The sequence below is a fragment of the Dipodomys merriami genome, unplaced genomic scaffold (genome assembly GCF_024711535.1).
Source record: "Dipodomys merriami isolate MVZ:Mamm:240054 unplaced genomic scaffold, mDipMer1.0.p SCAF_14, whole genome shotgun sequence".
Classification (NCBI taxonomy): Eukaryota; Metazoa; Chordata; class Mammalia; order Rodentia; family Heteromyidae; genus Dipodomys; species Dipodomys merriami.
This window is the reverse complement of record NW_027202715.1, coordinates 39,580,324-39,861,454: the sequence shown is the minus strand read 5'-3', so window position 1 is coordinate 39,861,454 and position 281,131 is coordinate 39,580,324. Positions and strand designations below refer to the sequence as shown.

Here is a 281,131-nt window from a genome sequence, read left to right as displayed (position 1 = left end):
TTAAATTTTTTTACTGCAGCTCCAGGCTTCAGATCTAATAGCCAAGGCACTAGCTAAGGTCCTTCTTCAAAGTCAAATCCTCTTTACTAAGAAAAGAACAATCAAAAGCACAAGCTAATCTGACAGCCACTTTCATGGACCAGTGCTCCTTCTGCCAGCATCCAAGAACACAGACTAGAGGAAGGGGGCTTTGAAGAGCCCAGTTCTGACTCACTCCACCCATCTGATCTCTCAGTCCATGAAATAGAAATCTCTTGACTTGACTGAGGCTGCTGTCGGCACTACCAACCAGCAGAGGAAAAGAAGGTTATGATATATTTAACTTCTGTACTTTGCCTCAAAAGGACAAAGTATGTGTCAAAGAGCACAGCCCATCTCTCTGGAACCCTTCCCATCCCCTGAGGAAAATGAAAGTTTCTAAGCTAGCTGGTGCTGCTGGGATTATAAAATAAGACAAGAGTCCCTCCTCCTATCTACCCCTTACCCCAAAGGCAAGAGAAGAAACATGGCTCTAAACACTGACTACTTCATCTCTAGGGTTACTGTCATAAATTAAAGGACTAAAAGAAAAAAGTCAGGGTGTTGGTCAGTTAATAATAAATGGCCCAAAACTCAAAGGCAGTCCAGGCTTCATAACTCAACCCTGTCTCCAGAGGGGAGGAAAAAATAAAAAGGCCCAGTATTTCCAGTCTGAGGCAAGAACCCAAACTCAGTGGTACCCTTTGAGCTAACTAAATTCCAGTCACTCTGCCTACTAGTCTTCTCAAGCATTTTAGGGTTGGATCAATTAAAACTAAAAGCTTTTTCCTATAAATAAAATACGAATGAACACAAAGACTTACATGCAGTTTCGTGGAATTCATTGACCCCTAAAGCCCTCCTAAATAAGCTCAAAGTTTAGGTTGTCCTACTCTTTAGGACAATACTCTTTAATATTGTGTAACACTATATCAACCTTTGCCAATAATAATAATGATAATAGCCTTTAATTTTTCTTCTAGAGTTTGAACCGAGAGCTTGCTCATTCATTCACTCAAGTTGTTTGCTCAGAGCTAGTGCTTGAGCCATGACCCCAGCTAGTTAATTGGAGATCAAGTGACTAGGACTTTTCTGCTTGGGCTGGCTTGTTGAGCAACTAGATTACAAGGCCTGAGCCACCTCAGGCTAAAAATTTCATCTTAAACTTGTAGCCCAGCCTTTAAATCTAACTTCTTACTCAAATCTAAGTAAGAACTCTCAGTCTTCAGCCTGCCACTATCAAGAAACAAAACTAGGGCTGGGAAGGTGGCTCAGTGGTAGAGTGCTTGCCTTGCATGCATGAGGCCCTGGGTTCGATTCCTCAGCACCACATAAGCAAAAAGAAAAAAGCCAGAAGTGGTGCTGTGGCTCAAGTGGTAGAGCGCTAGCCTTGAGCTGAAGAGCTGAGGGACAGCGCCCAGGCCCAGAGTTCAGGCCCCAGGACCGGACACCCCCCCAAAAAAAAAAAAAGAAACAAAACTAGTTTAGACGGGGCTGGGAAGGTGGCTCAGTGGTAGAGCCCTTGCTTTGCATGCATGAAGCCCTGGGTTCGATTCCTCAGCACCACATAAGCAAAAAGAAAAAAGCCAGAAGTGGTGCTGTGGCTCAAGTGGTAGCACTAGCCTTGAGCTGAAGAGCTGAGGGACAGCACCCAGGCCCAGAGTTCAGGCCCCACGACCGGACCCCACCCAAAAAAAGAAACAAAACTAGTTTAGACTGAAATAGACTTAAAGGACATAACCAGGCTGCATGGCACTAAATTAGAACTTGATTTGATCAAAACAATTCATGATATCTTGAGAAAACTGAGCTAATCTGATTATGAACTGACTATACAGAAAGTAACTTTGATGATGAAAGAAAAGGTCATTCATTATTCAGAGGCACCAAATGATGTATTCAGAGAGTAGGATTCCATATATCTGTACTTTCAAAGGCTTTTAATTTTTTTTTAAGAAATAAAGCAGGCTGAATGAAAAGAAAAAATTATGGAGGATGAAAGCTACAGAAAAATAGAAAAAAAACTGAGATTCATAATCCCAAATGACTAATGAAAATAGTACCATCTCATTCATAATTTTTGTTGGTCATGGGGCTTGAACTCTGGGCCTGGGTGCTGTGCTCAGCTCTCCAGCCCAAGGCTAGCGCTCTACCACTTGAGCCACAGCACCACTTCTAGCGCTCTACCACTGGCCACCTTCCCAGCCCTCATAATTATTTTGCATTTGACTTTTGCTCAAAATTGTATTCTAACAGCCGGGCGCTGGTGGCTCACGCCTCTAATCCTCGCTACTCAGGAGGCTGAGATCTGAGGATCGAGGTTCAAAGCCAGCACGGGCAGGAGAGACCGTGAGACTCCTTATCTCCAATAAACCACCAGAAAACCGGAAGTGGCGCTGTGGCTCAAGTGGTAGAGTGCTCGCCTTGAGCTGAAGAGCTGAGGGACAGCACCCAGGCCCAGAGTTCAAGCCCCACGACTGACAAAAAAAAAAAAAAATTGTATCTAACTTTAGTATTATATTAGTGTTGGAAAAGAAGGAGAAAAAATTAAGCCTGTTATGTGCTGTAGAAAACCAATGTTCAAGCCTAACAGTCCTGAGACAGGAAGTTATCTTGTCACAAAGAAGAATCTTGATCAAAGATCAGGCGGTGTCCAGTTCTTGCCTCTCCTGGATTAGGACTGGGACACAGGGCAGACCTGGATAAATCTAGATGTCAAATAGACCCACCAGAACAGGCCATCGCTAGGGTGAGAACAGACTGCTCAACCACTGCTTAGATGACTAGCAACTATGGAGCAGGGAGCTAGATGGCCAGCAGACAAGGAGTACTCCAGAAAGACTGTACCTGAGCAAATATCGAACACCATCACCTGCATCCTTCAGAGGTTCCAAGTAGATCTCCAGCCTCTTGTATGACAAAACCAAGTTGAAAAGATCAAAGGCTGCTGCAGTCTTGGTAGGGGGAGGTGGAGATTCTGGGAGAGCCTCAGTCATCACGCTGGGACTCACCTCTGGCCCACTCCCCTCTCGCTCTGATGTCTGCATCCTGTAACCATAATAATTCCTGATATTTGTACTGTACTTCCAGTCCCCCACACATTCCCCCTTGAATTACTGCATGTGGCACTAACAGTGAGGTGGACAGGGTTCCTACATCTGGAAAATTCATTTCACAGGGTTCTGCTGCAGTTCAACAGGGTAAAGTGAATTATTCAAATACACACCTCTAATCCTAGTTATTCAGGAGGCTGAGATCGGAGGACTGCAGTTCAAAACTAGCTGGAGTAGGAAAGTTCCTGAAACTGTATCTCCAATTAACCACCCAAAAGCCAGAAGTGGAGCTGTGGTTCAAGTGGAAAAGCTAAGAGACAGCGCCCAGGCTCTGAGTTCAAGTTCTAGTACACACCTACATGCGTGTGTGCACGTGTGCACACACCCACGCACACACACGCGCGCGCATGCACACACACACACACACACACACACAAATCCTGTTTTTCAGGCTCCCATCTAATCAATGCTTGTTTCCATCAAGACTTTAAAGTCATAATGTGCAGGCACATTTAGTTGCTGGAAGGAGGCAGCCAACAATCTCAAGGGAAATGAGGTCCTAGAATATTTCTCTCCAGATCTTTCATTCCCACTCCTTCTTCAGGTGCCACCTTAAACCTCACTCTCTTGCTCTGAGAAATCTCTGCCAACCTCCCCAGTCTGGACTGGGAGTTCCCAGTGCTTCAGAAGTTTTATGCACTCTTCCTAATGACCCTTATATCTCCAAAATACAACTCCTCGCTTTCTTCGGGTCTTTTAACTTTGGCGGGCTTCCATTCATTACTGTTATTGTACACCGTTTGTGCTTAGTAGTAACTGCTTGTTGAATAAGAAACTACATCTCTCCGGGACTACTACTGTCTCCTGCCCTGCTCAGCCTCTAACCCACTCCAGTTCCTTCAGCGCCCAGCAACTTCGTGGGTCCCTGAGGGCCACCACCACCTTCCTTCCGGAAGTCTCATTCCCACCTCCCTTAGAGCATCTTTATTACCGTAGTCCTGGGAACCTTTATTAAGTTCTTTTCTTGACTTCAAAGTCCTTCTCTGAGCGCTAAGTGGCTTCTGAGGGGGAAGGGGAGGTGAACAAAACCTGAGCAAACGGCAACGTAAACCAGTCCTAGGCAAAGAACCTAAGGAGGGAGGTGATAAAGAGGGTCACCGGGCACCCCAAGCCCCAGGGGCCGACCCAGGGTGAAAGGACCCGGACATGCCAGAGCGGGAGGGTCGGGTCAGCACTGGCAAAGGCCTCTACGGCTAAGGAGGCCCAGAGAGGCTACCCCCAAGATCGGCCTCCACGGGGGCCGGGGGCGTGGCGGCCCCACCTACCTGGACACTGGCTTGGAAAGAGGAGGGGCAGGGACGGCCAGAGGGCACCGGAAGGACCCCTGCACCCCAGAGCGTCTCTCCGGGCCCGCCCCGCCCCGCCCCGACGCGGCGCCTCCTCCCAGGGCTAGCCGGAATCTGCAGGTCCCAGAGCCCCCTTCGCCTCCGCCTCCGCCGCTTCCGGGACGCCAGCCGTTCGGCGGCGACGTGCTCTGACGTCATCGCGTTCTCCTCGCCCCGCCTCCACTCCGGGTTAGTCTCCGCCCTCCCGCCCGCCCGGCCTAGGTGAGCGCTCTTGGTTGTCAGCGCGGTGCCCTGCGCCTTGCTGCCCTCACGGGCGGTGTTCGCTCGCTTCCGGCCGACAGCGCCTGCGCGGGCCCGAGACCCTGCGTCGCTCTGCCCCGCCGGACCCGGAGCCCGGCAGGGTGGCTCAGGGATGTGATTACCCCAGCATTTAGGGATTACAGCCTGAGGAAGGAAGGAAGGGAAGGAGGGAGGGAAAGGGAGGAAGGAAGGGAGGGAGGAAGGAAGGAAGGGAGGGAGAAAGGGAGGGAGGAAGGAAGGAAGGGAGGGAGGGAGGAAGGAAGGAAGGAAGGAAGGGAGGGAGAAAGGAGGGAGGGGAGGAAGGAAGGAAGGAAGGGGGGAGGGAGGGGAGGAGGAGGAAGGAAGAACGAGAAGAGGAGGAGGGAGGGGAGGAGGGAAGGACCAGAAGAAGAGCAGGAAGGAGAGGAGGGAGGGAGGGGGAGGTGAGGGATTAGGAAAGCCAGGGTAGGAAGAAAGGAAGAAGAGGAACCGCCGGGGAGGTGCGTCTCTGCGCCCCTCCCCGCTCACGCACGCACGCACACTGGCACGCACGCACACTTGGGCTCTTACCTGACTGTCGCCCCCAGGGGCTGAGAGCCCTGGAAGGGCGGGAACTGTGCCCTGTGTGCCAGGTACCTAGCAGAGAATGTCTTTCATTGTTTCCTGGGTAGCTACACGGTTCTGGATCAGCCCGTCTGCAGCTTAATCCTCTTCACTCCGGGTGACCGGGTTAATCTCCCTTAAAACACACATCAGGTGGCTTTTGCATTAGTGCTAGATAACACCTGTTTACTGAGCTCCCCAGCTGCCAGGCACCCGGCTGAGCTCGGTGACTAAGCTCTCGGTAGACATCATCTTATCCCGTCCACCTCCCACCCGTTTGCTTACTTAGTTATCATTTCACTGGTGAGGAACTGAGACATGGCAAGAAATACCTTTGATGGCACATCAAATAAGCCAGCCACTGGGAGCTGGGATTTAAACTTCGTGCATCATCTGACCTACCCAACCATACCCACCAGCGCCTCTAACCACTTTGGTCTGCTTGCACTGGTCTCATCAGCCCTCCTGTTCCCCCTCAGGTGCCTCAACCCTGGCCAGCCAAACCCCTTACCCTCCAAGGCCCTGGCCCTCCTGCCTCTGGCCATTGCTTGGAATGCTCTTCCCCCACCCTTGTTTAGGTCCAAATCCAATCCACTCTCCTCAGAGGGAATCAGATGTCTTCCAGACTTCGCTGCTTGAGGCAACTAGATATCATCCCTTCCCTCTCAACAGCCAGAGTTTTATCAACATCTCTTCCAGTTAGTACCTCCTTTCAGATAGACGGGCACCAGGGCTGGGAAGGTGGCTCAGTGGTAGAGTGCTTGCTTTGCATGCCTGAGGCCCTAGGTTCAATTCCTCAGCACCAAAAAGAAAAAAGCCAGAGGTGGCGCTGTGGCTCAAGTGGTAGAGTGCTACCCTTGAGCTGAAGAGCTGAGGGACAGCGCCCAGGCCCAGAGTTCAGGCCCCACGACCCGACCAAAAAAAGAAAGAAAGAAAGAAAGCAAGACCAGCACTAGCTCCTTCAGCCAGCACTGAGCTGAGCTGGAAATTCCAACTCTCCCCACTTCCTGCTCTGTCCAAGGGGCCCTGTAATCCTGGCCCTCACTGACCTTTTACCCCTGGTCCTAGAGACAAGATCCATTGAGGGGGTGAGGGGGGAGGCTGGGAAGGGATGTGAAGGGTAAACAAAGGAGGAGGCTGCAATGCTTGGTAAGAAATGTACACGTTATCCTGCCCATGTAATTGTAACCCCTCTGTACAGTAGGTTCACAAATTAAATTAAAAAAAAAAAGATCCATTGAAAAATTCTCCTTCACCCCCTCTAGCCCTCTCTAATCAAGGAGACTGGCGACCTGTCCACCTCTCCTTCCTCACCCAACTCACCTCTTACCACACTGCAGCCCTGAGCTTCCTGACTGCTCACCTGTGAATCCGTCCTTCCCCACACCTTAGCCTCCATGATATCACCATCTACTTGTCCTTCCACTTCAAGCTTTTCTTAGAACTTTTATCCTATCCTCCAAATGCTGCTCCCTGAGAATCTCATTTGCTCCCCTGGCTCCTGTTCACTAATTGTTCCCCATATCTGTGTCTCCAGCAGCCAGGGCAGCAGCTGGCACATAATAGGCATTCTGCAAAAGAAGACTGCAAGGTGTTAACCTTGGAGGATAGTATGTGGATCTCTGTGTTATTTCTTATAAACTGTTACTTCAAAATAAATGCTTATAAGCTGGGCACTGGTGCTTCACATCTGTAATCCTAGCTACTCAGGAATCTGAGATGTGAGGGTCACAGTTCAAAGCCAGCCCAGGCAGAAAAGTCCATGAAACTCTTATTTCCAATAAAACTACTCAGAAAGCCGGGCGCTGGTGGCTCACGCCTGTAATCCTAGCTACTCAGGAGGCTGAGATATGAGGATCGTGGTTCAAAGCCAGCCCGGGCAGGAGAGACCGTGAGACTCCTATCTCCATTAAACCACCAGAAAAACGGAAGTGGCGCTGTAGCTCAAGTGGTAGGGCGCTTGCCTTGAGCTGAAGAGCTGAGGGACAGCGCCCAGGCTCAGAGTTCAAGCCCCACGACCGACCAAAAAAAAAAAAAAAAAAACTACTCAGAAAAAGCCAGAACTGGCACTGTGGCTCAAGTGGTAGAGCATTAACCTTGAGCACCAAGAGGCTCAGGAACAGAGACCACACCCTGAGTTCAAGCCCCAGGACCAGCAAAAAAATTAAAAAGCTTATAATATGTAGGATTTTTTTTTTTTTTGGGGGGGGAGTAGGTAGCTCCTGGCTTAAGTCAATCCCAATGTGAGTAGGGTAGGAGGGCTTTCCTCAGATGAGTTTCCTGGATTTTCCTTTCTTTTTTTTGGGGGGGGGGGGGGGCAGTCATGGGGCTTGAACTCTGGACCTAGGCACTGTCCCTCAGCTCTTCAGCGCAAGGCAAGCACTCTACCACCTGAGCCACAGTGCCACTTCTGGTTTTCTGAGTGGTTTATTAGAGATAAGAGTTTCACATACTTTCCTGCCCCAGCTGGCTTTGAACCATGATCCTCAGATCTCAGTCTCCTGAGTTGCTAGGATTACAGGCATGAGCCATCAGCACCCAACTAGTCTCCTGGATTTTCTTAAAGTATAAATAATGAGGATAACCATAGTAGCGACCTCATAAGGCTGTGCTGAGAATTAAGTGGCTAGTAGAGATGTAAATTTCTGGCATGTTGGTAAGTTTAAAATTTGTTAGCAAAAAAAAAAAAAATGTGTTGGGGCTGGGAAGGTGGCTCAGTGGTAGAGCGCTTGCCTTGCATGCTCAAGGCCCTGGGTTCGATTCCTCAGCACCACATAAGCAAAAAGAAAAAAGCCGGAAGTGGCGCTGTGGCTCAAGTGGTAGAGCACTAGCCTTGAGCTGAAGAGCTGAGGGACAGTGCCCAGGCCCAGAGTTCAGACCCCACGACCGGACCCAAAAAAAAAAAAAAAAAAAAAATGTGTTAGCAAGCATTGCTATTTTTATTTTTACCTGATGCCCTCCCACCACCAACCTAAGCCCAGAAATCAGGCAAGAATGTGCACAGATCCAAATGAAGGGCTAGAATGTTCCAAACCTCACATACACACACCCTACTAAGCTATTTTCAATACGCATGCTGGGTTCTGCCTCTCCTCTCTTAAGATGTCTTTTCCCAGGCGCCTCCCAGGGCTCTCATGCAGATAAACTCTGGCTGCCCACTGCTCACCCTCCCAGGGCTCTCATGCAGATAAACTCTGGCTGCCCACTGCTCACCCTCTTGCGCAGTCCCAGATCTGAATCCCAGTGGGGAGGCTGTCACCACTTCCCCAACCTCTCACCTCTTCCCCCACTTCTTTGCCCTCTTGCTAGGAAGTTTTCATTTGCACCTATGACCTCCAGGAGACCTGCATATTCAACTCCTCCAGAAGTCCCTCCAGTTCTTCTGCCATTGCTATGTCTTTTCACATGCTTTCCCCCCATATTCTTTACTCCAAGTCTTATTTTTTTTTTTTTTGCACCAAGTCTTATTCCTCCTCCAAAACTCAGTTCTGGCCTCCTTCAGGAAGGCCTCCCTGACCTCTCCCTGACTATCCACAGCCATGGGTTACCCCACCGCAGGATATGTATATGTATATGTAAAGTCATTTTTTATTCTGTGGCTCCTCTATGTAGTCTCTGACAGTCTTGTGAGAACATGGCTAACTTCTGTGTGTCTAGTTTCTAACAGTCTTCAAATAAATTTACACATGTCAGTTTTTTTTTTTTGTTTTTTTTTTGTCGGCCGTGGGGCTTGAACTCTGGGCCTGGGCGCTGTCCCTCAGCTCTTCAGCTCAAGGCCAGCGCTCTACCACTTGAGCTACAGCGCCACTTCCGGTTTTCTGGTGGTTTATTGGAGATAGGAGTCTCACGGTCTCTCCTGCCCGGGCTGGCTTTGAACCGCGATCCTCAGATCTCAGCCTCCTGAGTAGCTAGGATTACAGGCGTGAGCCACCAGCGCCCGGCTACACATGTCAGTTTTTAATTTGTATTCTAATTAGATATGTATTTCTTTCTGGATGTCTTCCTTTCTTCTGAAGGGCAGAATCCACACTTCCATCTAAGACCCAATACAATTACCATTGCTTCAAAATGATAGCTGTGAAACGGCTAAGGTAAGCAAGGTTCAGTTCTACCCTCCATGGACTCTTAGTTGAATAGAAGATACTAATTTGACTCCGCCATACTACAAATTAATGAGTCATGTGGGGAAAAAATGTGCAGAGACAGGTTTAATCTAAGGGTAGGATGGGGAAAGCTTGGTAGACAATGTTCTTTGTGATCTGGGAAGTTCCTTTGCTTTATTAGAAGAAAAAAAATGTCCAATGTCCTAACAACCTGAAATACACCATCAATAATCTACCCTTCTTCGAGATGAGTATGGACCACCAGCCTCAAGCTAGTTGTAACCAGTAGTAGAGTTGGTTTCCTACTCTTAACAACTACATGATTAGGAGATATTATTCCAGAACTCTTGGACATTATTTGGAAGGAATCATGGAGGATACGGAAGATCAGAAAGGGTCAGCAGTCATGTTCATCATCAAAGTTTCCCCTAGTTATTAAAGACGAACTCACTGGGCTCAACTTTTGAGGTTTAACTCTGGTTTTTGTTTTTTGTTTTTGGATTTGGGTTTTTTGGTTGGTTGGTTTTGTTCTGGGGTGTTGTTGTTGCCATGCTGGGGATGGAACCTGGGGCTTCCTACATTTTAGGCAAACACTCTATCATTGAGCTATACCTCTAGCTCTAGCTAAATCATTTGATCACGAACCTTATCAGTTTTAGAATAATTTAATTTTAGCACTTTATTTCCCACTTCAGCATTTGAATCAGGTAGATAGAAATGGCCAGTCAAGGGGCCGGGAATGTGGCTTAGTGGTAGAGTGCTTGCCTTGTATGCATGAGGCCCTGGGTTCGATTCCTCAGCATCCCATAACCAGAAAAAGCCAGAAGTGGCACTGTGGCTCAAGTGATAGAGCACTTGTGTTGAGCTGAAGAGCTGAGGGACGGCACCCAGGCCCAAAGTTCATGCCCCACGACTGGCAAAAAAGAAAAAAAGAAAAGAAGTGGCCAGTCAAGGCTATGTTAACTTGGTATTTTTCAGAGGTCAGTGCATCTATAAGCAAGTTTGTCTTGGCCCACATAATGAATGCATAATACTTAATAGGCCTCATGCAGAGCATAGGTGGCTCACGCCTGTAATCCTAACTACACAGGAGGCTGAGATCTGAGGATCACAGTTCGAACCCAGCCCTAACAGGAAAGTCCAGGAGACTCTCATCTCCAATTAATCCCATAAAAAGCCAGAAGTGGAGCTGTGGCTTAAGTGGCAGAGCATCAGCCTTGTAGTCTTGAGCATAAAAGCTCAGCATCCAGACCTAGAATTCAAGCCCCAGGACCAACTGGCAAAACAAAAACAAAAACAGCCTGGCACCAGTGGCTCACAGCTGTAATCCTAGCTACTCAGATGGCTGAGATCTGAGGATCACAATTCAAAGCCAGCCCCAGCAGGAAAAGTCCAAGAGACTCTTCTCTCCAATAAAAATCCACCAGAAAACCGGAAGTGGCACTGTAACTCAAGTGGTTAGAGCACTCACCTTGAGCTGAAGAGCTGAGGGATTCCCAGGCCCAGAGTTCAAGCCCCACAACCGGAAAAAAGAACAACAACAATAACAACAACAAAACACCTTACTATGGCCCTTGGAAGAATACCAGCCCGAAATAATGGGTAGAAGAACACAACAAGTAATTGGTAGAACATGAGTAGGGAAAAGAGGGAAATGGCTAAGCCAACCTTCTACCACCAGATGGTGCCATCATCCACTCTTCTGTAGAATCCTGGGACTCAAGGTATCTGAATTTGGAAGTTCCTGCTCACCATTCCTCCACCCATCCATGAATATTTTGCCACTTCCACAATAAGCCCTGTCTTTTCTTTTCTTTTCTTTTTTTGTCGGTCGTGGGGCCTGAACTCTAGGCCTGGGCACTATCCCTCAGCTCTTCAGCTCAAGGCTAGCACTCTACCACTTGAGCCACAGTGCCATTTCAGGCTTTTTTCTGCTTATGTGGTGCTGAGGAATTGAACCCAGGGCCTCACGCATGCAAGGCAAGAACTCTACCACAGAGCCACCTTCCCAGCCCTCTTTTCATGTTTTTATTGCATGAAAACATATTTCTTACTTAAAAAATAAAAGCATGCAGGGCTGGGAAGTTGGCTCAGTGGTAGAGCGCTTGCCTTGCATGCGTGAGGCCCTGGGTTCAATTCCTCAGCACCACATAAGCAAAAAGGAAAAAGCCGGAAGTGGCACTGTGGCTCAAGTGGTAGAGAGTTAGCCTTGAGCTGAAGAGCTGAGGGACAGCGCCCAGGCCCAGAGTTCAGGCCCCACGACCGGACCCCCCCCACAAAAAAAAAAAGCATGCATTATCTCACCCTGCTCTCAAATTTTGAGTGGTTTGAGTTAAGAAGAATGGGCTCAAGCTGGGAAGGTGGCTCAGTGGTAGAGCGCTTGCCTTGCATGCATGAGGCCCTGGGTTCGATTCCTCTGCACCACATAAGCAAAAAGAAAAAAAGCCGGAAGTAGTGCTGTGGCTCAAGTGGTAGAGTGCTGAAGAGCTGAAGAGCTGAGGGACAGTTCCCAGGCCCAGAGTTCAGGCCCCACAACCGGACAAAAAAAAAGGGCTCAAGAGCTTTAGTGAGACTACCGGCAGATGTTGGCTTAGGGCTGCATGCTCTGAAGGCTGGATGGGTCTGGAGTGTTGGACCTTGTGAGTTGGCCACATGGATGACAAGTTGCTACTGGCACAAGCACGCTATCAAAATGTAACTGGGGCAGAAGAATTGAGAAATACAGGAAATTCCATGATGGGAATGAAACTGGCCCACCCCAAGAACCCTGAGCCCTGAAGTTTGGAGAAAGACTTATCTCCAGTTCCCTTAACTGAGGCCCACAGCTAAATATATCTCCCTATGCATATTTCCTGGTTTGCTGTATCTTTTCTATGAGTTGGGACACTGCTGTGAGGAAGGTAGATACTGATTGAGAATTTGTCTCCAGCATTGGTCAAAACTGTGAGTAAGTCAGCACTGGTGACTCATACCTGTAATCCTAGCTACTCAGGAGGCTGAGATCTGAGGATCACTATTCAAAGCCAGCCCAGGTAGGAAAGTCCCTGATACTCTTATCTCCAATTAACCACCAGCAAACCAGAAGTGGCACTGTGACTCAAAGTGGTACAGTGCTAGTCTTCAACACAGGGACAGCACCCAGGCCCTGAGTTCAAACCCCATGACAGACCAAAACATAAAACAAAAACCTGGGCTGAGAATGTGGCTTAGTGGTAGAGTGCTTAAACTAGCATGCATGAAGCCCTGGGTTCTATTTCTCAGTACCACATACACAGAAAAAGCCAGAAGTTATGATGTGGCTAAAAGTGGTGGAGCACTAGCCTTAAGTGAAAGAGCTCAGGGACAGTGCCCAGTCCCTGAATTCAAGCCCCATGACTGACCAAAAAAAAAAGGATGATGTATCACAGGTGAACCTGGAGGACATTATAATAAGTGAGCCAATCATAAAAGGACAAATATTGCTTGATTCCATTCATATGAGGAATCTAACATAGTTGACTTCACAGAGGAAGTAGAACAGAGGGAGGAGGAAAGGAGACTTATTGTTTGTTTGGGTTTTTTTTTGTTTTTTGTTGTTTCTTTTTGCTTTATGTGGTGCTGAGGAATTGAACCCAGGGCTTCATGCATGCAAGGCAAGAACTCTACCACTGAGCCACCTTCCCTGCCCCAAGATTTATTGTTTAATGGATCCATTTTACTTTGCAAGCCAAGAAGAAATGGTGGGATCATGGCCTCAAAATGAGAATGGGCACAGTACCTTTGAACTGTGCACTTACAAATGAGTAAGACACAATTTAAATTGATTTATTTGCTTGTTTTATTTTGTCAATACAGGGTTGTTGTTTTGTTGTTGTTGTTGTTTTGTCAGTCATGGTGATTGAACTCTGGGCCTGGGCGCTGTCCCTCAACTCTTCAGCTCAAGGCAAGTGTTCTACTACATGAGCCATAGCACCACTTCTGGTTTTCTGGTGGTTCATTGGAGATAAGAGTCTCAGAAACTTTCCTGCCTGGGATGGCTTTGAATTACGATCCTCAGATCTCAGCCTCCTGAGTAGCTAGAACTACAGGCTTGAGCCACAGGTGCCCAGCTCAATACAGGGTTTGAACTCAAAGCCTCATACTTCCTCAGCTAGTACTCTATCATTTGAGCTATGCTTTCAGCTTGGCTTTTTTTTTGTTGTTGTTATTTTGTTTCTTTTTGTTTTTATTTATTATTTTATTATCTTTAACTAGCAATAAAAAGGAGTTTCAGTTCAACAATTTAGATGATGAGTTCAACGCATCAAGATCATTGTCACCTTCCATCTTTCCTCCCGCCTCTCTTAACCCACTCATCCCTTTAAGTTACCTGGTACCATTTCACATGTATACATTGAATATTAACTGTTTCGTCATCCCTTCCTCTCTCCATTCATTGTTAGTTCTTTTGAAGATGGAGTCTAGCAGACTTCTGTGCCCAGTCTAGCTTCTAACCTCAGTCCACCAGGTCTCAACTTCCTGAGTAGCTAGGCTTCAGGCATGAGCCACCGCACTCAGCTAAAATTTCTTTTTTTTTTTTTTGCCGGTCGTGGGGCCTGATCTCTGGGCCCGGACGCTGTCCCTCAGCTCTTCAGCTCAAGGATAGTGCTCTACCACTTGAGCCACAGCGCCACTTCCAGCTTTTTTTTTTTTTTCTGCTTATGTGGTGCTGAGGAATCGAACCCAGGGCCTCATGCATGCAAAGCAAGCGCTCTACCACTGAACCACTTTCCCAGCCCCTCAGCTAAAATTTCTTAAATGCATAAATGATGGATAAAGAAAATATAGTCTATGGGGCTGGGAAGGTGGCTCAGTGGTAGAGCGCTTGCCTTGCATACCTGAGGCCCTGGGTTCGATTCCTCAGCACCACATAAGCAAAAAAGAAAAAAGCTGGAAGTGGCGCTGTGGCTCAAGTGGTAGAGCGCTAGCCTTGAGCTGAAGAGCTGAGGGACAGTGCCCAGGCCCAGAGTTCAGGCCCCATGACCGGACCCCCCTCCAAAAAAAAAAAAAGAAAATATAGTCTGTACCTTCAAAGATATATTATTAATCCTAAAAAGAAATAAAGCCCCGCCAGGAACCAGTGGCTCACACCTGTGATCTTAGCTATTCCAAAGGCTGAGATCTAAGGATCATGGTTGGATCATGTTTCACAGCCAGCCCAGGCAGCAAAGTTTGTAAGACTTATTTCCAGTTACTCACAAAAAGCCAGAAGTAGAGCTGTGGCTCAGTGGTAAGTGATAACCTTGAGCACAAAAGCTCAGGGACAACACCTGAGCCCTGAGTTCAAGACAGAAATAGCAAAAAAAAAGAAAAGAGAAAAGAAAGCAAAAGAAAGAAAGAAAGAAAGAAAGAAAGAAAGAAAGAAAGAAAGAAAGAAAGAAAGAAAACCCTGATACATGCCACATTATAAACAAACTTTAAAAGCTCTATTCTCTTGAAGGGAAAAGCCAAGCAGGACAAACCCACTACTGACATGCACTCCACTGTTGGGACACGTGTGCGCATGTGTACACACACACACACACACACACACACACACACACACACACACACACACACACACAAAGTGAAAAGCCAGCCATAAATGGCCACATCTTGTATGTGACTATTCACATTCAAGTGTGAAATTTTTCACATGTATATGAAAATGCAAAACAGGCAAATCCACGGAGACAAAGCAGATTCATGGTTGGCAGAGACTGGGAGGATGGGAATGAGGGTACAGTGGTCCCTTCAGGAATGACACAGTTATTCTGGAATGGAGACTGACGATGGCTGCACAACCTTGTAAATAGTTCAAAAGACAATTTCAATGAACTACACACTTGGACATGGTAATTGCTAGATGAAATTCAGTATCACATAGATTATGTATCAATTTTTTTAATGTTTTCTTTTTTAAAATTTAATTTAATTTTATTTGTGAACATACTATACAGAGGGGTTACAATTACATGGGCAGGATAATGCATACATTTCTTACCAAGCATTGCAGCCTCCTCCTTTGTTTACCCTTCACATCCCTTCCCAGCCTCCCCCCTCCCAATCCCAATCCCAATCCCAATCCTTCCCCCCCAACCCCATGTATCAATTTTTAAAGCGAAGGAATCAGTGAAAGGTATATCTGGTATGTGTCTTTAGATTCTTTTTATTATTTGGATTTTCTGTAATACTTAAGGTTCATATTTGACCAGTGTATATTTTTGGATTCCCAGTTTGCTTCTGTTGCCCTTGAATAGAGTTCAATAAATACATCTTTATGTTCTTGTACCTGGGAAAGAAGTACTCATGAGTAATGAGTTTTCCAGCTGTGAGACAGTGAGTTGTTGGACAAATACAGCAAGGAAATGAATGTCTGCAGTTACATTCTTACTCAGCTGCTCTTGGCAGCCATGAAAACAACCATTCATCAAACACTGGCCCACACAAAAAAAATCCCACAGTGCAAAGCAATAAAGCCTTGTACCTCCCATGAAAGACACAGTTAACTGTCCACCGAAAGACCTGTCACCCTCCACACCTCCTGGCCCCCAATACACCATGTACACAGTGGTGGACTTCATTTCCCATCCTAGGTCAAGTCATGTGACTCACCAGGAAGTAAGTGGAAGTGTTGGGTGTTACTGACAACCACAATTAAAACTCAGGAGCATGCTCCAGCCTCTCTTCCTCTGTCTGCCAGCCCAGTGGAGAACGGATGATGGAGTCACAAGGTGACAGGAGTTTGAGTCTCTAAATGGACTGATTGGAAAGTTGTCTACCATCCAGGACCACCCACAGAGGGCAGTTATGGAAGGGAGCAATAGATGTGCATGGGAATAACCAATCCATTTTTATTACATCAAGCTACTGAAATGTTAGGGTATATTTGTTACAGCAGCTAGACACCAGCATTCATTCACTTAAGGCTAGCACTCTACCACTTTGAGCTACAGCTCTACTTCTGGTCTTCTGGTGGCTAATAGGAGCTACGAGTCTCACAGACTTAACTGCCTGGACTGGCTTTGAACTGTTATCCAAAGATCTCAGCCTCCGGAATAGCTAGGACTACAGGTATGAGCCACTGGTGCCCAGCCCTCTTCCTCCTTTTTTAAGTGAACATGAGAATAAAGTTTATTAGGAAAGGAATACACTATCAGTAGACTGAAATAGATCATCTCTACAACGAGAATAACTTTTTAATATAGAGTCTCACTGTGGCATCCCCGCCATCTTCCTGTGACGACAGAGAGTTCAAGGCCAGTCTGGATGACAGAGACTGTGTCTCAAAAAGACAAAAAATTGGGGGGGGGTGGGGGAACAGTGGCTCCTTCCTATCATTCTAGCTACTCAGGAGGCTGAGATCTGAGAGGATTGAGGCTCAAAGTCAGCTCAAGCAGAAAAATCCGAGAAACTTTATCTCCAATTACGCAACAAAAAGCCACAAGTGTTGCTGTGGCTTATGTGGTAGAGCACTAGCTTTGAGTGAAAAAGCTGAGTCAGTACCTGGGCCTTGAATTCAAGCCCAGTGGGCTGGGAAGGTGGCTCAGTGGTAAAGCGCTTGCCTTGCATGCTTGAGGCCCTGGGTTCGATTCCTTAGCACCCAAAAGCAAAAAAACAAGCCAGAAGTGGTGCTGTGGCTCAAGTGGTAGAGCACTAGCCTTGAGCTGAACAGCTGAGGGGCAGCGCCCAGGCTCAGAGTTCAGGCCCACGACGGGACCCAAAATGAATTCAAGCCCAGTATACATGTACATGCGCATGTGCCCGCACGCACACACACACAGACAGACAAAAACAAAAATCTAAGCAACTACTTCACCTCTCTAAGACTCATCTACAAAATGCAGTTATTATCTACATTCTTTACCTGTTGATTAGAGGATGAGATAACATAATATATGTAAAAAAATTGTAATCTGTGAATGCAAAAGTACAGAGAACTAAGGCCGGGCGCTGGTGGCTCACGCCTGTAATCCTAGCTACTCAGGAGGCTGAGATCTGAGGATCGCGGTTCAAAGCCAGCCCGGGCAGGAAAGACCGTGAGACTCCTATCTCCAATAAACCACCAGAAAACCGGAAGTGGCGCTGTAGCTCAAGTGGTAGAGTGCTCGCCTTGAGCTGAAGAGCTGAGGGACAGCACCCAGGCCCAGAGTTCAAGCCCCACGACCGACAAAAAAAAAAAAAAAAAAAAAAAAAAAAGTACAGAGAACTAAACTTTATTACTATTAATGCCATTATCAAGAATGTCACTATCATCATTGTCACAATCACTACAAAATGACTCCATCTTGGTCTTCTGATGCCCCGTTCTAGAACAATAGCTAAAGGTGCCACAAGATAAGAAAGGAAGCCAGGTGTTGGTGGCTCACGCCTGTAATCCTAACTACTCAGGAGGTTGAGGTCTGAGAATTGAGGTTCGAAGCCAGCCTGGGCAGGAAAGTCCTTGAGTCTCTTATCTCCAGTTAATCATAGAAAGAGCTGGAAATGGTGCTGTAGCTCAGGTGGTAGAGTGCTAGCCTTGAGCAAAAAGGAGCTCAGAGACAGCCCCCAAACCCAGAATTCAAGCTCCAGGACCAGCAAAAAAAGAAAAAAGAGAGGAGACAGATGTAGGATTACAGGGTGTTATTTATTGGGGACTTATTGACAGAGTGTGGTTTGGGGAGCAGAGACCAGTGAGTTCCCACAATTTGTGTCAGGAAGTTGGGTATATTTACAGATTAGAACAAAAGTGATGTCATCCTGGCTGGAATGCATCTAGTTTATATTAAGATAATATCAAAGATTCGGGCACATCCCTGAGGCCAGGATCTGATTGCCAGATTTCATGTGTGACACTAAAGATTTTATCTACTTTCGGTTTTCAGGAAAACTGGGTTTACTCAGGGGCAATCCTGGCAGTGACCGCTCATGATGGCTGCTGTCAGGTCAAGCTGAATCTGCACTCATCCTATGCTAAGATCTCTGAAGCAGTTCATGCCTTTAACTTGGACATAACAAACTCAGCAACTCACTAGTTCCTAGGGCTTGCTGGAAGGAGATAGGGACAAGCTAATCTATAAAGCCAAGTTTACTAAAGAAGGAAAGCCGTGTTGTGAAATGCTCACGTGTACACCAGCTAGGGAATCCAAGTGACAGGGAAATATCTCCTTTACCTGGATAAATTTTGGCTGGGACACAATTGAGGGAGACCCGGCAAACACAGCGAAGGGTGTTTGTGAGCCTTCCACTGAAATCAGAGCAGTTCACCCTTGCAGACAGATTGGAACCCCAGAATGGATGTGTCCGCTTTCCTGGCTAAAAGAAAGGCTGAAGGGGTCGCTGCTGGAGCACAGCGGCAGAGTGGGGGCACTGCGAAAGTGAAGAGAAAGCAGGGCAAACAAGGACCTGGACCACAAGAAAGCAAGTAGACACCAATGAGAAAGGAAGGCATCTATCTATGGCTGGTGAGAGACTGTCATTTCCAGGGAGAGGAGAGAGCCATGGTAGAGGTGGGTAAAGAGAATTCACATTCACATTTGTGGTCACGATGACTATGAAGCTGGTGGCTCTCTACTCAGCATTTCACTCACATATCTTAAGAAATCCTCCCCCAAGATGTCATATTGCTGGGGGAAAACTATTGCTAGACACACTGCATCGTGGACAGCATCTCATTATACCCTTTTCCCAGTGACAGAGGCACTGATCTCATAGCCATGGACTGAGTGATCTTTGACACCAAAAGTTTTTGTCAATTGCCTAAGACCAGACACTAAGAAGAGATGAGGCTCGCCTTTAACAACATCACAGGCTGAGCACACCTGCAGATCTCAGCCAGTCATGCTGGCTGCCTGGGAGTCACAAAAGGAGACAGATTGGAGCATGGTGGAGGTGAGTCAGAATCCTAAAAGGATCAGGCCAGGTCTTCAGACCTATGGCCTAGGTCATGGGAGATGGATGGGAACCATCTAACTTCATCCTCAGCTGATGTAATTCAGCGTTGTAATTGTGTAACTTGCTTTTCAGTCTTTCCTTCCTGCCTTGGCTCAAGATGTAAATGTTTCAGAATCCAGACTAGCTTTGGATGGAGAGAAAAACTGTCTACTGAAATCCTTGAAACAGCATGAAGTGGCAGCACAGAGTTCGTTGCTGGCAGTGAGGAACCGAGCTAGTCAGTTTACTCCTATCAGCCTGTTTCCGTGACATTTCATACTTGAATAGAACTGAGAAGTGGTATAAACCATCTGTCATGTTCTTGGCTCAGAGGAGGCACTCCAGAAAGCCAGTTCTTCCTCTTTCCTGCTGGACTCAGAACCGCTTTACAACTAGGGACCAGAGCGCCCCTTTAGGACTCTTGGAGAATACAGCAAGGAGGCCAGGCCTCCCACCAGAGAGGCTTGCTTGCAGGTCTGAAGCCTCTGGCAGGGGAAGAAATAGCACAACTTTGGTACCCACGAGATCCCAAATAATCACCTAGTTTGGAAGAAATGGAGTCACCTGGGCATAATGGCATATGCCCATAATCGCAGCACTCAGGAGGCTGAGGCATGAGGATCGCCAGTTTGAGGGCCAGCATGGGCTACCTGGTGAGATATTATCTTTAAAAAAATGGTATCATAGAATAGAGAGGGCAAGGAAGTGGCACTGTGGTTTCAGTGGTAAAGGGCTCACCTTAGGCTGAAGAGCTCAGGGACAATGATCAGGCCCAGAGTTCAAGCCCCACAATCGACAAAAAAAAAAAAAAGAATAGAGAAGGCAAGAGGGCTTCTATTAGAAGCCAGACTTAGCCAGGCACTGGTGACTTACACCTATAATCCTAGCTACTTAGGAGCCTGAGATCTGAGGATCACAGTTCAAAGCCAGCCCAGGCAGGAAAGTCTGTGAGACTCTTCTCTTCAATGAATCACAAGGAAAAACAAAAAAAACGGAAAAGCAGAGCTGTAGCTCAAGTGGTAGACTAGCCTCAAGCTGAAAAAGCTCAGGGACAACACCCAAGCCCAGAGCTCAAGCCAAAGACAGAAAGAAGAAAGAAGTCACCACCAGACTGGAACTTCCGTAGGCTGAAGTTGGTGGGTGAGTCTCTCAGACAAGTGTTCCTCTTGGGCTTTGGCTACCTTCCCCCACTCCCAGTACACCTTGCCCCACAGAGTCCAGACAGTCTCAAGCCCCTTTGCCGTGTTTCAACTGCCCCTGTTAGGTCCAGTTCCTGGGATTCTCCTTCCTAAGGCTAACTATGGGATGGGATATGGCTGTCCAGGGCTCTCTCCCCTCTTTGCCACCCTTGGCAGGATAGGGGTAGAAAGGACACAGACCTGAGCAAACTATTTCACCATTTAAGCTTCATGTCCTCATTATTACAAGAGGACGAATTCCCCTTCTGTGTGTTTAGGGGCAGGGGGGCTGTGCTGTGCTGTGCATGCCAGTCCGTGCTAGTCCTGGGCTTGCACTCAAGACCTGGGCACTATTTCTGAGATTTTTTATTTTTTTTATTTTTGCTGAAAGCTAGAGCACAACCGTTTCAGCTTGACTTCTGGCTTTTTGGTGGTTAATTGGAGATAAGAGTCTCAGGGACTTTTCTGCATTAGCTGGCTTCAAACCAAGATGCTCAGATCTTACCATCTCAAATAGCTAGAATTACAGGCCTGAGAATCCCTCTTTTAAGGGTGTTCCTCTCTACAGGAAGCAGCCAAGACAGCCACAAATTTCCCACTGAAAGTATGTTAAAGGTTCCAAACAAAGCACTAAGTTCTGACTACTGCTGACGTAGACATACAGAGCCAGAACTCTAGTATTGTCAAATTGAGACAACAAACTGTAGAAAATCTAAATGTGTGTTTGTGTTATGCATCCATACATGCACTTGACTCAGAAGTGTTTTATAACCTTTGATTAGTTTTTTGTTTTTGTTTTTTTGAAATGAGAGCCAGGCACGGGTGGCTCATACCTGTAATCCTAGCTACTCGGGAGGCAGAGATCTGAGGATAGTGGTTCAAAGCCAGCCAGGGCAGGAAAATCCCTGAGACTCTTATCTCCAATTAACCACCAGAAAACTGGAAGTGGTACTGTGGCTCAAAGTGATAGAGCACTAGCCTTGAGCTGAAGAGCTCAGGGACAGCGCCCAGGACCTGAGTTCAAGCCCCACAGCCACAAAAAAAAAAAAAAAAAGGAAAGAAATTTAATGGCTGACTAGTCTTATCTCTATGACATAAGATTAGGATGACTGAATCCCTTTTTTTAAATTTTGTACACTTAAGTTTTAATGTTTTAAGTTATGTCTTGCTGTTACCTTTTAACAGAGACACTGTATCATACTATTTGACTTTACAAATAACTATGGTAACAAATGAGATACAAATACATAAATAAATCATGCTAATCAGACTTTTCACTCATCACTTTGCTCTTCATTTTATATTAGTTTACTAATTTGCCCCTAGAAAACCAGGAAAAGGGTCTGGGAAGGTGGCTCAGTGATAGAGCGCTTGCCTTGCATGCCTGAGGCCCTGGGTTCGATTCCTCAGCACCACATAAGCAAAAAGAAAAAAGCCGGAAGTGGCGCTGTGGCTCAAGTGGTAGAGTGCTAGCCTTGAGCTGAAGAGCACAGGGATAGCGCCCAAGCCCAGAGTTCAAGCCCCACGACCAACAAAAAAAAAAAGAAAACAGAACCTACTGAAAACACTTTAAGAAGGTGGAGTGGGATGAAGGAGAGCAATAGTGATGGAGGTTGATCAGGATACATTGTTTATATGTATGGCAATGTCACAATTAAACCGTCCTTGTATAACTAACATGTGCTAATTTTAAAAAAAACAAATAGGAAAATCAATAGATATAAGTGAACAAAAATCCCAGACTCAAAGGGGCTCATTATGTCCTTGAGAAAGCAGTGTTCATGTCAAAGTGCCACACACACACACACACACACACACACACACACACACACACACACACACACACACACACACACACACACACACACACACACACACACACACACAGAGCAAGAAATTCCAGATTTGTCTATCCCTGAACCCCTCAACACTTGGTCTCCAGGAGGGAAAACTTGAGAACTTGTTTCCTTGGTCCTGCCAACGACCACAAGGGCTTAAGAAAACATCTGCCTTCTAGTACTTGTCTTGCCACTAGCCAGCTATGTGATGCTGGACTAGGCCCTTTCCTTCTCTGATACTCTGTTGGAGTAGGGGATGGCTATACCAACCTCTAAGAAGATCAATTGACAGTTTAAAAAAAAAAACTCATTTTCTGGGCTGGCAAGGTGGCTCAGTGTTAAGAGTGCTTGTCTCACATGCTATGAGGCCCTGGGTTCCATTCCTCAGCACCACCTAAGCAGAAAAAGCCGGAAGTGGTGCTGTGACTCAAGTTGTAAAGTGCTAGCCTTGAGCTGAAGAGCTGAGGGACAGCACCCAGGCACAGAGTTCAAGCCCCATGACCAGCAAAAAACAGAAAACAAAACAAATTTGTTTCTTTCTGTAGGTACTGGGACTAGAACTCAGGATCTTGTACTTGCTAAGCAGGCATTCTACTACTTCTGCCATACCCCAAACCCTTTTTATTTCTCAGGTAGGGTCTAGTGCTTTTCCCAGATGGCCTTGAACACTGATCCTTCTACTTCCAACTCCCTTATAGCTTGGATCTGGCTTGGACCACATCTGGCTTAATAAAAGCACATTTTTAATGGTAAAATATTGCACCAAGCTAAGTAAAGCTGAGCAGGGCTTCCCCGCCTTTGCATAACGCTGTGCCATTTTTTACTTTGTGAGAGATATCTAAAGAGGAGAGAGAAGAGGGGACTAAAGGAGGGAACTCAGCAGCCAATGGCCTTTCCCTTCACCCTGGAAATGCTAAACCAAAACACAAAGAGGAAGAGGGAGGTGGGCACATGTTGGGGGGGGGTGTCCTTCGGAAGAGTGGGTAACATGTACAGAAACGTAACTGTTCCCAGTGAGTTTGAGCTCTTCCAGGAGGATCCCATTCCCCAGCTGCAGATACCAGACCCAGGGCCTAGGAAGAAGCCAGCCAGGAAATCTCTCCTCTGCCCCATGCCCATCCATTCCAGGGCATCTCAGTCCAGTCCAGCAGCCAACAGCTGGCTGGGTCAACAATCTGTGGGCAATCTGGGCCACAGAATAGGCACAGGAGGACAAACACAAGAGCCGGGGCTCCACCGACTCTGTGTCTAATCACTATAAGGCATTTGACAAGTTGTCACAGCGCACTGGAATGTTTTTTCCTCTCTGTATGATGATGGGGTTGGACTAGAACAGAACCCTGCTGGCACCACAGTAACCCCCATTTCTGGTAACAGGCAATGGAGTTTCCAAACAGAGGCCTATTGAAAGCCATTCCCTGCAACCTCAGCCAGGAATACTGAACTTTTCCCTCTGGTTCCGGCCCTCAGGCAACCCTGTCCCCTGCTCCTAACCACAGTGGAAATCTGTGAACTCATTTTCCTTCCCTCCCTGAAGCAAGGGGAAGGCAGGGAGGTGGAGAGGAGCCAGCCGCAGGGCAGCATGGGAGGAGGACATGAAGGAGGGCTGGAAGACTCAGCACAGAGGGTTGCTACAGAGGACCAGGATAAAAGACACAAACACCAAGATCAAACAAACCAAGCTTTATTCAGAAAAGCATACTGGTAACCGCCACTAAACTACTAGATGAGGCATACCCACCCCTCTCCTCATCTCCTCACTCCTCCTGTACCAACCCTCTCTTGGCCTTCAGAGACACTGAAAAAAATCACCTTCTAGGTCCACAAGTGGCTCCCAAACTTTGTGACTGGAAGCTACTAAGGTAGTCTTAAGATGGCTAGACTCCTGGTGTCAGGCCTACAAGACAAGCCCCAGTATCCAAGTGCTCTGGACCTGATAGGTGGTCAGACCCTTGGCACAGGCCCTGGAGGGTAAGGGAGGTGTGATGGCAGTTTTATCTGTCCTTCTCACATCTGGCAGAACTAAAGGCCTGCCAAACTGCTGGAAGCCAATCAGGAAGGCACTTCTGGAAGAGCCAGTGAGCTCTGGAATGCTACAGGTACATCTTTGTAGATGAGGCACTGGGAAGATCAAGATGCATGCTCCTGAGTAAAGTTGCCTGGACACAGACAGACCATCAGGGTCAGGGACCAAGAAAGAGACCTGAGCTGAGGGTATAGTTCAGATGGCGATCTTTAAAAAAAAAAAAAAAAAAAGAAGGAGGAGGAGGAGGAGGAGGAGGAGACGACAACGACCACGACTATGACAAAAGAAAAAGGAATAAAAGCTGGAACTAAAACGCATTATTTAGGAAATAGGCCACAGATCTCAGGTCCAGGTGTCCAGAATCTTTTGTCCAAATTATAAGAGAATCAGGAAGGCAGAGTCAGTCTTCCTTGGCACCACTCTTCTGTTGGATGATGTGGGCAGGAGGCTGTGGATGGAGGACCTCCTCTCTTCCACCTGTTCCACTGAAGTGAAGATTCCAAAACCTGCTGTTAGGCTCAAGCCAGAAAGGTGTTGCCAGCCAGGGTGGCAGGTCCCAGGACAGAGCGGCTTGATAGGCTCTGGGAATCTCTACCACCTCAGCAACATGGAAACCTACAACAGAAAGAAGTCCTGGACTGACAAGCTACCCAGATTTCCTAGCAAAGCCCACTCCAGGGCTGGCTGGCACTGTCTCTCATTGGAAATATCAGTCAACTCTCTCTGGAGCAGGGCTGTGAGGCCCAGCCTACACCTATGGGAAAAAATGTTCTGGGATTTCCCAGAGAGAGAGAAAAAAAACATGAAAAACATTTTTAGTGGGTAGAATTTCAGTTCTGCAAGATGAAAATAGTTCTGGAAATTGCTGGTGTGCCAGTGGCTCATGCCTGTTATTCTAGCTACTCAGGAAGCTAAGATCCAGAGGATTATTGTTCCAGGTTATCCTAGGCAGAAAAGTTCACTAGATTTCATCTCCAAAATAACCAGTCAAAATGCAAGGCTAGGGCTGGGAAGGTGGCTCAGGGGTAGAGTGCTTGCCTTGTATGCATGAGGCCCTGGGTTCCATTCCTCAGCACCACATAAGCAGAAAAAGCCAGAAGTGGCGTTGTGGCTCAAGTGGTAGAGCACTAGCCTTGAGCTGAAGAGCTGAAAGACAGCACCCAGGCCTAGAGTTCAGCCCCCATGACCCCTCCCCCCCCAAAAAAAGGCAAGGCTAGAGATGTGGCTTAAGTGACAGAGTGCCAGCCTAGCAAGCACAAGGCCCTGAGTCCCCCACCAAAAGCAAAGTGCTCATAGCGGGTGGGGTATGGTCAACTGGTAGGGAGTTGAGAGCATGGTCAGCACACATGAAGCCTTGGGTCCCATCCCCATGTAGTCTCTTATATTCTGGTTTCTAATACAGAGAAGGCTCTTCTTCAAAGCACAGACCTTCAAAGGATTTAGCAAAAAGGTTGAATTTTCACAACTGTGATTACTGTCACCCCTCCAACTTTCTCTGAATGAAAACCCTTTCATTTTAGGGAAAGGAAGTGATGTGCTTTTTTTGGGGGGGGTCTTTTCTTTTTTGGTACTGGGAATCAAAGCCAAAAGACATTGCACTTGCTAGGTAAGTGCTTTGCCGCTGAGCTACATCCTGGCCCTTGTGCTATGCTTTTTGTTCAAAATCTTATCACTCCTTCCAGAAAACCAAGGAATGTCTTACCTTAGAGATGACGCCAGCTGTTCACTGACTCCAGAGACTTCTCTTCCCTTTGGTGGGCACTGCCCAGGCTGCCAACTGATCACTCAATGCCAGGATGTCTTACAGCTGACTGTTACTACATAGGTAACTTGGGTTCCATTTTCTTCAACAGTATAAGGGAATGTTCAAGTTCACTTGTTCCCAGGTCTCTGGCCGGTGAGGAACCAGCTAGTTCCTTCCTTTCTGGGGAATGTCCTCAGTTAAGAGAACTTCCTTATCAGAAGAGCTTCCCAGATGTTCAGTAGGTTGGACTGTGGGCTGACATCTGAAGGTAGGTAACACTGGCCCAGGCCTAGATGCAGTTCATGCAGCCAACTCAACCTCTGTGCTTGGGCTTCTTGGACTGTAGGCATCCTGAGTCCTTGCTATGCTAAGGAATATCAGTCTCCAAAAAAGGAGAGAGTGTGCCATTGTCAAGTGCAGCTGGCTTCCGAACCCTCTCGCTGCTGGCTCCTCAGCCAAGTTTCCTGGACCAACAGTGCTGAAGAGGGCTGGCACCCGATTACCTTGGGCTGGCTGTTCCCCAAAACAGGCTCTGGGTAACCATCTGTATAAAGACAAATCTGGGGTGGGCCTCACCCCAACATTCGTGTTGATGGCGTGGAATCCCTAATGCACAGATCTGGAGGGGTGAGGTGGAGCGGAGGCTGGTGAATGAGATCTAAACAGACCACCTGTGGCATTTGGAGGCCAGGAAACTTAAGTGTGTTTGGGCTTGGCCTGCATGAACAAAGCCGGAGGAGGCAGAGGCAAGCCAAGACCCCACAGGCCTTCCTCATCCATCCCCCACCTCGGAAGACTGGCCCCACCCCAAGTCATCAAAGCACCCAAGGATGGGCAAGGAGAGCCTGCAAGATGTCTGCACAATGCCCAAATAAAACCCAACTTGGCAGAACTCATGGCGCATGCCGGGACCAACGCAGGCCTGTCCCCAGCCCCACCCGTGGCTACCAGCCGGCCATTTGCAGCACCTGAAGCTAGGACAGGGACCAGGGTCTGCGGAAAGGAGTGGCCTTCCGAAGGCCGGAGGAGACGGGAAGCAGGGGGCGGGGGTGCAGCTCTAAGACTGTTTCCAATTTGTGAGCTTCTCCGGATCTACGCGGCTGCGTCTGTCCACGTCTCGCTCTCAGTAGGGAAGGGGGAAAGGAGTTGCAAGGCTTCGCCTGGAGCTGCCAGGGGGGAAGCGGAGATTGGGGAGGTGTCTGGACCCCCCGGGGGCGCTCTGAGGGTGCCCGGAGACGGCTCAGCGGCCGGCGGCGCTGACATCCCGCTGGAAGTGCACGTCGGGGGTCCTGGATGCGGGCGGCAGTGGAAATGCAAGGCAGCGGGGAGGGTGCCGGGGCGCGGGGACGCGGGAGGGGGGGGGCGGCGACGGCGGGAAGAAGTCCGAGGGTTCCCCCGCGCCGATCGGAGCCTCGGTGGCCTCACACTACCTCCTGCTTGCCCTGGTAGCGACGGCAGCAGCCGTAGAGCGCAGAGAGCAGGTAGAGGCCGAGGCACAGGCCGCCGCAGACGGCGGCCGCCAGGAAGGCATGGTAGGCGCAAGGCAGTGGGTAATTCTTGAGGTTGCAATAGCTGTGGCGCTGGGTCTGGTCGATCATGACGCCCGTGGCGGCCCCGTAGAGGGCGGCCGCCAGCAGGTCGTGTGCCACGTTGACGACGAGCCAGCGCGAGCCCAGCACGGGCACCAGCTCGTACTTGCCCAGCAACGTGAGGAAGTAGAGGCCCAGGGTGAGCAGCCAGAAGAGCACCGACACGAAGAGCGCGAAGTGCACGGGGCCCTGGTACTTGCTGGTGGCGATGGTGACCCAGAAGGCGGCTCCGGCCAGCAGCTGCAGCAGCCGCAGCACGCCCAGCGGGCCGCGCAGGAAGGCCCGCTGCAGGCGCACGGCGCCCCGGGCGGTGCGCGCCGGGGGCGGCGGCTGGCGCGGCGGCGGCGGGGGCATGGCTCCCCGGCGCGGGGGCGGCGGCGGCGGCGCCCCGAGCAGCGGAATGGCGGCGCCTTGTTGGCGGGGACGGCCCGGCGCGACTGCCCCGAGTGCCCGCTGCGCCCGACTCCCCAGCCGGTTCTTCCCCCAGCCTCTCCCTTTCCCCCTACCCCGCCTCCCCTCTCTCCTCCTCTCTTTCTCTCTTTCCCTCTCTCCACCCCTCCACCCCTCTTGCCCGCCCTTTTCCCTTCCCCTCCACGGTCTCCACCCCTGCTCGCTCCTCCCGGCTTCCTGCCATCCCTCTTTCCGTCTCCATCTCCACCCTGGCGCGCCCCCCCTCCTCGCCTCACTCCCTGCTCTGATTCCTCGGTCTGCAGGCCAGGGTGGAGCGCGCCCGCACCCTCACCCCCCTAGCTTGCCACGGGCCTGCCCACCGCTGCCGCCCTCTCCGCTGGGCCCAGTTTGCTACATCTGGGGCTGTCCCTACCCGGCCTGTTTCCTGGGCTCAGGCCCAGCTTCAGGGGGGAAGCCAGCCTCGCCACTGTCCTCCCAGCCTCCAGCCAGGACCCTTTTTTTCCCCCTCTTTGTCCAGTCATTTTTCTACTCCTTGGCTTCTTGGCCCAGCTCGTGCTCCAGGGGCTGGGGCAGGGCAGGAGGGGGGATGGGAGCAGGGCCTGGTGCTAGACTGACCTTTCTCACCTGGACTTTTGCAATATCCTGCCCTGAGCCCACTGCATACTCATCCTGTCCGAAGCTGGCTGGGCTCAGGCGTTTTCACCTTGGAGGTCTAGGGCGAGCATACTTTAATATACCACAGGCCCCAACTGTCTCTCCAGTGGACACAAACGACAGTGACTGACCCCAGTCTTGTGTAACAGCCCCTCCAGGCCACCTTTACATCTTGTCTAGATTTAAAAGATGCCTTAATCTGGAATCACAGGAAAACCAGCTCCAGAAGATAACATAGCCCTCGTGTTTACCCAGCCAAACAGCCAGCTGAGGGTAATGAAGCCAATGATGTGTTGCATTATTGTTATTACTGTCCCAGTGCTTTGTGTGCATCCTCATTTAAGCTCAAAACAACCTAAAAGATACACACGACTATTGTCCTGGTTTTCCTAAATAGGAAAGCTAAGTCTGGAGCAGATCGGAACAGGATTCATATTTAAAATTCGTCTCTCTTCTCCTTCCATCAGATCCAACCTTGCTGCACTTGAGCCATTTTCTAGAACAGACCTGTTTGTTCCTTACATACTGGCACACCAAACACAGCATGGAGGTCTGTCTCTTCTATGTGGCATATTTCACAATCTATCCCCAGCCAACTTTCAACTTACTGGTTTTCCACTTCCTTCCCTTACCCAAGTACCCACCCAGAATGCTCTTTTTTTCCAAACAAACTCAAAATGTTCTTCATTTCTAGACCTCCTACTTAGCCTTCATTGCCCAGTTTAAATACTGCTGAGTTTTGTTCCTTCCTCCCATACTGTTAATTACTTGCTCTTCTAAGCCTCTGCTGGGACCATTCCTCTGAGATACTTCTACTTCTGCTGCATCATAGCCATTGGTTACCATGCCTGTCATTGCCTGGGCCTGGCACTGGAAACCCTCAGTAATGTGGGTGGAATTGACGTCTGAGTGGCACAGGAATGACAATAGAACTGAGAGAACTCCTCTAGTCAGGGAAACCATGTCTGCATCAGTTGTGCAGCAGACTGTATTGTAAAGCTAATACTGCATCTCCTGAGAAGCATCCACTGCTTTGGGGGGAACGGGTCTTCTATGGCTCCTCAGGAAGCTAATACTTGTTTGCTGCCTCCTCAGCCCACATAGTGTTTTGCGAAAGCTCTGAATGCATATAAAAATGAACAAACGGTAAGGCATAACCTCTATATCACCTCTTTGTGCCTCATCTGTAAAATAATTTTTCCCAGCAAGTAAATGTCAAGCACTTACTTAAGTGTTGGGCATGGTTTTAGGGGCTAGGGAGTCAGATGTGTGGTTTTCTAAACTGAATGCTTACTTCATGCTAAGTACTTTATATTCATTTTTCTTTTTTTTTGGGTCCAGTCGTGGGGCCTGAACTCTGGGCTTGGGCACTGTCCCTCAGCTCTTCAGCTCAAGGCTAGCACTCTACCACTTGAGCCACAGCGCCACTTCCGGCTTTTTTTCTTTTTGCTTATGTGGTGCTGAGGAATCGAACCCAGGGCCTCAGGCATGCAAGGCAAGCGCTCTACCACTGAGCCACCTTTCCAGCCCCTATATTCATTTTTCTACTTAATCCTTACACCAACCTATGCGATGACTCTTCGTAGCTGATTGGTCACTGAGGGGGAAAGCAGAGTTTAAAGGGATTAAGTTGACTGGATTCACAGAGCTGGTAGGGACAGTTTAAGCAGAAGTCCAGGTGGAACTGTCTCCACATCCACATTCCAAGTGCTTTTATGTCCTTCCCATGTTTTATCCTCAGCTACTCTCACGAGAACCCAGGAAGGGTAAGTGACTTGCCCCAGGAAACACAACTTGCAAGTGGCACTGATGGAATTAAAATTGATGCCAATCTTGGAATTTTTCCCTCAGCATCTTTTAACTCTAGGAGTTGACATCCTCCATGTCCTCTGAATGCTGCTCTTTACTAAGGCTGAGGCTTGGACCGGCAGCTAGTGGCTGAATCTGGGGGTACTGGACTGGATAATGGAATCTTTGTGAGCAGGGATACTAAGTGATACAAAGAAGAGAATCCTCTTCTAAAAAGGGGATCACCATGCTGCTGATCACATATATGGTATATAACATATGAGCACCGTTATATATTACAGACTGTGATAGACAATTTGCTCCAGGAAAGTTAGAATGAACTTGTGACTTTAAATGAGCATCATTATTCCACAATACTGTGAATTTCCGGAAATTAAGTAATCACTTAATCACGATCAAAAAAAAAAAAAAAAAAAAAAGAACCTTGGGGAAGGGAGGGAGGGAGGGGATGGTAGGGGGAAAACAATGGAGGGGGTAACAATGTTCAAGAGGAAGTGGAAGTGTACTCATTACCTCACTCATGTAACTGTAACCCTCTGTATAGTATCTCTACAATAAAAAAAATTAAAAAAAAAAAAATAAAAAAAAATAAAAAGGGGATCAGACTATGTTGGTTATGGTGCCACCTGGTGGTGGACCAAGCTTCAGCCACAGGAGACATGCCTAGCTCCTTACAAGGAAACATTCTACAGTGGCTTTGGGACCATGATATTTTTAGCCTCTGGAATCCTGAAAACATTCCAAGGGGTGATGGAACACATTCTCTGGAAAAGCATAGCCATGTAGGAAAAAAAATCTTGATTCCATCCAACTCAATAGATCTGGTCTGAGCACCTGTTAGATACAAACACCTAGCTGTTGTCCTGCACTCAAATGTTGGCACTCTGCTGGAAGTGGAAGAATGCTTATGGACATCAAAGAAGTAGAAAGGAGGGTTATAAAGAAAATTCAAAGGGGAAGAACTGGAGAGTCTCTAAGAGCACAGTGTTATTGAAGGATGAATAAAATTTGGATAAGCAGACATAGCAGACATAGGATGTTATCTTTGGGTATGCCAAGAATACAAGATTATATTTGCTCTTTGGCCAGCCATTCCTCCAGGTTGTGTTTGCAGCCAGAAACTTTGAGAGATGAAGGAACATCTTTTCCCAAAGAGGAGGCTTGTTTACCATAGGAATGGAGGTGGCAGGTACTTCAAGTTCATTGCTGCTCAACAAGGCCTCAGTCCATGTATATGCATCTAGGACTCTCCATACTGTCCCCATACGTGCTGAGGTGAAGGAGAATAGACCTAACTATGATGCTCATGCTGCCTTGTTTCTGACTCAGGAATCCATCCAGAGAGGATGGTTTAGCATCTATCTGTGAGACAATCACTGAAAGGTAAATCACTGAAAGGGCTCTGATCTAATCAGTGGATTCATCCACCATCAGAATTATAATTTGATAGCATTAGTGGGAGGTGATGGAAACTTTCAGAAGTGGGAGCTAATTGGAGGAAAGATGTCACTAGAGGTATGTCCTGGAGAGATAGGCCCTGGCTCCTGTCTGTCTCTCTGTTTCTGTCTCTCTGTCTCTGTCTCTCTCATACACACCACACACACACACACACACACACACACACACACACACACACACACACACACACACACACACTTATGCTTCCTGGCTGCCATAAAGTGAGCAGCCCTGCTACTGCCATGTGCTCCCCGCTATGCCTTGTTTCAGGCCCCAGCTGACCATAGATGGAAACCTCTGAAACAGAGAGAACTGAAATAAGTAATTCCTCCTTTTAACTGTCTCTCTCAGGTATTAGTCACAGTGACTGACCCTCCTAATATATGTAGTAGGCAGAGGGAAACATGCAAGCCAAAACAGGGCCCAGGCTGCTCAGAGAACAAAATAGTATGTTTGCTTGGTTGATTTTCTGAGCTCCAGGGCAGTGATTCTGGGTGTGTCCAGAAGCTGAGACAAGGAAGAAGGTGTTGCGCACCTTGAAATCCCATGATTGGCACTGGCTGTACAGAGTTTCTATTCTGTCTTCAGCCTCTGCTATGATTGAAGTACTGACTTCATGGACTCAGTCACATTTGTCTAATACCTTTTTATGTGTGAGGACCTTGACTGGCACTTGACACAAATCAGGTAACAGCAAAATTCATAGCAAGAAAACAGATGGGGACTGGGAAGGTAGCTCAGCCCTGGGTTCGATTCCTCAGCACCACATAAACAGAAAAAGCTGGAAATGGTGCTGTGGCTCCAGTGGTAGAACACTAGCCTTGAGCTGAAGAGCTGAGGGACAGTGCCCAGGCCCAGAGTTCAGGCCCCATGACCGGCAAAAAAACAAAAAAACAAAAGAAAAAGAAAACAGATGAAGCCAGGCACTGATGGCTCATGCCTGTAATCCTAGCTACTCAGGAGGTTGAGATCTGAGGCTTGCTGTTCAAAGCCAGCCCTGGCAGGAAAATCTGTGAGACTTTTATCTCCACTTAACCACCAGAAAACTGGAAGTGGCAGGGTGGTTCAAGTGGTAGAGCACTTGCCTTGAGGTGAAAAGCTCAGGGACAGTGCCCAGGCCGAGTTGAAGCCCCACGACCGACCAAAAAAAAAAAAAAAAAGAAAAGAAAAGAAAATGGATGAATATCAGGACCTAAGAATCTTGTCCTGAATTAAGTTACTAGACAAACATGGGGACAATTTTACCATAGACTTGGCATCATGCTGCAGTTGTATGTGTGCACTAGAAGAATCCTAAAAGACCATTTGTTCCAGGTTTCTCATGTTGTTAGAACCAGGCTAAGTTAAACAAATAGAGTACCAAAGAAAAATGAATTTTCCCAGGTAACCTGAGACACATAAGTACAGACTCCAGGAATGGAACAAACTGTGGCCTGGCATTTACTTAAATTTACAAAGTGAGGAAGAATAGGACCAAACTTGAAAGGCAGGATCTCTCTGTAGAGAAACAAACAAACAAACTCCAGGCTAGTCATAAAAAGGAAAATTCCAAAGATAAAGGTTTGAAGTAAATTATTGAATTAAACAGGTTACTGGAATTCAGTGAATAACAGTGAATCTCAGAAAGAGACAGAAAAACCTGGAAAGTGGTTTGATTTTGGATGTGATAAGTAAGAAGTTTGGAATGTGGTTTTTGCTTCAAGGACTTAGTAACTGTTTTTTAAAGTTTTTTATTGTGAAACTGTACAGAGGGGTTACAGTTACATGAGCAAGGTTATTACTTTTCTTACAGAGACTGTAATTGCTATTTCACTAACTTGCTTCTTTGATGGGAAGATTTGGGATAAGGACTTTGCCTTGTGACTTATGGCCTTGGTTATTGGAATGACTGGAATTATAATCGCCATTTTGTAATCACTAATGCTAGCTCTGCTTCTGTAACTTGCTTCTTTGCCAGTCTCGAAACTACCACTGGCCACCTGTGAGTGGCGCGCTACTCCCCCATGGATCTTGCCTTTAAATACCCTGATCTATTTGATTTTATTGCTGTTCTTCACTGTCTTGGTATAGTAATAATAATAATAATAGCCGTGGTGGCTGTTAAACAAGTCCTAGTTCTATTGACTGAGTGTTGGTGACTCCTTTTGCCGATCGTGGTTTGAGTTCCACCAGCCCCAGGAAGTGGGGATACTTAAATGTTACAGAAAAGTAGCCAAGACCTAGAAAGGGGAAGTGGCTGGCCCCAGATCAGACAGCTGGTGAGTTATAGGAGAGCCAAGTCTAGAACGTAGATTTCCTGACACACACTCCTGTGCTCACTGGGTGGCATCATTGGAGCAGCACCCATACGGAAGTTCCCTGACACTATAGGCAGGGCGTCTGTATGAGAACCAGGCCTGGACTACACACATCTAAAATCTTCCATGCCTGTTCCCACTGTGACTTCCACTAGGTTGTAAGAACAGAGGCTATCCAGTGGACACTTCTAGGAAGGGACCGGGTGGCTCTTTAGTTTGTTCATCTGTTCCTAAGGAGTCCCTGGGCTTTTTCCCGAGTCACAAAGCAGCCTAGATTTTAGGCAATTTGGGGGGTCACAGTCCAAGCCTGGGAAAGTAGTGAAAGATATTTGTCTTAAAAACTCAGTTCCCATTCCTCAGATGATGCTAGTCAAGGCCTGACAGGGACCTATAGATGCCAGCTAAGCTTACTTTTTTTTTTTTTTTGCCAGTCCTGAGGCTTGAACTCAGGGGCTGGGCACTGACCTTGAGCCCCTCTGTGTTCAAGGCAAGTGCTCTACCACTCTGAGCCACAGTGCCACTTCCGACTTTTTCTATGTGGTGCTGAGGAATCAAACCCAGGGTTTCATGCACTCTAGGCAAGCACTGTACCACTAAGCCACATTCCCAGACTAAGCTTACTTTTATCCTAAAACCAGGTCATCAGAAGAAGGACTAGACTGAGCATAGTGGCACATAATTACAGCTATTCAGGAGGTGGAGATAAGAAGGCTGTAGTCCAAGACAAATCTGGGAAAAGCTGGAGATGCTATCTAAAAATAAGCTAAAGCAAAAGGGGCTGGGGACATGGCTCAAGTGGTAGAGCTTACCTGCCTAGCAAGCATCAGGACTTGAGTTCAAACTCCAGTACTACTACCAAAGAAACAGAGACAGAAGCTAGGAAAGCAAAGGTCTGGAGGATGATAGATATATAGTGCTATTATATTGTATAAAACTCTGTTTGGGGCTGGAAGGTGGCTCAGTGGTAGAGCGCTTGCCTTGCATGCCTGAGGCCCTGGGTTCAATTCCTCAGCACCACATAAGCAAAAAGGAAAAAGCCGGAAGTGGCACTTGGCTCAAGTGGTAGAGCGCTAGCCTTGAGCTGAAGAGCTGAGGGACAGCGCCCAGGCCCAGAGTTCAGGCCCCACGACCAGACCAAAAACAAAAAAAAACAAAAACAAAAACTCTGTTTTATGGTTAGCCTTTTAAAAAAAATTTTATTGTAAAGATAATATACAGAGGGGTTACAGTTATATAAGATGAATACATTTCTTCTTTTTCTTCCCCTTCTTCCTCCTCCTCCTCCTCCTCCTCCTCCTCCTCCTCCTCCTCCTCCTCCTCCTCTTCTTCTCCTTCTCCTTCTCCTTCTTCTTCTTCTTCTTCTCCTTCTCCTTCTTCTTTTCTTCTTGTCATGAGGCTTGAACTCTGGGCCTGGGTACTGTCCCTCAGCTTTTTAGCTCAAGGCTAGCATTCTACCGTTTGAGCCACAGCACCACTTCCAGTTATCTTAGTGGTTTATTGGTGATAAGAGTCTCACAGACTTTCCTGCCCAGGCTGGCTTTGAACCACGATCTTCAGATCTCAGCCTCCTGAATAGCTAGGATAACAGGCATGAGCCACTGGTGCCCGGCTAAATTTCTTTTTGAACAGTGTTAACCCCCCTTTATTTTCTCCAACTTCTCTTCCTTTGTGCGTAGTCTTGTTCTAGGAACTCTGCTTGCTGTCTTAAAGTAAGTGGCTATTTAGTGTCGCTACCGCCTCGACCAGCAAGGAAGACGCGATTACCGGACTCTTCTCTCTGCAGTTTATTCAGGACCTTTTTTTAATCTTCTGACCCCAACCCCGGGGAGAATTCCCCACAGCATTAAGTACCCGCTGGGTAGCCAACCCTGATACGCCACGTGGGAACCACCAATAGGTTCAGGTGCGGGGAAGCAAGCCAGATTCTTTGCTTTAGCCATATCAGGAGTTGTTTACCACAGAGAGCACTCGCCATCGGGAAGGCGGAGGGCGGAAGCTGGCACCATCTTCCAGGTGCGGCCTCTCGCAGCTCTCTACAATTTAGGAAAGTCCATGTGATAGAGGACAGGCTGTGGGCAGCCTCCTGTTGCTGAGAACAGCCACCCGCTAGCAAAAACAACAGTTATCCCTCAGCCTCACAACTGCAAGGAACTAGATTCTGCCAACACCTTGAATAAGAATGAATTAGGATTTTACCCCCATTAAGCCTCTAGTATCCAAGGCACAGCACATATCCAAGGCAGTATTATAAGGCCCTAATCAAACAACCCAGTTAAGGTCTGCCCTGTCTCCTGACCCACAGAAACTGTACCGATAAATATGAATTTTAAAAGTAGGTAGTAATTTCCTACTTCGAAATATTAAAAGAATGAATATACCCAAGTATTCAGTAGCAACCAATCCCACCATCACCAACAAGTTGGATCCAACACTTAATCTAGTTTCTACTGGTTTTTTTTGCTTATGTCAGTAATATGGACCATTAAAATTCAGTCCCACTTTCCAATTCAATGCAACTCTTGCCATGTCCTCTGATCTTCTGTGCTGGTGGCTCAGTCCCTGCAATATGAAAATGCTGATATATGAGGGTTGTGGTTTGAAGCCAGCCTGGGTAGACAAATCTGCAAGACTTTTATCTTCAATTAACCAGCAAGAAGCTGGTAGAGGTGTGGCTCAAGTGCCAGAGTCCCAGGCTTGAGTGAAAAAGGCAAGCAAGAAGCAGAGTGCTAGTGGCCCATATGTGTAATCCTAGCTACTCAGGATGCTGAGATTTGAGGGTTGCTAGCTCAAGCAGGTAAGTCTGTAAGACTATTTCCAATAAATACTACTCAGAAAAGGCTGGAAGTGGCCCAGTGGCTCAAGTGGTAGAGCAGTAGCCTTGAGCAAAAAGAATCTCAGGCCTACAGTCCTATTTTTTGAATTGGGACTACGATAGAAGGCTCAGCAATCAGTTCAGACTGCCTGACAAAACACTTTACCACTTAGGTCTTCAGACTCAGCAGATCCAATCATACTTGGTGTCCACATGGCAATAAGGGATTGTTTACCAGCCAGCTTTGCCTCCTTCCTCCTCCTCTTCCTCTTTCTTCTGTTAGCAACAAGTTTGTTCAGGTATCCAATGGCAGTGAGGTCAGAACTAAGCCTTGGTAATGAGTCATAATTGGCTTCAGATAATCACAGTACTCCAATTCCTCTTTTGCAATGACTGGTTTAAGACTGAATATACAGATGCAGTTCCAGATGACAAAATGTGAGGATAAATTTAATTGACAAATTTGAGGAAAGAATGTCCTCATTAAATAAATCTGGTTTGTGGACACTGTCAAGAGAATGAGAAGACAAACTGCACGCTAGGAGAAAGCATTTGCAAAAGATATGTCCGGTAAAAGAATTTGTTGTTGTTGTTGTTGTTGTTGGTCGTGAGGCCTAAACTCTGGGCCTGGGCACTGTCCCTCAGCTCTTCACCTCAAGGCTGGTGTTCTGTCACTTGAACCACAGTGCCACTTCTGTTTTTTTCTGTTTATATGGTGCTGAGGAATTGAACCCAGGGCCTCATGCACACAAGGCAAACACTCTACCACTGAGCCACCTTCCCAGCTCCTGGTAAAACATTAAGAACTCTTAAAATTCAACAAGCTAAACACTAAAATGGGCAAAATCCAAAATCCAAAACATTAACATCAAAGACTGATAAGGATGTGGAGCAACAGGAATGAATTCTCACTCATTGTTGGTAAGAATATGATACAGCCTCTCAGTAAAAGTCAATATAAAGCTGAGCACCAGTGACTAATACCTTAATCCCAGCTACCCAGCCTGGGCAAATAAATCTTCAAGACCCTTATCTCTAATTAATCAACAAAAAAAATAGACCTGGAGGTATGGCTCAAGGGTGTGCTAGCCAAGAGCAAGACCTCAAGGACACACATGCGTGCATGTGCGCATGCACACACACCATAGAATATACAGCACAATTACAAATCCTAAAGCAAACCAGACTTGGGTAATGATGTATCCACTGCCTACAGTGAAGTCAGTGACCCTCAGGTATAGGATGATGGTAGTGGAGGCTATAAGGTGTGAACTCAGGGGCACATGGAGACTCACTATGCTTTCTGTTCAATTTTGTTGTGAACCTAAAACTTCTCTTTAAAAAACACTCTATTTTTTTTTTTAATGCCAGGTGCTGGTAGCTTACACCTGTAATCCTAGCTATTCAGGAGGCTGAGATCTGAGGATCACAGTTGAAAGCCAGCCCAGGCAGGTAAGTCCACGAGACTCTTTTTTTTTTTTTTTTGGGTCCGGTCGTGGGGCCTGAACTCTGGGCCTAGGTGCTGTCCCTCAGCTCTTCAGCTCAAGGCTAGCGCTCTACCACTTGAGTCACAGCGCCACTTCCGGCTTTTTTTCTTATGTGGTGCTGAGGAATTGAACCCAGGGCCTCGAGCATGCAAGGCAAGTGCTCTACCACTGAGCCACCTTCCCAGCCCAAGTCCACGAGGCTCTTATCTCCAACTAATCACCAGAAAACCTGAAGTGGTTCTGTGGCTCAAGTGGTAGAGCCCTCACCTTGAGCTAAAGAGCTGAGGGACAGTACCCAGGCCTAGAGTTCAAGCCCCATGACCGATGCCCTCTTTCTCTCCCCCTGCCAAATACTCTATTTTTGTCTTGTTTGTTCATTTATCTGTGGGAAGGTAAAGGGGAACAGAAATGGAAAGACAAAGGGTGAACAAATGCAACAGTGGTTCTCACTGGACACGATGTCAAAAATGAACTATACAACGTGTTGCAGGGAGGGGGAGAACAGGAAGAAAAAACTGGGAGAGAGCAAGGGAGAGGTGACATTTTCCCAAAAGGAATGTACTCTTTACCTGACTTGTATAACTGTAACCCCTCTGCATATATACTTTAGAGTAATAGTAATAATATTAATAATAATAATTCAATGTATATCCTACAAAATTAAGAAAAGTAAGGGAACGGGTGGTAGGTGAGGGAAAGGGGGAGAATGATGAAAGGGGTGACACTGATAAGATGCATAGTAGTCATAAACTGCTTTGTTCAATGGCAACTTCTTTGAACAACTACTTAAAGATAATTATTAAATTAATAAGAAAAGGAAAAAGAGCTGGGTGCCAGTGGCTCATGCCTGCAATCCTAGCTACTCAGGAGGCTGAGGTCTGAGGATCGTGGTTCAAAGCCAGCCCGGGCAGGAGAGACCTTGGGATTCTTATCTCCAATAAACCACTCAGAAAAACTGGAAGTGGCGCTGTAGCTCAAGTGGTAGAGCACTTGCCTTAAGCTGAAGAGCTGAGGGACAGTATTCAGGCCCAGAGTTCAAGCTCCATGACTGACAATAAAAGGTGGGGAGGGGAGAGAACAGAAATAAGATAACGGTTATACATAGGAAGAAATACAGCCCTAGTTGAATTTTACTCCTGGAACTGCTGTAGCCAACTTGGGTCCATGCAGATTGGCGTTGCCAGGTGTTGAGGATGGCAGAGCAGAAGGATGAATGACACCATTGCCAGGCTAAGTCTTCCCAGAAACCCCTGCCTCTGGGCCTTTCCAGATGTGAGAAAAGAAACTTCCATTTGTTTCTGTTAGCTTAGTTGGTATGCTATCTTCCATGTATCCTGCCTGATCCCCTCTCTACCATTTCCCAATCTGTTCATGCCCAGAAAGAATGATTGACTTCAACTATATCAGAGGGTTCTCTTCCCCTCTCACCATTACTGGATCAACCAATAAAAGATACCCACAAAAAATAAAAAAAAAATAAGTTCAGAACTGTTTCCTGCCAGAACCTGACTGAGGACATTGAATCTTCTGTTTCTTACAGTCAAAAGTGTCCTAATGATTATGTATTCTCTTTCTTCTAGGTGATCATTTCTTTATTGTTTATGTAGTCCCTATTGTAGACTAGCTAGCAAATAAAAACTGTGTTTTATTTAAGGTATTCAACACTGTGTATTGGCTAGTTACTATGGATATTCAAACCATAGCTTTGGGAAACTTCTTCCCCAAAGCAACAGTGTTGGAAGGTAGGATCTGATTACAGTGAATAAGACACAAACATTCAGCCCTCACAAATGCATTAATGATGACATTGTTTGAGTAGGTTGGTTATTTAGTTATCAGAACAGTGAGTTTAGAATCATTTGTCAGTTCGTTGGTCTGTCTGTCTGAGGCATTTTGGTCTAGGATGTCCCAGCCTCTAAAACTGGCTTTGGTAAATTGCTGTAACAGCTTTAATATATTACTGTGACACTAATCTTTAATCTATATAAATGGTTTAATATTTTAGAGTTTCTATACTGTGTCATTTCTCTATAGGACTTTACTATTTATAACCTGTCCAGATGATAAGTTCACGTAAGAAGACTGGTATCTAAGTTTTTGTGCAATATCATAAACATGAGGGTGAGTGTTTTTTTTTTGTTGTTGTTGTTAGTCATAGGGCTTGAACTCTGGGCCTAGGTGCTGTCTCTGAGCTCTTCAACTCAAGGTGACTACTCTACCACGTAAGCCACAGCGCCACTTCTGGTTTACTGATGGTTAATTGGAGATAAGAATCTCACAAACTTTCCTGCCTGGGCTGGCTTTGAACCATGATCCTCAGATCTCAGCTTCCGGAGTAGGATGTCAAGTATGAGCCACCTGCACCTGGCAAAAAAGTTGTTTTTAAAGAAAGTGTGGAATGATCATTATCATTTAACAAGAATAACAGAATTTTGGGGCTGAGAAGGTGGCTCAGTGGTAGAGCGCTTGCCTTGCATGCATGAGGCCCTGGGTTCGATTCCTCAGCACCACATAAGCAAAAAGAAAAAAGCCGGAAGTGGCGCTGTGGCTCAAGTGGTAGAGCGCTAGCCTTGAGCTGAAGAGCTGAGGGATAGCGCCCAGGCCCAGAGTTCAGGCCCCACAACCGGACCCCCCCCCCAAAAAAAAGAATAACAGAATTTGCTCACAGGTTACATTGTTGCTTGTCAGCTGAGTGTGAAAGTTATCTCTGCTCTCCCGAGAACAGGACACAGGGCAACAAGAAAACTGTGTCACTGGTGGGCCAGAACTGTACAGTATAATTCCTGTAGGACAGGGGGGCAACAAGAATGGAATCGAGTGCTGGTTTACCATCTATTTACGATACAGTCATCCCCCAGTACCTGTGGGGGTGTGGGGAGATAAAAGACAGGTTCTAGGATCCCCATGAATACCAAGCCCCTTATAAAGTAGCCTAGAATTAGAGCATGCCTAGCATGAATGAAGCCTCGAGTCTGATCCCTAACATCACCAACAAACAATAACAGAAAGTTTGTACATAATGAGGACAGATCCATGTTTTCCAAATATTTTCATTCTATGCTTGGTAGAAGCACTTAGCTTGTAGTACTTCATCCTTAACAGCAACACAGAGATTATTCCCTTTTTTTTTTTTTTTTGGGTCCGGTCGTGGGGCCTGAACTCTGGACCTGGGTGCTGTCCCTCAGCTCTTCAGCTCAAGGCTAGCGCTCTACCACTTGAGCCACAGTGCCACTTCCAGCTTTTTTCTTTTTGCTTATGTGGTGCTAAGGAATCGAACCCAGGGCCTCAGGCATGCAAGGCAAGTGCTCTACCACTGAGCCATCTTCCCAGCCCTCCCTTTTTTTCTTTTCAAGTTGACTTTTCAGTCCTGGGAATCAAACTCAGAGCCTCACTTACACTAAACATACACTCTACCACTTAATTACATCTCCAGCCTTGATTACCCCCACATTAACGATGATAACTAGAAAGGAGAAAAGTGCAGTTCCTTATTTAAGGAATAGAACTCATTTCCTAACTACTGCCTTTCAGCACCTGGCTGAACCATACCGCAGCCCAAATATATGCCTATTTGCCCTTATACAAATATCCTTCCATGTTCTCAACCAAATGGAAAAAGCGGATAAGAGCATTCTAGCTAAAAAAAACTCCATTGAAAGGCCTTGTTACCCAATCTCTTCACATGCTATTGTCAGACTTCACAAAGCCACCATCATGGCAGTCTGCCTGGAAACTGGGGGCTGATGGGAAATGACTACTCCAATTACAAAATAAGTCAGAATCATAAAACAAATTTTAGTTTTTGATATTTTGTTCATCATGGATTTTTTTGCATTCTTTTTTTTACTTATTTTTATTAAGATTAAATGATTACAAAATTTCACAAATTTCACAGTATTGTGGGATAGTGATACTTAGTTAAAGTCACAAACACATTTTAACCTTCATGAGGTGCATTGTCATTATTGTGGTCTATAAAACTTATGGGTTCTACAAACTTTGACACTACAGCTATTTTTTCCAAATGGGGTGAAAGGTACATTTCTTTCCTTTTGCTTAGTGTCAGCTGTTCCCTCTTTCCCTCTCATTCCCTCCCTCCCATTGCTGCCCTTGAGTTGCTTAGTTCACTTTCATCAATGTCCAGTGCAGCGAATGGGCCCCTCTGTTGTATTTTTTTTCCCCGTTTCCCTCTGATTCTGTGACCTCCTCCCTCAGATGTGCACATGTATATACCATGTATGAGGTCAAGAACGTGGAGTCATCTAGAAATGATACAACAAATTAAGAAGAGGTCCTTTGTTTCTTGAGTCCTGATTACTTTGTCATATCTCCTTGCATTTTGGATTTAACATCCACATATCAGGGAGAATATGTGCCATTTGTCTCTTTTCTTGGCTTACTTCACTCAACATGATTTGTTATAGTTCCATCCATTTCCCTGCTAATACCATTATTTTTTCCTTTCTAATAGCTGTGTAGTATTCTTTTTTTTTTTTTTTTTTTTGGGTCCGGTCATGGGGCCTGAACTCTCGGCCTGGGTGCTGTCCTTCAGCTCTTCAGCTCAAGGCTAGCGCTCTACCACTTGAGCCACAGCACCACTTCCGGCTTTTTTTTTTCTGCTTATGTGGTGCTGAGGAATCGAACCCAGGGCCTCATGCATGCAAGGTAAGCGCTCTACCACTGAGCCACCTTCCCAGCCCCAGCTGTGTAGTATTCTATTGTATATAGATACCACAATTTTTGGATCCATTCATTTATTGTGGGGTATCTGGGTTGTTTCCATATCTTGGCTACTGTGAACAGTGCTGCAATGAACATGGAGGTGCATGTGTCCTTGTATCCTGGTTCCTGTTGCTCAGGGTAGATGACTAGGAGTAGTATGGCTAGAACACATGGTAAGTCTATATGTAGCTTTCTGAGGAACCTCCCGACTGCTTTCCAGAGTTGTTGTATTAGTTTACATTTCCACAAGCAGTTTTGCATTCTTTTTTTTTTTTTTTTTTGGGTCCGGTCATGGGGCCTGAACTCTGGGCCTGGGCGCTGTCCCTCAGCTCTTCAGCTCAAGGTTAACGCTCTACCACTTGAACCACAGTGCCACTTCCGGCTTTTTTCTTTATGTGGTGCTGAGGAATAGAACCCAGGGCTTCAGGCATGCAAGGCAAGCGCTCTACCACTGAGCCAACTTCCCAGACACCCATTTTTATCTTTTTTTTTTTCTTTCTTTCTTTCTTTTTTTTTTTTTTTTGCCTGCCAGTCATGGTGCCTGAACTCTGGGCCTGGACACTGTCCCTCAGCTCTTCAGCTCAAGTCTAACACTCTACCACTTGAGCCACAGCACCACTTCCAGTTTTTTTCTGCTTATGTGGTGCTGAGGAGTTGAACCCAGGGCCTCATGCATGCAAGGCAAGCGGTCTACTACTGAGCCACCTTCCCAGCCCCCCATTTTTATCTTTTTAAAAAATATTCTGGGCCTGGGAAGGTGGCTCAGTGGTAGAGCACTTGCCTTGCATGCATGAGGCCCTGGGTTCCATTCCTCAGCACCACATAAGAAAAAAGAAAAAAGCCGGAAGTGGCGCTGTAGCTCAAGTGGTAGAGCACTAGCCTTGAGCTGAAGAGCTGAGGGACAGTGCCCAGGCCCAGAGTTCAGGCCCCACGACCGGACCCAAAAAAAAAAAAATTCTGAATTAAGATGTTATTTATCTTATCAAGGTTTTGTTGTTGTTATTGTTGCTCATTTGTTTGTTTTTGCCTGAGAAGAATTCTTTATTCATTTCACCTTAATTTGGGTCCTGGCTAAAACCAAGTCTTGGCCTGAATGACACCAAGTGACATTCCTTACTGTCAACCTTCTCTAAATAGTACCCTTTGTAGGTGGCTACTGTCACCTGCATCCTTCTGTGAGTTTCACATGTCTCCATTTCTGGTAAGGGTTCACATGGACATAACTATGAAAGTACTTCATCTTCTCATCAGAAATACTGAATCATAAGGCTTGTGACACTGGAAATGGTTCCAAGTGTGGTAAATATAGTCACGTGTACTTGGAGACATCAGATGTTCTCTGCCCAACCTTAGTCACATCTGATGCAGAAACCACAAGTTCCTTACCATGGTGTGCTCCTCTGAGCTGATGGCTCGGAGAATCTAAGCTTCTCCAAGCACTGAGATGCTGAGAGCCTGGTTTTCCCATTGCTTACAGTGAGGAGGAGTCCTTAGCTCGAAGTCCAGTCTTCAACTTTAAGAACCCATAGCACTGGTAGCTCACGCCTGTAATCCTAGCTACTCAGGAGGCTGAGATGTGAGGATTGCAATTAAAGCCAGCCTGGGCAGGAAAGTCTGAGACTCTTATCTCCAATTAACCACCAGATAATTGGAAGTGGCACTGTAGCTCAACTGGCAGAGTGCTAGCCTTGAGCTGAAGAGCTGAAGGACAGCGCCCAGGCCCAGAGTTCAGGCCCCACAACCAGAACCACCCCCCCCCAAAAAATACCTTTTGTTGAGGGACTCGGAAGTTGGCTCAGTGGTAGAGTGCTTGCCTCATGTGCATGAGGCCCCTGGGTCTGATTCCTCAGCACCACATAAGCAGAAAAAAGCAGTAAGTGGTGCTGTGGCTCATGTGGTAGGGTACTAGTCTTGAGTTGAAGAGCTGAGAAACAGTGCCCAGGCCAAGAGTTCAGTCCCCACAACCAACAACAACAACAAAAAAACCCCAAAACAACACCAACAACAAAACCCTTTTGTTGAAACATAATCATGTAACTTATGCTAAGGGAAAAAGAAAGGCAAATGCAGACCACAAGATGAGGAATGCTTCTCAAACACCTCTTTGAAGTACCTGCAAGAAGGGACCACAAATTCCAACATTTCCCCTTCCCTTTTGGAACTTTTGCAAAAGAAAAAGGAAATTTGTGTGATTAGCTTAAGATGAGAAAGAAGTCAAGGAGACTATGCTACCTATATCAGGCATCCTTGCTGACTATTTCTGCTTGTACATGCAACTCCTCATTTTTTAAGGGGGAAAAAAGTATTTATCAAGAGCCTGATGGAGATCATGCATCCACTCCTGCCTTCTCCAACCCAAGTTCCAAACTGCAGCTGAAATAACCCTCTAAAAATTGCAAATATACCACTAGGATAAAACATGCTGCCTGTAAGGTGCTGACTGGCATTACAATGCCTATTCAGTAGGTACATATAGCCAGGCACAGGTAGTACTGGCTCAGGCTAAGATCTGAGCATCACAATTGAAGCCAGCTGGGAAGGAGAGTCTGTGAGACTCTTCAATTAATCACCAAAATGCAGGAAGTAGAGTGGCTCAAGTGGTATAGAGCCACAGCCTTGAGCAAAAAAAAGTAACAGGCAGTGCCTAGGATTTGAGTTCAATACCAGTACTGGCAAAAAAAAAAGAAAGGAAGGAAGAAAGAAAGAAAGGAAGAAAGGAAGGAAGAGAAAGAAAAGAGTATCATGTTATTCTCAGCCTAAATCCCTTAGAGGGTCAAATGCAAACTTCACAGCCTGCCTCCATCCTGCCTCCCACTATGTGCTGCATAGTGCTATGCAGTGCCTTGCAAGCACCTTGTTTAATCTCTTCCAAGCAAAGCTATGGCATTGCCCTAGCATGTACCCTTCCCTCTTCCTTAAACACTTTCCAGACCCAACTCATTGCAACAACTTCATCTTCAGATCCTGCTTGCTTACTTCTTCAGCCTTCCAGGCCCTCCCGGAGATTTCCTCCGTTTTACCTTCTTGCAGCACAACGTTGATCACAATTGTAAATCGCACGCAGTGTTTTAAGTTGTTTGTGTTTGCCTCTCTTGCCAGGCTGTAAACTCCACCTGTCGAGGAATCGGGACAGGGTAGGTCCCTAATGAACGAGGCGGAATGAGTACCAATTTAAGTACTGACTCCTGTGGGTAACTGACCTAAGGCTGGAACTGGCAGGCCATTCTAACGAGCAGCACCGGCTGCCCCGTCCTGTTCCTCAAAGCGGAAGGGAGAACAAAGGTGGGCGGTGGGTTTTAATTGCTGTGAGTTTAGGGCTCTGCAAGGAGCCAGGGCGCTGCGCGATCGGGCTTAGGGTCAGAAGTGGCACCCGTCACGTGTACCCAGCTGAGCCAGCGGTCGCCGCACCCGGGGGCAGGAATGCGGCCCCGCCCGGCCTTCGCGCCAGTGAAACCACGCAGGTCCTGAGGACTGACGTCAATGAAGAGGGCTCCTCCGAGGGCGGAGCGAGGGCGGCGGGGCGGACGGAAGGGCCCGCAGGGAACGCCCCCTCGTGGCTGTGCCGCCGTTGATTGGATGCAACGAATCACCGCGCACGACTTTGGAGGCCCGGGGCGGGGGGGGGGAGGAGGGGGGTCTGGATAGACACGCCCCTCCCCGGTTGCGCCCGCTGATTGGTCCTCGCGATCTCCGCGTTCGATTTTGGAAGGCTGGCTCCGGAGCTCGCAAGCCGGCTGGGGCAGAGGATTGGCAGTTCCGGGGCTCGCAAACGATTTCTCCTGGGGAACCGTGGCTGTGATCCAGGCGACCCGAGCCAGCTTGGGGCTACGAGAGACACGCCTTGGGCAACCAGGTACGTGGATCGGAGGGCTGGCTCCGTGGCGCCGGGAGCCACCTGGGTGCTGTTGGGTCGTATACCACTAGATACATTTAGGGATCCATTGTTTGACCGTGAGGCTACCTCTGAGCCCCGCGGAGGGGGTGGGGGAGCGCCCGGCCACCGTGGGGGGGTCGCCGTGGGACCTCGGCCAGTATACCTTTTCCCGAGCTCTGGTCCTGTGTGTGACTGCCGCCCGGCCCTTGCAAGCACCTTCGCGGTAGGAAACCCAGCCCCGCACCGCCCTTTCGAATAGCCGTGGAGAGGTGGGGATGGGCAAGTCTTAGCTTGCCCCATCCCGATCTGAGGTCTGTGCGCGCTGCCCTACAGAGTGGCGGCGCACAGCCGGTCCTAACTCCGTCGGTGTGCTGCTGAGGGCGCAGACGCTGGCTTGGGAGTCCTTGCCTTTGGTTCTCTGGCGACTTCCCAAACCTGCAGAAGCAGAGAGCAGACTCCAAGAGGTGTCAGAACCTTCTGGGCCCTTGTTTCCCCTGAACCTCTTCTGAGCCACCTGGCAGGAACAAAAATAACAAGGGTTGAGAGCGTGAGTGCTGGGTTCGGACCAATTGTTCCGTACATTCCAGCTTCTGTCACCTACCAGCTGTGAGATTTGGAGCAAGTTACTTAAACTTCGTGAGCTCATCTTTTTTTTTTTTTTTTTTTTTTTTTTGTCGGTCGTGGGGCTTGAACTCTGGGCCTGAGCGCTGTCCCTCAGCTCTTCAGCTCAAGGCGAGCGCTCTACCACTTGAGCTACAGCGCCACTTCCGGTGTTCTGGTGGTTTATTGGAGATAGGAATCTCACGGTCTCTCCTGCCCCCGCTGGCTTTGAACCATGATCCTCAGATCTCAGCCTCCTGAGTAGCTAGGATTACAGGCGTGAGCCACCAGCGCCCGGCTAAGCTCATCTTATCTGTAGAATGAGTTTCACAATAACTACCTCCTCAGGGGGGTGTTTGATGATGCCACCTCATGTAAGGACTAAGAAGACTCTCTGGAAATGCTCTGTTCTGTATGTGTCATCGCAGTGCGGCAGTGTACATCTGTAATCACAGCTACTCTAGAGAAATAGGAGGATCGATGTTCCAGGCCAGCCTGGGCAAACAGTGGAAGACTGGATCTGGAAAACAAAGCAAAAAGGGCTGGGGGCGTGTCTCAAGTAGAGCTCTTGCCTACTAAGCCTGAAGCCCTGAATTTAAAAACCATGTTGATAATAATAATAATAATAATACAGCTATGATTTTGTATGTGGGGGTTCTGGGGTTGAACTACTTGAGGACTTTGGCTGTTGTCCAGTGCCATGTATGTGCAGAGCTGAAGGCCAGTGTTGATATGGGCTTTGGGCCAGCGCTGCTAGTTATTTTTCTGAGAGACTGTTGGCCTCTGATTATAGAGTTTATTGCTATTACTGAGGCTATTCAATGTGGATAAGCAGAGTAGGAACTAGGAGTTTCCCAGCTCACCCAAGTGTTTTCCACCTCTTGCACCTCCCCAAAACCTCTGGAGATAACCACTGTCAGCCTGACTTCCCATGTTACTAAGAACTCTCAATTATGCATCCTATTTACATACTGCAGACGCATAGCTAGGTGAGTCACTTGTGTGTGTATGCTCACGCACGTGCGTGTGCACCAATGCCAGGGATTGCTTAAACTCAGGGCTTAGGAACTGCCTCTCAGCTTTTTCACTCAAGGCTGACACTATCAGTTGAGCCACCTCTACTTCCAGATTTTTTGCTGGTTAGTTGCAGATAAGAATATCATGGATTTTTTTTTTTAATCTAGGCTAGCCTTGAATTCATATTCTCAGATCTCAGCTTCCAGTGTAGTGAGGATTACAGGCATGAACCATAGGCACTCCAATTGGAGTGAGTCACTTTTTAAATACACCTATTTGTTAGAGCTCTACAGATCTTTATTTATTGCCTGAGTCAAACCATGTGGAACTTTGATCTTTCAATGTTTGATATTATACTTTGGGCATTCACTTTGAACCCAATTTATGTCAAATTGAAGTATTTTGCAATGAGTCTTTAACTCATTTGTGCACGTATATGCTTATCTTCTTTTGTGGCAACTCTGAAATTAAAGATAGATTTGTAATCTTTTAATAGCCTTGTGGTTTCAGTTTCCAATTTTAAAAAGTGCCATTATTCAAGTATATACTGACCTTCCTGGATTAAGCTCTTGTCCAGGAAATTAGGGAGAAACTATCTAGTCAATACATTAAATGAGACTAAAAGTTTCTTCTGATAGTAAGTGTTTTGGGGGCTGGGAAGGTGGCTCAGTGGTAGAGAGCTTGCCTTGCATGCTCGAGGCCCTGGGTTCAATTCCTCAGCACCACATAAGCAAAAAGAAAAAAGCCAGAAGTGGCGCTGTGGCTCAAGTGGTAGAGTGCTAGCCTTGAGCTGAAGAGCTGAGGGACAGCGCCCAGGCCCAGAGTTCAGGCCCCACGACCGGACCCAAAAAAAAAAAAAAAAAGTGTTCTGATCACCATTTCACCAAATTTCTCAGTTTTAACCCTACTTGGGATCTGTTTACATTCATTACCAGTCTTGCTCTGCCCTCTGAATCCCAGGGGGAGGCTCCCAGGAGTGACAGTCCCTAAAATCTAGAGGTGCCAATCCCTCCCCCAGGCTCCCAGAGTATATAGTTGAGGCTGGACACTCACACTTTCCTAGATTGTTTCTTTTTCTTTTTTTGGGGGGGGGGTGTCCGGTCGTGGGGCCTGAACTGTGGGCCTGGGCACTGTCTCTCAGCTCTTCAGCTCAAGGCTAGCGCTCTACCACTTGAGCCACAGCGCCACTTCCCGCTTTTTTCTTTTTGCTTATGTGGTGCTGAGGAATCGAACCCAGGGCCTCAAGCATGCAAGGCAAGCGCTCTATCACTGAGCCACCTTCCCAGCCCCCCTAGATTGTTTCTTGTTGCTACTTTGGAACTTGGCTGACTAGAGGCTGCCCAGTCTAGGCCTTGCTGCCCTGAAAAGGTTGCTGGGACTCTCTGGGAAGTCAGACCCCAAGCCATTTCCTCTCTGAAGACAGATACTGCTGTCCTGCTGATCTTTGTTGCCTTTCTTTCCCTGGGGATAGAGGGAGATTGCCTGGCTCTGAGAGAAAGGACATCATTTCATCTTCTAGGCCAACAGAGGGGTCTATCTTCTGCTTGATCACTTTACAGCAGAGTGACTCTGACTGGATAATGATCCCACAGACCCTCTGTAGGAAGCTTCTGGTTTCTGACTTGGTAGGCACCTAATTAGCCACACTGGTCCATACACACAGTTCCTAGGGCCAGGGGACAAGAAGCTTTATGCTCGTTTTCCTGTCATATGAATGTTGATTCTCCATACCAGGTGAGTTCTCACAGCAGGAAGGGAGAAACTGGCCTGTAGAGGTGATGTGAATTACCTGGGGCCTGCCAGCCAGTGAGTGGCAGGACCAGGGCTGGAATCCTGAGTCTTCTGACTCATGAGTCACTGCTCGGGCTAGTTCTAGAATTCTTTTGTGGAAGCTGGAGTTTTTCCTCTAAAGAGTGCCACTTGTTCAAGGCCAAGAAAACAACCTTGATGCGAGTATGCAGATGAAAATAAATTCCATGACTCCACCCTGCGGGATAATTTACTGTCCTTTGTCAGGGTTTTCCCTTTGTGAGTTAGAGAAATGGGAATATGTGTATTCTTGAGTTGAATGGCTGCAATGGCAGCCCGGTGGATGGGGAATAATTTAATTCTCACTATTCGAGAGGCTGAGGACTGAGGGTCACTGTTTGAAGACAGCCCAGGCAGGAAAAGTCTGAGACATTTATCTCCAATTAATCAGCAAAAGGCCAGACATTGAGCTTCGGCTCCAGTTGTAGAGTGCTAGTCTTGAGCTGGGAGGGGGGAGTGCGTGAGATCAAACATTAAGGGACAGCACCCAAGTCCTGAGTTCAGGCCCATGTATTGACATGCCAAACAAACAAAGGAAAACACAGAACAAATATCCCAGTCTGTTTCTATTTCTTCCTATCAGCCTGAAAGAGCTCCCTAGTTAATATTGCCTTCTGGTTACAGAATATTTATACCAGGAGCCTGAGGGAGTGGAGGTTAATTATCATACATACTAGGTTTTAACTGGATTCCCACAGTAATTCCTACAGGCAGTTTTTTACAGTCCTATTTTCCAGGTGAAATATACAATGCTTATGAAGTTAAATATATCATAGATGTCTTTTGTGTGTTTATTTTAGGCATTGAATCTTTTGAAATGAGAGTGGGTTTCTAAGATAGAAACTGGGACAGAGTTGAGTGTGGAAATTACTGGAATAAGGAGGGTGGTTATGAGGTGAGGTGGAGGGAAGGCCGGGGCAGAGTAGGGGATAATCATTCTAGGAGGAGGCTGAATGGGGTGGAGAGATGACTCAAACTCTCCAGGGAACAAAAGAACAAATGGCAGGTTAGGTTAGTTTAGGATAAGGGTTGCTTTCTGCAAGTGGATTGAGCAAAGGATTCTGGAAATGCTTTTATTTATGTAGCTCCCTGCTGTTTTTTTCCTTTCCATGAGTACATACATTTGTTTGAATATATTTGAACTTTTCTTTGATGCTGGACAGCCACCTCCAGCAGCAGCAGGCTCCTCTGTAAAGGAGCCCAGCTTAGGCCTGGGAAAGAGCAGGACCTGCCCCTCCCCATCAGGAATGGAGTGAGAGAGAGAAGGAGAAAACACAGGCTGACTCTGGCCACACTACCTGAGGGAAGTGTAGGGTCCACATCAAACCCCTGATGCAAATACAACAGCCAGAGAGGCCAAAAAAGGACATTTACATTTGCTTTGATTGTTGGGAGTGTGAGAAAAAGCAGTCTTAGGAAAGTTCTGTCAAGGGCTGGGAAGGTGGCTCAGTGGTACAGTGCTTGCCTTGCGTGCATGAAGCCCTAGGCTCAATTCCTCAGTACCACATACACAGAAAAAGCCGGAAGTGGAGTGTGGTTCAAGTGGTAGAGCGCTAGCCTTGAGCTGAAGAGCTGAGGGACAGCACCCAGGCCGAGTTCAAGCCCCCATGACCAAAAAATAAAATAAAATAAAAAATAAATTAATTACCAGGTGTGCTGCTTGTGACCAGGTAATCATGTTAGGGAGATAAATCTTTTTTTTTTTGGGGGGGGGTCCGGTCATGGGGCCTGAACTCTGGGCCTGGGCGCTGACCCTTAGCTCTTCAGCTCAAGGCTAGCGCTCTACCACTTGAGCCACAACGCCACTTCTAGCTTTTTTCTTTTTGCTTATGTGGTGCTGAGGAATTGAACCCAGGGCCTCATTCATGCAAGGTAAACACTCTACCACTGAGCCACCTTCCCAGCCCAAGGGAAATAAATCTTCATTAAAAGAGCTAAAAGAATAAAACTGTAACTACCAAGTGTGCTGCTTGTCAGAGAAATCTTTATCGATGGAGTTAAGAGGAATAAAGACCCCCTTTTGAGTAGGAGCTTCCCACTGATCTCATCGGCCTCTTCCAACTATATCTGCCAGCCACCCTGTTCCCAGTCCCACTCCCATCCCGCTGTGATGGAAAAACAAACAAACAAATGGTAAATCTTTGAGAAAAATGTAAGAATAGCCCCCTTTCTAGTCTTGGTTGTCAATTGTACCTAGACTGTGAGCCTAACTCCTTGACAAGAAGGATGGACAGTCTAGACTGGGATAAAAACCTAGCACAGTGCTCTGTCTCATGTGCCTGCCCACCTCTGGGTAGAGAAACCGTATTTCATGTACTCTTTTGTGCAAAAGTAAACTACCTTGCCAGGCGCTGGTGGCTCATGCCTGTAATCCTAGCTATAGGAGACTGAGATCTGAGGATCATGGTTCAAAGCCAGCCTGGGCAGAAAAGTCCCCATGAGACTCTTATCTCCAATTAACCACTCAAAAACTGGAAGTGAGCTGGGCATTGGTGGCTCACACCTGTAATCCTAGCTACTCAGGAGGCTGAGATCTGAGGATCACGGTTTAAAGCCAGCCCGGGCAGGAAAGTCTGTGAGACTCTTATCTCCAATAAACCACTAGAAAACCAGAAGTGGTGCTGTGGATCAAGCGGTAGAATGATCTCCTTGAGCTGAGCTGAAGAGTGCAGGGACAGAGCCCAAGCCCAGAGTTCAAGCCCCACGACCGACCAAAAAAAATCCTACAAAAACTAGAAGTGGCACTGTGGATCAAGTGCTAGTCTTGAGCAAAGAGGCTCAGGGACAGTGCCCAAGCCCTGAGTTCAAGACCTGCAATTGACCAAAAAAAAAAAAAAAAGTAAATTGCCTTGACAAAATCTCTCGTTTTATATCTTTTGTGTGTCTATTCATTTCTGACACTGGAGAGTTGTGTATTTCTTTTCTTTCTTTCTTTTTTTTTTTTCTTTGGGTCCGGTCGTGGGGCCTGAACTCTGGGCCTGGGCGCTGTCCCTCAGCTCTTCAGCTCAAGGCTAGCTAGTGCTCTACCACTTGAGCCATAGCGCCACTTCCAGCTGTTTTTCTTTTTTGCTTATGTGGTGCTGGGAATCGAACCCAGGGCCTCAGGCATGCAAGGCAAGCGCTCTACCACTGAGCCACCTTCCCAGCCCCAGAGTTGTATATTTCTAACAGTTGACTGATACCACACCAAGCTCATTTAATCTCTATCATTTTTCTGAAAAGTGAGTATTACCGCCCCCACCCCCCATTTTTACTAAGGAAACAGGCTTAGAGAGGTTGAATAAATTGAGAAGTGTATTCAGGTTGAGCATTCCTAATCTGAAAATACGAAGTTCGAAATGCTCCAAAATCCAAAAGTTTGAATACAGACGTAACCCCACAAGTGGAAAACTCCACACCATGAAACCTTATTTCACATACAAAATGACTTAAAATGTTGTATAAATTATCTGCAGGCTGTGTGTATATGACATATAGAAAACGTAAACTATTTGTTTTTCAACTTGGATCTTGTTCTCCAAATATTTCATTGTATGTGTACAACTAATTAAAAAAATCTAAAAAATCCAACATCCCAAGCATCTGGGGGGGAGAAAGTCAATCTATGACAGAACACTGTGCACAGTTTTAATCACTTTGGTCTTTGCCTTAGCCCTATGAAGTCTGTCCTATTGCCAGCAGTTAGGGCATGAAGAGCCCTGAGCCAGGAAATGGCAAGGGAGACTTCCAGTCATAGTAGCCCAGTTCCAAACCCCTCTCTCACCTCTATGCCACAGACCCTGGGCCTCTGCATCATTGTCTGATTCAGTTCCAGTGGCATACTGCAGATCATGTAACCTCTCTTCCGCAGGTTCTCCTTCTAATGGGATAAAAGGACCTACGTCATAAGATTGCTGTGCATAACACAGAGCTTCTATAGAGAAAGCTCTTACAGCAGCATGTGCTTAGTACTCAATAGATTTGGGGTCTTATGGACTGGAGAAGTTTTTAGGTCCTCCAGGTCCCACACTTATATAGGCTTTGTGATATAACAAGTCATTTAACCTGAGTGGCACCTCGTCTGTAAAATGGGGGCAAGCAGCAATTGATTGCAGTTGCTATGAATTTAAAAAAAGTCCAGGTATCTGATACAAGCACTTTGTATCTGATATAAGCACTTAAAAAGTTTTGCTGTAGCCAGGCGCTGGTGGCTCATGCCTGTAATCATTGCTACTCAGGAGGCTGAGATCTGAGGATCGAGGTTCAAAGCCAGCCCAGGCAGGAAAGTCCATGAGACTCTTATCTCCAATAATCCACTCAGAAAACTAGAAGTGGTGCTGTGGCTCAAGTGGTAGAGTGCTTGCCTTGAGCTGAAGAGCTGAGGGATAGCGCTCAGGCCCAGAGTTCAAGCCCCATGACTGCGTGTCTCCCCCACCCCCCAAAAAAAAAGTTTTGCTGTAACAATGAGATGTACAAGACACTATGTTGAAAATGAACTTTACAACTTTGGTGAGGGGGGAGGGAGAAGTAGGGGAGGTGGGAAAAGAAGGAATGGTAGTGGAAAAACAGAGGGGTAACAATGCTCAATAGGAAATGTACTCATTATCTTACTCATGTAACTGTAAGCCCTCTGTATAGTATCTTTACAATAAAAAATATATATTAAAAAATTTTTAAAGAAAGTTTTGCTGCTGGGCACTGGTGGCTCATACCTGTAAATCCTAGCTACTCAGGAGACTGAGATCTGAGGATCACAGTTCAAAGCCAGCCTAGGCAGGAAAGTCCTTGAGGCATGTATCTCCAATAAACCACCAGAAAATCAGAAGTGGCACTGCAGCTCAAGTGGTAGAGTACTCGCCTTGATCTGTAAGTGCTCAGGGACAATGCCCCGGCCAAGTTCAAGCCCCACGACCGACCCCCCCCCCAAAAAAAAAAAACAAAAAACTTTTGCTGTCCATTTTTATATTATCTCCACAAAGTGTCCTGAGAATCTAGCATGGTTCCAAGGCAAGACCCTTCCTATAGTTTAAATCCTGGGGAAGGGAGAACTTTGCGTCAGGACCACAGCTTTTGGAAAGGCCTGCTGCAAACTGATGTCTGCATGGTTTATGTCCACAGAGCACCCATAATGGGCACCCCAGCCTCTGTGGTAAGTGAACCACCCACTTGGCAGGCCCCCACTGAGGCCCGGGGCCGCAAGCAGGCATCTGCCAACATCTTCCAGGATGCTGAGCTACTGCAAATCCAGAGCCTGTTTCAGCGCAGCGGGGACCAGCTGGCTGAGGAGCGGGCCCAGATCATCTGGGAGTGTGCTGGGGACCACCGTGTGGCAGAGGCCCTGAGGAGGCTACGCAGGAAGAGGACCCCAAAGCAGAATGTCCTGGGCCACTCACTCCACCACTGCAGCCGGCTCAGGTGAGTGCCTGGGACTGAGGGGCTAAGGAAAGGGTAGCAGTGATGTCTGGGCTGTGTGACCCGGAACTGGTGTCACTGGAAAGTGCTTACTATTGGGGTTGCTGGAAGCACCACACAGTGCCACTTGGTTCCACCTGGAAGACTGCTTTTTGGGTGCTGGAATCATATGACTATGAAATTCAAATAGGAAGAAGTCATGTTACTCTGTCACTCCTATGGGATGAGGTGCCTGGTTCTAGCAGTACCACCATACTTTATGACATTTGTCCTCTAGGAGGGAGAACTGTTCGGAAGAAAAAGAATTGTTCCCCTGTAGAATAGGTAATACTCAATAGGGCTGGGATTGTGCCTTAGTGCTAAAGTGCTTGCCTAGCATGCATGAGGCCCTGGGTTCAATTCCTCAGTACCACATAAGCAAAGAAGGCTGGAAGTGGTACTGTGGCTCGAGTGGTAGAGTGTTAGCCTTGAGCAAAAGAAGCCCGGGGACAGTGCCAAGGCCCTGATTCAAGCCTCAGGACTGGCAAAAAAGAAAAAGAAAAAAGAATAATACTCAAAAGCTGGTTAAAACCTTATGTCTGGGAACACAAGAGACTGCAGCAGAATGTAGTGCCGAAGCACCATGTTATAAGTTGTAGAAACCATACCTTGAAGTGGCATCTTCTGTCATCCATCGTTGCCCAGGAGCAGCAAACTCCAGGGAGGTTTGAACCACCTGGCCTATGACTATCACAACAGGCACCCTCCCCTCTGTAATCTCCATTCCCCCTCGAAAGTAAGACCTAAATAGCTCATCAGGTCTGAGATGCCAAGTCAGCTTCACTGCTTGAATGAACTCCAGGTCATCGGCAATCACTGCTTAAAACCTTAGTGTCAACTGGGAGATGGTGGCTCATACCTGTCATCATCCTAGCTACTCAAGAAACAGGTCTGAGGATCACGGTTCAAAGCCAGAACAGGCAGGAAAGTCCCTAAGACTTGTATCTCCAATTAACCACCAGAAAACTGGAAGTGGAGCTGTGGCTCAAAGTGGTGGGGTGCTAGCCTTGAGCAAAAGGGCTCAGGGACAGTGCCCAGGCCCTGAGTTCAAGCCCACAACTGACCAACTAACAAACCCTAGTGTCACTGTCTAATGAGTGCAAGATAAAGGTAAAAGTAAACTAAGTCTCCCAATCTTTGCTCTAGACTAGCACTTTTGGATTTGAACTCAGGATCTTGAGCTTACTAAGCAGATGTTTGCCCCTAGCTTAAAGCATGAAGCATGTCCCCAGCCCTTTTGCTACCACTATTTTTTTAATACGTTCTCACTTTTGCCAGCCTCACCACCATCTTTGTATTTGCATTTTCCATGAAGCTGGAATGACAGGTACATACAACCATGCCTAGTTGTTGGTTGAGATGGGGCCTCTTGAACTTTCTTATTCTGATCCTCCTAACTTCTACCTTCCAAGTAGCTAAGATTACAGTCATGAGCCAGACCAATACTCTTTGTAACAGAAATCTGAAAGCTTTGCCTAGTCATACATTTCTTAGGGGGCAGAGATGAGACCAGAAACCTGGCTCATTTTGCCATGAACAGTGTTTCATACTCCATCATGAGGACACTCAAAATACAAGCCTCTATCCTATTCTTCCTGTTGATGTTGGCTTATCGTATACTTATTTCCAGCAGAGTTCCAGAGCCTAGCACTCCACTGACCAACCCACACAGCATGTCTACTGAGACAACGTCCAGTGAGCAGTTTGGCAAGTCCCAGAGAACAAGCACCAGGATCCGCCGGAATTGGAGGAAGCCAGACCCCACAGGCTACCTTCACCAGATCAGACACTGATCACTGGGAGGTGCCAGGAATGGCAGCATCCTCCACTGGAGTCACAGGAACTTTCGCCAAAAGGCCTCAGGAGGTGAAGGGAGACCTGAGGCAAGAAGTCCTTTCTGGGTAAATGAAGAAGGTGGGCACTGCCACCACCTGCTCAGCTCAGAATAAGTCCACTGGATTCTGTATTTTATGGGATCCATTGTCGCCTGAGTAAGGAGACATCAGAACCGCTCCTGCCTCGAGCCTGCCCTGACCTAGCACTGTAACTGGGCTGCATGATATTCCCCTAGGAGTCCAGGAATGGGTACTCCTGTGCAGCCTCTCACCACTTGTCACTAATGTGCCAGCTACCCATTGTCACCATAGTCCAATAGGCTGCCATCAGGCAGCACAAGGAAACCACAGCTTAATGAGCAAATAAAACATTTGCATCAAGAACTGCGTGAGTATGTAGTAAAATGGAGGGCTCTCTCGTGGGAATTCCCCAAGAAGGCTAATTGGGGCAGGCTTCTTCTCTTTCTACCATATCCTAGAGCCCCTGTGCTTCAGCTTCCTTTTCTAGAGGGTCCAGAAGACATGTGGGAGGGTCTCTAGATAGTCTTGATGCACAGGAAAAAAGGGCAGAGGGAAGGCTGTGACAGTTGGCCCCACACAACAGGCATTGGCCTGTTGCAAAAAGCAGCAAATACCAGCTCTTCAGATGGCTTCATCCTTATGGGCCAATCATTCTATGGCAGGGAAAGAGATCAATCATTCTTTATGTGCCTGTACTATCCTAAGTATCCCACAGCCTGGAAACCTTGGGATGAGGTTTTCTCCTACTGTTCTGGCTCCACCTCAAAAGAAACAGACTGTGTGCTCATTAGCATTCTTCCCCCTCCTACCTGCTTGATTATTCATCCATTACTTAAAGGAGCCAGCATTCAACAAGGCAATGATACACACATAGGACAAGGTTGCCCTCTAGTGACCAAGAAAATCCACCCTCGTACCCCTTGGGACAAGATGACCCTTTGATAGTTCTGGGGTATGAAGCAGTCAGTGCAATTATTATATAGTCCCTATTAAGAGGGGGGGTAAGTCTGAAGGTGGCTCAGTGGTAAAGTGCTTGCCTTGCATGCATGAGGTTCTAGGTTCGATTCCTCAGTACCACATAAGCAAAAAAAGCTGGAAGTGGGAGTTCAGGCCCCACAATCGGCAAAAAAAAAAAAAAAAAAAAAATCAAAGAGAGAAACATTTCTACAACAAATATTCACACCAACGCCTATGTATGATTAACAATAGTATTATGTCAATATAGACTCAGGTCAGGCTCTGAAATAAGTTATGGAAACACTTCACTTTTCAGAGCACTGGGACTTGTACTTTACTAAGGAAAGGTAACTTCAGGAGTTTCCACAACTCTGCAGAAACACAGGTTTCCTTGTCCTTAAAAATGCACTCTACCTTGTCTTCCTGCCCCCAAAGAATACCAGCCAAAAAGGTCAGAACTTGATTTGTTATTCATACATTTGCATTGATTTAAATACATTACATACAATTTCTACAGTGCATTAGAAGACCAATAGAGGGCAGCAGCAGCGCACAGCCCACCCTCCACTGCCAGAGAAGGGCAGGCAGGTGGGCAGGACAGCTATTCTAGAAGTGTCACCCAGAAGCCTGCCCAGGCACTCTGAGCCTCTAGCCCTCCCAAAGTCCACATTCAAGGCAACCTGAGTACAGGCTTCAAGGGAGAGAAGAGATGGGCCAGGAAAGGACCAGCCTACACTCTTGCCTGCAGGCCTGGAACTAGGCTCCCCCTTAAATTGGACCCAATTTCCTCCAAGTTGCAGGGCTGGTCTGGAGCTGGACCGTGCAGATGAGGCTGGTGAAGCATTAGGCTCCTCTTCAGGCACCCCTGGCTCTCCTGAGCACCCCAGTGGGGAGCCTTGCCAGCATGATGTTGTCTGTGGAGAGTGATGCACACCTAGGCTCCTGCCTGGCTTGTGTGGTCAGGAGGCAACTATTCTCTTAAATCTGCTTCCCCAGGCCAGAGTCCAGGTGGGCGGAATGGGACTGTCAGGACAGGGCAGGTGGTGGCGTAGTGTCTGTCCACAGGGCATGCTTATCTAGGGCTCAAACTTGCTGTCAGCTGGGTGAGGACAAGCTGACTCTTGAGCTGGAATGGACGGCGAGGCAGTCTGGCCCGGTTCACAGGAGGACTGAAATTTCTGCTATGCCTCCTGGATGGTGGGAGGTGGACAGGCAGAGGAGACACATAGCAATAGCCCTCGCTCCCTTTCTTTGGCTGTTTTCAAACCTTCAAGATAGTTTCTTTTCAAGGCTGATTGACCAGTCGCAGGATACAAGAACCACAGGTGTCCACAGCACAGACCATGAACACAGCTGCCCCTCAGCCATAGGTGACTCCCTTTTACTCCCTCCTGAGGCCATTCTTTGCTTTGGTGTAGAAAGGGCTTGAACACCTGGCAAGGGGGGACAGCTGGGAGAAGACACATGGAAGCAAAGAGATACACACTGAGCTGGGCAGGCACTGGGGACGGTTTGCAGATCTCTCTCCTTTGGGCTCAAACTTTTTCAAAAAGCCATGAAGAAACAAGCCCAGGACAGAAGCCAGGGAGCAAAGGGAAACTGCCAATTAGGAGACAGAATCCCAAGTCAAGCTGCCTCCACCACAAGCAGCAGTAACATTAAAGAAGCCCAGGGACCTGGTATCCTGGCCTCTTAAGAGCCAGTTTATTCCAGAATACTCCCAGAGACCCACCCCCAGAACCTAAACTGAACTCCTAAGTCAAAAGAGTTGGAAAAATATATGTAAAACAACAGAAACAAGTCTGAAGAGGACTAGGACTCAGGAAGCAAGGCTGGGATAGGTCCATTCATGACCACTCCCAGCTCCCGGCATAAACTTAGACCGTGTGGATCATCTTCACAGGCAGGGAGCCAACTTCCCATTAAAACAGAAACACTAAGGCTAGCTCTCCTGCCTCTGCTTGAATGACAGCAAGCCATAGCATGGCAGAGAACAGAGAGCGTCTATAAATCACATGTAGAACTGCTGGAAGGGCAGAGCAAAAGCTGCCCTCCACAAGGAGCCAGTACTGCATGATTAAGAGGAAAAGGGGAAAATTTGGCAAAGATGGAAAGGTGAGGCTTCTGTCCCAGCACTGTGAGCCACCCAGTGGCCCTCTGATTGGTTCATGGGAGTAAGTACCCAAATGTCTGGGTCGATGCAAATTTTGAATTCAAGGCTTCTGACATGATAGGAACTGGATTCTGCTACAAGCATTGAAATTTGTTTTGTTTTGTTTTTCTTTCTGATGCAGAATATAATAGGGAATTGCAATGAAGCAGGGTGTCAGGGAAGGAGGGACTTTCCCAACCTGCCTCCAGGAGGCTGCTGTAAGGGCACTGCTCCTCTGCAGCCACCCGGACTCCCTGCTTGGAACTCCAGCCTCCCCAGCACTGGGAAGGGCCCAGGAGCACTCTCGTCCCTGATTGTGCTTCTCCCTGTGGGTGGGAAAGCCCCAAGGGAGGCTTCGAACAGGAGGGAGGACTCTGAAAGGCGATGCTGTCCACAGACTTCTCTGGCTTCCTTGTACCTAGGTCTCCAGGCTTCCTCCCAGCCTCTGTCTCACACAGGTTTTCCTTTGCCTGCCTCTAAGGCTACCACCATGAAAAGAAAGGCTTCCGACTCTGAAAGCTCTGTGTGTAGGACTCGCTAGCAGACCGCTGGTGGGAACGCGCTGTCTCGACAATCACAGGCGGCATCTGGACGAGGTGCAGGGGACTCTTGTTGTCTTTCAGTGCCTGGGTCAGATTTAGGATCTGCAATAGGAAAAATAAGGGTGAGGGAAGGGCCTGAGCTGTACAGGTCTGGCCTCTGGCAGGAAGAACAGCAGACAGAGCTCTTCTACAAATCATTAAGAAATAATAAACACCAGTGGAAAATCATGGAAACTATAATAGTAGGAATACAAATGGGCATTAAGGGGCAAATGGTCACTTTAAAAAAATACAAATGAAGGGCTGGGAAGATGGTTCAGTGATAGAGTGTTTGCCTTGCATGCATAAGGCCCTGGGTTCTATTCCTCAGCACCACATAAGCAGAAAAAGCCAGAAGTGGAGTTGTGGCTCAAGTGGTAGGGTGCTATCCCTGAGCTGGAGAGCTGAGGGACAGTGCCCAGGCCCAGAGTTCAGGCCTCATGACTGACAAAAAACAAAAAACAAATGAAGCCTCTCATGCCTGTAATCCTAGCTACTTAAGAGGCTTGAGATCGGAGGATTGCAGTTCAAAGCCACCCAGGCAGTTAAGTCTGTGAGACTCTTTTTTTCCTTTTTATTGTTATTTTTTTTTCCTGGTTGTGGGGCTTGAACTCTGGGCCTGGGCGCTGTCCCTCAGCTCTTCAGCTCAAGGCAAGCATTCTACCACTTGAGCCACAGCGCCACTTCTGGTTTTCTGGTGGTTTATTGAAGATAAGAGTCTCACGGAGTTTCCTGCCCAGGATGGCTTTGAACCGTGATCCTCAGATCCACAGCCTCCTGAGTAGCTAGGATTATAGGTGTGAGCTACTGGCACCCGGCCATGTAAGACTCTTATCTTCAGGAAACCACCAGAAAAACCAGAGTGGTGCTGTGGTTCAAGGTGGCTGAGCTATAGTCTTGAGCAAAAAAAAGCTCAGGACAGCACTCAGGCCCTGAGTTCAAGCCCCATGACTGACAAAAATAAATAGTAATAATACAAATGAGAAGCTGGGCATAATGGCATGCACCTGTAGTCCCAGCTAAAGCAGGAAGATCACTTGAACCCAAGAATTGAGAGACCACCCTGGGGTACTATCTCACAACAAAAATGAAAACAAATGCTTCCTCTTTTTTTTTTTTTTTTTGCCCTTGTTAAGTAAAGTTCATAACCTTGGAAGTGGGGAGAGTTCAAAGAAACAGGCACTCTCCTGCATGCCGATGGTACTGGACAAGGCAGAAAGGCAAACTGACAATCAAAGCTTAAAAATGAACAGATCCTCTTGAGGCATTCACACACAGTGAGGACAGTCTTAGAAGAGGAACACAAAAGCACAATGCCTATGTGTCTCTGATCATATAAAATAGTGTTTACTGAAATGACCTCCAGGAAACAGAAATGAGATTTTTTGTTTTGTTTGGGTTCTTTTTTCTTTTTGGGACTGTTTAACTATACATACTTTTCTTATCGCCTATTTAACTGAAATCACTGGCTATATCTCAGAAGATGGTTGAAGATGCACCGTCTTTCCATGCCTGCCATTTAATAAATCTCCTTTCTCTGCCTCTTTATTTGACATTGGGGGTGGAGTGAGTGGCTGGATCAACTTCAGACTTCTGGACTTTGGGCTTGGGGTTTAAAAGCCCAGTTTTGTAACCACAGTCAATAGATGAGTATTTATTATGTGCCAGACTATTTTTACTTAACACTTGATATGTACTACCTCATGCAATCCTCTATGAACTGTGCCAAGAATTATTACTAACCTATTATAAACAATAATTGCTAGGGTGTCTGACTCCAGAGCCTAACCTTAATCACCAAGGCACGTAGCTAGCCTTGAGCAACTAGAGAACACAAGAGTGTTGGTTAAGTTAACAATAATGTATCCACCAAAAGGCACTGGGAAAAGCACACAGTGCTACTAGATACTGTGGAAGGGGTGGGAGACTGGGGAGGGCTACCTTCCCTCACCTATGTGTTACAGGGCAGTGTCACAAATGTGTATAGCATAGACTGAAAACAGGAGCTTTATATATCTTTTTTTTTTTTTTTTTTTTTTTTTGTCAGTTGTAGGGTCTGAACTCTGGGCCTGGGCGCTGTCCCTCAGCTCTTCAGCTCAAGGCTAGTGCTCTACCACTTGAGCCACAGCACCACTTCTGGATTTTTCTGTTTATGTCGTGCTAAGGAATCGAACCCAGGGCCTCATGAATGCAAGGCAAGCACTCTACCACTGAGCCACCTCCCCAGCCTGTGGAGCTTTATATATCCTTATATATCTTTTCTCAACTCCCTCCCAGGGAGATGGTAACAAGACACCTGAGGATGTCCTAGGCTTACCTGTCCTCTCATGACAGCAATCTGCTTATGGAATTGGCCCCTGTCAAAACCAGGATCTTTCTGCAAGAGAAAGGCAGAACATTAGAAAGGAAAAAATAATGGCATTTACAGGGAAATGGATGGAACTAGAGCAAATTATTTTGACTGCAGTAAGCCAAGAGCGCGCGCACACACACACACACACACACACACACACACACACACACACACACACACACACACACACACACACACACACACACACACACACACACACACACACACACACACACACACACACACACACACACACACACACACACACACACACACACACACACACACACACACACACACACACACACCCCCTCTGAGGGAAGCTAGGCAGAGGACACAGAATCAGAGGAAAATGGGAAAACATACAACAGAGGGGCCCATCAGCTGCACTAGAGTCAAAGGCAGTGATGGGAGGGAGGGAATGAGAGGGAAAGAGGGAACAGCTTACACTAAGCAAAGGAAAGAAATGTAAATATCACCTGATATGGAAGAAATAGTGTACTGTCAAAGTTCACAGAATTCACAAACTTTATAGACCATGATAATGACAATTTGCGTTGTGAAAGTTAAAAAAAATGTGTTTGTGACTTTAAGAATCCAGGGGCTGGGAAGGTGGCTCAGTGGTAGAGCGCTTGCCTTGCATGCCTGAGGCCCTGGGTTCAATTCCTCAGCACCACATAAGCAAAAAAAGAAAAAAAGCCGGAAGTGGTGCTGTGGCTCAAGTGGTTAGAGTGCTAGCCTTGAGCTGAAGAGCTGAGGGACAGCGCCCAGGCCCAGAGTTCAGGCCTCTCGACCGGACCAAAAAACAAAACAAAACAAAAAAGAATCACTATTCCAACAATACTGTGAAATATGTGAAATTTATGTCATCACCTAATCTAAATAAAAAATAATTTTTAAAAAAGTCAGAAAAAGTCAGTACCCACATGGAAGTCTCACAAGAACCCATTTTCTCCCCAGAGTAGAAATTTTCGAATACAGAAAACCTACATAAAAAGCTTAGTGAAGTCAACTAGCACCATAAGAACTTCCTCTCTTACAAATGTAGAAATACACAATGAGAAAATTCTTCGTTTTCCATAACTCACTGTGGGCATCAGTACTCCATTTATAAAAAGTGAGTGCTCTATGGACACAGTACAACACCTGTCACAGGACACATCAGTGTGATCAATCCATCAGAACGGCTTTTTTTCCCCCCCAAACCCATCCAAACCAGATCCTGCTGCTCCCCTGTAGGATCTTACACTTCATTGGCTAACTCACATCAGATAGGTGCTTAGTCATTCTCTCTTGGCTTGAGCCAGGACCAATTGGAAAAGATAGAGCTGGGTGCTGTTGGCTCACGCCTGTAATCCTAGCTACTTAGGAGGCTGAGATCTGAGAATCATGGTTCAAAGCCAGCCCAGGCAGGAAAAGCTGTGAAACTTTTTTTTTTTTTTTTGGGTCCGGTCATGGGGCCTGAACTCTGGGCCTGGGTGCTGTCCCTCAGCTCTTCAGCTCAAGGCTAGCGCTCTACCACTTGAGCCACAGTGCCACTTCCGGCTTTTTTCTTTCTGCTTATGTGGTGCTGAGGAATCGAACCCAGGGCCTCAGGCATGCAAAGCAAGCACTCTACCACTCAGCCACCTTCCCAGCCCAGCTGAGAAATTCTTATCTCCAATAAACCACCAGAAAACCAGAAGTGATGCTGTGGCTCAAGTGGTAGAGTGCTAGCCTTGAGCTGAAGAGCTGAGGGACAGCACTCAGGCCCAGAGTTCAAGCCCCATGACTGACAAAAAAGAAAAAAAAGAAAGAAAAGACATTAGAAATGCCTTCTTCCATATGCAGGAGGTTCCTAGGACTAACCTTGAAAAGTTCATAGAGGTCCTCCTCTAAGTCCTTGACGAAGTTAGGGTCAGATATCTTTGGAAGAATCAAATCTTTGATCTCTTGAGAAAATGGAACTTTTGCCTGGGGCAGCCAGGCCCAGTAAAAAGGATCTGAAAAGGAGAAAACCAAAAGTAAAGTTCAAGCCATTATCTGTGTCTTTTACCATTAGAAGACTTTCAAAGGGAGAGCCCCTTCTTCCGAGATATAACAGAAGATAAAAACAACCACTTTAAGGTGCTGCTAACCATAAGTACTTGGCTAGTAAGTAGAGACATCATGATTCAAACCCAGATCAACCTAATCCCAGAGCACTTTTCCAGATGTGACATGACCTCCCAGGATGCAAGCCTATCCAAATGCAACTAGTTGCCACTAAGATATTGAAATGGTCCAGAAAATAAAACAAGTGCTTCAAAAGGAAGCTAGGGATTTCCTCTTTGTATTTCTTCACCTTTCCATTCTCAGAATGGAGGAAAGGGATGTCATCAAGGAAAGACAGGGCATACTGATAGCGGCTTATCTAGAGACTCAAACAATCAATTATGAAAACACAATCCCAACAAAGAATAAGGGGAATGCAAAATTGACATGAGAAAACTCATCTTTATCCTTCTAATTTCTCCCCTTCCTGCTTCCCTCTCTTTCCTTTCTTCCTTCCTTCTCTGCTAGGTATCAAACCCAAGACTTCACTCACTAGGTGAGCATTCTACAACTGAGCTACACCTCTAACACTATGCTTCTAATTTCTAATTACTCATATTCCTATAGTGGGAATAGTAGCAACGTATGGTAATATATAATAAATACATAATAAAAATATATGGTAAAAAATCATATAATGGTTTATATTATAGCACAGTTGCCATGTCCTGGCTGTGGTGTTCGAGGCCTGAGCTGCAATGGTTCATTAATTCTTAGAACAATTCTATCACAGAGGTACTATTATATCCCTTGCACAATGAGACAACAACTGGGTCCAAGCAAAAGCAAAGCCAGATCCAGAGGCCTTCAGACTTACATGCCCTCCAGGAGTCAGGATGCTTCAATGGGAAAGCCAGCCCATTGTCTATGGCAGCCACCTTGATAACAGGCTCCTTCACCACCACCCAGTCTGTGTCCTGCAAAGCAAGGAGACACTGATTGCTAAGGGAGTCCATCTGCCTTAGGCCCTTTACCGTAGTAGTAGCAGCAGCAAAGCAACCCATCTTGCCCCCCTCAGATAGCAATCCTTATTTAACTTATGTGGAGCTACCATATTGTCATTTCTATATTGCTATCTGACCTGATACATTTGTGGCACCTCTGACCTGTCTGTACAAGGTTCTCAGAGTCTCTTTTTTTTCCTTTTCCTTTTTGTTGAGACAGCATCTCGAAATGCTGCCCAGGATGGCCTTGAACTCACGATCCTCCTGCCTCAGTCTGCTGAGTGCTGTGATTACAGGTGTGGGCCACCACGCCCGGCAACAGTTGCTTTCTTATCATGGAAAAGTTGCACTTCCCCAGGACTTGCCACAGTCCTTGCTAAGGATAATGACAAAAACAAGAATAACTGTAAGTCATTCTTCCTAGTGAAAAGCAGTGAGAATCTTGAGAATAGAAAATTAGAAAGATCTGTATCATCTGGATATTTTCCAGTTAAAAAACCCAAAGAAGATACGCTGGCTGCTTTTCCATAAGGGAGCTGATTCTGCTTCAGTGAGACTTAAGAAGGAAAAGGACAAGAGCTGAATGTGGGCAGGCCACTTGGGACAGCCCACGTCACAGATCCTAATGCTACTGGGTGGCATCATGCTCCCTTCATGTTCATTCCTGCAATTACAGGAACAGGGACTACTGTGGTGCCAGAACACTTGCACCAGAATCCTCTGGGAACTGTTATTTTAATTTTTTGACTGGTTCTAGGACTTGAACTTAGGGCCTGGGCTCTGTCCTTGAGCCTCTCTATGCTCAAGATTAGAGCCCTACTACTTGAGGTACTGTGTCACTTCCAGCTTTTTTTGTTATGTGGCACTGAGGAATGGAACCCAGGGCTTCACCACTCACTCTACCACTAAGCCACATTCCCTGCCTTCCCTGTTTTTTGTTGTTGTTATTTGGTTTTTGTAGGTCATGGGGCATGAACTCTGGGTCTGGGCATCCTTCCAGCTTTTTTTGTTTATGTGGTACTGAGGAATTGAACCCAGGGGTTCATGCATGCTAGGCAACCACTCTACCACTAAGCCACATTCCCAGCCCCTCTCCCCTTTTTTTTTTTGTCAGTTAGTCGTGGGCTTGAACTCTGGGCCTAGATGCTGTCCCTCAGCTATTCAGCTCAAGGTGAGCACTCTACCACTTGAGCCACAGTGTCACTTCCAGTTTTCTAGTGGTTAATTGGAGATGAGTCTCATGGACTTACCTGCCCGTGATGGCTTTGAACTGTGATCCTCAGATCTCAGCTAGGATTGCAAGTGTGAGCCCTGGCACCTGGTTATTCCCAACCCTTTATTTTAGTTTTTATCATCTTTAAATAGTTACACAAGGGAGTTGTCATTTAACAAAGCAGTTTATGAATACAAGGCAAGGGTTGGGTTTTATTTTTTTTTGGGGGGGGAGACTTGGACTCAGTATCTGACACTTGCTTTCACTCATTGGCTGGTGCTCTACCACCTGATCCAGGCCTCCAACCCTGGATCTTTATTTTCTTTTTTCTTTTTTTTGGGGGGGTCCGGTCGTGGAGCCTGAACTCTGGGCCTGGGCCCTGTCCCTCAGCTCTTCAGCTCAAGGCTAGCACTCTACCACTTGAGTCACAGCGCCACTTCTGGTTTTTTTCTTTTTGCTTATGTGGTACTGAGGAATTGAACCCAGGGCCTCAGGCATGCAAGGCAAGCGCTCTACCACTGAGCCACCTTCCCAGCCCCTCTTACTTTATTTTCTTTTTGTCAGTCATGGGCCTTGAACTCAGGGCCTAGGCGCTGTCCCTGAGCCCTTTTGTTCAAAGCTAGTGCTCTACCACTTTAAGCCACGGTGCCACTTCTGATTTTCTGTTGGTTAACTGGAGATATGAATCTCAGAGACTTTCCTGCCTGGGCTGGCTTTGAACCATGATCCACAAATCTCAGCCTCCTGTGTAGCTAGGATAGCAAGCATGAGCCACCAGTACCTGGCCTGGATCAGTTATTTTAAAAGGTGTCAATTCCTGAGTTTTGTACCAGACCTGAACCATTAATTACTGGGGAACCTGAACAATCTATACTATGTGGGTTTTTTTGGTCTAGATTTCTACAATGGTATACTGAAACTCAGGGCCTCACACATGGTAGGCAAGCATCCTACCACAGAGATACAGTTCTTCTAATAAGTCAGAAAAAAAAAAATCTTGAGAGCCATTCATAAGGAGAAGGAAGTAAAACCATTGTAAGTAAAAAATGGAGCTAAAGGTTTAACTGTGGTAGAATGCTTGCCTAGCATATGCAAAGCCTAGATTCTAACCAGTGCTACACAAAAGGGGAGTGAGAAGGGGGGAAAGGAAGGAAAAAGAGAAGAGAAAGAAAGAAAAGAGGAACAGGAAGAAGAGGAGGAGGAAGATAAGAATGAGAAAGAGGAAGAAGAGGAGGAGGAGAACAAAGAGGAGGAAGAGAACAAAGAAGAGAGAAAAAAGAAGGGTAAGGTGGAGGAGGGAGAAGGAGGCAGAAAGGGGAGAGAAATAAAAACCGGGCTTACTCTCCTCCAGGAAGCCTGTTAACTGTTAAAAGATATAGTCAAGCCAGAGTACTTAGGAGACCGAGATCTGAGGATCATGATTCAAAGCCAGCCAGTGCAGGAAAATCCATGAGACTCTTATCTCCAATTAACCACCAAAAAGCCAGAAAAAGACTTGTTGCTGAAGTGTCAGAGCACCAGCCCTGAGTGAAAAAGCTAAGGGACAGCATCCAGGCCCCGAGTTCAAGTCCTAGTAACAGCCTCCAAAAAAGAAAATTTAAAAATATATTCCAAACTTGAGCCGGGTGCCAGTGGCTCACGCCTGTAATCCTAGCTATTCAGGAGGTTGATATCTGAAGATCACAGTTCAAAGCCAGCCCAGGCAGGAAAGGAAAGTCCATGAGACTCTTATCTCCAATAAACCAATAGAAAACCGAAAGTGGTGCTGTGGCTCAAGCAATAAGAGTACTTGCCTTGAGCTGAAGAGCACAGGGATAGTGCCCCAGCCCAGAGTTCAAGCCCCACGACCAACAAAAATAAATAAATAAAATATATATTATATTATATAAATATATGTAATATATTACATATTATATAATACATTATATACTATATATATATAAAACTGGGAGACAGCGAGGGAAGAGGTGACACTGGCCAAAAAGAAATACATTTTTTTTTTTTGGTCTGTTATGGGGCTTGAACTCGGCCTGGGCGCTGTCCCTGAGCTCTTCAGCCTGAGGCTAATGCTCTACCATCTGAGCCACAGTGCCACTTCCAGTTTTCTGGTGGTTAACTGGAGATAGAAATGACATGGAGTTTTCTGCCCAGGCTGGCTTTGAACCATGCTTCTCAGACCTCAGATCCTGCATAGCTAGGATTACAGTTGTGAGCCACTGGCACCAACAAGAAATACACTCTTTACCTGACTCATGTAACTGTAACCCCTCTATAAATCACCTTTATCATAACAATCAAAAAATTTAAATAAATTTAAAAATATATTCAAGAGCCAGAGTATACATCTCTAATCCCCGAACTCAGAAGGCCGAGATAAGAGGATCTCAAATATGAGGCCAGCCTGGGCTATCTAGCAAGACCTTAAGTCTGTTTTTGTTTTTTGTTTTTTTTGGGTCCTGTCCTGGGGCCTGAACTCTGGGCCTGGGTGCTGTCCCTCAGCTCTTCAGCTCAAGGCTAGCGCTCTACCACTTGAGCCACAGCGCCACTTCCGGCTTTTTTCTTTTTGCTTATGTGGTGCTTAGGAATCGAACCCAGGGCATGCAAGGCAAGCGCTCTACCACTGAGCCACCTTCCCAGCCCTGGTTATTATTTTGTTTTAAAAAAGACATGCAAGCTGGGCACTGGTGACTCACATCTGTAATCCTAGTTATTTCAGCAGGCTGAGATCTGAGGATCAATGGTTCAAAACCAGCCTGGGCAGGAAAGTCTGTGAAACTCTTATTTCTATTGAACCACAAAAAAGCTAGAAATGGAGCTGTGGCTCAAGCAGTAGAGTAATAGCCTCGAGCACAAAAGTTCAGGGACAGTGCCCAAGCCAAGTTAAGCCCCACAACCTAAAGAAAAAAAAAAAGATATGCAGGCAGCAACAGCAAAGTGATGAAGGATGAGAGAAATGAGGGAATAAGAAATGTAGAAATGGCCGGGCGCTGGTGGCTCACGCCTGTAATCCTAGCTACTCAGGAGGCTGAGATCTGAGGATCTCGGTTCAAAGCCAGCCCGGGCAGGAGAGACCGTGAGACTCCTATCTCCAATAAACCACCAGAAAACCAGAAGTGGCGCTGTAGCTCAAGTGGTAGAGCGCTCGCCTTGAGCTGAAGAGCTGAGGGACAGCGCCCAGGCCCAGAGTTCAAGTCCCACTACCGACCAAAAAAAAAAAAAAAAAAAAAGAAATGTAGAAATGTACACAATGCTGGGCACTGGTGGCTCACGCCTGTAATCCTAGCTACTAAGGAGGCTGAGGTCTGAGGATCATGGTTCAAAGCCAACCCAAGCAGAAAGTCCATGAGACTCTTATCTCCAATTAATCACCAGAAAACCAGAAGTGGCGCTATGGCTCAAGTGATAGAGCACTTGCCTTGAGCTAGAGTTCAAGCTCCACAACCAACAAAAAAACAACATCAAAGAAATGTCCACGAGGAGCTTTCCTAAAACTTTCATTCTGTGGAATTGTGGTCTGTTGTGAGTCCCATGGTTTTAAAAAAAAGTGTAGATATTACTTGTCCACTTAATGTAGAACTTCCCAGGCCTTTTCTATGCTACTATGCAATGTAAGACTCAAAAGAATAGAGTACATATGTTCCAAACTTAGCTGATTCTTTTCTTAATGCTTTTCTAACATCAGTCAGCAATATACTTAATTTAAATCCTGTGCTTCCAAGATTCTTCTGATCTTATGTGACCTAACTCTGACCATTTTGTGTGTTTCTATACTATAAGGACACTCATTCTCACCCTTTTCTTTAAGATATAAACTAACCTCTTACCCGAGAGCTAGAACTATCCATGGGACAGTCATATTTAATCAGCCAATTGTCATTTCCTCGATCTGTGAACAGAAATTTAAAGTTAGCAGAAATAGCCAGAGTGACATTTAATTTTAATAATGGTAAGCTTGGTAATTTGAGCACGTAGGCCAATCCTTTTACAAGTACAACTACAAAAACTAGGAAACTAACAATTTTAACAAAAACACAAGAATTGAAGAGTTGTGATCTAGGACAGAAAAAAAATACTGAGAAAGGACCCTCAAATATATCAAACAATAAGTTCAAGGAGTACTGTGAATCCCTAGTGGAATAAATACAAAGAAAACCACAAACAGGTGTATCACAGTAAACTGAAAACCAAAGACACAGAGAAAGCTTAAAGGAAACTAGAGAAGCCAAGCACCAAAGTCTCATACCTATAATTCTAGCTTAGGAGGCTGAGATCTGAGGATCATCATTCAAAGCTAGCATAGTTAGGAAAATCTGTGAAACTCATCTTCAATTAACCACTATAAGGCCAGAAAGTGGAGCTATGGTTTAAGAGACAGAAGACACTGAGTTCAAGTCCCAGCATTGGCACAAAAAAAAAAAAAAAAAAAGCTAGAGAAAAAGACTGTCTTCACAGAAGCAACAATAATACAAAGAACAACTCGACAGAAAATATACAAGTCAACTGAAGACTCTTTTTGGGCTGGTACTAGAGATTGAACTCAAGTCCTGTTCGCTGTCCCTTAGATTTTTTTAATGCCACAGCTCCACTTCTGATCTCTTGGTGGCTAATTAGAGATAAAGAGTCTCATGCATTTTTCCTTCCTGGGCTGGTTTTGAAGCATGATCCTCAGATCTCAGCCTCCTGAATAGCTAGGAGTTACATGTGTGAGCCACTGGTGCCAAGCTTACTTAAAGCAGCAACAAAAATAATGATCTAACCATTTATCCCAAGAAATTAGAAAATGACAAAACTGTGATAGGTCTTGATACTATAAGAACAACTAGGGTTAGGCACTTGTAGTTCGTGCCTGTAATCCTGGCTACTCAGGAGGCTAAGATCTGAGGTTCATGGTTCAAAGCCAGCCAGGACAGGAAAGGCAATGGGACTCTTAGCTTCAATTAAACAGCAACGGTCAGAAGTGGAATTGTGGGTCAAAGTAGAGCACTCACTAGCTTTAAGCACTAAAGCTCAGGGACAGCACCCAGGCTCTGAGTTCAAACCCCAGGACCAGCATGTGCATGCGTGCACTCTCTCTCTCTCTCTCTCTCGCTCTCTCTCTCTCTCTCTCTCTCTCTCTCATGACTAGGGATAAAAGATAATCATTCTCTTTATGGTGTTTTGGAAGATCCAGGTATGTTCTGTCTGGGACCAGGAAAGAAATAAGATGTCATAGCTCTAGGACTCACCACACCTGGTAATTACACATGGACCTAGCTTAACCTGGAGAAGCATTCTCTAGAGACTCCCATAATGTGCATGACCCATTCAACATAGGAAAACCTCCTCTGACAAGGCATTCTGACCCCATGGCTGAGCCAAATCAGCACAGGCCATGAGACCAGCCCTAGCTGCTCACCAGTGTTGCGAATAATGTAGTCCAACACCACCAACCGCTCAAACTGCAGGAGTAATTGCCGATTAGTGTTCTCAGGGAGAGGCTCTGCTTCAAAACGTCGCAGCCAGTAATCTGCATCTTTATAGCCTTCAACAAAGAGCTGGAATGAACCAACCTGCAACCAAGAGGAAGACACAAAAGCATTTCTCTACAGCCCAAGTCCATAGAGCCAGTGGGCAAGCCAGGGAACAATTACGGTACTGTAGAGTTCATCCATTTAGAGAAGGAAAAGGTTTCTAAGACTTTCATGCTTTTATTTCCTTTTAAGTAAAAGGGAAGGGAGGGGGGAGGCTGGGAAGGGAGGTGAAGGGTAAACAAAGGAGGAGGCTGCAATGCTTGGTAAGAAATGTATGCATTATCCTGCCCATGTAATTGTAGCCCCTCTGTACAGTATGTTCTCAAATAAAATAAAATAAAATTAAAAAAAAAAAAAAAGTAAAAGGGAAGGAGAATGTGAGAGAAATCATCCATCCAAGTTCAGGACACATCCTAATAGGCCAGCGGAATTAAGTGAGAAAGTAAGGTCTCTGTTTTCGGGAGAATTCTTTCCCAAACCATAGGCCCTTGACAGAAACGAAGACTAAAGCTTCTGGGTAAGTTATTTTATTGCCCATGTTTAGGCTTTTATGCACTTTGCTTCCCTACTTGAATGACTATGCCACTAAAGCCATCACCTCTAATGAGCCATATCAGTGCAATCTGTACCTTTGGTGGTAGCCCGATGCGGTTAAACCGCTGCCCAACTTTTGGCACTTTCTCTAGGGCAAGCCGCTTGCCCCTGGATTTCACTCGATCAATGGCACTATAGTTGAAGGTTTCACTGGCCAGGTATACTACCTACAGCAGAAAGAGAAGAGATATCCAGGTTAGAATCGAGTTTAAAGTTAGATGCTCACCAATATTTTTCCTCTTCCAGAGCAGAGAAAGAATGCACAATGCAACTTTTTTTTTTTTTTTTTTTTTGCCGGTTGTGGGGCCTGAACTCTGGGCCTGGGTGCTGTCCCTCAGCTCTTCAGCTCAAGGCTAGCGCTCTACCACTTGAGCCACAGCGCCACTTCCAGCCTTTTCTGCTTATGTGATGCTGAGGAATTGAACCCAGGGCCTCAGGCATGCAAGGCAAGCACTCTACCACTGAGCTACCTTCCCAGCCCACAATGCAACTTTCTTACATTAAAAGGTTTGGGCCAGTGGAATACTGTCAAAGTCATATATCATTTGTACAAAGTCACATCATTTGCAGGTTGACCCCCTAAAAATATCCCATAGTCCTTATCCCAATCTGAGTAGCTAGAAATAAAGAGTTCTGAGACAGCAGAGCTAAACTTATGGAAGGGATCTAAGATCCCTTTATGACATGAGTGGCAGGGATCTGGAAAAGCTGTCCAACAGACATGAGCAAAAAATAAACTGCAAGGCATGATGGTATACACATAAATTTCAGCTACTCAGAAAGTAAAGGCAAGAGGACTTGAGAGTGAGAATTTTGAGGCCATCCTGAGAAAAGTTAGTGAGAAACCATGTCAAAACAAAATACAAATGAAAAGGCTGGGAACATGCTCAAATGACAGAGTTTGACTGGTATGTAAGAGGCCCTATCCTGAGTTCAGTCCTCAGTACCACAAAAATAAAAAAGGGGCAAGGGGAAAAGAGAGGAAAGTAGGAACTAGTCTTTCCATTGCTTCTTCAAGGCCAGGGGCTTTGGTTGTTGATATTTTGAATATCTGCCATTTTTGATCCTTCAAGAAAGGTAACTCAGGTGAATTTGCCATCTCCAAGGAAATCATAGCCTGCCTCATGAACTGCAATTTACAAACACTACTACAATGCTTTTGCTCAGTTCTTCTTCCTCTACATGGCAAATAACTCTTGACTTGGAAGTACCAATTCCATCTCAGTCACAGCTGTCAACTGTAAATGTTTGTCTCTGTGTTTGAATAACAGCATTTCCTCTGTGGTCTGATACTTGCTGGTCCTTCTAAGTTTCAAACTTGGAATTTAAGATTTTTGTATGACACCTTTCTATATTAAATATAATAGTTAAGAATAGTAGAAAAAACTTCTTCATGCCTATCTTCTTCTGTTGAGATGGAGTCTTATGATTTTTTTTGGGGGGGGGGGGGCGTTGGTCATAGGGCTTGAACTGTGGGCGTGGGCGCTGTCTCTGAGCTCTAAGCTCAAGGCAACTCTGCCTCTTAAGCCACAGTGCCACTTCTGGTTTTCTAGTCGTTAATTGGAGATAAGAATCTCATGGACTTTCCTACTCGGGCTGGCTCTGAACCATGATCCTCAGATCTCAGCCTCCTAGCCATTGGCACCTGGCTCTTACGGACTTTTCTACAGCCTGGCCTGGAACCACAATCCTATTGTTCTCAAACTCTCATGTAGCTAGGATGACAAACATGCATCACCCCACTCAGCTATAGGTTGAGAAGAGATGTCTTGAGTTTTTCTGGCCAAGCTAAACTTAAATAATAATCCTGTTCTCAGTCTCCCAAACATCGAAAACTATTGCTATGAGCCATCGAAACCCAGCTTACAAATAATTATTTTGCCCAAGAACCTTAGAGGTGAAACAATTCCTTCTCATCTCTCCCTTCTCTCCCTCCCTCCTTTCTTCCAGTATTGACAAGGTTACTAAAATGAATGTTCAAAGCACTGTAGTGAGTACTTTTTAACTTAAAAACCTGAAAACTAAGGAATAGGAATGAAGGACAAAGAGCTTTCCTAAAGCCACTTTGCAAGTTTCTGCCATGAAAATCTTGGATCTCTTGGGTTGGGAAGGTGGCTCAGTAGTAGAGTACTTGCCTTGCATGCCTGAGGCCCTGGGTTCAATTCCTCAGCACCACATAAGAAAAAAAAAAGCCAGAAGTGGCGCTGTGACTCAAGTGGTAGAGCGCTAGCCTTGAGCTAAAGAGCTGAGGGACAGCGCCCAGGCCCAGAGTTCAGGCCCCACGACCAGACCCAAAAAACAAAACAAAACAAAATAAACCCTTAGATCTCTCAAGCCATACAGCATCCTTTTCTTCCTATCAGATTTGAATCATTCTTCCCAACAAACCATTTTTTTCACTATGAATAATCAAACAATCATCACCTGAAATCTCACAGAAACAACCAGTGAGTGAGAATTAGAACGTTACTATTTGAAACTCAACTGTAATGTGAGCCTTGTTTCCATAGTAACAGATGCTCTAATCAACTGGTTAGAATCCTGTAACAGGGATAGGGAAGTGGGGAAGGGAAAGATTCTTACTGTTCTCCAGCAGCTGAATGTTAAGCTTGAAAAGTTCTGTCTCATCTCAGTCTCAATGGATGATAAGTTTTTGCTGCTGGTTGACTTTCTGATGCAAAACATCCTCAGAAATCATTACGATTTGTGTGTATGTATGTGTGTGTGTTTGTGTGCACACGTGCACTAATCCTGGGGGCTTGAACTCAGGGCCTGGGCACTGACCCTGAGCTTTTTGCTCAAGACTAGCACCTACCACTTGAGCCACAGCACCAATTCAGGCTTTCATTATAATTCTTTAACAGGAAAAGAGGAACATCAGGGGCAGGGGAAGAAAGGGGTTGTAATGTGATATTAATGATTAGAATAGTTCATAAAAATATCATAGGATAACATGTCTGTTCATGCCACAGGTTATGTGACTTACAAGAATCATTCTGTGTAATCCTAATAGTTGCTCTACAAAACAAACTATTTCTTTTTCTTCAGGGAAGAAACTGAGCAGCCTAGAGCAATTAACTAACTTGTCCATGGGTCACATATATATAAACCTATAGAAGCTTAGTGTGGTGGCTCAGTACTTTCAGGAGGCTGAGGTAAAAAGACTAAGTTCAAGGCCAGCATGAACTATACAGCAAGTTCAAGGCTAGCCGAAACTACATAGCAATATTGTTACACACACAAACTACAGAGCCAGAATCCAAAGCCAAGCTTTGTGATCCTTAGGTACTGTCAACTCCAAAAGCACCAGCAAAGCAGGTAGACACAGAGCCAGGAGAACTCAATTATATGCAAAGCAAAGGAAGGAAATTACGGAGTAATGATGAAGGTGTATTTCAAAGAGTTTCCAGGAGCCTAGGAGGAGAATTTCAGGTTAGGCAGGAGACGTAGGAGCATTACTGTACAAGATACTCAAAATGTGTGGTTTAAATATCTGCAGAGAGCAAAAACCAAGGAGGAAGGGATTGAGCTGTACAAAGCCAGGCAGAAAATTGGTGCCAAACATCTAAGCCCAATCAAATACTCTTTCTATAGACCTAAAGTTGGGGGAATCTTTGGATTACTGCTCATTATTTAATATTCATTCTGTGACTCAACTAGTACTTAATAAACACTTAATATACATTTGGTATTTTGCTAGTTGCTAAGCATGGAATAAAAATCTCAAGAAAGATCAATCTCAAGAAGTGGTTTCTGGGCAGGGCGCCAGTGGCTCACACCCATAATCCTAGCTACTCAGGAGGCTGAGATCTGAGGATGGCAGTTCAAAGCCAGCCCAGGCAGGAAAGTCCATGAGACTCTTATCTCCAATTAACCACCAGAAAATTGGAAGTGGCACTGTGGCTCAAAGTGGCAGAGCACTAGCCTTGAGCTGAAGAGCTCAGGCCCAGAATTCAAGCCCCATGACCGACAAAAAAAGAAATGGTCTCTGTTTGTTGAGATCTGAAGATCACAGTTCGAAGCCAGTCCAGGCAGGCAAGTCCATGACAGTCTTCTTTTATTTATTTTTATTTTTGGTCAGTCATGGGGCTTGAACTCAGGACCTGAGTGCTGTCCTTGAGTTTTTTCACTCAGGACTAGTACTCTAACACTTTCAGCCACAGCACCACTTTTGGTTTTCTGGTGGTTAATTGCAGATAAGAGTATCAGGGAAGCCGGGGGCCAGTGGCTCACACCTATAATCCTAGCTACTCAGGAGGCTGAGATCTGAGGATCACAGTTCAAAGCAGCTCCAGCTCAGGCAGGTAAGTCCATGAGACTCTTATCTCCAATTAACCACTAGAAAATCGGAAGTGGCGTTGTGGCTCAAGTGGTAGAGTACTCATCTAGAGCTGAAGAGCTAAGGGATAGCACCCAAGCCCAGAGTTCAAGCCCCATGACCAAAAAAAAAAAAAAAAAAAGAAGTTCCATGGACTGGCTTTGAAGTTCAATCCTCAAATCTCAACCTCCTGAGTAGCTAAGATTATAAGAATGAGCCATTGGTGCCTGGCTCTCTGAAACTCTTATCTCCAATAAATTACCAAAGAGCCAGAAGCATATCTTAGCTCAAGTGGTAGAATACTAGCCTTGAGCAAAAGAAACTTAGGGACAGTGCGTAGGCCCTGAATTCAAGCCCCAGGACCTGCACACACACAAGTAGTCTCTGACTTCAGAAACTTATAAACTAGCCGTTATATTGTTTAATCGCAAGGAAGCAGAAATAGTCAAATACCTACAGTAATTACAAACTGTTTTTTAAATACCCAAAGACAACAGAAGACAGGTTTAGAAGGAAGTTCCATTTGCTGATTAATCTCCTTGTCCATAGTGTTTGCTATCTACACCTTTAAGGAAAACTTCAGACATGGGCTTTTAATGTAGATACAGGATCCTAGGGGGAAAAAATTGAAGAACTTCCACTGGTCTATGAACCATTTCCTGAAATTATATGCAAAAAATATTGATTGTAAATATATACTCCCCCCCCCGAATAGGATCTATAGCTTCTATCAAATTTTCAAAGAAAGTTAAGACCCAGAGCTAGGAAGATGCTTGGGCATCCTAAGTAAGGGCATCCTATCAGAGCTCCACTTAAGTGACTACTATAGCTCAGGTAATCACAAACTCCATGGGTGATGATGTGTCCTGAAGTGTTTGTATGCTGATCAGCATTTTCCTTCCCTTCACAACTCTTAAGAGTTTCATGGAGCTTTTATGAAACCCATGAGTATAGGGGTTCTAAACTAGTGTCAGCCAACTCCTTGAAGTTGTATGCAATCAATTATGTATAGCAACACTTTTATGGGGAAGGAGAGTATGGCCCAAACCCTTCACCAGAATATCAACTAAGTCTGTAACACATGCAGAGTAGGTACAAATCCACTCCATGTATGCATTTCCCTGGATCTGGTACATCTATTTTTCAAATTTTTTTACTAGCTGGGGATTAAACCCAGGGCCTTATGAATGCTAGCAAGCGCTCAACCACACAGATATACCTCCAGCCTAGACCTCTATTTTGGTAGTCAGACAAGTCTCAAAATTCTACAGTATATAAGGTGGGTGAGGAAAATCTTCTAAGACTAAAGTCTTCCTTGCCAGACCTTGCAGAAGTGCTTTAGTTGACATCAGCTGATCTATTCTATACTACATCTAAAGCCAGGTATAGTATTACACTCCTTTAGTTTGACAGTAAAATCTTCTCTAAGATAAAAAAAGGAAGAAAGAGAAACAGAGAAAGAGGAGAGAAAGAAAGAGAGAATGAGAGAGAGAGAAAAAGAAGGAAAGAGAGAAAGGGAAGCAAGGAAGGAAGCAAGAAAGGAAGGAAACCATGTATCAGTGGATCATGCCTATAATCTTAACTACTTGGGAGACTGAGATTAATAGGACTGTAGTTTGAGGTCAACCTCAGGAATAGTGTCCAGACCAAGAGTTCAAGCCCCATGACAAAAAAATAAAAAGCTTGCCTCCTAGGTGTGGGGCCTTAATTCAAACTCAGTGGCCCTCCCATACACATACACAAAAAGGAAGGAAACAAGGAAAGAGGCAGAGAGGAAGAGAAAGAAAAGAAAGAAGCCAACTGCATCTAAATCTTTTTTTTTTTTTTGGGGGGGGGTCCGGTCGTGGGGCCTGAACTCTGGGCCTGGGCGCTGTCCCTCAGCTCTTCAGCTCAAGGCTAGTGCTCTACCACTTGAGCCACAGCGCCACTTCCGGCTTTTTTCTTTTTGCTTATGTGGTGCTGAGGAATTGAATCCAGGGCCTCAGGCATGCAAAGCAATTGCTCTACCACTGAGCCACCTTCCCAGCCCCATGCATCTAAATCTTGGTTCAGAAGTCTAAGAGAGTAAAAACAGCTATGTTTTTACCAGTTTGGATTATCTGGGGTTCACAGATGTAATCTCTTAGGCAACTGTGAAATTCCTGAACTTTGAAAGTCTACACGTGTGTCCCTTGAAAGATAGCTTTAGTCAGATGATCAAACCATGAGCCTAAATCTGCTACCTCCTGTGAAAGGTTTAAGAACACCAGAATTAAATAGCTCCCACTGCACTCAAAGTCCCACTAATAGGACTTAAACCTCAAGCAAAACTTTGGCCAAGCACCAAGACTTTCTGCAAGTGAATCACTGACCTTTGTATGGGGTACAATGTTAAGTTCCAGTTTTTGGTCCACCAGGCTGGCTCCTGCCTCTGAAAGATAGCCCTGGTTGAGGACAAGGCAGTCACGGCCAAAGCAGCAGGGACAGCACAACTTCTGCAGCCATTTGGTCCACTTAGGATTAAGATGTCCATATGGCTCTTCATTCTTGGGTTTGAAGACAGCAATGATCTTCTACACAGGTGAAAGAAAAAGAGAATGTGAAAGGTGAGCTGGGGTCTGGGGTACAGCTCAATGGTAGATCACATACTTAGCATTTGTAAGGTCCTAGTTTCAATCTTCAGCACATGCATGTGCACACGCACGCACGCACGCATGCACGCACACGCGCACACACACACACACACACACACACACACACACACACACACAGAGTTAATTACAGTAATCCCAGACCAAGTCAGCAGAAATCTTAAAGGAAATGAGAGGGCACCAGCAGACAATTCCAGTTTACAGTCAGTTAATGACTATTTTCTAGCTTGTAAGACACCAGTTCATTTGTACTTCTAAGAGACCCACTGCTAGGAAAAGATATGACCAAAGAAGATGCTAAGTCTCCTCATTCTTCTTTGCTGTGTTCCTCCTCTTCTCCTCTCTTCCCTATATAAGTACCTACCTCTAACTTTGTGCTTCAAACCAACAAAATAAATGGATTTGTACGTGTCTAGGCAAGATCCATAAGCCAACTTGATGACACATCTTAAGTCACAGGGAACAATCTTACGTCAATATAGAGTTCTGTTTCCCTCCCTCCTGGGCAAGTTATACTGAATACATTGAAGGCTCTGAAATGAGGAATTAACTTATCATGATTTATAATGTTATCTTTTTTTATCCTACAGCACACTTTTTTGTACAGTGTGATAAAAATTTAACACCGTCTAATTCCAGCTTCTAAAGTGTATTCATATACAGTATTACTTTGTATGAATTACGTAAATATTTCAAAAGGCAACTGAAAGAACATTAGTACTATGGAATGAAGTTAAGAAACTCCTTCATTGGTGGGTGAATTTTCTAAATCAGCCCTATTGATCCTATCATCTCTCTCGTGTGTTTATAAGTCTTGAAATAAAAAGTTCAGGAAAGACAAACTAGAAAAGCAATCAAAGACAGAAATCACAGCAGAGGAAAAAATAATCTGCTACCTGGTTTGAATGGAGTTACTTTAAGGAATTCTGAAAGTAAAGGGGACATGAGACACCATCAACAATAAAACATTCTTCTCAAGATTGACAACAACAATCGGCAAGGGTCCTTTGAAATATGAGATGCCTATAAACAGTAGTCCTCCCTCCTGAATGTTCTCATCCACAAGGCCATGGCCCTTCGGGATTGTTTTACATTTATTTCATTCTTTCCAGTTACCACAATGGTATATCAAAGGAAGAAAATATGCTAAACAAGTGATTCATCTCCATACCACATGAGTCTCTACTCCTCCCTCCACTGCCAACTCAAGCTCGTCAGGTTCCTAAGACCTTTTCCTGTGACTATCACTTCCTGAGTGGCAGATCACAGAAGAGAACATACACCCATCTGTCACCATGGGAGACAAGGTCCCATCTTGTAATAGTTGATGAGTCTTGGGGCTAGTTCCTTCAAAAACTCTTGCAAAAATTCAAACTCTCTTCTTCAATCCAAAAAGAATCATTTTTTTCTTAAAGACAAACTTACTTATTTACTGGCAAAAATAAAATGCATATATTCATAAGTCTTCAGAAGTCATTTCATATTCAAAGTGGTTGGCAAGAAGCATCAGTATGCAGTCATCTCTGTCTGCTTGCCTGGAATTCTGCCTCTAAACATCAATCAGCAGCAGCAACAGACTCAAGTAAGAGCATGACTGCTGAGTCTACTCCCAACTCTCCAGCCAGGACAGTGACAACACAGGCAATCTGAAGTATGTCCCAGAGCTTGAGGCATAATGTAGAGCTCAACAGACTGGCTTCCCAGTGCATGGGAAACTACGGCATTTCATCTAACTGTTGGGACTGGAAAAAAATACCAGGGCTAGAGCTTAAATCCACTCAAAGAAAGAAGAAAATGAGGACTGAGACTGTAACCAATCATCACTTATAGACTAATCTCTTTCTTTCATACTCTCAATTTCTTTCTACCACAAGGAAAGCATTTCATTGACTTTTTTTTCTTTTTTCTTTCCTTTTTAGTGGCACTCAGTTTGAACTAAAGGCCTTATGTTTGCTAGGCAAGCACTTGAATTTTTACCACTTGAATATGTCCCCAGGCCCTTATTGACTACTAAAGGCACTAGAAATTATGAGTTTATCCGTCACACAGGGGTTTCACTAAAGAATACTGGTGGGGTTAGGTAAATGAGAAAATGGTGTAGGGAAACAGAAGGGCTTTCAGAGGAATGGAGACACACATACCTTTCAGAGCAGGCCTCAGTTCAATTCAGTTTGGTTAACATTTGCTCAGGACCTAGTTTGTATAACTATGCAGTGGGGCTTCCTAGACATATAACAGTCTCTAAACTGGGCAAGGTGGCTCAAGCCTGTATATCCTAGCTACTTGGGAGGTAAATATGGAGAGAGAAAAATCTGAGGCCAGCCCAAGCAAAAGAGAAGTTTGAGAGCCTCTTTTTCAACTAACGGCTAGATACAGTGGCACACTTATCCTCCCAGTAACAGAGAAAGCAAAATGGCTGGACACACTGGTATGTGCCTGTCATCCCTAGCAACACAGGACAACTTAAGTAGAGGGAATTGAAGCCCAGGCTAGCCAAGGCGTAAAAAGTAGAACTCTACCTTGAAAATAACCAATGGATAAAGGGTCTGGAGGCGTGGCTCAATTGGTATGGTGCTTACCTAGCAAGCACATTTGAGTTCAAATCCCAGTACTGCCAAAAAATGAAAACAAAACCAGTAACAACAGCCTCTGGCCTAATTATGGTCATTTCACATAATCAACTGTTACTCAATCACCAAGGATATTCTCCTCATTCACAGAGAACAAATTCTAAGACACCCACCGGTATTCAGTTGTGAAAGAAAATGCCACATTTTTTTCTCACCATCCTCTCTTTGTTAATAAACTGTCCATTTCTTTAGTACTTCTAGGAGAAAGTTTCATTTTGTGCCAACATTTTAAAGACAACTTTCCTTAACACCCATTTATTAATCTCTCCTTAACAACAGGGATAAAGTAAAATTGCTCAGGTAGTAGCAGTCCATGCATTTAGAGAAAGAAACAGAACTGCACTAGAAAGTAAAAACAGTGGCTGATATCTAGGACCCACAATCAATTATTGGAACCTGGAACCTAAGAGTTTCCTATAGCTAACCAGTGGGGACAAGGGAGGCATTCCCAAGGATGAAAAAAAAAAAAGGCCCTTAAGCTGAACAGTGTCCCATACCAGAAGCCCCAGCTACCTGGGAGGCTGAAGCAATAAGATCAAGTCTCAAATCCCAAGTCCCAAGACGGAGGGAGGAAGGGAGAGGGGAGGGGAAAGATGGGGGAAGAAAGGAAGCCTGACACTGGCGGCTTACACCTATAATCCTAGCTACTCAGGAGGACTGCAGTTCAAAGCCAGCCCTGGTAAGAAAGTCTGTGAGCCTCATCTCCAATTAACCACCAGAAAATCAGAAGTGGAGCTGTGGTTCGAAGTGGTAGAGGAGTAGCCTTGACCAAAAATGCTCAGGGACAGTGCCCAGGCCCTGATGGGACAAAAAAAAGACAATTCAGGCACATCATTCATGATTACACAGTGTAATACACCTACAATAAGTCTTTTTTTTTTTTGGTCAGTCATGGGGCTTGAACTCTGGGCCTAGGCACTGACTAAGCTCTTCAGGTCAAGGCTTGCGCTCTACCACTTGAGCCACAGCACCACTTCTGGCTTTTTATGCTTATGTGGTGCTGAGGAATAGAACCCAGGGCCTCATGCATGCAAGGCAAGCACTCTACCACTGAGCCACCTTCCCAGCCCCTAATAAATCTTTTTTAAAGTCTAATAGGAAAGCAGATGATTCTCAGGATTCCCTTAAATTTTGGCCGGACAGAGTAGTTCATGATTATAATTCCAACTACTTGGAAGCAGACATCAGGAATTTGAGGTTCAAGGCCAGCTCCAGTGGATTCAGAAACCCCACTCAATCAATAAGCCAGGTGTAGTGGTCTACTCCTGAAATCCAAGCTATATAGAAGGCAGCAGTAAGAGGACCAAGATGGGAGGATTAAGGTATGGCTGGGGTGTAGCTCAAATGATAAAACTTGCCTAAGCAAGCAAAGGGCCCCGAGTTTAAACCATAGACACTCTCTTTCTCTCTCTCTCTCTCTCTCTCTCTCTCTCTCTCTCTCTCTCTCTCTCTCTCTCTCTCTCTCTCTCTCTCTCTCTCTCTCTCTTTTGGGGTTGGTCATGAGGCTTGAACTCTGGGCCTGGGCGCTGTCCCTAAGCTCTTCAGCTCAAGGCGAGCACTATACCACTTGAGCCACAGCACTACTTCCAGCACTATTTCCAGTTTTCTGGTGGTTTATTGGAGATAAGAGTCTCATGGACGGGGCTGGGAAGGTAGCTCAGCGGTAGAGTGCATGCCTTGCAAGCATGAGGCCCTGGGTTCGATTCCTCAGCACCACATAAACAGAAAAAGCCGGAAGTGGTGCTGTGGCTCCAGTGGTAGAGCACTAGCCTTGAGCTGAAGAGCTGAGGGACAGCGCCCAGGCCCAGAGTTCAGGCCCCATGACCGGCAAAAAAAAAAAAAAAAAAAAAAGAGTCTCATGGACTTTCCTGCTTGGGCTGCCTTTGAATCATGATCCTCTGATCTCAGCATCCTGAGTAGCTAGATTTACAGGCATGAGCCACCTGTGCCTGGCCACAGATTCCCTTCAATTCTTAAAAATTATTAAGAATCCCCAAAAGCTTTAGGTAGATAAAAATTGTTATTTTAGCTGGGAAGGTGGCTCAATGGTAGAGTACTTGCCTTGCATACATGAGGCCCTGGGTTCGATTCCTCAGCACCACATACACAGAAAAAAGCCAGAAGTGGCGCTATGGCTCAAGTGGTAGAGCGCTAGCCTTGAGCTGAAGAACTGAGGGACAGTACCCAGGCCCAGAATTCAAGCCCCACGACTGAAAAAAAAAAAAAAAAACAACAACCCAAAAACTGTTATTTTAAATTAAACCTGAAATGTTAAAATGATTTAATTCACTTAATAAAAATAAACCTCCTCCTACATATTAACATAAATTACACATTCTTATGAAAAATAATTTTCAACAGCCTTCTAGTAGGAAGACTGTCATTGGTTTACTGTTTGCAAATCTCTGTAATGTCTCACTTAATAGAAGACACCTGTACTCTCACAACTTCCTCAGTATTCAATCCATTTCGATTACACATCATGTGATCTCTGGACAGCTCCACAAGAATGAAAGCTCCACAAGAAATGAAAGTGAGAGAAGCAAATAAAATTTTACAATTATTATGAGAAAAACTTACCTGTGAACCCCCAAAAGAAACTCCTGGGGACCCTGGTCCATTCTGTAAGAACTGTATTAGAGGCTAGAGGGAAACTGGTCCTTAACTTAGCTATTTAGGCAGAGAAGGCTTAATTACCTGTCAGCTTTTTCAAAAGCAAAAAATAGGATACTCCAAATATAAAACCCTGAAAGAAGATGGGAGTCCAAAACAGAACGTAGAGAAAGGGGTTTAGTCCATATTTAATTTCCCATCCCAGTGCAACAGACTCAACCTGCCTAATCCATTAAAACTTGTGGCTTAGGCTGGGAATGTGCAGTGCTTGCCTAGCATGCATCAAAGCCCTGGGTTTGATTCCTCAGTACCACATAAACAAAAAAAGCCAAAAGCAGCACTGTGCTCAAGTAGTAGAGTGGTAGCCCTGAGCAAAAGAAGCTCAGGGACAGTGCCTAGACCCTGAGTCCAAGCCCAGGACTTGCAAAAAAAAAAAAAACTTGTGGTTTGGCACGATCAGAGAGACAAACTGCATGCTCTCCTGATATGCGGATGCCAGACTTAAAACAGATTACACAGAACTCTAGATATCCACATACCCAGAAGAAGATATTCTTAGGAGAGAATCACAAAGGTGCAACACCCAAGCAAATATGCAAATAAAATAATTACATACTGAAACAGTCTCAAAAGGTACTGAAATAAAGGATTGTTGTCTTAATTTGTTTTCTCTTTTTCCTTTTTTTTTGATGACTGTATTCTTTACCTTATGCATGGTGTATACATGTGCACATCTGCAGGAGAGTGGGGGGAGGATACAGAATCAGAAGAAAAATGGAGAAAAAGTGCAGTAATAGAGCATACTGGCTGTACTGGTCATTGATGAAAGTAAACTATGCAACTCACGGGTGGAAAGGGGAAGGAGGGAATGGGAGAGAATGAGGGAACAGATGACACTATACCAAAGGAAATGTATTTGATACCTGATGTATGTAAAGGTAAACACACTGAAAAAAAAGTCTCATGCACTTTCCTGCCTGGGCTGGCTTTGAACCTCAATCCTCAGATCTCAGCCTCCTGAATAACTAGGATTACAGGCATGAGCCACTGGCCCCTGGCAAATGTAGGTCTTAAGATTTTAAGACCTACATTTTATAGGATTTTTAAACTTAACTGTTTCAACATTTTAGTACAATAATTTAACTCCTTGACCTTATTATGGCTATCAGTATTCCTCTAAACCAAGTGAAGGATGTAACAATTTCTTGAAGGGAACTTGTGGCTGGAAGAAGTACATTCAATATGGGAATCTTTGAAAGATGATAAAGACGTCATTTTCATGACAAACTGTTGGTGGATAAAGTGTATTTAAACCGGGCACCGGTGGTTCACGCCTGTAATCCTAGCTACTCAGGAGGCTGAGATCTGAGGATCACAGTTCAAAGCCAGCCCTGGCAGGAAACTCCGTGAGACTCTAATCCCCAATAAACCAATAGAAAACCGGAAGTGGCGGTGTGGCTCAAGCGGTAGAGTGCTCGCCTTGAGTTGAAGAACGCAGGGACGCACCCAAACCCAGAGTTCAAGCCCCACGACCAACCAAAATATATATATATATATATTTAAAAGTTTGAAAATCATAATCTGACACTTAGGGGCAACATCTTTACAGATATGGTCACTGGCATGGCATTTTTATGTAAGTACCAATTAGCATTAGCTAATGAATTGCTATTGACAATAATCATAAAAGCATTCTCTCAAAATTATACTATTTTGGGGCTAGGAATGTGGCTTAGTGGTAGAGTGCTTGCCTAGAATGCATGAAGCCCTAGGTTTGGTTCCTCAGTACCACATAAACAGAAAAAGCCAGAAGTAGTGATGTGGCTCAAGTGGTTGAGTGCTAGCCTAGAGCAAAAGAAGCTCAGGGCTGGGCGGCGGTGGCTCACACCTGTAATACTAGCTACTCAGGTGGTTGAGATTTGAGGATCGCATTTCAAAGCCAGCCTGGGTAGGAAAGTCCATGAAACACTTATCTCTCCAATAAAACCACCAGAAAACCAGAAGTGGCGCTGTGGCTCAATGGGTAGAGCGCTCGCCTTGAGCTGAAGAGCTGAGGGACGCCCCACGACTCACACACACACACACACACACACACACACACACACACACACACACACACACACACACACACACACACACACACACACACACACACACACACACACACACACACACACACACACACACACACACACACACACACACACACACACACACACACACACACAAAAGAAGCTCAGGGACAGTGCCCAGGCCCTGAGTTTAAGCCCCAGGACTGGCAAAAATAAAAATAAATAAATAAATACTATTTTTGCTTTATGCTATGTCATGTATACCTAAAGAGCTCAAAACAATAAAAAACTAAACAAAAAATGGACAGATCCTGCCAAGTACCAGGAACTATGCAGGTGTGAGAGCCCGAAAAGCCAAGCTATGAGACCTGAGAAAGGCTTGGGAGTTTGGAAGGCCTTCTCCCAACTTACTATCAGAGGACTGAGAGTTTCCTGGAAAGGTCAATCAGTCCTGGCTTAACAGGAATTCAGATTTCTATCCTGGGGATGGCTAATTCTACCCTGGACTGCCTGGTAGCCTTGGGGTAGACTAAGGTTTATGCAAATTGAAAAATGTTCACTGTTTAGCTCTCACACCCAGCATAAGGAAGTCATCTACCATTTGTATACAAAATATTGTCATATGTTGATGTTTATACCTTACTTTCTGCACATACTTCCCTGTATGAAACCAATAGAAAACCTTGGTGAGTGGAACCTTGGGATCTGAAGCTGGCAGAAGGCTACATACAGGTCCCATAGTACTCCAATCCTCAATGCCACGGTCTGGTCTTCATTACTGGCCTGAGGCAGATTAAGGAGCACGCAGAGGGTTGCAATGTACAGGTGCGTTTATGTGGAGTTTCTCACTTAATCCTTTTTTTTCCCTGCCAGTCCTGGGGCTTGAACTCAGGGCCGGGGTCCTGTCCCTGAGCTTCTTTTGCTCAAGGCTAACATTCTACCACTGAGCCACAATGCCACTTCTGGCTTTTTCTGTTTATGTGGTGGTACTGAGGAATCAAACCTAGGACTTCATACATACTAGGCAAGTACTCTACCACTAAGCCACATTCCCACCCTACTTAATCCTCATAAACTAGTAAAGTCACATGTTGTCCTATGACTTTGGCAATATGAACATATGGTATCACTGTCCACATGAGAGAGAAGATGCTCAAAAAACACAACTGAATGGATGGCACGGCTCAAGTGGTAAAGCATCATCCATGAGCAAGAAAGCTGAATGAGAACATAAGGTCCTGAGTTTAAGCCCAAGTATCAGCACGTGTGTGTATGTACGCGCGCACGCGCGCACACACACACACACACACACACACACACACACGCACGCACACACACGCACGCACACGCACACATAATGCACCTGTGTGAACATGAGACTTGAAATGGAAGCATGTAAGTGAGGAGGGTAATGTGAAACGCTCCACTATAACTTCTAACCTAGCATTTTCCATCTTACTATTCCAGGTCCTAGCTTGCTCATCCTGTGTCAAAAAACATCTAAATTGGGAAATGGAACCAGGACATCTTTTGGACTAGGTTTCAAATTAGCTATCAAAGAAACTACTGGTTCCCCCAGTCTGTTCCTCTTTCTTCACAAAACCCAACACCCTTGATTGTTAGCTAGGCAAGATAAAGACTATAGTCCCCAGCCACTATTGGAGCTGCATTCTAACAATGGACAGTAGGTAGAAATATCTGGTGCAACTTCTGGGAAGGATCCTGAAGAGTGGAGACACAGTTTCTTCCTTTCTGTCTTCCAACTGGATGAGATGACATCTGCAGCTTGAGCAGCCATCTTGGAGGATAAAGTAGAAACCACCTATTAAGCATGGCTGAATCCCAGATGACCTGAAATGCCATATCAGCTGACAGACTTCCTTTAACATGAGAGATAAATGAACCTTTTCTCAAGTCACTGTTATTTAACAATGTCTCATACATAGACAAATTCAAACACTAACCAAAATAGTACCAGAAAAGAGAAACGAGCAGTTCAGATAACTAACTTTGAGGCCGCAGAGCAGTGTGGTTAGGATCATGACTACCAAAGCCTATATGCTTGGCTCTCCTATTTCCTAGCTCTGAGACTATGGGCAAGTGAGGTACACTATGTGCCTCACTTTTGTTACCTGTGGGAAAAATATAAGTGTCCTCTCTGGAGGGTAGTGATGAGGGTTGAGTTAGTAGTTGTAAAGCACTTAAATTGGACCTGGTATATGGCAAATGTTAAGTATTTAAATAAATACATTTGTTCATTGCTGCACTATTCACAATAGCCAAGTTATGGAAACAGCCCAGATGCCCTACAATGGATGAGTGAGTCCAAAAAAATGTGGTACCTATACATAATGGAATTTTACACAGCCATTAGAAAGAATAATGTTATGTCATTTGCAGGGAAACGGATGGACCTCATGTTAAATGATGTAAGCCAAGCTCAGAAAGACGGTGCATGTTTCTTCTCATATGTGGAAGCTAGATCTAAAATATACTGGGGCATGATAAATTATACAAGACTCTAGGCATTCACACATAGTGAGACCAAAGGAGGATATTCTTTTTTTTTGGGGGGGGGGTGGGGGGTCCAGTTGTGGAGCCTGAACTCTGGGCCTGGGCGCTGTCCCTCACCTCTTCAGCTCAAGGCTAGCGCTCTACCACTTGAGCCACAGCGCCACTTCCGGCTTTTTTCTTTTTGCTTATGTGGTGCTGAGGAATCAAAACCAGGGCCTTATGCATGCAAGGCAAGCGCTCACCACTGAGCTACCTTCCCAGCCCAAGGAGGATTTTTTTTTTTTGGTGGGGGAGGGAGGTCTGGTCATGGGGCCTGAACTCTGGGCCTGGGAACTGTCCCTCAGCTCTTCAGCTCAAGGCTAACGCTCTACCACTTGAGCCACAGCACCACGAACCCAGGGCCTCAGGCATGCAAGGCAAGTCCTCTACCACTGAGCCCTTAAGGAGTTCCCAGACCCTAAGGAGTATATTCTTAAGGGAGGGACACAAAGATACAATGCCTATGTGCCTCTAATCATATAAAAAAATATTTATTGCCTGGCACCTGTGGCTTAGGCCTGTGATCCTAGCTACTCAGGAGTCAGAGATCTGAGAACCACTGGTCAAAGCCAGCCAAGCCAGGAAAGTCTGAGACACTCTTATCACCAACTAACCACCAGAAAACCAGAATTGGCACTGTGGCTTAAAGTGGTAGAGTAATAGCCTTGAGTAATAAAGCTCAGGTATAGCACCCAGGTCCTGAGTTCAAGCCCATGACAAAGAGAAAATAATAATTATTATTATTGAAATGAACTCCAGGAAATGGAAACAAGAGGTTTTTTTATTCATTGTTGTTTTTGTTTTCTTTCTTTTTTTGTCATTTATCTATCTTTGGGAGGGTAAGGTGAAGCACAGTAATGGAGGGACAAAGGGCAAACTAAGGCAGCAGTAGTACTCACTAGACACCATGTTTAAAAGGAACCATACAACCTGTGAGTGGAGATGGAAGGGAAAAACTGGGAGAGTGCAAAGGAAGAGGTGACACTGTTAAAAAAGAAATGTACTCTTAGCTGGGTGCTGTGGTTCACACCTGTAATCCTAGCTACTTAAAAGGCTGAGATCTGAGGATCTTAGTGTGAAGTCAGCCTCAGCAGGGAAGTCATGAGATCTCTTTTTTTTCTTTTTGGTTGGTCATGGGGCTTGAACTCTGGGCCTGGGTGCCGTCCCTCAGCTCTTCAGCTCCAGGCTAGCGCTCTACCACTTTAGCCATAGAACCACTTCCAGTTTTGTGAGTGGTTTATTGGAGATAAGAGTCTCACGGACTTTGCTGCCTAGGCTGGCTTTAAACTGAGATCCTCAGATCTCAGCCTCCAGAGTAGCTATGATTACAAGCATGAGCTCCCAGTGGCAGGTAGTCAAGAGATTCTTATCTCCAATTAACCTCTAGAAAAAGGGAAGTGATGCCGGCGCCAGCGGCTCACACCTGTAATCCTAGCTACTCGGGAGGCTGAGATCTGAGGATCACAGTTCAAAGCCAGCCTGGGCTGGGAAAGTCGGGGAGACTTATCTCCAATAAACCACTAGATAACCAGAAGTGGTGCTGTGGCGCAATGGGTAGAGCGCTCGCCTTGAGCTGAAAACTGAGGGATAGTTCAAGCCTCAGGACCGACCAAAAGAAAAAGAAAAAAGAAAAGGGGAAGTGGAGTTGTGGCTCAAAGTGGTACAGAACTAGTCTTGATCAGAAAAGCTCAGGAGCAGCATCCAGAGTTCAAGCCCTATACCAAAAAAAAAAAAAAAAAAAAGCAAGAAAAAAGAAATGTACTCGTACTTTTTTTTTTTTTTTTTTTGGGGGTCCGGTCCTGGGGCCTGAACTCTGGGCCTGGGCACTGTCCCTCAGTTCTTCAGCTCAAGGCTAGCACTCTACCACTTGTGTACTCGTACTCTTTACCTAACTTATGTAACTGTAGCCCCTTTGTATATCACTTTTATAATAACAATAAAAATGTAAGACGCTAAAAAAAAATACATACATTTAGAACAGAGTCAAAAGTGACAATATCAACTACAGGGAGTCTGTGGACTAGTCTCAAGCACATTTTCCTCAGTGGGAGCAAGACACTCAAATTAGTTTTTCCAGAGCATCTGGTATATTGATTTTCCCTCTAACAAGAATAGTAGCGAGGAAATTTTGGAGCTCTGATCTTGACCATCACTAAAAACATAACTGTGGTCTGTCCTCTGTGCATGTACAAAAGAGACAGTACTTTACCTGCCAGGGAGGGAAAGTTTAGAGATCCTATTACTTCCAGAGTACCAGATCACTTCTCAGCTGACCTGACATACTTCCTAGAGAGTTGTAACAGTGTCATGAAAGAAAAAAAAAAAGTTTTCCTCCTCCTGTACCTAACAAAGGTAATTTTAAGCCCATTCTTTCATCAGCAGACACATTAACTGACACCCATACAAAAACCCTAACTCCTGTCTTAAATTTTGTTTTCAAAAAAGATGAAAGCATCGTGTGTGTGTGTGTGTGTGTGTGTGTGTGTGTGTGTGTGTGTGTGTGTGTGTGTGTGTGTGTGTGTATTTTGCTAGAAATTAAACCTGAGGCCCTGAGCCACATCTTCTGCTTTTGTTGACTCAGGACATTCACCTTTCTTCACTTCTAGAAATGAAGCTCCCATTGGAGCTTCCAAGCTCCCTTACTCAAAGATCTTGGAAAGAATGATTCCCCTCAAAGTTTTCCCCAAACAGTTTATGTGAACAGAGCTGACAGTAGAATTGCTCTCAGGTTCTTGATAGCTCAGGGACAACTCTGGATGAAAAATGCATTATTCAGTGAACTTGACCAAGTGTTACAAGTTATAGTCAATCCTGCCCATTCACGATTCCTCTGGCAAAACAGCACACTGACCACCTACAGCATTCAAACAGAAGTGAAGGGAGGTTTTAAGGGCACTCTGGCAGTTATTATTTTAATCTGTATAACAATAACACATTTGGCCAAAGAACCATTTCTGGTACCTCTGGAGATTTCAAGAGAAGACTTGATTGGTTGATTGATTGATTGATTGATTGATTTTGGCCAGTTCTGGGGCTTGAACTCAGGCCCTGGGCACTGTCCCTGAGCTTCTTTTGCTCAAGGCTAGCTAGTGCTCTACCACTTGAGCCACCTGGCCACTTCTGGCTTTTCCTGTTTATGTGGTACTGAGGAATGGAACCCAGGGCTTCATGCATGCTAGGCAAGCACTCTACCCCTAATCCACATTCTCAGCCCCAACTTAATGATTTTGACCCTCTATTCTTCCAATGATATCTCTGGTTTGATCGGAGACAAATGCCTTAAATTCCTCTGCAATTTTAAAAGGATAAAGGGTCACGTCTCAGCTTCCCTGATCATCTTATGCCCTATCCCATCCCATCTCCACCTCCTTTTACACACACACAGAGGGCAAAATAAAGGTCAGCAAAATGCTGCTCTAACTGCAAAGTAAAGTACGGGCAGTCCTGGAAGAGAAAGTAAAAGATAGCTGATAGTCCTGTGTTTTTAGAAACTCCATCTCATAAAAGGAGGAACCACAGAGAATGATTTGAACCTTTTCCCAGAGCGCTAACCAGGCCAGATGAAACTGGGGAATCCACCCACGCTATCACCCATGACTGTGAACAAGCGAGCTCCAGCTGTGGCAAGAAGACAGCCCCACCGCTCAGGCTGGAACTGAATCCAGCAAAAGAGCTACAAACTACTCCAGTCTAAAAAGAAAACAGGCCCAAAGCCTCACATCTGGAGGCCGATGATGGGATGAAGCTGAATCTACTAAAAAGCAGCATCTGCCCCGCGCCTCCCGGTCCGGGGGCCAGATTACCACACCACACTGCCCGGCCCCGGGCTTGTATCTGGCCAATTTCCCCTTTTCTTTTTCCGCTCACGCCTTCGCCACTAAACAAGGTTCAGATTTATTTCTCCGTTCCTCCGAGTTTCCAAGTCCTCGGAGACATCCCACCATCCCGCTTGGGGCTGGCAGAGGGAAGTTCCTCTCCCTCGCAGCCTGTCCATCCTCCTCCTCCCCCGGTCCCCACCAACCCCAAACTGCTCCCGACCCCCGCCTGCCCCCGCCCCGCGGTGCCCGCCCCCGCTCTCACCCCCTGCAGGTCCTTGACGAAATAGCTTCCGCTGGAGCCCTGGTAGATGCGCTCCGGGAAGATGCCGCGCTCGATGGCCAGCTCGGCCTGCTGCACCACCACCTCGAACTCGGGGTCGTCCGGGAACTCGTTCCTCTCGCGGTGGGCCTGCGCGGTGTGCGCCGCCACCGCGGCCTGGGCGGCCAGGGCTTGGGCCTGCGCCGCCACCGTGTGGGTCTGACCCTGGGCCGCTGCACCCCGGGCCCGGTCCAGCAGCGGCTGCCGCTCCCGATCGTGGCCCGGCGAGCTCGGCGGAGAGGGACCCGAGCCGGCCGCCACCGCCACGCGGACCGCGCCCCCCGGCACCTGCGGAAAGTAAGTGCCCGAACCCGATGGGCAGGTGTACTCCGGGGGTTGGGCCCGCTCGGGGGACACTAGTGGGCTCTTCTCGTCCATCCCTCAGGCCGCCGGCTCTGGGTCCCGGCGCGTTCCACACAGCCGAGCTGGCGGCCACAACCAATCCGTGTTCCTCCCCTCCTCCCGCCTGGCCAACCCGGGCCCGGCACACGCGTGGCCCCGCCCCCATCCAACCCTGTTTACTTGGCTGCGAGTAAGCACTGCCCCTCGCGCGCACACAGTGGCCAATCAGAAGCTGCTCCTGCGCAATCGCGGCCTCAGCATTTTAATCCTGTCACCTTCCGTGAAGACTGCGCATGTTCCAGAAGCCAAACCTGGGTCAGCCCCGCCCTTTAATTCCAATTGGTTGGCGAGGCTTGGTTGCTTTCCTAGCATCCTGCCTATGGGTCACTATTTGAGTGCCTGCTGGTTGTGAGACTGGCAAGGGGGAAAAGAAAGGCATTTCTTTGGTATGAGTACTGGGGCTTGAACTCAGGCCTTCACGCTTTCTCTTGGCTGCATTTTTCGCTTCCAGGCTGGCGTTCTATCGCTTGAGCCAGAGCTCCACTTCCGGCTCCTTGCTGATTAATTGGAGATGAGAAACTCATGGACTTTTCTGGTCAGGCCGGCTTCAAGCCTCGATCCGCCGAGAGTGGCGACTGTGACAGAGGTGAGCCATCAGTGCCTTGCAAAAGTGTCATTTTAGGATCACTAATTGATCACCTAAGTTCTAAGTGTTGGAGAGACAGTAGTGAAGCAAAGAAACATCGCTCTCTGTACTTGTAACAAAGGGAGAGGGCGGGCCTTTTTTGTTTGTTTAATCCCAATCCAAAAGCTCTAAATTTCTGTGAGACCAAAAAAATCCAAGGCTTTATTTGCCAATGTAAGCCCTCAGTGTCTAGACACAGTAGTCCACAGTATTTTGGTGGAAAAGAGAAGGAAGATTATAGCTCCCCTCATTCTGTTGAAAAACAGCTCTCTGGGAGGTTATGTTGTTCTTTTCCTCAGAGCAAAAGAGCCAGATATCTATCTGGAACTCCATTAATAGGAAGTCTCCAGACTCAGCGAAGCCTGTGCTGAATCCAGAGGAAGTGTATAATTACTGAGAGGTAAACAGAGTTGCTAGAGGAAAGGAATGGAAGGTTAGTGCTGTGCAGAACATACAGCAACCTGCTTGACTGAGTGGGGGGAGTGGGGAGAAGAACTACCAAGGACCGAGGAAAAGCCAAGCAGAGGTACCTGGCATGTGAAAGGCCATAGGGAGCTTTCTAGAGCAGATCTTGCCCAAGGAAGTGGAGACCCAGGCACCCTGAAGTAATCCAGGAAATGTATATAGGTGGCATCTGAAGGAGGACAAATAGTTGGATATTTAAATCTATGGAATATTATACTATCCTTTGTATTGTTGTTGTTTGAAACTGGGACTCGAACTTGGAATCCGATGCTTCCTTCCTTTCTTTGGCTGATTGTCTTCCACCTGAGCTGTGCCACCGCCGCCTTTTTTTTGGTCAGTCATGGGGCTTGAACTCTGGGCCTGGGTGCTGTCTCTGAGCTCTTCAGCTCAAGGCTAGCTCTTTACTACTCGAGCCACAGCACCACTTCCAGCCTTTTCTGTTTATGTGGTGCTGAGGAATCAAACCCAGGACCTGATGAATGCAGGCAAGCACTCTACCACTGAGCCACTTTCCCAGTTCCCAACTGCCTTTTTATTTTTTTATTTTTTTTTATTTTTTTTTTTGGTCCGGTTGTGGGGCCTGAACTCTGGGCCTGAGCACTGTCCCTCAGCTCTTCAGCTCAAGGCTAGTGCTCTACCACTCGAGCCACAGCGCCACTTCCGGCTTTTTTCTTTTTGCTTATGTGGTGCTGAGGAATCGAACCCAGGGCCTCAGACATGCAAGGCAAGCGCTCTACCACTGAGCCAACTTCCCAGCCCCCCAACTGCCTTTTAAAAAAAAAAAAAAAAAAAAATTTTACTGTGAGAATACCGTACAGAGGAGTTACAGTTACATGGGCAAGATAGCGAGTATATTTCTTTTTTTTTTTTAACTGTATTTTTTTTGTCTTTTCTTTTTTGGTACTGGGGATCGAACCCAGGATGTTGCACTTGCTAGGCAAGCGCTTTGCCACTGAGCTACATCCCAGCCCATAATTTTTTTTTTTTTTTTGTCGGTCATGGGGCTTGAACTCTGGGCCTGGGCGCTGTCCCTCAGCTCTTGCTCAAAGCAAGCACTCTACCACTTGAGCCACAGCACCACTTCCGGATATTTCTTATCAAGCATTGTTGCCTCCTCTTTGTTTCCCCTTCCCATATTCCGCATATTCCCTCCCTCCCCCACCCAGTCCTCCCTCCACCCACTACCAAAGTTGTAAAGTTCGTTTTGCAACATAAGGACTTGTACATCTCATTGTTGCAATGGGTCCACCTGTATCCCAACTAACTGCCTTTTTAAAGTGTGGGGTGAAGGCTGGGATGTAGCTCAGTGGCAAAGCTCTTGTCTAGTAAGTGCAACTTCCTGGATTCGATCCCCAGTACCAAAAAAGAAAAGACAAAAAAAAAATAAAGTTAAAGTGTGGGATGTAATGGTTAGAAGCAGGTATTTGGAATCAGAGACATTTAATTTGAATACTAGTTCTAAAATGACAATCATTTTTCACAAATTACTTCATCTCTCAAACCTGTTTTCCGCCTATAAAGTGAAAATGATCATCCTTATCTCACTTGATTAAACAAGAATATGCAATGTATATAAAGTACTTATGATGCTTATTATATAAAAAGGTACTCCACTAGTCTTTTGGTCACTGTTGAGGTAATTGTTAATGTTTTCATTGTTCTGCCCAAAGTAATCTCCAGACTAGAGGTATGGATTTTCACAAAAGACCATTAGTTACATGGTCACCAGTATTTCATAATCATTCCTGATTCAGATTATTGCCACAGCTCAGTACAAGTACTGAATTGAAAGAATTATTGTTCATTTGTATTTATAGGAATGTCTTAGGAATAGAGGAGCAGCTCAGTTGCTCAGTGTTAGTGCTTACCTAGCATGTTCTGGGTTCATTCCCCAATTTAAAAAATAAATAAATAAACCACTCTAGGCAAAAATCTATTTGAGTTCCACTGCTTCTTTCAATTAACAACTAATGCATTTCCTTTTGATGTCCAGACATCAAATAATTAAGTGATGTCTGCCTCTCATGTACCAGAACCCATAGCCACAAAAATGATATCTCGGTATCATTCATCTCATTTAACTCACAAACTTCAAGTTACAATCAAGGAGAGGTCCCAGTTTTAGAGCTCTCCCTGGAATTCTGAGGTTTTTTTTTCCTCTATGGAAACATTCTTGGAATGTATTTCTGTATATACCTCTTCAAATTTAATTTCTTTTTTACTGAACAGAGCCCAAATGTCCCCTATCACTTACCAAATGCTAAGTATGTACCAGGCATCATTTAAGTCCATTACTCAAAATGACTCACATTGAAACCCCTGTGATGTTGGAAACTGAGGCCTACAGAGGTAAAATAACTTGCCCATGATAGTGGCAGAGCTGGGCTCAAATCTAGGCAGCCTGGCTCTAGACTGGCACTATCCCTGGACTTCTTTGTGTTCACTACTACTTGAACCATAGCACCACTTCTGGCTTTTTTGAATAGTTTATTGGAGATAAGAGTTTCATGGATACTTTCCTCCCCAGGGCTTCATGAATGCTAGGCAAGCACTCTACCACTAAACCAGATTCCCAGTCCTCAAAGTATTATTTCTTTATACTTTGTAATATACAGTCTACATTCTAGTAACATCTATTTTCTTGACACTCCATTCTTTCGACAACTATAATTACATCTATAGTCAATACCACACAGTTTGGCATATTTAACTAATGAATGGACCACCGAATGGTAGTGCCAGATTGAATCTTTTTTTTTTTTTTTTTGGGTCCGGTCGTGGGCTTGAACTCTGAGCCTGGGCGCTGCCCCTCAGCCCTTCAGCTCAAGGCTAGTGCTCTACCACTTGAGCCACAGCGCCACTTCCGGCTTTTTTTTTTCTTATGGGTGCTGAGGAATTGAACCCAGGGCCTCATGCATGCAAGTCAAGTGCTTTACCACTGAGCCACCTTCCCAGCCCCCAGATTGAATCTTATACATTTGCTGATCCAATGTCATTTTACAGTCTTAATACCTTGCTCAAAATCGTTTACATTTAGTGACAGATGAAATTTGAATACAGAATACAAGTTTTTAAAGAAACTATTATTTATCTCACATTTTCATAATAATCCTGGAGAAATGCAATGGCTGTTACCTTTATTATTTTCTAGTCTACAAATGAAGAAACCTCAATCCACTAAAAGCAATTTGAAAAGCTGGGCACTGGTGGCACAAGGCTGAGATCTGAAGATCTCAGTTCCATGCCAGCCCAGGCAGGAAAGTCCATGAGACTGTTATCTCCAATTAACCACCAGAAAATCGGAAGTGGAGCTGCAGCTCAAAGTTGTAGAGCGCTAACCTTGGGCGAAAGCGCTCAGGGACAGCGTTCAGGCCCTGAGTTCAAGACCCAGGACCGACCAAAAACAATGGATCTGGGTAATGACAACACATTATAAGGAATGCCACAAATATCTTGATACCACATTGCTAGGCATGGGATTATTAAGGGTCAGTTGCCCTGCCTAGCACATTAAAAATTACAAATCCACCTCTACAGCAGATTTCTGTCCTTAAACTCAGCAACCAGGCCTTTACAAGCCTGAAGGATGGGAGCTAGTGGTAACATAGACACGTTTGGTCTTATTTGGGGTTAATTTTGTGGGGGGGGGGGCTGTCTCCGCCGCGCGAGACCAGCGTCCTCCGTGTCTGTGGAGTTGGTGAGGTGGGATCACAGCCCCACCCTCTTGCTGACAGAGCCCCGCACCCAGATGGTGAGGAGAAGGAACGGGACCAATGGGGAGTGGCGTTTTTCCCGGTTGCCTAGGTAACAGCCAATTGGCAGCGGGAATGGAGCTCAGTGCAGCCGCCCAGGATGGCGGCGTCCAGAGGGGCTGATGGTGGAGGTGGTGGAGTGGAAGGCAGCCGTGGGGAGCCGGGCAGAGCCAAGGCCCAGGTCCCTGGAGCCCCGCGTCTGGGCGCGACACTCGTTCGGAAAGGTCGAGCCCAGGTGGGCTGATGGCCCCGGTGGGAGGGAGCCACACGAATGGGTCAGCCCGGGAGGGGCGGCGAGGCGAGTGGGAGAGAGCCGCCCGGGCTCGAGGCGCAGCGCTGTCACGGCACGCGCGCCCCTGGCAGCTGCTCGGGCGGGTCCGACCCCGGTTTCCAGCTGATCGAGAGGCCCGGGAGAGCCATGGCACCCGAGCTGGGTGGGGGCCGGGGGCTCTAGGGAATGGCTGACCTGGGTGTTCTGGGAGAGAAAGCAGACCCAGGCAGAGGAAGGTAGGAGAGAGGCTGGAATGCCAGAAAGCGGCGGGAGCCAGTGTGGCCTCGTGGAGGTCTAGGGCTTTGTCTGCTCTGGGGAAGCCGCTTCCGCATTGGGGGAGAATCCTCTCACATACTGAGCTTTGAAGATGGGGTGCCTCAGTTACTTGATAGGTGGCATCCTAGCAGCTCAGCATCTCCCACCAGCTTAGGTCCCAACGTAACTGCTGTATTAGACACCAATCCAGGCATTCTACTGTTCTGACAGTATTATCCCCAGTCCTCACTGCCAAGCTATCGTGTGTGTGTGTGTGTGTGTGTGTGTGTGTGTGTGTGTGTGTGTGTGTGTGTGTGTGTGTGTGTGTGATTTGTTTTTCTGGAGATACTGGGATTGAACTCAGGGACTTATACTTGCTAGGAGGAGTTGTATCACTTTGAACCACACCCCCTATCCCTTGTGATATTTTTAGAAACCTTTCTGGTACCAACTGTTTTCTTTTTCACCTCGAATCTAATCATCCCACGGTCTTCCTGAATAAGACCTTTATATAGTGAATGATACAATTGTTTACTTTTCAAAAGAAGGAAAGTAGGATTAAAGTTATAATTTTAAAAGACTATTTTATTCCCAGTAGGGAGTGGGAGGGCAAGAGGGGACAGCAAACAAGAAAAAAAAAAAACTCTATCTCATTTATAAACCTATAGAGTATTTGAGTTTTTGTTTTTGTTTCCTAAAAAACTTAATCCTTGTTCATCAGAACTTTCGTTTTCACCTATTTAGGATTCAAAAAGCCTAAAATGCTTTCTTTTGTGTAAAAGAACTTTTATAACTGTCATATCCTAGGAGAGGTGGCTTTGGGGAACAATTTGAAAATGTATGTGGGTAGTTAAGGAACTGCCTCTAAATACTAGTAGCTAACTGAAAATCTATTCCCCTTGTGTTATTATTCCCTTCCCCACCACTCACAAGGTTGATGCTTTAGTACTTGAGCCACAGCTCTACTTCCAGATTTTTGGTGGTTAATTGGGGGAGATAAAAGTCTCACAGATTTTTCTGCACAGGCTGGCTTCAAACTTGGATCCTCAGATGTCAGCCTCCCAAGGAGTTAGGATTACAGACATGAATCCCTAGTATCCAGCCAAGTTTGATTTTTAAAGAATTGAAAAAAAATAACACCACCATGTAAATGTCTTGTCTGTATTCTATAATATCTCAGATGAAATGTGGATTCATTTCTGGGAGATGGAATCATAAAGGTTCCTTAATTGAGGCTTGGTTCCTGGGCTAGGATGATTCAAACTGGAAGAGCACATGATCTCTCCATTTGGCGTGGCTTCCTCATTGCATTGGAGCTTTGGATAGTTGGACTGCTTTACTGGTGGATCAGGACTCCAATTGTGCATATGGAAGTCAGCTAGGTGGAAGTCACATCACCTTATGTGACAAAACCTTACAACACCCATCACTTTCCAGTAGCGTAGTATTGTTTAAAACTTAAGAAGCCTATTCTGATTCCAGAGAGAGAAGTTGAGACTATCCTTTGATGGGTTAATGTCACAGTCAGATTATAAAAGCATGTGTAAGAGGAGAAACTATTGCACACACATTTGGTTTTTTGTTTTTGTTTTTGTTTTGGGTCCAGTCCTGGGGCCTGAACTCTGGGCCTGGGCGCTGTCCCTCAGCTCTTCAGATCAAGGCCAGTGCTCTACCACTTGAGCCACAGCACCACTTCCGGCTTTTTTTTCTTTTTGCTTATGTGGTGCTGAGGAATCAAACCCAGGGCCTCGGCATGCAAGGCAAGTGCTCTACCACTGAGCCACCTTCCCAGCCCCTGCACACACATTTGAAAAATACAATCTGTGACATTCAGTAATAAGAAGATAACTTTTTACCAGTTGTTGTGGCACAGCCCATATTCCCAGTACTCTGGAGGTGAAGGCCTAAGGATTAAGTTCAAGACAAACCTAGATTGTACAGTAAAACTCTTGTCTTTGAAATAAATAAAGTGTAAACCCAAGATCTGATATCACACACACACACAAAATGTAGTTAGGCTTACATCTTAAGGGCATGTATAGTAAATACTTTGGCTGTTGAGCATCCTCATACTAAAGAAATATTCCCTTCTGTTTTGTTTTGTTTTTTTCCAGGGACTCTTTACCAGTCCATTTGAAACAGGGTGGGATGCTACCCTGGAAGTTTCAAGTAAAGTAAATAAATATACCTCAGTCCCTGTGTACCCATTGTGGCTCTTCAAATTCTACTATAGTAACTCTTTCCATCTTTTTTTTTTTCTTTTTTTTTCTTTTTTTTTTGTCGGTTGTGGGCTTGAACTCTGGGCCTGGGCGCTGTCCCTTAGCTCTTCAGCTCAAGGCACTTGAGCTACAGCGCCACTTCCGGTTTTCTGGTGGTTTATTGGAGATAGGAGTCTCACGGTCTCTCCTGCCCGGGCTGGCTTTGAACCGCAATCCTCAGATCTCAGCCTCCTGAGTAGCTAGGATTACAGGCGTGAGCCACCAGCGCCCGGCTTCTTTTTTTTTTTTCTAATGCTAGTACTGGGACTTGAACTTAAGGCCTTACTCAAAGTTGATGCTCTATCACTTGAGCCACAGTTCCACTTCTGTTTTTTTACTGGTTAGGTAGAGAATAAGAGTTTAAATGGCTGGCTTCAAACCATGGTCTTCAGACCTCAGTCTCTTGGGTAACTAGGATTATAGATGCGAGCCACCATTATCTGACCACTCTCCAAATTTTAAGTAGATTAGTTATCTACTACCAAATACTTAAAGGAAATGCCTTTATCTTTAAGTTTTCATAGTTACAGATTTAGTTTTAAGATAGCCTAGTTATAGTCTGGAGGTGTAGCTCAAGTGGTAAACTAAACTGCCTAGCAAGTTTGAGGCCCTCAATTCAAACTTTAGGATCACTAAAAGTAAAAGTATGTTTTTTAAGGCTTTGTTGTGATATTTTGTAGAAGGTAGCAGCCTTTTAGATTCCAATGAATGTGTTTTGAATGAATTAAATATTTCTAATTTGTACCATCGGTCGACCTTTAATGCTGTGTCTTAATTTGTTGTAGAAACAATCAAAGATTGGCAGAAGGTTACTGAATTACTCAACTGAACTAAGAAGAATTTTCTTCTGCAATTCTGATGGGAAACTGTTTCTCTTCCTCTCATTAATGTTGTATTTGCAGTAGAGTCATATTGACCTCCACCCCAGCATGCTCTGATGCCAGGCTGACGATAAGAGGCTTGTGAGCCTGAAATCGGATGCTGACCCCATGGGACATTGATAGGACAGAGAGGGCACAGCAGTCACTAACTGTGCATCACCTCTGTGAAAATAGGCCCTGGAGATTTGGAAAGGTTAGTACAGGACTTGGGGGGGAAGGGTGCGGGGGGGAGGGGGGTAGATGGCCCTTCCCTAAAGATACTTTATTCTATATGAAGGATCTTAGACATAAAGTTGCCTTCTGGTGATTGGAGAAATTAGCAAGTGAGAATTACAAGTGAGCTCAACAGGTCTCAAAGAACCTCTGCAAAGCTGGCTGTTCTGTCCTTATGGAGCTAGAAAATATTTCTCCATTTTTGGATGCGAACCCAGGATGCTCAGGACTAATCTGGCCTTATGTCTGAAAATGAGAGCTTAGCGACAAGGCCTTGTCCTACAGAACGTGAAGAAGCTGCTCTGGGATCAGGTCAGGCTGTTGTCACATCAGTCCATTTCTGGGATATTAGAATAAAAAATGGCCAAAGTCAAGATATCCCATAGGGTACTGAAGAAGAACAAATAGGTAGCAACTATAGTTTGTTTTTCATCTACTTAATCTTTGCCTCATTAGTCAAATTTGCTAAATTGTTCTATTTCTAAGTCTTACTGAATTATGTTAGCTGTCTTTTTTTTTCTGTCCTGGGGCTTGAACTCAGGGCTAGAGCTCTACTTCCAGCTTCTTTTGGTAGTAATTGGAGATAAGAGTCTCATGGATTTTCCTGCTAGGGCTGGCTTCAAACTACAGACCTCAGATCTCTACCTCCTGAGTAGCTAGGATTTCAGGCATGAGCCACTGGCACCTCTCTGTTGTTATCAATCTTTTATACTGAACATGGACTTTAGAGAAGTTCCTGTTACAGTAAGTAAATATTTGAGTTTAGATGTCTCAGATGTAAATGTGGATGAAAATAAACCAACGTTTAGTGGGCAGGGCCAGGCAGCTTTCTAGGTACATTCATGTATGTTATTTAATTTAGTGTACCTGTCAACTCTGAAATAGGCCTATATCTGTATAGATGAGGAAACTGAGAAACAGAACACTTAATAGCTTGCCCAAGTTATTTAAACTCAGATATTTTTGTTGACAGTGTCCACAGTGCCGCTATCTTGTGCTTGGCAAGCATGATGGGGTAGGATGAGATGGGGTGGGACGGGCATGGCACAGGGTAGGACAGGATAAGATAGGCCTCTGCTAGATTTCTGTTTGAGCAGTGTAGCACCTGCCTCGAAAGTGTGAGGCCGGGCTGGGAAGGTGGCTCAGTGGTAAAGTGCTTGCCTTGCATGCATGAGGCCCTGGGTTCGATTCCTCAGCACCACATAAGTAGAAGAAGCCAGAAGTGGCGCTGTGGCTCAAGTGGTAGAGTGCTAGCGTTGAGCTGAAGAGCTGAGGGACAGTGCCCAGGCCCAGAGTTCAAGCCCCACGACCGACCAAAAAAAAAAGTGTGAGGCCCTGAGTTCCACTCCCCAGAACTGCTCAAGAGCTAATGGGTAGAGGAAGGAAGGAATGAACTCTGCACGTGCATGTGTGCACACCCGCTGCTACTGGGGCTTGAACTCAGGGCCTTGACACTGCCCCTTAGATGTTTGCTCAAAGCTGGTGCTCTACCACTTAAGCACAGCTCCACTTCCAGCTTTTTGGTCGTTAATTGGAAGTAAGAGTCTCATGGACTTTCCTGCCCAGGCTGGCTTTGAACCACAATCCTCAAATCTCAGCCTCCTGAGTAGCTAGTATTACATACATGTAATAGTTAATATTACAACCAGTGGTTTCTGGCTAAACTGCCTCTTAAAAGGAGGATCTGCCCCCAATCACATCACAAGGAGATGAATGAAAAATACCAGAGTACTTTTTCAGTCTACCAACTTACTACATCTCTTCCTTACAAGCATTTCTACCTACACTCAGCTTCTTCAACCCCCTCCTACTTCCTGTTGCAACATTCTCTTTCCTTAAATACTGCTTTGTCCACAAGTTCCCCAGAGCTCCCTCTTTCCTACTAGCTGCTGTGACATCTTTTGCATAGCCTTCAGAGATCTCCATGGTTGGCCTGACCTAAATGCAGAGAGGTAGTGCTGAAAGACTAGCTATAGTCAGGGAAGGATTATGTGTTAGTCCCAGCTTAGCCCCCAGCAAACTTTTTAACTACTCTGAGTTTCTATCTGTTCACTTAGAATATGAAGAAGTTTGGACTAGATCTGTGGGGTTCTTGTCAGATTTAATTAAGCTTTCAAGTGAGTATACAAATAGGTCTTCATCTGTAGTCAGACCAAGCTTTAATTTTCCATTGATTATTCCATGTATACATTGCTCTTTGTGCTTACATTCCCCACTTTCTCAATTGGGAATCAGGTTTGCTTTCTTCACTGCTTGTTTTAGGTTGTGCCATTATTTGTCTTTGTTAATCCCTGCCATCCATTAATTTCAGTGGGTCCAGTCAACTACAGTATAACTTCACTGAGAGATGACATTATTATTATTTATTTATTTATTTATTTTTGGTCAGTTGTGGGGCCTGAACTCTGGGCCTGGGCACTGTCCCTCAGCCCTTCAGCTCAAGGCTAGCACTCTACCACTTGAACTACAGTGCCAGTTCTGGCTTTTTCTGCTTATGTGGTGCTGAGGGATCGAACCCAGGGCCTCATGCATGGGAGGCAAGCACTCTACCACAGAGCCACCTTCCCAGCGAGACTACTATTTTATACATTAACTAAACTAACAAGGTAGATACTGAATGAATAGTTGTAGATTAAACCTCCCCTTCCATCCCAGGTCATAGAAAATAAGAACAAGCTGAAAACTTTTAAAACATAGCAGGATAAGAGTCATTGGGCAGGGGCTGAGAAGTTGGCTCAGTGGTAGAGCGCTTGCCTTGCATGCCTGAGGTCCTAGGTTCGATTCCTCAGCACCACATAAGCAAAAAGGAAAAAGCCAGAAGTGGCGCTGTGGTTCAAGTGGTAGGGCACTAGCCTTGAGCTGAAGAGCTGAGGGACAGTACTCAGGCCCAGAGTTCAGGCCCCACAACTGGACCAAAACAAGAGTCATTGGGCAGACACGGTGCTAATGTAGTGGTGTGGTAGTTGGAGAGGGAAGGTGTTTTTGTTATATGAACCCAAGGTAGTAAATAATAGGCTAGTAGAATGTATCCATGGGTGATGACGTTGCTCTCCATCCCTCCATCCAGTCCCTGAACTGCTTCTTCTGTTTATTTCCTACAGTTTTCACCCTTTTCTTCTATAACCTGTCATCATGACACTTACAAAAGGTTCCTTCACTTACTCCAGTGGGGAGGAATATCATGGAGAGTGGAAGGAAGGTAAGAAGGACCCACAGTGGCTTTCCAGGGATGAACACTTTGGCTAAAGGAAAAATACATGAAGATGGGAGCCAGGACTGGGAAGGTGGCTCAGTGGTAGAGTGCTTGCCTTGCATGCATGAGGCCCTCGGTTTGATCCTTCAGTACCACATAAGCAGAAAAAGCCAGAACTGGTGCTGTGGCTAAAGTGGTAGAGCACTAGCCTTGAGCTGAAGAGCTGAGGGACAGTGCCCAGGCCCAGAGTTCAGGCCTCATGACAGACCAAAAAAAAAAAAAAAAAAAAAAGATGGGTAGCCAACTTTTAGGTGCTTTATTTCCTGCAGAATTTAACTCTAACCAGTACTTTTGAACCATGATCCTCAGATCTCAGCCTCCTGAATAGCTAGGATTATAGGCATGAGTCAACGGCGCCCGGCTGTTTCCCCAGCTTTTAAACTATAATAATAGTACTGAGGCTGTCTTATAATAGTGAAGATTATATACAATAAATACAAAGTGCTTAGAAGGGTGGCTGGCACATAGAAAAGACACAATAAATGTTAGCTGTTGTTATTTTAAGAGTTAACATTCATATTTAGAGACCTGCTCCAAATCTGATGCTATGACTTAAAATGGGAAGTCCCAGAAGCTAAGTTTCTGGTGCCCGATTCTCCCCTGTTGCTCCCACAGTGTTTTTTCATTTTGTGGGTAGGGTAATGAAAAGTAGGAGATGCCAAGTAAGTGAGATGGGACCCTAAAGCTTCTCCATTCCAATCTGGCACCTGTCCTTCTCTCTGCTTAGGCCGCAGACATGGTTTTGGTCAGCTGCTGTTTGCAGATGGTGGCACCTACCTGGGTCATTTTGAAAATGGGCTCTTTAATGGCTTTGGGGTACTGACCTTCTCAGATGGCTCAAGGTGAGTATTAGTTTACCCCTTTCCCAGCTTTTAAACTAGAGAGGCTCTGATTTAAAAATAGGTCATTGGTGAATATCTGGTCAATCCTGAACTTGTCCCAGGCCCTGAAGAAAACAATAGCAGTTCTTTTATTGGTTTTTTTGTTTTTGTTGTTGTTGTTGTTGTTGTTGTTGCCAGTCCTGGAGCTTGAACTCAGGGCCTGGGCGCTGTACTTAAGCCTCTCTGTGCTCAAGGCTAGCATTCTGCCACTTGAGCCACAGCGCCACCTCAGGTTTTTTCTGTTTATGTGGTACTGAGGAATTGAACCCAGAGCTTCAGGCATACTAGTCAAGTACTCTTACTGCTAAGCCACATTCCCATTCCCTGGTTACTTTTTAAATAGATCTGAAATTGGAAATGTCAAGGAGATGAGTGACCTTCCATCCCACCTCCATTGACCTGAATCCATATTTTCTGAACTTTTCTGCTGGCTAGAGATAGGATAGGTGGGATGGGTGGAGCTCTGCACTTTGCCTCTTGGCTATATTAATTAACTCCTATAGGCAGCTGCTTGACTCAATTAGCCAGCACAAGGAACTTGCCTATAAAAGACTAACATCTTGGTGTCTCTACAGGTATGAGGGAGAGTTTGCCCAGGGAAAGTTTAATGGCGTTGGAGTCTTCATTCGACATGATAACATGACCTTTGAGGGGGAATTTAAAAATGGCAGAGTAGATGGTTTTGGTAAGTTTCAGCCTGGGGGATGATAATAACTGTGGTGAGGTGGAAATATACCTTCGTAGTTTAATTCCTTTGTGGATGTCCAGAAAGCTATAGTGGTTGTGCCCTCATGACTACTGTGCACTGAACTCACTAGTCGAGTATCAAGCTGATCCCTAAGGCCTTAATGCAGTTGTCTTATTTTTCCTTATTTCTTTGTCCTTCTCAAAGGCCTGCTGACCTTTCCAGATGGTTCTCATGGAATACCCCGCAATGAAGGTCTGTTTGAAAACAACAAGTTGCTGCGGCGTGAGAAGTGTTCTGCTGTGGTCCAGCGGGCTCAGAGTGCATCCAAATCTGCCAGAAATCTCACCGCCTGATGGGGCAGTAACCAGAGAAGTGTCGGGTAAAGCCAGTACACCCTTGTTCACTCCAGGTGAATTAGTGAACCAGATATGAGATGATATGACTGGAGCTAAAGCTTGTAAGGTGCCTGTCACCTGCCAATCAGGAATTCGGCCACAGGAAAGTGCCGAGGACTTTGACCAAGACCCTAAAGCAGTTGTTAGCAATGCTATCTTTCCCTGACCAAATGTGTCAGAGGACAGAGGAGCCATCTTTATTATTTATTTGTTCCTGTTCCTTGTTGCTAAGGCCTTGGGACCCAGTGCAAAAGTGCTGTGGCTCTCACTCCGTTTGCTGCCAAGTGATACAGAATCTTTTCATTCTGCCTACATTTGGGGCAGTTAATCCTATAGCGCCAACTTAGGGCCAGTAATTTGTGTTGTCCTAGAGAAATAAGGAAAAAAGGATAGGGGTGGCTTAGACAGTACAGTAGTTATATGCAAATCAAGGCCAGAGCTTTTCTTTTTGTTTGTTTGGTTTTTGTTTTTTTGTTTTTGTTTTTGTTTGGTCATTCGTGGGGCTTGAATTCAGGGCCTGGGTGCTGTCCCTAAGCATTTGTGCTCAAGGCTGGCATTCTACCACTTTGAGCCATGGCACCACTTCTGGTTTTCTGGAAGTTAATTGGAGATAAGAGTCTTACGAACTTTCCTGCCTGGGCTGGCTTTGAACCATGGTCCTCAGATCTCAGCCTCCTGAGTAGCTAGGATGACAGTGTGAGCCACCGGCGCCCGGCTTAAAGCTTTCCTATACACTACTTCCTTAATCGTTGCCGTTGAAGTCATAGCTCCAGGTTCCCACTTTGTCTGATCAGACTGATCTTTGTCTCTGCTTATTCCCTCTGTGAAGGAGTCAGTAAAATTGCTGTTTTCTTGTCCCTTGACTTTCCATGCTGTCTTCCTTACTTGAATTACAGTAGATAATCGAATCCCCACTTGTGCCTCTGTCCTTCCTTAAATGTCAGATAGGATCCCTTTATGAAATTAAAAGAAAATATTGTAAAAGTAATCTTATAACTTGTATTTATTGCTTATTCTAGGTCAGAGGGAAGACCTAGCTAGTCCACTTCAGAACTGTCTCATAGAGCTCTGAGTCCTAGGGATGGCTTGAACTGACACAGTTCTTTCCCATTGGGCAAGTAGATCAGACTCACCTCAACCCTTTGGATATAGGTAGACTTGGACCTATCCTCGGACTAGAGTGAATTAACAGAACATTAGCTCCTCACATTTGGCTTGTTGTGACTCTTCTACCAAGATCTTTGGCACTCAGACCTGGGTCGGATCATGGCAGGAAGGATCCCCACACAGTTCATCACGAGGCCTCCAGTTAGCCCATCACCCAAACATACCACCAGCCCTGTCATCACACCAAATCCCTCAACAGCAGACTGCGGTAAAAATTACAGCCAAGTGCCTCTATTTATTCTTTGAATTGTACTGTAGAAACACGTTTATAGGAATAAACAATCATCAGAAACTTCCTGCACATAGTTTACAGTTTTCTTGCCCTGTGTCCTCATAAATATCAGTCCATTTGCTGTTTGTAAAAGTTAACCAGTGTGGGGCTTGGAGCTGATACTGCATACTTCACTACATAATACCATCTAGTTCTCAGAACCCCTGCAAGAAGTTGGGCAGCCTAAGTTTATCCACACTTGTAAATGGCAAGCCTGAGATTTCTATTCTGATTCCAACTCCCTTTCTACTAGATCTCTCTCACTGTGAGCATCAGAATGCTTACTGCCTGAGGCCAGTGATTGCCAGATCTTCTGGGTGACCTCAAACAAGTCAACTCTTGCCTGGATTTCCCTTTTTCTGCCTCAATAAAATAGTGGAACACACTGCCATATGAACCCATTTACATGCATGATCCTACTTGGTCCTTACCACAGCCCTTGGAGGAAGGCGCTGTGGTAAGAAGTGACTTAACTTCTCTGAACAATGATGTTCAGAGAAGTTAAGTCACTTCTCCAAAGTCCCATAGACGCTAGGGAGCAAAACCTGGAAATTAACTCCAGGCTTGATATAGCTCCTTGCTGGTACATTACCTTGCCTCCCTGCCCTAACTTTTCCCTTACCTTAAGTCTACTTGCCTCTGAGCCCTGCTGCCCTGGACACTGCCTGTGAGGGCCAGGGGGCCCAGTTTCTGTTTTTTTGCTTGTTTAGATTATCTTTTATCTTCTATAGTCTTCTCTAATCTCTCTTTACTTACTATTTTTAATCAGTAACTGAAAAAAATTATCTTAGTTTTTCTGCCAATGGTCACATAGTACTACAGAAAAGAGAACATTAAAAAAAAAACAGCCTTTTTGATTCATGTGCTAAATGTTTCTAAAATGTCTCAGTTGTGCCTTTTTTTTTCTGTGTTCTCCCGCTGGAAGACATTAACCTTGGCACAGTGGTGGGCGCCTATAACTCTGGCTCTCAGTAGCCCTAGGTGCGAGGATCACTTGAGCCCAGGAGTTTGAGACCAGCTGGGCAGCACAATGAAAGGATGAAAAGAAAAAAGAAGGAAGGAAAGGAGAGGGGAAAGGGGGGAAGTAAGGAGAGAAAGAGGGAAGGAGGGAGGGAGAAAAGGAAGGAAGGTAGGTAGGTTGGTTGGTTATATGAGATCAATAACATGAATAAACATAATATTTAGAGCCTACCTTTGTATTTTTTTTGGGGGGGGGTCCACAAAACCTTTTATTTTCTCCACATCCTAGCTCTTCTCTTTTTTCAACTCAAAACAAAGCCTAAAAAGCTCATTCACAGCTTAGAACAAGGAAAAAATTGGGCCAGTGCCCTCAGAGCCAGTTGTAGTCCAGCAGGACTATCTGTGTGAGTGAAAGCACACGGCAGAGACAGCCACAGAAGAGATGCAAGAAAGAACCCAACACCAGCAGCCTGGAGCCACACACACCAGCTCTTCCAAGGTGAGCAGCTGGCTTAGCACCAGGTCTCATGGCTCCAGAACCTGACATGTTTCTCACCCATTCTAGAACTCAGGGTTGCATTTCTAGTCTTTTCTGTTGGCTAAATGTGTGTAGTTAGCTCAGAGTTTCTGGAATAGTGCTAAAAAGAATAGGTTCCTGGAGTCCTTTCTGTGGTCATTCTAGCTGTGTCAAGGGTCAGCTGACCTGCAGCATTAAAAGACCCATTCAGTGCTGTATGATTGCCAGGGATCTTGGCTTGGAATGTATGAGTCTCACTCCTGACTAGAGAAGCTTTGAAGGTGAAGTACTCATCATCCACAATATGGGGCCCTCACCACTTCCCTGTGACTGTGTCCATGAGGCACAGGGTCAGTTAGCCAAAAAACCTCAAGGAGACCCACTCCTGAGGAATGTCAGGACTGCTCTGGCTAGTTCTATGAGTAAGAAGCAGGACATCAAGACCTAGGCTCAAGAGGTCAAAGAACAGCAGGACTGGAGTTTGCCACACCCCATGTAACCCACTGCAGGGTTACATGAGAAGTAGCACAAGGCCAGAGTCCATACTCAGGTGTTCCTATCCCCCTCCCCCTCTCTTACTGCAAAGACTACCTTTGAAAAACAAAATGATGAAACTATAAGTCTTTCCTAAAGATCACTACCCATCTAATGGCTATTGAGCATTGCAAGGGCCTGAGAACAGAAAGAGCAGACTGTGCAGGCTTGGTTGCCCAAAGAAAGCCCAGCACTGGTAGCTTATGCCTGAATCCTGGCTACTTGGGATCTCAGGATCACTATTCAAAGCAAGCCTGGACAGAAGGTCCCTGAAACTCTTTATCTCCAATTAACCACCAGAAAACTAGAAGTCTAGCTGTGGCTTAAATGGCAGAGCACCAGCAAAAAACTAAGACACAGTGTCCAGGCCTTATTTCAAGCCCCAGTACACACACACACACACACACACACACACACACACACACACACACACACACACACACACACACACACACACACACACACACACACACACACACACACACACACACACACACACACACACACACACACACACACACACACACACACACACACATTGCTCAGAGGAAGGTTCTTTTTATTATTTTTTATTGTTATTATAAAGATGTACACAGGGGTTACAGTTATGTCTGGTAATGAGTATATTTCTTTTTGGACAGTGTCACCCTTTCCCTTGCTCTCTCCCAGTTTTTCCCTCCTATCCCCACCCACAAGTTGTATAGTTCATTTTCAACATAATGTGTAGTGAGTACCACTGCTGTATTTGTTCATCCTTTGTCCTTCCAAAAGGAAGGCTCTTGATCAAGGTCCAGGAAACCTAGTACATAGCCATACTAGTTTGACTTGTTAAGTTTTATTATAGTAACAGAGTGATTGTTTTTAATAATAAAAGCAAACTCTTGCAAGAGATGGCACTCTGGGTGCTGTCCCCCAGCTTTTCAGCTCAAGGCTAGCACTCTACTACTTAAGCCACAGTGCCACTTCCGGCGTTTTCTGTGTATATAATGCTGAGGAGTCGAACCCAGGGCCTCATGCATGCAAGGCAAACACTCTACCACTGAGCCACCTTCCCAACCAAGATGGCACTCTTTAAGGCCAAGTTCCCTTCCCTAGTGTTTCAGACCCAGGCCAGTCAGAATGGACTTCTAGAATGTAGACCAGGTGTCTGTCCACCAGGTGTCATTATTTACCAATCCAACAAGACACTGGATGGACTTAGATTCCATGCTGGGAACCAAAGCTAGAGAAAAGAATATGGGGCGAATGAAGGTAGATTTAGGGAATGGCATTATGGTTGGAAAGCAGCTGGGGATGGGAGCTTTTCAAGATCATAGCAGTACTACCCTTTCAGGTCTCCTAACCTGCTGCTTCCTCTAGTAGGAATTAGAACTTAGGTTCTTAGAAGTAGCCTGGCTTCCAGCCACAGTGGGCAAGACTCAAGCGTGTAGCCATAAATCTGTCACTAGTCATTCTTCTAGTAACCAATTTCCTTGCTGTCATATTGTCCCCCAGGCTCCTCCTGGTTCATGGGCCTAGGGGTGGAGAAGAGTACCCACAGTGAAGTGATAACGAAGGAATTCTACTTCTTGGTCTGCAGGTCTCTAGAAAACTGGCATCTTCCTGAGCCCTGGTGGGTCATGCCTATAATCCTAACTACTGATCTGAGGATTGCAGTTCAAAGCCAGAACAGGCAGGAAAATCCATGAGACTATCTCCAATTAACCACCAGAAAAGCAGAAGTGGTGCTGTGGTAGAGTGCTAGCCTTGAGCAAAAAGATCTCAAGGACAGTGCCCAGGTCCTGAGTTCAAGCCCCATGAATGACAAGAAAAAAAAAAAGAACAAAAATTCAGCATCTTACATATGTGAAAAATTATGGCCTGTGAGAGGAGACTGCTGAAAGGGCACCTGGAGGGGTGAAATGGGAAAAGGCGCTTCTATACACTAGACCCAAGACTATGATGGCTCAGGCCAGGTGTGCCCTGCTTTCCCTCAGAGCCAGCCGTTGCTGCTGAAGTCCACCCGCAGTGCCTCCTCCTCAGCAGGGCTCAGCTCCTGCAAAGGGGCTCGGCAGGGACCTCCATAGTAGCCAAACCAGTCCATGGTTTTCTTCAGCCCTGGGATTCCGAAGCGCTTCGTTACCTGAAAAGCAGGATCAGTTAGAAGAGACTGCAAAAACAACCTCATGATATATACACACTTCTGGGGCCCAGATATCTGTTACTCCTCCACTCTACTTTCCCAGTAAAGGAATTACCAAATTTGTGGCACCCAGGGTATATTGAGAATTCAGACTAAAGATTAGGAAGTATATTGGTAGTAAAAACCGAAGTACAAAAACCTCAGATGGAAGAAGATGACTCCTTAGGTTTAGGAGATAAATTTACCCTAACAGGGTGGAGAGCAGTTTTCAGCCCTCAAGCTGGAATCAGAGAAAGCAGAATACTAGTCTGAAGCCAGTTCCCAAGCCGGAAGTCAAGAAGAAGATGGTAGTTTGTGACAGCATGAAGCACAGCCTAGACCATTAGTCTGTTCCTGGCATCAGGGGCTCCAAGCCCCTTAGCTAGAATTACAAACATGAACCACTGGCTCCCAGTTATATCCTCCTATTTTAAAGCTCTTACAGGAAAAACTAAATGTACCTTATCCTAAGAAGTTTTGTGGGTAACTATCATTTCCTTAATATCAGAGCAAGTTATTTTGCTTAACAAAATGAGGGGACTGGACCACATAATCTCTAAAGGCTTGTCTATTACAACTACTATAAGTGAGGTATCAGGCTTCTTTGCTTTTGTTAGAGCTACTGGGTATTTCATGGTGATCAGAGTGTAGATGGCCAGCCCCCTGGTGGACTCATATAATCCTAGCTACTCAGGAGGTTGAGATCGAGGATCATGCTTCAAAGCCAGCCAAGGCAGAAAAGTCCATGAGACTCTTATCTCCAATTAGCCAGTATAAAAGCTGAAAGTAGAGGTGTGACTCAAGTGGCAGAGTACTAGCTTTATGCAAAAAAAGCCAAACAAAGCTCACACCTGTAATCTTATGAAGGGGTCTGTGATCATGGTTCAAAACCAGTCCAGGCAGGAAAGGTTGTAAGACTCTTATCTCCAATAAACAACCAAATAGCCACTAATGGTAGAGAACTAGCCTTGAGCACAAAAGCTCAGGGATGGTTCCCCTATAGGCCCTGAGTTCAAGCCCCAGAATTAGCACACACACGCATGTGTGCACGCGCATGTGCGCGAGCAAACAATTTTGTGTGTGTGTGTGTGTGTGTGTGTGTGTGTGTGTGTCAGTCCTGGGGCTTGAATTCAGGGCCTAGGTACTGTTCTTGAGCTTCTTGTGCTTAAGGGTAGCACTCCATTACATGAGCCACAGCTCCACTTAGGGCTTTTTTTTGGTAATTTTTTGGAAATAAGTCTCACAGACTTTCCTGTCTGGGCTCACTTGGAATCATGATCTTTAGATCTCAGCCTCCTCAGTAACTGGAATTACAGGCATGAGCCACTAGCACCTGGATGAAATAATTTCTTCATAAAGTTCTCTATTTGGAAGGAAGGCAAAATATAGAAGTATGAATTTCATAAAAATAATAAGCTCAATTGTGAGAACATTTGATCTTAGCAAGTTTGGACTTTTTTTTTTCTTGGCATAGGTGGTATGCTGCCATTCTCCCAGGTCTAGATCCCATCCACAGTGTTCTAATAGCTTGGCCTTTTAACCTAAAACTCTGTAGTTGGGAAAGACCTAGGAAAGGGAATGGACCTGAACAGTACCTGATCTGCTTCCTCTTTAGCCCCCTGAAAAGAACTGGCAGTTTGGTGGTAAATACCAAAGAAAATCCTAAATATAGCTGGGGGCAGGAGGCTAGCCTGGTGGGAAGGCAGAGGAAGGACATTGTGTTCAACCAGGACAGGGCAATAGAGTGACATCAGGCTGCTCTTGGGGTATCTGAGCCTACAACCCAGGCAGCAGCAAGGTGTTCCAGGCATTCCTGACTGTGTGCCCAGCACTGGCAAAGGAGGGCACAGACTGCAGGGGAGGCAGGATGGAGTAGAGAGCTGGGACAGCTGAACTTCCTGTCCTCCCAAGGGGTATCCCACGCTGCTGAAACACCTACCTGTAGAGATGTCATACCGATCAGGTGAGAAAAACACCACTAACATTAGACCAATCCCTTGGAAGTACTACCTTCTCTTTCTGTCCTTCCTAGTGCAAGGACAGGTAATGAGACAGAAGGTCCTTCCCGTTCAAGGTGGATGCAAGTGGGAAAGCCAAGCTCCTACCCCAGTGGAATGTCTGGCATGTTCAGGGCAGCTTGTATGCCTATGGACTTAGCTGAAAGTTCCTCATTTCAGCAACTTCTTACAACCTATTTATAGTGTTGATCCCTGGAGACGCCTCACACCCAGGAAGCCTGTGCCTTCCTCTTCAGCTGTTACCACAGCTCTGAGGGCAGTCCACTTTACCCAAACAAAGCACTGCTCGAGGTTTGCTCTGTGCAACTGGGACTACAAAGGAGGCCAGGGGGACACTTATCTCTCATGTAAAACTTCAAGAGAAGAAATGGAAAGCTCAGTGATCAAAGTAAAGAATATTTCAAAAACTAAAGATCAACCCAGGCTCTGGTGGTAGCAATCCTAGCTACTGTAATTCTAGTTGTAATGCTAGCTACACAGGAGGCTGAGATCTGAGGATCACGGTTTGAAGCCAGCCCTAAAGAGGAAAGACTGTGACTCTTATATCAGAAGTGGAGCTGTGGCTCAGGTGGTATAGTGCCAGCCTTGAATGAAAAAACTAAAGGACAACATCCAGGCCCTGAGTTCAAGTGTCAGTACCAGCCCACCCAGATAGATAGATAGATAGGATAAGATAGCTGAGTATGGCTGTCCTAGCACTCAGGAGCTGAGGTACAGGATGGTGAGTTCAAGATCAACTTGGGCTACACAATAAGACCCTGTCTCAAAGAAACATCTCTATCCCTCTCCCTCTCTCCCTCCCTTCCTTCTCACCCCATGTGCCTCAGTTGTCAAGAAGGTTTTGATTTTGATAAATAGTCCTTGTTAAGTTCTTATCATTGACTGGCCCAACACAGAATTAGGGCACATGGTCTGACTGCAGAACTCTCCTGAAAAATCTGGTCTCTGAACATCAATAGCCCTTCAACTCTTCCACCATTCTGATTTTCAGGATCTGGCCCTTATCTAGCTGGTGATCTAAAGGCCCACAGTACATTGTGTCTAGTCAGTGCATCTCTAAGAAGGGTCTGAGGATTACTGCTGTCATAGCCACTTGGGATCCTGTTTCAGAACATAAAGCATATTCAAAGGATTAGGACTTTAGCCTTTATGGGAATCCTGTTATACTCTGTAGTTTGAGAAACAACAGAGTTCAACTTTGTCTGCAGCTAGGATTTTCTGGGGAGGCACAAGGAGTTCCCACACTGGAATGTTTTCTAAAAGGACTTTCTGAATGGGAAGGAACTGAGTGGGAACCCTGTGCCAGCATCTACTCCAATTAGGATCCAGCCCTCCCCCCCCCCCCACTCCATTGCCCTTGGCTCTTTGCTCACCGCCGTGTTGGGCTCAATGAGACGATGTTGCAGTTCCTGGGCCGCTTCCCATTGCCCCGTGAGGCAGAGTCGCTCCAGCTGGCACACCTGGGCCCCCAGCACATTGGCCAGACCACCTATATTTCCCACAGCTCCTATCCAGAGCAAGATGGAGTACATCAACCAGAGACTTCTCAAGAGAATCCCAAACCCTGCTCCCTGCTCCTCTTCATTCTAGGGACACAGGATTTAGATTTCTACATTACTATCAGCCATATTGCTGTCATCTGAGTCCATTTCCAAAGAGAAAAGCTACCTGTGTATTCCAGAGGGAATCTCACAAGTCAAAAATGGTTCAGAGCTGTCTGAGAGAAGGTAGAGCCTGAAGGCCAGCTTAAGGACAATTTCTTCCCTGCACCCCTAGCTCCCAGGAGCTATGTCCCATCTGCCTGCTACACCCCCAAGCATTCCCTCAACAGCCTGTTGAAGCATCAGTTGTGGAAGGGACAAAAGTGGATGGGAGTCTGTGCTCTTTGCAATCTTATTCTTCTAATGGATTGAACCTGTTGGTGAGAGTAGGGATGGAGGAATGGAAAGAGCTCTGGGTACAAGGCCAGAAGACTGAGCATTTCCTCCCCTTGGCTGCTTGATATTGGACGTGCAGCAGACCCTCCCTAATCCTCTTTCTTCTCAGCTACTTGATGCAGACGTCTTGTCTGTGATCTCAGAAAGCCCTACTACCAGGCTCCAGGGGCTCATGTTTATAATCCTAGCTACTCAGAAGGCTGAGATCTTAGGATCACAGTTCTAAGCCATCCAGGGCAGGAAAGTCTCTGAGACTCTTACCTCTAATTAACAAACAAAAAAAGCCCAAAGTGACATAAGTGGTAGAACCTTGAGAGTTAAAAACTAAGGCTATTGCCCAGGCCCCAAGTTCAATATCTAGTACCAATACAAATTAAAAAACAAAAACTTAGGCAACAGCCAAAGTCTGCAGAGTCAGGGGACACAATGAAGTCACTCAAATCTGAACTCACTGGGACTTTGGCTGGAAGGAGCAGAAGCTGCCCTTCATCCCCTCCCCTCCCTTCTTCAGTCTCACTTGGGCCCAAAGTCCTTGACCCAAAAGAAGCAAGAACAGTTGATCTCAGTGGCATCCCTCAGATCCTGATTGCAAAGATCACACAGAGGCAGCTCTCTGGCCCAACCCTGTAGGTCTAGCAATTCATTCTGGCCTGGAGCCTGGGGGAGAGGAAAATAGCCCCTGGTCTAGAGAAGAGGCCCCAAGGATCTCTGTCCTCAGAGAATGATTTACAAGATGAGATTAAAGGAGCTAAATTTGTCACCTAAACATGGAATGCAGGACTTAGAACAATATTCCTAAGGCCAGGAATCATACAGCCACCCTGCTCCATCCAGCATCACTCACAAGTACCCAGGGTTCAGACAAGTAAACAATGTGGCCTGGTTTCTGGTAAAGGAACCTCTGTAGACCCTGTGGCTTTTATGGCCTGAGTAGATCTTAGTCACCTAGGACAATTTGAGAACAGCAAGAGGCCTACCCACTGCATAGCTGGCCAGCAGAAATCCAACAGATCCAGCTAACACCTTGAAATCCTGCTTCCTGGTCTTGTGAATAATCAGCCCAATCCTGGTTATCTACAAAAGCAAACGCAATGTGAGAGTGAAGCCCAGAGCCTCAGCCACCAGTCTAGACAGGCTGGACAAGCACAGTCAAAGAACAGCCCAGTTCCCAGAGAGACAAAGTCTCAGATAGCTCACCCAGTAGAGAGAACCCAAGCTGAAGCCCAGGACTGTCTTGAGTCTCAGAGCTGCCTTGGCGTTAGCAGGTTATATGGTAGAACCAGAGGAGGGGAGGTTCCCGGCCCAGGAGCTGCAATCACTCACATCACCACCGCTGTCCTTCATGCCCACAATATTTGGGTGATGGGACAATGTGACCACCGCGTCCACAGGCAGGTCCAGCCCTGTGTTGGCTGGGACACTGTAGAGCACCACAGGGATTGGAGAGAGGTCAGCAACCTGAGGGGTACAGAGAAAAGGGGTAGAGGGCAGCTACCTCAGGCTCCTAGAGCTGGAAATTTGCCCCCAGCAGATCCTGGCCTGCATCACTGCAGGGCTATCTAAACTATGAACAGCAACATTGGAAAAACGCCTACTGAGCCAGGCGCTGGTGGCTCATGCCTGTAATCCTAGCTACTAAGGAAATTGAGATCTAAGGATCACGGTTTAAAGCCAGCCTGGGCAGGAAAGTCTGTGAGACTCTTATCTCCAAAGAGCCACCAGAAAAACTGGAAGTGGCACTGTGGCTCAAGTGGTAGAGTGCTCACCTTGAGCTGAAGAGCTGAGGGACAGCGCCCAGGCCCAGAGTTCAAGCACCGTGACCAACAAAAAAAAGAAAGAAAAATGCCTATTGAGTGCTTTGCATGTGCCAGGCACATCTCAAAACCCTTTGTATTCCAGATCTCATTTGGTTAACTCTGAACAGCCCCAGCAAATGTCATTATTTCTTCACTTGAGAAAAAATGGACATGCACAATGGTAGGTAAGTCTCCTAATGTCATACAACTTATGCATGCTGGCATCCTGCTCGTGTCCCATAGCAACCATTCACCTGATATAGGCTTGCCACTCCACACCCAGCTTTTCTGGATCCTCATCCCAAGCAGAGCCTCTGGCTGGGACAAGAGGTCTTAGATGTCTGACCCAGGCCACCTACCTTGGTGTAGTGGTGAATAAGGGCAGCGCTGCTCATGCGGCCACGATAGTAGCAAGGGGTTACCACAATGACAGCATCAGCTCCAACTTGTGCCATGCTCAGAGTCATTTCTACCGTAGTTTGAGTGGCTACAGGAAGGAGGAGGGAGGAAGAACAGGAAGAAGAGAGGCCTGGGTTATTATACTAGGGCAAGCCAAGGAACAGAGCAAATAGAATCTGAACCCAGGACCCCACAGCCCAGCCAGCCCAGGGGCCAGGATTTTGTGGCCTCACACTCGCAGCCAGAGCCAGCAATCAGAAGCTTGTCCTTGGGTATGATCTGACGTATGCGGCTCACCACCTCCAGGCGCTCAGTGCTGGTCAGGAAGGGGAACTCTCCAGTGGAGCCTTGGACCACAAAGCCTGCAACAGAGACCCCATCACAGTGACCCATGGCTACCACACTCTCAGGAACCACAAGGATGCAGATGTTCATCATATTCTCTGCTTCCTACTGCTCCAGGTTCCCACCCCTGTTTCAATAAAACATTTTAGCTGCACCAAAAAGAATAGGCAATTAAGTAATCTTTCATGTGCCAGTGCCCAGAACAACCCTCCAAGATCACCTTCAGCCTTGCCTTTCTGTCCTGCCTTGATGTTTATTTTTTCTCACATATGGCTTTTATATATTCTCAAAATACATATGGATCCACGAGCAAGAAGTGTTTTGGTGTGTGTGTGTGTGTGTGTGTGTGTGTGTGTGTGTGTGTGTGTGTGTGTGTGTGTGTGTGTGTGTGTGTGTGTGTGTGTGTGTGTGTGTGTGTGTGTGTGTGTGTGTGTGTGTGTGTGTGTGTGTGTGTGTGTGTGTGTGCGCCAATACTACAGCTTGACCTCAGAGCCTGGGTGCTGCTTACCTTTTTTGTTCAGAGCTGACTCTCTACCACTTGAGTCACAACTTCCCTTCCAGCTTTTTGCTGGTTAATTGGAGATAATCATTTCATAGACTTCTCTGCCCAGGCTGACTTTGAACTGAGATCCTCTGATCTCAGCCTCTCTTTTAGCTAAGATTACAGGTATAAGCCACTGATTCCTGGCCTTGGTTGTTTTTGCTGTGTGTGTGTGTGTGTGTGTGTGTGTGTGTGTGTGTGTGTGTGTGTGTGTGTGTGTGTGTGTGTGTGTGTGATTTTGAACTTTATAGAGACTGAATCGTTTACCTAACCTTCTGCAGTTTGCCATTATGTCTGTGCTCGTATGCAGCCGCACACACAGCTCTGACTTATTCAACTATGTGATGAAGCCACAATTTGTTTTTTATTCTCTTTGCTACTACAAACAAAGCTGAGATGATGGTTTTCTTTGCATATGGCCAAGAATTCCTCTATAGTTCCTGTCGTTAGGGTCATTATTGATGAATCATGTCTGCCATTAGGGACATAATTGCTGAATCATGAGCCCTCACAGGTACCACACTTTCAACTCATCAGCTGTCACCCCAGCAGGAGCTGAGGCCATCTGTGTTCCCCTAGGCCAGCTCTTGGTATCCTCAGAAACAATTTTTGTCAAGTTTCTGGGTGGAAAGTAATACATCATTGTTTCATTTTGCATTTTTCTGCCCTATAAACCATTTGAAGGGTTTCTAACGTATTAAATATGTTAACGTTTAATTTCTATGACCAACCAGCAGAACTGATGCTCTTCTGTGGAACCTGAGTAGAATGTTAGGGAAACGGTTTCCTTTCAGGTTTTCCCATTCTACTTTTTTCTCCCTTCTTTCTCCTCTCCATTCTATTCCATTCAAAGAAAGCCCGAAGAAATTCATGAATACAGCACATAGTATAGTAGGATATGAATAGATATTTGAGAGAAGGAAAAGAAATCCAGATGCAGTATTGGCATATGAAATCCCTGCTATACAATGGTGAGAGATGAGGCATCAGTTTGATGGGGAACTCCCTGGAAGTCAAAGTTAACAATGAAACATGATCAGCTAACAGATATGTCTAACCCAAAAGATAAAAGCAAAACAGCTGCCCCAGAGAAACACAGAGTTTCCTGGCACTGAGACCAAGAGAAGTTGTTCCTGTGAGTCACCCTGAAGGGGACACAGTGTGATGGAGACTCCACCTCATACCGTAAGCCTTCTCCATGTGCAGGACTCCATGGGATGGGTTGTCAGGACCCAGCTCACTGAATAATTAACTTCTTTTTTTCTCAAAGTTTTTTTTTTTTTGTCTTAGTAACATTTCAAGGAACATCTTAAGGTGAATAGATTTTAGCTTCTATTGGATGGGTTTTTTTTTGGGGGGGGGTCCGGTTGTGGCACCTTGCTCTACCACTTGAGCCACAGCGCCACTTCTGTTTTTTTCTTTTTGCTTATGTGGTGCTGAGGAATCGAACCCAGGGCCTCAGGCATGCAAGGCAAGCGCTCTACCACTGAGCCACCTTCCCAGCCCCCTATTGGATGGTTCTTTTTTGAGGCTAAACTTCTCGTTAAGCTGGAAGCCACAGGGAAGTCTCACAATATCTTGCTGGGCACTGGCAGCTTAGTCCTGTATTCTTAGCTACTCAGGAGGCTGAGATCTGAAGATCACAATTCCAAGGCAGCCTGAGCAGGAAAGTTGGTGAGGTTCTTATCAACAATTTACCACTAAAAAGTTGGAAGTGGAGCTAAGGCCCAAGTGCTATAGGGTCAGCATTGAGCAAAGAAGCTAAGGGAGCTGGGCGCCGGTGGCTCACACCTGTAATCCTAGCTATTCAGGAGGCTGAGATCTGAGGATTGTGGTTCAGAGCCAGCCCAGGCAGGAAAGTCTGTGAGACCCTTATCTCCAATTAATCACCAAAAAACTGGAAGTGGCACTGTAGTTTAAGTGGTAGAACATGCACCAGGAACAGTGCCCAGGCCTAGAGTTCAAGCCCCATGACTAACAACAAAAAATGCTAAGGGACGGTGCGCAGGCCCTGAATTCAAACTTCAGTACTGGAAAAAAAAAAAATCTCCCACATCTTGTTCCCTGAAGCCTAAGTGCTTCCAGCAGTCAGATCCATTCATAGCTGTACCCTGAGGAGGATTCCCATCTGGTGCCAACTTTGGGATTTCATTTATTTATTTATTTTTGTTGGTTGTGGGGCTTGAACTCTGGGCCTGGCCGCTGTCCCTCAGCTCTTCAGCTTAAGGCTACCACTTGAGCCACAGTGCCACTTCCAGCTTTTTCTGTTTGTACGGTGCTGAGGAATGGAACACAGGGCCTCATGCATGTGAAGCAAGCACTCTACCACTGAGCCACCTTCCCAGCCCCCAGCTTTGGAATTTTTAACAAGTTTTAAACTGGCAAATTAAAAAGTCTTTAGTTAGTGATATTGTGCCCATGTTAATTTGTTGGTTCTGTTCATTGTACTATAAGAGGTAAGGTACTGCCAAAAAAAAAGTCAAGTGCCAGTGGCTCAACTCCTGTAATCCTTGCTACTGAGGAGGGCTGAGATCTGAGGATCACAATTCCCCATGAGACTCTTTTTTTTTTTGTCGGTCGTGGGGCTTGAACTCTGGGCCTGGGTGCTGTCCCTCAGCTCTTCAGCTCAAGGCGAGCACTCTACCACTTGAGCTATAGCGCCACTTCCGGTTTTCTGGTGGTTTATTGGAGATAGGAGTCTCACGGTCTCTCCTGCCCGGGCTGGCTTTGAACCGCGATCCTCAGATCTCAGCCTCCTGAGTAGCTAGGATTACAGGCATGAGCCACCAGTGCCCGGCTCCCCATGAGACTCTTATCTCCAATTAACCACTCAAAAAACTGGAGCTGTGTGTCAAAGTGGTAGAATGAAAGCCTTAAGCAAAAGAGCTCAGGAGCAGCACCCAGGCCCTGAGTTCAAGCCCCACAACAACAAGAACAACAACAAAAGATTCCAATGTTGTAATTAGGTCATTTTCCACGTAGTGTATACTGAATGGCATGATTGTATTTGTTCACCCTTCCTCCCTTTCTGCATACGCTGGTTATTTTTGAAATAAGGTCTTGCTTCCTGCTGGAGCACATTTGGTCTGCTATCTGCCTGCAACATGCTTGCCACAAGCTGCAATCCCGTGTCAGCTTTCCAAGCAGGTAGGATCACAGACATATTAGCCAATCTGAAATTGTATGCAATGAACTTTTAGTAAAGGATTAAAGGCCTCCCATATGCGTGGTTTGTGTTGGCAGTAGAGCCTTATGTTTGCCAGACAAGCACTTTACTGCGTGAGTATCCAGACCAATTAAAAATTTACTGTGAGCTTTTGTAAATATATAAATAAGGGGCTGGGAAGGTGGCTGAGTGGTAGAGCGCTTGCCTTGCATGCCTGAGGCCCTGGGTTCAATTCCTCAGCACCACATAAGCAAAAAGAAAAAAGCCGGAAGTGGCGCTGTGGCTCAAGTGGTAGAGCGCTAACCTTGAGCTGAAGAGCTGAGGGACAGCGCCCAGGCCCAGAGTTCAGGCCCCATGATGGGACCCCCCCAATATATATATATATATAAATTGATGGGATTATTATTAGCAATATTCAAAAAATTAAAATACTCCACCTGTGCTCTATAAAGTCAATCAACAATGTTCAGGGTGTTTATGGATTTTTTCCATCTATTATAATCATTTGTACTTTGAGATCTACAGAGAGAGCCCACAGACAAGCTCCACATGGCAAGAAATTTCTGTCATTTGGTATTAGACACTGTCTCATAGTTGACATCTCTAAAGCTTCACAGGGAAGTGGCTGCCTTCCCTTTTGCTTCATGTGTCGCATCTCTCCCTCCAAAAAAAAAAAAAAAAAAATGCCTTTTTGAGATCCAAGAGGCAGGGAGCATGCCAGGCTAGCACGAGCGCGATGGAACTGCCAGGACCTGGAGGGGTTGTATAAGAGAAGCAGAGCCATGTGGATGGACAGGAAGAGGTCGGGGAGGCAGTGTTGGGCAAGGACCAGGGACCTCCATGGACTTGGCACAAAGCTGTGATCGAATCCCAGCAACATCGCTTCCCATCCCAGGTTACCCAAGGCAAGTTTCTCCCTGAACTTCAAATACCTCATTTGCAAATTGGAGATAAAACATCTTCCTTAAGGAGCTATGACTTAACACTGAGCAAGGTGTATACTAAAAAAGAGCTTTTGAAGCTGCTAGTGGTGAAGTAATACAAAAGTAGCTGTCTTGGAAGCCCCAGCCCCGGGCACCATAGGTGACATGAACCAGAAGAGGGTGTTACTATACCGGCTCTATAGCTGTGGACATGAGTTGAAGTTCTAACAGGGTCCCTGTAAGCAGGTGGGTCAGGGAAACTGCTATGTGGACACCGCAGACTTGAGATGGCAGCAAGGGGATGGGTCCTGAAGTCCTCTGACTTGCCTACCCTCTTCTGCAAGCTGTTCTTTGGTCCCCACTTCCTGGGGACGCCTGGATGCTTCCTCCTTCCCAAGGACTACAGACTGGTTGATCTGAGGTCCCTAAGACAGAGGGAAGCTTTTTCATAGTCTTAAGACAGGCTTAGTTTAGCCAGGTACAAGTAGCTCACACCTGTAAATCCTAGCTACTCAGGAGGCTGAGATCTGAGAATCAGTTTGTGGTTCAAAGTCAGCCTGAGCAGAAAAGTTCATGAGACTCATCTGTAATTAACCACCAGAAGTGGAGGGGTGCACCCAAGTGGTAAAACACCAGCTTTAGGCAAATAAGGGTGAGCTGGAGGCCTTAAGTTCAAGCCTTAGTACTGGCACACACACACACACACACACACACACACAAAGTCAGTCCAAAGCCCACTTAATGGGGAGAAAAGAGTTCAGGTTAAAGCCCATTCAGTGGGGAGGACTGCTGGGGAAGGACCCTTTCCCACCATGCCCACAGAGCCCTGGACTCAGAGTGAGGGATGCAAGGCTTTATTGGCTCCATTCCAGGCATTTGGCATCAATGTGGGGCTCTTGTTTGCTCCTAGGATCTGCCTCGTCTGTCTTCTCTTGGTGGGTGTTCATGGGCCAGGGTCTGTCATGGCTGACTCACTTCCTCTCAGCTGTCCCTCCAGCAGGGGCTACATGATGGTAGACCCCCACTCATGACCCCTGTCATGGGGGGCCTGAGGAAGAAGAGATTTGGGTGCAGCCTCTTGCCCTGAGTCCCAGGGGTTTCCCCATAGGAGAGAAACAGTCCTGTGGGCCAGACCTGCTGGGGGAAGGGATGCGTGTAGTTACGTAGCTTCAAGAGTCATAGACCTAGTGGCTGCGGCCAGGCAGGCTATGGCTCTGGTGGCTATGATGACTCGGATGGCCCTGATGGCTCACGTAGCCTGAATGACCCTGGTGGCTTGAGTGGCCCGAATGGCCTGGGAGGGCCTGGTGAATCAGGTAGCCTGGATGACTCTGATGGCCTGAGTAAACAGGATGACCCAGGAGGCTCTGGTGGCCTGTATGGCCCAGGGCGCTCTGGTGGCCATGACGACCTTGGCTATAGAAGGTATGTGTGTGGTTGGCACCGGCTAAGCTGGATTCCCGCTGAGTAAGGAAGTCCCCTTTCAGCTTTATCTCCACCTCCTCCAGGGCCTTCAGCTCCTCTGGGTTGATGCTTCTGGTTTCTATGTGGCTCGAGTGCTGGTTGCCGGGAGCACGCTGCAGCATGGAGTTAGCTAGGTGGTGCCCCTTGGCGTCGATCTCCTTGGCACAAGCAGCCACGGCAGCCCACGTGGCCTCATCGGTGGACGTGGACCCCCCTGATTCCTTGTGGGTCTCTTTGGTCACCAGGGGCCCGCATATCTTCTGCTTGCTGTGGAAGGAGTCCCGGTGCAGCGTTGGGTTGCCCTCTCCATGCCTAGAAGAAGTGAAGGTCTCCATGCGAATGTTGGTGCTGGCCTCCCCACACCCACTCTCGGGCTGGAGAGAGGTGTTGCCAGCATTAGTAGGGGCATAATGCTCAGGGCGCAGCTTCTCTTCAGATAGTCGGCTAAAGTGAGATTTGATCCAGCTCTCATTGGGGTTGTGGTAGTCTGAGTACCCATCTTGGGTAGGGTCAGACGCTGTCTTCCTTTTCCTCTTCCTCTGGGCCCACAGCATGAGGCCTCCGCCTCCTAGCAAGAGGACAGTCCCCAGCACCACCTTGCATGATGGATGCTGGAGGAGCTCCAAGAAGTTCTCCAGGACCCTACGCCAGGCAGGTAGAGCTAAGAGCGCACTGGGAGTGGCGGAGCCCAGGTGTTATGGCTCATGCTTGAAGCTCCCCGAAGGTGTCTGGCAAGCAGGCTCCTGCCTCGCCCTCCCCTAGGATGCCCTCTGCCACCTCAGCAATGAGCCCCATTGTGAGGAAAGCAATGAGGGGCCAGGGTGGGGGAGGGGGAGGCCACCACATACCTTATGTCTAGTCTGACAGCTGTCCTCAAGCTTAGTGGAAGGGCAGCTTCTCTAAGGCTAAGTTCTTTCTACCTTCTGCTTGCAAAACACCTGCTACTCAGTATTTCTGACCCTCTAGTCTTTAGATTATTCCCTCCCCACCTAATGAGCTCCCAGGGGGCAGAGGATGCTGGGTCAGGCTGATCATGGCCAAAGGACCTCCTTGGCTGGGCTGACATTCATTCCTAGCTTCAAGACTGATATCTCTCTCTATCCAGGGCCCAGCTTGGCATATGCCACCCCCACTTATAGACCAAAGCCCATTAACAGGACCGTGTCCAGAAGGAAGAGGGCTCAGAAAGAAGCTCATTCTGGAATAATGTGAGGTCACAATTGGAGGGAGACAAGCAGTGGCTAAGAAGGCAAGAGCAGATCAGACTGGAGAGTGCACACAATCCCAGGTCTCTGGGACCATTTAAGGATCAGGACAGCTGGCTTTACCTTAACAATGCACCTGCAGATCAGAGTTTGCCCCTAATAAATGGGCACAGAGAGGCACTTGTAGGCTGACTGACAAGGGTTACATGACAATCCTGAGTATTTCTCCTGTCTGTTGTGCTTGGAATAGATCTAGGAAGCTCCTTGTTTTTTTATTTTATTTTATTTTTGCCTTGAACTCAGGGACTGAGCTCTGTCCCTAAGCCTCTCTGTGCTCAAGGCTAGCATTCTACCACTTGAGCCACAGGGCCCCTTATGGCTTTTTCTGCTTATGTGGTACTGAGGAATCGAACCCAGGGCTTCATGCATGCAAGGCAAGCACTCTACCACTGAGCCACCTTCCCAGCCCTGGGCGGCCCCTTTTTACCTCCTAAGGCATACAGCACATTTAATAAATGAAGAAATTACAAAATAGGTTTATAAAACTAGCAACAGGCTGGGCAGTGTTGCTTGGGCCTATAATCCTAACTATTCATGAGGCTGATATCTAAGGGTATCAGTTAGAAGTCAGCCCAGGCAGGGATGTGGGTGAGATTCATCTCCAGTTAGCCAGCAAAAAGCTGGAAGTGGAGGTATAGCTCAAGTGGTAAGATGCTAGTAGCCTTGAGCAGAAAAAGCTGAGACAGTGACAAGCCCTGGGTTCAAACCCCAGTACCCAGCACACACACACACACACACACACACACACACACACACACACACACACACACACACACACACACACACACACACACACACACACACACACACACACACATTTTAAGTAGTAAGATATTTTCTTTGAGTAATTTTTTTTTTTTTTTGGTCAGTTGTGGAGCTTGAACTCTGGGCCTGGGCACTGTCCCTGAGCTTCTTTTGCTCAAGGCTAGCCCTCTAACACTTGAGCCACAATGCCACCTATGGCCTTTTCTGTTTATGTGGTACTGAGGAATTGAACCCAGGGCTTCATACATGCTAGGCAAACATTCTACCACTAAGCCACCTTCCCAGCCCGAGTAATAGTTTTTGAACTCAGAGTCTTGTGCTTGCTAAGCAAGTACTCTTACCACTTGAACTATACCCCAAGCCCTTTTAGCTAAAGGATCTGCCACTTTTGCCTCTGGTTGGTCTCATAGACTATGGTCCTCTTTCTATGTTTCCCATATAGCTGAGATCATAAGCAGGTACAACCATGTCTAGCAGCCTGTTCATGGAGAGGAGGGTCTCACTTTTTTTTTTTTTTTTTTTTGCCAGGGCTGGCTTCAGACCTCCATCATCCTGTTTCCATCTACCACATAGCTGGGATTACAAGTAGGGGTCACCTCATCTGGCACAAGTTATCATTTTAATGTACACAAAAACATTTTCTTTCATGAGAAATAATGATCTACTTTCTATATATAGAAGGTATGAGACCCAAGTTTAAAGTTTTGTTTTGTTTCTAATGGGGAGGATCCCCTCCCCAGTCTGGTGAGAGGTGACTCTGTGTGTCTAATAACCTCATTTGGAAATAACAATTCAAAGTCCATCCCCTAGGAGGTTTGTGGGTGTGAGTTCAGGGCCAAAAGTCCCTCTGAAAAACCCCAGCCCTCCAGTCCCTGATTACACTTTTTATTTGAAAAGAATACTTTACATTCAACTAGCACAGATTAGCAGTGCTAAAAAGAAAGTAAAAGCTACACAGTTTCAGACAGTGCCATGCAGAATAATCTGTGTTCACTGATACCTCAAGGACAGGCTCCCTTCTTTTTGGAAGGTTTTGTTGCCCACTCCCCCTCTATGGGACCTGTGAGAGTTGTCTCTTCTGCCTCGGAGTGTTGGCTGTGAAGTCTACTCCAGACTCAGGTGAGACAAACAGCAGAACTAACATATTCTGGGTACATTCTGGTTGCCAGGGTTCTGTGGTTTTGAATGTCTCTGGAGGATTATATTAAGCCTGATGGTAGGGATCTAAAGTCTCAGCTTCCATTCTCAAATGAGAAAATTGGGTTAGACAGATTACATGATTCTTCCATCCCTGCCCTGGCCAGACCAGCAGCCTTACCCAGGACTTCTACCTCCAGACACTGGACTTCAACAGCCTCCTTCTCCCTGATGTGTGGCTAAGAGAGCCTACAAGCCAAATCCACCAAAGCTTGTGTTCAGGGTTCCCTATACCTGCTGCAGGATGAGGGGGAGAGCCCAGAGAAGAGTCTGAGGTCTGTCTATAGATTCTCTGGATGGCAAGCAGACACTAATGCAGAACCCATCCTCCAGACCCCTGAACAGAGTCTTCTGTCAGAGGCTAAGGGTCATCATGCTTTGCTTCAAGGGAGCCAGGCTGAGGCCTGGTTCATGAGCAAACCCAGCACACCTCTACTTAGAGTTGCTGTGTCCACTCAAAGTGGCTGTCCACAGGCCATTCATTGTGCCCTGGAAAAGTCACATCACCAGTATAAAAAGCTATGAAGGGAGCTCGGTTGGGCTACAGATCATGGTCACAAAGAAGTTTGGCTACCACACAAATAACACTGCCATTTTAAGAATTACCATCACAGAATCAAGTTTCTCATGTAATCTGGACCCTATTGCACTGTTGGTGGGAATGTAAACTAGTGCAACCACTCCGGAATGCAGTTTGGAGATTCCTCAAAAAACTAAACAAGAACTACCCTATGATACAATGACCACTCTTGATCATATACCCAGATTATTACAAGTTGGGATACACTAAAGACACTTGTACATCCATGTTCACTGCTGCACTATTCACAATAGCCTAGTTATGGAAACAGCCCATATGTTCTACAATGGATGAGTGGATAAAGAAAATATGGCTTAATGATAGAGTGCTGGCCTAGCATGCAGGAAGCCCTGGGTTTGATTCCTCAGTACCATATAAACAGAAAAGGCTAGAACTGGTGCTGTGCTCAAGTGGTAGAGTGCTAGTCTTGAGCACAGAGAGGCTCAGGGACAGTGTCCAGGTCCTTAGTTCAAGCCTCAGGACTGGCGAAGGAAGGAAGGAAGGAAGGAAGGAAGGAAGGAAGGAAGGAAAGAAAAAATGTGGTGGTGGTGGGATGGGAAGGGATGGGAAGGGGAAACAAAGGAGGAAGCAGCAATGCTTGATAAGAAATGTACTCATTACCTTGCTCATGTAATTGTAACCCATCTGTACGGTATTTTCACAATAAAAAAGAAAGAAAGAAAATGTGGTACATATACATAATGGAATTTCATTTACCTGTTAGAAAGAATAATATACCATTTGCCGGGAAATGGATGGACCTAGAAAAAATATCTTAAATGAATTAAATCAGGCTCAGAGAGACAAATGGTATATATTCTCTCTCATATGTGGAAGCTAGATTTAAATACAAACACACATGATAACATACGCAGGGTTTTATGCATATGCACACAAATAAACTGACTAAAAGATAGTATATGCAGGGGAGGGATCCAACAGGGTAACTCCTCTGAACAACTAACCAACTATCAAAACAAATACCAGGAAGTAGAAATACGTTAGGGAAGTAAGGGGGAGGAGCACACAAATGGAGGGGGAAGGGTGAGCAATGAAATCATAATGTACATCACATAAAAACTGATTTATGTAACTTGAGGATAGGGGTGGGAAGGGGAAATGGAGGTAGAATGATGGGAGGGGTAACGTGGATCAAAATGCACTTACTCATAACCTGACTTATGGAACTGGAACCTGCTTAATTTTTTAAAAACTACTTAATTTTTAAAAAATGATCTGGTTCCTGATCTTTGTGTGTCTGCGCCTGTATCCGCGTGTATACCAGTATTGGGGCTTGAACTCAGGACCTTAAGCTCTCCCTTAGCTTTTATGCTCAAGGCTTGCTGGTGTTTCATTACTTGAGCCACATCACCACTTCCAGCATTTTTTTCTGGTTAATTGGAGATAAAAGTCTCACAGAGTTTTCTTCCCAGGCTGGATTTGAACCCTGAGATCCTTAGATCTCAGCCTCCTAAGTAGCTAGGATTGCAGGCATGCGTCACCAGCATCAGGCTGGTCTCTGACCTTAGAAATTAGGAGACCAGGGGCTGGGAAGGTGGCTCAGTGGTAGAGCGTATGCCTTGCATGCCAGAGGCCCTGGGTTCGATTCCTCAGCACCACATAAGCAAAAAGAAAAAAGCCGGAAGTGGCGCTGTGGCTCAAGTGGTAGAGCGCTAGCCTTGAGCTGAAAAGGTGAGGGGCAGCGCCCAGGCCCAGAGTTCAGGCCCCATGACTGGACCCAAAAAACCAAACAAACAAAAAACCAAACAAACAAAAAAAGAAATTAGGAGACCAGGGGGCTTGGGAAGGTGGCTCAGTGGTAAAGTGCTTACCCTGCATGCATGAGGTCCTCAGTTGGATTCCTCAGCACCACTATAAGCAGAAAAAGCCAGAAGTGGGGCTGTGTAGAGCGCTCGCCTTGAGCTGAAGAGCTGAGGTACAGTGCCCAAGCCCTCCATATATATATATATATATATATAAAGGAGACCATGTGTAAAGGAGAGATGACTCAAAGGAGCCTGCAATAAGAGCTAACTCTGCGAGGAGGCTTCACACAGAGGAGAATGAGCAATGGAAGCTTAGAGGGAAAGAGCCACCCTGGCTGCGCAACCACATGATCTCATGTGTGGACAAAGACACTCCCGCCCATCTTCCAGTGGGATCCCCACAGTGACCCTAGAAGCTAGACGTCCTCTCCAAAGTGCCAAGGCTATGTACTGCCCTGCACACTGGCTCCCCACAGCCTCTGCGGAGAGGCCCGCTTACCTCGGAAAGGGAAGGTGCCCAGTTTGTGCAGGTTCTCCTCCAGTTTGCCATAGTCTATCTCCGAGGTGGCAGTGAAGGGGGTGGTCAAAGCAGGATAGGTGCCGGAGATGTCCATTTTTCTCCCTACCCCTGAGGCCCAGCCCCTCACATTTCTGGACAAGCCCTTGCTCAGTCCCTGTCTCACAGAGGCCCAAACTCCTGGGCCCAGCATCTCTGCAGGAGGCTGGAGACCCAACTGTCTATGTCCCCAAGAGAGGCTGAGTTTGGACTCCTTCCTACCCTCTGTTAATGATCAATGTGTCTTGTTAAAAATTTGTAGCTCCCTGACTTGTGGGCTCTAGAGCAGGCCTGTGCTTGGCACCTCCAGGGTCAGAGGCAAGGCCTAGCGGTCCCAGGAGTCCTTCCTCCCTCTGGAGCAAAGCTGGAGAAGTATCACAATGCTCTGTCTCTCAGCAGCTGCAGAAGTGCCACAATCTTTGCTAGACAAACTGGTTCTTGGGATCCCAACACTAAAAGGCATTTCTGATAGGACCTGGGCCTCCTGTAGTTCCCAGCCCCAATACGGGAAACACAGCAGTTGGCAGTTTCTAGGCAGTTCAGAGACTGGTGGAGCTGATTGGCTGAGCTGGCTTGCCCCTGCCCTGTGGGAGGGAGGCGCCAACACACTGGGTGACAAGCTGCTGTGAGAAGCCACACTTCACTTTCCTGCCAGGCATCACTGCCAAGATGGCCATGGGTCAGGCGTGTGCTAGCCGCACACAGCTCCATAGGACAGTTCTTGCAGAGTTCAGGGGAGCACAGGCTGGGCCTATCACAGAGCTGACTTATGCAAGGGCCAATCCTGGTGCCTTGCAGTTTGAGGAGTAAACAGAATGGAATGTCAGGGAAGAAGTAAAGAGAGATCCCCAGGAGAGAAAGGGGTTCCAGTTTCCCTCTGTTCCCAAGCCTTTCTAGGCCTTAGCCTTCTTCTACTTCTGTGTGTGTGTGTGGTGTGTGTGTGTGTGTGTGTGTGTGTGTGTGTGTGTGTGTGTGTGTGTGTGTGTGTGTGCATGCATGCGCATGTTTGCATGCCAGTTTGGGGGCATAAATTCAAGGCCTAGGGAGTGTCCCTGAGTTGTTTTTGCTCAAGGCTACTGTTCTACCACTTGAGCCACAGCTCCACATCAGGCTTTTTGGTAGTTAATTGAAGTGTCTCATGGCCAGGTGCTGGTGGCTCAAGCCTGTAATCCTAGCTACTCAGGAGGCTGAGATCTGAGGATCATAGTTCAAAACCAGCCTGGGCAGGAAAATCTGTGAGACTCTTATTTCCAATTAACCACCAGAAAACTGGAAGTGGCACTGTGGCTCAAGTGGCAGAGCACTTGCCTTGAGCTCAAGAGCTGAGGGACAGCGCCCAGGCCCAGAGTTCAAGCCCCATGACCCACATACACACACAAAAAAGTCTCATGGATTTTCCTAACCAAGCAGGTTTCAAACTCCTATCCTTACAGCTCAGCCTCCAGAGTACCAAAGGGTCTATACCCTTTGGTATACATGAGCCAGTGGCACCTGGCTCTAGCTTTTATTTTATTTTTGCCGGTCGTGGGACCTGAACTCTGGGCCTGGGTGCTGTCCCTCAGCTCTTCAGCTCAAGGCTAGTGCTCTACCACTGGAGCCACAGCACCACTTCCAGTTTTTTTCTGTTTATGTGGTGCTGAGGAATCGAACCCAGGGCCTCCTCATGCATTCAAGGCAAGCACTCTACCACTGAGTCACCTTCCCAGCCCCTAGCTTTTATTCTTAAATATTTGGAACACAAATGAAAGACAGCATCATAAATAACAAAACCAACTTTTTATTGTGCTAATCCGTGAGTGTTTCTGGACCTCACAGAAGAGTGGTTAGGTCCCATTAGCTCTGAGGATCACTCTAGGACCATCTGGCTGCACCCAGAGGATGAAGGGGTTAGGACAGGCATTTACTGAGCTGGTACAGGCTGGGGAGTCTCTCGTCCACTCGCAGGTCCCTCAAATCCATTCTGCTCTGACTCTGGCTCAGGATGCTCCAGAGCATGCCGGGTGTCAGACTGCCACAACTGCACCAGGTCTGTGGGGGTCTTTCCTGCCTGAGGGGAACCACAAGGAGATCTATTCCTGGGTTGAAGTCTACCCAAAGGTGCCTTCAACTATACCAATGATTCTCCACTGAGGCAACTGACCAGGGGGTGAAGCCATTTTGGTGGGCGTATCAGGGGTGGGGTGTGAGGTGCTACTGTTATCAAGTGGGCAAAGGCCAGAGATGCTGCTTGGACATCCTACCAGGCACAGGACAGCCCCCACCCCAACAAAGAATTTTCCAGCCTCTAGTCATAGCGCTGAGTTTGATGAACATCCACACTCTGAGAGTTCTATTGCTTTTCCTTGCATCCCTTTAGGGATTCCTATGCCCCTGTCTTGTGTCACTGCTTTGGGCCCCAAAGAAAGACTAGGGCCAAGAGACTTGGTCCTCAAAAGGAAGACTATAAGCTTCAAGGGACACTGATCCTTTCAAAACTCAAGGACTGCCAGGAACCAACACAGTGTTGTCATGGACATCGCAAGTGTTTTGGTTCCTTCAAGCCCTGTTCCTCCATGACAATGGTCTCCTTGTGTCTACCCCCTTAGGATCCTTTTTGGCCTATCTTAAGGGCTTACAGGAAGCCCTCTTACTGGCCCTCCTGCTGTTTCTCCATACGTGTACTCTGGACATTGACATGGGTAGGGAGAAGTGGTAGGTTAGAATGGAAAAGGACACGTGCCTGTATTGTGCTTAAGGTCAGAGCCAATGATGGCTGAGGCAGAGGCTGCCCCAGGGCCTCCAGACCTTCCACTGTGCAAGGTTTTACTCTAGTTACTGAATCAGGGAAGGAATGAACTCACCAGGTTCTTGGTCATCATGTCAGCCCCATGCAGAAGCAGCAGCTTGATGATTTTGTAGCGGTTGAGCCTTACAGCATCGTGCAGGGCACTGTCTCCTTCCTAGAGTCAATGTAGCACTCAGCATGGCCCTTAGGGACAGTGGGTGGGGAGCCGGGTGACAGGAAGTGGGCTAGGGACCTTATTCAAAAGCTACAATTCTGTGATCCCACAAGGAAGCACCATTCACCCACTTGTGGCATCATTTAGTTGCCCATACACCCAGGGTGGTGGTGGCAAGCAGCAGGGAGGTAGGTGGGCACTCACTCTGTCTTTGGCATTGATGTCCAAGCCCAGGGATAGAAAGTGCTCCACAATCTCCACATGTCCAGTACGGACAGCCACATGCAGGGGAGTGCTCAGCAGCTGCATTGGAGGGAAGAGGAGCTGCAGTTAGAGGGGGTTGGACTAGGGTGCCCTAGTGTGAAGGCTGCCCCCATGCCAGCTTAATCCCCCTCCCAAGTCCTGGGCCCTAAAATGGGAGGGAATGGCAGCATTTCCCACCATCCTATCCAGTGCTCTAACTGTAAAGCTTCAAACTTCCCCTGAATGCTTCCTCTGGAAGCCAGTCATGGTTTCCCTCTCATCCAGCTATGAGCAACTGTTTCCTTCTGTATCATCATCATCATCACATGACAGAGAGAAAACCTAGAAACTTGCACATACTAAGCAAGCGCTTTACCACTGAGTCCCAGTCCCAGTCAAACCTTCATTTTATTATTATTACCTTTAGTTATACAAAGGAGTTGCCATTCAACAAAGCACTTCTTTTTAAAATAATGATAATAGATGCTATTTATTGAGAGATGACCATGTGATGGGGATAGCAAAAGCTTTATGTTGAGTAAGTAACTAATTTGCATACACTTTCCCACTTAATCTATGCAAGAACTCTGTGAAACATTTCATACATGAGGAATAGAGGCTCAGAAGCTTAGTTACTTATTCATAATGTATGAATGAATGAATGAATGGATGGATCGATGGATGGATGATAGGTTAATAAATGGACAAATAAATGAAAAAAAATGAGTGGATGGAGAAGTAGATAAACAGAAATATAGAAGGCTGATGGATAAATAAATCCTGTACTTCTGGGGCTGGGAAGGTGGCTCAGTGGTAGAGTGCTTGCCTTGCATGCATGAGGCCCTGGGCTCGATTCCTCAGCACCACATAAGCAAACAGAAAAAAAAAGCCAGAAGTGGCGCTGTGGCTCAAGTGGTAGAGCGCTAGCCTTGAGCTGAAGAGTTGAGGGACAGGGCCCAGGCCCAGAGTTCAGGCCCCACAACCGGACCCCCCCCCAAAAAAATCCTGTACTTTTGATGGGGCCTCAAGTCTCCAACATACTGTTTTTTGTTTTGTTTTGTTTTGTTTTGTTTTTGGTCTGGTCGTGGGGCCTGAACTCTGGGCCTGGGCCCTGTCCCTCAACTCTTCAGCTCAAGGCTAGCGCTCTACCACTTGAGCCACAGCGCCACTTCTGCCTTTAAACTATCTTTTTTTAATAATAATTTTATTGGGACTAAAGGATTACATAAATCTCACAAATTTCACAGTATTGCAGGATAGTGATGTTTAAAGTTACAAACACAATTTAACCTTCACAAGGAACTGTCATTATCTTGGTCTATATTTGTGAATTCTACAAGCTTTGACAGTACAACTATTTCTTCTGTGTTGCCAACATCATGTCTTTTATTCTTTTCCATTCTCTGTTCTTCCTGCTCTGACCTCCAGAGCAGGTCCCTTAAGGGCCTGCAGCTACTTTGCAGCTGAAACTCTAGAAACTCTAGACTAACTCACTACTACTTTGCTACCACCAGCGCTTACCTGAACTTTCTTCCCCCTCCCCACCCCCCTCCATGTCTCTTGCACCTGACCATTGCTTGTCCCACCTTATCTCTCACATTGGTGTCTGCCCCTCGGCTTTGCAGGAGTTTCACGACCTCCAAATGGCCTCCACGGCAGGCCCAGTGCATGGCGGTGCAGTCCAACTAGAAGGGAAGAATGGCAGAGCTGCAGGAAAGGGAGAAAGGACTCCCAGCCCAAAGGGTAGGGGAACACCTAGCAGAAAGGTACAAGGGATGGGCATAGACACTCCAGGAAGACTAATCATGGCCTGTCCCATCCAAGCCAGAGTTATAGAGGATGCTCAGGAAGGAGATTGGGCTTACACAATGTCACAGAACCCACAGAGATTGAGGCCTGGTCTGAGTAGTCTATTACGTTGCAGTTGTCCAGGGATGGCAGGGAGAGGGGTCCTATTGGTGCTGGACTCACCTCCACCCTCCCACCCAATACCTGCCCTCTCTCTCACCCGGTCTTGAAAATCCACAGTGGCCCCACTCTCCAGAAGCTTCTCCAAGATCTCCATATGGCCCTCCAGGGAGGCTCGGTGCAGGGCTGTCCTACGGAACTGTCCCCAGAAAGGATGTCAGGGCCTGGCCTCTAGATCCAGGCCTGAGGCCATCTCCCTACAAAGACAAGACCTAGGCCTTGCTGTAACTTAGTTCCGAGCCCTGAGCTGAATCTCAGTCCTGCCAGCTCTTTCATGCTTTAGCCAGGCCAGTCCTGGAACCCCTGCCTAAGGCACTTCAACCTCCCTCCTGCCAGCCCTGCCTCTGCACAGTCTGTCATGCACTCACCTCTAGGAGTGCTTGATGATAATCTGGCACACCTTCAAGATGGTACTTATATGTCATTACTGACACCTCCATGCCAGAACTACCCTAAGGGTCCAGGTGACTCCCAAGTATAGAGGACTTTGGAGGGTAGGCAAATTCTGCTGGCCTCTATTTCCCCCAAATGCGAGCACCGGGACAGGATGAGCGGCTCCCACCCATGACCGAGTCGGGGAAACAAACTTCTTCCCCTCTCACTACTGCTACTTTCTGCTCAGCCACAGTGCCTTCTTTTCATATGCTAGTAATCTGGCCATGGGCGGTCTCCTAGGGCTTTCAACTCTTGTTGTTTCTTTTTGTTTTTGTATTAGCACAAAGCAAAGAAAAAAAGGAATATGGGACGTTTGTTATTCTGGAGGTGTACCCACTTGCAGAAAGATCTAAGAAAGATTTGGGTAGACTGCTGGGTAAGGAAGATAGCATCTAATCTGGACTCCATTAATGCACCCAACAAATGCGCATAGTTATGTTACAGTCTTCCTAATGGGCTGAGCCAAGATCTAAGGCGATTCTGAAAGGGAGGCCGGTACCAGTACCGGCAAGGGGGATAGCCATCACCTCATCGCAGGTGTCAGCTGAACCCCCATCAGCCAGGAACTTCTCAATGACCTTCATTTTCCCCTCTACTGCAGCTTTCAGAAATGTCTCCTCATCCACAGGGCCGGTCTGTAGCAGAAGCATCAGTCATTGTGGTGGATGCTGTGACCCAGGGCCTCTCTCTCCCCCAGCCCACAAAGGAGTTCTCCTCAGAACACTTACTATCTCCTCAGGTTCTGGAGAAGGTTCCTGGGAGGCGGCCAGAGCTTCCCGTTTCTTCTGCTTGCGTTTTTTCCTTAGTTCAATGAGGTTCTGGATCCCACCCACATCAATGATCTCACGCCGAAGGTCCAGGGATGTCTTGCGCACACGCTCTTGGCCCTGGGTAAGGATGGCCTATCAACCCTCCCCCAAGGCATGGACTTTGCCAGCCTTGGAAGATCCCTGAACTAAGCAGAAGGCAGGGATGGGGTGGTAGGGAGTCCTCAAAACATAGGGACCCAAGGTCCAGCTTTTCTTCTAGGACAGGATTCAAGAATCTGGCACAGATTCAAGAGTTGTGACTCTGCAGAAATACAGTTTCTCTATGGGTGCTGAGTGGCGCCTCTGGGGAAAGAAAGGAAGGGCTAGGCCATGACTGTCTCTGAGCACAGACACCAGGTCCTCCACTTACCTTCACCTTTTGTAAAGCAGGACTCTGCGCCCCCAGGTGTTTCTCATCCTCTAGCACCAGCAAGTCCATGGGCAGCTTCCCGTGGGTGGAACCTTGGAGTTTCTAGAGAGCGGAGAAGAGCACCTACTCCAGAACTTAGGGGTTCTCCTGCATTCACCCAAAGGAGACTATACAAGATCTCCTGTGTGGCCTCCGAGCCCAGATGAAAGCAGGACTCCTAAGGAGCCATCGAAAAGGTGACAATTTCCCCATCCCAGCCTTAATTCCAATCCTGCCTGAAATACTGCTTACAGAGACTGGCATGGCCCCCCAACCAAGCAAGCCTGAAGCACTGGAGTGAGTTCATCCACAGAGGATCAGCTCTAGGATGCCCTGCAGATACCAAAATCTGTGCATGCTCAAGATCCTTGTATCAAACAGAACATTATTTGCATATAATATAATCTATACACATCCTGTGTGTGTGTGTGTGTCTCCATCTGTATTGGGGCCTAAGCTCAGGGCCTGGGTGTGGTCCCTTAGCTTTTTCACTCAATGTTGGCACTCTACCACTTCAGCCACAGCTATACTTTCAACTTTTTGGTGGTTAGCTGGAAATAAGTTTCATGGACTTTCCTGTCCTGCTGGTTTCAAATGGAATGCTCAGATCTGTCTCCCAAGTGGCTAGGATTACAGATGTGAGCCAACCCAGTATCTGGTTCACCCATGGATTTTTTTTTTTTTTTTGTCAGTTGTGAGGCTTGAACTCTGGGCCTGGGCACTGTCCCTCAGCTCTTCTGTTCAAGGCTAGTGTTCTACCACTTAAGCCACAGCACCATTTCCAGTTTTCTGGTGGTTTATTGGAGGTAAGAGTCTCACAGACTTTCCTGCCTGGGATGGATTTGAGCCACGATCCTCAGATCTCAGCCTCCTGAGTAGTTAGGATTATAGGCATGAGCCACCGGCGCGCAGCTACCCAGGGACTTTTTGTTGTTGTTGGTCGTGGGGCTTAAACTCTGGGACTGGGCACTGTCCCTTAGCTCTTCAGCTCAAGGCGAGGGCTCTTATCACTTGAGCTACAGTGCCACTTCCAGTTTTCTGGTAGTTTACTGGAGATAAGAGTCTCACAGACTTTCCTGCCCAGGCTGGCTTTGAACTGTGATCCTCAGATCTCAGTCCTGAGTAGCTAGTAGTACAGGCAAGAGCCACTGGCACCCGGCTCACCCATGGACTTTTAAGGCCATCTATCCATGTAGACTCTATTGCTCCTCACTTCAGATTTGTGGGCTGACGTACAGTAGGCACTCAATGAGTGTTAAATTGGATGTTAGTGCATGAAACAAAACAAAACTTCCACTTGGCTTCATAGTGTTGTGCAGGTTACAAGACAGGAGAGAATGCCCAGAAGTGCTTGGCACCAAGCCAGGCACTGGGTGGGAAGTTTGGCTTGGCAACACCCTGAGTTGAGTCCTCATGGTCCTGGAGCTATATTTGTTAGGTGAATGAATGGAAGAGGACTGCTGTGTCCCTTTGCTAAGGGCTCTTGTCTCCCTAATGACAGCACTCCCAGAATGACACAGCAGCATGACTCCCCTGCCTGGAACCAGCCAGTCACATGAGGCTAGGCCCTTAAGGGAAGTGAGAAGTGGAATTCCTGGAGATCCAGTCATGGCCTGGCCAGGACTGAGCAGCCTTTGTCCAGGCTAGCTCTTTTTTTTTTTTTTGTTGGTCGTGGGGCTTGAACTCTGGGCCTGGGCACTGTCCCCCAGCTCTTCAGCTCAAGGCGAGCGCTCTACCACTTGAGCTACAGCACCACTTCCGGTTTTCTGGTGGTTTATTGGAGATAGGAGTCTCACGGTCTCTCCTGCTCCGGCTGGCTTTGAACCACGATCCTCAGATCTCAGCCTACTGAGTAGCTAGGATTACAGGCATGAGCCACCAGCGCCCGGCAGGCTAGCTCTTTCTTGAATCTGTGTTCATCTCTTCTTCTGTGGCATTCTAATGCTCCCCTCATCTGTACCCCCTCAGTCAACCACACTTCCTCTGTCTGAATGGTTTCTTTAAGCTGAGTTCCCCTAAGGCAAGTTCCTCTAGCTTTTGTGCCTCCAACAAGTTCTTCTCGAGTCATCAAAACTATCTTTCTCAAATGGGCCAGATGGCAACACTCTCCTTCACTCTACACTCAGCGGCTCCCCGCTGCCTTTTACTTAGCTTTGTCTGGTTTGTTTTCTTTGCACCTAGTATCACACTTTCTCATTACAGCCACATTTTGAAGCCCTTAACTCCTGTCATTTCTACCCCAGTTCTGGTCTGTACTTTTTTTATTTTTGGTCAGGCATGGGGCTTGAACTCTGGGCCCTGGGCGCTGTCCCTCAGCTCTTCAGCTCAAGGCTAGCACTTTACTACTTAAGCCACAGTGCCACTGCCAGCTTTTTGTTTATGTGGTACTGAGGAATCAAACCCAGGGTCTCATGCATGCAAGGCACGCACTCTACCACTGAGCCATCTTCCCAGCCCCACCACCTTTTTCTTAAATTCTTATTTTGGGACAGGGTCTCACTTTGTAGCCCAGGCTACGCTGGAACTATGTAGCCCAGCTAGCTTTGAGCTTACAATCTTCCTGCCTCTTACCATCACTTCCTGAGTGCTGAGATTATAGGCATTAGCTACCATCCTGTCCATAGAGAAGACCTTGAAGGCCCAGATGGAATTATTCAGCCACATTTTGTGCTCCTTCACGAAGTTCACATCTCTGTTTAGCCATTTCTGCCTTCTGTCTTGTTTCTTTTTTTTTTAATTTTATTTTATTTGAGAATATACTGTACAGAGGGGTTACAATTACATGGGCAGGATAATGCATACATTTCTTACCAAGCATTGCAGCCTCCTCCTTTGTTTACCTTTCACCTCCCTTCCCAGCCTCCCTTCTGTCTTGTTTCTTGACACTGCAGCTAAGGCTAAAGTGAAGAGTAGGTTGGCAACAAGAAAGCAGAGTCTGAGCCTTATCAATCTTCCATACCTCTTAACATAGGGTTCTTGGCAGAGCAGACATTAGATCAAGTGTTTGAATAAAATTTACACGCTAACAGTCTTGTCCCACTTCTTTATCCTAGAGAAAAGACAACCATGTCCCAAAGGCTTCCCTCAGCCCACATGGAAACGCCTGTGCTTCCCTTCTCAGCATCAATTCATCTTCATTCTCCTGACAGGACCAAACCCTGGGGTTCTTCATGCCCCAGCCTTCCTCAGCAGCTGGGGGAACTCGCTACAGCATACTCCTGACAGTTTCAAAACCCAAGTGGGTGGGCAGGATCTTAGGAAACTCAGCTTGGCTCTCCACTTTTACTGCTTCTACTTGGGGTACTGAAGCATCAGTGTCCCTCCCCCAGGAGTACCCTGGAACTATCTGAACCTTTGGGGACATCTGTCCAGTCCCCCCCCCCCAAGTGCTCCCTTCCTATGACAGCGGAGATGGATCAACCAACCTCTACCCCAGCCCCATACCCTGCTCTCACCTGACTCTCCTCCTCCTGTGCCAGCCGCTGCTCAATGAGTGCTGTGGCCCTCTGCACTGCCTCAGAGCCCTCCATGGTGCTGTCCATGACTGCTTCTGCAGGCCACAGGACAGCGAGGGGCTTTATAGACAGAACATCCACCCCACCCACCAAGCGCCTTCGCCATGAGCTCACTGGCCCAATTCTCCACCTGCCTCCCCCACCTGTCACCTTCACCTCGGGCAGCCCAGGGAGTATGGGGAGTCTGGGCCAGGGAAGTTTACCCCTCCCCCAGCCCCAGGCCTATTAGAGCCAGAGGGCATAGTGCCCCAAGAGCAGAACTGTGAAAAGGAGCCTGTCCAGTTTCTGTCCTGGTTGCTTGGGGCTGACTGGGACTTAGCCAGGGCAGCTAGACAGGACAAAATGCTTGCTGAAACTACTGGCCTTGGTGGCAGCGCCACCTGCTGGATGTCTAGAAATCCTGCCTATGCAGCACCAGCCAGGAGGCATGAAAACCAGAAGCAGGAGCCAAGAAAAGCCTGTGCCCCCAGAATGCCGTGAGCAGGCATGCTTGCTACGGGGCTCTTATGCAGGCCAGTGGTGGGAGTAGGGGCAGCTGCCACCTTCTGACCGCAGTTTCTGCTGGCCTCAGCTTCTCCAGAGCCACACAGCACCCTCTAATGAAGGATCACTGAATCAAGTGGGATGTCCATTAACTAAGGATGGACTTCAGCCTTCTCTTCTCCCACTAGACAGAGGATTCCCAGGGGTACTTCAAGGGAAGGATCTCAGGAAGCCAGAGCCAGAGTCAAGGCCAGCTGACAAAGAACACAAGGCAGGTGGCTCAGTGATAGAGTGCGTGCCTTGCATGCATGAGGCCCTCGGTTCCATTCCTCAGCACCACATAAGCACAAAAAGCCGGCAGTGGTGCTGTGGCTCAAGTGGTAGAGTGCTAGCCTTGAGCTGAAGAGCTGAGGGACAACGCCCAGGCCCAGAGTTCAGGCCTCACAACCTTCTCCCCACCCCCACCCTCCAAAAAGAAAAAGAAGGCAGAGCTGGGCTACCTTGACCAGGCAGGCTGTCATCACTGAAAATGAAAAGTACTCCCAACTCTACTTATTCAGTTCCACACCTGGCATGCACAAGCTCAAGCTCTGGGTCACCGTGACCCAGGCTTCGTCTGCCAGTGGACAACAGATGCCCCGGTTCTGGGCTGCTTAGCCCTCATACAGGCAGGCCCTCAACTAAACCACTGTGTCTAGGATTCTCCTTATGGTCCCTTCCCAGAGTACAAGGAACTCCTTAGTCCCCTTTTCTCTGGTTCACAAAGCTGCAACACACACACACACACACACACACACACACACACACACACACACACACACACACACACACACACACACACACACACACACACCACACACACACACACACTCAATTTGTCAGATTGTGCTTTGACACTACCTGAGCACAAGCCAGCCCTCCCCTGCAACAAAGCAGCCCAGCAGTAAGTAAAGCCAACTTCTAACCCTGCCAGCAACAATAGAGCCCAGGACAGGGGGCGGAAACTCCACTTTAACAAAGATGAGGTGGGTTCTGAGGTTAAGTGGAGTTTCCTGAGGACCTACAAGACAGAGGAGCAGGGATTAAGGCCAAGAAGATGAGTAAGTCTGTATGTTCTGTTGTGCCCACCTTCAAACATCAGAACTCACAATTCAAATGCTAGGCAAGAGACAAGGAGCAAAAGGCTTTATTGATAAATATTCAGATATGTCTGTACACAGGGACCTGCTGTGGGGGCCACGACCAGGCTGCACACCCTCACCGCTTGGGTTTCAGCCAGGAGATGGCCCCATGCAGACCCCTGCCATAAAGCCCAGCCATTTGGCCACTTGCCTTATCTCTGCCGATTGTGCTGGGGGCAGGGAGAGGCAGAGGCCCGCCTCAGGCTCCCCATGCCCTGGGCTTGCCGGTGTTTCCTTCCCCTGTGGGGAATGGCACTGTGCCCAGGGCAGAGTCAGGGTGGGGGGCAGATGAGGGAGACAGCAGCTGCTTCCGACCCTGAGCAGAAAACTGGAGTGAGCAAAGTGGCAGCACCAGACGACAGATCTGGGCTCCGGGGCCTCCAGGCAGGCCCCCATGGCTCAAACCTGCTGTGGGAGAGAGGCGGGATGGAGGGCCCTAGGCCACCTTTTCTCTGACAAGGTTGGCAAGGGCTGTGTGTGGCAGCACTGGGTGCTAGACACTGGTGAACCACAGTGCGCTGAGAGGCAGGGTCCCTTCACAGCTCACACAGAGCCATATGGTGGCAGAGGTGGCCCTGAAGATAACAGCAACTGGAAGGCAGCAGCAGGGTGGGGACCTTGTGCTCCAGGCCAGGACCCTCCAGGCCTGCTGAGGCCCTCCGTGGCCTCTCTTGCCAGCAGTCCACGGCCTGTCAGTCCTGGGGTGGCGGGGGCTGGTTGATGATGACCTGGATGACGAAATCCTTCTGGATCTTGGTTTCCTGAAGCCGTGTACGGTCTGTGAGCAGCTTCCCGGAGAAGAACCATCGTTGCCAGGATGGCTCGATGCCTTCCTGGCTGTGTAGCTGCCTCTTGAGCTGCCCCACTGTGTCGGGCAGGCTGGCATTTAGCCTCACGTCCTTACCCGTGGAGAGGCGCACCTTCAGTGGGAACTCACGGCGCACAGTGGGTGTGGGTTCGGGGGGCTCCAGGCTCTCCTCCTCCGTGTGTTCCAGCAGCAGGTTCACAGGTGGTGACAGGCAGTATATGGGCAGCTGGTAGCGATTGCCCAGCTCATCATAGCATTCACAGAGGGTGCCTATGGGAACGTGAAGGCAGTAAGTGTTGACTTGGGGACCTGCTATCTCATACTGAATGCTCTTTGCTCAAAATTTGTGTATTGAAACCCTAATCCCCAATATGACTATATGTAGACGTAGAGACTACGTGGAAGTAATAAGGTTAACAAAGGGCACAAGGGTGGGACCCTAATCCATAGGATTATTATCCTTAGAAGAAGAGCTACCGAGCTACCGTGCTGGTCCCTGGTAGCTTACACCTATAATCCTAGCTATTCAAGAGACTGAGATCTGAGGAGCAGGAAAGTCCAAGAGACTTTTAACTCCAATGAACAATTTTTTTTTTAAAAAAGCCGGAAGTAGAGTTATGGCTCAAGTGGTAGAGCATTAGAGCATTAGCTTTCAACAAAAAAGCTAAGGGACAGTGCCCAGACTTTGAGTTCAAGCCTCAGTACTGGCACCAAAAAAAAAAAAAAAAAAAAAAGACACACCAGAGAACTCTCTGTCCTTTCTCCCTCTCTCTCTTCCTGACATTTGAGAACATAACAAGGTGGCCATCTGCAAGACAGCAAGAGAATCTCATCAGGTACTAAATCAGTTTATCACCTCAATCTTGATATCCCGCCTCCTGATCTATAACAAACAAATTTCTGTTGTCTAATGCTCCACAGCCACCTCACAGTCAGGTCTGTCTAAGATAGCTCTGATAGGAACGCAGGACCAGTTGGGAAGAGTAGGACTGACATTCAAAAACTCTGTGAGTACATGTGCTGAGTGCTGGGATGGACCAGTTTCCTTACTAGTATAAGTCAGAACAGGTGGGAATACATCTACTGAGCCGGAAGCACCTCCTAAGTGCTCGAACTGGACTAGATAATGTTAGGTACATCCTGCTGAATCCTAACACACATCTCTCTTAAACATGGCAAAGGTTCTGAGATGACACGTGCTTTCCTTGCTCAAGCTCAAAGCTGGGAAAGTCAGGAAGGGAAAAGAATCAAGTTAAGACGAGGTCTGCTTTTTGTCCCCCATAGGATACAATAATGTAAATGATAATTCAGGAGAAGCTTCGAGTTTTGTGTCCAGCATATAACCGCGTAGAAGACTGGGGCCTTCCTTAGCTGTTAGACCTTAAGTACCTCGAGCAAGTGTGTACCTTTCAGCTTTGCTGGTGTATTTCTGTCCTCTCATTAGGCAAGTAGGGCCTGTGTCATCTGTGTCTTTGTGCCTCCCTAGACCACGTTCAGAGTGGGCTGCTCAAATGAACAAGTAACCAGCTTCACACACACACACTTGCCTTTACAAGCATGGAGAGAGAGAAACTCCTGGACACTGGCTAATGACTTTCCCTGTCCCTCCCCACCCCCTGCCCAGCTATGCCCAACTCTAGCTACAATAAAGCCTACTCACCATGAGGCAGGGTGATGCTGGCTCCATCCAGGATAGCCTGAGCCAGCTCATGGTCATTGGCCTCGGCAGCATAGGCAGCAGCCTTGAGGGCATCCCAGATTTCCTTGCGACCCTCGAAGGCTGGTGCTGTGTCCCAGAACTCATCCCGTTTGCTCCGCAGCTGCCCATCAGTCATGGGGTAGTCACTCTTCCACTTGAGCCGTTCCTTCTTCAGGGGTTCATTTCGTCCTGGGCAAGACAAAGGGAAAGGCTGAGTATCTCTAGAGCCATTTGGGCTGCAATCTGCCATCTTCCCAGCCCCAGGCCTGGTCTGCCTGGCATCTTACTGCCAGGAGTATGTTTATGTCTGGAATCTTTACTTAGTGACAGGGAAGACTTTGAAAACCCAACTTAGAGATATGAAAATAACTGTCAGCAAAAGATGTACAGATGATCTCTGAATTTGAAACTATCATAAGCTGAAAATATCCTAAGTTGAAAACATTCAGGCTGGGTGTTGGCTTATGTCTGTAATCCTAGTTACTTCAGAAGCTGAGAATTGGAGGATTATAGTTTAAAGCCAGCCAGGGCAGAAAAGTTCACAAGACTATTTTTCAACCAATAGCTGGCTGCAGTGGCATCCTACTTTTGTGGAAGGATGAGATCAAGAGGTCTGTGGTTCCAGGCCAGCCCTAGGCATAAAAGTCCACAAGAATCCACCTCAACATTAGAAACTGAGCATGCTGGTACATGCCTATCATTCCAGCTACAACTATAAGTGGATCACTCAGGCCATTCCTGGGTAGGAAATGAGTCCTTACCTCAAAAATAACCAGTGCAAAAAAAAAAAAAAAAAAAAGGCCAGAGGCATAGCTCAGTAGTAGAGTGTCTACATAGTAATCACAAGGAGTGGAGTCCAAAGCCTACTCTTGAGTCCTGAGTCAAAAACGAAAAACAAAAAATAGCATGAGCAATGCACCTAACCTACAGACCAGTGCAGCCTAGAAAGAGCACTCTGTAACTGTAGATTGTCATTTGTTTCCCTTCCTTTTCTTTTTTTTTTTTTGGTCGGTCGTGGGGCCTGAACTCTGGGCCTGGGCGCTGTCCCTCAGCTCTTCAGCTCAAGGCGAGCGCTCTACCACTTCAGCTACAGCACCACTTCCGGTTTTCTGGTGGTTTATTGGAGATAGGAGTCTCACGGTCTTTCCTGCCCGGGCTGGCTTTGAACCGCGATCCTCAGATCTCAGCCTCCTGAGTAGCTAGGATTACAGGCGTGAGCCACCAGCGCCCGGCTCCCTTCCTTTTCAAGTGGCTGACTGTGAACTACTGCTGCCTGGCATTGAATGTCATACTGCAGATTGCTAGCTATGGAAACCATCAAAATTTGAAGTGTGATTTCTAAATGTGCATTGCTTTTTAATCTTCAGAGGGGGTAAAAAAAATCTTAACTCAAGGACTGTCCACAATCTTTATTATTACTGAAACTTTTTGTTTGTTATTTTTGAGACAGTGTCTCCTATGGACCAGGCTGGCCTTGAACATGATTCTCTTGTGTCTCTCCCTTCCAAGTACCAGCATTACAGGTATGAGCCACTATGATACACAGCCAGCTTTGTGTGTGTGTGTGTGTGTCTGTGTGTGTCTGTGTATGTGTGTGGTGATGGTGCTGAATTGAACCCAGAGCCTTGTATATGCTAGGCAAGTACACTGAACTACAGCACCTAATCCAAAAAAAAAAAAAAATCAGCCATGTGCTTATGGATCATGTTTATCATCCTAAGCTACTCAGGAGGCTGAGATCTGAAGACCAAAGTTCAAAGCCAGCTTGGGCAGACAAATCAGTGAAATTCATATCTCCATTTAACCAGAAAACAGCTAGATCTATAGGCATGATTCAAGTGGTAGAGTGCTATAAGAAATTAAGTGAGGGGCTGGGAAGGTGGCTCAGTGGTAGAGTGCTTGCTTTGCATGCATGAGGCCCAGGGTTTGATTCCTTAGCACCACATAAACAGAAAAAAGCTGAAGTGGCGCTGTGGCTCAAGCAGTAGAGCACTAGCCTTGAGCTGAAGAGCTGAGGGACAGTGCTCAGGCCCAGAGTTCAAGTCCACGACCGGCAAAAAAAAAAAAAAAAAATTAAGTGAGAGCAAGAGGCCCTGAATTCAAACCCCAGTTCCAGTACACACACAACACAAAACTTAAAAAATCATAACCAAACAATTTCTGTAGCATAGCAAAAACATTTCTGTTAAGTGTCAACTTTCTTGTCACCTAGCTCCAAGGAGCTTCCAAGGGGGCTCCGCCGTGGTCATGGCTGAGGGCAGAAGTATCTAGCCTCTCCAGGCATTGCAGCCTCAGCATCCCAAAGAAGAAGGCAGAGGAGCAAAGCACAGGCTTCCACTAGAACTCAAGGCAGGATTCACTAAGGCTGGATGGGGCTGCTACCAGCCTGTTCCTGCCAGATGGGGCAGGAAAGGGGCCAAGAATGTATGAGAATGGCATTTGACCACCAAGAGTAGGAAATAACCTCACAAGAGTACTTTACTAATGTAGCTATTTCATTCCAGTCTTGCAATGGCCAGAGGGGTAGGTACTATGATCGCTATTTCACAGATGAAAAGGCAGATGCAAACAGCTTAAATGACTTGCCTGAGGTTACACAGAGTGAGGACTAACACACACACACACACACACACACACACACACACACACACACACACACACACACACACACACACACACACACACACACACACACACACACACACACACACACACACACACACACACACACACAGAGGTTACACAGAGTGAGGACTAACACACACACAGAATCTTATGTGTCCTCTGAATTCTCAGCTACCCTTATGGGCAGAAAACTCTGTAGCCAAACAATCAATTTAAAGTGTTCCCAGGTAGGCAAAAGGAAATGCAAATCTTCTTTGGAGGAAAGTGAAGTTCAACAGGGCAAGATAGCACATGCCTGGAATTCTAACATTCAGTAGGCTGAGGCAGGGAGATCTGAGTTTGAGGCCAGTATAGCCAGTAAAGTTTCCTAAGCCCAGTTTTCAAAATAATTGGGAAAAAAACCAAGGCTGGAGACATGGTTACAAGTGTTAAGCGCTGGACACCAGCTTGAGACACTCAAGCTTATAATCCTAGCTACTCAGGAGGCTGAAATCTGATGATTGCAGTTCAAAACCAGCCTAGGAAGTCCCTGAGAATCTTATCTCACTCAGAAAAGGCCAGGAATTAGTGTAAGTCAACATCCAATGGAATATTGTTCTTCCATAAGAAGGAATGAAATCATGCCATCTGCAGGAAAATGGATGGGCAGGAGATCATCATGTTGAGCAAAATAAGCCACACTTAGGAGGACAAACATCTCATTTTGTCTCATGAGTTTAGATCTTAAAAAAAGTAAAATACAGTCAGTGCACTCACCATGCACTTAACTTGTGGGGCAGGGATGGGAAAGGGAAATGGGGGAGAACAAAGGAAGGGCTGGCATTGTCTAGAAGCATTGTACTCATAACCTGACTTATGGAATTGTAACCCTTTTATACAGCCACTTAATAACAATTAAAAAAAAGAAAATTGGCAGGGGTGGGGAGTGGGGGAGTGATGAGGATGAATGTGATTGTAGAACATCATGTACATATGAAAATGGCATAATGAGGATTGGAGCGTGACTCACTTAGCATAGGAGAGTGCTTACCTAGCATGCTAAAGGACCGTGTTCAATCCCAAGTATTGGAAAAAAATCATAACTAGGCATTTTCTTCTAAGAAACTTTGCAAGTTAATTATAAATTTTGTGTAGAAGAGCAAAAATAAAGTGGGAGAACCCACACTGGTTCACCAATGCTGGTCACAAAGCTATGGTCAGCAGAGTGCTAGAACAGGTCAGAACAATGGGTCAACAGAACAGAATAGAGACCCTAGAAATAGACCTGTGCATACAAACTTGCTGCAAGTGAGACAGAACACTACTAATGGGATGATGAGATATTTGGCAAGTAGTGTTGGTGCTACATATTTTTCAAATAGAAAAACAGGAAATGGAATCCCTACTTCACCTCTGCTACAAAAATCAAACCAGGTCAAATATATTAAGTGTAAAAAGAAAGGAGGCAATGAAGAAACCGGATCACAATTCTAAGAATATTTTGGAGAGTGAACTTCTCCCTTCCACCCAACCAGCAACTCAACTAGCTTTTCCAACTGGCATGAGCATAATATGCATGGGAGCAGGCAGAGTTTAGGTGAGAAAAACAGCAGGGGCCCAGCCAGCTCCTTCTTGCACCTCTAATCCAGCAGAGGGCATCAGCAGCACTTGTGGGACTATGTTGGTTCCCTCCATCAGTGGGTCTTAAAAGCAGCCTAAACTCCCAGCCCAAATGGAGGAATGTCTAGGAGGCATGCCCAAATATCTGAGCCCTACATACTGATATTCTTGGGAAAAAACATGGACAAAAACAAAAGGAAGCTTTTCATTTAAGCACAGGCAAATCAGAAATGTAATTTCGGTGACTTAAATATATTTTATAATTGGTTGGGAAAAAATAGGCAATGGAAAGGATGTAAGCATTCATATACTGCACATACTGGTGCAAGCCTTATGAAGGAAATCTAGTATGGTATCCCACCCCCAACTGGTTTTGTGTGTGTGTGTGTGTGTGTGTGTGTGTGTGTGAGAGAGAGAGAGAGACAGACAGACAGACAGACAGACAGAGACAGAGAGACACACACACAGACAGACAGAGACAGACAGAGAGAGAGAGATAGACAGACAGACAGAGAGAGAGAGAGAGAGACAGACAGACAGACAGACAGACAGACAGAGACAGAGAGAGAGAGAGGTGCACAAAAATATGAAAAGAAGCCAGGCACCGGTGGCTCACACTGTAATCCTAGCTACTCAAGAGGCTGAGATCTTAGGATCGTGGTTCAAAGCCAACCTGGGCAGGAAACTTCATGAGACTCTTATCTTTAATTAACCACCAGAAAACCAGAAGTGGCACTGTGGCTCAACTGGTAGAGCCCTTGCCTTGAGCTGAAGAGCTGGGGGACAGCGCTCAAACCCAGAGTTCAAGCCCTATGACCAACCAAAAAAAAAAAAAAAAGTGAAAAGAGAAGCATTCTGATTAAAATATAATATATGCACATGCAAAACACAGTGGTGAAACCCTCTGGTACAATTCATATACATTAAAAAAATAAATGGCAGGAGAGTAAAACAGGCTCTGTGGAAGGAACAGGTATCAGTGAAATGGGGGAGGTGAATGGAGAGGGTGAAAGATGGTGAATATGATAGAAATACTTTGTATGTATAAATGAAAATAGAGCAATAAAACCTGATAGAATTGTTTTAAGAAGGGGTAAAGGGGCAAGGGAAAAGGATGAAGGGGGTAAGGTTGATCCAATACAGTATATACATGTACAAAAATTGTAACAATGATATCTTCCTTGTACAACTAATGTATGCTAATTTTTTAAAGTTAAAAATAGAATCTGCATCTACACAAAGCATTGAGGACAGCCACCTGTCAGTGAGGACTGACTGGGAGGGAACAGCCTTTGTGAGGAAAGACTCTACAATAGCGGGTGCTCTGTGCTCTAACTTTTGTGTCTAAGAAAGTTTGCAAAATTGTACATACATTGAAAATTCTGGGGGAATTTATACCAAAGTGTAAACAGTGGCTATATCTGATTGGCCATTATCAGTGATTTTTTTTTACTTGTATTTTCCAAGGTTTTTATAATGAGAATATATTGCCTTAGAATAAGAATATAATGAAAGTTGTTAAGAAGTAAAGTACCTAAGTTCTGGGGAGCAGCCAGAAAAAAAATCAGAAGATCTTGGGGAGACAGGGGAGGAGGTGAGAGGTTTTTCAGCTCAGTGCTAGGATTTCAGTTTTTGGCGGCTCCAGCACTTGTTTCCAGGCCCAGGCAGGCTTTGTAGGGATTCAGCAGCAGAAAATAGCTAGTGGTTTTTACTTAGGACTCAACCTGTCTGTCCTACATAAGCTCCAAAGACAGAGTAACAAAACTGATCCGTATTCTTGATGAAGCGAACAAAAGAAAATTTAAATACAATAAAAGATCATTCAATAATCAAAGCACACAACCTTAATGGGAGGAGTGGGGGGGGGAAACACTTACAGAACTGTGGGCATCTGTGATCGTGGTGGGAAAGGAACAGCAAAAGGTATTTGTACTGTATTTGATGTTGGTATAATTGGGGGGGGGGGAGGGAAAAACAAATTGTTTAAACAGGGATACAGGTTGACCCATTGCAACAATGGGACGTACAAGATGCTATGTCGAAAAATGAACTTTACAATTTAGGTGGGGGTGAGGGGAATGTAGTTGTGGAAATGGGGGAGAAGGGATAGTAGGGGAAAAACAAAGGAGGAGACAACAATGCACTCATTACCTTGCTCGTGTAACTGTAACCCTCCTCTGGACAGTATTCTCACAATAAAAAACTTAAAAAAAAGATATTTGTGATCAAGCAGAGAATCTGTGCATCCGGGCGCAGTGGTAGGAGCTTCAAGAGTTGTTGGCAACACCTGCTGGAGTGGAGTCTCCTGGGTGCTGGTTAAAAAGAGATTCAGGGACTGGGAAGGTGGCTGAGTGGTAGAGCGCTTGCCTTGCATGCCTGAGGCCCTGGGTTCGATTCCTCAGCACCACATAAGCAAAAAGAAAAAAGCCGGAAGTGGCGCTGTGGCTCAAGTGGTAGAGCGCTAGCCTTGAGCTGAAGAGCTGAGGACAGCGCCCAGGCCCAGAGTTCAGGCCCTACGACCAGACCCCCCCCCCCAAAAAAAAAAAAAAAAAAAGAGATTCATGGGCTAGAGCTGAGGCTGATTGGCGCAGGGGTGCTTGGCATATAGAATCCTCTTGGTTTGATCTTCAGCACCAAAGAAGGGGAAAAAAGGGGGGCAGATTTACAGAACTCAAGTCAGACTCACTAGAATACTAGAACACAAGAGATTGCTAGGTATATATGATTCCCATATAAAAAACTTACTTGTGCTGGGCGCTGGTAACTGATGCCTATAATCCTAGCTACTCAGAAGGCTGAGATCTGAGGATCACAGTTTGAAGCCAGCTAGGGCAGGAAAAGGAAAGTTCATGAGACTCTTTATCTCCAATTAACCACAAAGAAGCTGGAAGCAGAATTGTGTGACTCAAGCAGTAGAGCACTAACTTTGAGCACAGAAGCTCAGGGACAGCACCCAAGCTCCAGGAATGGCACGCACATGCACATAAAAGAATGTATTTATGAACACAGCACGACAGAAGTGAAAAGGACAGCCCAGGCACAGTTTAACCTATCAGTGCAACACACAGTCTCCTGAATTGGGGAGAGGGACTGAAGGGACAAAGAGCAAGAGGGCACAGTGTCTGGGTTGGAGGAGGATAATGATGGTGGATGCTGTGGCTTGGCCTCCATAATGAATGGTGTCTGGTGAAACCATCCCAAGTTGGAGTTGAGGGAGGAGAGGAAGGGAGTACACAAAAGGTCCTTTCCCATGTGCCCAGAGTGGGCCAAGTGTACGTGTTTATGCACTCCCACCACGGGGACTCATGATGCTTAATTCAGGGGGACTCTCAGAAACACAGGCAGGTCAAGAGATCCTTGCTTGGCTGATTCCCTCTGAGAGGGCAATGCCTTGCAGTGGGCTTAGCAGGGTTGTCAGCAGTAGTGGCCAAATTGAGTCTGGAGCTGACTGAATGGGTGGGGAGCACAGAGGAATGATAACTGGCAGCTGCAGAGGACAGGCGAGGGGGAGGTCTGCACGCAGAAAGGCCGGCCAGCCCCTTTACTCCTTTACTTTTGTTTCACTGTTTTTTGAGACTGGGTATGTAGCCCAGGCTGGCATGGAACTGGCCATCCTGTCTTAGCCTCCCAAGTGCTAGGGTTACAGGCGTGTGCTGCCATGCCTGACTTTCCTTCATTTCTTGATCTCAGACAACAAGAAATCATTTTTGTAGCTTTAAACTGGTGTAACTGAACCTCTGGGGTGTGACATGAAGTCGGAGACCAGCCCAGAAGAGCAGAGACTTCCCAAGAGTCAGTTCACTCAAGCCAGAAGACGACCCTATTTATACTTGCGGTAATCCCCCAGCTATTTCCACGCTTGGTTACCAAGCTCTGTCCCCAGGCGCTGGCTCCAGAGATGGGGCCAACAGTGTCCTCCTCAGAAGTACTGATTATAGACAAGTCTGGGCTTGCTCCATTTGCTGTGAGGGAGAAATCTCCAGGCAGAAGATAGGAACTACAGTCTCCTGGTCCCAGCAGCATGGGTTGTTTGCAAGGGACCTTAGGCAAACATACAGATCTCTCCTTCCTCCTTCTTTCCTGATAGAATATGTGTGTGTGTGTGGTGGTGGTGGTGTGTGGGTGGCGGGGTGCGCTGCACTGACCCACCTGGCAGAGGGAATAGGTCAGAAGAATAGCAGGCCCCAGAAAAAAGGGTGGGCCAAGTGGGGAGGTACAGGCAAAGGAGGCAGAGCCCAGGTAATCCCTTCAGGAAGCCTCGTATTTATAGCAGACTTAGCCTGGGATGACCCTCCAAGCCTGGGTAACCCTTCAAAGGGAAAGCACTGGCCCAGCTCTGCTCTGCTGGGGCCTCTGCCTATGGGCCTTGCCTCACCATTCATTCCCAGGGGCCCCAGCTCCAGAGCTTAGAAAGGAAAAGGGTGGAGCCAGTTGCTAAGCAACAGACTAGACTTCCTAAACTGTATCTCCTCCTGGGGTACACTGAGTCCCAGGTGGTCCTGGGCAGGGCTGGAGGACCAAGGCACAGCAGCTGCTTGTCCTAGGGGAGCCCTGTTCTGACTCAGTATAGTGACAGGCCCAAGGTCCGGGAGTTCTTTGCCACTATCTTGTTTGGCTGCCCAGGGCTAGGGCCCCCCCCTAGTTCATCTTCCTGAGCCCAGGGGCAGGTTGGCCCACTACATGAGGGAGTGAATGAATTGAACAGAAAACTTAGCCAAGAAGAAACCACTATAAATGAGGAACAGAAGACTCCACTATATGAATAAACCTCACTGGGTAGGAAGGAAGGGAAGAAAAATGGGGAGGGGTGGGGGGGCCCAGGGGACAAACCCAGTTACTGATGTGTACAGTGAGGAGACTTGCTGGAGGATGAGGGGGCTGGGTGCCAGAGCCCAAGCCCCGTGAGGGCCAGAACCTCTGTGGCAAAGAGAGCCCAAAGTGCAGCCAAAAGAAACAGACCTAACCCAGAGGCCTCGGTGTGGCTGTGGGAGCAGACAAGGGGGCTCACAAGAACAGACAGGCCTGCTTTCACTACTCTGCTGACAGTGCTGGGAGGGAGGTTTTATCTGCTCTCTGGCCAGTGCTGCCAGCCCAGGCTTCTGGAAGGCCCAGTAGGGGCAGGATGGCATCCCAAGCCTGGGCCCCTAACCCACTTCCTGAGAGAAAACTGGTCTATGATCTGGACTACAAACAGAACCTTGACATCCTATGGGTCAAGGAGGATCTAAGCTGCCATCCATCCAACAGCTCCTTTCCTGAGCTAGTTTGGAGAGAAGACTTCACAAACAGGAGTGTTGGGGAAGTTACTGCACTTCCTATTTTAAGTTCATTGATTTTGTTTTTTGTTGTTGTGCTGGTCCTGGGGCTTGAACTCCAGACCTGCAGGGTGTCCCTGACTCTTTTTTTTTTTTTTTTTTTTTTTTTGCTTAAGGCTAGTACTCCTACCACTTGAGCCACAGCTCCACTTCCTCCTTTTTGGTTATTAATTGGAGATGAGTCTCAGAGATTTTCCTTCCTGGGCTGGCTTTGAACCTTGATCCTCCGATCTCAGCCTCCTGAGTAGCTAGCTAGGTACAATTACAGTTGTGAGCAACAGGCATCCAAAATGATTTTGTTTTCTTAGCCAGCCATCTTTTTCCTGTAGTGACTACATCCTCATTTTCAACTCATATGTTCCCAAATACAAACACACCATTGGCCTGCCTGAACATGACCCATCTATGTCTGCTTCCTGACAATCCAGATCACACATAACTGCCACGGCCTCTCTGCTATCTAGATGCTAAGATAGGAACTTCAGAGTCAGTGGGGGTCCTCTCAGGTCCTATCTAGCTTCATAAAGGTGGTCAGATGCTTCAGGATCCTGAGCCTCAGTCTTTCCATTTGCAGATAAGAGGCTCTGGTTCCTAGCTCATGGGCTTGCTGCAGGGATTAAGGGACACCACTGCCCAGTGCTTAAGAGACAGTAGCTATTGTTATTGATAATCAAGTCATACTGCTTATTATTGAGATATAATTGTGGGTTCCCATCTTCACTTATTATTTTTTGTTATTTTTGTCTCCATGAAGTTGTTATTTTGAAAAACTTTGGAAAAGTGCTGTCATGAATTCATGGTCTTTATCTCACAGAGCAGGAGAGTGCAGGGGTTAAATGAGGTTAAGTTTGGACAGGAACAAGAGCAGGCTTGATGGATGTTGCTTCCCCGTGCCAGCCACATGCATGCAGAGGGTCAGCACTTTTCCTGGGGCAGAACAGAGAGGATGGTGGCTAATAAATAAGTCAGGAACTCCTTGGGGGTGATGCTAAAAAGGGCTTATCTGGCCAGCTCCCCTTGCTACTAGGGAACTATGGGAACTAGGTAGCACTATGCTTCCCACACAGGTGGCTCAGATGCCTTTCCTATGGGAGAGATCCCAATAAGCATGGGGGGTGTGGGGGAGTGGGGAAGAATAGAGGCTGAATGTGGTACTCCATGACAAATGGGGAGTCTCTCCCACTTTAACTAATGAAAAATAAAAACATTTCATATACCTAGCCTATTAAACAACATATCTTAGGCCGACCTCCTATCTTACTTCATTTTCTGTTACTGAAACAGAGCACTAGAGACTGGGTAATTTATAAAGGAAATAGGTTACTTTGTCTCTGAAGTCCAAGAGCACAGTGCCAGCATGTCTGGCTTCCAGGAAGGACCGTATCCCACTGTATATATAGTGGAAAGCCCACAAGCAAGTAGGTACTCATAAAGAGAGGAAACTGGGCCAACCTCTAAGAAAAATATGAATTCATTCTACAGGCAGATGCTGTCTGATCTTAAACACCTCTGGAAGGCCCACAAGCTCTCAACACCGTTAAATTGAAGAACAAACCCAATCTGAGTTTTGGCAATAACAAACCATGCCCAAGCTGTATCACCTACCTTAAACGGGCTTAGAACCTTACATTAGCCTACAGTAGGACAAAGTCACCAATACGTAGCCTGTTTGCAATATCGTGTTCAATAACTTGTGTAACTCGTGAAACACTGAAACACTTTATGGCATGCATTTGGACCATTATAAAGTTGAAAAATGGTAAGTCAAAACTTTGTTAGGTTGGGGACATAGGGGTTTTGAAGTCAGGCAGACCTGGCTCTGAACACTGGCTCCCACATTAATTAGCTAAGTGAACCTGTTAAATGCTTATAGTTCTTCAGGAAGGCAGGGAGCGGTCACAGCCCAACCTCTTAGGGAAGCTGAGAGGATTGACAGTAGATTGTTTATGCACACACATAAACTTATATATGTATATCATCTCTCTAGAACCTAAACCCACAGACTCTTTCAATCTACACACAGAGCACCTCCAGCAGAGGCACCAGAGATGTTATTATTAACACTGCTATTTTAACCTGAAGTCCAGAAGCTCTGCTTTCTGGAGTAACACAAACAAGTTCCACTCCTTTAATGGGGCTCCTTAACATTGTCTTGCTCTCCAGACATTAGATTTCTACTTCTTTCTACTCATTCTCTAGCCTTCCACATCTTGAACAATATGTTGAAATAGATTAATTCCTAGAAACACATCATCTTCTTGGACTTAGAGAAAATGACCTCTAGCCAGGATAAAGACTAAATCACCAGTCAAAACTTCCCAACACAGCCCATAATCACTGGGGTGTTAGTTTTGAGGATCTAACAGCCTAGGTGAGATCTGTCCAGCACAAGCCCTATTGGGCTTCTGTACTTTCCCTGTGGGCACTAGACTTCTGCCCCACAGCAAACACTGTAGCAAGTGTGCCCAGAACAATTGGATATGGAACCAAAAGACACCCATAATTCCTGACACTTGCACAACATTCTAGGTACACCTGCCAGATGTGAATGCCCCTCTTCTATCTACCCAAGACACCAAAAAGCTCACTAGAGTTTCTGTAAGCTGTGCCAAGCACACACAGAGAGGCCCAACATTCAAGATCTGGAATCGTTTTGAGGATCATCACCCACTTCTTCATGCAGCACAGCTCAGGACCCATGACATTTGGTTTGTGGACCAACAGAGAACTCTTTGCTTGAGCACATTCATGCTCCAAAGCCAAGTTCAGGGCTTGCAGGCAGCTGTGCCTGACTCATCCCTTCCCCTTCCTCCTCAACAGCCCATGACTCACCAGGCCTGGCAGTCCTGTCCTCCCAGGTTTTCTTCCCTAGCACAGTGGGCTCCAGAACTCCATCTGTCAGGATGCAAGACTAAAGTCCTTTTCCACTAGGGCTGAGGCCCCACACCAATGCTGGGACACATACAGCCTCCAGTTCATGTTCTCCTGAGATAGTGCTGTGTGCTAGTATTTGACTGGCAACTCCTGGAAGGCAAGCTTTGGGGAAGCAATACAGCACAGAACTATTAAAACCACATGGCCTGGGGCCCACCCCAAGGGAAGAATGATGATTTAATTGCTATGGAGTCTAGCCTAAGCATCAGAAGGGTTTAAAAGCTCTCCAGGTGGTTCCAATAGATGGCCAGGGTGGAGAAACACTGATCTGGAGCTAGGCTGCCCAGCCAGGCTGGCTGTTCCAACTGTGTTTAATTAGGCCTCTGAGGGCCTGGCAAGGGAGAGCTCAGGGACAAATTCATGTTTGCCTGAGGCTGACCATCTGGGGAACCAGGCTGGTTAAATGGCAGGAAGGGGAAGGCTCAGGGGGACCCTGTGCTTTGGGAAACTTGGATGCACTGGTCTAGAGAATAGTCACTTCTGCAGACAGACGGGAGAGAATAAGCCACGGCCTGAGGCCAAGTGCACGGGCTTGGGAGCTCGACAGCTTGGACTAGTTACCATTCCCTCCTAAACTAGCTACCTTATTAAAAGGCTGGCAGGCTCTCACACTCACCCTACCTCCTGACTTGACTCTGTCTGAGACTGATCTCTCCTGCCAGCGTGGCTAACACCCAGACACAGGGGGCTTAAAGGCCTCTTCCTCCAGAGCCCTGATGGATAGAAAGAAAACTTGCAGCTCTGAGGCACAGCGGACAAGTGGGAGAGCTTCAGAAGAGAGGTCGATTTCCTAAGGAAACCCCCTGCCCCTCCCAGCTGCTCTGGGCATGAAGAAGGGAAAAACTTGACTCATCAGAGCTTGTGTGACTCACAGGCCCACAGCCCCCGTGGCAGACTGGTGGGGAGGGGAGCCAGCTGGGGACTCATACCCTGGCTGTGGGCAGGTAAGCCCATTCCTCTTTCCCTCCTGCTGCCAGAGGATGTATCCCTACCACCATAGCTGTTAGGCCTGGGTGGCTAGCCTGGCAAGAGCACCTTGCTGAGAGCTTGACTTCTGTCGCCATATCCTCCTGTAGCTGGTTCAGTAATTAGTGAGGTACAGGGCTGGGAGGAGGAGAAAAGGCAGAGGGTCTGGAACATTGAGAAGTGGCTTTAAAATCAGAAAGGATCCTTTCACAGGTGTGACTAGGGTCAGGCCAAGTTCTAATATCTACCTGGAAGGACTATTGTCAGAATGAAGCAAACTACATAAACAGTGTGAGACAGAGTCAGAACACAAAAACGGGAACAATCATTACTAGTTATAATACATTTTAGAACTGTAGTTATATACTTCATTTCACTTCATCCTTACAACAACCCCTTGTGACAGATATTCCCATTTATAGATGAGAGCACTGAAGTTCGGGGGTCTGAAGCAGTGGTAGGGCTCCAGTAAGTAGTTTCGGATCTTCTCACTCTAAGCCTGTTTCAGACCCTGACCTCTACATAACAGATAAGCCAACTCTGCCTCTAGCCCAGGTGGTCACTGCTGGCCAGCACCCCATCCTACTCTACGCCCTTCCATTTAGCCTGGCTCAGCTCTTAATACACCTATGTCCTCTTGGAAACTTACTTTCCAGTCCGCATGTGTCAGTACTCACATCAGACATAAGACCCTCCAGGCATTACTCAGACTCCTTAGTACTGGCAACTCCTAGCCCAGAGAAGATAAGCAGGGCAGCTGGACAGTCAAAGGCCTGAGATAGAACCCTAGATTGCATGATTTAAGTGAGTCATTTAGCCTCTGAGAACCTTAGTTTCCTCAACTGAAAAACAGGGAAGACAGTAATGACCTTGGGGGAAATTATAATGGGAACTAAGAATAATCATGACATTAACGATAGTGGCTCATATATATTAAGTGTTTATCAAAAACCAGGCATGCTTCTAAGCACTTTGTTTATATTACATTAATCTTAGCCAAAGGCTACACAGGGCAGGTGGCTTTGGCCTGCACAGATATTGCCTCTCCTGGTAGGTAAGTAAGCTCTTACTCCCAGCACATAGGCACTAGTCTAGCAGAACACACTCAGAAGTCATTTCTAAGATGTATCAATGAATGAATGTCTTTCTGACACTTTTCATTTCTATCCATAAGTATTATTACTGAGTCTATTCGATGTACAGCCTGAGTTATCTGGAGTTGTTGTGAAATATTAAGAAAAATGGCCCAGCATTTGTGGGTGTCATAGGCCTGTAGCCCTGCCCCCCCCCAAAAAAAAACCCCAAAACAGGATTTCCCCAAAGCCTCTCAGGAGGCTAAGACAGGACTATCACAAGTTCCAGACCAGTTAGAACAGACAATAAGACCCAAAACAACAACAAGTTCTTAAAAACACACCCAAGGGCTGGGAAGGTGGCTCAGTGGTAGAGCGCTTGCCTTGTAAGCCTGAGGCCCTGGGTTCGATTCCTCAGCACCATATAAGCAAAAAGAAAAAAGCCGGAAGTGGCGCTGTGGCTCAAGTGGTAGAGCGCTAGCCTTGAGCTGAAGAGCTGAGGGACAGCGCCCAGGCCCAGAGTTCAGGCCCCACGACTGGACCCAAAAAAAAAAAAAAAAAAAAACACACCCAAAAACAAGGTGAACAGAGCCCCTCTATCCTTGCCATGTAGACAGCTGGATGAGGCAGCGGCTCTAACCCTGGTGGTGCCATACCCCTCCTCAGAGAAGGAGATGGGAGAAGTGGAAATGTCCAGTGGCTCTGGTATTCCTAGACTTCTACAGATGGTTGTGAAAGGGCCTCAGGAGCTGCCTAAGCATCCTGAGCTTTTGCTCAAGTGGAGTGGAGGGCACTGCCTGAGCTGGTATTCCTGTGCCAGTCTGAAGCAGGACCTCCATCCTCTCCCACATACATCCTCAGCTTCTAGCCAGATCCCAAGCACACGACTCCCAGACTAAACAAGGAGATCATATCCAACTTCCTCTATCCAGAGTTCTTTCCCCTCCCCCCACATAAAGGGAGTGGGCAGGTAGATGAAGTCTATTTTGAGTAACAACTAGTCTCAACGTTTTCTTTTTAAATAGCAAAACTCTTTTTTTTTTCCTAAGAAAGTAATAGAAAGTTTTCAAAGGAGTCTGTTATCAATCTGAAGCAGGTAAAGCAGAACTGTTGTGGGGAGATACACTCCATCCCAAGCCCAATCTCTGTGAAATCCCAGGCTTCTGAAGACCTAAGCCCCAGCTCCCTCTGGGTACTGTCACCCTAGGCCTCTTAGAAGGAGCCACTTGGGTAGTCAGACAATCTTTACCTGGTTAGCACTCAACTCAGTTCTGAACTGGGACCCCTTAGGCCTGGCAGCAGGAACACTACCTGGCAGGTCCCAATGCACTACGAGACCACCTGGTCTGAGTTAGGTCTTCTCCTGAGGCCCCTCATCTGCCTTCCTCTATAGCATGGTGCCTATAACCCCTCTGGCTCTAAGAATGAATGGCAATCCATTTGATGGAAGGCTGCTGTTCAGAGCCCAAAGGGGCATAAAGACAGCTAAGGCAAGATTTTGGTCCTCCAAATACAGCCCCTGCCCAAACCACAAGACAAACCATATGTACAGTAATGTGCAAAAGTGCACACGTGCCTGTGTGTGCGTTCGCACGCGCACACATGCACACACACACAAATACAATTCTGTTAAAAAATATTGTAATTTGATGTTGGTGGTGGTTGTTTTTTCTTTGGGCTTTTCTTTCTTTTTGTGAGGGGGAAGGGGGCACAGAAAGGGAGGGAAGAAGAGTAAATAAATGCAATCAAGCTCTTCAGTATACACTGTGTGGAAACGGACCTATGTAACTTGTGGGCAGGGATGGGAAGGGGAAACTGGGAGAAAGCGAAGGAAGGGGTGACAATGTCCAAAAAAACAATGTACTCATTACCTGACTTATGAAGTGGCAACCCTCTGCACAACACCTTTATAACAATAAAAGTATATACTAAATGCAAAAAAAGATGTGTTGTAAGACTGACCCTTCTCACCCTATGGGGAACCCTATTCAAGTAGAAATTGCTTAGATCACTCAGTCATTCCTAAAATGTTTTTTGGCCACCTCCCAGAGCTAGGCACAGTGAACACTATGAGCACAGTCCCTGACCAGAGGAGCTCATCTCACTGTCTGGGGAAAGGCTGAATCACGCAAATGATGCATAATAATCCTTTTTGAATTGTGGTACAGTATGTTCATTCTCACTATTTTGAGAATACTTGAGTAATTTAGGAAATCCTTGGAATGTGCTACTCTATTGCACAATTTGAAAATAGACAAGCATATCACAAATATAAATATTTAAATTAATTGAAACAAACAGGCAAATAGGCAGGTGCTAGAGCAGAGGCAGTGCAAGTCTGTTGAGAATACACACCCCGATCCAGGGGTGGGAAGGAGCTGGGACAGCTCACCATTAAGGCCTGTAGCTCTGACCCTGTGTGACAAGGACTCTTGAAATAAACAGGCTCTGGCTAGCTGGGAGGGTCTGGGTGGGAGCAAGCCTCACCCTCACCACACAGTAACCTGCCCCACTTTAGCCTCTGCTGCTACTAATAACATGCAAGTAGGCCTCAGTCTCTCTCTACAATAATGATGGTGACGAAGTACCTTGATGAAGGATCTGGAACAAAACAAACAGTTCCAGGCAAACCCCATTCTCTGGCTATCCTAGCTGCTGCTGCTGGGTTTGCCACACTCTAGGATCCTGCCACCCCACTGTAAAGGTAACCCAATTCTTTATGGCTAGATGAGAACTGGAGATGGCACTGAGAGCTGGAAGTCAAGAAAGGGTGATGATTACTCGCTGCCAGCATGCTCAGGCCTGGACAAAGGGTCATGGCCCAGATTCATTTCCACACTGATTTCTAAACAGCCTCTGTGTTGAAGACCCTGCCAGGCCCTCAAGGGCCTGATAAAGTGAGAATGACATTTTAATTACCTTAGGTGTGTCCAAGATTTAAAGGCTGCTCTGCCAACCTGATTGCAGTGGGCAACAACTTGCTGAACACCCTGCCCATCTCCTAATATAGCCATTGGTAACTCACTTTGCTGCCCAGTTCCCCCACTGTACCATTAGAACCACAATTCCAAGATGAGGCCTTGGTTTCTCCTTCACAGTTTCCCTGGACCCTGACACAAAGTAGGTCCTTATATTCTTTTTTTTTTTTTTGGGGGGGGGGTCCGGTTGTGGGGCCTGAACTCTGGGCCTGGGCGCTGTCACTCAGCTCTTCAGCTCAAGGCTAGCGCTCTACCACTTGAGCCACAGCGCCACTTCCGGCTTTTTTCTTTTTGCTTATGTGGTGCTGAGGAATCGAACCCAGGGCCTCAGAGGCATGCAAGGCAAGCGCTCTACCACTGAGCCACCTTCTCAGCCCCGGTCCTTATATTCTTGAAATGAGGATGGGTAGATGAATGTATGTCACCAGATAGAGGTAGCATAAAGGAGACAAGGCTATAGAGAGATAAAAGAGGAAAGGGGCATTTCTGGGGAAACTTTTTGAAGGAGGTATGATTTTGTGCACTTGGTCTCTAAGGGGCAGGCATGAAAAGTGGCCTGGTATCAAGAGAGACAGCAAATGCTGCCAACAGGACAGACCAGGGATCTGACAAGTCAGCCTGGACGCTGCAAGGTCTGATAGGTGCCCTATCCTCAGCCTATAGGCTTCCTAGTGAATACATCTTCATTATCTTCATTCATTATTGTTTTTTTTTTCTTTCTTTCTTTTTTTTTTTTTTTTGTTGGTTGTAGGGCCTTATCTCTGGGCCTGGACACTGTCCCACAGCTCTTCAGCTCAAGGCAAGTGCTCTACACTTGGGCCATAGAGCCACTTCCAGTTTTCTGATGGCTTATTGGAGATAAGAGTCTCATGGACTTTCTTGCCAGAGCTGGCTCTGAACCACAATCCTCAGATCTCAGCCTCCTGAGTAGCTAGGATTATAGGCATGAACCACCAGCACCCGGCTTCAGGATGATCTTTTCTAGTCTCAGTGCCCTGGGTGGCCAAGTCCTAACCTGCTGTGACTGTGACATCACAGAATGACTTAATGCCAACCTTATCATGACAAAAACATTTTATTACCCCCTCCCTCCCAGGTCTCAAAAGCATTGGCCCTGCCCCTAACCTCACCCCTTGGCTCCCACTTGAACTCTCAGTGTCTGATACTTCTGTTCAAAGGCTGGTGTTCTACCACCCGTGAGTCACACCTCTAGCTCCAACAAGTTAACTTTTTCTTTCTTTCTTTCTTTCTTTTTTTTTTTGCCAGTCCTGACTGTCCCTGAGCTTCTTTTGCTCAAGGTTAGCACTCTATACCACTTGTGCCACAGCGCCACTTCTGGCTTTTTCCACTTATGTGGTACTGAGGAATTGAACCCAGGGCTTCATGCATGCTAAGCAATCACTCTACCACTAAGCCACATTCCTAACACAAGCTAACTTTATTTTATTTATTTTTTTTGGGTCCGGTCGTGGAGCCTGAACTCTGGGCCTGGGCGCTGTCCCTCAGCTCTTCAGCTCAAGGCTAGCGCTCTACCACTTGAGCCACTCTGGCTTTTTTCTTTTTGCTTATGTGGTGCTAAGGAATCGAACCCAGGGCCTCATGCATGCAAGGCAAGCATTCTACCACTGAGCCACCTTCCCAGCCCCACAAGCTAACTTTTCAACAATGGGAATGTTAAAATATTTCTGTCAACTAAAGCTCAGATCCAGCATGCAAACAGTAGTGGTTCATTGGGTCAACCTGGGTATTTCTGTGACTCAGTGTCTCAAGGCCAGGAGATAGGACAGAAACAGAGGAAGTGAGGAACAAGGGCAGAAAGCCCAGAGTTCAACAGTCTCTGGTGTCAGGTAAAATGTCCCTACTGCCTTCATAAATCTTCCAGGGAAAGGCAGCCTGAATTCAAGGGGGTAAGGGAGAAAAGCTCCCCTCCCTGGACAATATGGCATTCGATACTAACTTGGAGCAACATGGCAGGGAGGTAAACAAAGAGGTCTGTGAGCTTGATACCATTACTACTCTGATCAGAAGCTGAGGTAGAGAAACTGCCAGAGGGGGCTGGGAAGGTGGCTCAGTGGTAGAGTGCTTGCCTTGCATGCCTGAGGCCCTGGGTTCGATTCCTCAGCACCACATAAGAGCTGGGATTGGCGCTGTGGCTCAAGTGGTAGAGCCCTAGCCTTGAGCTGAAGAGCTGAGGGACAGCGCCCAGGCCCAGAGTTCAGGCCCCACAACCGGACCGCCCCCCTCAAAAAAAAAAAAAAAAAAAAAAAGAAACTGCCAGGGGTTAATCAGGAGACTTTGGAGTTGGTACCTCCAAAGAAAAATGGCAGCTCCAAATGAGCCCATGTTTACAATGGTATCTGTAGGGAAAGAATTCTAGATGCATACCTACCACATCCCAGCCAGACGGCTGGCCTATACTTTCCAGGATATATGTTTGCACATGTGTGGATTTTGAAAAGAGAAAGAGAAAGGAAGTCCTTAAATTTTTGTTCAAATGTAGTTTGGTAATTAATTATGAGACTTGTAGGAAAAGACAACAGAAAATCTAGGCAAGCTTGGGCTATATATAGCAAGACCCTGTCTCAAACAGTATCAACAAACACAAAACCAAAACCAAAAACAGGCTGGAGAGGTTGGACTAGGCCTTCCTCTTTGCAGGAGCCACAGTGCCCAGGCCCTGAGTTCAAGCCCCAGGACCTGACCGGCATTAAAAAAAAAAAAAAAAAAAAAAAAAAACCTAACAAAGGGGCTGGGAAGGTGGCTCAGTGGTAGAGCGCTTGCCTTGCATGCCTCTGAGGCCCTGGGTTCGATTCCTCAGCACCACATAAGCAAAAAGAAAAAAGCCGGAAGTGGCGCTGTGGCTCAAGTGGTAGAGTGCTAGCCTTGAGCTGAAGAGCTGAGGGACAGCACCCAGGCCCAGAGTTCAGGCCCCACGACTGGACCCCCCGCAAAAAACAAAAAAACCTAAGAGAATGCACCAGGGGGTGAATGGATCATATGAAAATATGAGAGCTCAGGTCTACTGGAAGAAAGGGGAGGGGAGGGTATCTGTAGGAAAAGGACAATAGAAAAGGCCTGGAAAAGGCAGCGAATACTGTGGGAGCCCTCCTGAGCCCTTCATTTCAGGGGAAGGCAGCAGGTAGCTGAGTGACTAGGGAAATTCCAGCTAGTCCTATTGGCTAAGTTTCTTGGAGTAGTAGGCTGCAGGGCCTGCTAGCCTAGGGCAGCTGGATAAGTCCCACCTCACCTCACCTATCCTTCTGAGACCAGTCTGATGAGGGCTTAAGATCTGTGTCAAACAAGAGATGAGTCAGATAGGAGGTAGGGTGGGGGTGTGGCACCCTGAAGGGACAGGACAGACAGGCCAAGCCTCATTCTCTCAGAGTGCTCCATTAGCCCCAGGCTGGCCTGGACAGCCTCACAGGACAACATTATCCCCTTTCTCCCCTCACCCCCCAGCCACCCCTTCCCCACCAAGGCTTAGAAAGGCAGCCTTCCCACCAAATGCAGGAGAAAGCCAGGCTCTGGGAAGGAGGCTCCATTGTAGACAGGTGACATGTGGTAGCTCTGTGCTAAGAAGAGACCACCTGTTTAGTTCTAAACTTCCTCTCCTCATAGATGGCAGTCAGGCAGGGAGAAGGAGAAGGTGGCAGTGAATGGCAGTGGCACGCCCAGGACAGCAGGAGGTGTCTGTTTTCAGCACAGACACCAAAGGGACAGGAGAGAGCCTTGTGAGCACAGCTCCCCAGTTGGTAGAAAAGGCATCCCATTCCCTCTCAGTTTCAGCTCAGCTGGAGGTCAAGAACTGCTGAGGCTGGCAGCCTGAGATGCTATTTGCTTGCAAGAGAGCATCTGGTCGCCTTGGCGACTCAGGGAAGCACCAGGCAGGAGCCAGCCACAAGCCAGGGTAGAGCCCTTTCTGTGCTTCACTGAGCCTTGACTTTTCCAGCTGGGAAAGTGGATGCAAAGCACTCCTCATGTCCTCCCTGGATCCTGACCAAGGGGCCCGGCAGTGCACAGTCCCGTGTGGACTGTAAAGATGTAGGAGGCTCCATCCTGCCCTCAGGCAAGCCCAAGACACACCCAGAAATGAGAACCCAAAATCAGAAAGGGGTGCAAGGCAAAAGAGGCAGGAACAAAGACCAACAGGGCTTTAAAGAAGGGAACTTGTGAGGAAAAAGACTCAGAATGGGCTTTGAGAGGAAGACAGCATGAATTAACAAACAAGCAGCACATCTCCCTTGTGGACAGACAACTTTAGCTGTTTGCTTTGCTTCAGAGCCAAGGCCCAAAGCACCTTGGTTCTCTCTGGCTGGCCATTTTCCCCAACCCAGTCAGTCCCCCACCATCTGACCCTCAATGGTCTCAATTTTCAAGCCTTTGGTGTCCCACTTGGCTGTCCCTTCTTGCCTCAAATTGCCTGCCAAGCTGGTGGACTACCAGCCCCAGTGTCCTGATGCTAAGGGGTGGTGCTGTTCAGGTCCATGGTCTTGCTCCCATCTCTCTCTAAGCCAGATGTTCTCTTCTAGGTCCTTGTTGTGACTGTCTTTTAGTGGGAAATTCTTAACAAAATCACACCACACCAGGGTCCGTTACACTCAAGTTCTTTCCTGTCCTGAGACCCCAAAACCACAAAGGCAAGACCAGAACCATCCTTAGGGAAGGTCTTCACAACCTGTAAGGCCAAGCACAATCAGGAGTTCCCATCTAATCATCTTTCTTGTTTTGTTTTGTTTTTTTTTACGTTGTTTAAAATACAACATAAGCTGGGCACTGGTAGCTATAATCCTAGCTATTCAGCAGGCTGATATCTGAGGATCATGGTTCAAAGCCAGCCCAGGTGGGAAAGTCCATGAGACTTTTATCTCCAATGAACCACCAGAAAACTGGAAATGGCATTGTGGCTCAAGTGGTAGAGCACCAGCCTTGAGTTGAAGAGCTGAGGGATAGTGGCCAGGCCCAGAGTTCAAGCCCCATGACCTACAAAAAAAAAAAAAAAGGTGACTGTGACTGTAGAGCTCCAGAGTGTTTGCCTTGAGCAAAAAAGCTGAAGGGACAGCATCTAGGCCCTGAGTTCAAGCCTTAGTACTAACACATACACAAAAATAATACTCTAGGTCAGAGCTAGTAAGGGAAATAGACACAAAAAGAGAAAACCAAGGGGACAAACATATAACCTTTATCCTCTACATCCATAGAGTCAACCAACCAGGGATCCTAATTTTTTTTTTTTGCCAGTCCTGAGGCTTGAACTCAGGGCCTAGGCACTGTCCCTGAGCTTCTTTTGCTCAAGGTTAGCATTCTACCACTTGAGCCACAGCACTACATCCAGCTTTTTCTGTTTATGTGGTACTGAGGAATCGAACGTAGGGCTTCATGCATGCTAGGCAAGCACTCTACCACTAAGCCACAGTCCCAGTCCCCAGAGATATCTTTTTTAAAAATAGCATCTTGAAAACTTTTCTTGGGCTGGAACTGTAGCTTAGTGGTAAAGTGTTTGCCTAGCATGCATGAAGTCCTGGGTTTGATTCCTCAGTACCACATAAACAGAAAAGACCAGAAGTAGAGCTGTGGCTCAAGTGGTAGAGCGTTAGCCTTGAGCACAGAAAGGCTCAGGGACAGTGCCCAGACCCTGAGTTCAAGCCCCATGACTACCCCCACGCCCTCCCCCCAAAAAAAAGAAAATGAAAACTTTTCTTTCATTATTGTTCTCTTCTCTTTATTCTCCCTCCTCTCCCCTTCCCTGTTTTGGCCATACTGGGGTTTGAACTCCATGCCTCAGGTCCACTATCATTTGAGCCATGCTCTAGTCATTTTCGCTTTTTAATTATTTTTTTGGATAGGGTTTTGCATTTTTGCTTAAAGCTAGCATCTCACCAGGGTCTTCCTACCTAGGCCTCCCACATAACTGTGATTATAGGATGTGCCACTATGCCTTACTTATTGGTTGAGATATGGTCTTGTTATTTTTTTGGCCTGGACTGGCCTTCAACCACAATCTTCCTGATCTTCATCTCCCAAGTAGCTAGGAATATAGACGTATGCCACAAGGCTCAGCCTCTTCATAATTTCTTAAACAATACAGAATAGCAGGAATTTATAGACAGTGATATGGCTTAGATATTGCCACAAAGATGTGGAAGAACATCTGAGAAGCAGAGGAAGACACACATTCTGGACCTATATAAGGTAAGCTGTCAGAGTCCAGACTAGAGGCTGGAAGACCAGTTAGGAGACTACTGCCAACAGACTATATACCAACAGAGTAAAAATAAGAATCTGACCTCAGATTTTGTTGAGGGTCTCTAATTTGGTAGGCAGAGTTTAGTAGTAATGGAGATGAGAGGATGGACTTGAGAGTACTTGAGTCACACACTAGATTGTTTCCAACTTTTTCTTTTTCTAGAGGCAGGGTATCCCTATGTAGTCCTTGAGCTCTCTATCCTCCTGCTTGCTACTGGAATCACAGACATGCACAATATCTGGCTGTTTTTCCAACATGTTTTCACTGGGATAAAAGTCTTCAAACATAGGGCTGGGAAGGTGGCTCAGTAGTAAAGCGCTTGCCTTGCATGCATGAGGCCCTGGGTTTGATTCCTCAGCACCACATAAGCAAAAAGAAAAAAGCCAGATGTGGCGCTGTGGCTCAAGTGGTAGAGCGCTAGCCTTGAGCTGAAGAGCTGAGGGACAGCGCCCAGAGTTCAGGCCCCAGGACCGGACCCCCCCCCCAAAAAAAGTCTTCAAACATAAAGCTTTGGCCACTTCATCTTGGTTCCCTATGATAAACCACACTGGGGAATTTCTAGGTCAAAGAGCAGGGCTATTTTTGAAGTTCTTTTCCAACTGCTTTCTTGAAAGACTTTCAATCCCCACTTCTACCAGCAGTACCCAAAAAATGTGCCTATTAGACCATCTCAGTGCCCCAGTAAGGGTCAGTTTATATTCACACCATTGTTAGGACCAAAGACCCATAAGAGACAAGATATTTAACTTGGCTCCAAACAAAATGACTAAGCCCAGGAATTGGTTCCAGACTGCAACACTGGTCCCTCCTGCTAAGGTAAGTGGCTTCAGAGCTGGGGCTAGAGTCAGGGAAGAGGCAATCTCCCTGATACAACCCATTCCTATTAACGATGATATTTGACTCCCCCGCTCAAACATGCACCATGGCCCCCACTGTCTACAAACTAAATGCCATACTCCTTGAGACAGATGAACATCAAACTTTTCCAAAAATATGATCACTGAGGCATCTTCTCATAATCACTCATTCTCTGTGTGAGTACCTACTATTTGCCCTATAGAACAGAGCCCTTGCTTTGACATACTCAATCTAGAGTGTGTCAAATGTATTTATTTTTTTTTCTAGTTAAGCCAGTTTATTTTTATTTCTTTTTTATTTTATTTTATTTTGATCCAGTTGTGGGCCTGAACTCTGGGCCTGGGCGCTGTCCCTCAGCTTTTCAGCTCAAGGCTAGTGCTCTACCACTTGAGCCACAGCGCCACTTTAGGCTTTTTTTTTTCTTCTGCTTATGTGGTGCCGAGGAATCGAACCCAGGGCCTCATGCGTGCAAGGCAAGCGCTTTACCACTGAGCCACTTTCCCAGCCCCTCAAATGTATTTAAATATAACACTAAAAATAGAGCAGGAAAACAAGTTGGGGGGGGGGGGAGGCACAATTTCAGAAAGAGTGACCAAAGACTCTAACAAGGGCACAGGTACACAGCCAGAACAGAAGGAGTGAGTCATGCAGATTAAAGGGACATGCTTTCTGCCCCACTCAGACCCAGACATTGGCCCTTCCATTGGCTGCTGGTTCAGTGAACACTGCCATGCCCAGTTCTCATGTCACCTTGGAAGCCCTCCTGACTCCCCAGGCCTGATCTACTCCCAGTACTTTGCATCCCCTTTGCAGTGTACACAACTGTGTGCCTGAGGCCATGAGTAGCTCTTGAGCTCGGTGCTTGTGATACTCAATACAAAAAGAGTGGGGGCTGGGAAGGTGGCTCAGTGGTAGAGTGCTTGCCTTGCATGCATGAGGCCCTGGGTTCGATTCCTCAGCACCACATAAGCAAAAAGAAAAAAGCCGGAAGTGGCACTATGGCTCAAGTGGTAGAGCACTAGCCTTGAGCTGAAGAGCTGAGGGACAGCACCCAGGCCCAGGGTTCAGGCCCCACGACTGGAGCCAAAAAAAAAAAAAAAAAGAAAAGAAAAAAGAAAGAAAAAACAAGAAGAGAATGACTGGCTTTCACACATACCCTTTCCAGACTATACCGCAAGTTGGGAAAAGAAAGAAATTGCCTTAGTCAGCTACTGGGTCACAGTTTGTGTGGCACATAGTCTGGCACACAGATGTTTACCAAGGAAAGCATGATAACTTTGCAAGTTGTCTAAGAACAATGGGCACTTTAGTGACAGGGAACATTCTTTTTTCAGCACTTACAAATGAAGATCCTCTTGGGCTTTGATAGTGACATGGAAGGTCAGCTGTCCTCTCGAATCAGCCCCTACTTGGGAGCCACCCTTGCAATTAGAGTGGTCACCAGATTTCACCTCTGCAAATGCAGTGTGAAGGGATAGGTGCCACAACAGAGCTGGACCAGTTCTACGTTCTCTCCTCTATTCTACTGGTTGGATCCCAGACATGCCGAAAACTCATCTTCCACAATGGCCACAACAGAGAGAACCAAAGCCTCAGATGAATCACAAGGGCTTCCCCCTCCATGAATGTACATGTCAGGGACATTAGGGTTATTACGCAAGACAGAAAAATCAGCATCCTCTCTAAGCCACTATACCTTTAGGCTCCTGTGATACGATGGTGAGCTTTACATTAATCACTTGGCCCCTGTGATACAGTGATGGTCTTTTTATACTTGTTGTTACCAGATGCTGCAGCAAGGGAACCATGATGTCATCAGTGTCCTCTGAATCCTTTCTTAACGCCTAGCAGTGAAATGGTGAGTCTCAACTCCTAGCCAACCTATTAAGACTTAGAAGAGTCAAAAGAGGAGGCAAGAGGAAGGAAGGTGAACAAATCATGGCAAAGTTTCCTGAGAAGCTCACAGGGATGTCTGATGGGTGAAAAAGCATACAGCCTATAAGAGATTTAAAAACCTGATTCTGCTGGCAAGAAGTGACTGAAAAGTGACACTGATCAAGATACTTGTACTTAAAACCTAGCTTATGGAATTGTAACCTATTTATACAACTAGTTAATAACAACAATTATGTGTGTGTGTGTGTGTGTGTGTGTGTGTGTGTGTGTATTTTCGGTTGTGGGGCCTGAACTCTGGGTCTGGGCACTGTCTCTCAGCTCTTCAGCTCAAGGCTAGCACTCTACCACTTGAGCCACAATGCCACTTCTGGCTTTTTCTGCTTATGTGGTGCTGAGGAATCAAACCCAGGGCTTAATGCATGCAAGGCAAGCACTCTACTACTGAGCCACCTTCCCAGCCCTTAATAATATTTTTTATTTTTTTTATCATATATACTATGTCATATTTTATTATATAGTATATATACTATGTATAATACATGTAGATCATATACAATATAGAATATATTATATAACATATAGTGCATACTATTAATATAATTATTTGATATTATTGATATAGTATACATCATATATCATATATAGCCTGTTTGACATATAATATGCAACATATAACAGATCATACAAGATATATAATGTTATATATAATAGATGTTATATGATTTATTTTATGTGTGCATACAATGTATACTATGGTGTATTATGTAATATATTACATGATATATCTTGCATATTATACTCATTTAATATTATACAAGTTACATGCTATATATTGTGTATTATATGTGATATAATATTGAAATATATTTCATAAAATATAATTGTTAGGTTTTTAAAAAGAGGTAACTGAGTAAAATAATATTTTTTAAAAAGAAGCAACAGAAGTAAATCTGAAATGTCCCCCAAAGGTCCATGTGTTAAAAGTTGAGTCCTCAATCTACTGGCATTATTGGGAAGTGGTGGAATCACTTCGTTGGAAGGAGTTGATCATTAAAGGAAGTAGGGTGGCAAGTAAACTTTACTCTCTCTGCTTCCCAGACATAAATAGGCTTCTTCTGCCACAGACTCTTGCTATGAGGTACTGTGCTGCCACAAGTCCAAAGCAATACAAACAAATAAGCATGGACTAAAACCTCTAAAATCATAAATCAAAATAAATCTTCCTCTTTCTGAGTTGATTACCTCAGGTAGGAAAGCTAACACAATAATAAGAAATACAAAGCAAATGCACAAAAAAGTTTATTCATATCCTGCTTTGTGAACCTCCCTGCATTCATCCTACTGGTCCTTCATGGGGCAAGAGCTGGCTGAGAAGAGAGGAGAAGATAGCCTCCTCCCACCAAACATCTAGTTATCTAGGGCCCCTCTGAGGAGATAATTCTGAGAATGCTATACCCGGTTCCCTGCCTTCACTCCATTTCTGTGTATTCAAAATTCTGAGGCCTGGCGTCCTATCAAGTTATATCACAGCAGAGGCACAAAGATTATGAAGACAACCATTGCATTGCCCCTGCCAACCCCAGGTGCTCATCAAGCTCTACCTGGTGGTTTTAGTCTACTTTCTATGACTATCACTTTAGGTTTACGCTTGTGCTGAGCTCAGCACAGTGAAGACAAAAGCCCTACAAAGGGCCACCACAAGACTGGGGGAAGCCAAGCAGAACACAATTCACATTCTGAGCCTACTCATTAACTGGCCCTGTGACCCTAAGCAAGCTCTAGTCCTTGATCCGTAAAATGAAGATAATAAAGCCACCTCCCATGGTGTTAGGAGAAAACACAGTATGTCTCTGGCACATGTAAGCTACTCTATAAATGTTAATTTCCTTTTACTGCTCCCAAATGTCCTTCTCAATTGTCCTGCCATGATCCATGAAATTCTTGCCACTGGACCTGTCCTTCAAAATTAAGGCACTGTCTGTAAAATGTCCCTGTGGAGGAAGATGTCACCTACAAAAAACGAAGAAGTGTCTGGGAGGCTGGCAGGCTGGTGTTCATAGCATCTGGCTGAGGTTCCGTTGTTAAAGCTCCCAGGAGCAAACAGGATATGCTCAGGTGCCGGCAGCTGTAGAGTCCAGACAAGAAGGTGTTACATAGAAATATGATGCCATCAAGGATGCTAAATCTCAAGATCTGGGTATCTCCAGGTAGTCAAAGGAGAGGATGCTAAAAAGGCTGGGAGGCAAACTGGCTCAGGAATGCCTCATCCCTTTAGACCTCATCTCCTTCAGGCCTAAAAAGGAGACCTATGGGAACTGGGGATGTAACTCAGTTGGAGAGTGCTTGACTGCCATGCACAAGACTGAACCAACATGGAAAAAAACCCCAAAAACTGAAGATCTAAGAAGAAGCTTCCAGGGTAGTCCTATGCAGATTGCAATGGTCTTCCTCTTGAGATACTCAGCTACCACTACATACCTCCTTCACATCCATTCCACTTTCAACCTCCAGACAGCTACATTCTAAAGAGAAGAAGCTAAAAGCTTTGGCCTTAGAAACAGCTCTCCAAAGCTACCTGCTGGAGGTCAGAATGAAGGACAGGAAAAAGACAAGATCAAACATCTCTAAGAATGAGTTTCTGACCTGGGCAAAATTCTGAGATACTATCAACCTCTGTTGAGGTTATCTCTTCAAGACAGTGCTCACCTGACTGGAATCCCAGGAAAGGAAAACTTCACCCAAGGAAACAGATTTGCAGTTCAGACCCACAGCAAGGCACACTCAGGATTCTGCAAGTGTATTCCATGGCAGGAACTATCCTTATAAGACATAGCCTAGAGCAATAAGGCAGTGTGTATGCATGTGTGTGCATGTGGCATGTGTGTATGTGTGTTGGGGGGAGGGGGTTACACTCTACAGAGGGCCAGGCAATGCAAGGAAGGACTTTCTATTCACTTGTACATTTGAGAGCTAGCTAGTTTTGTTCATGGAAAATCTGGCTGCCTAACTGGCCAGTGGGCTAAGTGGAGCAATTCCACACTGGGTGGGCAGCTGAATAACGTGACCTTTAGGGCTTTCCCAAAACTGATGTCCTGCTACAATAAGCTGGCACTGAAGAAGTGTGCTCAACTATGTCTTGTAGGGCCAATTCCCATCATTGCCAGACCTGCTCCTTCAGCCTCTATGGTTTACAGAAAGCTTCCCACCCATATCAACCCACTTGACATTGTGGCAGGGGCCCTGGAACCACAGCACACGCCCCTCTGGATCCCAAAGGAACCATGTGGTCATAGAAAGTCAGCGAGGTCAAGCAAAAGTCAAAGGATAATCAATCCAATGATGTAAACAACTGATGCCACAAGAAGCCCAAGGCCAGTTGGTGGGCAACAGCAGCACAAAATAGGTTATGTCCCACTCCTGAGGCCCATCCCAATGCCAGCCTCCATGTCAGGGTCCAGAGCCCTGGCCAGGTGAATATGTACCCATTCTAACGGGGCCAGGTACAAATGATGCCTGGCTCCTGTTTCTGTGAAAACAACTTTAAGGCCAGCAGGGAAAACAGGGAATTTGAAACCCAGAATGGACTGTAAAATGTCTGGAGACTGTTGTTCATGCTTGGCTAAGAATGATCCTCCCAGCTCCATTCAGAAAAGGTCGTGGCAGTAGGACCTAACTTTTGCAGGACCAGAGCTTTTCCAGGAACTAGAGAGGTCCCAGGAGGCTTAGGAGTGCATAGCTCAGCTGATACAAGAAATCCTTTCGAAGAGACCCTGACCTCCCAGGGGCAGTTCATCCCTGTTTCAGACTGTTCTCATTTAGGCAGAGACCTCCCCTCCCTTATAGGAAACAGAAAACTAACTTCCTGGAACTTCAATTCATGAGCATCAGCTCTAATCTATTGAAATCATGTGAGAAATCTCTAGGCAGCAAGTACTATCTGGGGCTCAGATCATTAACAATTGAGGATTGTGGCATCAAAAAGACCCACTCAAATCCCAGGCAGATGATCCTAGGAGAATCATTTCTTCTAAGCCCAGTTTCCTCATTACAGAAAGATAATTCTATCCCTCTCACAGGCTATTATAGGGACTAAGTGAGATAGTGCACATAGTCTGGCATAGTGCTACATACAGTATATGCTAAGAACAACATGAAACAGTGCTTTGGAAATGTTAGAACTGATCTTCCTACACTTTGTGTTGTCTTACTAAGCAGTCTCAATTCCCTTTGACATGATTTCAAGTTCCCTATAAAAATCCCTTAGTGGTTCTGTCACTAGACAGCTGGTGCACAAAGGCAGGCTGTGGGAAAGGGGGTCAGAAAACCTGGATTAGACTTTGTCTATTCCTCCTGGTAAGGTGCTATGAGGGACCTAATACTCAATCTTTGAATTGTGCTGAGAACCTGCAATGAGGCAGGTGTCAAGCTAAACAGATTCACTGTTGGAATGACAGAATCTTTCCTGCAATGGCTTAGAGTTCAAGCTTTTCCATAAATAAATGGTCACTGGGCATCTGAGCACTCTGAACTGAACTCAAATGCTACTTCCTCACACAGAACCTGAAGGTGGGCTGCCCATCTGCCACAGTGTCAGCTTACCAACCCTCACTTGCATTAAAAACCTGTAGAATATGTGTCTCAGACAAAAAGGGGGAAAGGTCCAGGATATTCCTGATTAAGTTACAAGATTAATCCAAAAACTCAGCACAAATGTAGGCACCTATGCTGGAGATGGAGTATTGAGTGGGAGCTAGCAGGCCCCAGATGTCCTCCTGGGACTCTGGCCCAGCTCTCACAGAAAAACTCCTTCTCTGTCTCTCCAAATGGGCTTCTCTTTTCATAGGACATTGTGGACATGTACCATAGGAAGGCCAAAGTAAAGACACCAAATAGAGCCCCAAAGAAAGCAGACTTCAGGCACTTACTGGTCAGTCTAGCAGCTCTGGATAGTGCTCTGGATACAGCTTCCTTTATCTTCTTGAAAATATCTATCTCACCAAGGCAAAAACTGATGCAGCTACTTTCCTCTTACCATGGCTTCTTTCCCTTCTTGGAAGATGCCAGGCTCTTTGCTATCTTAAGGAATCCTTCATGAAGTCCCCTGCCCAGCACATTAGAGCCAGAAATCTAGCCATGTTCTCTTACCAGCCATGGGCCATAGTGGGGCTGCCTCTCCCTAGAGAAGACATCTTTTTCTAATTCATTCACAGGTAGCCTTGACCAGGGATCAAAACATGGCTAGCTTAGTCTTGGCCTCCAAGGGTTTGCTTACTCTCCTAATGTCTTCTTCTCTCCTCTGTGCTATGTGTTATATTTTGATTATTTGAGCTAATCTGTTTCCCTTCTATTTTATGGGTCCCCTATCTATTTTGTTCAGCTGCACACTAGGGTCAAACATGGGTTTTGGCATGTACAACCTCAGAGCATGTCTGAGCTTTATGGCAGTACAGACATTCCCTGATTCAGCATGGTTCAATGATTTTTTCTTGGCTTTACAAGAGTACAAGAGCATATCCATTCAACCATTCTGTATATGGTAGTCAATAAATTACATCAGCTACTCAACACTTCATTATAAAACAGGCTTTTGTGCACATGATTTTGTCTAGCTATAGTTAAGTGTTGTAAGCACAGTTTTAAGGTAGGCTAGTCTAAGCTATAATGTTCAATAGCTTAAATGTGTATTTGTGTGTGTGTGTGTGTATGTGTGTGTGTGTGTGTGTGTGTGTGTGTGTGTGTGTGTGTGTGTGTGTGTCTTTAATTCAGATAAAGTCTCACTGTGTTGACCAGGGGATCTTGAACTCAGGCTTAAGTAATCCTTCAACCTCAGCCTCCTACAGAGATGGAACTATAGACATATACCACCACATCCAGCTTAGTTAGGTATATTAAACATATTTCTTACTTTTGATATTTTGGCCACTGTGAGTCTCTATAGGGACTATGGCTTTTGGTGTGATAGTGCTAACTAGTAGCCCTCTGTGAGATCAGAGGGCTGGGATGTGACTTCATGCTGCATCAAGTCCTGAACAGATGACCCTGCTGCTGTGTATTACCTGGGCTTGATGTAAAGCATTGTACCTGTCAGGAGATAGAATCTGGAGGTGTCTCATTCCACACTTAGGAAGTCACTAGCCCCCTAGGAGCCTTCTAAGATTCTCCTAATAGCTGTTCTGGGTGTGTAGAAACCAGAGGCAGGACTAGGCAGGATAAAGATGGATGTGCTCACCTTTGGTGGGAGGGCCTGGAATGGGCAAGCTTACTGTTGTCATTCATTCCAGTGTGGAATGACAGGGACCATTCTGAGACCATTATGGAGTCCCACCTACCTGTTTTGGCCCCCTTCGCCTCTTCCCCATATAAAAGGATTGGGCTGTTTCAAAGATACCAGGAAAGGGGGGAAATGATTAAATATACATTTGGTTTTGTCACCATCCTTGGAAAAAAGACCCAGATATGGACAGTAGGTAGTAGCAGTGACCAGAATGTTAGACCTCCATATCTCTAGCCTGTCCTCTGTTTCACTCAACCTGTTGCCAGGTTTTGTTGCCTATTTCTCAAAGAGGCTTCCATATTCCTTGCACATCCAGTACTCTAGCCCTTCTTCCTCTGCCTTGAGCACGCCAGCCTCTTAATTGGCCTTCCCCCTTTTCCCTGGCCTTTTCATCCACTGACTCCAGAAGTGCTCTCCTAGCAGACCTGCTGGTCACTGGTTCCCAGTGATGCTTCCTGAATGCCATAGTTCTGCTCTCAGCTGCTGTCAATATGTCCTTTAGTCTTTCCCTCTCACTGCCCCTTTCGCATAGTGCACACCAACCCAGCCCCTTCTTCTATCCTTACTCTGGCTCAGGTTAGCTTTCACTTTCCAGTCTCCTCCTGCCATTCCAAGATTCAAGATTCAAGATTGCAGTCTCTAGTGTGCACAGCATCCCCTGGCTGAGTGACATGGGTTTCCTAAGGCTCTCCCTGCTGAGGTCCTGAAAGGACAGCCTCATGCAGAGTGATTTGGCTCCCTGCTAGGTATCTGCTCAGAGGTGGTCCTGAGATCTGGAAAAGCCAATCCATGAGTTGGCAGAATGTTGGCACTGGTGTGTTCAGCCATGGAGCAAGCTGATGGGTAAGAGAAGCCAAATACAGATGCTCAGACAAAAATGGAGGGGCAACAAACCCCAAAGATGGAGCCACCTTCATTCCCGATTGACTTCTAGCCTCACTTCCTGAAGCCAGCTGCCCTGCCTGTAATCCTTCCTGGGTTAAACGGGACAGACTCCTGGCTCTCCACGTGGAGCAGAATAAGCATTAGGCTTGAGGAACCCCGTTCCCTCAGCCCTAATAGCCCTAACAGAAGGAGCCATGTATTAGATGAGTAGGCTCTGCCAAGGGTTTTTCCCTCACTGCCTCCTTGTGTGGCTCTGACATGTTCCACACACCTGGTTTCCTCACTGGGACCAGACTCTTCATAAAGGCCAGCAGAAACACATAGCTTTAGGCCTTCTGACCAGCTCTAGGTTCCCTTTTCTGGAGCTAACCCTGATCTAGAGTCTGGAGCAGTCCTTGTCAAACCCATGTTGTTATGTGTGGTCCTGTCCCCTGGCTAGGGCTGAGCAGACCAAAGGTGGAAACCTGATCTAAGTAGGACCAAACTGACCCTTTCCTCTGGGAATACAGACTCACGTTGGTAAATGGAACTGTGTGGGAACACTGGGGACATATGGACCCAGGACAGAGGAAGCCAGGCTGCAGAGAAGAGAGGGAAGGAGAGAAGCCAAAGAGAAAGGAAGCTGAGCAACAGAGGGGGAATCTAACAAGGTTTTTCCAAGGCTGTGATCCTGCCTGTGGGGTCTTTCTTGCTTAAGCTTGATTCAGTTGGTTTCTGTTACTTGTGATCAGGAGGTCCTAACACAGCTGGGGTCTCTCTTTTGAGTCTCTCGAAGAATACAAAGCAGGTGCTGCACAAACACTTGCTGAATGAAGGAAAACTGGCCCCAGATTCTGGCCTTCCTATTCCTGCCAAAGGCACCATTGTGCACTACAAATACTCTCTACATAAAGTGTAGAACTCAGCCCCAGGCAACACAAATTAAATGCACTTTCCTTCCCTGAAATACATTATAGCCTCATTTTCATCTCGTCTTTGGGGCAAACCAGCACTAAAAGAAAGAACAGGCAAGAGCATGCCAGAAATAACAGCCCTTGGAAGTAGTGCCTGAACTATCTGCAAACAGTGTGAATGCCTCACTACAAAAAAAAAAAAAAACAAACCTGACTTCTATGCCACATACATTTTGCCCCCAAAATGACTACCACAGTCTCTAAGAGGTCAAAAAGCTAGAAGCCAGGGCAAGGAATGTGGTAGTAGAGTGCTTGCCTAGCATTCATGAAGCCCTGGTTCTGATTCCTTGGCACCATAAAAACAAAAAAAACATAAAAACAAAAAAACAAAAAAATAAAGCTAGAAATAGTGCTATGGCTTAAGTGGTACGGCGCTAGGCTTGAGCACAAAGAGGCTCAGGGAACAGCACACCCAGGCCTTAAGTTCAAGCCTCAGGACTGGAATGAAAAAAAAAAAAAAAAAAAGCTAGGAGCTGTTCACAAGGCTAATGCCAAGAATCAAAGGATAGAATTCAATGGTGCCCCTGGCTTCCACTAATGCTGTGCCCACTTGACTGTATCTATCAAGCTGCCTTATGAATTATATCTGCAAGGGTTCTAGTGGTTTTTAAAAAGTAGTACAAGTGCTAGAAATGTGGCTTAGTGGTACAGTACTTCTTGCCTAGCATGGAAGTGCTAGCCTTGAGCAAAAGAAGCTCAGGGACAGTGCTCAGACCCTGAATTCAAGCCCCTGGACTGGAAGAGGGGAGGGAGAGGGGGAAGAGGAGGGGGAGGGGGAGGAGGGGAAGAGGGGAAGGAGGGGAAGAAGGGGAAGAGGAGGAGGGGAAGGAGGGGAGGAGGGGGAAGGAGGGGAGGAGGGGGAAGAGGAGGAGGAGGGAAAGGAGGGGAGGAGGAAAAAGAGGGGAGGGGAAGGGGAGGAGGGGAAGGGGGAGGAGGAGGGGAGGAGAAGGAGGAGGAGGGGGAGGAGGGGGAGGAGGGGGAGGAGGGGGAGGAAAAAGTAGTACAAAACTCCAGCTTTACTCTAGACCAACGTTTTCATTATTCAGATGAGGAGCTAGAGACCTACTATGTGCCTTTGCAGAGGACACAGAAAGCCTTCCTAGGGCTCTTTGTTACACCTCTCCAGCTGCCTTTATGCCTTCCCCCAAGGCAGGCACTCTATCCCAGGTGACCCCGCCTGCCTCAGCGGAAGGGCAATGCTAAACGGCCTAAACAATGTGGAGCTGTCCTGAAGCTAGTCTTCCGCTATATATAGTTTCTCCCCTGAAATGACCTCACACAGCAGAAAGGTTTGTGGTGTGGTAAAAACTGGCTGTGTCCCTGACTCCAGAGAACTGCTGAAAAGGCAGGTGGTAAATGAGAAAGAGTATTGGGGAGGAGGAGGGTGGAATGGGGTGGGTGGGCAGTAATCTGTTGCCACAACTCTGAAGAAATGATTACCCTTGTCTTGAGGAGGTGGCAAAGGACAGGTCAGTCTGGCACACTCCTGTGGTGGCTGATGAAATGAGTCTCCAGTCTTGGGTGGGGAAGCCACTGAGGCACAAGAAACTCCACTCCTGCCCACTCACAGATGTCAGTTGCTTCCTCCCAAACCACTTCATTCCTATGCACCCAAACAGGGACTCCTGTTTACCCAAATACCCCCATTTAGGATGCAAGACCTCTTATAATCATCTATATTAGGATCCATCTGATCCTAATACCTAGAAAAAACAAACAAGAGCCAGGTGTGGTGACTCATACCCGTAATCCCAGCACTCAGGAAGGCATGAGTTCAAGACTAGTCTGTGCTACATAGATAGACTCTGTCTCAAAAAAAAAAAAAAAAGGGCTGGGAAGAGTGCTTGCCTTGCATGCATGAGGCCCTGGGTTTGATTCCTCAGCACCACATAAACAGAAAAAGCTGGAAGTGGTGCTTTGGCTCAAGTGGTAGGGCACTAGCCTTAAGCTGAAGAGCTGAGGGACAGTGCTCAGGCCCAGAGTTCAGGCCCCATGACCGACAAAAAAACAAAAAACAAAAAACAAAAAAAAAAAAAAAAGAGAGAGAGAGAGAGATAGAAGCTGGGTGCCATGGTTCACCTGTAATCCTAGCTATTCAAGAGGCTGGGATCTGAGGATCACGGTTCGAAGCTTGCCCAGGCAGAAACGACCCTGTGAGACTCTTAGTTCCAACTAACTACTCAAAAACCTGAAGTGGAGCTATGGCTCAAAGTGGTAGAGTGCTGACCTAGAGACGAAGAGCTCAGGGAGAGCGCCCAGGTTCTGAGTTCAAGCCCCACCAACTGGAGGTGGGGGGGGGGAAAAAGAGAGAGAGAGAGAGTGGGAGAGAGAGAGAAATGAGAAAAACTCTGGGAGGATAAATATCAACTGAATCTAGAAACTCCCTCTGCCCTCTGGGTGGTAGGAATAATAAGATATTCCCATATTCATTCTCTCTCTCTCTCTCTCTCTCTCACACACACACACACACACACAAACACACAAATTATATAGGAGAGGATTTCATTGTTACATTACCATAAGCTTACAAAGCACACATTGCTTTCATAACAAAACAAAATCTTATTGCTTGCTTTTTTCCAACCTGCATCTTTTATTCAAATGATTAGTCCTTCAACAAACCACAACCACTTATATATACTTAATACCTTCTCTATCCCCATTCTACCTTAATTCCCAAGGGAGCACACCTTGAGTCCCACCTCCAAAGTCTTCCTTTAATAACTCAAGTATACAGGGACCTCTCCCTCTCAACTCTTTCTAAAGTATATACATATTGCTCTTGTCTCAACTTCTTCTACACTGCATTATTTCACTCTTGTCTGGGTATTTTTTGTCCTGGAAACAGTACCACAACTTTATTTGGGTTTGCTTCCTCTCCTAGGCAGATCATGAGCCACAACAGACAATGTAACTCACACATATATGCATGTACATTCAGAGCATGAGTCAGGATGGGATCTCAGAAAGGGCACAGGACAGGTTATAGAGTAAGCCTTCCTATCAGATACCAGTATGGCTAACTTAGACTGCATGCCTTTACCAACAGGTTGACCACTCTGAACCTGCTCCCAGATTCTTCCCAGTGAATCCCCTGGAAGGTTGAAAAGGAAAATCAAGCCTGCCAACTTCACATTTTAAAAAGGATCATTTCACCTCTAGAACTGAGACCCCCTCCCTGCCCACAGAAGGGGTCCCTATTTATTCATACCCAAATTAGCACAGCATGTGGGCAGACATGCACAACAAGACTCTGAGGCTAGGACATTTCCTCTGGGCTATGGAGCAGGACAGATGAATACCCAAGAAACTGTACTGCCAACAGCAGCAGATTTGAGTGTCTCTGCCTAGGGCTATCGGGAAGGATCTAATGGTCATGGATAGACCAATCACCAAGGTCCTGCACCTTCTACAGGACCTACAGCACAACAGGACAAAGCTAGGCTTAAGGAGATGGGGTTGGCTGCAGTGTAAGTATTCTCCAGTAAATGTGACTGACCTTTTGCCTATTGACTCCAAAGACCTGCCCATTCTGTCCCCAAGGAGAGAGCCCAAACAACAATGCCTATAGTATGTAAAAACTTATTTATTTTCAGTAGTACAGGGATTTTGAACTCAGGGCCTCACAGTACCTTCTACTAGTTGAGCCATACCTCCAGCTCTTTAGTCCTTGGGAGTTTTTGTTGGTTTGTTTTGTCATTCATGGGGATTCAACTCTGGGCCTGGGTGCTGTCCCTCAGCTCTTCAGCTCAAGGCTAGTGCTTTACCACTTGAGCCACAGCAACACTTCCTGCTTTTTCTGTTTATATGGTGCGGAGGACCCAAGGCCTCATGCATGCAAGCCAACCACTTTACCACTGAGCCACCTTCCAAGCCCCCTTGGGAGTTTTAAAAGATTCTGTTGGGTCATGTACAAATTATAGTAGTTTATAGTCAACAAGGCCTCTTGTCTCCTCAGCAAAAACCTAGGTTAGACTACAGCAGGAATAGCACAAAGAGCCAGATCCAGATAAGCTCCAGGTTCTGTATACCTGATTTGAAAGTAGAGGACAGAGGAGGGAGCTAACAGAGGAGTTAGCTGGGGTATAAACATGGCTGTGTAGAACAGTGTGGACTTTCCTTGTAAAGTGGAATATCTTCCTAGATTCCCCTAGACCCTTGGCCTTGTGTGCTTTGGATCTGCCTAGAGAGGGTGGGGCTAGAAATGTACTAGGAAAAACAAATCACAGTCCTTCAACCTTAGTCCCTCACTGTGAGCTTTTTGAGGAGATGACATTGGCCACTCACAGTGTAGTCTCTTTACTTCAGGTGAAAGAGGTTAAGTACCGAGAGGCAGCCCAGCACAATGGTTAGGAACAGGTCCCAGGAGACAACCACTAGAATTCTATCACCCAGCAGCCCCTCCACTTTTGGTTGTCTTCTTGTACTGCGGATGTAGCTCAGTTGTAGAACATTAGCCTGGTATACACAAGGTCCTGGGGACAACCCTCAATTTGGGGGGGGGGAATGCCTCTGAGCTTTGTTTTCCTCATCTGAAAAATGGAAGTAACTGTCCTTTATTAAAGTGGAGGTAATTAGACCTACATTGTTAAGGCCAACATAAAACCAAAGCCAGTGGTGTCAAGCATCTGTTAGGGGGCTCCTCATATACTTTGTAGAGAACTAATCAATGGTACTAACCATTAATAATGATTAATCAGTGATACCACTGCTGGAGCTGTTGAAAAAGCTTGGGAAGCAAAATGCTTGTGCCATTGGTCTATTTTGAGGGAATGGAATGCTTTCATTGAGTGGAAAAAAATCAATACTATGTATTATATCCCACATTACAGAGGACAGTATGAACTGTCCCAGACTCTATGGGGGGGCTGGGAAGGAAGGAAAAGGGACACACCCATGAAAATTGTCACAACTGCACTTTCTGGAACATTCAGGAGGTGCACTGCAAGAACTGGCAAAAGTGGAATATGGCTAGTCATGAGTGGCAATGACGTCAGTAAACCAGCTATACCTGTTTAGAGCCCAGAAGAGTCCTTGTTGAAATTGACATTGAAGCAGGTATGGCATGGGAAGAACTCAGACCAAGAATCAAAGAGCAATCTATTTCAAATCTTCCATTTCTTTTTGTTTGTTTTTGGCCAGTCTTGAGACTTGAGCTCAGGCCTGGGTGCTGTCCCTAAGCTTCTTTTGTTCAAGGCTAGCACTCTACCACTTAAGCCACAGCACCACTTCCAGTTTTTCTGTGTATGTGGTATTGAGGAATCAAACCCGGGGCTTCATGCATTCTGGGCAAGCACTCTTCCACCGAGCCACATTCCCAGCTGAAATCTTCCATTTCTTGTAGTGTGACACCCTCCTCCATAATAGATACAGTGGGAATAAAACCTACTACAGAGCCAGGCACTGGTGGCTCACACCTGTAATCCTAGCTACTCAAGAGGCTGAGATCTGAAGATCTCAGTTCAAAGCCAGCCCAGGCAGTGGCTTATCTCCAATAAGCCACTAGAAAAGCAGAAGTGGCGCTGTGGCTCAAGCAGTAGAGCGCTCCCCTTGAGCTGAAGAGCGCAGGGACAGTGCCCAAGCCCAGAGTTCAAACCCCACAACCAACCAAAACAAACCTACCACAGAACTCCACTCAACCTGTGCTTACTGAATGGCAGTGAACAGGAAATGTAAACCAACAGATCTGAACTTGGAGGCACGTTCAGCTCATTTAATCCTCATGACAACCCTTTGGAGTGTGAGTACTGCTACCTACATTTTACAGATGGAGAAACTGAGGCCCAAAATTTTGAAAACAACTTACATATCTTATGAACTGGAGGAAGTAGGATAATAAAATCTAACATACCAAATGAATAAAATATTTGCCATGTCATAATTGTCACCAAAAGAAATCTATCTTCTCTCTGAAAGAACCTGAGATTTTGCAAATCAAAGAAAATTAAGGGCTAGCACTGACGCCATGGAAAGGTGCTCATGATCAGACTTCTCAGGATGAAAAACAAACTTTTAGCTCCTTCTCAAAATGGGGCTGGACAGGCAGAGCAAAATTCAAAACTTTGCCCTTATCACTAACAACTCACCAACAACATTCTGTCGGGGTGTATATGGGCACCTAGCTGACCATTTCACACTTAGTCCTTGAGATTCTAAATGATGCACTCTTTTTCCCATTTTGCAAGTGCAGAAACTGAGGCTTTTCCCTAAGGTTTTCTCACCACAATCAAAAGGCAGTAAAGCAACTGCCTCCACAAGGCTTTTGGTCACTTATTAGTAAATAACCTTGGGAAGCTTAGTATCCTCACCAAGTCCTAGTATTTTCATCTGGGCAAGGGGAAAAGTGATTCTTGCCTTGCCTACCTACTGGGATGGTTGTGGGGATCAAATGATAGATGACACTTGAGAAAGCACTTTGAAAACTACAAAATGCTGAGCAAAGCAAGGGATGGTTGATCTTACTAATTACAAAGAGTGTCACCTGATTCAGCAAGCACATTGCTAGTGTCTCTCTCCCTTTCCTCTTTTCCCTTGGGAATCTGGGAATCTGTATAGTATGGGGACTCCTTTCTTCAAATCTCTGGGATATGGGCCTTAAAAAGTAGGAGTTCAAAGTGGCACTGTGGCTCCAGTGGTAGAGCGCTAGCCTTGAGCTAAGGGACAGCGCCTAGGCCCAGAGAACAAGATCCACGACTCACAAAAAAGAAAAAGAAAATGGAAGAAAGTAGGGGTTCATGCTGGGAGAAGGCAAAGAAAAATAGAATTTGCATTCAACTGGCTTCACCTTTGGTCTTGGCTGGCTGGGATTCTATTGCCTAGAGCACACTCAGCCCTTAAACTAGAGTCCCAGCATCTCTACTATGCCCTAAGCACTGTGATACCAAATGATGATTGCTGGGCATGTGGCGATGTGGTCTGAGTACCTAGAAATTAGAGGGGGCAGGGACAGCAACTGGAAGGAGACAGGCTGATACACATGTACTTACCATAGGGCAGGCAGGGCTGCATCATAACAGATGACCTGTGAGCACTGACATTCTAGTCAGAGCCTTTAGGCTGGGTTTTGCCCCCTATTCAGACCACCAACAACCACTTTACCTTCCTACAATCAGCTTCCCAAATGCAGGGAGACCTATTCCCACATGGAAAATGGGAGACATAAGTGAGAAGAGGCCAGCAAGCAGACCTAGCAAGGTGCTTAGAGGTGCTCAATAAGAAACTTAGTAAGGGTCTAGAAAGGTGGCTCAGTGGTAGAGTGCTTGCCTCCCATGCATGAGGCCCTGGGTTCAATTCCTCAACACCACATAAACAGAAAAGACCCTGTGGCTCAAGTGATAAAGTGCTAGCCTTGAGCTGAAGAGCTGAGGGACAGTGCCCAGGCCCAGAGTTCAAGCCCGACAAAAGGAAAGAAACTTATTTAAAAAACAAACACAAAAACAAAAAAAAAAAAAAAAAAAAAAAAAGAGGTTTTCTCCCTTCTATTCCAATGATGACAAACCACGGTGGTCAAAAGTTTCAACTCTGAGATCAGATCACAGATGAAGTGCTGGCTCTGTGGTTCTACAAGCTATGTGGCCTTAGGCAACCACAGGCCTTTGCCTTTCTGGGGCTGTTTCTTCTCCTGTAAAAAGGTGATAATAGCATCCCTGAGGGAGATTGTGGGGATTAACCTGGATACTGCACCTGATACTCCTGGCACACAGTATATGCCTGGCAAAGGTGAGCTGCTCCATATCTCTGAACCCTCAAAAACAACAAATCTCCAGCCCACATTTCACCTGTTAGATCCAGGCTGCTTGCTGACTCACAGGTTCCTAGGCTTGGACTCTATTTCACAGAGTGCACCATTCACGCCAGTTCCCAGAACCAGACTCTCAGAGGAAATGAATTAGTGGAGCCATCCTACCCCTAGGTGCCCTAAACTGATATCATACTGCTGGCCCTCCAGTCCTTTTCCTGATACAGGCTTCTCTTTCTGAGGGCAATAAGGAATGGAATTGAGTGGCAGAGGATGGTTAGAGGTGTAGTGCATACTTAGCTCATTTTTTCTCCTCATGGGCTCAAAAGGCAAGAATAGATGCTAACTCACAGGTTGAGAAGCACATGGATTCTGGGAGCAGAACAGCTCATCCAGCATTCAAGACAATGTAACCCTTCTTCCCTACTCCCATGGTAGCCATAGGCCTACATCTCTCATATGCAAAAGGGACTAAAACAGCTGATACTCTAAGCCCAAGTAAGATGGTAGTAACAGTCTTTGAGAGCCATATGAATTGGCAGAACACTGAAATGCTTGGCTTAACTGGAAGAATTCACCTCTCCATCCACCCCAACCTTCAATTACACAATAGAAACCCAGAAGCAAGCCAGATTCTGACTGGACAGCTAGATATCAATCTATCCACCTAAACTCATGTACTTCACTCTCTGAAGGACCCCCTCATCAGCCTTCCACTTTGGACCTATTTACTCCTTCTCTAGGCTTGACTCTAACAAAGTCAGTTATTTCTCCTCAGGAAACTGAGGGGACTGTTATTTGAGCCCAGCAGAAATGACTACTATCTGAGAAATAACTGTGTCTTTTAGTATGGGTGTTAGAAAGACAAAAGAAAAAAAGAGTAATAAACATTGTGTGGAGAAACTGGTATAAATATAAAATTGCATGACCACTGAGGATACTCAAAGACTTAAAAAGGTAGAATTGGCCAGGTACCAGTGGCTCACGCATGTAATCCTAGCTATTCAGGAGGCTGAGAGCTGAGGATTGAAGTTCAAAGCCAGGAAAGGCTGTGAAACTCTTATCTCCAATTAACCACCAGAAAACCAGAAGTGGTGCTGTGGCCCAAGTAGTAGAGCACTATCTTTGAGCTGAATTGCTGAGGGACAGTGCTCAGACCCCGAGTTCAAGCCCCATGACCAACAAAGCCCCATGACTGCCATTTGCATTTCCACTTCTGGGTATAGATACAAAAGAATGGAAGGCAAGGATGAAGCAGTTATTTGTACACTCAGGATCTTAGCAGCACTATTCACTCTCTCTGCTCATGGGCCAAAAGATGAGCCAGATGTGGTGGTGTAAGCCTATAATTCTAATACTTGGGAGGCTATGGCAAGAGGATTGTAAGTTCATGGATAGCCTGAGCTATTTAGTGAAACCTTCTGGGTTAAATAGTGGCACCCAGAAATCAGTCACTAAAATGAAGACAGAACACAGAATTAAAGAAAATCATTGCCAGCTATACATCTGACAAGGAATTAACTGGAATATACAAGGAGTTCAAAAGCTAAACTCCACACCAGCAACAGGGGGGAGGGCAATGAAGAATGAATAAAGATTATGAGATTAATATAGTCTACATATGTGATTTGTATGTATGGCAATACAAGAATGAAACTTGTTGAAATTGTTTTAAGAAGAGGGAGTAGGAAGAAGAAAGCAACAGAGGGGCTGGGAAGGTGGCTCAGTGGTAAAGTGCTTGCCTTGAATGCATGAGGCCCTGGGTTCCATTCCTCAGCACCACATAAGCAAAAAGAAAAAAGCCAGAAGTGGTGCTGTGGCTCAAGTGGTAGAGCACTAGCCTTGAGCTGAAGAGCTGAGGGACAGCACCCAGGCCCAGAGTTCAGGCCCCATGACTGGACCCCCAAAAAAAGAAAAAAAAAAAACAACAGAGAGGATGAGGTTGATCAGCATAATTTTTTAAAATGCTAAACTTCAAAACAATGAACAATCCAATGAATAATGGGCAAGCAAGTTAAACTGACAATTCTTTTTTTTTTTTTTTTGGGTCCGGTCATGGGGCCTGAACTCTGGGCCTGGGCGCTGTCCCTCAGCTCTTCAGTTCAAGGCTAGCACTCTACCACTTGAGCCACAGCGCCACTTCCAGCTTTTTTCTTTTTGCTTATGTGGTGCTGAGGAATCTAACCCAGGGCCTCAGGTATGCAAGGCAAGCGCTCTACCACTGAGCCAACTTCCCAGCCCAAACTGACAATTCTTGAGAGGACAAATGGCCAATAAATGAAAAATGTTTAACATTCCAGGGTATAAAAGAAATGCAAATCAAAATGATATTGAGATTTCATCTCACACCAAACTGATTGGCTATCATCAAGAAAACAAAATACAATAAATGCTAGCGAAGATGTGGGAAAAAGGAAGCCTCAAACACTGTTGGTATGGATGTAAACTACTGCAACCACTATGGAAATCAGTATAGAAGTTCTAAAAATAGACTACCTTATGACTCTGCTATACCACACATTGTATAATATAGATAAATACTGAAAACATGCTAGCTGAGTATGGTGGTACACACTAGTAATTCCAGCATTTGAAAGGTGGAAAGAAGGAGGAGAACTAGCCGCTGGAGGCTCAGACCTGTAATCCTAGCTACTCAGAAGTCTGAGATCTGAGGCTCACAGTTCAAAGCCAGTCTGGGCAGGAAAGTCCGTGAGACTCTTATCTCCAATTAACCACCAGAAAACCGGAAGTGGTGCTGTTGCTCAAGCAGTAGAGTGCTTGCCTTGAGCTGAAGACTGCAGGGACAGTGCCCAAGCCCAGAGTTCAACCCCTACAACCAACAAAAAAGAAAGAGGAGGAGGAGGAGAATTAAGACTAACCTGGACAAAGTATCACAGCAGCAAGAGCCATTTAGTTTGGGATTTTCAGTCTTGAGTCTCAAAAGCCCAGAGTCCTCACATTATTATATACACAGTAACTAACCAGGCATGACAGTCTTGCAATCCAGAACCAGGTCACTCACTCACACACACACACTCCCTCTCCCTCTCTCTCCCTCTTTCTCTCTCTCTCTCTGACACACACACATATACACACACACACTCTCTCTCTCTGTCTCTCTGTCTCTCTCTCTCTCTCTTCACACACACACAATCACACATGCACATACAGTATTGAGGTTTGGGAACTTGAGGCAGGGCATTCTCAAAAATGGACTTGTTCTCAGTAACTTCCTTCTGCCTAACCTTACTCTCTTTTTTTCAGCAATAAACCCTTTTTTTCCCTTGCAGTACTAGGGTTTAAACACAAGGCAGTACTAGTATGTTTACTAGGCAGACGCTCTTACCACTTGAGTTACGTCTCCAGCCTGTTATTTTTGTTCTGGTTACTTTTGAGAGAGGGTCTGATTTTATTTTTTGCTAGGGTAACATGGCCTACAGTTCTCCTGTTCATGGTCCCCACTATAACTGGAACACCAGTCATGTACCACCACACACAGCTTTTTTTTCTCATGAAACTTTTTTGCCTAGCCTGAACTATGATCCTCCTATTTACACTTCCCACAATAGATGAAATGACAAGTACATACCACTAAACCTAGTTTGTTTGTTTTTTTATAAGTTTCAATGGCGGGGTGGGGGGGGGATGTCTCATCAGCTTTTGCTTTGCTGGCCTTGAACCTTGATCCTCCCAATCTCTGCTGAGTGGCTTGGATTACAAGCCTGAGCTACTGGTGCCTGGCCTGAGATAAAACTTTTGAGAGAAAGACTTCTTGTCCTCACATCAACCAAGCAGGTGCTTTGCACCTACAGGTATGAACTCAAACTACCCCAAAGAGAAGGCTACTGATGCTGTACATAGTTTGCTCTCTAGAAGCATATCAATCACTTCAGAAAGATTCCCATCTAAAAGTAGTTTCAAACTATATCTTCTATAGTTTGTACCATAAAAGAGCAAGCTTTAATGATCAGGAGAGAAAAATCACCGGATATATTTTTTGGTGTAGAAATCCTATAGCTTTGAATTGAAACTTTCTAAATTCACAAAGTCTCTTTTCATCCAGAACCTCACTTGAGAATTACAACTTGTCTGAGAGGGGATCAGGTAGAAAGTTACCCCATTATATAAATAGGGGAACGGAGGCTCAGAGAGATCAAGAGGCTTGTGCAAAGCTACACAAACAACCAGGAAGAAGCAAAGAAGCAAGGCTTCCTTTCCCACCAATGTCAGATGAAAGCCTGAGTTGAGACCTCATACTCAGACACACCAGACAGCTATGAAACTAATTTTAAAATCAATGGTGTTGGGCTGGGAAGTTGACTTAGGGGTAGAGTGCTTGCCTAGCTCGCATGAAGTCCTGGATTCAATTCCTTAGTATCACATAAACAGAAAAAGCCTGAAGTGGCTCTGTCGGTCAGGTGGTAGAATGCTAGCCTTAAGCAAAAGAAACTCAGGGACAGTGCCCAGGCCCTGAGTTCAAGTCCCAGGACTAGCAAAAAATAAAAATAAAAAATCAGTGGTAGCTTAATTTGTCCTCACACATTATATTGAAATAAACTGGAAATATTATTGTCTTTTTTTTTTAATTAGAGGATCAACTGAGCACAAAACAAATGATCAACCCAAGATCATCACTCAAGAAAGTGGCACAAGCTGGGCACTGGTGGCCCATGCCTATAATCCTAGCTACTAAGGAAGCTGAGATTTAAGGATCCTGGTTCAAAGCCAGCCCAGGCAAGAAAGCCCATGAGCCTCTTATCTCCAATAAACCACCAGAAAACCAGAAGTGGTGCTGTGGTCAAGTGGTAGACCACAAGCCTTGAGCTAAAGAGCTGAGGGACAAGGCAGCCCTCAGGCCCAGAGTTCAAGCCCCACACCCAGGAAAAAAAGAAAGAAAGAAAGAAAGAAAGAAAGAAAGAAAGAAAGAAAGAAAGAAAGAAAGAAAGAAAGAAAGAAAGAAAGAGAGAAAGAGAGAGAGAGAGAGAGAGAGAGGGAGGGAGGGAGGGAGGGAGGGAGGGAGGGAGGGAGGGAGGGAGGGAGGGAGGAAGGAAGGAAGGGAGGAAGGAAGGGAGGAAGGGAGGAAGAGAGGAAGGAAGAGAGGAAGAGAGGAAGAGAGGAAGGAAGGAAGGGGCACAGGAAGGAAGGAAGGATTACAGGCTCATGCCTGTAATCCTAGCTACTCAGAAAGCTGAGACCTGAGGATCACAGTTCAAAGCCAGCCTGGGCAGGAAAGTCCATGAGTCCATGAGACTCTTATCTCCAATCAACCACCAAAAGTCAGAAGTGAAACTGTGGCTCAAGTGGTAGAGCACTAGCTTTGAGTACAAAAGTTCAGGAACAATGCCTAGACTCTGAATTCAAGCCCTGGGATCAGCACGTGCGCGCATGCGCGCGCTCACAGACAGACACATGCACACAAGCACGCACGCACGCACTAAGTGACAGAATCTAGACCTTTTCTTTTTTTTAGTATATTTGACTTGACCAACTTCCTACTGCTTGACCTTAACATAATCAAAACCTAAAGGAGCTTATGTGGTTTTTATACAGGTTGCACCATATTTCCATGAACTAGACAGAGGACACATTTAACTTTGTTCTCTTTTTACTAGCTGGATAAGAAAAACAAGGCTAAAGAAATCTTTTAGGTTCATTTTCAGCTCTAAAACTCTGTTATTCTAAAAATTCTCTAGCAACTCAATAGCATACACACCTGAAACCAGATGATTGACTTCTTGCTTCATATTCTTTTTTTTTTTTTTGCTGGTCATGGGACCTGAACTCTGGGCCTGGGTGCTGTCCCTCAGCTCTTCAGCTCAAGGCCAGTGCCCTACCACTTGAGCCACAGCACTACTTCCAGCTTTTTCTGCTTATGTGGTGCTAAGGAATCAAACCCAGGGCCTCATGCATGCAAGGCAAGCACTCTACCACTGAGCCACCTTCCCAGCCCCTCTTGCTTCATGTTCTATTAGACCACCTCATCCTTGCCCTAAGTTACGGCTTATAAACACTACATGTGTCTGGAAGAGACATTCACTTATATATACAAACATGCACATGAAATGACAAAAGTGCCACTGCCTGGTTAGAACCAGAATTGGGGCTGAGAATGTGGCTTAGTGGTAAACTGTTTGCTTAGCACGTCTGAAGCCTTGGATTCTACTTCTCACTATTACATAAACAGAAAAGGCCAGAAATGGCGCTGTGGGTCAGAATTCCAGCAAAAGCAGCTCACGGACAATGCCCAGGCCCTGAGTTCAAGCCCCAGGATTGGCAAACAAACAACCTGAATTGAGGATTTCACTCTAAGCCTTCCTACTTCAGTCCTGTTATCTCCCAGTAAAAGTCTCCCAAACCAAGAGCATCATATCCCAGGTACTAAAGACCTTACCCACGCTGGAGTATGAGAGATGCTAGTCCAAGATGAGGTTGTACATTAACCCTTTTTCAAGATTTCTGTCTTAATACAGGTAGGCTAATGGATCTCCTAAGATTGGAGATGAATTGCCTTCATTTTTTGGTAGTACTGAAGTTTGGACTCAGCCTCTTAGTTAATTAACTTGCTTGCTAGATCAGTGCTTTATCACTTGAACTACACCTTTAACTCAGCTTTTTTGTTGTTATTTGTTTCTACCTGACAGTTTATCTTGAAATTTGTATTTCTTTTTTTTCTTTTTTTGTCGGTTGTGGGGCTTTAACTCTGGGCTTGGTGCTGTCCCTGCGCTCTTCAGCTCAAGGCTAGCGCTCTACCCTACTGCTTGAGCCACAGCACCACTTCCGGTTTCCTAGTGGTTAATTGGAGATAAGAGTCTCACGGACTTTCCTGCCCCGGCTGGCTTTGAACCATGATCCTCAGATCTCAGCCTCCTGAGTAGCTAGGATTACAGGTATGAGCCACCAGAACCCAGCTTGAAATTTGTATTTCAAATGTTCCATTATCCTCCTTTTTAGGTTTTAAAACAAATCTGCAAGAGGAGAAATAATTTACACAACCACATTGTTGTATGTTACAGTCTGCAATATTATGATGTCATTCCGACTCAGTTTTTTCTGGTTATTTGGAGATAAGATCTTTCAGACTTTTCTGCCCAGGCTGGCTCTGAGCCAAGACCTTCCAGATAAGTAGGATAACAGGTGTGAGCTACTGATGCCTGACCATTCTTGCTCTTCTATAGGCCACACCAGATCTGTTTATATGAGCTAATTTCAACCAAAAAATACTTAATAGGCACCTACCATATGTCAGACAATACTCTTGGTATCAAAGACCAAATCTCTGGCCACACAGAGTAAGAGGGAGACCAACAATGTCAGCTAATAATACAAACTATGGAGAAAAACAAAACAAGGGAGATATACAATGTGAGATTGGCCGGTAGAAAGATCAATTTTAAATAGAATGGCCAACTGGCCAACGAGGATGAGTTTGATTCCTTAAATAAATGACTTGTCTGAGGAGAGAGACACATTCAGGCACTAGGGGTTGAACAAGAAAAAAGAGCAGAGATGGCTCAAGAAAAGCAAAGGGGGGGGAGGGGGAGGTGCGCAGGGAGGGGCGGGAAACGGCAACAAGGAAGGGAAGGGGTAACAATGATCGACAAGTAATGAGTAAGGCAGTTACTCATGTAACTGTAAACCCTATGTACAACATCTTAACAATAAAATAAAAAAATTGTCTAGAACAAAAGAAAGAAAGAAAGAAAGAAAGAAAGAAAGAAAGAAAGAAAGAAAGAAAGAAAGAAAGAAAGAAAAGCAAACAGGCAAAACTCATGCCTTGTAGACCAACACAGAACTGTGAATGAGATGTTGAGTAACAAGAAGGCTGAGCAAAGTAGTAACAAAATCTGACTTACAGTTTATAGCACTGCTCTGGCTGCTGTGATGGAAATAGTCTGTTTGGAGACAAGGGAGGAAATAGGAAGGTCAGTAAAGAGGCTGACGGTAGCTTAGCTAGGGTGAAAGTGGAGACAGAGAGTCAGGTTCAGGATACACTGCAGACAATGCCAACAAGATTTATTCATTAAAGGGACTAAAGAGATATAGGATTTGAGAGAAAGGGAGGGGTCAGGAATGATTCCAGAGTTTTGGGGGCCTGGGCAGCTAAAGAATAAAATTACTGTTAACTAAGAAAACTACTTGAGGAACAGCAGAGATAAACTGGGGTCCTTTCTGGCTTGGACATGTAAAACTGGGAATCCTTTTGGACATCAAATGTGTTAAGCCGACAACAAAAGCTACAAAGCTGAAGTTGGAGAGGATGCGCTACGATTATAAATGTGGGAGTCACCAATATATACAATATGTAACTGTGTGTGTAATCCTACAGCATTTATACAAATGATCACATGTAATTTGTATTTGTCTGCCTCCACCCTAAGACTGTAAGCTCCATGTGGCCAAGAATGAGGTCTACTCACAGCCAGCAAGATGCCCAGCATTCAGTACATATTTACTGAGCAAATGGAGAAGTTGCCCAGTTACTCCTTCAAGAATAGCCACACTGCCCACACAAGAAGCAGACTCCCTACAAACATAGTACCAAGCCCAGCCACCCCCAAACAGGGAGCTGAGTCTGTCCATCCTGAGCTTGAGATTCCAAAAACAAATGGATATGCCTGACATATCACAGAGGCAGATATTTGGTTTTCAGCCCTGCCACATTCTCAAAGGGTGGGGCTGGGTAAGAGTTTTGCCTGTTCTACCATCTCTATTTCTCTCTTGCAAGGTCTGAGGAAAAGCTGGACTGCTTTACACAGTTCCTAGGGGAACTACCTGGGTTAGATTGATGAGGTGGCTGAAGCCTCTCCAAAGGAGTAGATGCCCAAGTATTCTCAGAAACATTCAAGGACATCCAGGACCGGGTTAAGAGAGTCCTCAGCCTACTGAGAATGCATTCAGAGAATAAGAAATAACAAAAGATGGAGGAACCAATTCAGCATGAATTTTGTAACTTGTGGATGGGGATAGGAGGGAAGAGAGGAAGAGAGCAAGGAAGGGGTAACATTGTCCAAAAAGAAATGTATTCATTATCTGACTTATGAAACAGCAACTCCTGCACACAACGCTTTTCTAATAAATACTACTACTACTAATAATAAAAAAGAGTAACAAGCCTGGTGTCAATGGCTCACACCTATAATCTTAGCACTCAGAAGGCTGAGATTCAGATAGATGGCAGTTCAAGGCCCAGGCAGAAAGTCCCCAAAACTCCATCTCCAAAATAAACAGCAAAAAGTTGGGCTGGAGGCATGACTCAAGTGGCAGAGTACCAGCAGAGCAAGCTAGCCAAGCAAGTTCAAGGATCTAAGTTCAGACTTCAGTACCTGTAATAATAACAACACAACAACAACAACAAAAGAGTAGCAATGGGGCTGGGAAGGTGGCTCAGTGGTAGAGCGCTTGCCTTGCATGCCTGAGGCCCTGGGTTTGATTTCCCAGCACCACAGAAGCAAAAAGAAAAAAAGCCAGAAGTGGCGCTGTGGCTCAAGTGGTAGAGCGCTAGCCTTGAGCTGAAGAGCTGAGGGACAGTGCCCAGGCCCAGAGTTCAGGCCCCACAACCAGACCCAAAAAAAAAAAACAAAAACAAAAAAAGAGTAGCAATCAGGGGGAGGGAAGGGATAGTAGGAGAAAAACAAAGGAGGGGGTAACAATGCTCCACAAGAAATGTACTCATTACCTTACACCTAACTCATGTAACTGTAATCCCTCTGTACAGCATCTTTACAATAAAATAAAATTTTTTTTAAAAAAAGAGGGCTGGGAAGGTGGCTCAATAGTAGAGTACCCTGGGTTTGATTCCTCAGCACCACAACATAAGCAGAAAAAGCCAGAAGTGGAGCTGTGGCTCAAGTAGTAGAGTGCTAGCCTACCACTGAGCTGAGCCCAGGCCCAGAGTTCAGGACCCACAACTGACATTTAAAAAAAAAAAAAAAAAAGAGTAGCAATCACAAGGATTGATTGACAAGGAAAAAAGACTGCCTAATACTTCAACCTACTGCAAGAATCTCTGACCAAAGGCACTGAGTCATTCCTTCACCTGTAAAGAGAAAATTAAGGTTATCATTACAAGGCATAGATTTCACATCAATAACTCTAGTTGTGAACATTCACTTTTAGGGAGAAGACAAACAGCTCTAATGGACTTGTAAAAACTCCTCCCCTTCTGATACAATGGAAGAATAGCCCAGAGAGACTTGTTAACATGCCCAGGATCACTGAGCAGAAGCCTTGTAATAGAATTCTGGCTTTCTCTCACTGTCGAGGGTTTCTTCCCAATATGTCACCATCAGTAAGAAAGGAAAGGTAAGGGCTACTGAGGGAGCTGGGGGTTTCAGGCACTGTTTCCCCACCCCACAAATACTGGGGATCAAATATGGGGCCTTATACATGCCAAGCAAGTGCTCTACCACTAAGCCACCCCATCCAGCACTAGGCATTAGTCTTAAAACATGAAACTGTGTCCTTGTTAAAGTAAGTTGCACATGTTACAGGAATGCCAGGTGCATGCTGTGAAGTTAAGAAGGATTCCTTTCCTTGTACCAAATCTGTCATCCTACTGAGTCCCCTTGGCTTTTGACTTTATGAATAATGCTAATCATAGTAGTACTTATAGAATTAAAGCAATGATTCACAAGTAGGTTTTTTTTAAGCAGATGTGTATTTCATTAAAATGTTTACATAAAAATTCAAGTGGCAGGACAGCTTCTAAAATAAACAATTATTGAGTGCTTCCTTTGTGTAAGTCACTGTACTAAGTGTTTTGTGCATAGCTATATAAGTAAGTGAGAGACAAGATCAACTATCACACAAGGAAAATACAAAACTCAGGTCTCCAAGCTTGCAGTGTTCTTGCTGATAGAAGACTGTGAACATCAAAGACATGACTAATAATATGGAGTGGATCATTGTTAAGTAATTGGTATAGGTAATGTAGCTGCAGGATTTCTCAAAAGAAACTATCACTTCTGCTTGGAGTAGATAGGAAGATGCAGCAAGCAGTTCATTTCAAGAAAGGTGAGGGAGGGCTGGGAAGGTGGCTCAGTGGTAGAGCACTTGCCTTGCATGCCTGAGGCCCTGGGTTCGATTCCTTAGCACCACATAAGCAAAAATAAAAAAGCTGGAAGTGGCGCTGTGGCTCAAGTGGTAGAGCGCTAGCCTTGAGCTGAAGAGCTGAGGGACAGCACCCAGGCCCAGAGTTCAGGCCCCACGACCAAGACCCCCCCCAAAAAAGAAAGAAAGATGAGGGAATTGAAGCCTAGTGTGATGGTATATGCCTATAATCACAGTACTTGGGAGGCTGAGGAAGAAAGATTGTGTTCCAGGGCCAAATTAGGTTATACAGCAAGTTGAGGCTAGCCTCTGATACACAGCAAGACCCTGCCTGAGAAAAGAGAGAGAGAGAGAGAGAGAGAGAGAAAAGAAAAAATATATGGGATTTGAGGTGAAACTTTACAGGAACAAAGTCTCTCAATGAAAAAAACTCTTGATGAAAAGAATGGCTTGAACAAATACTGGTAGCCTTATGTTCAGGAAAGAAGACAATTAGGTCTTAAAAGGACAGGGCCAACTTTAACTGTCTTGAAAGTTAAAATCTTCTATGTGAAAAGGTACAGAAGTATTTTGAACAGAAAACTATAGGCCCATGTTAATCTGACAAGTATCTTTTGGGAGCATACAGTACAGGCATGGATGAATGGCCGAAGGCAAACTTGCTCTTGGTAAGAGACTCACTTCAACCTGGGAGAGGACTTGGACTTGAGGTGACAGAGGAGTGAAGTCAAGGTAAGTCTGCAAAATTTGCCAGAAGAAGCAGCAGCAGGCTCCTACGCAACACAAAAAGTCAAAAAGCTTCTAAGTTTAAGGCCAGGCAGCTAGGGAACGAATGGGTAACAAAGGGAAGCTGACTAAGCAGAGATGAAGAGCTTGATTTTAGAGGGGGATATCTACATCACAGTGTTCAATGAGCACCTTGAAATGTGGGCTTGAAGATTAAGATGTCTTACTGATGGCCAAAGAGTGGGACTGAATAAGATTTCTCTAGGAGGGTATGCAATGAGAAAAAAAAAATGTTAAACTTAACTATGGTTGCCGCCAGATCTAGAAGGTGAGAGTAGGTAGGAGTGATCAGAAAGGGAAAAACCAAGATAATCAATCCAAAGCCAAGGAACAGAGGACAGTTTCAGGAAGAAGACTGTTGTCACTGATGAACATGCTACAAAATTAAGGACTAAACCTATAAATAAGAAACATTTGTTGGGCTGGGAAGGTGGCTCAGTGGTAGAGCACTTGCCTTGCATGCCTGAGGCCCTGGGTTCGATTCCTCAGCACCACATAAGAAAAAAGCTGGAAGTGGCGCTGTGGCTCAAGTGGTAGAGCACTAGCCTTGAGCTGAAGAGCTGAGGGACAGCACCCAGGCCCAGAGTTCAGGCCCCATGACCGGACCCCCCCCCCAAAAAAAAAGAAAGAAAAGAAACATTTGTTGAATAAGTAAGAGGAATGAAGAAAGCTCTTGGGTTGGATAGTCAACTTTCCTCAGTCAGAATAATGGCCAGGGTTGCACTCACATGAGAGAATTTTAGTTTTATCACATTCTTCTATGAAAACATATTTCTGGAAGTACAAATCATCCCCTCTGCTACACAGATATCCTTCCTTCCCTGTTTCCCCTGATGTTTCCCCCACCCAAAGCAACACACCTTCAGTGTCAAAGCAGGCAGGAAACTCCAACTAGAGTTTCCACTTCATTAACAACTCTGCCTGTGGCTCCTCTTACATAATGGGATATGTATCAACAGGATGGAAGATGAGATTGGGTTCTTGCCCTAGTTATACTACTAACCAACTGTGTGACTTTGATCAAGTTGCACAACTTCTCTGGATCTGAGTTTTTACATACAGAGGAGGAACTAGGTCTATCTGGAATTCAGACAAGTTTTAGCTCTAAAATCTATTTTATAATTCTCAGAAGGTCCTTGCGACACCCTCAGAGAAGGAAGTAACTACAAGGCTCAGTGAAATGACCGCCAGACCTCTCGCAGGGGCGAAACGCCAGGATAGGAGGGGTACACCAAGAAAGCCAGCCGGCACTTCTGGGGCCTCGCGGATCACCGGGGAGCAGATCTCATTTCCAAGGCTGGGAGAAATCCCACCAAATCCAGATCACCAGCGGGCGGATCTCATTCCTAGGGCTGGGAAGGATCATAACAAACCCGAGGGCGACTTTCACTCCACCTTTCCTAGACTCCAGAAGGCTCTAAGAAGCCCCGCGGGTTGAAAATAAAGATTTCTTTCCCAGCGTCCTGCGCTGCTTTTGCAAGTCGGATTCCAGCAGGCATGAACTGCAGCCCGATCATGACAGTCTTGTCTTTGGAAAGAGCGACTGTGCTCGTCGATCTCGCTTCGAGTTCGGGGGACGCAAGTCGCCCAGACCGACCGGCGTCCGACCCCAGCCCGGAATGCCAGGCCAGCAGCGCCCTCGGGCTCCCCCCGCCCCACGGCTGGCCCCGCTGCGGTCGGCAAACATTTCCTGCCCCCGCCCTCACCAGGAGCTTCCCAGTTGGAGCGAGTTGGTCTCGCAGTCGGGTCGGCGCTTCTTAGTTGGCCCAACTCGCTCTCCCGGCCACCGGGCGCTGGGGAGGGACCCGCCTGCCTCCGAGTAGCCACCGGGGCAGCCCAGACGCCAGGAGCCGCGGGGAGGTCGCTCGCGAAGCGCAAGGCTCGGGCAAGCAAGGGAAAACTGGTCGGGCATCGTGGCCTTGCCCCCGTCCTGAGTTACCTGCTCGTTTGCGGGGGTGTCCCGGGGCGGCTGGCCTGTCCCGACGCTGTCTCCCCACGCAGTTGCCCATGCTGGCTCCTCAGTTGGTCCCCATGCACCGGAGGCGGCGGGCAGCCGGCTGCTCTGCACTCCCGTCCCGGACGGCGGCGCCCCGGTCAACGGCTCCAGCCGCCCGGCATCAGGCGCTCCCAGATCTCCCTTGGGGCGCTCTCTGCCCGGCGACGGCTTCGCCACAAACTTTGCGGGCTAGGAGAGAGGGAGGTGGCCGGCTCCCAGCACAATCCCAGGTGGCCGGGCCAGGGGGGCCCACGACCGTGTCCGGCCAAAGACCAGTCCCACCGGAGGGGCGGAGGGAGGGGGGCGGGAACCGCCGCAGCTACTCCAGGCTCTCTCGGGGCTCCCAGCTGGGGCCGTCCCCCTAGAGCCTGTCACTCACCTGCCTAACCCCGCCCCAGCCCGGCCCCGTTCCCTTCCACCGGCTCGCGGCGCCCGCCGCGCCGCCACCACCCGCCCCAGGTGCGCATGTGACCGACTGCAACGCCCCTCGAGCCAGGCCTGGTTTTCTCATTGGCTTTCGATGGGATGCGTACCGCCCCTCAGCCCCACCCAGCCAGGTGCCCGCCCTGCCGCCGGTCCCCCGGGGAGCCCCGCCAGGAATTTTGCGCCCTCAACGGCCCCCCGACTGCGTGCCCGGCAGCCACCTCCCCTCCCCGCGCCCCAGACCCCGCCCCTCAGGGAGGAGCCGACCCGTCCCTCCTGGAACTGCCTGGCTGGGAGCCGGCAGGCACGTGACCCGGTAGGGTCCCGCCCCCGAGAACTTCGCTCAACGATTGGCCCCGAAGACGCGTGCGCGTAGGGGCCTGTCTCGCGCCCCTCCCACTTCCCCACCCACGTTCTTTGGCTAGCGTCATGGCTGCCGCCGCCGCTCTGGAGGCGGCAGCACCTACTGGAGCCCTGTGGGGCCTCGTACAAGACTTCGTCATGGGTCAGCAGGAGGGTCCCGCTGGCCAGGTGGCTGCAGGTACGGCAGGCAGCGCCGCAAGGCTCCTGCAGGGAGACGGCCCGGAGGGAGCGGCCTGAGAACTAACGTGGGGCGGGAAGGGAGAAGCGGAGGTGGCTCAGAGATTTTTTTCTGGGATGTTTGGTGAGCCCCGCGAGCTTAAAAGCCATAAGTAAGTTCGAAAGCCTCTGGCATCTCTTCAGGGTTGCTTAACGCTCCTCATCTCCCCATGGTCGATAAGAGAATCATTACTTTTCACAGACCAGGAAACAGGCCCAAAGAGAGCAGGCGACTTGCGTAAGGCTGCAGGCCGGGCGGAAGGAAGCGGGGGCTGGTATGCGGACTCAGGTGTTCCGGTCCTAGCCAAAAGCTCACGCCGGGAGACCCGCGTTGTTGGTGGGATGTTGACGTGGGGAGATGCGTGTTTGCAGGCATCCGCTCCCGTCGCGTGGCATCCTGGGAGTGGCCTGTGGCCCTGCTCTCTCATAGGCTGTATGGAGAGGTGGAGCCAGGAGGGGATAGAATTTGAGAAGTCTGGGTCCGACCCCCGAAGATTTCGTCTCCTGCTTTCTTAGAGTTGATAAATTTGCTTTACTACTGTTTTGAGGACTTATCTCCCCACCACTCGTTCTTTACTAATTTTACCCATTATTAGTCTCTTAGACTAATTCTGAGCAAAACAAGTTTTAAGCTTCCTTGGGATTCTGAATTAGCTATTTTAGGGGGAAAAAGATCTGAGAAAGTTACTGAATGTTAGGAAGCCTTCAGAGGCAGTTTTAAATAAATATGTATAATATATATTAAATAATAGAGTAGAAAATGGGTATAGATGAGAAGTGTTTTTTGTTGTTCACATTTGGTTGGGGATAAAGTAAAATGTTTCCTGGAAATTGAACGTATCAACTCATGTGAGAAATGAAGTGAATCTGCTAGAAATGTAGTACTCTGGGCCTTTCCATCATTTTACTTTGATTCAATCATTCCATCCTTATTGAAAACTTTTCATCAAACATGGAAAGCAAATAGGAATATAAATACAAACTAAATTAGATATGTGGCCACCAAGAACTTATATCGTGGTGAGAGAAACAAGCATGCTCTATGAAGTAATGTGTGAGCATTTAGAACCATCAAAGAGCAAATATGCCTGCTGCTGGCCTAGTATTATGGCACATGCTTACAATCCTGAAGTTGATAGTTGGAGGAATGAAGATTTAGTGTTTGATAGGAGTTCTGAGCCAGCCTTGGTTAAAAAGTTTGGTTTGCCACTAAGCCTAACATCTACAACTTTACCAAGTATAGTGTGTGATCAGAACTTAAACAGTGAGTACAGTGTGTTATCATTTTCATTTCCTGTAGTGTTTTACTAGAAAATTTTCTTGTAACTTGCCATCCATTCAGTTAAACCACAGGTATCAGCACAGTGATATTTAAATTTAAACCAGAGTTTATTTTGGTGTAAACTTTATATCTAAGAGTTAGTCTATTTATACAGTATATTTACTGGGTTGTTTGGTTTTTTTTTTTTTTACATATGCATACATCTACCATTGCATTCCTACTAACAAAGAATGCTGCTTTATCAGTGTTATTTAACTATTCTTTTACATTTATATATTCTGAAAACAATTTTGGATTCAGAAATACTTTTGAGAAGACCATTCAAAGGCTGCAGAATTCTTATATTTGCATAAAAGTTATGTTTTAGTATGCCTGAAAAACACAATATTGTCTAGTTTAAGTTTAAACTCAGTGAAGACTGAGACACTAGTGCTGTTATAATTTAGCTCCTTTAGAAAAAGTTTGATTCAGAGGAATAGTAACAGCTACAATAGATAAGGGCCGCTCACCTGTGGCTCACGCCTACAATCCTAGTTACTCAGGAGGCTGAGACCTAAGGATCATGGTTCTAAGCCAGCCTGGGCAGGAAAGTCCATGAGATTCTTATCTCCAATTAACCACCAGAAAACCGGAAGTGGTGTTGTGGCACAAGTGGTAGAGTTCTTGCCTTGAGCTGAAGCGCACAGGCCCACTTGCCTTGAGCTGAAGCACCCAGGCCCAGAGTTCAAGCCCCATGACCTACCAAAAAAAAAAAAAAAAAGGTTAAAAGGGGTTAGTGGAATTTGATTTCTCTTTCCTTTTCTCTTTTTGGCCAGTCCTGGAACTTGAATTCTGGGCCTGGGCTCTGTCCCTAAACTTCTTTTGCTCAAGGCAAACACATTACCAGTTGAGCCACAGTGCCACTTCTGACTTTTTCTGAGTAGTTTATTGGAGATAAGAGTCTTAATAGCAGTCCTCAGATCTCAGCCTCCTGAGTAGCTAGGATTACAGGCATGAGCCACTGGTACCCAGCAGAAGTTTATTTTTCATAACTTGGATTTCAGGCAAAAGGATTTGAATGACCTATTGTAGGTGATAGTAGTCGTAAATCCTTGAGCAAAGAAGCCATAATCTGAATGCAGATTTAGAAAGGACTAAATTAGTATTTTCAGTCTTAGATCAGGTAGGATTGTAGAAGGTTGTCAGGTTTGAAATATCCCCAGAATAATCCTCAAGCTTAAGCAATCTTCATTAGTACCTATGGAGTCCACCTTTCCTAATTGCAGTCTAGATGCAGAAGGAACACTGAACACAAAGGTATCTGCCACTATTTTTTTTCTTTTTTGGTTGGTCTTGGGGCTTGAATTCTGGGCCTGGGAGCTATCTCTGAGCTCTTCAGCTCAAGGCAAGTGCTCTACAACTTGAGCCATAGCACCACTTCAGGCTTTCTGGTGATTAATTGGAGATAAGAATCACCGACTTTCCTGCCCAGGCTGTCTTTGAAACCGTGATCCTTAGATATCAGCCTCTTGATTATTTAGGATTACAGGCGTGAGCCACTGGCGCCCGACCTAAATTTGTTTTGCACCTGAGGTTTCCTGGTGAAAGTAGGTGTCAGCTCTAAGGAAGGTGCAAACAATAGAGAGTAACCTGAGCTAGAGGCATGACTCAAGTGGCAGAGCATTGGATGTAAGCAGAGAAAGCCACGTGAGACTGTGAAGCCCTGAGTTCAGATCCCAATCCCAATACACAAGAAAAAAGAGGAAGGGACAGACTGATGTATGGACCTACCCATCATTATAAGTTAATGCCTTTCAGGCAAGTGTTCAAAGACTACCTGGCCCCAGCTCTTTTCTTACCCTTCCGGATCTTTAGTTCCCAGTTCCCTGAATGTTTTCCTTCCCAGTTAGCTCTATCCAGGTTAGATCTCCATGGCAAGGCTCAGACTGGATACCATTCTCCATCCCCAGAAATTCCTGATTATCCCAACCAGATAACATACGACTTTGCAATCTTGGTAATATTTCTCAACCATTCATGTACTTGTTTAGTAGCAATGTTTGTATATATCTCCACATCCTACACACTCCTTTCTACCACTGTAGTGTCTCCTGGAACTAATGTTAAATAGATACATAATAAAAATTGCTTATGCATTTGGAATTAGAGATGTTAAAGGAAGAATCTAGGGATTTGAGGTTAGGTTAGAGTCCTCCTTAAAGGGAGTCTTTCCTTAAAGGGAGGACTCCCCAACATAATTTCCAAGGTTTGGAGCCTGAAGCTGATTAAAGATAAGTACTTTGGCCGGCCCTGCTGATGCCTATAGTCTGAGCTAGTCTGGAGGCTGAGATCTGGCAGCAAAGTGAATGAGACTCTTATCTCCAATTAACCCTCAGAAAATTGAAGTGGCACTGGCTGAAAGTGGAAGAGCACTAGCTTTGAGCAAAAAAGCTCAGGGGAGCCAGGCGCTGGTGGCTCACACCTGTAATCCTAGCTACTCAGGAGGCTGAGATCTGAGGATCACGGTTCAAAGCCAGCCCGGGCAGGAAAGACTGTGAGACTCCTATCTCCAATAAAACCACCAGAAAACCGGAAGTGGTGTAGTAGCTCAAGTGGTAGAGCGCTCGCCTTGAGCTGAAGAGCTGAGGGGCAGCGTCTAGGCCCAGAGTTCAAGCCCCACAACAGACAAAAACAAAACAAGGATACTAAGAAGGGAGCTGATTCTGGAGTGTAATTTCTAAACATGTGAATTTGGTAGTAATGAATATAATTTTTTTTTCTTTTCCTTAAATTTCCCTCATTTCAACCTCCATTTTATTATATTATCCAGCATATTTTTATTGCCTGGGAGACCACTATTCTTGAAATGAAAAAAAAAATTATTAAAGATGAGTAAACTTGGGCTGGGAAGGTGGCTCAGTGGAAGAGTGCTTGCCTTGCTTGCATGAGGCCCTGGGTTCGATTCCTCCATACCACATAAGCAGAAAAGGCCAGAAATGGCCTTGAGCCATAATTGGCTCAAGTGGTAGGTCACTAGCCTTGAGCTGAAGAGTTGAGGGACAGCGCCTAGGCCCAGACTTCAGGCCCAGTGACCAACAACAACAACAACAAAAAGATGAGTAAACTAGGCGGGTGCTGGTGGCCCACAATTGTAATCCTAGCTATTCAGGAGGCTGAGATCTGAGGATCTCAGCCTGGACCAGAGACTCTTACCTCCAATTAATCACCAAAAAGGTGAAAGTGGATCTATGTCTCAAGTGGTATAGTATTATTAGCCAGCTTTGACCATCCCTGGGTGGGGGAAAGGAATTAGAATAAACTGTAGGTTGAAGAAATGTGTGTGGCAGGGGCTGGGAAGGTGGCTCAGTGGTAGGGCGCTTGCCTTGCATGCCTGAGGCCCTGGGTTCGATTCCTCAGCACCACATAAGCAAAAAGGAAAAAGCCGGAAGTGGCGCTGTGGCTCAAGTGGTAGAGCGCTAGCCTTGAGCTGAAGAGCTGAGGGACAGCACCCAGGCCCAGAGTTCAGGCCCCACGACCGGACCCCCCCCAAAAAAAAGAAAAAAGAAATGTGTGTGGCAGCAGAAAGGGCATTTGAGAGCCTGATTGGAACCTAGGCTTGAGAGATTCCTCCCATCTGTCCACGCCACCCCAGCCCTTGCCATCATTCCTTAGGCTGCGGCCACTCCAGATTCTCAAGAGGCTGCAGCTTCATGAGACAGAGATCCAATTGTGCCTTCTCAGTGTGACCGCATAAAAATTCCTTTGATTACGTCTCTGTGCTCCTCTTGAACTACCACCCTGCTGAGGAAAGAAAGTGTGGGGAATTAGGAAATACTAGTACGTAAGTCCATTTCTATGAGACAAATCTTGTTTGTTTGGGGTTTTTTTTTGGGGGGGGGGTTGTTGGTCATGGGGCTTTAACTCTGGGTTTGGGTGTTTATCCCTGTGCTCTTCAGCTCAAGGCCAGTCCTCTACCACTTGAGCCACAGTACCACTTCCGGTTTTCTAGTGGTTAATTGGAGATAAGAGTCTCACGGACTTTTCTGCCCAGGCTGGCTTTGAACCGTGATCCTAAGATCTTAGCCTCCTCAGTAGCTAGGATTACAAGTGAGCCACTGGTGCCCGGCTTATGAGACAAATCTTGAACACTTTGGGAAAACTTAGGGCTGCCAATAAAGGGAAAGGAACTTACTGTTTCCTTAATGCTAGTGACTACTCTTGGGAACATTAACTCTTTATTAGCTTCTTTTATCCCAGGAGTCCCAACTGCATAATTAATAGTATTTCCAGGTATTCTGGTTTTCATTTGGGAAAACTTAAGAATGTTAAAAGAATTAATCACTTAAAGTTAGTAACCCATGGTCCATAAACCCAGAAATTCTCCTTTCTTTTGTTAACCCAGTTTCTGTTTTTATCACTATGGTGACGCTGAACTTATAACACTGGGATTGTTTTTTAAAGGTCTTTCTGCCCCAACAGACAGGGCTTCTTAAAAGCTCTCTATATTTCTATCATAAGCCCCAATAGTATGTGATTTAGGATATTCAATAAATGCTGAATAAAAACAAAAACACAGAAAGACTTTTTAAAAAGAAATGTGGAAGAAACAGAGACTGATTCCAGGAAGGCTTTGTAGGCATTGACACTTGAGATGGTCTTAAAGGAAGAGTGTTGTTCCTCAGACAAGGATTGTAAAGGGGCATTCCACACCAAAGTATTCTATTTTCTGGCTTATGTGTATGGAAGAATTTGACATGTCGACATTTCATGTAACTGAGTGATAGGAGGCATGATGAAGGGGCAGCTAAATCCCTGTAGGCTAAAATTTGAAGGACAACCAAGGAATCAGGTTGTAAGCAATAAGGAATAAAGGGAGATTAGTAAGCAAGTAAATAATGTGTGTGGAGAGAATTCTGGATAGAGTATGGATGTATTGAAGTCTGTGTGTGTATGTGTTTGTATGTGCGCATGTGTGCAGGTGTGCTGATCCCGGAGCTTGAACTCTGGGCCTGGGTGGTGCTGTCAATTAGCTTTTTTGCTCAACACAGCACTTTACCACTTAACTCAAAGCTCTATTTCAGGCTTTTTGGTGGCTTATTGGAGGTAAGATCCCCACAGACTTTTCCGCCCTGGCTGGCTTCAAAACTCAATTCTTAGATCTCAGCCTCCTGAGTAGTTAGGATTATAAGCATGAGCCACTGGCCCTAGGCTGGTAGTCCTTAAAAAAAAAAAAAAAGTAAAATGCCCTACTCTAATCATGTTAAGTGAATGTATCAGTGGCCTTTTGCATATTCACAGTGTTCTGTAACAGTGTAAAAATTCAAGAATATTATCATCATACCAAAAAAATAGGAGACTTAAAGCTGAGTATGGTTGTATATTCCTATAATGCTAGCATTTTGGGAGCCTGGGCAAGGAGGAAAATGTCAAGTTCAAGACCTGCATATGTCAAATTCAAGACCTGCATAGGCTAAGTACCCAGACCCTGTCTCTGGAGAAGAAATAGATGGACACGTGTGGCTCAAGCCTTAATCCTAGCTCAGGAGACTGAGATCTGAGGATCATGGTTGGAAGCCAGCTGGGGCATACAAATCAGAGAGAGAGAGAGAGAGACTATCTCTACCTTAGTAAAAAGCTGCAAGTGGGGGTTGTAGCTCAAGTAGTAGAGTGCCAACCTTGACTGAAAGCTTGAAGCTAAACTAGAGTGCAAGACCCTGGGTTCAAGCCCAGCACTGGGACTAAAAAAAAAAAAAAAAAATGAGGCAACCTCTGGGAGCATGTATTGACTGAGAGGAGCACTTTGGAGCATTTTCTGCAGATGAAATTTTTCCATATTGTGATTGATTTATTGATTACATAGGTATACACGTAAGATAAATTTTACCAAAGTATACACTAAATAGTGTTCATTTTACTATATATAAATTTTACCTTTTTTTCCACTTTGGTACTAAGGGACTCTGAGTCCCATATATGCTTAGCTGTGAGCTACAACCCAACCCTTGCTTCTTCTTTTTTTTTTTTTTTTTTAATAAAAAAGATGTAGCAAGGCATGCTATCATAGACTAAAGCAGGAAAATTTTGAGTTCAAGGCCGTCATGGGTTACATATTGAAGACCATCTCTTAAAGATGAATGAATAAGTTGGGCCATTTGAGATAGTTCCAAAGATAGTCTCTAGGCCAGCATCCCAGAGGATTTTGATGGTGTTGCTAAAGAATAAAGGATTCAGTTCAATGACATCCTTGGCTATTAACAGTAACAAGTCCCCTGTGGCTTTCTGTGTAGAATTGCTAAGGTTTTCTGTGCTACCTGCTGAAATTAGTTTTTAGATGGGTTTATTTGGCACTGTAGCCAAGGGATTCCAAGAAAGTACCCTTTTCAGTGCTCCTAAAAACTTATTTTCTGGGTTTGTAACCCAGGAAATAGAAGTTTTTCTTCACAAAAGTGTTGGGGAGCCAGGTGCCAGTGGCTCACATCTGTAATCCTAGCTACTGAGGAGGCTGAGATCTGAGGATCACTGTTCTGGTCCGGGCAGGAATGTCTATTGAGACTCTTCAGTTAACCACTAAAAAGTAGGAAGAGCTGTGGCTCAAGTCATAGAGCACTAACCTTTACACACACACACACATACACATCTTAGGAACAGCACCCAAGGGAGAAAAAAGTGTTCAGTGATTAAGGAATTGATGTGGGACACAATATGAATTCTTGGTTGGTTTGTCCTATGAGCCTGACTGGTGCCCTTCCCCCACCCAGCAGCCTGCTCATTTTTCCCCTTGGCTGTTTCTCAGGGGCTGGGGCAGCAGCTGGGCTTCCACATCCTGGCACAAGTAGGGCTAAAGAGTGCCTGATGTCTAAATTGGTGCCAGTCACGAGCTATGAATCCTGACTGGAGCTCTCCTATCCTCAGTCTAGTTGGATTTCTTTAGTACAAGAGTGAGCCTCTGCCCAGCTCAGCTCACAGCTGTTACTGTGACAGACTTAAGGTGAACTGCTTGTTTAGGAGTTTGTTCCCAGAACAGGCTGAGGGTGGTAAATCCCTAATTACCATACCCTCATTAGCTAAAAGTCCTTTATCTATGTTAACTGACCCCTTGTGAAGATAATAATTTTCTCTTTGTTTCTCTCGAAAATATAAACTAAGCTGGGCATCAGCGGCTCACAGCTGTAATTCTACCTACTCAGGCACCTAAGATCTGAGAATTGCAGTTCAAAGCCAGATTGGGCAGGAAAATCTATGAAATTCTTACAAATTAAACACATACATACAAACCCAAAAAAGAGACAGCACCCAGGCCCTGACTAAGGTTCAGTGTATTGCTTGGCTAGGCACTGGTGGCTCATGCCTGTAATCTTAACTACTCAGAAGTCCATGGTCTAAGGATTGCAGTTCAAAGCTTGCAGGGACAAAAAAGCCCATTACTCTTATTTCCAATTAATCACCAGAAAAGCCAGAAGTGGAGCTGTGGCTCAAGTGGTATAGAGCTTTAACCTTACACAAAAATCTCAAGGACAGCACGTAGGCCCTGAGCAGCATGTGTATATGCACCTGCGCACATGCGTGCGCGCGCGCGCGCACACACACACACAGTATACTTCTTAACACAAAACTGTTAAGGTACCTGAAATAATAGCACTTAGAAGGCTGAAGACAGAAGGAGCTCAACAAGGTCAACCTGGGCTGCATAGTAAGACCTTGTCTGGAAAAAAGAGAGAGGGCAAGAACAAGAAAAATAGATAAAAACTAGGCACCAGTTACTCACTCCTAGCAACTTGAGAGGCTAAGAGGGAATGGTTGAAGTTTGAGGCCAACCCAGGCTGGAAAATGTTCACAAGACTTTATCTTGAAGTAGTAGAATGCCTGTCTACCAAATATATAGTCTTGATTTCAAGTCCCAGTACCACCAAAAAAAAAGTTTGCCAGGTGCTGTTGGCTCACATCTCTTATCCTGGTTACTTAGGAGGTTGAGTTCTGAAGATACAGGTTTTTAAAGCCAGCTCAAGCAGACAAATCTGAGATTATTATCTTCACGTAACCGGCAAAAAGCCAGTAGTGGAGTTGTGGCTTAGGTTTGAGTAAAAAATCTTAAGAGCTCAAGGCTCCAAGTTCAAGCCCCCCCACACACACACAAAAGGAGGAGGAGGAAGAGGAGAAGGAGGAGGAGGAAAAGTATACCTCTCTGAACCCTTAACTGTTTGCTGTTTCCCTAGAGGCAGTAAGTTACTGTTTCCTGCTAGATCTTCCAGAGATATAAATAAATGGAAATAAAAATAGGCCTTCCCACTAAAAACAATACTGGGTTTATACTATACATATTATTTATACACACTGTTCTGCTTGTCAGATTATTAGTATGTATATGGCTTCTTTGGTCTTGTTTCAGTGAACACAAATACTAACATCTTTTCAGATCCTGATTTCATTTCCTTTGGCTATATACCCCAAAGTGGGACAGCTGCATCATATGTTCTATTTTTAATTTTTTTAGGAGCTTCCATACTGTTCCATGACTGTACCAAATTCACATTTCCACCAACAATGTACAAGGATTTTCTTTTCTTACATCCTTGCCAGCACTGATGTGTAGTTTTCTCTCTCCTATTTTTTGATTCTCTTTTTCCTTTGGGTCATTTTATAGACTATTATATGTGTATACATAAAGGCTTTTGACTTCATAATATTAATTTTGCAAACAGACACCTTAACAAATTATTTTGGTTGTTTATTTCTCATGGATTTTTAAAAATAATTTTTATTGGTATTACGTGATTACATAAATTTCACAAATTTCACAGTATTGTGAGATAGTGATACTTAAAGTCACAAACACATTTTAACTTTCTCAAGGCAAGTTGTCATTATCATGGTCTATAATGTTTGTGAATTCTATGAGCTTTGATAATACAACTATTTCTTCCACATTGGGTGATGGGTACATTTCTTTCCTTTTGCTTAGTGTAAGCTGTTCCCTCTTTCCCTCTCCCTCCCTCCCTCCCTTCACTCCCCTTGAGTTGCTTAGTTCATTTTCATCAATGCCCAGTGCAGCTGATGGGCCCCTCTGTTGTGTATTTTCCCATTTCCCTCTGATTCTGTGCCCTCCTCTAGCTTCCCTCAGATGTACATATATAATACATATAATATATATATGTGTGTGTGGTCAACATGGACTCATTTAGAAATGATACGACAAATTGAGTGGAGGTCCTTTGTTTCTTGAGTACTGTTTACTTTGTCATGTCTCCTTGCACTTTGGATTTAACATCCACATATTAGGTAGACCATGTGCTGTTGGGCTCTGTTCTTGGCTTACCTCGCTCAACATTATTTGTTTTAGTTCCATCCATTTCCCTGCAAATGCCATTCTTTTGTTTCTTCTAATGGCTGTGTAATATTCTATTGTATATAGATACCACAATTTTTGGATCCATTCATTTATAGTGGGGTATCTGGGTTGTTTCCATATCTTGGCTACTGTGAACAGTGCTGAAATGAACATGCAGGTGCATGTGTCCTTGTATCCTGGTTCCTGTTGCTCAGGGTAGATGCCTAGTGGGATGGCTGGGTCATAGGGGAGGTCTATATTTAGCTTTCCAAGGTACCTCCAGACTGCTTTCCAAAGTGGTTGTATTAGTGTACATTCCCACCAGCAATGCAATAGCGTTCCTCTTTCTCCACATCCCCTCCAGCATTTGCCATTGGCTGAATTTAGGATGTGGGCTATTCTGACTGATATAAGGAAGTAATATCAGGGTTGTTTTTAGTTGCATTTCCTTTATAGCCAGGGATGATGAACATTTCCTCATGTTTCTTTGACATTTTCATCTCTTCTACTGAGAAGTCTCTCTGGCTCCCTTTTAGCTCCCTCTCTTTAGCCCATTTAATGATGGGTTTGTTAGATTTGGGAGGGATTAGTTTCCTGAGTTCCTTATATATAATAGATATTAGGCCCTTGTCTGATATATTGCTGGTAAATACTTTTTTTTTTCCAATTGGTTAGTTGTCTTTCTAGTTTGGCCAGCTGTGTCTTTAGCTGTGCAGAAACTTTTTATTTTAAGGTAGTTCCATTTGTCGAGTCTCTCTCCAATTTGTTGTGACCATGGGACTCTGCACAGCAAAGTTCCTGCCTGTGCCTATAAGTTCAGGTGTTTCTCCTACTCTGTCCTGCAGTAGTTTCAGAGTTTCAGGTTTGATATTAGGGTCTTTAATCCATTTTGTAGGTTATCTGAAGTGCTGCAGTAAGACTAGAATGGGTTCTTGGCAAGTACAGTGGGTGGCATAGTACAAAGCCATTGGTTTGGAGAGAGAGAGAGAGAGAGAGAGAGAGAGAGAGAGAGAGAGAGAGAGAGAGTGTACACATGCCTATGCTAGTCCTGGGACTTGAACTCACAGCTTGGGCACTTCCTCTGAGCTTTTCACTCAAAGCTAACCCTCTACCACTTGAGCCACAGCTCCACTTGCAGCTTTTTTGGTGGTTAATTGGAGATAAAAGTTTCACTGACTTTCCTGCCTGGGCTGGCTTTGAACCATAATCCTCAGATCTCTGCCTTCTGAGTAGCTAGAATTACAGGCATCAGTTCCTGGTGCCCAGACTGTAATGAGGGTTTCAATTTATTTTCTCATATTTTTTTTTATTTTCCTGTAGATGTCAAATCCGGCAGCTATACAGTGTTACAAGTGGTGGAAGCCCTCGGGTAAGAGCTCTTGTTGTAGCATATTCTTCTAACCCTGTCTGGGCACTCTGAAAAGGTTACTTTTATGCATTGCTGTTTTTCTGGAGCCTGAATTTCTCCTATAACCTAAAACCCTCTCTGTATCAGGACCTTAGTCTAATTCTATGTTGTTGACTTGCTTTGTCTGAAAAAGTTTCTTGTAGCATGATTGATGCTTCTTAAGGTAATGTTTAGGAGCATACAACCTGTAGGCTACATCATCAGCTTCTGACTTGGGCCACAGATTTAAGGTGAGGTGCATGGCCATCTACTGTCCTTAATTAGAGCTGGGATTCCTCATGTACTTCCATAGACCTATCCAACCATGTTAGGATTGTAGTCAACTCCAACCTGACTCACAAGCTCTGGGGCCCTCTGGTAGTGGATAGGTGCTGACCCTGTGCCAGATCCCCTTTATAAGAAAGGTTTTGGGTGCTGGGAAGGTGGCTCAGTGGTAGAGCGCTTTCCTTGCATGCCTGAGGCCCTGGGTTCGATTCCTCAGCACCATATAAGCAAAAAGAAAAAAGCCAGAAGTGGTGCTGTGGCTCAAGTGGTAGAGCGCTAGCCTTGAGCTGAAGAGCTGAGGGACAGCGCCCAGGCCCAGAGTTCAGGCTCCATGACCGGACCCCCCCCCAAAAAAAAAAAAAAGAAAAAGAAAAAGGAAGGTTTTGGCAAAACCACTGGAAAAGCAATAGTTGTTGTTGTTTTTTCTAGTCGTAGGGCCTGAACTCAGCCTGGGCACTGTCCCTCAGCTCTTCAGTTCAAGGTTAGCACTCTTATCACTTGAGCCATAGCACCACTTCCAGCTTTTTCTGTTTATGTGATGCTGAGGAATCGAACCCAGAGCCTCATTCATGCAAGGCAAGCACTCTGTCACTGAGCCACTTTCCCAGCCCCACAAAGCAATATTTTACAATCTAGGGTTCTTCTGTACACCAGAGAAAATAATGTACTTATAGTCTGAAGCCTGCTTTCCTCATACTTCCTATTTGGTAGACCACTTAAATTGACAAGGATTAACTGTCACAGATAATTTGCCTTCTAAATTATTAGCAGAATATTAGAAGAAATTTAAAATACTGAATTGTTATGCATCTCTCCCATGTAACAGATCATTGGGTCTTCTGCTCACATTCCTGTGGCCTTGGTCTACTTTTTTTTTTTTTTTTGTCAGTAGTGGGACCTGAATTCTGGGTCTGGGCACTGTCCCTCAGCTCTTCAGCTCAAGGCTAGCACTCTACCATTTGAGCCACAGTGCCACTTCTGGCTTTTTCTGGTTAGTGGTGCTGATGAATTGAACCCAGGGCCTCATGTATGCAAGGCAAGCACTCTACCACTGAGCCAACTTCCCAGCCCCCCACAATATGTTTTTTAGGACATCTTCCTTATTCCAGGAAGAAACTCATGCTCATTAGCACCTATTCCCTTTTCCTTCTGCTTCCCAGTCCCTGGTAAATTTATATAGAATTATAAAAGATGTGATCTCTAGTTCTCTCTCTCTTTTTTTTTTTCTCCCTTCAATACTAGGATTTGACTTGGCTTCATGCCTATTAGACAGGCACTCTACCATTTGAGCCATGTGCCTAGCCAGCCCCTTTTGCTTTAGTTTATTTCTCAGGTAGGATCTAGCTTTTGTCCATGGCTGGCCTCAGCCAAAATCTTCCTATATCTGCTTCCAGTATAGCTGGGATGACAGGAGTGTACTACCATACCTGGTTAACTTTGGCTTCTTTCACTGGGTAGGTGTTCAGGGTTTATCCATGCTATAGTATCCCACTGTATATGTATCTTAATATTTTTGTTTAATTATTTACCAGTTGGCGAACATCCATGTTATTTACACTATTTGACTACTCAGAAAAGCCGATGTTACTATAAGCATGTGTATATTTTGCCCATTTATAAATGCTGTAAATGTACAATTTTCTACTTCCTTTGGAGAAATCCTTCTACAGATTGGTATTCTAGAGATCCTGTCAGGAGTGTTCTTATTTTTACACACATATGCATATATGTGCACATACACACATATTTACTTATTTATCCTTTACAGTAACTCTTGTAGCCAACTCCTCTAAAACCTATTCCTGCTTGTTCTTGTTTAGAGTGTTTAAGTATAATCTTAGGAGAACCATTTTGATGAAAAATCACCTGTTGCTTCAGTCCAGTTTCTCACTTACCAACAGTCCTACATAGTTAAAGTTTCATTCTGGCCAGCTTTGTAATCTTCCAATTATAAAGTTTTAGGGTTTTTTTTTTTGGGGGGGGGGGTCCAGTCGTGGGGCCTGAACTCTGGACCTGGGCGCTGTCCCTCAGCTCTTCAGCTCAAGGCTAGCGCTCTACCACTTGAGCCACAGCGCCACTTCTGGCTTTTTTCTTTTTGCTTATATGGTGCTGAGGAATCGAACCCAGGGCCTCAGGCATGCAAGGCAAGCACTCTACCACTGAGCCACCTTCCCAGCCCCTAGGGTTATTTTTTTTGTGTTGTGTTTTAGACCCAGTGCCTTCTTAGTGGCTCTACACAGCTTTTTTTTTTTTTAGCAAGAATTTATAAAAATGAATCTATTTTTTTGTTTTGGTAGACGCTTCAGCTGCAGCCCTGTAGGTAGCTACTAAGCTCTGTTTTATTTCAAAGGAATGTCCCTGTCATACCACTGGGGAGAAAGAATAAACAAAGCACCCATTTGGTGCTAACCCGAGGTGCCTTGAAACCAAATTTTCTGTTGGTTGTGGTATCACTTATTCCTCTGATGGTTCCAGATCAGTTCTTTGGGTTTTGGTCCTTTCTGGAATCTGTAATGCTTTTTCCTCAGGAACATCTACCTGAGCTGGTTTGTCTATTGACAGGGCATAACTCTGCTTCCATGCCTGGAGGGATGAGTGTGACTAACTTTGAGATACTTATGCTTTCCAAAGCTTCAATTGGTTAATAGGTGTTATCCTGCTGTCTCTCAGGTCCTCTCTTGATAATCCAGAACCCAGAACTCGGGCACGAGGAATTCAACTTTTGTCACAGGTGCTACTCCAGTGTCACCCCTTGCTCCTGGAAAAGGAAGGTACTGGCCTTACTAGGACTATCTTCCCCAGATTTCTGAGCCAAGGCCTTCCATGTCTATCCAAGCCACTTTATAGGAAGGGAAAGCATAATGTATCTATAATCTACTTCATCAAGACTTTTGTTCCTTATTGGTATATGTGGCAGAGATTATTTAAGACACAAAAACATAGAGATCTCAAGTATAGTCTTAGAATATTTTCTTTTTTTTTTTTTTTTTTGTCGGTCGTGGGGCTTGAACTCTGGGCCTGGGAGCTGTCCCTCAGCTCTTCAGCTCAAGGCGAGTGCTCTACCACTTGAGCTACAGCGCCACTTCCGGTTTTCTGGTGGTTTATTGGAGATAGGAGTCTCACGGTCTCTCCTGCCCGGGCTGGCTTTGAACCGCGATCCTCAGATCTCAGCCTCCTGAGTAGCTAGGATTACAGGCGTGAGCCACCAGCGCCCGGCTAGTCTTAGAATATTTTCTATGGGGTCCGGTCGTGGCGCCTGAACTCTGGGCTTGGGCGCTGTCCCTTAGCTCTTCAGCTCAAGGCTAGCACTCCACCACTTGAGCCACAGTGCCACTTCCGGCTTTTTTTTTTTTCATTTTGCTTATGTGGTGCTGAGGAATAGAACCCAGGGCCTCAGGCATGCAAGGCAAGCACTCTACCACTGAGCCTCCTTCCCAGCCCCTCTTAGAATATTTTCAGTGTGTGCTAGCAGCAATTTTGTTTTTCTTTTGTGCTAATACTGAGGCTTGAACTGAAGACCCAGCTTTTTCACTCAAGGCTGGCTTTCTAGCACTTTAGCCACAGCTCCACTTTCTGCTTTTGGGTGGTTAATTAGAGATAAGAGTCTCACGTACTTTTTTTCCCCAGCACTGACTTTGTGCCTAGATCCTCAGATCTCAGCCTTCTGAGTAGCTAGGATTATAAGCATTAGCGCCTAGTACCTGGCTAGGTTTTTCTTTTTGTTTTTGTGCTGGTAACTGGGGCTTGAACTCAGGGCATCCTTATGCTCTCACCTACATTTTTACTCAAGTATGGTATTCTCCCACCTGAGCCATACCTCCAGTTTTGGCTCTCCAGTTCTCACCCAACATATTCTCCAGTTCTATCCATTTTCCTGCAAATGACATGATTTCATTCTTTTTTTTTTTTTTTTTTTTTTGCCAGTCATGGTGCCTGAACTCTGGGCCTGGGCACTGTCCCTCAGCTCTTCAGCTCAAGGCTAGTGCTCTACCACTTGAGCCACAGCACCACTTCCAGCTTTTTCTGCTTATGTGGTGCTGAGGAATCGAACCCAGGGCCTCATGCATGCAAGGCAAGCACTCTACCACTGAGCCACCTTCCCAGCCTGACATGATTTCATTCTTACAACTGAATAGTATCTATTGCATATATATATATCGTAGTTTTCCTTATCCACCCATTTTTAGGCACCTAGGATTGGCTATTTAGAATAGTGCTACAAAAATTTGTGTTGCAGGCTGGGAAGGTGGCTCAGTGGTAGAGTGCTTGCCTTGCATGCCTGAGGCTCTGGGTTCGATTCCTCAGCACCACATAAGCAAAAAGAAAAAAGCTGGAAGTGGCGCTGTGGCTCAAGTGGTAGAGCGCTAGCCTTGAGCTGAAGAGCTGAGGGGCAGCGCCCAGGCCCAGAGTTCAGGCCCCATGACCGAACCCAAAAAAAAAAAATTGTGTTGCAGCTGTCACTTGTATGTTGAGTTACACTCATTTGGTTATATGCTTAACTGGTATAGGAGAGTCATAAGGTCTTTTTTTTTTTCCTCCAAACCTCCATACTTCCATAGTAGTTATACTAGTTTTTATTCCTCCCAACAGTATAGTATAAAGGATTCCCTTTTCTCAAATCCTCACTGGCATTTGTGGTTGTTTGTTTTCTTCATGCTGGCCCTTCTGAATAGAATGAGATAGAATCTCAGTAATGTTTTAATTTGATTTTCTTTCATAGCTAAGGATTTCTTCATGTTTTTATTGACCATTTGTACTTGTTTTGAGAACTGTCTGTTCAATTCATTTGCCCATTAATTAATTGGGATATTTGTTCTTTTACTATTTCATTTTTCTAGCTCTCTAAATTCTAGATATTAATCCAGCTAATTGCAGTTGAATAGCTAGTATTCTGCTGCAGTTTTGAGAAGGAACAAGAGAGACCATGTCCTGAAATCTGTAGTACTCAGTGTTTGGCCCTTTAAGAAAAGTCAGTACAGGGCTGGGATTGTGGCTTAGAGGTAAAGCCTAATATGTATGAAGCCCTGGGTTCGATTACTCGGTATTACATAAACAGAAAAAGCCAGAAATGACACTGTGGCTCAGTTGGTAGAGTGCTAGCCTTGAGCAAATAAGCTCAGGGACAGTGACCAGGCCCTGAGTTCAAGCCCCAGGACTGGCAAAAAGGAAAAGAAAAAAGTCAGAAGACCATGGGTTAAATCCCCTCTTTTTGAAAGGCTGAAGATACAGATCCTTGGTAGAGCTCATGAGGCCTTACATCAGCCCCAATGGAAAAAAAGAAAAGAAAAGGATAGTAAATCTGAGTTATATAGAAAGACAGTCTAAGGACTGAGAATGGGTTTTGCTGTAGATTTATTAAGGATGAATAATGAGGTGGTCCTTTATTTTCTTTACTCATCAACTCAAGATTTAATGAAATGAGAGAACATGAGCATATCTCTTAGTAAAGGAGGAAAATTGTGAGTCCCAAACTGGAACAGCATTACAAACTGAGGGAAGATATCTGGTATAAACTAATGGCTGAATCTGGTTTGTGCAGTGGTACACCTGATCCTGTTCTATGAGAACCGGCTAAAGGACCATCATCTTGTGATCCCATCTGTTCTCCAGGGCTTGAGGGCACTTGTGAGTTTTCTTTTTCATTTTGTAACTGTGTTCATAGGAGGCCTTATCCAGTTCTCCTTGTACCTGGGGTTGAGTTTCACATGTAAAAGTAGAGAGACCCAAATGTAGAACTAAGTTATTATCAGCCTGCTTTATTCTGTACTCTAGAGAGTAAAAGTACCATTTGGATCCAGGTAAACTAGAAGGAGTGGCAGTGAAACACTCAACTAGAGAAAGTTGCTCACTGTTATCACTTCCCTCTGAATCAGAATGTTGTGATTCCCTCTGCAACTACATAGGTCCTTTGCAAGATTGTGTTTTGAAAACTATTCTGTAATTCCTTGAATATTCACATATCCTCCCTTCTCCTTCAGAGCCTGTATGTGTCCCTACCCTCAGGTCTGGCTGTCTCTGTACTTAAAGCCATCTTCCAGGAGGTACATGTACAGGTGAGTGTTAACAGGACAGTTGATAGTCTCCTATCTCCTACTCCTGGGTGTAACTAGAATTAGATGGCAAAACATATTGCTTTATAATTTCTGAACTTTTTATGGTCTTGTGACCATGTTTATCAGTCATTCCTTCTATTGATTGAAGAGAGGGGTGGATGGCATATCCAATCTGTGTCTTCTGATACCTAGAGAAAGTAAGGCATGCTACAGGTCTGGGCTGTAGTCATCATGATGTGCTAGGTCAATAACCAAAACCTTTCTCTTCACTTCCTCATAGGTTTATCATAGGCTGATTAAAAAAAATTTTTTTTGTTCACTTAAAGTTTGTGAAACAGGAAGTAGTTTTATCAGTTGACATTTTCTCTGAGCATACTCTTCGCTTCTTTCCTTTCTCCCCACCCCAAAGTCCCTGCCCCAAGTGGACCGACACACAGTCTACAATATCATCACCAATTTCATGCAAACTCGGGAAGAAGGTAAGAGGCTTTTTCCCCTCTGTAGGGTTCATTTTAGCCTGGGGATTATATAGAAGAGGCAATACTCTGAAAGACGATGATAAAGGGAATCAGGGACCCACTCTTTCCTCAGTATAGTAAAGCTTTTAAATTCTTACCTGTGTAATAATGTAGATGTTATTGCACATCTGTTTGCTGAGTGCTTCTCTTAGAAAAATAAGAGGTCTGCTCTGCCAGAAAGGAGTGGTAAGTGTTCGTAGAAAGAGTATGTAGGTATTCGTAGAAAGAGTATGCAAACCTTCTAAGAGACTTAGGCTTTCTGTACCATAGACAGTAGTGACCTTGTTCTCTCCTTCCCAGAGCTAAAGGGCCTAGGAGCTGACTTCACATTTGGCTTCATCCAGGTGATGGATGGGGAGAAGGATCCCCGTAATCTTCTGGTTGCTTTCCGCATCGTCCATGACCTCATCTCTAGGGACTACAGCCTAGGTATATCTTGGTGGTAATGAATTAGCTAGTTGAGGCTTGTCAGGTAAATGAATCTAAGTCAACCTCATTCTCTTTTGCTACAGGACCCTTTGTAGAAGAGTTGTTTGAAGTGACATCTTGTTATTTTCCTATTGATTTTACCCCTGTAAGTAGCACCTTCACTCATTCATTCAAATATTCACTGCCTATTGTATGCTGGCCCCATATTAGTCATGGAGGGTCCAATTGGACACAAAGTGCTTTGAGGCATGCATCTAGTCTGACATTTTTCTGGTTAATTGGAGATGGAATCTTGTGAACTTTTTTTTTTTGGGGGGGGGGGTCCAGTCGTGGGGCCTGAACTCTGGGCCCGGACACTGTCCCTCAGCTCTTCAGCTCAAGGCTAGCGCTCTACCACTTGAGCCACAGCGCCAATCTGGCTTTTTTTCTTTTTGCTTATGTGGTGCTGAGGAATCGAACCCAGGGCCTCAGGCATGCAAGGCAAGCGCTCTACCACTGAGCCACCTTCCCAGCCCCTCTTATGAACTTTTGTGCCTGGGCTGACTTAAAATTTTGATCCTTCAGATTTCAGCTTCCTGAGTAACTAAGATGATGGGCATGAGCTTCTGGCACCTGGCAACTAATCACATTTTATTATACTAACACATAATAATACATATACACACACACAGAAGAAAGCAATGCACTTGAAAGTTACAGGTGCTTATGGTAAAATCATAGCATTGGATAGAAAATGTGATCAGATTTAAAAAAATAAATGCCTAGGGCTGGGAATGTGGCTAAGTAGTAGAGTACTTACCTACCATGCACAGAGTTCTAGATTTCATATTAAGTACCTCATTAATGAATGAATTCCTAAAATTTCCAAGGAACACATAAGATTAAGCATATCTCGGGCTGGGAAGGTGGCTCAGTGGTAGAGCGCTTGCCTTGCATGCCTGAGGCCCTGGGTTCGATTCCTCAGCACCACATAAGCAAAAAGAAAAAAAAAAGCCGGAAGTGGCACTGTGGCTCAAGTGGTAGAGCGCTAGCCTTGAGCTGAAGAGCTGAGGGACAGCGCCCAGGCCCAGAGTTCAGGCCCCACAACCGGACCCAAAAAAAAAAAAAAAGATTAAGCATATCTCCTAGCTGGCGCCCATGTCATTCTATTGTTCTACATTGAGTGTAAATATTGCCTTGTTCTGTTGGCTTGCCAGGTTCAAGCCTATGTCCATGGGTGGTCTGAAACTTACACAAATCTATGGTATTTCTTCCCAGCCACCTAATGATCCCCACGGCATCCAGAGAGAAGATCTCATTCTGAGTCTTCGAGCTGTGCTGGCCTCTACACCACGATTTGCTGAGGTAGGTCTGGCCATCTTTCAAAGAACATTGAGAATGAAACAGTAAAAGCATGTGGGGAAAATCTAGTGTATATTTTAGGGTATTCCATCCTTCAAGCATCTTGTGTGGCAGTTATATTGAGTTATGTAGAACATTCTACCAGCTTGTACCCTTAAAATACTAAACCCAGCCAGGTGCCAGTAGCTCACACCTATAGTCCTAGCTACTTAGGAGGCTAAGATCTGAGGATCACAGTTCAAAGCCAGCCCAGGCAAGAAAGTCCATGAGACTCTTTTTTTTTTTTTTTTGGTCGGTCGTGGGACTTGAACTCTGGGCCTGGGCGCTGTCCCTCAGCTCTTCAGCTCAAGGTGAGCGCTCTACCACTTGAGCTACAGCGCCACTTCCGGTTTTCTGGTGGTTTATTGGAGATAGGAGTCTCACGGTCTCTCCTGCCCGGGCTGGCTTTGAACTGCAATCCTCAGATCTCAGCCTCCTGAGTAGCTAGGATTACAGGCGTGAGCCACCAGCGCCCGGCAGTCCATGAGACTCATCTCCCATAAACCACCAGAAAACCGGAAGTAGTGCTGTGGCTCAAGCAGTAGAGTGCTCGCCTTAAGCTGAAGAGCTCAGAGACAGCACCCAAGCCTAGAGTTCAAGCCCCACGACCAACCAAAAAAAAAAAAAAAAAATCCCTAGATAGCACTGTCTTGAAATCCCCTAGCTTTGCTAACTGGCCCACTTTTTAGGTAACTTGAACTCTGGCCACAGCTTGAAAATTAGCTTAAGTCATAATTCCTTGAGTATAGTATCTTTGATGTAGCATCTGTTCCTTGGGACTAGTGGCAGTAAGGACATAGTTGACCTTGGTGCAGCTCAGATACTGCCTGTCTCAGGCCTAAGTTCTTCCTTCTCACCCACAGTTCCTGCTGCCCCTTCTGATTGAGAAAGTAGATTCTGAGATTCTTAGTGCCAAACTGGATTCTCTGCAGACTCTGGTGAGTGATCCAACTGCCTTTACACAAGTTAGAAGTACTCAAAGCTAACAGGTTCTTGGCTGGCCAGAGGACATGTCATAGACCTCAATGAAGGATGCCAGGACTGGGGACTGTGTTGACCTAAAGTCCCTAGTTTTCTGTAGTTACTGAGTGAGCAACTGAGGAAAGGCTGAATCTTCATGCTGCTACTCTTTCCTCTCCCTGCACCATGCTAGGCAAGTGCTCTCCCACTGAGCTTCATCTCCAGCCTTTGTGTTTCTTTGTCACTGGGCAGCATTAGCCCCATTTTTATGTGCCAAGGGTAGTATTGTTAAGCCTTCTTGCCAGTTTTTCTGCTGAAATGCAGCCTCTTATATGTGCATTATGCTGAGGTGCTTGCATATCTTAGCGCAGTGTAGTTGGCTCATGCCTGTGGTTTCTTGGCAGAATGCTTGCTGTGCTGTATATGGACAGAAAGAGCTGAAGGACTTCCTTCCCAGCCTTTGGGCTTCTATACGCAGAGAGGTGAGTGTTACTTATGTAAACTTATAGCTAATAAGTCACAAGTTGTCAGGGTTCTCCCTATTTATTACAAGGGTCAATGTACTGTGACTGGTTTTTTCTGTAGGCAAGCAAGGGTGTACAAACTTGAGTTGAAAGGTAAAGGAGGGGCCGCAGCTTGGTAAGACCATGTGGTCACCTTTGCACAGGGCCCACTTCCTAACCTCCCTTTGCACAAAGGGTGTGAGTCATGGTGCCTCTGACATCATCTAAATAGAGAGGAGAAAAAGTGCCATCACACAGAATTGATATCCTATTAGTCGCATAGCATGTGTGTTAATACTACTGGGACTAAGAATATGGTGAGGATAGCCAAAGAGAAGACAATCGGTTGAGGTGTTAATTCCATTGCTGTGCCCTAAAGATTCTCAACCCCCAGCCCCAAAGAAATAGGCAGTGGATGGGGGGAGGGGGGTATCATCTGGTGCAAGCTCACCTCAGTAGCTATGGGATCCCTCCCTGACAGGTGTTCCAGACGGCAAGTGAGCGGGTGGAGGCAGAGGGCCTGGCAGCCCTGCATTCTTTGACTGCCTGTTTGTCTCGCTCTGTGCTGAGAGCTGATGCTGAGGACCTCCTTGACTCCTTCCTTAGCAACATTCTACAGGGTAATGGGACGGTGCAACAGAAGGGGACCATAGAGATAACATCCCTCATATGTAGCCTCCACATGTTCAGTGATTTGGGGGCTGCAACTCTACTTTAAATTGATTAACTCCTAGTTTTCAGGCTTCAAGTCTCCAATAGGGGGTGTCAGGCAACACTGAGCCTATTCCAGGTCTGTGATTTCTCCCTCTCTAGACTGCAGGCACCATTTGTGTGAGCCAGACATGAAACTGGTATGGCCAAGTGCCAAGCTGTTGCAGGCAGCTGCAGGTGCATCTACCCGAGCCTGTGATCACATTACCAGCAATGTACTGCCCTTACTACTGGAACAGTTCCACAAGCACAGTCAGGTAAGGAAACACAGTCTTTGGGAGATGTGAGGAAACCTTGAGTGTTAGGATGGATTCTTTTTCTTAGAGTAATAATGAATCTAGTGGACCCAGGTTAGTCTGGAATTTTCTTGTTAGCTGCTGCTTGTTCTTGTTTATTCTTTCCTGGACTCATTCTTACCTAAAGCAGTAATCCTCCCCAGTTCCAGAGTAGCAGGATTGAAATCCTTTAAACTGCTCTTTGACTCCAGTACTCCTTGAAACATTACAGAGCAACCAGCGGCGGACAATCCTTGAGATGATCCTCGGTTTCCTGAAGGTACAGCCAAAATGGAGTTATGAAGACAAAGGTGAGATCACCTGGGGACTATTGAGCTCTGTAGCCCATAAAAGGCAGAGTGCTTCAGAGAAATGGTCAAGAGCAGTGGTCCTGCTACTTTGAGGTTGTGGCATAGGAGAACACAGAATGGATACAGTCATTTAGTTTTCTAGTGTACTTCCCAGACGGCCACAGTTTGAGTCTTAAAAATCTATCCCAAATATCCTTGTGGGCTGGGAAGGTGGCTCAGTGGTAGAGCGCTTGCCTTGCATGCCTGAGGCTCTGGGTTCGATTCCTCAGCACCACATAAGAAAAAAGCCAGAAGTGGTGCTGTGGCTCAAGTGGCAGAGCACTAGCCTTGAGCTGAAGAGCTGAGGGACAGCGCCCAGGCCCCCCCAAAAAAATATCCTTGTAACTTAACTTCTGTCTCTCCCTAGATGAAAGGCCTCTGAGTAGCTTCAAGGACCAGTTGTGTTCACTGGTATTCATGGCTCTAACAGACCCCAGCAGCCAGCTGCAACTTGTTGGCATCAGGACACTTACAGTCTTGGGGTCACAGCCAGGTACATCTTAAGGGAAAGGGAGAAGATAATGTTTTCTGTTCTCAGTGAAGAGAAACTTCAATCCCTTGTTCTCATGGCAAAACTGGATGATTGATTTGGAACTTCTAATGAGATTTTTGGAAGGATTATGGTAGCTGCAAATGAAGAAAGATGAGGTCCATGTTCCCTTCTCTCAACAGATCTCCTATCATCTGTGGATTTGGAGCTGGCAGTGGGTCATCTGTACAGACTGAGCTTCCTAGAGCAGGATTCCCAGAGTTGGTAAGGATCTAAAGCAGTGGTAAAGAGAATTATTTCCTGCCTCTGTATTGGCAACAGTGATTGCAGCAAGGACCAGGGCTCTGTGCTTCTAACCCTTGTTTTTCTTAGAGAAAGTAAGCTCTGTGTTTGCCTCTACCTGCTAACTGATTGCAAAGATGTAAAACTGCTATCTTTTCTTAGGCATTAAGAAGCCCTTTCCAACTCAGTGGTTAGGTACTGGCATACTGCTTTAGCAAGGTGGCCTAGGCATCCCCACTCCTGTATCAACACATATTGGAAAGAGAACAGTAGGCCCAGGCTCAGCTAATACTCATCTCATTATGTCCTTAGCAGGGTGGCAGCACTAGAGGCATCAGGAACCCTGGCTACTCTCTTCCCTGGGGCCTTCAGCAGCCACCTTGTACCCAAGCTTGCTGAGGAGCTGCACAAAGGTATGTGTGGTTAATTTGTAGCCCAGCCCTTGCCAGCAAGGGTTTGGGGGGGTCTTCATGTTTGCTATTGCATGGAATCTTGTCTCCTTTGCAGAGGAATCAAATTTAGTTAGAGAGGATTGGCACACCAAATGTTCCCGGCATCTGCTCTGTCTGCAAGCTTTGTCAGCTGTTTCCACACACCCCAGCATCGTCAAGGAGACGCTGCCTCTGCTGCTGCAGCATCTCTGGCAGTTGAACAAAGGTAACTACCAGTAATTGTCAAGCAGCTGCTCAGAATGGGCACTCAGGCAGAGTGAAGTTGACACCTTTAGGGGTGCTCTAATTCTTTTTTTTTTTTTTTTTTTTTTTGCCTGTCATTGGGCTTGAACTCAGGACCTGGGCACTGTCCCTGAGGCTCTCTGTGCTCAAGGCTAGCGCTCTCTGTCCCTGAGCCTCTCTGTGCCCAAGGCTAGCGCTCTACATTTGAGTTACAGTGCCACTTCTGGCTTTTTTCTGTTAATGTGGTACTGTTAATGTGGGAATCAAACCCAGGGTTTCATGCATGCTAGGCAAGCACTTTACCACTAAGCCACATTCCCAGCCCAGGGTGCTCTAATTCTAAGAGTGAATGGTAAACTTAAATGACATATAGCAATTGTATATGTAGTGATATTGACACACAATATTTGTTTTGTGGAGTGTCACACTTCAGTAAAATGTTCAGTATGTGAAAAGATCAGGTAAGAGTAATGTGTGTATCATCTCACATATTTGTCATTTCTTGTTACGGGGACATCCAAAGTTTTATGTACTAGTTATTTTGAAATATTCAAATGATTGTTGTCAGCTAAAGGTGTCCTATTGTACTATTGAATATTAGAAGTTATTCCTCCAATCCAGAGGCACCCCTGTACCCAATAGCCATTCAACAGCATTCCCTCTCCAGGCTCTGGTAACCATTATTCAAACACAAAAGCCCGCCTGTAAGCCTAGCTACTCAGGAGGCTGAGATCTGAGAATGGCGGCTTAAAGCAAGCCTGAGCAGGAAAGTCCATGAGACTTATCTCCAATTACCACCAGAAAACACGAAGTGGCACTGTGGCTCAAGTGGTAGAGTGCTCGCCTTGAGCTGAAGAACTGAGGAACAGCGCTCAGGCCCAGAGTTCAAGCCCCACGACCAACCAAAAACAAACAAACATACACACATAAAAGCTGTCTTCTGTAGATACAAAAAACTTTTTTTAAAAATCCTCATGCATGGGCCTTTATCCAGTTGAATCAATCTCTGAGGAGGTTTGGAATTTGAGCAACAGTAATTGTGACCAGATGATTTACATGTGGTTTTCATGTAGGGTCCCCCACTCAAAGGTACAGTGTTCAAAGTAGCCTGTCAGCAACCTGAGCATCATCTAGGAACTCACCAGAAATGCAGTATTTCAGGCTTTCATTGACTTGATCAAAATCTGCATTTGAACAAGAGCCCTGGATAACTCATACCCATCCTCTAGTTTGCTCAGAAGCCATCATGACAGCTGTTGCTACTAGAAATCTGTACATGGTCACCCTGGATTCTCACTAATCTTCATCGCCTACTTTGGACTCCCAGCCCTGTAGAGTAGACCTAGATCTACAGTGTTTGACCCAGTGGAAAGAATTGGAGGTTCAAACTATGGCCTGAGTCTGATTCCTGACTTTGTACTTTTTTTGTGACCCTTGAAAAAACTGATTTATTTCATTGAGCCTGTGTCCTTCCCTGTGAAGTGTAGGAAGTGAGATTTCTAGAGTTGTTTAAAAAACACATGAGAAAGGGCCCAGAGTTGAGGCCCCACGACTTACCAAAAAAAAAAAAAAAAAACTTACAGAGAACATTGGCTTTCTCTCCACACAGGAAATGTGGTTGCAGGAGCCAGTGAAGTTATTGCTATCTGTCAGAGTCTCGATCAGGTGGCAGAAAAATGCCAACAGGACCCTGATTGCTGCTGGTATTTCCATGACACGGCTGTACCTTGCCTGCTTGCCTTGGCTGTACAGGCTTCCATACCAGGTAACTTTCTCCATCTCCTTAGAATTTTGCCTTCCTCTGCCATTGGACAGCACTGCCATCTTCTGGGTATTTGTGGTACTGGGTTCTGTACCTTCTAGTAGTACAGGATAATTTTATAGTACAGAAAGAAGCTGGAACAGTAAAATCCATGAGCCTCTTAACCTTAACCTCCAGTTATTTGCCAAAAAAGCTGGAAGTAGAGCTGTGGCTCAAGTGGCAGAGCAGCAGCCTTGAATTCAGTTCCCAGTAGCAGTAAGCATGCACACACATTTGAAAAAAAAAAGTTCATATTAGCTAACCTCATGTTCTTTTGTTTTAACTATTCCAAGCACTATATGCAGTGTTTCCAAGAGCTCTGTGACCTCAGCTTAACATGAGTGCTATTTCCAGTGCCTTGCTGTTTCAAGAGGACACGTTAAGGACTGCTGCTGAAGCAGGATGTGGAAGCTCACACCTGTAATCTAAGCTACTTGGAAGATAAAGATAGGATATCAGTTTGTGGCCAGCCTGGACGAAAAGTTATTAAGACCCTATAAAAGGGGAGGAAAAAAACCTGGCAGATCATATCAAATCTGTAATCCCAGCTACTCAGAAGGTATAGGTATGCTGATTTCAGTCCAAGGCCAACCTAGGACAAAAGTTTTTTACAAGACTCTTTTTCAGGGCCTAGGAGCTGTTCCTGAGCATTTTTCGCTCAGGGCTAGTGCTCTACCACTTTAAGTCACTTCCAGTTTTTTGCTGGTTCACTGGAGATAGGAATGTCATGGACTTTCCTGCCCAGACTGACTTTGAACGGAGATCCTCAGATCTTAGTCCTGAATAGCTAAGATTACAGCTAAGACTTTTTTGTTGTTGTTGTTGTTGTTGTTGGTCATGGGGCTTGAACTCTGGGCCTGGGCGCTGTCCCTCAGCTCTTCAGCTTAAGATGAGCACACTACCACATTAACTATACCGCCACTTCCGGGTTTCTGGTGTTTTATTGGAGATAAGAGACTCACGGACTTTCCTGCCTAGCTGGCTTTGAACCGTGATCCTCAGATCTCAGCCTCCTGAGTAGCTAGGATTATAGGCGTGAGCCACCGGCACCCGGCATTATTTTTAAGTTAGTCTTAAGCTGGGCACTGGTGACTCACGCCTGTAATCTTAGCTACTCTGGAGGCTGAGATCTGAGGATCATGATTGAAAGCCAGCCTGGGCAGAAAAGTCTATGAGACTCTTTTCTCCAATTAACCACCAGAAAACCGGAAGTGGTGCTGTGGTTCAAGTGGTAGAGTACTAGCCTTGAGCTGAATTGCTGAGGGACAGTGCCCAGGTCCAGAGTTCAAGCCCCATGACTATCTTAAAAATAAACTAAAGCAGAGGAAATGTTACTGTGGCTCAAGTAGTAAAGCACTAGCCTTGAGCACAAAGAGGATCAGGGACAGCTCCCAGACCAGAGGTCAAGCCCCAGGACCAGCAAAAAAAAAAAAAAAAAAAAATAGTTCTGCTTAGCTGGTTGCCGGTGGCTTACACTGTAATCCTTGCTTCGCCGGAGGCCGAGATTTGAGAATTGTGGTTCAAACCAGCCCTGGGCAGGAATGTCTGTGAGACTCTTACCTCCAGTCAACCACCAGAAAACTGGAAGTGACTGTGATTGAAGTGGTAAAGCACTAGCCTTGAGTTGAAGAGCTCAGGGACAGGGGCTGGGAAGATGGCTCAGAGGTAGAGCGCTTGCCTTGCATGCCTGAGGCTCTGGGTTCGATTCCTCAGCACCATATAAGCAAAAAAAGAAAAAAGCCGGAAGTGGCACTGTGGCTCAAGTGGCAGAGCGCTAGCCTTGAGCTGAAGACCTGAGGGACAGCGCCCAGGCCCAGAGTTCAGGCCCCACGACCAGACCAAAAAAAAAAAAAAAAAAAGAAGAGCTCAGGGACAGCACCCAGGCCCAGAGTTCAAGACCCACAACTGACAAAAAAAATTTTAAAAATAGGGTCTGGGAAGATGGCTCAGTGGTAGAGTGCTTGCCTTGCATGCATGAGGCCCTGGGTTCGATTCCTCAGTACCACATAAATAGAAAAGGCTGGAAGTGGCACTGTGGCTCAAGTGGTAGAGTGCTTGCCTTGAGCTAAATTGCTGAGGGACAGTGTCCAGGCTCAGAGTTCAGGCCCCACGACCAACAAAAATAACTAAATAAATGAAAATTAAAATTAAAAAATAAACTAAAGAAGAAAGGACTTGGAATGTGGTTCCGGTGATGAAGCGCTTGCCTAGCAAGTACAAAGCTGAGTTCAAACTCCAGTACCCACCCCCAAAAAACAAAATTGTTGCTAGAGTTGAGCCTGGCATGATGATAAAGCCTTGAACTGATGTGGATTTTTCCCCTCCCTTTTTTTTTTCTTTTTCTTTGTTGGTCCTGCGGCTTAAACTCAGGGCCTGGGCACTATCCCTGAGTTTCTTTTGCTGAAGTCTAGCACTCTACCACTTGAGCCACAGCATCACTTTAGACTTTTTCTGTTTATATGGTACTGAGGTATTGAGCTCAAAGTGGTAGAGCACTAGCCTTGAGCTGAAGGGCTGAGGGACAGCACCCAGGACCAGAGTTCAAGTACCCTGACTGACAAAAAAAAAGTCTCGGGTATTGAGCCCAGGTTTCATGCGTGCTAGGGAAGCACTCTACCACTAAGCCACATTCCCAGGCCATCTTTTTATTTTTGGTAAGGTCTTGCTATGTTGCCCAGTCTGGCCTTTTAACTTGGGAGTCCCTCTGCCTACGCCTCTCTTTTTTTTTCTTTTTTTTCTTTTTTTTTGGGGGGTGGTACTGGCATTTAAGCTCAGGTACTTGTTGCAGGCACTCCACCACTGAGCCATGCCTCTAAGCCCCTTTTGCTTTGTTTATTTTTTAAGATGAGATCTTGCTTCCTACCCAGGCATGTGCCTATAACATTTTTTCCAAGTGTGTGCCACAACATCCAGCTACTTCCCTTGATGAAGTCTTGGGTACTTTTCTGCCTAAGATGGCCTAAATGACAGAGATCTCATGTGTAAACCATAAAACTTCTACTCTCAATTTCCCAAGTAGCTAGGACTTACAGGTGTGACCCACTGGCACCTGGCTTAATTTTTATTTTTGAAGTATACTTGACTTTGTGATTCTATGTATGTGCATGTGTTGGTGTTTTGTTTTTGCAGAGCAGGAACCCTCAGTTATAAGAAAGGTGCTGCTGGAAGATGGGGTCTTGACTGCCATGGCATCTGTCATTGGCACTGCCACCACTCACTTGAGCCCTGAGTGAGTATAATTTGGGGTGTGTCTTGAGCCAAGTAAAATTACTTGAACACTGTCTGTCCTTGTATATAAATGTAGAGGCAGTTATTTGTTTTCTAAGTTTTGCAAACAAAGCAAAAAGGAAATGGCCTTTTTTTTTTTTTGGTCGGTCGTGGGGCTTGAACTCTGGGCCTGGGTGCTGTCCCTCAGCTCTTCAGTTCAAGGTTAGCATTCTACCACTTGAGCTACAGCGACACTTCCAGTTTTCTGGTGGTTTATTGGAGATAAGAGTCTCATGGACTTTCCTGTCTGGACTGGGTTTGAACTGGGATCCTAAGATATCATCCCCTGAGTAGCTAGGATTACAGGCGTAGCCACCATCACCCCCCAGCAGAAGTCTTTTTAACAGTGTTGCAATGGTTCAATGATTTTTGGTTATAGAGCATTTAAAAAATACACATTGTAAAAAAAAAAAATACACATTGTCAGTGCTAATGGCTCACACCTATAATCCTAGCTACTTGGGAGTTTGACACACACACACACACAAACTCTCTCTCTCTCTCTCTCTCTCTCTCTCTCTCTCTCTCTCTCTCTCTCTCTCTCTCTCTCTCTCTCTCTCTCTCTCTCTCTCTCTCTCTCTCTCTCTCTCTCTCTCCCCCCCCCCCCCCCAGAGGGCATGGTGGCTCACAGCTGTAGTCCTAACTACTTAGGAGGCTTGAAAGCTAAGGATCGTGGTTTGAAGCCAGATCAGGCAGAAAAGTTTATCTCCAATAAACTACTCAGAAAAAGCTGAGACATTGTGCCTTAGGTGGTAGAGTGCTAGACTTGAGCACAAGGAGACTTTAGGACAGTACCTAGGCCCTGAGTTCAAACCCTAGGACCAGCAAAAAAAAAAAAAAAAGAAAAGAAAAGAAAAGCTTGTAGTAGAGCTTTGAGCAAAAAAGGCCAGGGATAGCACCCAGGCCCCAGTACCTGCATGAAAGGAAGGAGGGAGGGAGGGAGGGAGGGTGGAGGGAGATGAAAGGAAGGAAGGAAAGAAGGAAGGAAGGAAGGAAGATATTGAGATCCTCACTAGATAATAAGCTAAGACAACAGTGATTTGGTATGTGATTCACTGTGCATAGGTCTGGGCACAGGATGTCTGCCCATTTTTAACTGTTGAATGTTTTATTGGTCAAGACTCAGTGGCCCTAAAATGAACCCCGGATTCAAAGGCACTGCTGTGAGGGAAGGGCTGCTTTGGAATCCTATCTGTGGTAATGCTTAGTACTCTGCCCCCAGGTTAGCTGCTCAGAGTGTTACCCGCATTGTGCCCCTCTTCTTAGATGGCAACACCTCCTTTCTGCCTGAAAACAGCTTCTCAAGCAGATTCCAGCCATTCCAGGTGACAGTTTAATGGATCAGATGGGGAGAATCTTGGAATTCATACCCTTCAAACTTATTTTTAGGACTACTTTGGGATGTAAGGACAGGTTTGATAGGACCCTTCTCCCTTTACAGGATGGCTCCTTGGGGCAGAGGCGGCTGGTTGCACTGCTTATGGCTTTTGTCTGCTCCTTGCCTCGAAATGTAAGTGAACATTTGGGGAGTTGGATCCCATATGACCTCTGGGCTGAAATTTATCACAGGCTAAGCTGATCCTTTGCTTTCCCACTGGGAAAGTTCTTATCCATTTTGGTCCCTGCTGCTACTTTTCTACTGGGTATCTTGAAGCTCAAGTGTTTTCTGGGTCCATTACATGGCCAGGTTTTCTGTAGGTGGAAATCCCTCAACTGAACAGACTCATGCGGGAGCTTTTGTCACTGAGCTGCTGCTACAGTTGCCCATTCTCCGCTACAGCTGCTGCCAAGTGCTTTGCAGGACTCCTCAACAAGCACCCTGCAGGTACTACAATGGGCCTGGGTACAAAGCCCCCTCCCTGTGCTGCTACTGATAAAATCTTCAGGTTCAGTCCTTGTTCTCCTTACAAAAGGAGTTAATTGCCAGGCATTGATGGCTCAAGCCTATAATCCTCACTATTCCAGAGACAGAGCTGAAGATCATAGTTTGAAACCAGCCATGGAAACAACTTTCATCTCCAGTTAACCAACAAAAGGCCATACTGGAGGCATGGTTCCAATGGTAGAATGCCTGCCATGAGTGAAAAGGCCAAGTGAGAGTGTGAGGCCCTAAGTTCAAGCTCAGCACTAGCACACACACAAAAGGAACTTGCTAGTAACGTAATTGGATTTTGGCTGCTTAAGCACTGTCCTTACACAGCCCCTGAGACGAGAGACTTGAGCAAAGCATTAACAGGACCTGAGGGGGTACAAGGAGCATGCTCTGCCTACTTCTGCCATTTTATTCCTACAGTGGCATTATGGTATAGACAATGCTATCGCCCCTGTGCTCTTACACTGGAGCTGTGGCTCAAGAGTGTCAGCTGTGAACACAAAAGTTAAGGGATAGCTTTCAGGCCCTGAGATGAAGTACCAGTGCTGGCACCAAAACTAATCACAGAAAAATATGTGTTATTGCCTCAGTATGTTCTGCTTCCTTTTAGGGCAGCAGCTAGATGAATTCCTCCAGCTGGCTATGGACACAGTGGAGGCCAGCCTGAACCCGGGGCCCTCTCGTAGCCAGGCCTTCACACTGCTGCTCTGGGTAAGGAGGTACACTTGATTCTGGTTACACACAGGCAGCTATGTCAAGCTAAATAAAATATTCCTGGTTGATCCTGAGCCATACATAGCAGCTAACCCTTAGGGTTCTAGGGATGGACTATCAGGTTCTGACATTCTCTCTGCTTTGTATTATAGGTAACCAAGGCTCTAGTACTCAGATACCATCCTCTCAGCTCCTGCCTTACAAATAGAGTAAGTCCTGAAGCAGAACTAGGACCTGAACAGGAACTTTCAGATGCAACTTCATCTCCTGCATTGGTGTTTAAGATTCTTCTTCCTGGTATACTTCAAAGGTTCTCTTTTCTCTAGCTCATGGGCCTCTTGAGTGATCCAGAACTAGGCCCTACAGCTGCTGATGGCTTCTCTCTGCTCATGTCTGACTGCACTGATGTGCTAACTCGTGCTGGCCATGCAGAAGTACGAATCATGTTCCGCCAGCGGTTCTTCACAGATAATGTGCCTGCTCTGGTCCAAGGCTTCCATGCTGCTCCCCAAGGTGAGCAGAATCTGAAAGACCCCAAATATAAACAACTCTCCTTTACTTGGTCACAATCCAAAGTAATTTAAGACCATAAAGCCTAGAACAATACTGTGGCTTATACCTGGAAAGCAAAACCTCCAGATTCTCACTTCACCTTTTTCCTTTGATGGGCATGTCTTGTCTATTCTAAGCTCAAGGGGCCTTGTTTTTATTTCCCACTTCTTTTTGTAGCCTGATGTCCCATCCTATCTTATCAGATATTGGAATTTAATTGTCTTTTTTTTTCCTGCCAGTCCTCAGGCTGGAACTCCGGGCCTGGGCACTGTCCCTGAGCTACTTTTGCTCAAGGTTAGCACTTGTACCACTGAAGCCACAGAGCCATTTCTGCTTATGTGGTAGGCAAGCACTCTGCCCCTAAGCCACATTCCTAGCTCCCCAGAATTTAATTTTGAGACTGAATGCCTAAACCCAGTTTCTTTCCTGATCTTTCCCATTTTTTTTTTTTTAGATGTGAAGCCAAACTACCTGAAGGGTCTGTCTCATGTACTTAATAGGCTGCCCAAGCCTGTGCTCTTGCCAGAACTGCCCACGGTAAGTCTTCCATCTGGCCTCTTAGCCGGGGACAAGGCTGTTTTCCAGTAGTCAGGACTGGAGAGGGGAGGAAGAGAATCAGCAGCATCAAATTGTTGCTTCTATCTGAAATTCTTTCTAGCTCCTTTCCTTGCTACTGGAGGCCCTGTCCTGCCCTGACTCTGTGGTCCAGCTCTCTACCCTCAGCTGCCTTCAGCCTCTTCTACTGGAAGCACCCCAAGTAATGAGTCTTCATATTGACACCTTGGTCACCAAGTTTCTGAACCTCAGCTCCAGCCCTTCCATGGTGCGTTGACCCCGGCACCTCCCCCCCCCCCCCCGCCATCCACCCTACACCCCCTCCTCCTCCTCCATGATGGCCTGTGCGCTGTTCTGGTTTTCTGGTTAATTATAGATAGGACTTTCCTGCCCAGGTTGGCTTTGAACCATAATCCTTAGATCTCAGCCTCCTGAGTAGCTAGGATTACAGGCGTGAGCCACTGGCACGTGGCTGGCACCTTTCTTCTTGGATCTCCCACTCACCTTCTGGTTATGTTACAGGCTGTCCGGATTGCTGCACTTCAGTGTATGCATGCTCTCACTCGCTTGCCTACCCCTGTGGTAAGTACCTCGCCCGTCTATCCTAGCCTGGAAACCAGGCTCAGATGAGATAGAGAAGTGCTTTTTTTGCCTTCTGTTTTGTCTAGTGGGATTAGCCATCCTACTGTATATTATTGAGATGGATTTATCTCAATACAGATACAGGCAGATATTTTTTCCTTGGGCCCAAAATGGAGCCACAAACCCTGACTACTTCAGAACAGAATGGCCATCCTGCCATTTGAGATACTGTGGAATCCCTAAAGAATAGGACCCATTACAGTTGTTGAACATATGTGAGGCTCTGGGTTCAGTCCCTGGCATGAATGCATGTACACACACGCACAGCATATGAAGCACATTTCACTTCAGAATGTGAGTTACACAGTCAGAGAAGCACCATTTCCAGGTGCTAAAGCTGAGCAACACTAAGATTATTTCTTACTCCACAGTTGCTGCCATACAAACCACAGGTGATCCGGGCCTTAGCCAGGCCGCTAGATGACAAGAAGAGACTGGTGCGCAAAGAAGCTGTGTCAGCCAGGGGAGAATGGTGAGTTCTAGGTTACAGGTAAGGTAGGACCAAAATAAACCTCAGTGCTAACGTTGCCAACATTCTTTGTGCTTACAGGTTTCTGTTGGGGAGCCCTGGCAGCTGAGTCCCCAAGCCCCCGTCCTGGTCTACACGCTTCTGACTGACAATCTAACCTAGAATTACCATCAAGCCATTCTGCCCACGGCAAGCAGACTGCTGACCTGTGCTTGTCATTCTCACCAACACAGCACAAGTACTGGGCCTGTTTTCCATGGCTGTACAAAAGAGACAGGAATCCTGATTCCTAACAGATTTGTGAAGTAACTAAACAAGACTACTTATGTTTAAAGAAAGATCTTGGGTTGTAGGGCTCTCCCATTGTATCTTATGTCAGGAGAAGGGAGCTATGCTGTAGAGGGGTGTGTGCAGTTGAGTGTGGCCCTGAGGACCAGGGATAGTGGATGTGTATGTACTGCTGAAGAATAAAAATTTTTTTTGGTAATGAAGCTGTCAGGAATTTCCCCCATCTCACATACACCTCAGTAGCACATAGCCAGGAGGTCTCTGATTGCCTTAGCTACAGAAATAGTCATGATAGAGATTAGCCAAGAATTCTGCGGGGCATCCAGCCCCTCCAAGGATGGACATAGGAGGTAGCACCAGACTACCTCACTAGATTTTCCTTGACCTCCCTTTTTCCCACTCAATAGGCAAAGAGTAGAAAGCTACATATCTTTACAAATCAAATGCCTTTATTTTTGCTCTCTTCAGTAGCATGTGAGAATGGCAGTGACCTCAAGAGCAGGCCGGATGTCTGCCTGCTGAGAAGTCAGGAGGCCCAGCATACTATACCATTGTTTTCCCAGACAGGAAGTGGAAGAGGTGGTAGCTAGCCCCAGTGCTGGACTAGGTCAGACAAGATAAGCCAGTTGCCTGACCCCAAGTCTGGGGCTAGAACTTCTATTTGCCTGAGTAAAAGGACATCAGTCCCAGGAATTCTCTTCATTGTCTCTTGCTTTTATAGTGTCCTGAAGGTTGGTCTGCCTGTGAGATGTCCTTGCATAGGACCGTAAGACAGGCCCAATGGCTCTTTTTGATCAAGGACTCCAAGAAAAGCTGCCCTTGAAGCAGCAGATCAAACACGCATGGCTGACAACCTAGTTTACACTGCCATGACAGAGGCTGAGTGAGCTGTCACCCAAGAAGGGGGCTCCCAGCTCAACCCATTCCCATGGGGCAGGTGATTGGAAGGTAACAGCACCCGGGTGAGCCAATGCCTACAAGAAAAGATAGAAATGTCCCTTGAGTTCTAAGAGTTCATACTGTCCTTCCTATTCATTCTGAAGCAAGTATACATCAAGCACAAAGGTAATGAGAGCTCTTAATTTCTTTCACTAATCTGACCAATATATGTACCTCCTGGGAATTTGAAAACCTTTTGAGGTTTTTATTTTTTATTTTTGGGTCTGGTCGTGGGGCCTGAACTCTGGGCCTGGGCGCTGTCCCTCAGCTCTTCAGCTCAAGGCTAGCGCTCTACCACTTGAGCCACAGCACCACTTCCCGCTTTTTTTTTATTTTCATTTAGCTTATGTGGTGCTGAGGAATCAAACCCAGGGCCTCATGCATGCAAGGCATGCACTCTACCACTGAGCTACCTTCCCAGCCCTAAGGTTCTTATTTTTTGGTGCCAGTCCTTGGGGCTCGAACTCAGGGCTATCACTGAGCTTTAGTCACGGCTAACACTCTACCATTTGAGCTACAGCTCTACTTCTAACTTTCTGGTGGTTAATTGGAGACAAGCCTCAGATTTTCTTGCCTGGCTGGCCTCAAACCTCAATCCTTAGATCCCAGCTTTCTGAGTAACTAGGATTACAGGCATGAGACATAGTTGTTTGTTTGTCTTGAGATTTTTTTTTTGTTTTGAGACCGGATCTTGGTATATAGCCCAAGCTATCCTTGTACTCCTGACTGTCCTGTCTCAAGACTCCCAAAGTGCTGTGATTACAGATGTGTTCCCCTGCCACACCCAGCCCCTTTTGATGATTTGAGCTATTTTCTAAGGGTACTTAGTTCATTTGATTGTTACCCTCAGTGGCTACAGTTAAAGTTAACTTCCCCTTGTCTCGTGGGCTGGGACCTGTCACAAGTAGATTACCTCAGTCTCTCACATTATGGCATGAACTCCAAATACTGTCATATAATTGAGAGGTAGGTGATTGATTGGAGATCATTATGTCCTCCCCAGATGTCCTTTCCTGAGCTTTCTGAGGTTCTCCTCTAGTCCTCTTGAAGCCTTGTTTATATTAACCACTTATGTGGCCTCAAGCCCATCTACTTCAAATGGAAGCAATATTCTCTATTCTTAGAGTCAGCAATCACTAGCCACATGAAACTATCTGAACTCATGAAAATAAAATCCAATTACAAACTCCTTAGTGGTACTAGCCACATTCTATTGCTTCCAGATAGTTCTGTCACCCACCACTAGTGTCTATGCTTTTTAACTTTACCTTCCTGTGTCCACACCCAGGAATATCTTCCAGTTGTCCAAGCAGCCATAGTTGTAGGGATTTCTAAATACCTAGGGCCAAGAAAAATATGTTTCTACAAACATCTTCTATTCAACCCCCCTCGTCTTTGATAGCTAAGTGGGCAGATTCTGGTCTTTTATGATGCTTGTCTGGTCAGCCATGGCCTTTCCTTACAAGATGCATGTTCAGCTGCACACCTGCCCACCCAAACCCTCCACCACACTCACCCTGCCCTTGGCCTGTAACCGACGTCTCTCCTTCTTGTTTATGTGCCTTTCAATGCTAGTCTCACCTCGGCTGATAAGAACGGCATGCCATACAGTTAGGGCACCCAGAGCAAGTGCCACAGAACTAAGAAAAGAAAGGCCAAGATTAGTAGGAGTTAGAACAGGAGGACCTCAGTCTGGAATTGATCTGATTAGTTAAGCCCCATTTTCCTTATATTTTAGTGTATATACATATATATAATTAGAACACATCACGGTAAGCTTAGAAAAATTACGTGGAAAGGAAGGTAGGGAAATAAGTCTGATACTGACGAAAAAAATACTGCTTGGGAGGTAGGGCAGTACAAGCACCAAGGTAGACTGACTGAGGTATCTACTATTCCCTAGCTGTGTGTAATGTGAATCATTCCATCACTCCAGTTTTCATTTTTCCTCCTCTATAAATGCAGTCACCTTCTCTTCAAGTAGGTACAAGGAATAAATGCAGTAGACGCTTAACTTACACTTAACAAGCATGTCATATCCTTAGTGCTTTGTAACCAGGAGTACTGCTGTCCTTGAAAGTCTCTGCCCAAAATGCTGGAAAACGTTCTCTTTACCAATCTCAGTAGACTAAATAGCAGCAGATCACTCAGGGATGAGTTCCTGATACTTCCCCTTCCTTAAAACTAGCAAAACTGAGTTAAATACCTGCACAGGAACCAGAGGTAGACAAGACTCTTGTGGGTTATCCTTTCTCGAAAGGAGAAGATAGGTGGTGGGGTCTGGTGGTAAGTCTAGAAAAAGAAAACAGCAAAGCCTGGCTTCTTTGCTCTGTTAGTCTCCAGCAACTGCCACCAAAGCCCCCAGCAACTACAGGCAGGGAGTGATACAAACCCAGGCAGAGAAATGGGATTAAAGCCACAGAGGAATTAGGAGAGCAGCCAGGTGTATGGGCCAAGCCCGGCAGCACCATCATACCCACAAAACACTGGGCAGAACAGGTTTGGACAAGATTGCAAAACATGAGGTGATAACCCTGGGCCTTAAGGTTGACAACACAAATGGGGCTCCAGGGGAAGCCACTGTAGTCCCTAGCCAGAACTCCTTCACTGCGGCTACATCCTCCAAAAGACCGGACCCACACACAGCATGGGCAAACTGAAAGGGAAAGAACTGAGTTCCACTAAGAATTTGTGAGGGCAGCAGAGGGACAAGCTCAGGATATGCTCAGAATAAGGAGTCTTAAAAAGCACAAAGGAGGATGATCCAGACGTACGGGACAGACATCACTGTCCCGTGGAGCCCCATTACACAGACTTAACAAGGACTCCTGGCTGCTCTGGCTATCAGCAGGGCAGAGTCCAGGCTCAGCCCAGAGGCGATGACAGGATAGATAACAAAAGACTACTCACTTGCCCCTGGGCTACTGAATCTACCAGTGGCAAGGCAGCCTCCCTAAACACTTATGAGCCAATGCTGTTGCAGCCTCTAACCCCTATAATTAAATTAGCAAGGCCCAGTTGCCAGAACAACTCTTAAACCCCCAGGCCTAAGCAGCAGGGGGCAGTGGGGCGGGGTCAGCCCACCTGGTTGCCAACCGCCTGTAGTTTGTTCTTGTCGAGCTGTTTCATTTTCTAAGGGGATGGAAAACAGTGCTGGTTATACTCTCAGGCCTCTAGGATAGGGGTGCTACCAGCCCCCTTCCTTAGGAACAGGTTTCATATCCCAAAGTTCTGCCCTACTAAGCTGCCCTGCTCCTAATCATGGACTTACCTCAATGGCAGCATAGGCCTCCCGGAAAAGATCCCAACTTCCATAGCTGCAATAGACACAGCCCAGAGTCATGAAAAAGCAGAAAGAGAAGAAGTACCGATGATTATAATGGCCCACACAATTGTTTAGCCAGGCTGGTGAAGTGATTTAAGGATAAGATCAAATAATTTCAAGAGATGTTCTTGATTTAAGACATCACCCAAGCAAGAACTATTTTTTTCTGTTATTTTTAAGTAGTTATACAAATGGGTTTCAATTCAACAAGTCAGTTTATTAATACAATGTATCTTGAGATCAGTGTCATTCCTAAGATCTTTTTTTTTTTTCAAAGCCAAGAAAATAGGAAACAGTTTCCCAAGGTTGAGGTGAAAGTCTTCTAGAAAAAGCCACCAGGAAATCATGTAGAATGTGCCTGATACATAGTAACCAGGGTTAGCTATACAGCTGTATGGGACAGCAGAAAGGGGCCTGTGGTTCTATCTGGCACCCCCAGTAGAAGCCATAGATGCCCAGACGCCTCTTTCCACTCAATGGCTGTTACACCACAGCCTACAAAAGGAAGACTTGTACAAGATTCATTGCACCCAGAAAATCCATGTGTCAAAGAGCCTATGAGCCTCCTGCTGCCTCTTGCCCAGAAGATTGTCTGTCCCCATAGCACCTTTCTACTAACTTGTCATGTGCCCAGTGAGTGCTCTTTGTAGGCTGATGTAGAAAACTTGGGTTTGTGGCCACTAACCCTGTACAGTGCTTTGAAGCTTAAAAAAAAAAACAAACCCTGGAACAGAAGAGAGAAAAGGATACGGCAGTGATGATCCATCTTCAGCACACACCTGTGAGGGAGGGACACAGGCTCTGTTACGGTGGCCAAGGTTCTGGAGATGATAGTGCCAATACTTTCCTACAAGGACCAGCATCCTGCTGAGGTGGAAAGGGCACAGACTATGAAGACAGCCAGGCCTTGCTTCAAACCCAGCTCTGCAGTTTATTGTTAGATGATTCTGGACAAGAAACTCACTTCTCGAAGCAGTAATGCCTAACTCACAGGACTACCCTAAAGGACTAGGTGTTAGGAGTTGGACATCACACTGCCTGGGACATGATGGATGCTTCATATCTTAACAAGTTCTAAGGCCAAGTGTTAGCCTAAGATTATAGCAAAAGGGCCACCACTGGGGTTCACAGAGCAAAGCAAAGACCTACCTATTGCAGATGCTGCAGTGATGTGTTCGGGCTGGCTTGGGGTAAATGCACTTCTTACAGATGGAGACTGTGGCAATGTCATTCCTTCCCTGTTTGGAGGGAGAACAACATCATGACTGCTTTTTATGTCTCAAAAGTTTGCAAGGTACTCTCTCTCCCACTCATAGAACTGGCTCCCATAGCCTACAACTCTCCCCCTCCACCCTGTGCCCATAGGGACCCACCTCAGGTGGGTACCCAGGAGGAGTGGTGATGGCCTGGTAGTAATGGAAGACGATGAGGATCAGATTCCAGTGACTATAGAAGAAATGCCAACAGAGTCGTGGCACTGAGTAGGTTTGGAGAATGAGGGGCAGGACACATAGGTAGGCAATGGCCACGATGGAGCCCGTCAGCACAATCACCAGCACCACGAACACCTGCCAACACCAGGGAGCTCAGTTAGACATAATTAAGAGTTACACCTAGAGGAGTCTCGAGTTTCCTTAAGGCTAGGGTCTTGCCTCCAAAGCCTAGTATAGGACTATCAGAGACACTCCCCTCTGCTCCAAAAACCATCCCTTTTTCCTGGGCAACTTTGGCATCCTCACTTACCACCCCAAACCAGCGGATCACGTTGTCCACCAGCCAGTAGACAGGCTCAAAGGCAGCATCAACAGCAGTGTCGCTGCCCCCAAAGGAGTTGTACAGCAGGGAGCTCAGGCAGACCTTGCCATACCGCCATCGTTGTACCAGGCCTCGGAGCAAAGGTGGACAGCGGCGCCTGTAGCCCAGGAGCAGGAGAATACGCAGGCAGAGGCGGGCTGGGCCCAGCAGCAGGCTCCGCTGGACCCGCATGGTTCCTAGGATATTACATCATTGTGAGGATCTAGCTTAAATCCTGCCCATACCTGTATCACCAGTGAGAAGGCCCCAAGACTGAAGTCCTGATAAGGCCAGTCATCAACTGTGGGAAAGAAAAGATTACCTCACTTAAAAATAGAATGTCCAGTACCAATGTCCCAACCACATTACATTGTAGAAGGTAGGAAATGGAATTTTGTTTTTTTTGGGGGGGGGGTCCAGTTATGGGGCCTGAACTCTGGGCCTGGGCACTGTCCCTCAGCTCTTCAGCTCAAAGCTAGCACTCTACCACTTAAGCCACAGCGCCACTTCTGGCTTTTTTCATTTTGCTTATGTGGTGCTAAGGAATCGAACCCAGGGCCTCATGCATGCAAGGCAAGCGCTCTACCACTGAGCCACCTTCCCAGCCCCAGGAAATGGAATTTCTTTTTTTTTTTTTTTTGCCAGTCATGGGGCCTGAACTCTGGGCCTGGGCGCTGTCCCTCAGCTCTTCAGCTCAAGGCTAGCGCTCTACCACTAGAGCCACAGCGCCACTTCCGGCTTTTCTTTTTTCTGTTTATGTGGTGCTGAGGAATCGAACCCAGGGCCTCATGCTCGCAAGGCATGCACTCTACCGCTGAGCTACCTTCCCAGCCCCAGGAAATGGAATTTCTAAGCCACAAAAACATTTACGTTACATCACACTCAAATCCAAACAAGGGTGAGGAAGAGGCAAATGGCTTCAGGTATGTATGGACAGAACACTGGTGGAGCAGAGCCAATATGAACAAAGTTGCCCACCATGTTTTAGTATGGTTACTGTGACAGATTTTTCAGAGTTTCTTGCCTGCCCTGGTCCACCAATTATACAGCATGAGACCCTACACCTAGATCTTCCCTGTTACTGTGTCTTAGCTAAAGATCTTCCTATTCCCTGTAGGCTTAGGTTACAAGCCAGCGACAGCTTGGTAGCAGGAGATTGTGTGTCTCCTGTCAGGGCAGCCAGCCACCCCTTATATGACATAAGATGCTTTGTCTCCAGTTGCACTCCCAGTTCTACCCCAAGGATGATCCAGCCAAAACAACTTCAAGAATTCAAAGCAGTGGAAGGGGCTTGCTCTCTGTGATAAATTTTCTTTGCTGCACTATAGTTAAGACACTCAAGAACCACCTGCATCTTCAGCTTTTGACCCCAGGCTTCCAAACTCGCCCTCCTAGCTCTCCAGCCCTCTCCATGGCTCCTCTTTAAGTACCCCCATCTCCATGTATTCTCTACCTCCTTCACTCTGTGAGGAGCTCACTATGCAAGCACTGACCAGAACCCCGGATACAGATACTCTAACAGACTCTTTTCATGATAGCTTCATCAGTTCTACAGATTAAAGTCTCTTACCAAAAAAGAATATCTGATTTTCTCCTAGGACAGCCAAGATTTGCTTTGTCCTTAATAACTACTGACTTATTTAAAAGGCAGCTCAAGATACAGCAGAAACTGGAGGAGCCTGCTCTGCCATAGGATGGTTTCAATTCAGTAACTGGAGCAATGTACTCTCCTTGCATCCTGGATCATCCCCACAAAAAAGTATTTCAGAAGAAATACTTAAACACCCTCTTCTACATGCCCTAAAACCTTCAAAAGAAACCAAGCAAATGAGGTATACAGAGAGAGGAAGGGAGAGAGAAGACCAGCATTCAGAAGGCTGAGGTAGGAGGATCAAGAGCTCAATGCCAACTTGGCCATTTTATTGAAATAAAAGCTGGAAGTGACACTGTGGCTCAAGTGGTAGAGTGCTCGCCTTGAGCAAAAGAAGCTCAGGGATAGTGTCAGGCCCTATGTTCAAGCCCCCGGACTGGCAAAAAAAAAAAAAAAGAAAGAAACTAGCCATTGCCATCGCCTCCTAGGAAGTTAAGAGAATTAAAAGGAGTGTAAAAAATAGAAAAAATAAAAATAAACCGGGCAAAACTGTAAGTAAGCACTGGTGGCTCACATCTGTAATCCTAGCTACTCAGGAGGTTGAGATCTGAGGATCTCGGTTCAAAGCCAGCTCAGGCAGGAAAGTCCCTGAGACTCTTATCTCCAATAAAACCACTAGAAAACCAGAAGTGGTGCTGTGGCTCAAGCGACTGAGCCCTCGCCTTGAGCTGAAGAGCACAAGGACAGCACCCAAGCCCAGAGTTCAAGCCCCATGACCGACAACAACAACAAAAAGCTCGGGTAAACCTTCTTTGAGTTGTACTCCTATTGTTTGGAACCATGATTTGGGTAAAGCATACATTTTTAAAATAGCAGTCATAATCAAATAAAAGGTCAGAGCCAGTCACCAGTAACTCCTGCCTATAATCCTAGCTGCCCAGCAGGCTAAGATTTGAGGATCACAGTTCAAAACCAGCCTTGGCAGGAAAGTCCATCTCCAATTAACCACCAAAAAGCCAGAAGCAGAGCTGTAACTAAAGTGGTAGAGCACTAGCCTTGAGCAAAAAAAAAAAAAAAAATCTCAGGGACAGCACCCAGGCTCTAAGTTCAAGCCCCAAACCAGCACAATAACAATATTTTTTTTCTTCTCTCTCCTTTCTGACAGAAGAGAACTGACTGCCCCACAACAAATCTAGATAACTTTTGGACTATTCACTCCACCTATACATTCTCTTGCTGGGGATATTGAAAAATATCCTATTTGCTAAAATATTTCTTATAGCAGAACACTGTGTAAATCAGATGCATTCCCTCATTAGTAATAAACACTAATTCATGCCTCAGAGCCAGAGCCACCACACCTAGTCAAAAAAACTCCTCAGATTCTCTCCTTTTCAGATTATTCTCAACTACCTCCTGAATTCCTGAGCTCTACAAGAAATGCCTATCTCAAAGACTAGATTCTCATATATCTGCTTATATCATGCCAGAACTCAATCTCCCTGTATTCCTATCCAATGAGGAATAGGAAAAAAATATTTAGGTCCCTCCAGCATTAATATGATTGTATAATATATAAATATGTGTGTATTATGTATGTATATATATTTACATACACACACTTGGCATGGTATAAATAAAATGTTTATAAAGTAGTTAAAACAATACCTGGCTCATGGATGTAGTCAATAAATATTTGTTGAATGAATGACCTAGAGAGATGCAGAAGTGGAAAGTGGTCAGATGTCTATCTGTTCTACAAATACCATCAAGGGTACGTCTGCCAATGTGATAACACTAAAGTGTTTGCTCCTATCATTCTTCCTAATTAATAAAGAGAGAAAAAGAAACTGTTATTAGAATCCTAACACTAAAGAGCTGGAAGGCACTTTTACGAAACAAGTGCAAACAGAACTCAACCCAAACATGTGAAACAAAAAAGCTTAGCGTCATAGAGTGAGCCTAGTGTGAAACCAGGCCTCTCCTCTAACTTTAGCTAATTGGGATATGGCGGATAGGGAGAATGGGGGATTTGTTATCAGTGGACCATATCTGAAACATTTAATCTCAGGAAACAGATAAGCAAAACTCAATTATGTGTTTAGGGAGGGAGAGTTAACAGGGGAGTGAAAAAACAAAGCATAGTTCTCCTAGTACCCCAAATGCAAACTCAAACTAGTCCCATCCCTCAATAGAGCCCGCAGGCCATCATGGCCATCTGCCACCAGATTAGAGATTGCAGGTCACAGAACTACCCTCATCCCAGAGCTCTAAATCACCATCTGTTTCCCAAGGGAAAAACTGATTGACAGGGAGGGAAGGGGACAAGAGGGAAGAATAGATTCCAAAGCTACCAGAAGGCAGATGAAACAGATCAAAGTCGTGGCAAATTTCATCTGGACAAAGATGCTCTCAGGATGTTTCCATCTCAAGCAGATGTCAGATATCAGTAAAGAGCAGTATTATTCATGTGCAGACTTTCCTTCTGGGCAAACGAGAAAAAAAAAAAAGGAATAGTAATTTTATCTTAGGAATGTTCAGCCAAAGTTGAAGGGTCCACCAACTACGAGCGCGGGCTGCAAGACAGGAAGCTGCAGTTGCAAAAACCAGGAAAAGGTTGTCTCCACGACGGCATTGTGGCCAAAGCTCCAAGGGACTGGAGGCAAAAAATTAAGAAAAATAAATTAGGTTCGAGTTTCTCGAGAGTTTGGCCAAACCAAACTTTGGATGTGAGTTGTCGGACCTGTGAAATGGGCCAGTTGTGCCTGGCTGACTTCCTCCTGCCTCTGAGGATTACCCCAGCCTTGAGGGTGCGCTCTGCCGGAGCCGGGCCGGGCACGGAAGGGAGTGGGCACTGCAGGGCGAGTCCAAGGGAGCACAGAATCTGGACTTGCCTCGAGGCCCTGAGACAGGGCCTGACCCTAGAAAAAGGGACTAGGATGGGGAGCACGGGCCGAATCTTCTCCCTTACCTGCCGCCTGCCAACGCTTCAAGCAGCCAAATTGAGCCCCGCAGCCTCTGCTGTCACTCACAGCCCCTTCCTCCAGCTCAGCGCCCCGGGCGGGCCGGACTCAAGCCGACCCACCATAGCCCGCCGCTCTGAGCCACAGAGGGTGGACCCGGACCCGCCGCCAGCCCATCCTCAACCTCCAGCCAAAGGCGCAAGCCCGGGAGCCTCAAGTCCCGCCCCTAGATTTGTCCCGGTGCCACCTGGGAAATGAAGTCTTCTCTCAAGGAGGCGCGCGCGCCGACCACGTGACAACGTTAACCAATTATCGCGGTTCTTACTGCAGTACTGCGCCTAAAGGTGACCAATGGGAAGTTATCTCAGGCTTCACAGGGTGTGGAACGACGGCAGTCATGGCGCCACCCGTGAGATACTGTATTCCAGGTAAGTGAGTGATTCCCGCACGAAGTTCTGGAAAAATTCCTGACAGGCAGGAAGGCTGGATGATCAGCAGCTTCTGGAAGCCTGTGTCCGATGCAGCGTTCTTTCTTCAGGCGAACGTCTGTGCAACTTGGAGGAAGCCAGCCCGGGCAGCGGTACCTACACCCGGCACGGCTACATTTTTTCGTCGCTTGTCGGCTGCCTGACGAAGACCAGCGAGAACGGCGCGGTAAACGACTTTCCTTCTCTCTTGATGCCGTGTCTGTCTGTCTGTCTGTCTGTGACTGCACAGGTCCTGGGGCTGTAATGATACTGTCTTTCTCTTAAGCTGCCGTTGAGTTCTGGCCCTTAGGCACGAGCACTGCGGACGCGTCTTGAGTACTCCTTCGATTGAATGGTTTGTTCTCCGTTTCTCCTAGCTGTGATCGCGGCTGCTGTGCCCTGAGCAGCCACACACATCTATCTGCTCAACTGATGTCGCTTGATTGTGCTGGTGACGCTCGGGAACGTGGATAGGAAAAAGAACAGACGAAAGTTGAGATTAGTCCAGCCTAGCAGTGAGATGAGACCTATCTAATTACCAAACTCCACTGTCTCCTCTGACTTCATCTGGCCCTGCTGGCAGCTTTGAAAATCGCTAATGCACCAAACTGTCTCCTTCCCCAGACCCCTTTATGCACTTGCCATCCAGATAGACCACTCCCTTCTCGTTAACCTATCTATGCAACTCTTACTTCTTTCATATAGCCTCTCAGAGAAGCTCCTCTAAATGCACTGGTTAAGGAAAGGGGGGTTGTGTTGAAAGGAATAGTTTTGTTAAACACTCAAAAAGACTTGTATCTGTCTCCTTCCAAGCATTTAAAAACTAAACAGTTGGTCATATTTTCCCACTAGTCTCTTCCTCTACTAGACTTTAAATTCAATGAGGGGTGGTGGTGTGTGACTGTAATTAGTCCTAGCTACTCAGGAAACTAAGGCAAGAGGTTCTCTGGAGTTGGAGGCCAACCTGATCCTGCTGAGAAAGAAGAGGTGAAAACAGGAAAAGAAGGGAAAGAATAGAATGAACGAAGGAGAAAAGAGGTGTGTGTGTGTGTGTGTCCATGTGTGCATGTATGTGTATGTATGTGTGTGTAGGTACTGAAGGTAGAACTTGGAGCCTGGATGCTGTCCTTTAGCTGTCCTTTTTTTTTGGGGGGGGGTCCGATCGTGGGGCCTGAACTCTGGGTCTGGGCACTGTCCCTTAGCTCTTCAGCTCAAGGCTAGCGCTCTACCACTTGAGCCACAGCGCCACTTCCAGCTTTTTTCTTTTCGCTTATGTGGTGCTGAGGAATCAAACCCAGGGCCTCAGGCATGCAAGGCAAGCACTCTACCACTGAGCCACCTTCCCTGCCCCTCCTTTAGCTTTTTTTGTTCAAGGCTGTTCTACCTTTTCAGCCACAGCTCTACTTCCAGAATTTTGGTTGTTAATTAGAGGTAAGAATCTAATGAACATTTTTGCCCAGGCAAGCTTCCAACCTTGATCTCAGCCTTCATATCTCCAACCTTCAGATCTCAGCCTCCCGCATAGCTAGGATTACACCAATGCCAGGCTGAAAAGACATGTATTTGGAAATTCTGTGCAATAAAATAGAAGCATTATAACTTTGGAGGAAGACTCCAGTTATCCATGGTTACAGACAATATGGTTGTATATCAAGAAATCCCAAGAATATCACCAAAACACAGAACAATCCGGAATGACTAGAGAATTACAGTAGCATTGGGGAGAGGTGTGCTGGAATTGAATCCAGGACCTTAAATGTGTATGTATGTGTGTGTAGGTACTGAAGGTAGAACTTGGAGCCTGGATGCTGTCCTTTAGCTGTTCTTTTTTGAGGGGGGTCCGATCGTGGGGCCTGAACTCTGGATCTGGGCACTGTCCCTCAGCTCTTCAGCTCAAGGCTAGCGCACTACCACTTGAGCCACAGCGCCACTTCCAGCTTTTTTCTTTTCGCTTATGTGGTGCTGAGGAATCGAACCCAGGGCCTCAGGCATGCAAGGCAAGCACTCTACCACTGAGCCACCTTCCCTGCCCCTCCTTTAGCTTTTTTTGTTCAAAGCTGTTCTACCTTTTCAGCCACAGCTCTACTTCCAGAATTTTGGTTGTTAATTAGAGGTAAGAATCTTATGAACATTTTTGGCGAGGCAAGCTTCCAACCTTGATCTCAGCCTTCAGATCTCAGCCTCCTGCATAGCTAGGATTACACCAATGCCAGGCTGAAAAGACATGTATTTGGAAATTCTGTGCAATAAAATAGAAGCATTATAACTTTGGAGGAAGACTCCAGTTATCCATGGTTACAGACAATATGGTTGTATATCAAGAAATCCTAAGAATATCACCAAAACACAGAACAATCCGGAATGACTAGAGAATTACAGTAGCATTGGGGAGAGGTGTGCTGGAATTGAATCCAGGACCTTAAATGTGTATGTATGTGTGTGTAGGTACTGAAGGTAGAACTTGGAGCCTGGATGCTGTCCTTTAGCTGTTCTTTTTTCGGGGGGGTCCGATCGTGGGGCCTGAACTCTGGATCTGGGCACTGTCCCTCAGCTCTTCAGCTCAAGGCTAGCGCTCTACCACTTGAGCCACAGCGCCACTTCCAGCTTTTTTCTTTTCGCTTATGTGGTGCTGAGGAATCAAACCCAGGGCCTCAGGCATGCAAGGCAAGCACTCTACCACTGAGCCACCTTCCCTGCCCCTCCTTTAGCTTTTTTTGTTCAAGGCTGTTCTACCTTTTCAGCCACAGCTCTACTTCCAGAATTTTGGTTGTTAATTAGAGGTAAGAATCTTATGAACATTTTTGGCCAGGCAAGCTTCCAACCTTGATCTCAGCCTTCAGATCTCAGCCTCCTGCATAGCTAGGATTACACCAATGCCAGGCTGAAAAGACATGTATTTGGAAATTCTGTGCAATAAAATAGAAGCATTATAACTTTGGAGGAAGACTCCAGTTATCCATGGTTACAGACAATATGGTTGTATATCAAGAAATCCTAAGAATATCACCAAAACACAGAACAATCCGGAATGACTAGAGAATTACAGTAGCATTGGGGAGAGGTGTGCTGGAATTGAATCCAGGACCTTAAATGTGTATGTATGTGTGTGTAGGTACTGAAGGTAGAACTTGGAGCCTGGATGCTGTCCTTTAGCTGTTCTTTTTTGAGGGGGGTCCGATCGTGGGGCCTGAACTCTGGATCTGGGCACTGTCCCTCAGCTCTTCAGCTCAAGGCTAGCGCTCTACCACTTGAGCCACAGCGCCACTTCCAGCTTTTTTCTTTTCGCTTATGTGGTGCTGAGGAATCGAACCCAGGGCCTCAGGCATGCAAGGCAAGCACTCTACCACTGAGCCACCTTCCCTGCCCCTCCTTTAGCTTTTTTTGTTCAAAGCTGTTCTACCTTTTCAGCCACAGCTCTACTTCCAGAATTTTGGTTGTTAATTAGAGGTAAGAATCTTATGAACATTTTTGGCGAGGCAAGCTTCCAACCTTGATCTCAGCCTTCAGATCTCACCCTCCTGCATAGCTAGGATTACACCAATGCCAGGCTGAAAAGACATGTATTTGGAAATTCTGTGCAATAAAATAGAAGCATTATAACTTTGGAGGAAGACTCCAGTTATCCATGGTTACAGACAATATGGTTGTATATCAAGAAATCCCAAGAATATCACCAAAACACAGAACAATCCGGAATGACTAGAGAATTACAGTAGCATTGGGGAGAGGTGTGCTGGAATTGAATCCAGGACCTTAAATGTGTATGTATGTGTGTGTAGGTACTGAAGGTAGAACTTGGAGCCTGGATGCTGTCCTTTAGCTGTTCTTTTTTGGGGGGGGTCCGATCGTGGGGCCTGAACTCTGGATCTGGGCACTGTCCCTCAGCTCTTCAGCTCAAGGCTAGCGCTCTACCACTTGAGCCACAGCGCCACTTCCAGCTTTTTTCTTTTCGCTTATGTGGTGCTGAGGAATCGAACCCAGGGCCTCAGGCATGCAAGGCAAGCACTCTACCACTGAGCCACCTTCCCTGCCCCTCCTTTAGCTTTTTTTGTTCAAGGCTGTTCTACCTTTTCAGCCACAGCTCTACTTCCAGAATTTTGGTTGTTAATTAGAGGTAAGAATCTTATGAACATTTTTGGCGAGGCAAGCTTCCAACCTTGATCTCAGCCTTCAGATCTCAGCCTCCTGCATAGCTAGGATTACACCAATGCCAGGCTGAAAAGACATGTATTTGGAAATTCTGTGCAATAAAATAGAAGCATTATAACTTTGGAGGAAGACTCCAGTTATCCATGGTTACAGACAATATGGTTGTATATCAAGAAATCCTAAGAATATCACCAAAACACAGAACAATCCGGAATGACTAGAGAATTACAGTAGCATTGGGGAGAGGTGTGCTGGAATTGAATCCAGGACCTTAAATGTGTATGTATGTGTGTGTAGGTACTGAAGGTAGAACTTGGAGCCTGGATGCTGTCCTTTAGCTGTTCTTTTTTGGGGGGGGTCCGATCGTGGGGCCTGAACTCTGGATCTGGGCACTGTCCCTCAGCTCTTCAGCTCAAGGCTAGCGCTCTACCACTTGAGCCACAGCGCCACTTCCAGCTTTTTTCTTTTCGCTTATGTGGTGCTGAGGAATCGAACCCAGGGCCTCAGGCATGCAAGGCAAGCACTCTACCACTGAGCCACCTTCCCTGCCCCTCCTTTAGCTTTTTTTGTTCAAGGCTGTTCTACCTTTTCAGCCACAGCTCTACTTCCAGAATTTTGGTTGTTAATTAGAGGTAAGAATCTTATGAACATTTTTGGCGAGGCAAGCTTCCAACCTTGATCTCAGCCTTCAGATCTCAGCCTCCTGCATAGCTAGGATTACACCAATGCCAGGCTGAAAAGACATGTATTTGGAAATTCTGTGCAATAAAATAGAAGCATTATAACTTTGGAGGAAGACTCCAGTTATCCATGGTTACAGACAATATGGTTGTATATCAAGAAATCCTAAGAATATCACCAAAACACAGAACAATCCGGAATGACTAGAGAATTACAGTAGCATTGGGGGGAGGTGTGCTGGAATTGAATCCAGGACCTTAAACATGCCAGGCAAATACTTTACCACTTGAACTGCACTACCCAACCTTTTACTTTTATTTTTGAGACAGGATCTTGTCACTGCTTTTTCCCAGGTTGGCCTCCAACTCAAGATGATCTTGCTTCTACAACTGGGATTACAATCATGTACCATCGTACCTAGCTTTTTCAAGCAGCATTCTTCAGTGGCCTCTTGCCCTACTATTTCTTAGAATTTCTGATTTTCTCTGATCTGGAGTATAAATGAATCTTAAAGGTCTATCTACCTTTGTGACCTCAAGGCATTTCTATTTTATGCACAAACCACAAAAGTCTTAGCCAGGACATTCATTTTTTATTCTCTGTATAGCTTCCTGTGGTATCTGTGATGCGAGAGACAGAGTCTCAGTTACTGCCAGATGTGGGAGCTATTGTCACCTGTAAGGTAAGTTTGTCCTAACCTCTGCATTTAGGACACCATTTAGAACTACATGTTCAAAGAGCCATGACCATTCTAGAATTTCATTGTGCCATATGGTAGTTACTTATAATCTTAGTACTTAGAAGATTGAAAGCAAGATCACGAATTCAAGGCTAGGCTAGCCTGAATTCGACCAATCTTCTCTACATAGCAAGATGCTCTCTATCTGAAAGAAAGGGGTGAGGGAGTTAAGGGGAAAAAAAGAGGGGAAAGGGGGATGAAGTTTGTTTCACTAGATTGGACAGGCCTAAAGATTCCTATAATAAACAAGGCCGCCAAATTCAGGCTTACATAGTTCTTTCACTAAGCTGTCTCTTAGAATGTAGTTTCTACTTGTGTCTGAGAAACAGAAGTGCCAGAGGGTGATAAGGAGGACTTTTTTTTTCCCAATGCTCCTGGCTGGTGCTCTACCACTTGAGCCTTGCCTCCATTTCGGGGAGGGAGGGCTTGCTAGTTAATTACTATAAGACTCTTGTGGATTTATCTGCTTGGGTTGATTCTGATACTCTGTACTCATATTTCACCTTCCTGAGTAGTTAGCTAGGATTATAGCTGTAAGCCTCCAGCACCTGGCTTGCATTGGCTATTTCTCAAATAGCTCCTCACTTTGTACCTGGGTCCTCTTTGGACTGCCTCTCCTCATCAGTGGGATGACTCTTGAAATTTTTCTTTTAACTGTATTTTTTTTTTTTTTGTCTTTTCTTTTTTGGTACTGGGGATCGAACCCAGGACGTTGCACTTGCTAGGCAAGCGCTTTGCCACTGAGCTACATCCCAGCCCGAAATTTTTCTTTTGCCAGAGCTGGCCTCAAACTTTAGTCCCTTGATCTTTGCCTCTGAAGTAGCTAGGATTACGGGCTTGAGCCATGCTCTCTGGCAGAAGTGCCTGGGCACTATCCCTGAGCCTCTTTGTGCTCAAGGCTAGCATTCTACCACAACACCACTTCCAGCTTTTTGTGAGTAGTTTATTGGAGATAAGAGTCTCAGCCTTTCCTGCCTGGGCTGGCTTCAAACCACAGTCCTCAAATCTCAGCCTCCTGAATATCTAGATTATAGACATAAACCACCAGTGCCCAACAGAAGCCAGAACTGGGCTTCAGGGCCTGAGCATCATCTCTTTCACTCAAGGCTGGTATTTTACTCAAGTATTTCACTAAAGGCTGGTATTGAGCTATAGCTCTACTTCCACTTCCAGCTTTTTGGTGGTTAATTGGAGATGAGAGTCTCACACACTTTCCTGTCTCAGCTGGCTTTGAACCACAGTCCTCAGATCTCAGCCTCCTACGTAGCTAGGATTACAAGTTTGTTAACCTCCAGCACTTGTTTTTGCTTACCCCCTCCCCAACACTGTCCCTGAGCTTCTTTTGCTCAAGGCTAGCACTCTACCACTTGAGCCACAACACCGCTTCTTTTTCTGATTATGTGATATTAAGGAATCAAACTTGGGGCTTCATGTGTGCTAGGCAAGCACTCTATCAGTAGGCCATATTCCCAGCTCAGTTTTATTTTTGAACATCTAACTTGATACGTTTTTGAGAAGCAAAAGTTTTTCTCTTGTATTTCTATTAAATTTAAAATCTTCTAGGAGACAGAAGACTCCTTCTTTGGGAGGAGATACAAACTAATGCTATACTGATGAGTAACGCATTATTACTAACACTACCTTCTGCCAGATTAAGCTAATTTGTAACTCTCAGTTTCTTTGTTTTATAACTAAAGAAAATCTTATGTGTTGCACTGAAAATAGCTGCTGAGGCAGTGCTTCAAATGTCATGTAGCAGCTGAAACTTTTTTTTTAAGGCAGTACTTAGTTTGAACTCACTTATTATGTGGGTGTTCTAGTATTTGAGCCTCACACCTCACCTTGAAATGTAAATTTAAATCTCTCCATTATCCAGGCCTCCAAATAAACCTGTTAAAGGATTGTTTTTGTTTTTGTTTTGTCCGTCGTGGGGCTTGAACTCAGGGCCTGGGCACTGTCCCTAAGCTTCTTTGGCTCAAGGCTACTCCTCTAGGACTTTGAGCCACAGCATCAGTTCCAGGTTTCAGGTGGTTAATTGGAGATGAGAGTCTCATGGACCTGCTTGGGCTGGCTTCAAACTGCAATCCTCAGGTTTCAGCCTCCTGAGTAGCTAGGATTACAGGCCTGAGCAACCAGCACCTTGCCTTAAAGGTCTGTTTTTACTATGCCTATTATCTATTTGTTTTAGAATTATGTGCTTGTTTTTTTTTTATTTTGATAAATACTATATGATCAGAGGCACAAATGGATTGCACCTTTGTGTTACTCTTAAGGTTTAATTTTTAATTTTTGAAACAGATTGTCACTAAGTTGATGAGCCTTGTCTCTAACTCTCTACAAAGCCTAAATGGGCTCAACCACCGAACTAACTAGGATTATTGTACAGGTATGCATGAGCACACCCAGTTTAGACGTGTTTCTTAAAACAGTTGCTAATGAATGCTCTGATGTTAACTCTTCTCTATTCCACAGGTCTCTAGCATCAATTCACGTTTTGCCAAAGTACATATCCTCTATGTGGGATCCACACCACTTAAGAATTCTTTTCGAGGAACTATTCGGTAAGAAATAGGCTTGTCTTCACTGGCCTCAGCATCTACCATGAGACAAGGATAGTGGAAGAGACTAGATTCCCATTTATACTTCCATTCTCCCTTATACTATCCAAAGAAAATATGCTAGAAGTTAAGACAGAAAGAGAAGATGAATAGAGGTTTAGCCAGATACTGGTAGCTTACACACCTATAATCCTAGCTACTGAAGAAACAGATCTGAGGATCAAGGTTTGAAACCAACCCAGGCAGGAAAGTCCCTCGGACTCATCACTAATTACCATCAAAAAGCCAGAAGTAGACTTGTGGCTCAAGTGATAGAGCACCAGGCTTGAGTATAAAAGCTAAGGGAGGGCTAGGAAGGTGGCTCAGTGGTAGAGTGCTTGCCTTGCATGCCTGAGGCCCTGGGTTCAATTCCTCAGCACCACATAAGCAAAAAGCTGGAACTGGCGCTGTGGCTCAAGTGGTAGAGCACTAGCCTTCAGCTGAAGAGCTGAGGGACAGTGCCCAGGCCCAGAGTTCAGGACCCACGACCAGACCCAAAAAAAAAAAAAAAAAAAAAGCTAAGGAACAACACTTGTAGGCCATGAATTTGAGCTCTGGTACCAGAATAAAAAATAAATAAATAAATAAGCCTGGCACAGGTGGCTCATACCTGTAATCCTAGCTATTCAGGAGGCTGAGATCTGATATTCGTGGTTCAGAGCCAGCCTTGGTAGGAAAGTCAACAAGACTCATCTCCAGTAAGCCACCAGAAAACCCAAGTGGCACTGTGGCTCAAGTGATAGAGTGCTAACCTTGAGCTGAAGAGCTCTGGAACAGCGCCCAGGCCCAGAGTTCAAGCCCCCACAACCACAAAATAATAATACAATAAAAATAAGCCAGGTGCTGGTGGCTCGCGCCTGTAATCCTAGCTACTCAGGAAGCAGAGACCTGAGGATCACAGTTCTAAGCCAGCATGGGCAGGAAAGTCCATGAGACTCTTACCTCCAATAAACCACTCAGAAAACTGGAAGTGATGCTATGGCTCAAGTGGTAGAGTGCTTGTCTTGAGCTGAAGAGCTCTAGGACAGCGCCCAGGCCCAAAGTTCAAGCCCCACAACCGACCCCCCAAAGAAAAAGTTTCATAACTTTCCTACCTGGGCTGGCTTTGATCTTCAGATCTCAGCCTCCTGAGTAGCTAGGAGCTACTGCTATCCAGCTCAGATAATTAACTTTTAAGGCCCTTTCTGGCTTCAGTATTTTTTTTGGGGGGTAGGGGGGAAGGTCCAGTCATGGGGCCTGAACTCTGGGCCTGGGCGCTGTCCCTCAGCTCTTCAGCTCAAGCTTAGCATTCTACCACTTGAGCCATAGTGCCACTTCCGGCTTTTTTTCTTTTTGCTTATGTGGTGCTGAAGAATCGAACCCAGGGCCTCAGGCATGCAAGGCAAGCACTCTACCACTAAGCCACCTTCCCAGCCCCATGGCTTCAGGATTTTATGTGGTTCTGTGTTGCCTCTCTTCACATTCTCCGGAGGCAACAGTGTTCCTCATCTTTTCCTGAAAAATCCGATCTGCTTGTCCTGACTCATGTATCATTACTACTGTCCTGTAATCCTAGAACGGGCAAAAGTTGTTTTCTCTTCTCAGTGCACATCGAGGAGACCTTTCCACCCTTCATCCTGTGGTAGCACCTGGGCGCCCATCTTGGCTTATTCTGTCTTCTCTTATAGCTTTTTAGTTTGCTAGGAATCTGCAAGATTATTCTTTCTCACAGTTAATCTTTCTGTTACTTTTTTTTTTTTTTTTAATAGGAAAGAAGATGTCCGAGCAACTGAAAAAGACAAGGTTGTTGGTTGGTTTGTTTTTTTTCCCCACCCCCATGGCTTTAGGAATTACTTCTCAATTATTATGCCAGTGAGGGCTGGGATCGTAGCTTAGTAGTAGAGCACTTATTTACCATGTTTACAACTCTATTCATTCACAAGGACTGAAAAGAGGGGGAAAAAAAATATCACAGAGAATTTCAAATGTCTATGGGAATGTGGAATGTAGAAATTAATTCCTTTCCTGCTGTAGCATATAAAGCCTCACTATTCCTCTCTCGACATTTTTTTCGTTCATTTCTCTTTGAGACAGCATCTTGCTATGTAGCCAGCCTATACTGGTCCAGAACTCATCTTCCTGTTTTGGTCTTCCAGGTGATAGGTTTATGTGCCATCGTGCCCAGCTATCTTTTGCTCTTTCCTCAGATTTACCCTGGGCTTTTTTTTTTTTTTTTTTTTTTTTTTTGTCGGTCGTGGGGCTTGAACTCTGGGCCTGGGCCCTGTCCCTCAGCTCTTCAGCTCAAGGTGAGTGCTCTACCACTTGAGCTACAGCGCCACTTCCGGTTTTCTGGTGGTTTATTGGAGATAGGAGTCTCATGGACTTTCCTGCCCGGGCTGGCTTTGAACCGTGATCCTCTGATCTCAGCCTCCTGAGTAGCTAGGATTACAGGCGTGAGCCACCAGCGCCCGGCTACCCTGGGCTTTTTCAAAACCAACTATAGTGCCTTTTGTACAAATCAGATTGCTGATTAAGTTACTTAATTAAAAGTCTTTAATTTAGAGGAGCAAGTGAAGTCTTCACTGACTTGAGTAATACTGACATCCACCAGCAGGATTAGAAAGCAGACTGATATAACTGTAACCTCTCTGTAGTAATAGCCTTTTTTTTTTAAGAATAAAGAATTGAAATAAAAAATTCCTAAACCTAACAAAGTAGATTGGCTCTACTGTGAGGAAAGGGGGATGATTAATAATTTTCATGTAGACTTAATCAATAGCTTTCACTTATCACTGTTGTTCTTCCTTTGCAGGTTGAAATTTATAAGAGTTTCCGTCCAGGTGACATTGTCTTAGCTAAAGTGGTATCCTTTATTCTAACAGATTTCTGGCTCTTTGTCAAAAGAAATAGAGGTAGAAAAAGAACTCAAGTGGCTATAGGTAAGGAAGAACTAAAACCCATCATTTTCCTTCACAAGTGTTTTGCTAGATCTCCCTAGGAGATGCACAATCTAACTACCTGCTGACCACTGCCGAAAATGAGCTGGGAGTGGTGGTAGCCCACAGTGAATCAGGTGAGTTGGTCTATGATCTGCTCCTAAGTTTTTACTGGAAATTGTCGTTTGATGTTAATCCATTGTTATTCCTTGACCTCTTAATTATTTAGAAAGCATTGAAGTATGAATAGTGACTTGTGAATAGAACAAAAGATTTGGTCCCCTACAACTGTTATCTAGGGATGGAGTTGCAGTTAAGTGTGACAGAGCACTTGCCCAGTATGCATGAGACCCTTCCTGGACTTGACCCTCAAAAACAAAATACCAGTGATGCCTTAGCTTTGTTTGCACACTGATGAAATTGCATATCCCAGGGGCTGGGAAGGTGGCTCAGTGGTAGAGCGCTTGCCTTGCATGCATGAGGCCCTGGGTTCAATTCCCCAGAACCACATAAGCAAAAAGAAAAAAAGCCAGAAGTGGCGTGGTGGCTCAAGTGGTAGAGCGCTAGCCTTGAGCTGAAGAGCTGAGGAACAGCGCCCAGGCCCAGAGTTCAGGCCCCACGACCGGACCCAAAAAAAAAAAAAAAGAAATTGCATATCCCAGAATATGTCTGCAATTGCAATATTTTCCTAAATCTAAAGAAACAATCCATATTCTCTGGGTGAGGTGGGTTTCACTAGGTGAAACTTTTCAGTGTTAGGGATTGAATTCAGGCTTTATGCACAGTCAGCACTCTGTCACTGAACTACATCCCAACCTGACACTTCAGTTGCATATCCAGCTGAAAATGGGTCTCAAGGAAGCATATGGATCCCAGCTCCAACACTCCCCTTTTCCTTCTAGGTGTCCAGATGGTTCCCATCAGCTGGTGTGAGATGCAGTGCCCTAAGACCCACACTAAGGAATTCCGGAAAGTGGCCCGAGTACAGCCTGAATTCTTGCAGACTTAAGCACCTTTTACCCCAAGGAGGGGGTAAGCTATTTCCAAGGATACATGCATAAAGATATCAAGACGTCATGGTCTTCATTCAGATGGCTAAGATCAATCAGCATCTACCTCTAGAAAAAGCTGCTAGAAATTTGTTCAGAAATTTGGAACACTATTCTTATGAACATCTTAGTGAAATTTCGCCCTTGAGTGGTGAAAATTATCCTTTGGAGGTAGCAGCAAACTCAGTGATGTTGGAAATAGCCTATTCCTTTTGATAGTCCTTACATTTTTTTAACTATGACCAAGAAATTTTACCAATTTCTGTTGTCTGATTAGTTGTCTCAAGTTCCTACGTGCTTTCACTTTCTAGGTGCCAAGCACTGGGTCAGGTACTACACATCCCTCACATACATTATGCTTTAGTGAGAGTAACGGGCATGTGGTAATCCAGATAGTTCTGAATGTGAGTAGTCCTGAAAAGTGGTACAAACAATATATTAATAGAGTGGTACCCCCAATAAGTGTTAAGTATGAATTGAAAAGTAGGACAGCCAGGTGGCGATGGCTCATCATGCTGAGACCTGAGGATAGCCGTTCAAAGCCAGCCCAGGCAGGAAAGCCTGTGAGACTTTTAGCTCCAATTAACCACCAAAAAGCCAGAAGTGGAGCTTGGCTCAAGTGGTAAATCTCTAACTACCTTGAGCAACAAAGCTTAAGAACAGTGTCCAGGCAGAGTTCAAGCCCCAGGATGGGCACAAAAAAAAAGGAAAGAAAGTACAAAGTACAGGGCTGGGAAGGTGGCTCAGTGGGAGAGTGCTTGCTCTGCATGCATGAGGCCCTGGTTTGATTCAACACCACATAAGCAGAAAAAGCCAGAAGTGGCGCTGTGGCTCTAGTGGTAGAGTGCTAGCCTTCAGCTGAAGAGCTGAGGGACAGTGCCCAGGCCCAGAGTTCAGGCCCCATGACCAACCAAAAAGAAAAAAATAAAGTACTAGAAGCTCCACACTCAAGTGCTGTCAGAATGTAATAGTTGCTCTGAAACTCAAATGTGTCATAAAGGCATTAGAGGCATCAAAGCAAGAGGTATAATACATCACACAATGAAATATTGCACATCACTCCTTTTATTACACTGATCTGGAAAAAGACTGAGTAATTATGCTCAAAATAAGTATAGGGTCCATGTGGCAGAGCCAAGCAACTGGAACATGATTCAGAACCAGACAGTGAAACACTTGCACAATTAAGAGGAATTTCACTGCCACAGAACAAGGCAGGAAGGGTTTAAGTAGAAACAGGAAGCATTCCTGTCCTCAGAGACCAAGAAGCTTTCCCATATTGGTGTGAGGAATGGCTTATCTTCTGATGACCACATGTGTGACTATTTCAACTGTCACTAAAAACCCTTATGTGTTTTTATTCAGTGTTTTTTAATAGATATATATATATCTATTAAAATATATATATATATTTACCCTTTTTTATTGTAAAAGTGAATATAACACAAAAAGTGTAGTTCAGGATTGATCCCAACCATCTGGAGCCAGCACCTCTGGAGTCAGGAGGAAATAGCTGTTTTGAATTCACCGTGCAGGACACTTTCACCTTCTACTGGAATGACTCAAGCCTACTCAACAGCGACCTGATGATCAGAGCTTAGCACTGGGTCCTGGCTCACAATGAACTCTGGCTTCCTACTGGTCATACCATGGCAGGGTTCCTGCCTAACCACTATTCAAGCAGGTCCTTAGTAAACAAAGGACTAGGAAAAACTGGAATTACTATCACTCAACCCTCCTAAATATAAAAGGAACCTTCCCTGGGCTCAGGCAGCAAACCTGCACCCCAAAGGTGCCATTCTGACTAGATTCTATGAAGGGAGTGGTGTAAGAGACAATGCTAACAATGAAAATGGGAGCTACTGGTCCCCATCTGCAGTTACCTACAACTTAAGATGTACAGATGTGGCCAGTGTGAGGTGCAAAGGAAGGAATGGGCAGGGAAGGTATTCTGAGGGGTAGCAGTTGGCCTGCTCTCCTTCACTTCTTGGCCTTGCCCTGGGCAGCCACAGCCTCCATGGCCTTACGCACGGTCTCTTCGTCCCCCAGGAACTGCATGGGCTTGATCGGCTTCAGGTTCTTGTCCAGTTCATAGACGATGGGAATACCAGTTGGCAGGTTCAGCTCCATGATGGCCTCTTCAGAGAGACCTGAAAACAGCCACCATGCTCATCAGTGTGTAAAAACACAGGTGTAAAAACCAAGGTGTAAAATTATCACCTTTTCACTGACATCCCTCAGTGACACAGCATTTGGGCAGGAATTAGATCAAGACACTCTAAAATCTGATAGTAATTCTGCTCTGTAGAAATATCCATCCCTCAAGGAGTGACCCCCAGTACCACCAATTTTTCAAGCAACTAAAGTAAAAAAGGAAGACAATAGAAGGTACACAAGGTTCCTAGATGGGTCACCAGCAAATTACAGGAAAAGACTACTCTCCAGATCTACCAAAGTGAGCCCTCAAAGCCCACAGTGAAGCAGGATTTATCTCAGACACCCTTATGTAGTCCATAACACATCTGCCAAAGCCTAGCCCTAAGTTCTCAGGGGTGAAACAACTTAGGATGTAAACTGAGAGATTTGTGAAGATGAGCCAGATTGTGACTAAAGATGTTACTAGTAGGTTTTGATTGGCAAACTTAAAGTCTAGAAGTGGGCATCTCAAATTTTTAGGAGTATTAATCACCTAGGAGATGGGTTAATAGGACCTGAGATTTTATATATATAACATTCTCTCGAGAAGGTCCAACTGTCACAGCTCTGAAAACCATTTTGAGAAAAGTACAAGGTGTTTTTTTTGTCGGTCGTGGGGCTTGAACTCTGGGCCTGGGCGCTGTCCTTCAGCTCTTCAGCTCAAGGCGAGCGCTCTACCACTTGAGCTACAGTGCCTCTTCCGTTTTTCTGGTGGTTTTATTGGAGATAGGAGTCTCACGGTCTCTCCTGCCCGGGCTGGCTTTGAACCTCGATCCTCAGATCTCAGCCTCCTGAGTAGCTAGGATTACAGGCGTGAGCCACCAGCGCCCGGCAGTACAAGGTGTTTTTCCACTAGATGTCAACACAGACTGTCTTTGAGACTATTAGTATGTTAGCCCTTTTCTCCTTTGTATTAAGTCCCTGACTGATGGCAGTTCTGCTATTATCCTTAAGGGCCACTCTAAAAAATGAACATACCTTCCAGATGTTTGACTATGCCCCGGAGGCTATTTCCATGGGCTGCAATCAGAACTCTTTTCCCTTCTTTGATCTGGGGGACAATTTCTTCATTCCAGAAGGGCAGTGCTCTGGCAATAGTATCTTTCAGGCTCTCACAGGAGGGCAGCTGATCCTCAGTGAGGTCTGCGTACCTGCGATCCTAGGCAACAAAAAGAACTTTTAAGTTTGGCAACTATTAGTAGTTACATCAGTTAAATGATTTTCACAATGTATCAATTCCGCCATCATTCTCCCAGAATACAACTGAGAGAGAGCTTGGGAAGGAGATCATTATACTGGCCCCTCATTGCCCAGTTGGAAAGAAATATCATTAGAAAAGGAAAAATAGTTATACAAGCCTGGAGTCGGTGGCTCACATCTGTACTGTAATCCTAGCTACTCAGGAGGCTGAGATCTGAGGATCATGGTTCAAAGCCAGCCGGGGCAGGGAAGTCCCTGAGACTCTTATCTCCAATAAACCACCAGAAAACCAGAAGTGGTGCTGTGGCTCAAGTGGTAAAGCACTCACCTTGAGCTGAAGAGCTGCGGGATAGGGACCAGGCCCAGAGCTCAAGACCCATGAGGGACAAAAAAAAAAAAAAAGCTGTGCAACAAGGTCATCCCAACTCACTTCTTGTGTTGGGGCTTGCAATCAGGGCCTAGGCGCTGTCCTGAGCTCTTTTTAAAATTTTTTTCGTTAGGCTGGGAAGGTGGCTCAGTGGTAGAGTGCTTGCCTTGCATGCATGAGGCCCTGGGTTCAATTCCTTAGCACAATATAAGCAGAAAAAAGCTCGAAGTGGCGCTGTGGCTCAAGTGGTAGAGAGCTGGCCTTGAGCTGAAGACCTGAGGGACAGCACCCAGGCTGAGTTCAGGCCCCAAGACCAACCAAAAAAAAATGTTGCAAAAGTGATATATAAAGAAGTTACAGTTACATAAGTCAGGTAAAGAATACATTTCTTTTTCCCCCCCAGTTCTTTTTCCCGAGCTCTTCTGCTTAAGGCCACAGCTTTTTCTGGTTAACTGGAGAGAAGTCTCTTTGGACTTTTCCTGCCCTGGTTGGTTTTGAACCACAATCCTCAGATCTCAGCCTGTGTAGCTAGGATTATAGGCATACCCACCAGTGCTTACCTCACTTCTATTTGTGAGGTCAGTTTGGGAGGGATATGGATGGCTTTCATAAAATATGGTAATGGGGATATAAAGAAATTGTTCTCAGCTGTACGACAAACTACATCTTCTAACAAGTGAGAGTCATTTCTTGGCAAAGGGAAAATTAATTATTTTACTATAAACTAGAAGCTTAGGGGCACTAGACATATATTACTAAAAGTTATAGGAAAATGGTGAGACCCAAATTGTAACCCTCTGATGCTGGGAAGAATGGCTAAAGCTGAGTTTGCCCTTACCTTACTGATGTTGCTGTAGAAGGGATGGTCAGGCTCCATTGGAGGTGGTGGGACATCATATGAACGCCTCCAGATCTTCACCTGGGCCTCACCATGCTTAGCAGCCGTTTCTGCTTTATTGAGGCCAGTCAGACCCCCATAGTGCCGCTCATTGAGGCGCCAAGTCCTCACCACTGGCAACCACATCTGGTCAATGGCATCCAGCACTGTCCAGAGGGTCCTAATTGCTCTTTTCTGCACTGAGGTGAAGCAGATGTCAAATTCATAGCCAGCATCTAGAAAGAAAAAAAAATTTTTTTTTTGCCAGGCACCAGTGGCTCACACTTGTAATCCTAGCTACTTAGAGGGCTGAGATCTGAGATCAGTGTGAAGTCAGCGCAGGCTGGAGAGTCCATGAGCCTCATCTCCAGTTAACTACCACAAAACCAGAAGTGGCACTGTGGCTCAAAGTGATAGAGCTCTAGCCTTCAGTGAAAAAGCTCAGGGCCAGTGCCCAGGCTGAGTTCAAGCCCCTTGACCAACAAAGACAAAAATAAAGAAACTTTTTTTTTGTATAGGGTGTGAACTCAGCTTTATGCTTGGCAAAAATCCAACTCTTATCACCCATCATTTTTGGCTATCCCCATTTTCCTAATTCCTAAGGAAGACGTGTGTTTGAGGTAGAATCTTACTCTATAGCCCTGGCTGGCCTGAAACCCATGATTCTTGAGCCTTAGCCTCAAATCGCAGGAATTACAGATGTACACTACCAGACCTGGCCATTGGTGTTTATATTAAATTGTCACTTCTAATATTTACTAGACTTCTAGTCTTGGCAAAGTGGGCTTTAGGACTAGAGGTGAAAGTGCCTAGCAAGCCCTAGTACCACCAAAAAAGAAAATGGGATTTGTGTATATATGCTGCTACCAGAACTTGAACTCATGCTCTCAGCTTTCTTGCTCAAAGCTGACATTCTACTACCTCAGCCATGCCTCCAGTACAGCACTTTGCTGGTTGATTGGAGATGTATCTCAGACTTTTCTGCCTGGGCTGGCTTTGAATAGAATTCCTCCAGGCCTTAGCCTCCTGATAAGATTAGGCCACCAGAGCCCAGCTTGGACTTTATAATACCAATGCAATAAGAGATCTTACAGCACGTTGATACAATTTGTTATATGAAATTGTTTCTCTGGGGCTGGGAAGGTTGCTCAGTGGTAGAGCGCTTGCCTTGCATGCCTGAGGCCCTGGGTTCGATTCCTCAGCACCATATAAGCAAAAAACTGGAAGTGGCGCCGTGGTTCAAGTGGTAGAGCGCTAGCCTTGAGCTGAAGAGATGAGGGACAGTGCCCAGGCCCAGAGTTCAGGCCCTACGACCAGACTCCCCCCCCAAAAAAAAGAAATTATTTCTCTGTGAATGTAGCAATTCTTAGTTCCTCTTTAGTCAAAAGTCCAGGACTAATTCCTCAGAGAAAAACACCTATTTATTAAGTTAAAGCAGAGTTAGATGCCATTCATTGAAGAGTAAATGCTGTGTACTGTTTGGTTCCTTTATAAACTCTCCAGTCTCTCCTCCCAACACAGTCTTTATTGAGCTGGGAGGGAAATCAAGTGGTATGTTGGCTCAACAAATAGTTTACAATGAATCAGTCTTATTTCAAGGATTATTCTCCCTCATGCATGGGTGAGATGGCCCTTTATGTAGTATGCCAGGAAAATATTCCTATTTTCTGTACAACAGTACTGGCCCTCTTTAAAATTCAGCACAAAATTTCCCAGCTGTTTCATACAGTTCACAATGTTTCATACATTAGCAACAGTAACTAATAAAATGTGAGATGAATTTTCTTGTCAAGAAAAGATAGGGGGCTGGGAAGGTGGCTCAGTGGTAGAGTGCTTGCCTTGCATGCCTGAGGCCCTGGGTTCGATTCCTCAGCACCACGTAAGAAAAAAGTCGGAAGTGGCGCTGTGGCTCAAGTGGTAGAGCGCTAGCCTTGAGCTGAAGAGCTGAAGGACAGCACCCAGGCCCAGAGTTCAGGCCCCACAACCGGACCCAAAAAAGAAAAAGAAAAGAATAGCTTGGAAAAAAAAAAAAGAAAAGGACAGCTTGATTAATGACTAAAAAACTAATGCCACCCACAAAAGAAAAGACAACCCTTCACTGAGCATGGGAGAAGTCTGACTAGACTTGGCTATGGTTATTTCCCTACCAATCTTAAATGAAGAAATGGCTCCCCAACAAAAGGCTGAGTCACTAGAAGAACCACAGTGCAAGCCTCAGTTCCTGTGATGAAAAGCTCCAGGTTTCACTGCAATTATTTCCACTTGTAGTTGAGCTGTCCCCAGGGAGAAAAATAGTTCTGCTTAGGGCTTAAGAAAGAATACTATCAATTTATAATCCTAGCTACTCGAAGGTTGAGATCTGAGGATCGCTATTAGAAGCCAGCCTGGGCAGTCCATGAGACTCCTTACCCATTTCTTAGTCAGAAATGGAGCCCAGAGCAAAATAAAATAGCTCAGGGACAATGTCTAGCCCCTAAATTCAAGTCCCAGGACTGGAATTAAAAAAAGAGAATGTGAACATCAAAAGGGTTAAGAACCTCTTGTGTGTGTTTGTATTTGTGTACGTACATTAGAGTTTTAAATCAGGACCAGTGCTGTCCTTTAGCTTTTTTGCTCAAGGCTGTTCTTATACCACTGGAGCCACAACTCCACTTCCAGCTTTTTGGTGGTTAACTGGAGATTACAGTCTCACAGATTTTCCTGCCTGAACTGGCTTTGAACCATGATCCTCAGATCTCAGCCTCGTGAGTAGCTAAGATTACATATGTTAGTCACCATCACATGGCTAGAGCCTCTTCTAACTTTGCCCATTAACCAAAGTTTAGTAAGCAGTAAGGTAGACCAACAGTGTGGACTCCATTCTTCACACAGCATTCCTATTGTTCACAGCCTTAAAGTAACAGGGGAACTCAGTTCTCACTAGCTTACTCTGGAAATTAAGTTTAAAACTGTACAAATCCTACTATCAGGAGAAATAATTTATCTTATGTGTTTCATATTTCTAGATTATTCATAATGGACTTCATTGTTTAGCTTTTGCTTTTAATCTTTGGGGGAAGTGTGCAGGGGCTTTAACACAGGGCCAGGGAACTTGCTCTGAACTTTCTGAATCACAGCTTCACTTCCAGCTTTTTGGTAGTTAATTGGAGTCTAGAACTTTCCTGCCTGGGATGGCTTCAAACTGTGATCCTCAGATCTCAGCCTTCTGAGTAACTAGGACTTACAGGTATGAGCAACAGTTGTCTGGGTAGTCTTTTATTCTTTAATGTCATCTGTGACACCCATAGATTTTTTTTCTCAAGTTCTTTGAGAGGTTTGAACCCCTTTTTCTCTCTTTTTTGAGACAGTCTTGCAATGTAGATAAACCTGGCCTTGAACCTTAGTCCTCTTGCCTCAGCATCTCAGGTGCTGGAATTATAGGTGTATGCCACCATGCCTAGCCTTATACCTGATCTTCTAAAATGTTAGTTTACATGTTAACCATATGATTGTGTTAACTAGAAGGCAGAGGCAATTTACATGGTCCTGGGCTAGGCATGGGCAAACCATTGCATACCTAAACAGTTCTTCCTGCTAGATAATTAAAGAAAATGGCCTCCTTTACCAGCACTTTCTTTTTCTCGGCCTCATGGTATGATTTTACCACAGGCCATCATCTCAAAACATTTACATACCCCCTCAAGATTACATTTCCCAGGCTTTCCACGGCTTTGCTTTATTTCAAAACGACATATAGTAAAAGAAAGATGCAAAGGTCAATGCGGGGACAAATACCAGAGGCACATCAAGCAAGCATCAATAGCCCTCTTATATGGCTGCTGCTTTGTCCAGAGGTTAGAGCAGGGCAGGATCTGCCTTTAACATCTGTGGAGGTATCTGTCCATCTCAGTCCAGGGATTCTTTGAATTGCAGGAAGCAGGCAATGCTTCCATATTAGCATTCCAAAATCACAGACAGAATCAGCTCCGGGGACAAGACTGGATAGGCAAACATTATCTCTGCCATTTATACCCTTTGACCAGCCTCTGTCCCTGGCCAAGACGCATGCCAGCTCTTCACACTGTTACCCCACCCAGAAGAAATGGGGCAAGGACGCTGGGCTAATATTAAGTAGACATGACCTTGGAAAAATCATCTTCCCAATCCTCATTCTTCCCAACTAAAACTGAGGCCCAAGAAGAGTTACTAAGGAGTAAGCCTGCTGTAGCATTAACTCAAATCATTCATTCAGCTGGGTCTTGGGTGCATTTTGTTCACATCATTTGTGGCACGATGCCAGGTTCTCCACAGCACTTGGAATCTCTTGGGGCCAAGAGGCCTGTTAAAGGCCTCCGGCGCAGCCTGGTTTGCCCGCACTGCCCAGGGGACCAGTCTGTGGCCTTTTGCTTCGCTGGGATCTGCAGCCGCTTGCTGCAGATTGGTGCTATAAGGCAGCGGGCATCATCCTCAGGAGCCCTAAGGGACCCCTGTGAAGGCCTGAGCGCCACAGGTGGCTCCACCCCGGGCACCCCGTCCCCAAGTTAGTAAACGTTCACACCACAAAGGGAAAATTTCGCCAAGCAGTGTCCGGAACCAGCTCCAGGGCTGCAGGGCGGCTTCCCGCGTTCTCTTCCCCGCTCAGCCCCACTCCCCACTGTGACCTTGAGCAAGCGCACGCTCCATTCTGCGCCCATCTCCCCTACAGCAAACTAAACCGGAGACGCCGCGTAAGGCACCGGCCCTCTCCTACAGTGCTCGGGTGCAACCGGGGGGCCTCGAGCCAGCGCTGGGGCCCGGGGCGCCGCCACCGCCACCGGCCCGCCGCGTACCTCGCAGGGCCTGCCCGCCGCGCTTCGCCTCCTCGTGGCCCGCCGGACTCAGGTCTGCATCGTACCAGCCGCTAAAGCGGTTCTCCAGGTTCCAGGCACTCTCGCCGTGCCGGATCAGCACCAGTTTGTAGGCAGCCATGGCGGCGGGATCGAGATGCAGCGCCGAATGAGAATGGCCGAGATTCCGGTCGCCTGCCTTCAATCCCCGGCCGCGCCTGCGCACTCACGTCCCCCCGCCCGACTCCCGCTCAGGTTCACGCCCAAATCTTTCCACTCGGTGGTGACCGCCCTCCGCTCCCCAGGTGTGCGCATGCGTCCCGAGCCTTAGCTGCGGCCGCCAAGAGAGAGGGGGCGCGTACTGGAGCGCTAATACGCATGCGCCCTCTGCCCTGGTCCCGCGTCCAGCGCGGCGGTCACGGAGCGCACGTAAGCACCGAAGACACGTGCGGCCTACTGCGCCCCAGCCTGAGCACCTTCTACAGCGGCTGCTGAGCCTCTCAGCGAGCCAAAATGGTCCTCATCTTCAGGGCCGCTCCTTGGCCCGCTAGCTCACTGCCCTATGCAGTTTGATTCATACCTATGCTTTGTATCTCGGGTAGGTCACAAACTTCCCAGTCCACTACGGGGGAATCTCAGCACCCCATTTTTTTCCTTAAAAATAGAATTAGCGGCCGTGCCGGTGGCTCAGTGGTAGAGTGCATGCTCCCCTCGCACGCATGAGAAGCCCTGGATACACGGAAAGGCCAGAGAGGCTCTGTGGGTCAGGTGGTAGAGTTCCATGCTTGAGCAAAAGAAGCTCAGTAGCCGGGCGCTGGTGGCTCACGCCTGTAATCCTAGCTACTCAGGAGGCTGAGATCTGAGGATCGCGGTTCAAAGCCAGCCCGGGCAGGAGAGACCGTGAGACTCCTATCTCCAATAAATCACCAGAAAACCGGAAGTGGCGCTGTAGCTCAAGTGGTAGAGCGCTCGCCTTGAGCTGAAGAGCTGAGGGACAGCGCCCAGGCCCAGAGTTCAAGCCCCACGACCGACAAAAAAAAAAAAAAAAAAAGAAGCTCAGGGACAGTGCCAAGGCCCTGAGTTCAAGCCCCAGGACGGGCAAAAAGTATAATGAGCTGGGCGCCAGTGGCTCGTACAGTAAAATCCTAACTACTTAGGAAGCTGAAATCTGAGGATCACAGTGTTTTATTCACATTAGCACTTAAAAAAAAAAATCTTACCTCTACTGAACATAAGATACAAAGACATGTTAGGGCTGACATGTAGGCCTTGTAAAGCCCTAGGCACAAGCAGGGAAGTATTCCCATCCTGAGAACAAAGCAGGTGGAGGGGCTCTGATTACTATGGGGTTTGGAACATCTATTATCTTCCCCACCCCACAAGCATCAGGATTCATTGCACAAACCAAAGCACTGCCTTTTTTTTTTTTTGTCAGTTGTGGGCCTGAACTCTGGGCCTGGGCACGTCCCTCAGCTCTTCAGCTCAAGGCTAGTGCTCTACCACTTGAGCCACAGCGCCACTCTCAGCTTTTTCTGTATGTGGTGCTGAGGAATTGAACCCAGGGCCTCATGCATGCAAGGCAAGCACTCTACCACTGAGCCACCTTCCCAGGCCAGCACTGCCTTCTTCTCTGCCCTCCTTCTGCAGCAATTAGGGCCAAAAAGTTTAGATATGAAGTGTTCCCCCAAAAGATTCCTGTATTAAGAGCTTGGCACCAGTACAAGCAGTGTTCAGAGGGGAGAGTTTTGGGAAGTGACTGAATCATGAAGGTTCTCACTGCATTAATGGATTCATCCATCAATGGATTCAACTCAAATAGACTATTGAAAAGTGGTAGAAACTATCTAAGGAGAAGTGTATAATTAGTGACATCCCTGAAAAGATGGACCTTGTACCTGGCTCTTTCCTGTCTCCGTCTGCCTCCTGGATGCCATGAAGTGAGCACCACAGGTCCCATCATATGAGGATGTGTATTCCATACCTTTGCATTTATCCTAGGGCCAGGGATAATCATTGCTGTTGAGCTAAATAATCCAGGCTGGGCTCAGCTACCCTAAAACTCCTATAACTCTTTAGTTGAAAGTGTCCCCTTCATGGCTGGGCACCGGTGGCTCATGCCTGAAATCCTAGCTACTCAGGAGGCTGAGATCTGAGGATCATGGTTCAAAGCCAGTCCAGGCAGGAAAGTCCGTGAGACTCTTACCTCCAATAAACCACCAGAAAACCAAAAGTGGCACTGTGGCTCAAGTGGTAGAGTGCTTGCCTTGAGCTGAAGAGCTGAGGGACAGTGCTCAGGCCCAGAGTTCAAGCCCCATGATCGAAAGGAAGAAAGAAAGAAAGAAAGAAAGAAAGAAAGAAAGAAAGAAAGAAAGAAAGAAAGAAAGAAAGAAAGAAAGAAAGAAAGAAAGAAAGGAAGGAAGGAAGGAAGGAAGGAAGGAAGGAAGGAAGGAAGAGAAAGAAAGAAAAAGAAAGGAAAAAGAAAAAGAAAGCCCCCTTTCTAAAGCTTAATTCCTCCGGTTCTCTTAACCGCTTTCAAACAAGTGCATGAGCTGGGTCCTTGTGACTCAGACCTGTAATCCTAGTGGCTCAGGAGGCTGAGATCTGAGGATCGAGGTTTGAAGACAGTCTGTGCAGAAGAATACCCATGAAACTCTTATTTCCAATTAACCACTCAAAAACTGGAAGTAGTGCTATAGCTCAAAGTAGCAGAGTACTAGCCTTGAGCAAAAATTGCTCAGGGACAGCACCCAGGCCTAGAGTTCAAGCCCTACAACCACTACCACCACCACCACCACTAACAACAACAAAACAACTGATGAGCTACAAAAACTCAGAGAAAGATAAATCAGTCACTGGGCTCTTATCCTCCACTGACCTTCCAGGACAAAAGTCCTACCCTCGGTCTTCTTTCCATGTTTATTTTTGTCCTAGAGAAGAATATTCTGTGAAGGTCCCAATTTAGAACAAGTAGAGCAAACCAAGTTTTCTCAGGGGTGGGAGAAGGAATGATTACCATTCAGTCACCAGGACTCCTTGTGAAGATACCATATGTCTTTGCATGCAGAACCATCTTGCAAATTCATTGCCAGATGTTCACTTGGGAGAAGACAGGAATATGCCACAGAGGAGGGAGACAAGCTGAGGCCTTCTGACTCTGAGCTTCTGGGGAAGGAACTATGTTTCCGAAGGGTTGAAGCTCATGCTCCATCTCAAGAATGCAGTCACCATTGAAGATAACCACAGCCAGAGCTGAAAAGAGCAAGAAGAAAGGTCAACAGCAGGTTTGTGGCTTCCTAAGGATTCCCTTGGCCTCAAAAACCATATTCAGACAGGAGTGTCTGTCCAGATTTGGGATGAACCTTTTTCTCTGGATTTATAGCACTTATTTTGTCTGGGAAGAGTAGTAGGCACCAGGCCCTCTACTACTGGGCCCTGGTGTGAACCCATAATGATGGTAATATTCCTAGATGGGCAATACCCAAGCCTTTCTTGGACCCTCCTTTCTCTTGTCATTAACATAAAACTGTTTTCTCTTGCTCATGGTTGATGTTCCTAGCAGGCTTTGAACTGTACACTTTAAATGGGTGAATTGAAGCTGAGCACTAGTGGCTCAGCTTACAATCTTAGGTACTCAGAAAGCTGAGATGTGAGGATTATCGTTTGAAACCATCCCAGGCAGGAAAATCCATGAGACTACTAGCTCCAATCAACCAGCAAAAAGCCAAAAGTGGAGCTATGGTTCAAGTGTTAGAATGCCAGCCTTGAAGCTGGGTGCTAGTGGCTCACACCTGTAATCCTAGTTACTTAGGAGGCTGAGACTGAGGATCAAGTTTCAAAGCCAACCAGAGCAGTTAAGTCCCTGAGAATCATATCTCCAATTAACCACCACAAAACTGAAAGTGGCCCTGTAGCTCAAAATGGTAGAATGCTAGCCTTGAGCACAAAAGCTCAGGGACAGCATCCAGGCTCTGAATTCAAGCCCCACAACCCAAGAACAACAAAAAAAAAAAAAAGAAAAAAAAACCAGCCTTGAAGGAAAAGCTAAGGGATGGTGCCCAGACCCTGAGTTCAAGCTTCAATACCAGCACACACACACACACACACACACACACACACACACACACACACACACACGCACACACACACACACAAATTATAAAACATTATAAAGAAAAAAATCAATCCAAAGGGTTCTTGCATTATGGTGAAAGTGAGCCATGGCTCCAGGGAACCAAAGATGGCCTTTAGGCCTTTCGGAAGTCAGTCAGCAGTCTTCTGAGAGTTCTAGTTCCATGGAACTCCATCTCCCCCTGCAGCTTCAGGGATGGTTCTCAGCATGAGAGGTATATGGTGAAAAAAGGAGAGACCTAGTCTAGGACAACCAACTCTGGCCAATGACACAAGACAAGTAACTGAGTCAACCCTAGCCCCAAAGTCCTGTTTTTGTCATGGTATATTCCTCTGCTGTGCACCATTGTTGGGACCACCCTTGCTCCTAAAAGATAGAGGAAAATGACAAAAATTGGATCTCACGGCCACAGCCCAGGGCCAGGCAGATATTGTCATCTTGCTAGCCCATGAATGTCCATCCCTTGAGCAAACAATACCTTGTTAAAGTAAAAATAAATAAATAAATAAATAAAACAAACTCCTCAGCCAGGCACCAATGGCTCACACCAGTAATCCTAGCTACTCAGGAGGCTGAGATCTGAGGATCATGGTTCAAAGCCAGCCCAGGCAGGAAAGTCTATGAGACTCTTAGCGCCAATAAACCACTCAAAAAACCAAAAGTGACGCAGTGGCTCAAATGGTAGAGTGGTAGTCTTGAGCTATAGAGCTGAGAAACAGCGCCCAGGCCCCTGAAAAACAAAACAAAACATAAACTCCTTAGTTTATGTTTTGAACTACCATATGGGAAATAACACAACACAATGACTATTCTATTCCCATGACAAGAAGTCACCTCCAGGGGCTGGGAAGGTGGCTCAATGGTAGGTAGAGCGCTTGCCTTGCATGCTTAAGGCCCTGGGTTCGATTGCTCAGCACCACATAAGCAGGAAAAAAAAAGCTGGAAGTGGCGCTGTGCTCAAGTGGTAGAGTGCTAGCCTTGAGCTGAAGAGCTGAGGGACAGCGCCCAGGCCCAGAGTTCAGGCCCACGATTGGACCCCAAAAAAAAAAAAAAATCTCACAGACTTTCCTGCTCGGCTGGCCTTGAACCGTGATCCTTAGATCTCAGCCTCCAGGGTAGCTAGGATTATAGGCGTGAGCCACTGGCACGTGGCCTTTTGTGTGTGTGTGTGTGTTTGAACTCAGGGCCTGGGTGCTGTCCTTGAACTTCTTTTGCTCAAAGCTAGTACACTTACAACTTGAACCACAGTGCCACTTCCAGCTTTTTCTGTTTATACGGTACTGAGGAATCGAACCCAGGACTTCATGCATGCTAGGCAAGCACTCTACCAGTAAGCCACATTCCCAGCCCACTTCTGGCTTTTTCTGAGTAGTTTTTTGGTGATAAGAGTCTAACAGACTTTCCTGCACTGGCTGGCTTTGAATTACAATCCTCAGATCTCAGCTTCCTGAATAGCTAGGATTACAGGTGTGAACCACTGGCACCCAGCTGCAGGGAAAGGGATGACATTTTTAATTGTGCTGGTATTGGGGCTTGAGCTCAGGGCCTTGGTGCTGTCCCTTGGCTTTTTTGCTCAAGGCTGGTGCTCAACCAATTGAGCCATAGCTCTACTTCCATCTTTTTGCTGTTTAATGGAGATCAAGTCTTAAGGTCTTTCATTCCTGGTTTGGCTTCAAACTGAAGTCCTCAGATCACAGCTTCCTAAGTAGTTAGGACTACAAGGGTAAGTCACCAGTGCCCAACTACTTTTGAGCCATTTAATAAAGCAGAACTGATCTTCCTGTTGCTGAACAAGACCAAGCTCCTGAAAGCCAGCTCACCAGCAACAGCCACACTTCAGTTGACCAACTAGCTTACAACTCCCCTGCCTTGAAAAGTGACTGTCACTGCACCCCATACTTCTCCACCCTACTATATAAGGGTACTTATGCACTCAAAGCTAGGGGACTTGATAGGATTATCTCCACCTTCCTTAAGCAGGCACTTCAGGGACATTATCTCCTCATAGCCTCAAAACAGCAAATCTGTTTTCAGATGAGAAAACAGCAGCTTAGAAAATTCAGCCACCTGTCTCAGTTCAACACAGTGGGCAGCGGGGATGTTTCTCCAACTCAGTCTTCCTAGCTCAAAGCTTGTGCTTTAACTGTGTACAGTCTCAATTTTAGCTGCAGGAGCACCAGGTTTGGCTTAATACACTGCCCAGGGCAATAGAGATCTTCCCTTCCCCCTTTTCCCAGAGTAGGAGCCTAAGTTAAACACCCAGGCCATCTGCTTCCTCTTTATCTGGGCAAGAGGCTAACCCTCAATTTCCCTTTCTTCCTGTCCTAACAGATTACAAATACACCAATTTACAAATGAACTTTTTGCTCTCAAGGCCTTGGTGCTTTGGGTATTACAGTTTTGTTCTCTGCACTGGAGCCTCACAGATGATTCTTAGAACACTAGCTTGAGAGATTGTTTCTAGCTAAGAGTTGGATCTCAGGGCTTCTGCCTATCAGCTAGCCCCTGAACTCTTGGACATGTCCTTGGACCCATGTTTCCTGTCTGTAAAATGAGATCACCTACTGTATGCTTCTGATTTAAGCCACAGATGAGGCGTGTGGAACCCAGGAAGAGTTTTTGGGTAGTGGCAGCTCACATTTAGTGCCTGCTCCCTATGCAACAGGCTGTGTTCAGTGCCTTACATGCACAATCTTGTTCAGTTCTCAGGTATTCTCATATTCCTTTTACAGATATGGAAAAGTGAAGCTCAGAGAGCAAGGTGATTTGCTCAAGGTCACAGAGCTAATGATGGTACTTGAATTCCAATTCAGAGGGCCTAAGTGCAGAATGTATCCTATGGCTGTCAGTCTTGGTCTTATACACTGTGGCTGATCCTAGACATTCTCTGAGTGGAAAGCATCCTAGAATTCAAGGTAGGGAGGTTGGTTCTTTAGCTAGAAGGTGAGCCCTGGGCTTCAGGGTAGAAGACAGTGTGCTCAGGATATCTGGATGCTTCTTGTGTTCTCCTCTGACACTATGTGCATCCTGGAGGAGCCTCTAAGCATATACTTTCGGATGAAGAGCTGGCAGGTGGTGGAGGCCCCTCAATGCCTATCCAATTCTGTTAGTTCATCTAGGATCTGTGCCCAGTTATGATAGAGACTAGATTTAGAAGCTGGCAGGATTCTGTTGCCTATGAAAAGGATGGCAGGCTGAGACTTTGAATCTGTCCATTTGATTAGCAAAATCCCTACCTATTTGACACTGCAGCCTTCCTTATGGGTTTAGCTCAACAGGCTATTTCCAAGTATTCCCTTTGGTGACAGTCCTGGACCACTGCATCAGAGTACCACTGAAAACTGTAACAGGAATTGCCTGTTTGGACATAGACATACATTTGTATATGGAATCTTCATAGCAGCCCAGTAGTTAAGTATTATAATTAAAACTTTAAAGAATATGAATTCTTCAATGGGACAATTCAGTGGGACAACACTTACTTACCATGCCTAGGCCTCTGGGTATGATCCCCAGCACTGAAGGAAAAAGAAAAAGAAAATAATGGAGCTTAAGAGAGGTTAAGTCAGGCTGGGAAGTCAGGGACTGGGAAGGTGGCTCAGTGGTAGAGTGCTTGCTGTGCATGCATGAGGCCCTGGGTTCTATTCCTCAGTACCACATAAGCAGAAAAGGCTGGAAGTGGTGTTATGGCTCAAGTGGTAGAGCGCTAGCCTTAAGCTGAAGAG

At 46.0% G+C, this 281,131-nt stretch overlaps 13 protein-coding genes, 1 long non-coding RNA gene and 1 pseudogene across 28 annotated transcripts in view; 5 read left to right on the top strand and 10 right to left on the bottom strand.

The window, feature by feature from the left end:
* LOC138826196 (protrudin) overlaps nt 1-4,617 on the bottom strand; it is a 22,406-nt gene extending 17,789 nt beyond the window's left edge. For 2 of the 6 annotated variants that reach the window (XM_070021352.1, XM_070021355.1), the window contains exons 1-2: nt 4,397-4,617; nt 2,866-3,066 (exon numbers count right to left, since the gene is read on the bottom strand). In XM_070021352.1, the coding sequence (XP_069877453.1) occupies nt 2,866-3,065 (200 nt within the window). In that variant the 5' untranslated portion in view covers nt 3,066; nt 4,397-4,617. Of the gene's footprint in view, nt 1-2,865; nt 3,067-4,062; nt 4,136-4,396 lie in introns of those variants that run through there. The other 4 variants (XM_070021354.1, XM_070021357.1, XM_070021358.1 and 1 more) reach the window with 4 other exon arrangements.
* A 19,378-nt stretch (nt 4,618-23,995) lies between these two features.
* LOC138826194 (MARVEL domain-containing protein 1) lies at nt 23,996-28,156 on the bottom strand. The gene is made up of 2 exons (XM_070021351.1): nt 26,056-28,156; nt 23,996-24,968 (listed from the first exon to the last, which is right to left on the bottom strand). The coding sequence occupies exon 1, from the start codon at nt 28,038-28,040 to the stop codon at nt 27,519-27,521; it is 522 nt and encodes a 173-aa protein (XP_069877452.1). The 5' UTR covers nt 28,041-28,156; the 3' UTR covers nt 23,996-24,968; nt 26,056-27,518.
* An 18,897-nt stretch (nt 28,157-47,053) lies between these two features.
* Nucleotides 47,054-58,285, top strand: LOC138825807 (arginine vasopressin-induced protein 1-like). The gene is made up of 3 exons (XM_070020477.1): nt 47,054-47,189; nt 55,734-56,030; nt 57,700-58,285. Exons 2-3 carry the CDS (start codon nt 55,744-55,746, stop codon nt 57,857-57,859), a joined length of 447 nt encoding a protein of 148 aa, XP_069876578.1. The 5' UTR covers nt 47,054-47,189; nt 55,734-55,743; the 3' UTR covers nt 57,860-58,285.
* A 1,053-nt stretch (nt 58,286-59,338) lies between these two features.
* Nucleotides 59,339-95,707, bottom strand: LOC138826193 (phosphatidylinositol 4-kinase type 2-alpha). Its single transcript, XM_070021350.1, has 9 exons — nt 95,196-95,707; nt 80,969-81,169; nt 74,335-74,466; nt 73,591-73,744; nt 72,020-72,081; nt 66,856-66,955; nt 65,814-65,947; nt 63,930-63,989; nt 59,339-61,675 (listed from the first exon to the last, which is right to left on the bottom strand). The coding sequence occupies exons 1-9, from the start codon at nt 95,628-95,630 to the stop codon at nt 61,514-61,516; spliced, it is 1,440 nt and encodes a 479-aa protein (XP_069877451.1). The 5' UTR covers nt 95,631-95,707; the 3' UTR covers nt 59,339-61,513.
* Nucleotides 95,708-95,946: 239 nt separating this feature from the next.
* LOC138826192 (MORN repeat-containing protein 4) lies at nt 95,947-110,565 on the top strand. Of its 3 annotated transcripts, none has more exons than XM_070021347.1 (6): nt 95,947-96,240; nt 104,183-104,354; nt 107,476-107,573; nt 108,355-108,469; nt 109,084-109,193; nt 109,401-110,565. In XM_070021347.1, exons 3-6 carry the CDS (start codon nt 107,507-107,509, stop codon nt 109,547-109,549), a joined length of 441 nt encoding a protein of 146 aa, XP_069877448.1. In that variant the 5' UTR covers nt 95,947-96,240; nt 104,183-104,354; nt 107,476-107,506; the 3' UTR covers nt 109,550-110,565. The 3 variants fall into 3 exon arrangements, with proteins under 3 accessions (XP_069877448.1, XP_069877450.1, XP_069877449.1); XM_070021349.1 differs by lacking the exon at nt 95,947-96,240 and adding an exon at nt 100,473-100,495; XM_070021348.1 differs by lacking the exon at nt 95,947-96,240 and adding an exon at nt 100,598-100,731.
* A 1,820-nt stretch (nt 110,566-112,385) lies between these two features.
* LOC138825676 (insulin-like growth factor-binding protein 3 receptor pseudogene) lies at nt 112,386-113,793 on the bottom strand (annotated as a pseudogene).
* On the bottom strand, nt 113,594-134,408 carry LOC138826190 (4-hydroxy-2-oxoglutarate aldolase, mitochondrial). The gene is made up of 7 exons (XM_070021345.1): nt 133,863-134,408; nt 121,585-121,713; nt 121,312-121,439; nt 120,480-120,614; nt 120,134-120,230; nt 118,593-118,726; nt 113,594-115,162 (listed from the first exon to the last, which is right to left on the bottom strand). The coding sequence occupies exons 1-7, from the start codon at nt 134,071-134,073 to the stop codon at nt 115,013-115,015; spliced, it is 984 nt and encodes a 327-aa protein (XP_069877446.1). The 5' UTR covers nt 134,074-134,408; the 3' UTR covers nt 113,594-115,012.
* LOC138826191 (uncharacterized protein C10orf62-like) lies at nt 127,165-128,561 on the bottom strand. The gene has a single exon (XM_070021346.1). It carries the CDS (start codon nt 128,342-128,344, stop codon nt 127,511-127,513), a length of 834 nt encoding a protein of 277 aa, XP_069877447.1. The 5' UTR covers nt 128,345-128,561; the 3' UTR covers nt 127,165-127,510.
* A 1,265-nt stretch (nt 134,409-135,673) lies between the features above and the next one.
* LOC138826189 (ankyrin repeat domain-containing protein 2) lies at nt 135,674-144,296 on the bottom strand. Its single transcript, XM_070021344.1, has 9 exons — nt 144,178-144,296; nt 140,684-140,785; nt 140,233-140,391; nt 140,032-140,139; nt 139,110-139,208; nt 138,688-138,786; nt 137,063-137,161; nt 136,760-136,858; nt 135,674-135,966 (listed from the first exon to the last, which is right to left on the bottom strand). Exons 1-9 carry the CDS (start codon nt 144,262-144,264, stop codon nt 135,820-135,822), a joined length of 999 nt encoding a protein of 332 aa, XP_069877445.1. The 5' UTR covers nt 144,265-144,296; the 3' UTR covers nt 135,674-135,819.
* Nucleotides 144,297-145,888: 1,592 nt separating this feature from the next.
* On the bottom strand, nt 145,889-205,098 carry LOC138826187 (ubiquitin domain-containing protein 1). 3 transcript variants are annotated; one of them, XM_070021341.1, is made up of 4 exons: nt 204,521-205,098; nt 198,600-198,638; nt 148,370-148,597; nt 145,889-146,979 (listed from the first exon to the last, which is right to left on the bottom strand). In XM_070021341.1, exons 3-4 carry the CDS (start codon nt 148,542-148,544, stop codon nt 146,594-146,596), a joined length of 561 nt encoding a protein of 186 aa, XP_069877442.1. In that variant the 5' UTR covers nt 148,545-148,597; nt 198,600-198,638; nt 204,521-205,098; the 3' UTR covers nt 145,889-146,593. The 3 variants fall into 3 exon arrangements, with proteins under 3 accessions (XP_069877442.1, XP_069877443.1, XP_069877441.1); XM_070021342.1 differs by lacking the exon at nt 198,600-198,638 and adding an exon at nt 176,911-177,021 and having other exon boundaries at nt 204,521-204,602; XM_070021340.1 differs by lacking the exon at nt 198,600-198,638 and having other exon boundaries at nt 204,521-205,097.
* LOC138826188 (uncharacterized) lies at nt 167,038-186,460 on the top strand. The gene is made up of 3 exons (XR_011371575.1): nt 167,038-167,094; nt 174,788-174,858; nt 186,058-186,460. It is a non-coding gene; the product is annotated as an uncharacterized lncRNA (long non-coding RNA).
* Nucleotides 205,099-205,413: 315 nt separating the features above from the next.
* On the top strand, nt 205,414-240,822 carry LOC138826181 (MMS19 nucleotide excision repair protein homolog). Of its 4 annotated transcripts, none has more exons than XM_070021330.1 (31): nt 205,414-205,541; nt 217,486-217,534; nt 220,508-220,608; nt 223,377-223,462; nt 223,816-223,890; nt 224,300-224,369; nt 224,709-224,837; nt 224,921-224,982; nt 226,095-226,181; nt 227,081-227,155; nt 227,582-227,659; nt 228,162-228,300; nt 228,494-228,648; nt 228,899-228,977; nt 229,384-229,509; nt 229,689-229,770; nt 230,101-230,201; nt 230,296-230,445; nt 232,072-232,227; nt 235,393-235,492; nt 236,753-236,855; nt 236,972-237,040; nt 237,229-237,355; nt 238,014-238,114; nt 238,270-238,326; nt 238,444-238,630; nt 239,124-239,206; nt 239,328-239,492; nt 239,747-239,806; nt 240,238-240,338; nt 240,417-240,822. In XM_070021330.1, exons 1-31 carry the CDS (start codon nt 205,430-205,432, stop codon nt 240,442-240,444), a joined length of 3,093 nt encoding a protein of 1,030 aa, XP_069877431.1. In that variant the 5' UTR covers nt 205,414-205,429; the 3' UTR covers nt 240,445-240,822. The 4 variants fall into 4 exon arrangements, with proteins under 4 accessions (XP_069877431.1, XP_069877433.1, XP_069877434.1 ...); XM_070021332.1 differs by having other exon boundaries at nt 205,419-205,541; nt 230,104-230,201; XM_070021333.1 differs by lacking the exon at nt 220,508-220,608 and having other exon boundaries at nt 205,459-205,541.
* A 234-nt stretch (nt 240,823-241,056) lies between these two features.
* LOC138826182 (palmitoyltransferase ZDHHC16-like) lies at nt 241,057-251,559 on the bottom strand. 3 transcript variants are annotated; one of them, XM_070021335.1, is made up of 13 exons: nt 251,244-251,558; nt 250,627-250,757; nt 249,941-249,984; nt 246,631-246,878; nt 246,261-246,455; nt 246,037-246,125; nt 245,638-245,666; nt 244,834-244,967; nt 244,647-244,694; nt 243,769-243,854; nt 243,079-243,202; nt 242,831-242,901; nt 241,057-241,597 (listed from the first exon to the last, which is right to left on the bottom strand). In XM_070021335.1, the coding sequence occupies exons 4-13, from the start codon at nt 246,871-246,873 to the stop codon at nt 241,483-241,485; spliced, it is 1,134 nt and encodes a 377-aa protein (XP_069877436.1). In that variant the 5' UTR covers nt 246,874-246,878; nt 249,941-249,984; nt 250,627-250,757; nt 251,244-251,558; the 3' UTR covers nt 241,057-241,482. The 3 variants fall into 3 exon arrangements, with proteins under 3 accessions (XP_069877436.1, XP_069877438.1, XP_069877437.1); XM_070021337.1 differs by lacking the exon at nt 244,647-244,694 and having other exon boundaries at nt 251,244-251,559; XM_070021336.1 differs by lacking the exon at nt 249,941-249,984.
* A 34-nt stretch (nt 251,560-251,593) lies between these two features.
* On the top strand, nt 251,594-264,091 carry LOC138826183 (exosome complex component CSL4). The gene is made up of 8 exons (XM_070021338.1): nt 251,594-251,663; nt 251,774-251,889; nt 257,140-257,214; nt 259,744-259,832; nt 261,617-261,650; nt 262,660-262,710; nt 262,836-262,920; nt 263,686-264,091. Exons 1-8 carry the CDS (start codon nt 251,633-251,635, stop codon nt 263,790-263,792), a joined length of 588 nt encoding a protein of 195 aa, XP_069877439.1. The 5' UTR covers nt 251,594-251,632; the 3' UTR covers nt 263,793-264,091.
* Nucleotides 264,092-264,879: 788 nt separating this feature from the next.
* On the bottom strand, nt 264,880-273,489 carry LOC138826184 (phosphoglycerate mutase 1). The gene is made up of 4 exons (XM_070021339.1): nt 273,281-273,489; nt 268,434-268,708; nt 267,007-267,187; nt 264,880-265,982 (listed from the first exon to the last, which is right to left on the bottom strand). The coding sequence occupies exons 1-4, from the start codon at nt 273,417-273,419 to the stop codon at nt 265,813-265,815; spliced, it is 765 nt and encodes a 254-aa protein (XP_069877440.1). The 5' UTR covers nt 273,420-273,489; the 3' UTR covers nt 264,880-265,812.
* Nucleotides 273,490-281,131: the final 7,642 nt, after the last annotated feature.

Coding starts and splice junctions, on each gene's coding strand:
- LOC138826187 (XM_070021340.1), bottom strand. CDS start 204,590: ATGGGCAACTGCGTGGGGAGACAGCGTCGGGACAGGCCAGCCGCCCCG. Junction 148,598..204,520: donor ACACCCCCGCAAACGAGCAG/GTAACTCAGGAC, acceptor TGTCTTGCCCAG/GACGAAATGAACCCCTGAAG. Junction 146,980..148,369: donor CAGCATCACCCTGCCTCATG/GTGAGTAGGCTT, acceptor ACGTTCCCATAG/GCACCCTCTGTGAATGCTAT.
- LOC138826184 (XM_070021339.1), bottom strand. CDS start 273,419: ATGGCTGCCTACAAACTGGTGCTGATCCGGCACGGCGAGAGTGCCTGG. Junction 268,709..273,280: donor CGGCGGGCAGGCCCTGCGAG/GTACGCGGCGGG, acceptor TTTTCTTTCTAG/ATGCTGGCTATGAATTTGAC. Junction 267,188..268,433: donor TCTACAGCAACATCAGTAAG/GTAAGGGCAAAC, acceptor TTTGTTGCCTAG/GATCGCAGGTACGCAGACCT.
- LOC138826192 (XM_070021347.1), top strand. CDS start 107,507: ATGACACTTACAAAAGGTTCCTTCACTTACTCCAGTGGGGAGGAATAT. Junction 107,574..108,354: donor TCATGGAGAGTGGAAGGAAG/GTAAGAAGGACC, acceptor CTCTCTGCTTAG/GCCGCAGACATGGTTTTGGT. Junction 109,194..109,400: donor TGGCAGAGTAGATGGTTTTG/GTAAGTTTCAGC, acceptor TCCTTCTCAAAG/GCCTGCTGACCTTTCCAGAT.
- LOC138826193 (XM_070021350.1), bottom strand. CDS start 95,630: ATGGACGAGAAGAGCCCACTAGTGTCCCCCGAGCGGGCCCAACCCCCG. Junction 66,956..72,019: donor TGGATAGTTCTAGCTCTCGG/GTAAGAGGTTAG, acceptor CTTGCTTTGCAG/GACACAGACTGGGTGGTGGT. Junction 61,676..63,929: donor TTGCTGTCATGAGAGGACAG/GTAAGCCTAGGA, acceptor TTCCTATTGCAG/ATCCTAAATCTGACCCAGGC.
- LOC138826183 (XM_070021338.1), top strand. CDS start 251,633: ATGGCGCCACCCGTGAGATACTGTATTCCAG. Junction 251,664..251,773: donor CGTGAGATACTGTATTCCAG/GTAAGTGAGTGA, acceptor TTCTTTCTTCAG/GCGAACGTCTGTGCAACTTG. Junction 257,215..259,743: donor GAGCTATTGTCACCTGTAAG/GTAAGTTTGTCC, acceptor TCTATTCCACAG/GTCTCTAGCATCAATTCACG.
- LOC138826190 (XM_070021345.1), bottom strand. CDS start 134,073: ATGCTGGGCCCAGGAGTTTGGGCCTCTGTGAGACAGGGACTGAGCAAG. Junction 121,714..133,862: donor GGGCACCTTCCCTTTCCGAG/GTAAGCGGGCCT, acceptor TCTCTGTTGCAG/GCTTTGTGGTCCAAGGCTCC. Junction 120,231..120,479: donor TGAAGGACAGCGGTGGTGAT/GTGAGTGATTGC, acceptor TTGCTTTTGTAG/ATAACCAGGATTGGGCTGAT.
- LOC138825807 (XM_070020477.1), top strand. CDS start 55,744: ATGGGCACCCCAGCCTCTGTGGTAAGTGAACCACCCACTTGGCAGGCC. Junction 56,031..57,699: donor CACCACTGCAGCCGGCTCAG/GTGAGTGCCTGG, acceptor TATTTCCAGCAG/AGTTCCAGAGCCTAGCACTC.
- LOC138826182 (XM_070021335.1), bottom strand. CDS start 246,873: ATGCGGGTCCAGCGGAGCCTGCTGCTGGGCCCAGCCCGCCTCTGCCTG. Junction 246,456..246,630: donor TGATCCGCTGGTTTGGGGTG/GTAAGTGAGGAT, acceptor TGGTGTTGGCAG/GTGTTCGTGGTGCTGGTGAT. Junction 244,968..245,637: donor GAAGATGGATCATCACTGCC/GTATCCTTTTCT, acceptor TCACTTCACCAG/CCTGGCTAAACAATTGTGTG.
- LOC138826194 (XM_070021351.1), bottom strand. CDS start 28,040: ATGCCCCCGCCGCCGCCGCGCCAGCCGCCGCCCCCGGCGCGCACCGCC.
- LOC138826181 (XM_070021330.1), top strand. CDS start 205,430: ATGGCTGCCGCCGCCGCTCTGGAGGCGGCAGCACCTACTGGAGCCCTG. Junction 224,370..224,708: donor CATGCAAACTCGGGAAGAAG/GTAAGAGGCTTT, acceptor TCTCCTTCCCAG/AGCTAAAGGGCCTAGGAGCT. Junction 240,339..240,416: donor GTGTCAGCCAGGGGAGAATG/GTGAGTTCTAGG, acceptor TTGTGCTTACAG/GTTTCTGTTGGGGAGCCCTG.
- LOC138826189 (XM_070021344.1), bottom strand. CDS start 144,264: ATGGACAGCACCATGGAGGGCTCTGAGGCAGTGCAGAGGGCCACAGCA. Junction 139,209..140,031: donor CAGCTGACACCTGCGATGAG/GTGATGGCTATC, acceptor TTCTGGGGACAG/TTCCGTAGGACAGCCCTGCA. Junction 138,787..139,109: donor CTGTGGATTTTCAAGACCGG/GTGAGAGAGAGG, acceptor CTTCCCTTCTAG/TTGGACTGCACCGCCATGCA.
- LOC138826191 (XM_070021346.1), bottom strand. CDS start 128,344: ATGCTGTGGGCCCAGAGGAAGAGGAAAAGGAAGACAGCGTCTGACCCT.